The sequence below is a fragment of the Prionailurus viverrinus genome, chromosome D1 (genome assembly GCF_022837055.1).
Source record: "Prionailurus viverrinus isolate Anna chromosome D1, UM_Priviv_1.0, whole genome shotgun sequence".
In the NCBI taxonomy this organism is placed as follows: domain Eukaryota; kingdom Metazoa; phylum Chordata; class Mammalia; order Carnivora; family Felidae; genus Prionailurus; species Prionailurus viverrinus.
Genome location: NC_062570.1, coordinates 49,302,274 through 49,571,481, shown reverse-complemented (window position 1 = coordinate 49,571,481; position 269,208 = coordinate 49,302,274). Strand labels below are relative to the sequence as shown.

The following is a 269,208-nucleotide window of genomic DNA, read 5'->3' as shown; positions in this document are numbered from 1 at the left end:
TGGTTTTGATTTGTATTTCCCTGATGAGGAGCGACGTTGAGCATCTTTTCATGTGCCTGTTGGCCATCTGTATGTCTTCTTTAGAAAAGTGTGTATTCATGTTTTCTGCCCATTTCTTCACTGGATTGTTTTTTGGGTGTGGAGTTTGGTGAGTTCTTTATAGATTTTGGATACTAGCCCTTTGATATGTCATTTGCAAATATCTTTTCTCATTCTGTCGTTTGCCTTTTAGTTTTGTTGATTGTTTCCTTTGTAGTGCAGAAGCTTTTTATCTTCATGAGGTCCCAATAGTTCATTTCTTAAAAAATTTTTTTAATGTTTTTGAGAGAGACAGAGTGTGAGTGGGGGAGGGGCAGAGGGAGGGAGACAGAATACGTAGCAGGCTCCAGGCTCCAAGCTGTCAGCACAGAGCCCAATGCAGGGCATGAACCACAAACTGTGAGATCCTGACCTGAGCCAAAGTCAAACACTTAACCAACTGAGCCACCCAGGCCAGGTGTCCTGTAACATTCTTTCCTAGTGAAGTGGACTCTTTCAGACAATAAAGGAAATAGAACATTAATTGATGATTCCCAACCCTTGTCCTGGACAGGAGACTGAATTGAGCCCTTGATTTCCAGTGTGTCATAGCTAGTCTGAGAAAGGGAGAGGTAGAGGGCCATGATATTTGAGAATAAAATCTTTATTTATAGCTGAGCTTAATGTCATGTTTAATGCTATAACCATTAAGCCATTCCTGTAATACTTGAGTTCATTTTCTCAAGGAAGCTTGTGAAATGTCTCCAAAATGACTTGGTATGTATGTGTGTTTAAATAAGCTCTAGGCCAGGGCACCTGGGTGACGCAGTTAAGCATCCAACTTCGGCTCAGGCCATGATCTCGAGGTTTGTGGGTTGGAGCCCTGCATCAGGCTCTGTGCTGACAGCTTGGAGCCTGGAACCTACTTCAGATTCTGTGTCTCTGCCCCTCCCCCACTGACACTCTGTCTCTCTCTCAAAAAAGAAACATTAAATAAACTCTAGGCCCAATGTGGGGCTTGAACTCATGACCTTGAGATCAAGAGTCACATACTCTACTAACTGTACTAGCCAGGTACCACAGAATGACTTGGGTGTGTGTGTGTGTGTGTGTGTGTGTGTGTGTGTGTGTGTGTGTGTGTGTGTGTTTAAGCTCTAGGCCCAACAGGGGGCTTGAATTCATGACCCTGAGATCAAGAGTCACACATTCTACTAACTGAGCCAGCCAGGTACCCCAGAATGACTTGTTTTTTAGTGACATTAGTTATTTTCTTTTGGGACTTGATTATAGTAACAGATTCCTAAACGATGCAGTTTGTCAAAGACTGTTTCATCCTCAGTATCTTTAAAAAAATACAATAGTCAGGTAAAGCATTTTGAGATAGACTACATCCATCTGGGCTATTTTCCTGTTACCCAGTAATGTTTCAACATCAGCCACAGCTGTATGAAAGGACATTAAAGGGTCTCCTGTTAAACAGTATAGCACTAATGTTCATAATAGAATATTAAGATAGGTTGAAGCCTTCCATAATCAATTTTTCCCTACCTTCTGCCCTCTTATTTCCCACTTATATTTTAGTAGTAACTATATTGAGGATACATGACCACTAAATTGTAAGTTTCTTTGAGAGCAGGAGCTATAACATTTATTTTCAAATTTCCTTATGTGCATAAAACATGGACTTTTATTTCTCGAGCAAATATTCACTGAGCATCCACTAGGTGTCAGATATACTAGGTAGATTGTAGAGACACCAAGATAAATACAGACATGCCCTTGGAAATCTAACAGTTTTGTAGGGGAGAGGTAGAAAAAGGTATTTGTGAGCCCAAAACAAAACAAAACAAAAAACAAACCTGCAGTATAATATGATGTAGTGGAGTAAGAGATTTTCTGGTTTAAGAGGACTGAAAAATCATTTCCAAAAATATCTCCCCAATAAGTCTGCTTCAGTGACTGAATTTCCACCATTAGAATGTCTTTCTTTAGGGGCGCCTGGCTGTCTCAGTGAAGCCTCCAACTTTGGCCCAGGTCATGATGTCATGGTCCATGAGTTCAAGAGTGGTGTCAGGCTCTATGCTGACAGCTCAGAGCCTGGAGTCTGCTTTGGATTCTGCGTCTCCCTCTCTCTCTCTCTGCCCATCCCCTGCTCACACCCTGTCTGTCTCTTTCTCTCTCTCAAAAATAATGAAACATTAAAAAAAAAAAAAAACTAAAAAAAAATAATGTATTTCTTTATAAGACCATTACTGCATTATGGTTGCCTCTGGGCAGAAGAGCTAAGGGACATCAATGGGCTGTGGAATTACTTTTTCCCTCTTTTTAAAAATCTTTTAACTTTATATATATTAAGATCCAATTCTTTTTGATATATAATTTCATGAGTTTTGACAAATGCATAGACAACCTCTAATCACTACCACAACTGAAATACGTAACAGTTCCATCATTCCACAGAGTTATTTTATGCTGCCCTGTTTATAATTTTATAATAGACTTTTTATAATTTTTGGTAAAATATTTTTCAAAAAGTAAGGTTTGATTGTTCCATTGTATGTCTTTTCCTTATCAAAAAAAAGTATGTTTGGGGGTTAAGACAGTACCTTTTCTACTAAGCTTCTGGAGAAATATAGATATCCAAGGAAGGGCTGAATTATTATACCATTGTAAATCATCCACACTTGGTAGATTAAACTGCCGAATAGAATGAGGATTCAAAAAAAGTAAAGGGAGGGGAGCCCGGGTGGCTCAGTTGGTTAAACATCTGACTTTGGCTCAGGTCATGATCTCACACTTTGTGGGTTTGAGCCCCACATCAGGTTCTGTGATGATGGCTCGGAGCCTGGATCCTGCTTCAGATTCTGTGTCTCCCCCTCTCTCTGCTCCTCCCTTGCTTGCGGTCTGTCTCTCAAAAATAAATTTCTTTTCTAAAAGGTAAAGGGTGAGTGTGGTGTGTATATGCTAGGTTAGAAAGAGAATAGGAGTCGGGGTGGAGGAGGAGATTAGGGCCTGACAGTGGAACACTGTGCAATAGAAGAATAGATAAGAGTAGCATGTTTTGAGTAGTATAAGGTCCCTGCATTGTCAAAGATACAGGGGACAACAAAAAAGAGATGAGTCCTAAAGAGGGGTGGCTTTCATGTGTAGATTGGTCTATAATTATCTGGAGCTATAGTCCTGGGAGTCTAGAACTATTCTGACAGTAACTAATTCTTGAAAAGTCACTTCCCCTCTCTGGGCCTAAATTTCATCAGTTAATCAATCAATAGGGTTGGATTAAAGTATATTCAAAAATCTATTTCAGTGTTCTCCCACTAGAGGCAAAACTTGTGGATAGAGGAAATGGGCTGGTTCTGAGTTTCTGGGCTGGTTCCAATTTTAACTGGAGAGGCACATCTGTAGATAAGAATAACCCAGCTCTAGCAAGTGTTAAGGACTCTTGAAATGTGTAGTTGGATGTCAGAAGCTGCAGAGCAAAGTTAATGCTGATCTGAATTGAGCTCCAGTGATACAGCTCTCTGGCCCTCCGCGTTCGCATTTATAGAATGATTACATATACTTTAAGGTTCCTTACAGTTTCACGTTTTATGAATGTGAAACCTATTAAAACTTACCAGTGTTATTTCTATTCTCACTTCCTCTGGGTCTATACCAGTTCTGATTTTCATTTCTTAAGTTTTTATTAGTCACTATTCAGTACTTTTTGTGTGCCAGAACTTTTAACGTAGGATATTTAAGAAATACCTATGTTATTTAAGAAAATTTACAGTGCTGCTGTCCTTTATAGGTGTGCAAGTATGGGAAAATCACACCATGCCTCCTACTCCTATCCTGGATAACATATTTCTACAGCAAGATATCATTTCAGTGAATATTAAAAGTAGCTCTGGAGAGGGGAAGAAGAGGAAGAAGATGTGTGTGGCTTTCAGTTGATAAGTGAAGGGAAAGGAACTAACAGTTGAGGGCCTACCACGTGCCATGCACCACCTTACACACACCTATCTTCTCTAGGTCATTGATATAAGCAGACAGGTAGGAGCCTGTTTATCTTGATAAGGAAAAGGAAAAAAATTCTTTCATCCCTTAAATCATTAGAATTATTCAGAGTATTTTTTTTCATGTCATTTTCTCCTATGAGGGCACAAACAGCAGAGTGCTTCTGGATAGTGTTTGGTGAATGTTTATTGATTCAAATAGGGATTTTTCTCCTGTCCTTAGAATAGTGGTTCTTTGGGTCCATGGACCTCTAAGAATTTTATAAAAGCTATGGACCCATCTAGGATGTCACCTCTCCCACTACACAAACACCACAAAATTAAAAAACAAAAAACAAAAAACCCAGCTAACTCCCTCTCCTTGCCCTAACTACCTCCACATCTGTATTTGAGCAAAATCCATAATTGTGGAATGTTTTCTGCCTTTCTGCAATTTATTCATGTGCCCCAGGTTAAGAACTCAGCCCTGGAAACACCTCTGGATGTCCAGGCAGCCTAGAAGCATAATTCCATTAACTTGTAATGCTTATAGCGCTATCATCCTTGATTGGTCCTTTATACGTTCGAGAAAATGACACCATGCCTCCTGACTATCGGGTTTGTCTGTTTGTTTGTTTTTATGTTTCATGTTTTATGTTTTATGATGTTTTATCATATTTTTTATCTTTTTAAGGTTTTTGAAGTAGGTATTGTTTGATTTTATAGATGAAGAAATTAAGGTTTGTCCCAAAGCTTGTTTTATGTGAGTAACATATCTCTGGCTTTCTATAATTTTTTTTAACTTAAAAAAAATACACTTAAAAATACACTTATTTATACCAGGATGTAGTTTTTTTAATGTTTATTTTTGAGAGGGGGGTAGGAGCAAAAAGAGAGGGAGATAGGATCTGAAGCGGTCTCCACACTGAGAGCAGAGAGCCCGATGTGGGGCTTGAACCCACAAAATGTGAGATCATAACCTGAGCCAAACTCAGACAGCCAACCAACTGAGCCACCCACGTGCCCCTAATTTTTTTTTCAATGTTTATTTATTTTTGAGAGAGAGAGAGAGAGAGAGACAGAATGCAAGCCAGGGAGCACAGAGAGAGAGGGAGACACAGAATCCAAAGCAGGCTCCAGGCTCTGAGCTGTTAGTAGAGTTGGACACAGGGCTTGAACCCACAAACCGTGAGATCACGACCTGAGACTAAGATGCTTAACCAACTGAGCTACCCAGGCACCCCATCTCTGGCTTTCTAAGTGGAATGATTCCTATTTGTTTCTTCTTTTTTGTACTTCTTCCCATTCGGAAATCCACTTCAAACACTGTTAGGCCAGTGTCCTCATCTGTGAAATTTTATCTGGGTAGAGAAAGAGGTTGAAAAAAAATGTCATCTCATAGTGGTGGAGAATGACATATAAAGCAAATATTCTAAATAATGCCGAAGAACTACCCCATAAAGTTGTGAGGATCAAATTGGTTAAAGGAAAACTGAATGTTGTATAAACTGTATAATTTTCTAAACACAACTGGCTCTTACCTTTATATAAAATCCAAGGCCTAGTACAGTCATAACTAGGGAAATTATTTGGATGCTTATCTACTCTCCAATATCTCCTTTCTCTTTAATACTTGACAACAAGACTGTATCTCATCCAGGCTTGTGATGGAAGAAACTTGAGTTGTTTTATTATTATTATTCTTATTATTATTATTATTAAAATGAAAAACAGGGGTTTGTTGATCAAATGGATCAATATTTTGAGCACTTATTATGTGCGCAGAGTTTTTTAATTGACCCAAACTTTCTGGGTGAAGAGTAACAGAGTCTTCATTGTTCAGTTACCCCAGGCTACATAGTTACAGCTATCCTTTGAGAGCTTACTGTAAACAAAAGCATTGTTCCAAGTGCATTTACACTTATTTCATTCACGTTTCTCAATCTTTGTAATAACTCAGTAAGATATTGTTGATACTGTTATCACTAATATATCAACAATAAATCTGAAATTTAAAGAGATTAGACAATTTGCCCAACAACATTGCAAAGCTGAGACTTTGAACCCTGGCTGAAGTCTGTACTTCATTCCGGCACATTTACAAAGCTTCCAAGGTTAATAACCACTAATTACCACTGTCATTTACAAAGTATGGCTGTAGAGGAGTCTGTAAAGGGGGACTAAAGGAGGAGTTACTGGGCCATTTCTGAGAGAAATGGTCCCTTACCTCGCAAACAAGTTTCTTGTGGTGAAATCAGGTTGGACAGATAAAAAAGGTTGGAGAAGGTGGAGGTGGCGTGGTTGAACCTGTTCAGGAACTGATTACATCTGAGCCTCTGGCCCTTTTGCCTGCCAGCTGACTCAGAGTTGGCGGATGGGCCAAAGCCCAGGCAGGTTAATTTCATGGGCTGTATACTTCAAAGGATCTGATTCCTGGCACTGCTATGCACGTTGCTTTTCAGAGGGCACAACCTTGTGGGGGAGGGAACAGGATGGCCTCCAGGAAGTGTTTGCAAAAGGCCAAGGCACTGTTTGCTCTAAATCCCAATATATACAGCTTGTTCTAGGTTTGGCAATAAAAACCACAGGACCAGCCCTAAGCATGGCTTAAAACTGGCTATCTAAACCTTAAGTATTCCTCTGCAGTAAATGCAGCCGTTAATATGAGTCCTAGGGGCGACCAGGTGGCTCAGTCGGTTAAGTGTCCAGCTTCAGTTTAGGTAGTTTAGGTCATGATATCACAGTTTGTGAGTTTGTGCTCTGCATCAGGCTGTCTATTGTCAGCACAAAGTCTGCTTCATACCCTCTGTCCCCCTTCTCTGCCCCTCGCCCGCCCCGTGCACATGCACACACACACACACACACACACACACACACACACACACACACACACGCTCTTTCTCAAAAATAACAAACATTTAAAAAAAGGAATATGAGTCTTAGAGTTAGACCTGCATTCCAATCTTGGTTCTACCACTCAACTGTGGATTTTCTCACATGTGAAATGGGAGATTAAGTACCTACTTCATATGATTGTTGTTAAGATTAAAGTGAGTATAAAGTATTAAGTGAATAAAAAGCAGTACCTGAGACATGGTAAAATCTCTTGAAATGTTAGTCATTATTTTTCAGAGAAAACTCATTTTATAAGAGAATCTTGGAGCTTAAAGAAATCAATTGATTCATTATTCCTTCATTTAACATACATTCAAAAAACATTTATTATTGTGTTAGGTGGCAAGGATGATGAAAACTAACAACTTTTGTTGAACACTTAAAATAAGCCAACTATCCTAAAAACATATTGTCTCATTTAATGTTCACAGCAGCCCTATGAAGTATTTTACTACTTTATTAATGTGACCCTGGGCTGAGAGGGGTTTAGTAACATGCCTAAGATTGCATAGTCAGCATTCTGTAACTCCAAAACCTGTGAATACGATAGCCTTTCTCCCCACTGGAACATGATATTTCAGCTGGCAGTCAAACACATAAACAAATTTCTACACTCAAAGTGATGTTGTTGAGGGTTACACTGGGTGATTGGGAGCACTGGGGAGGGAAGGCAAACCGGAGCATGGTGTGTCCAGGTAGAGTGAAGCTCATCTTAACAGAATAAATGCTAATAGTGGGGCTTTGGGCAGGAATGAGTAGGGGGCTTTTGCTAGTAGTAGAGGAGTTAAGAGAGATCTTTCTGGGTTTCCTCAAGTGACATTCAAAGAGGGGTTGGCACTATGACAAGCATTATAATTGCAGCGAATGTTATTATTACAGGTGAAGGAATGGTCTCCAGAGGGACAAGATTATGTTTACTTGAACAGAAATGGTGGGGGTTATGTACAAATAATGTCTATTTGCATCAGAAGTATCTGTACCTCCTTGGGCTTTGTAACTGAACTAACAATAGCAACTAACTCCTGTTGTATGACTGTTAGGTACCAGTCACTACTGTGGTCACAGGCCACAACTCTTAACTAGAGAAAGGTAGAAAGGCTTTGCCTCAACCAGTAATCTCAAATTAAGTATGCTTAATTTAGGCAAATATCCCTGATATATGTGTATTACTTCCTACATACTAGGAAATGTAGAGATAGACAATAAAAAATTGTAAGGGATGAAATGAAGTTGAAACCAACTATTTTATCCCAGGGCAAAATATATACTTGGGATTCTGTACCTTTATATTAATAGTGGATATAAATTGATATTTCAAATAGGCTACTTAGTAATTTTTTTTGGTCAACTTGTCAGATTTGATCAGATGATCATTGTATTGAACCTCATAATACGAATGGTACCAAGTAGAAGTGTCAGTTCTACCCATCTTTTTTTGTCTTCTTATGTATCATCTTCAGAGTTTTCTAAAGCAATTCTTTAACCAATTGCTCATTTTGTGAGATTTAGATTAGTGAACATTAGACTTAAAAAAATCCATAAGTCCTCTTTTGAACTACAATATGTCACTAAATTCTGAAAGTGAAAGAACTTCATGTGAAATGTGAGCATTAAACATGGGGACCATGTGAAGGTGCCAAACTCAATCTGTATTAATAGAGGTTAATGTTTTTGTGAATAACAAACATATGTACAAGTAAGAAGAATTCTTGTCACACCTCAGTAGATTGTGTTGTATACCTACCTTGAGGGTGAGCACACTCCATTTTGCAGATCATTGATCTAAGCAACAGGACCTGCAGCCATGAAGTGGGAATATCCAGTCTCATCTTCAGCAATGACTGGTCCAGATTCATTTATGAATGACAGATATGAAGGGCACAATATGACTTCCCAGGAAATCTGAAGAGCTAAGCACAGCTGGACCTTTGAGAATGTGGCCTGTCTGCACAAAGGCAGAACCTACATTCATTGAGTGCCTCAAAGAAATGCATTCTAGTTTTTAAGAAAACGGACTTTGTCCTACCTACTTAGATTTAATCCCAGTTCTGCTACTTACTAGCCATGCAGTTGGGGGAAAGCAACAACCTCTTTGTCGTTTGTTTCTCATCTCTGAGAGAAGAAAGATTAATGCCAGTACCTACCTCACTGAGACGTTTAATGTGATACTGTTGAACCCTCACTATGTGTGCACAGAGATGCTGAGCTAAACTCTTTACAAGAATTCCTTTAATCTTCATGATATCCTAGGGTGGTAAAGGCTAACTAATTTGTCACTGAGACATTTCACTAAGACACAAAAGGACTACATTTCCTGGCCTTCCTTGTGGCCACATTACTTTGTTCTGGCCAATGAAATACGAGCAGAAGTGATCAACGTCACCTTCAGGACTGACTCATGAACTTTCCCTTGCAATGCTCCATGCTCTCTTCCCTCTTCTGTCAGAAGATCCAGCAAAACCCGTAGTGCAAGGGCCTCTCTTGTCCTCTTCCTACCTCTAACCTGCATTGGATTGTGATAGGAGCCAGAAGTAAACTCTTATTGTGTTAAGTCATTGAGCTGTGGGGATAGTGTGTTACAGCAGTTAGTATAACCTGACTAATACAATATGGCCTGACAAGAACACAGAGAAGGAAGAGATAAATTGTTTACAGTGTCTGGCATATGATGTACAATAAAAAAGGGTGATTACCCTCATTAATTTAAGAAAGGTGAAGAAGGTTATTTAATGAGAGAGCTTATGAGCAAATATCTAAAAGTCCTTTGGGTAAAATGAGAAAATGTCAGGAATCACAGGCATACAGTCTGGTTTCCAAAACTTGTCATAGATACCACTGGGATGCCTCAAGGAATGGATATACCACCCCAGCAGTACCTCACACTCTACAGCCTGCTAAATCAGCTCAGCACATTCCTCTAAGGTTCATAACAATATGTAACCAGTATGAATACATCTTTTGCCCTGTGCTAGGAACCGTTCCTCTTTTTCTTTTTTTTAAACATTTATTTAATTTTTAGAGACAGAGCACGAGCAGGGGAAAGGAAGGGCAGAGAGAGAGAGGGAGACACAGAATCCGAAACAGGCTCCAGGCTCTGAGCTGTGGGCACAGAGCCCGATGCGGGGTTCGAACTTGTGAACTGTGAAATCATGACCTGAGCTGAAGTTGGATGCTTAACCAGCTGAGCCACCCAGGTGCCCCAGAACCCTTCCTCTATTTTAATGAGGTTTTCTTCATTTATTCAAATCCAAGAGCTAAAATATATGTTTTAGATTTCTCTCTGAAGTTATTTCTCTCTCACTAGTTTCCTGTAACACATTTTCTAGACACTACAGTGCTTAGCTGGAGCCATATTTTTATCTTTAGAAATTGAATTCCTGTAATTTGGCCTTGGTCTCTGAATGATCTCATGTCACATTTTTGATGTACAACCGCTACTGTATTTTCCTCTCTTTCTGTCATGCTTATTTGCAGAGTTGATTGTGTGGAATTGCATAGATGGGTACTTAGACTCCTGGCTTCACATTTTGTCCTCAAAATTATTATTTCTCGATAAACTATTTCTCCTTGATTTTGGTGAATCCGAATATTAGCACAGCCTTCCAAAACTTTTTATTGCTATTACCTTTGTCATGTTCCTTCCCTCAGTCTTATATTCTCAAAACATTCATGAGCTAGGCAATTGGTACATGCTCACAGAAGCTATGTAGCTTAAAGGAAGCAAATAGACTTTGTGTGAGGACAGACTTGATTTCCAGCCCTGACATAGCCACCAACTAGCTATATATGACATTGGTCAGTTATTCAACTTTTAAAGAGTCACAACTAAAATGGAGACGGTAAAACCCACTTGTAAGATTGGTGAGAAAACCCACTTTGCAAAGGTAAGTGGGTTATATAGGCTAATTTCACTTTTGAATATGGAAACAAAAATCTTATAAAATACTAGCAAACCAAATCCCAAATATACATCATAACCATTTATTTATATCAAGAGTATAAGTTTGGTTTAATATTTTTATTTTTTTTTATTTTTTTATTTTTATTTTTATTTTTATTTTTATTTTTATTTTTTGTTTTCAGATTTACTTTTTTTTTTTATGAAATTTATTGACAAATTGGTTTCCATACAACACCCAGTGCTCATCCCAAAAGGTGCCCTCCTCAATACCCATCACCCACCCTCTCCTCCCTCCCACCCCCCATCAACCCTCAGTTTGTTCTGTTTTTAACAGTCTCTTATGCTTTGGCTCTCTCCCATTCTAACCTCTTTTTTTTTTTTTTCCTTCCCCTCCCCCATGGGTTCCTGTTAAGTTTCTCAGGATCCACATAAGAGTGAAACCATATGGTATCTGTCTTTCTCTGTATGGCTTATTTCACTTAGCATCACACTCTCCAGTTCCATCCACGTTGCTACAAAAGGCCATATTTCATTTTTTCTCATTGCCACATAATATTCCATTGTGTATATAAACCACAATTTCTTTATCCATTCATCAGTTGATGGACATTTAGGCTCTTTCCATAATTTGGCTATTGTTGAGAGTGCTGCTATGAACATTGGGGTACAAGTGGCCCTATGCATCAGTACTCCTGTATCCCTTGGATAAATTCCTAGCAGTGCTATTGCTGGGTCATAGGGTAGGTCTATTTTTAATTTTCTGAGGAACCTCCACACTGCTTTCCAGAGCGGCTGCACCAGTTGGCATTCCCACCAACAGTGCAAGAGGGTTCCCGTTTCTCCACATCCTCTCCAGCATCTATAGTCTCCTGATTTGTTCATTTTGGCCACTCTGACTGGCGTGAGGTGATACCTGAGTGTGGTTTTGATTTGTATTTCCCTGATAAGGAGCGACGCTGAACATCTTTTCATGTGCCTGTTGGCCATCCGGATGTCTTCTTTAGAGAAGTGTCTATTCATGTTTTCTGCCCATTTCTTCACTGGGTTATTTGTTTTTCAGGTGTGGAGTTTGGTGAGCTCTTTATAGATTTTGGAGACTAGCCCTTTGTCCGATATGTCATTTGCGAATATCTTTTCCCATTCCGTTGGTTGCCTTTTAGTTTTGTTGGTTGTTTCCTTTGCTGTGCAGAAGCTTTTTATCTTCATAAGGTCCCAGTAATTCACTTTTGCTTTTAATTCCCTTGCCTTTGGGGATGTGTCGAGTAAGAGATTGCTACGGCTGAGGTCAGAGAGGTCTTTTCCTGCTTTCTCCTCTAGGGTTTTGATGGTTTCCTGTCTCACATTTAGGTCCTTTATCCATTTTGAGTTTATTTTTGTGAATGGTGTGAGAAAGTGGTCTAGTTTCAACCTTCTGCATGTTGCTGTCCAGTTCTCCCAGCACCATTTGTTAAAGAGGCTGTCTTTTTTCCATTGGATGTTCTTTCCTGCTTTGTCAAAGATGAGTTGGCCATATGTTTGTGGGTCTAGTTCTGGGGTTTCTATTCTATTCCATTGGTCTATGTATCTGTTTTTGTGCCAATACCATGCTGTCTTGATGCTGACAGCTTTGTAGTAGAGGCTAAAGTCTGGGATTGTGATGCCTCCTGCTTTGGTCTTCTTCTTCAAAATTCCTTTGGCTATTCGGGGCCTTTTGTGTTTCCATATGAATTTTAGGATTGCTTGTTCTAGTTTCGAGAAGAATGCTGGTGCAATTTTGATTGGGATTACATTGAATGTGTAGATAGCTTTGGGTAGTATTGACATTTTGACAATATTTGTTTTTCCAATCCATGAGCAGGGAATGTTTTCCATTTCTTTAAATCTTCTTCAATTTCCTTCATAAGCTTTCTATAGTTTTCAGCATACAGATCCTTTACATCTTTGGTTAGATTTATTCCTAGGTATTTTATGCTTCTTGGTGCAATTGTGAATGGGATCAGTTTCTTTATTTGTCTTTCTGTTGCTTCATTGTTAGTGTATAAGAATGCAACTGATTTCTGTACATTGATTTTGTATCCTGCAACTTTGCTGAATTCATGTATCAGTTCTAGCAGATTTTTGGTGGAGTCTATCGGATTTTCCATGTATAATATCATGTCATCTGCAAAAAGCGAAAGCTTGACTTCATCTTGGCCAATTTTGATGCCTTTGATTTCCTTTTGTTGTCTGATTGCTGATGCTAGAACTTCCAGCACTATGTTAAACAGCAGCGGTGAGAGTGGGCATCCTTGTCGTGTTCCTGATCTCAGGGAAAAAGCTCTCAGTTTTTCCCCATTGAGGATGATGTTAGCTGTGGGCTTTTCATAAATGGCTTTTATGATCTTTAAGTATGTTCCTTCTATCCCGACTTTCTCAAGGGTTTTTATTAAGAAAGGGTGCTGGATTTTGTCAAAGGCCTTTTCTGCATCAATTGACAGGATCATATGGTTCTTCTCTTTTTTTTTGTTAATGTGATGTATCACGTTGATTGATTTGCAAATGTTGAACCAGCCCTGCATCCCAGGAATGAATCCCACTTGATCATGGTGCATAATTCTTTTTATATGCCGTTGAATTCGATTTGCTAGTATCTTATTGAGAATTTTTGCATCCATATTCATCAGGGATATTGGCCTGTAGTTCTCTTTTTTTACTGGGTCTCTGTCTGGTTTAGGAATCAAAGTAATACTGGCTTCATAGAATGAGTCTGGAAGTTTTCCTTCCCTTTCTATTTCTTGGAATAGCTTGAGAAGGATAGGTATTATCTCTGCTTTAAACGTCTGGTAGAACTCCCCTGGGAAGCCATCTGGTCCTGGACTCTTATTTGTTGGGAGATTTTTGATAACCGATTCAATTTCTTCGCTGGTTATGGGTCTGTTCAAGCTTTCTATTTCCTCCTGATTGAGTTTTGGAAGAGTGTGGGTGTTCAGGAATTTGTCCATTTCTTCCAGGTTGTCCAATTTGTTGGCATATAATTTTTCATAGTATTCCCTGATAATTGTTTGTATCTCTGAGGGATTGGTTGTAAGAATTCCATTTTCATTCATGATTTTATCTATTTGGGTCATCTCCCTTTTCTTTTTGAGAAGCCTGGCTAGAGGTTTGTCAATTTTGTTTATTTTTTCAAAAAACCAACTCTTGGTTTCGTTGATCTGCTCTACAGTTTTTTTAGATTCTATATTGTTTATTTCTGCTCTGATCTTTATTATTTCTCTTCTTCTGCTGGATTTAGGCTGCCTTTGCTGTTCTGCTTCTAGTTCCTTTAGGTGTGCTGTTAGATTTTGTATTTGGGATTTTTCTTGTTTCTTGAGATAGGCCTGGATGGCAATGTATTTTCCTCTCAGGACTGCCTTTGCTGCGTCCCAAAGCGTTTGGATTGTTGTATTTTCATTTTCGTTTGTTTCCATATATTTTTTAATTTCTTCTCTAATTGTCTGGTTGACCCACTCATTCGTTAGTAGGGTGTTCTTTAACCTCCATGCTTTTGGAGGTTTTCCAGACTTTTTTCTGTGGTTGATTTCAAGCTTCATAGCATTGTGGTCTGAAAGTAAGCATGGTATAATTTCAATTCTTGTAAACTTATGAAGGGCTGTTTTGTGGCCCAGTATATGATCTATCTTGGAGAATGTTCCATGTGCACTCGAGAAGAAAGTATATTCTGTTGCTTTGGGATGCAGAGTTCTAAATATATCTGTCAAGTCCATCTGATCCAGTGTCTCATTCAGGGCCCTTGTTTCTTTATTGACCGTGTGTCTAGATGATCTATCCATTTCTGTAAGTGGTGTATTAAAGTCCCCTGCAATTACCACATTCTTATCAATAAGGTTGCTTATGTTTATGAGTAATTGTTTTATATATTTGGGGGCTCCGGTATTCGGCGCATAGACATTTATAATTGTTAGCTCTTCCTGATGGATAGACCCTGTAACTATTATATAATGTCCTTCTTCATCTCTTGTTACAGCCTTTAAAGTCTAGTTTGTCTGATATAAGTATGGCTACTCCAGCTTTCTTTTGGCTTCCAGTCGCATGATAAATAGTTCTCCATCCCCTCACTCTCAATCTAAAGGTGTCCTCAGGTCTAAAATGAGTCTCTTGTAGACAGCAAATAGATGGGTCTTGTTTTTTTATCCATTCTGATACCCTATGTCTTTTGGTTGGCGCATTTAATCCATTTACATTCAGTGTTATTATAGAAAGATACGGGTTTAGAGTCATTGTGATGTCTGTATGTTTTATGCTTGTAGTGATGTCTCTGGGACTTTGTCTCACAGGGTCCCCCTTAGGATCTCTTGTAGGGCTGGTTTAGTGGTGACAAATTCCTTCAGTTTTTGTTTGTTTGGGAAGACCTTTATCTCTCCTTCTATTCTAAATGACAGACTTGCTGGATAGAGGATTCTTGGCTGCATATTTTTTCTGTCTAGCACCCTGAAAATCTCGTGCCAATTCTTTCTGGCCTGCCAAGTTTCAAAAGAGAGATCAGTCACGAGTCTTATAGGTCTCCCTTTATATGTGAGGGCACGTTTACCCCTTGCTGCTTTCAGAATTTTCTCTTTATCCTTGTATTTTGCCAGTTTCACTATGATATGTCGTGCAGAAGATCGATTCAAGTTACTTCTGAAGGGAGTTCTCTGTGCCTCTTGGATTTCAATGCCTTTTTCCTTCCCCAGTTCAGGGAAGTTCTCAGCTATGATTTCTTCAAGTACCCCTTCAGCCCCTTTCCCTCTCTCTTCCTCCTCTGGGATACCAATTATGCGTATATTATTTCTTTTTAGTGTATCACTTAGTTCTCTAATTTTCCCCTCATACTCCTGGATTTTTTTATCTCTCTTTTTCTCAGCTTCCTCTTTTTCCATAACTTTATCTTCTAGTTCACCTATTCTCTCCTCTGCCTCTTCAAGCCGAGCTGTGGTGGTTTCCATTTTGTTATGCATTTCGTTTAAAGCGTTTTTCAGCTCCTCGTGACTGTTCCTTAGTCCCTTGATCTCTGTAGCAAGAGATTCTCTGCTGTCCTGTATACTGTTTTCAAGCCCAGCGATTAATTTTATGACTATTATTCTAAATTCACTTTCTGTTATATTATTTAAATCCTTTTTGATCAGCTCATTAGCTGTTGTTATTTCCTGGAGATTCTTCTGAGAGGAATTCTTCCGCTTGGTCATTTTGGATAGTCCCTGGCGTGGTGAGGACCTGCAGGGCACTGCCCCTGTGCTGTGGTGTATAACTGGAGTTGGTGGGCGGGGCCGCAGTGAGACCTGATGTCTGCCCCCAGCCCACCGCTGGGGCCACAGTCAGACTGGTGTGTGCCTTCTCTTCCCCTCTCGTAGGGGCGGGATTCAGTGTGGGGTGGTGTGGCTCGTCTGGGCTACTTGCACCCTGCCAGGCTTGTGATGCTGGGGATCTGGCGTATTAGCTGGGGTGGGTAGGCAAGGTGCACGGGGGCAGGAGGGGCAGGCTTAGATCGCTTCTCCTTAGGTGATCCACTTCAGGAGGGGCCCTGTGGCAGCGGGAGGGAGTCAGATCCGCTGCCGGAGGTTTGGCTCCGCAGGTGCGCAGAGTTGGGTGTTTGCGCAGCGAGCAAGTTCCCTGGCAGGAACTGGTTCTCTTTGGGATTTTGGTGGGGGATGGGCGGGGGAGATGGCGCTGGCGAGCGCCTTTGTTCCCCACCAAACTGAGCTCTGTCGTCAGGGGGCTCAGCAGCTCTCCCTCCCTTTGTCCTCCAGCCTTCCCGCTTTCCGAGCAGTGCTGTTAACTTATGACCTCCCAGATGCTAAGTCGCGCTTGTTGTAGGAACACAGTCCGTCAGGCCCCTCCGCTTTTGCAAGCCAGACTCGGGGGCTCTGCTTGGCCGGCGAGCCGCCCCTCCGCCCTGGCTCCCTCCCGCCAGTCCATGGAGCGCGCACCGCCTCGCCGCCCTTCCTACCCTCTTCCGTGGGCCTCTCGTCTGCATTTGGCTCCGGCGACTCCGTTCTGCTAATCCTCTGGCGGTTTTCTGGGTTATTTAGGCAGGTGTAGATGGAATCTAAGTGATCAGCAGGACGTGCGGTGAGCCCAGCGTCCTCCTAAGCCGCCATCTTGCCTCAAAATCCCTGGTTTAATATTTTTTAAAATAAAAATGTAATTTATGCCTTAACTGATTGATGGGATAAGCACAAATGGTTATTACAATAGATACAGAAAATTTTTTGATAAAATTTAACATCCATTCATAAAAACAAAACTCTTGTCAAACTGGGAATAGAAGAGAAACTCTTAAATTGACAAAGGATATCTATGTTAAAGGTTGTACTTTAAAGAGGCAAAAGCTTTCCTAAATTATTGATAATTGAAAACTTTAAAAAGTATATCACACTTAATGGTTTAAAGATGAAAAATTTTCCTTTGAAGCCAGAGTAAGAGACTTCTTGGATGGCTGGCTGGCTCAGTCAGTAGAGCGTGTGACTCTTCCTCTTGCGGTCATGAGTGCAAGCCCTGTGTTGGGTGTGGGGATTACTTTTTATTTTTGTTTTTTTTAAGATTTTATTTTTAAGTAATCTCCACACCCAACATGGGCTCAAACTCACAACCCTGAGATCAAGAGTCATACACTCTACCAACTGAGCCAGCAAGGTGTCCCAGAGATTACTTAAAAAAAAAAAAATAGGGGCGTCTGGGTGGCTCATTCGGTTGAGTGTCCAACTCTTGATTTTGGCTCAGGTCAGGACCTCATGATTTGTGGGTTCTAGCCCTGCATCTGGCTCTGTGCTAACAGTGCAGAGCCTGCTTGGGATTCTCTCTCTCACTCTCTCTCTCTCTCTCTCTCTGCCCCTCCCTGCTGGTGCACATGTGCTCTCTCAAAAATAAATAAACATTAAAAAAAATAAATTAATATAATATAATATAATATAATAATAAAAAAATGAATAAGAGACTTCTTTTATTTACCATTGTTTTTAGAGGTCCTAGCCAGCTAAGGGGGATAAATTTAGGATAGATATTCAGGAAGAATGAAAATCAAAAAACAACTACATATAAATTATTAAGACTTAAAAAGAGCTTGGAAAGTTTATTGGATACAACACTAATATGTAAAAATTAATTGCATTTTATGTACCACAAATAGTTTTTAAAAGTATCTGAAATAGACAACTTAAAATTAAGCATTGAAAATATCAAGTGCCTGAGGCACCTGGGTGGCTCAGTCTGTTAAGTGTCCAACTCTTGGTCTCAGCTCAGATCTTGATCTCAGGTCATGAGTTTAAGCTCTTTGTTGGGCTCTATGCTGGGCCTGGAGCCTACTTAAAACAAATCAAGTGACTAGGCATAATCTAACAAAAGATGCGTGTGTCTCTAAGGAGAAGACTAAAACTGTTCAGAGACATTAGAGAAGACATAAATAAATGGAGAAGTATACCATGTTCAGACTGTCTTCTTCCCCCATTTCTTTTTTTAAATAAATCTGTGCCCTTCCTTCCTTCCTTCCTCCCTTCCTTCCTCCCTCCCTTCCTTCCTTCCTCTCTTTCTGTTTCTTTCTTTCTTTCTTCCTTCCTTCCTTCCTTCCTTCCTTCCTTCCTTCCTTCCTTCCTTTTTAAATGCAAGCTCGATGCCCAACTGTAACTTGAACCCAGAACCTCAAAATCAAGAGTCACATACTCTCTCAACTGAACCAGCCAGGCACCCCTTTACTTTGCTCCTTAACATATATATAGTATTGAGTATAGTACCCTACCTGGAACCCAAGTCCTGGTGCCTCAGAGGCTTTCCTGACCCCATTTCTTTGTTACTGTAAACAAATGCCTGTATTAGAAGGAAAAACTAAAGAAACAGCACCTGATAGTCTCAGCACTGTTGTGTCCAATTTTGGACCCAAGCTCAGTGTCACCAGGTTTGATGGCAATGACTCTACTGGAGCTTCATGGTAGATAGACCCTGATCTTTGAGAGTGTCAGGGAAGCCCAGCTCATCTCCAAACAGAAGAATAGTCAACATTTATAGATGGATTCATTCTAACCAAATTACATGCCTTCTTCTGACCTTGGGTACAAGCCCAGGAGGAGAGGATTTGCATTATCCCCATTTCATATGTGAGAAAGTTAAGGCTCTTCAATGTTAATGGCAGCCAAAGACCCACAATCATTCATGAAGCTGGAACTCAAATCCAGGGCCTTTGACATCAAATTTGATGCACTATCTCCTATAAAAACAATGCATTTTGGGGGTGTTTGGATGGCTCAGTAGGTTAAGCATCCAACTCTTGATTTTGGCTCAGGTCATGATCTCATAATGTGTGAGATCGAGCCCTGTGTCAGGCTCCACACTGACAGTGCAGAACCTGCTTGGGATTCTCTCTCTGTAACTTTCTCTCTCAAAATAAATAAATGAACTTTTAAAAAATGCATTTTTGATAGGAGCCCTGCTCTGCCTCATTTACCAGGGCAAATGCAGTGCCATGGATTCTTGAGTCTTTTGACTGAACAAATCTTTTCCGGATGCCTCTATTCTCAAACAATTGAGTTTCCGTAGGCATTATACTTTTACATCTTAAGAAGGGAAGGGATAGAGGGAAAGGAGAGACAAAAGTAGGGACTTTACAGTATTTACCTCACAAGTCGGCAGTTAATTTTTTTTTTTTTTTTTGAGAGAGAGAGGAAAAGAGAGAATCTTAAGCAGGCTCCACACCCACCATGGTACCCAACTCAGGGCTCAATCTCATGACCTTCAAATCATGGCCTGAGTCAAAGTCAAAAGTCAGTCACTTAACCAACTGAGCCACCCAGGCATCTTTACTGTTTTATTTTTTTTATTCAATAGACCTTTATTGAGGAGCCAGCAACGTACCAAACACTATGCTAGTCACTGAGAATGGAGAAAACTATATCATCAGCACTGCCCCAAAGGAACTCTGGGGCAATCATCTCAGGCATGCCAGTTCTGAGGGTCCAAGACTGTTCATTTGGAGGAAGAGGAGGCAGACTACCAAGTATGGTGAGAAATGTATAAGCCTGGCATCAGAGGGATGGCGGTTTAAAGAAAGGTGCTGCTTATTTTATATATAAACTTGAACAAATCCTTTGTATCTTTAGATCTCTGTTTCTTCATCTGTTACTGGGAATTATATACTTACCATGAAGAATTATAATGAGGATTCAATGGTGTCATTTAGGTTAAGTGCCTGGCCCTTGGTGGCTCCTTTTTCTTATGAAATTGATGGGCATCTGCCCCTCTAACTTTTCCAGTCCAAGTTGCACTTTTCTCTTTGTGGTTTCCTGTTCCCTTCAAGTCTGATCTTAATTTGCTATAAGCCCTGCTCTTTTTTTTTTAATTTTTTATATGTTTTTTATTTTATTTTAAGAGAGAGACAGAGTATAAGTGGGGAAGGGGCAGAGGGAGAGGGAGACACAGAATCCGAAGCAAGCTTCAGGCTCTGAGCCGTCAGCACAGAGCTCGACTCATAGACTGAACTTATAGACTGTGAGATCATGACCTGAGCCGAAGCTGGATGCCCAACCGACTGAGCCACCCAGGTGCCCCTAAGCCCTACTCTTGATCAAGTAATAATAATAAAATATATGGAGAAGTGGGTGGGATGCAAGGTGTACTTTGCCTCCCACAAGGAAACCACCCTCCTGTTCCTCTTCCCACATAGCCACCATTGTTTCAAGCACAAACTACTGGATCTCAAAGGCCAGGCATTCCTTAATTGTCCATAACCAAGCATTTCAAGCCATCTCTGATAGGTACATCAAAAAGACCCCATTTAGTGCAGGTGGACTCTTTTTACATTTGTTTTTTATGCTCCAGTATCCAGTCAGACTATTCAGAGGGAGAAAAGGATCTTGTAAAGAAGTTGACTCTAGAGGAATGCTGAGTACGTCATTCTTGGACTCTTGATGCATCAGGACAAATGTCCTTTGTCCTCTGGATAGTGATGCCCCAACTCCTTTATGTCTATTTGAACCCTCTTTAAACACTGAGAAAGTTGTTTTCTTCATTTATTTATTTGTTTATTCATTCATTTACTTAATAGACGTTTAGTGACCACCAGCTATGTGCAAGGCCTGTGCTAGATCTTGGGGATATATCAGTGAAAAAGAGACTATACCCCTATCCTCATAAAGCTTGCATTCTACCAGGGTAGGCCACCATCAAAAAAAGTCATCAAATAAATTAGGAAAATTGTGATAGATGAGTACTATGAAGGAACTAAACAGACAAATGTCTAAAAGAGTAATTGGATAGAATGGGAGGTGAAAAGTGACCAGAGTTGGCCTTTCTGAGGGGTGAGTATTTAAATTGAGACCTGAGGTGCCAATTATGTGAATAGCCAGGAAAAACTTTCTTTGCAGAGGGAACAGCAAACGCAAAGGTCTCTGAGTGGGGGAAGGGCTTGATATGTGTAGAGAAAATAAAGAGGTATGAAATGAGAGTGGAGAGGCTGTCAGATGACAAATTAAGCAGCGTTTTAGAAGCTAGGATTATAGATTTTACTTTAACTGTAATTCATTAAGTATTCAGCAAATACTGATTGAGTGCCTAATGTATGTCAGGCACTGTTCCAGGCTCTGGGCATGCAGCAATAACATTGAAAGTAACTTTTTTAAATGGAAGTATAATTGACACACAATGTTATATTAGTTTTAGGTATGCCAAAAGTAATTTTTGAAAGTTACATTGTAGTGGGAAAGGCAGGCAGGAAACTAAATAAGAAAACAAAATACCATTTTTAGATAGTTCTAGGGAGAATATTTTATTTATTTACTTTTGAAGATTTTATTTTTTTAAGTTTATTTATTTATTTATTATGAGAGAGTCCACGCCTGTGGGGGAAGGGAGGAGATAGGGGGAGAGAGAGAATCCCAAGCATGCTCCACACTGCCAGTGCAGAGCCTGATGCAGGGCTTAAACCCATGAACCATGAGACCATGACCTGAGCTGAAAACGGATGCTTAACTGACTGAACTACTCAGGTGTCCCTGAAGATTTTATTTTATTTTTATGTTATGTTATGTTATGTTATGTTATGTTATGTTATGTTATTTGTATTTGTTTATTTTGGGGAGAGCACAAGCGGGAAAGGGGCAGAGAGAGGGGAACAGAGGATCAGAAGCAGGCTCTGAGCTAACAGCAGTGAGCCTGAAGTGGGGCTTGAACTCACCAACCATGAGATCAGGATCTGAGCTGAAGTGGATGGATGCTCAACTGACTGAGCCACCCAGGTGCCCCAAGGTTTTATTTTTTAAGTAATCTCTACATCCAACATGGGGCTTTGAACCCACAACCCCAAGATCAAGCATCACATGCTTTACTGATTAAGCCAAACAGACACCCCAGGAAGAATATTTTAACAAACTAAGAAAAGGAGTTAAGAAGTGTTAAGGTTGCAATTTTAGATAAAAGTGGCCAGACAAGGCCTTGCTTAAAAAAAAACTTACATTTAACTAAAGATATGAAGTGTCCATATCTTCAAAAAGCCCCAGGCCACTTCAATATTTAGAAGTCAGGGAAGATGAAGAAGAAGAAAGGAAAGGAGAATGACAAGAAATACCTGGAATAGTAAAAAAAAAAAAAAAAAAAAAAGTCAGGCAAGTGTCCTGAAAGCTGGAAAATGTGTCAGGAAGGAAAGACCTCAATGGTGTAAAAATGCTGCAAGTATATAAAGATGAGGACTGAGACATGATCATTGGATTTAGCAACATGGAGGTCATCGGTGACCTAGAGAAGAGAGTTTCCTGCTGTAGTGGAAGCAAAACCTTGGTAGAAATATGTTCAAGAGACAGTTGGAGGAAAGCAACTGGAGACCCTGACCTGAGATACTTTCAAGGAGCTTTGCCATAATGTAAGGGGATGAAATGGGGCAGTGACCACAGAGCCACCTAGATTAAAATTGATTTTCCTCCAATTGTTTTTAGTTTTTATTTTTTAATTTTTTTAATATGAAATTTATTGTCAAATTGGTTTCCATACAACACCCAGTACTCATCCCAACAGGTGCCCTCCTCAATACCCATCACCCACCCTCTCCTCCCTCCCACCCTCCATCAACCCTCAGTTTGTTTTGTTTTTAAGAGTCTCTTATGCTTTGGCTCTCTCCCTCTCTAACCTCTTTTTTTTTTTTTTCCTTCCCCTCCTCCATAGACTTAATTTTTTTAAAAGTAGGCTTCAAGCACAGCACAGAGTCCAAACTCATGACCTTGGGATCAAGGCCTGAGCCAAGAGCAAGAGTCAGACACTTAACCAACTGAGCCACCTGGGTGCCCCTGTTTTCAAATGTTCAAACCAACAGAAAAGTTGGAAGAATAGTGCAATACTCTTCACCTAGTTGCAGCAATTGTTGACATTTTGCCACATTTGCTTTCTCTCTGGAGAAAGCTTTTTAAAAACTGTATTTCAAATTGTGAAATATAATACATGTACAAAAAAGTCCACAAAGCAACATGTTTTAACTCAGTGAACGATCACAAAACAAACATCCAAGTAACCACCAGTGATGTCAAGAAAATAGAACACTGCTAGCATCCCCAAAGCCTCCTTATGCCCCTTCCCTCCCATCAAGATGTAACCACCATTCTGAATTTTCATGGTGATAACTTCTAGCTTTTCTTTATGGTTTTGTATATTGTCTTTCCTTTTTTTAGCATATATGTCTCTAATGACCCAGCACTATTTATTTATTTATTAAAAAAAAGTTTTATTTATTTTAAGAGAGAGTGTGCACCACTGGGGGAGGGGCAGAGAGAGGGAGACAGAGAGAGAATCCCAAGAAGGCTCTGTGCTGTTAGCACAGACAGAGCCTGATGCAGGGCTTAAACCCATGAACTATGAGATCATGACCTAAGCCAAAGTCAGACACTTAACCGATTGAGCCAGCCCCCAACTCCCCCCACCCCCACCCACCCCACCCACCACCGGCTCCATTTATTAAAAAACTGTCTGTCCCAGTGTTTTCAAGTGCCACATTTGTTATAAATCAGGTGTTCACGTGGCAGTTCATTTCTGGGCTTTATGCTCTATTTTATTGGCCTATTTTCTTTCCTTGCAACATTAATACACTGGCTAATTACTATAGCTTTATAATAAGTCTTTTTTTAAAAAAATGTTTATTTAGTTTTTGAGAAACAGAGCATGAATGGAGGAGGGGCAGAGAGAGGGAGACACAGAATCTGAAACAGACTCTAGGCTCTGAGCTGTCAGCACAGAGCCCGACCCAGGGCTCGAACTTATGGACCCTGAGATCATGACCTGAGCTGAAGTGGGACACTTTACAGACTGAGCCACCCAGGCACTCCTATAATAAGTCTTGATATCTGATAGAACAATAACTCCTACCTTGTTCCTTTTCAAAAATGTCTTAGCTCTTATTGATCCTTTCCATGTCTCTCTAAATTTTAGGATCAGTTTATGGAGTTTATATAAATAAAACAAATCTTCTTGGGATTTGGATTGGAATTGAATTGAATCTACTGATAATAAGGGGCAAATTGACATCTTTAAAATCATTGAGTCTTCCAATCCATGAACATAGTAAAGCCTTCCCTTTACTTAGGCTTTAATTTCTCTCAATAAAGTTTATAGTTTTCTATGTAGAGATCTTGCAGATTTGTGTGTGTGAGTGTGTGAATTTATCCCTAAGTATCTGAAGCTTCTAAATGTTATCTTCTAAATATCTGTCTAAAAATTTCATTCCTGTTTGTTGTTGGTATATAGAAATACAGTTGATTTGTTCATTGGCTCTTTATCCAGCAAACTTCTTAAACTCACTTTTTAATTCTAGTAATCTATGTGTAGATTATTTTGGATTTTCTATGTATATAACCATTTCATGTATGAATAATGATAACTTATTTATTGCTTTTCTTCATTCTGAAATTATAAAATACATCCTCTCTCTCTTAGTAATTTTAGAATTATGATTAATTCTTTAATTTACCTGGAATTTATTTTTGGTATACAGTATGACATATACCTTAAACTAATTTTTTCCCAGATGGATATCCTGACTTTTTAGGTAACAATTATTGAATAAGCCATTTTTCTTCAATGATTTGAAATGAGACTTCACTATATATTAAATTCTTACATATATTTGGTTGTGTTTTTAATAGTTTTTCCTCTCAGGGCTCTAGGGTGGCTCAGTCGGTTGGGCATCCGACTTCGGCTCAGGTCATGATCTCACAGTCTGTGAGTTCGAGCCCTGCTCTGTGCTGACAGCTCGGAGCCTGGAGCCTGCTTCAGATTCTGTGTCTCCCTCTCTCTCTCTCTCTGTCCCTCCCCCACTCACATCCTCTCTGTCACTCTCTGTCTCTCAAAAATGAATAAATGTTTAAAAAAAAATTAAAAAAATTCACTGATTAAAAAAAATCATCACTGATTTCTGTTTTAGTTATTATAACTTTAAAATGTTTTAATATCTGGTAGGAATTTACATTAATTTTTGGAATATTTATTGCCATTCTTATTTATTTTATTCATATGAATTTGAAAATCAGCTCATCTATTGCAAAAAGAAAGTTCTGTTAGAATTTTTATTAAGTGAGATTTATTTATTTATTTATTTATTTATTTATTTATTTATTTATTTAAAGTAAGATCTATCAACTTGGGGCTCAAACTCACAACCCTGAAATCAAGAATCATATGTTCTACATACTAAGCCAGGTAAGTATATCAGGTGAGCTTTAAATTATGGATTCTGTTTTTGACCTTGAGTCTTTGGATCCATGAACAGGGGCTGCTTTTCTAATTGTTCAAATCTTTTGTGTTCCTTAGCATTTTTTTAAAAATTTTTTTTCAACGTTTATTTATTTTTGGGACAGAGAGAGACAGAGCATGAACGGGGGAGGGGCAGAGAGAGAGGGAGACACAGAATCGGAAACAGGCTCCAGGCTCTGAGCCATCAGCCCAGAGCCTCACGCGGGGCTCGAACTCTCAGAACGCGAGATCATGACCTGGCTGAAGTCGGACGCTTAACCGACTGCACCACCCAGGCGCCCCTGTGTTCCTTAGCATTTTAATATAGACCTTGTGCATTTCTTAACAATTTCTTCCTAGACATTTATCCTTTGTGCTGTTATTGTTAATGAAAATATTTATTCCATTGTATTTTCAAACTGGTCATTATTTGTTTGTTTGAAGGTTGTATATTAATTTTTCTATGTGTTAATTTTATAACCTGACCACCAAACTAAATTCTCTTATCTATAAAAGCTACTCAGTTGATTCTCTTGGTTTTCCACAGGTAAGCAATTATATCATCTATAAACAACATACAATTTACTTCCTCTTTTCTACTTTTTATTTCTTTTATTTTTTTCCATCAAGGAGTTTTAAGCAGGAAGGCTATCTAATCAGATTACAATAATAAAGATTACATTGGTTGCAGAAGTGGAGCTAAGGAAATGTTTTAGAAGTTCAGTACAGTAGTCCAGATAGCAAAAGACGGTGCCTCAGCTAAGAGAGTTTCAACAGAGATGGGCAGAAATGGGTAGACTGGAAATATATTTTTAAGTGTGTCAGATAATGGTCTGATTATATTATGATAATGATTTGTAAAATTCTTGGGAACCTTAGAACATAAGAATCATAGTTAGAAGGGACCATCAATATAATCAATTGTGTACCCTAATCCTACGTTTTCTCGGATTCATTCCAATTTCTTAGCCACGTCCAGTGATGGAGAACTCACGAACTCCCATGATACCCATTCCATTTGTTCATTTCTCTCCCATAAACCCTGGTCTGTGTCAGGTACTGTAGGGGGCCCCAGGAAATAAGAATAATCACCCCTTCCTCCCCTCCCTGGGGAAACTCAGAGAAAGAAACAGCTCTCTTAGAAAGTTTCTTTTCAGGCAGATCTTAATCTCTAGTTTCCTGTCTGAATCCTCATACAGAACAAGGCTGACCTCTCTTCGTAGGCTGCTTACTCCTCAGGTGTTTGCAAAGATGATCATAGCTTTTGGGGGTTTCTCATCTTCTCTTCCTTGTTTTTTGTTTTTTGTTTTTTAGTCTGATCTGATATCAAATTCCCTCTTTATCTTGGTCCAAATTTGGGAAATTTGAAACTTGTACTTGTGTGCTATTTTTCTGAAGAGTTATGTCATTTCTTTACCTTTATAATTCAATACCTGGGAAGTTAATGTTCATTTGTTAGATATCTTTGTTCATATTTTTGGTTTTCCCTTAGTGTTTACTTTTTATTAAAGACTGTCTTCAGGGCACCTAGGTGGGTCAGTCGGTTAAGTGTCCAACTTTGGCTCAGGTCATGATCTCACAGTCCATGAGTTCAAGCCCGACATCAGGCTCTGTGCTGACAGCTTAGAGCTGGAGCCTGCTTTGGATTCTGTGTCTCCCTCTCTGCCCCTACCCCCCTCTGCACTCTCTCTCTCTCAAAAATAAATAAACATTAAAAAATTAAAAAAAAAAGACTGTCTTCCTTAAGAACTTAGTGTATGAAGTGTATAATTAGCTTTGGAAATGAAAAACTAAACAGCTGTACAATCATTTACCTTGCTAGGCTCAGCAAACACTAGCTGGTTACAAGGCTGAAGGCATTTATTCAATGGAAAGACTGAAAATAAACTAATAATGCATATGGAAGGAAGCTAGCAAGTTGATCAGTGTTGAGTGAAATATAAACATATGATTTCTTCAAGGCGAGCAGTAACATAGAGTCTACTTTTACAGATACTATATAACATCCAGTTCCAATCAGGCTTTTTTTCCCCCCTCAGTAGCCCATTACTCTTCCAAAGTAATTATGTTAATTATGTGTTCACAATCCCCGTCCAATTTAACGGTCAATATATTTAATGAACATGTTATCTTCTTGGTGATACATTTTTGTGTAACATTTGAATATGACTATATTTACAGTGTCAAAAGACATAATACAATTTGACAGGGTTTCCCAAATGACTTACAAAGAAATGACAGGGGGGAAGGGAAGAAGTTTTTGTTGTTGTTTTTTTTCTCCTGTAAAGAGGGTAACCCTGGTCACTTCAGAATGGAGACAAGTATGAATTATAATGGGTTCTTCTGAGAATTGTCATATTTAAACTAAACTGATGATATGGTAGCTCAGGAAATAATTCCTGGTGCTTTTCAAGTGTTGTGGGCAGTTTGCTTCCCCGCATGATGCAAGATTATTTTGTCCCCTAAATTTTGTCTTTAAGCATAGGTAACTTGGGATAGCATAAATAACATTTGTCTTGCAGTCAGATATGTCTGCCTTTGAATTCTGATATGAATCGGGACAACCCAACAGGTTTTTTAACATTTTGCGTATGTTACTTAACTTTTCTAATTTGGTTTTTTAATATTTAAATGAGTTATAATATTTTCTCTATTAAGGGTACTGTGAAATTGAATAAATGCAATGTGTGTGTATTTTTTTAAAGATTTTTATTTTTAGCAATCTCTACACTGTTTGTGGGGCCTGAACATACAAACCCAAGATCAAGAGTTGCATGCTTTACCAACTGAGCCAGTCAAGCACCCTCAGTGTGTATGTGTATTATTTTCATTTATTTGATACTCATGTATATATAAATGTATGTATAATTAACAAAACCTTTACTTAGTGTTTCATAATATCAGAGGCCAAATTCTTAACCACGTACTCCCTTTCTTTGTAGTCCATTCATTTGCCTAAATGGCTTCTTTCTTTCATATCTGAAATTTACTGGGTTATCACAGTTCTTTTGATTCTGCCCCCAAAAGCCTTCTCAAATTGGTTTCATCATCTCCGTTTTTTCTGGCAATGCCTTCGTTCAGGATACTATTGTCTCTTGCTTAGATTATTGCAACAACTTTTTAATTATACCCTTTGCTCCAGTCTTGCTACTTCTAGCATATCTCCTATGCTGTCCAGAGCTCCTCAAAACACATTTCTGACTATGAGTCAACTTTTCTGGCCTAAATGCCTTTTTATTTATTTTTTTATTTTTTTACTGTTTATTTATTTTTGAGAGAGAGAGACAGAACATGAGCTGGGAAGGGGAAGAGAGAGGGAGACACAATCCGAAGCAGGGTCCAGGCTCTGAGCTGTCAGCACAGAGCCCGATGCGGGGCTCGAACCCATGCACGAACTGTGAGAACATGACCTGAGCCTAAGTCGTATGCTTAACAGACTGAGCCACCCAGGAGCTCCCTACTCCACATGGGGCTCAGACTCTCTACTCCCAGGTCAAAAGTCACATGTTCCACCAACTGGGGCAGCCAGGTGCCCCTTGCCTAAATACTTTTAATGCCCAATCTTTATTGCACAGATTTGTCTCCTTCAACTTTTGTCTTTGATGTCAAACAGGGTTCTATGTTAGCCACTGTCTTCTATTATCTTCTTCAATTTTCTGTTTTTGGATTAAGTTATGGCAAACTTTCTAAACAAAAGGATCTCTAGGTGGCTTTTAAACACATGACAAAAATATTCAACTTCACTTAAATCAAGAGATCTGAATATTAAAATTAAGTAAGATATTATTTTTCATCAGTTGGGAAAGATGAAAACGTTTGACAATACATTATTTTGGCTAGGGTGTGGGGAAATATTCTAATACATTGTTGATAGGAATGTAAAGGAGTATAATCTTTTAATTTTTATTTTATTTTATTTTTAAAGTTTATTTATTTTAAGAGAGAGAGAGAGAGCACAAGCAGAGGAGGGGTAGAGAGAAAGGGAGAGACAGAATCCCAAGAAGGCTCCATGCTCCCAATGCAGAGCCTGATGAGGGGCCCAAACTCACAAAGAGTAAGATCATGACCTGAGCTGAGATGAAGAGTCAGATGCTTAACTGACTGAGCCACCAAGGTGCCCCAAGGAGTACAATCTTTTTAAACAACCAGTTTGACAGTATCTATCAAAAATGACCATAACTTTGACCCAGCATCCCATTTATCCTGCAGAAATACACATGCAAAGATATACATGAAGAATATTCCTTGCACCATTGTAACAGCAAAAGATGGAGCATAACCAAAAGATCTATCAACAGGATAATGGTTATGTAAATTGCAGCATGTCCCTAAAATGTAATTCTACAGAGCCACAAAAAAGGAATGATGTAATCTATGTGCACTCATATAGAAAGATTTTGAAAATTAATTAAAAAGTGAAGTGCAGAACAGTGTATATAGGATGCTATCATCTATATGGAATTTTAAAATATATGTATGTGCATATATGTTGTAAGTATTAAAACATCTCTGGGGTGATATAAAAAGGCTGGAAGAGAGTGGTTCCCTCTGAGGAGGTGAATTTGGGACAAGATGTAGAGAGCTTACACTTTATACTTGTCAGTACTGTTTGCCTTTTTTTTTTTTTAATCAGGCACACATATTCGTTTTCAAAAATAAAAACAGAGCAGTGGTTAAGCAAATTATGGCCTATCACCTTGATAACATAGGCGACTGCTACTGTACCGCATCTCACAACAGTCCTATGAGATGTTTAGCTCTAACAGAGGAATAAGCTGTTGATTGATGAGAGTAACTGATCAAAGTCTCAGTGTCATTAGGAAGCATAGGGACGTAAGCCCAGGTTTACCTGGCACCAGCACACTTCAACCTTCCTTGAAAATACCTCAGTTGTGAAAAATACTCCATTGTATTCTGAGTATTACTCTGCATATCTATGCTTTTTCTCCACTAGACAGGAGGCTTCCTGAAAGCAGGAGCCATTCATCACTTTATCATCAGCCTGGCACATATTAAGAATTCAATAAAAGTTTATTGACATGAAAGATTTTCTTTAAGCAATGAGATATTTATGGAGAGGTAAATTCTTTTCTGAAAGGTAGACTATCTTTTTTAAAAATATTTATTTATTTTGGGGAGACAGAGAGACAGAGTGCAAATGGGAGGGGCAGAGAGAGAGAGGGAGACACAGAATCTGAAGCATGCCTCAGGCTCTGAGCTCCGAGCTGTCAACACAGAGCCTAACGTGGGGCTTGAACCCATGAAGCGTAGGATCATGACCTGGGCTTAAGTCGGACGCTTAACCAACTGAGCCAGCCAGATGCCACAAAGGTAGACTATTTTGATTTGTGTCTTCATCATACCAAGCAATGTAAGAAGGAAAAAACAAGATGGTGATGGTCAACACTGCAGCCACAGAATTGAAGAGCAAGCTGGGTTTTTTGATGTTTGTTTTCTAGTGCGTAGGAGAATAATTCAAAATATTCTAAAAACATGTGCTTCTCCACATAGCTGACAGGGGCGAGTGTAAGACTGACCCTGTGGTTTATCTCGTGAAACATTTTTACTCACTGCCTCTTGTTTCTAGCTCCATTTGGATTGCTCAGAGCACTGCCTGGCCCCTAGCCTGTTTGTGCCTGGAGAATTCTGTCACACGTCAGTGAAGAAGTCTGTGTCCCCACCAGCCGTAGTGACCTGCCTCTGAGATGTACATTCACTACACTCACTGCAAAACTTCCAGCCTCTGGGAAACTGAGGTATTTAGAGAATTTCCAAAGCAATCAGCAATGCCTAAACGGCATTTATTTCTTCAAAGCCAAATTCAGAGTTACTGAAAATTTTACAAAATAGTGCTTCAAGAAACGCTTAGTTTCCTGAATCTGTAAGAAAGATTTCTTACAGAAATCTTTTATTGGTCTCCCCTAATTTCCCACCTTCTCTGGAAGTATGAGTCAACCAATGGAAACCAAAGGACGGGGGAGCAATTTGAATGTATCCATTGGGACTTAAACATGGGCTTGCCAACTTAGAATCTCAAAGGATCCTTTCCCATCATCACCTGGGCAAAGCAGGAAGGTATGATGAAAATAGCACACACTGAAAGTAGTCTGACCAGAGTTTGAAACTAGGTTCTGTCAACAAGTGATCATGTGATCTTGGGCAAATTACTTCACTTTGAGGTTCTGCGACCTCATTTTGCAATGTTGTGGCGAGAACTTGATAGATCATCAGCAGCACAGTTCCAAGCAGAAGCAGATGCTCAAGAAATCTTATTGAGCAAAGTGAGTGAATTACATATTTAAGATGACCACATATAGAAGAGTTTAAGAAGTATTAATTCCCTTCCCACTCTCTAACTTCTCACTTTTAGTTCAGTCTATGTGTTGCTCTTTGGTGAATTTTTCCCCTTCAGTGTTGCTCCTAAAGGTCACCAAAGCCTGTGTTTACCCAGGAAAAAATTAATTAAGGCAAAAAGGGAGCTTGCATTGGAAATTACTTTAGCTTCCAAGTGCCCAAAGGATGACCTTGTTTTTCTACTTGTTTGATCAAAATAAACCTGTTGAATATTGTTTAACAAAGAAAATGATAGATTTTAATTTTTAAACCTATCCATAGTGTTGCAGAATGTGTTAAAGAGAACCAACAGAGAGCAGCCATTGCCAAACCGTGCATTCTAATCTTCCTGTACTTTTGTTACGAAAACACCATGGATCACTAGCTGAGTACATAGCTTGAACCTCTGACCAACCTATATTGGAATCCAAACTTTTGTCACTTATTTTTTCTTACTCATAAGTTTAAGGCATGTCACTTATTTTTTTATGTGTAAGCTTGGGCAGGTTACTTAACCAGTCTGAGCCTCAGTGTGCTTATCTGTGAAATGTGGCCAAAACGCAAGGACCTACCTCATGGGTTTGGCAAGGGTGGAATGAAATAATTACCACACCTACCATGGTGCCTGGTATGGTACTCACTCTCAACAAATTGTAGCTATTATTATCATCTCATTTAATATAAACCTGAGAGGTAGCTAACTTTATTGCCTCTGTTTTACAGACAAGGAAACAGAGTTTTAGATGAAGAATATATAACTAGCACATCACCCAGCAAATAGTAAAAGCTCAAAATATGTGAACTTGAAGAAAGAAAAAAAAACCCATGGTCCCCAACTGGCAGATCAGGATCTGTGATTAGAACTTAAAGTGGGGCACTGATCCTTTATTATAGTCTGCATGCATGTTGTGTAGGAAGAGGAAACCTGAAATGACCTATTAACTTTTCTGTTTACCCCTATGTGCTGGGAGGGTATGGCCAGGGTCCCTATACAGCCAGCACATAGGCATCGTAGGTGCTCAGTATATATTTGTTAATCAACCAAGTAGAAGGGGTGAGCATGCAGGGACTCCATTCTGGATCTTTCTTATCAAGAAGGTACCAGCCCCCATTCCTGCCCCAGATCCTCTCTCTTCTTTGTGACTTCCTCTCTCATCCTGAAGCTTAGAAATCAACACAGGGACCTCCTCAATGAAAGGTAAGAAGACGTATGCCTTAAACAAAAAACCTGGGGCACCTGGGTGGCTCAGTTGGTTAAGCGTCTAACTCTTGATTTGGCTCAGGTCATGATCTCTTGGTTTGTGAGACCAAGCCCTGCCTGTGCTGACAGTGGGGAGCCTGCTTGGGATTCTCTCTCTCCCTGTCTCTCTGCCCCTCCCCTGCTCCCTCTCACATGCACACTTTCTCTGTCTTTCAAAATAAATAAATACATTAGAAAACAAACAAGCAAACAAACCTCTGACCTTTCCTTGAAATGCCAGTCCTGTAAAGTTCACCCTAAGTTTTTTTTTTAATATTTATTTATTTTTGAGAGAGAGAAAGAGAGAGCATAAATGGGGAAAGGGCAAAGAGAGGGAGACACAGAATCTGAAGCAGGCTTCAGGCTCTGAGTTGTCAGCCTAGGGCCCAATGTGGACTTCATCCCACAAACCGTAGGATCATGACCTGAGCTGAAGTCGGACACTTAACCAACTGAGCCACCCAGGCACCCCCACCCTAAGTTTAAAAAGTGGGTCATTCACAGGGCGCCTGGGTGGCTCAATCAGTTAAGTGTCTGGCTCTTAGTTTCAGCTCAGGTCACGATCTCACAGTTCCTCAGTTTGAGCTCCCCGAGTTGAGCCCCGCATGGGGTTCTGCACTGACTATATGGAGCCTGCTTGGGATTTTTTCTCTCCCTGTCTGCCCCTCGCCTTCTCACTCTCTCTGTCTCTCTCAAAATAAACAAATAAACTTAAAAAAATTGGGCCATTCATATGTAATTGAGAAACTGTGGTAGAGTATTAAAGGTAGACTCTTGAAAGACTAGAACATTGCTGGAGACAGAAGGACTCACATTTTGGAAAAACACATGGTTAAGCCTGAATAAGTCAATAGTTAAGCTTTGGAGATGTTAAACAAATATTTTTGACACACAGCATAAATATAAACATGACCCTAAAACTGTATTCACGAATGATTGTTCTTTACCAACTAGTAAAATAAAATTCAAATTGAGAGTCCTTTGGGAGATTACAGTTTGTTCTCTTCTTATATCTGTGACAGAATAAACATGTAGAAAAGAAATGTGAAAATTTTAAAATGAAAGCATGTTTGATTGTCACTTTGTGCATTTCAAAGATGAGAACAACAGTCTAGAAAAGGAACGGGAAAGTATATAACATAAAGTCCATGCAATAGTAATAAAGTATAAAATGCTAGAATTCTGCCCCACTCAATTACTAGTATGTGAGGTTGAGCAAGTCACACATACACACACACACACACACACACACACACACACAGTGTATATGAGTATACACATATGTGATGGTAGTGGAGATTAAATAAATGGAGACTGTAAACTACTTAGCATGATGAGGTATGGTACACAGAATGTGCTCAGTAAATCTTAGCTTTTATTACCAGAGAAAGAAAGGTGAGAGTTAGAGGCAAATCCCTTATAAGTTCTCATATCCAAGGGCTCAAGTCCTCAGAAGATGGGCCCCAGGAACAGGGTTTTACTGGTATGTTTACAAGGAATTGCCTAGAAGACAGGCAGCTGTGATGTGAGCAAAGTGTGAGATTTACCATTAGAAGAACCGACGCCCCAAGTCCCAAGACTAGCATTTCTTAGCAGCGCACACTTGGACTAATCACCTATTATCTCTGTGATCTGGGTTCCCCATCTGAAAACAAGTAACAAGGAAATGCATGGATTATAGCCCTTTATAAATTGTGAAGTACTCTTAAAAATATTAGACCCTTTGTTGCTGATCCTATACTAGTTGTGCCCTAAGAAAGGAGATGTGGTGCCATCAGTAAGGCGCCAGGTTTCCCTCTTATCTGTATCTGTATCTGTATCTGTATCTGTGCCTGTGCCTGTGCCTGTATCAGGCTGATAGAGGAGGACATGAAGGAGAGCTCTGGCAGAAGGAAAGGCTAGTCAGTTTTTCCAGGTCTGTCAAGCAAGGAATCCCTCACCAACGTTCATCCTCATCAGGAAAACTCATCCACACTCTCAGCTTCCTCACAGAAGAAATTAGTCTCACAGAGAATCCAAGGTCTTGGGAGTAAGGAGGAGGATGGAGAAGAGTGCTCCTGCTTAGCACTTTCTTCTCAGAAGATATTCCTGTGAGGACAGACTGCTCATCTTCCTGTGGGGACAAACAACTGGCATGTTTCATGAGCTCTTCCTTATAGCAGCAGTGTTGTGTCCTGGAAAGAACTTTAGAGTGGCTCAAGACTTGGCTCAGAGCCCCTGTCCTTTAATTAATATGTGACCTTCAGTTGATCGCTATATCCTTTGAACTATGGCCGCCTTTTGAAGCTAACTAAGGAAAGCCCTGAAGATAGAGACCGCACTTCTTAGCTCACCCGGTTGCTCTTAGAAGCCACACATTTAGATGTCAATTAGATTCCATCTTGAATTGGTCTCCAAATGTTTTTTCCTTATTCTAGTCTCCCTATCGTTGTAAGTTCCAACACTATCTTCCTCATCTGAGAATTTGGTGCCAAGTCCTGAACCCAGCATATAGGTTCTCAATACCTGCTTGTTAAAATGACTAACTCTAGGAACGAATTTAATGTTTATTTATTTTTGAGAGACAGAGACAGAGACAGAGCACATGCACAAACACGTGAGTGTGGGAGGGGCAGAGAGAGGGAGACAGAGAATCCTAAGAGGGCTCCATGCAAACGGCAGAGAGCCAGATGTAGGGCTTGAACTCACGAACCACGAGATCAGGACCTGTGCCGGAGTTGGTCACTTAACTGACTGAGCCACCCAAGCACCCTGGGAATTAATTTGAAATTCAGGGGTGCCACAGTGGCTCAGTTGGTTGAGCCTCCGACTTTGGCTCAGGTTATGATCTCACGGTTCACGAGTTGGAGCCCCAAATCAGACTCTCTGCTGCCAGTGCAGAGCCTGCTTCGTATTCTCTGTACTCCTCTATCTCTGTGCCTCTCCTGCTCACTGTCTCTCTCTCAAAAATAAATAAACATTAAAAAAATAATAATAAAATAAAATTCAGGGGCACCTGGCTGGCTCAGTTGGAGGAGCATGCTACTCTTGATCTCAGAGTTGTGAGTTTGAGCCCCACATTGGATGTAGAGATTACTTAAAAAAAATAACATAATAAAATAAAATAAAATAAAATAAAATAAAATAAAATAAAATTCGTTGTAAGCTCCTGAGTGAAGCCCCTGTAGTACCTAGCACACTTCCAAGCAAGTACTCAAGAAACAAGAATCTATTGATTCATCAATTCAGCATTTATCATCCTTACTCCTGCTTGATTGGCATCTTCTCTTCTTTAGGCAGTTGAAATTTCCTGCCATGTTTTCCATTTCCCAGCTGCCAACAACCTCGGGTAAAAATTGCCATATTCTTGGAGGCTTCTGGAATCTCCTCTTATAGGAAGGGTTTCCAGATTTAGTCAATAAAAATACAGGACACCAAGTTAAATTTGAATTTCAGATAAACGGTAAATATTCTGTAATTTTTTTTAATGTTTATTTTTGAGAGAGAGCAAGGCAGAGTGTGAGTGGGGGAGGGGCAGAGAGAGGGGGAGACACAGAATCTGAAACAGGGTCCAGGCTCCAAGCTGTCAGCCCAGAGCCTGACACGGGGCTTGAACCCATGAACTGGAGATCATGACCTGAGCTGAAGTCAGATGCTTAACCAACTGAGTCACCCAGGCACCCCAATAATTCTGTAGATATAACCATCTCCCGTATAACCTTTGGATCATACTTGTACTAAAAATTTTTTTACTGTGTATCTGCAATTCAAATGTAACTGAGATCTGTATTTCATCTGGTAACCCTTCTTAGAGGGTCTTACCATAAGCAATGATACCAACATGGATATTGTCATTTCATAAAATTACACCTTTTAGGCTCTGTGCTCATTAATCAGTTGGGTTCCAAACATCCCTACGGAGACAGAAAGCTGCTTTATCTTCCTTTAAGCAAAGGTCTTACTCATAGTCATGTGTTGGGGAAGAGAGAACCAAACCCCTGTTTCCTGCTTGACATCAAGCCTCCTTCATTTCACCAGTAAGCCATTGGATAGGTGCTTGCGGATATGCCATCAGCACCCGGAAGTTACAGCGTCTGTCTTTTGTATGTCTCCTGATGTCCTGGGTTTGTTCTTGTTGCTGTTACGCATTTTTTGTTGTTTTCCCTACAGAAACATTTCTTGGACCTGCCTCTTCCAGTCCACTTCTCCAGCCGGCTGTGCCAATTTAGTATGTCATCACCTGGGGCTTGGATTGCAGCAATTGTCCCAGCCCTTCTGGCTGCCGTATCTGCGCAACTTTCTGCAAATTTATCCTTATTTACTATTCTTTTCCCACTGGGATTCCCCTTTGGGAGAAGCTGGCATGAGTCTCTATTTTCTGTTTAACAAGTCAATACCAGGCTCCACGACCTGGCCTTCAAGGCCCCAAGCCTATATAGTTTCCTTGCCTTGCCTACCTGCCATAGACTGATGCAATCCCATTTCTATTTGCCAATCCCTGGGCCTCATTCCTCCTCCTGCCTGCATCAGCCCCATCATTGCATCTGCCCTGAGTCCTTAAATCCCCTCCTCCTCCTCCTCTGGGTCAATCCATGTCCCTTGCTTCCTTCAAAACCCAGCCCATTAGAAGATAACAAAGTCAACTGTGGGATGGAGAAAGCCTTTCCACAGGGAAGAAGGCAAAAGAGGAAAACACAAATTGTTCAATAGATTTGCTTACACAAGAATGAAAAGCTTCTTTGTGTCAAAACGTCCCACAAACAAAACAAGAGAAACTGGGAAAAATAAAGTTCATATTCTTTGCTACATAAAATAAAGTTCATATTCTTAGTATAATTTTACAAATCAGTAAGAAACAGACATTCCAAAAGAAAATGAAGAAAAGATGTTTGTGTGTCACACACAGACACAAAGCAGAAGAGGCCAGGAACATAAAAAGCCATAAAACCTCAGTAGTATTAGAGAAATTAAAATTACAGTAAGCTTTCTTTCCCTTTATCAAATGGGTATTTAAAAAAAAAGAATGACAGTCAATGTTGATGTGAGTGCAAGAACAGGATCTTTCACACACGTTTTTAGCAGGATGTTTCTTATACTTCTTTTTTAATTTTTTTTTATTTTTTTTAATGTTTATTTCTGAGTCAGAGAGAGACAGAGCATGAATGGGGGAGGGGCAGAGAGAGAGACACACACACACACAGAATCCAAAAGAGGCTCCAGGCTCCGAGCTGTCAGCACAGAGCCCGACGTGGGGCTCGAACCCACAAACCGTGAGATCATGACCTGAGCTGAAGTCGGACGCTTAACCGACTGAGCCACCCAGGCACCCCTTTTATACTTCTTTAAAATAGCATGGGTTTAAAAATCTTACTACCTTTCTATCATATTAACAGTGTTTTCCAGTTTTTCTATAACAAATATGTATCCTTTTTACAAGTAACAATATACACAAATGCGTTTTTAAAAATCCCATAAAAATTAAAGAAAGATGAAGAGAGAGGAGAAGGAAGGTATCTTATCCTTTTTTTAAATGTTCATTTATTTATTTGAAGAAAGGGACAGTGAGAGTGTGTGTGAGCCAGGGGGAGGGACAGAGGAGAGACAGAATCCCAAGCAGGCTCTGTACTGTTAGCACAGGGCCTAACTCAGGGCTCTGTCTCATGAATAGCCATGAGATCATGACCTGAATCTAAATCAAGAGTTGATGCTCAACTGACTGAGCTGCCCAGGCCTGGTTTAGGAATCCACGATTGCCAGTAACTAGCTGTGATTAACCGCTTAAGCCTAGAAACTTCAGCTCACAGGGCAGTTGTTAAGATTAAAACAGGAAAAAAGGGTGTAACTTGTTACCATAGTACCTGATATTTTGTAGACATTCAAAAAATAGTGGTATCTGTTATTATTCTGTTGTGTCCTCAGCAGATAGTTTCAATGTTCTGCATATAGTAGTAGGTGCTAAATTAAAATATGACTGATGGTCTGCTCTTTTTAATCTGTACTTTTAATATTCTTCTCTACTGACCCCATTCTCTTTTCCCCTTCTTCCTTTCCTCTTGCCTATTCCACATCTGTTCTCTCAATCTCCTTTCTGCTTCTCATTAAACTCCTTGTCTTATATAACAATCTTTCATAAGTAGTCTGAACAACATTTTTCAAAACCCAACTCCAAAACCCACTGTTGTGTCTGATGTGTCAGTCTTACCTGAAGGTCAGCAGCATTGACAATGGGTCCCAGTCTTCTCTTCACTCCTGCTTCTTATTTTATTAATACCTACCTTGGGGCGCCTGGGTGGCGCAGTCGGTTAAGCGTCCGACTTCAGCCAGGTCACGATCTCGCGGTCCATGAGTTCGAGCCCCGCGTCGGGCTCTGGGCTGATGGCTCAGAGCCTGGAGCCTGTTTCCGATTCTGTGTCTCCCTCTCTCTCTGCCCCTCCCCCGTTCATGCTCTGTCTCTCTCTGTCCCAAAAAATAAATAAACGTTGAAAAAAAAATTTATTAATACCTACCTTGAAACTCAGCTGTCCTTGGAATGCTTCCTATGCTTGACTGCACTTGAGTCTGTTCACATGGGTGCTTCCTGGTGGCCCGTGATATGCTTGTGTGTTGGCTTTTTCTTTCCTCCAGGCAGAGTCTAATTTTATGTTCCTTATGATCCTTCCTGCATGTTTGTGTTCATCCATCTTAGAAATTAAGTTTATAGCATTTATTAGTCAGCAAACTATCCTCCCTCCCTTCCTCTTTTGCCCCCTTTCCATTCCTTCCATTTCTTTAACACTACCCCCCCCCCCCGCAACGGGAATATAATTATTATTCTTTTCTTTTTCTCTCACGGAAAGTTGTATTTATTTCAGGAAAGCAGGATGAATGCTTTTGTGCTTATGACCTATTGGCCCATATTGTCTATGTGTCCTTGTGTTTTTTTCAGAAACATACACTAAATGCTGTAGGGCAACTGATATGAGATAATAACAAGAGCAGAATGTGATCATGACAGCAGCACAAGATCCTCCCCTCCATATCCTCGTAACTATTAAGGTGGTGAGCATGGAGTTTGTCATTAGACCAGATTTGAATCTGTTGCCAGTAATGCACTCGCTAAGCTTTAGCTTCTTTGACTGTAAAAAGATGATAACATCTGTCTCAGGAGGTTGGAATTAAATGTGTGTAAAGCATAAGATACAATCTAAGTCAGAGTAGATTTAAGGGCATTCTCTAGCACAAAGGGAAATTTGAATTTCCCCTTCTCTTTCCAAGATTTATTCATTCTGTGGGGATTTATAATTCAGTGGGGAAAAAGCCAAGACATATATAAATAAACATTACACACAATCGAAATGAATTTATCAAACACATAGTACTTACTACATGCTACATAGTCTACTAACACACTTTGTAAGCATCACTTCATTTAATCCTCATAGCAGGGGCTATTATAACCCTAATTTTAAGATGAGAAAATTGACCAGGGTGCCTGGGTGGCTCAGTCGGCTAAGCAACCAACTTTGGCTCAGGTCATGATCTCGCGGTCCGTGAGTTCGAGCCCCATGTTAGGCTCTGTGCTGACAACTCAGAGCCTGGAACTCCTTTGGATTCTCTGTGTCTCCCTCTCTCTCTGCCCCTCCCCTGCTCGCACTCTGTATCTCTCTCTCTCAAAAATAAATAAATGTTAAAATAAAAAATGAGGAAATTGACATCCCTACAGTCTCACAGTGAGTAAGAGGTGGAGCAGGCAATCTAGTACCAGTGCTCATGCTCATTAACTGCTGCATTGTACGCTTCTCACTCATTCCTTGCACATGTTAGGAACTGGAGAAATCTCTTCACATCTTTCCTTCTAACCCCTTTGACCAAAGCAAAGAGAACCACCACACATTCCCAGGAAAGCAGCCCTTACCTACCTATTCTTTGATCAAAACAGTTGGCTACTTTGCACATAGGCTAAAATTCCAACCCAGTCTGGTGCAAAGGAGCCTTGGGAAAAATGGGGTATTTTTTATTGTCAAAGGTCTATTTCCCCCAGGGCTAGTGACTCTACAATAATAAACACCCCAGGGTGTGAAGAAGATGACATTTAGAGTAGGTCTTCAGGACATCAAGTTAGTAGCTACAATTTAAAGTCATTGTAAGGGCCAGGAAGCATATTGTTCTAGCTAGTCTGTGACTCTATCAATCAAATTAATGATATGAAAATACTTTGAAGATGCAGACTCCTACAGAAAAACTACTTGTAAAAGCCCTGGACTCCAGTTGTATTTAATTCTTATTCATTAATGTTAACATTTCATCTTGCCTGGTAGGTTTTGCTGTGTGTGCATTAAGACATTCAAGAGTGTGGCTAGAATATGGTTGACACCTTTTACTTTGGTATTTCTTCTTGAAATAATTATGGACACTGACTTTTCTTGAAGTAAATGATGTAACCACTAGAAGTTCCACAAATTTATATTTTCAAGCATAACCTACATTCCATTCAAAAAGAAATTTCAAAATGATTCCATTTCAAGGCGTGTTTTTAATGAGAAAGGTGTCAAGTTCCAAGGTGAAGATTGCGTGCTTAGTGTAAGAACAAATGAGTTCCGAACACTCATTAATCTAGATTTCGTCTATTTAGACTCGTGGTAATAATTTTGACTAGGTTTAGGATAAATTTACCTTAGCTTAGCAAACACTTTTTCCCTAAGACTAACTCACAGTATGGGGTTCCTGGGTACTCAAGGGGTCTGTAAGAGTGGTAACTTTGGGTTTGTAATGATCAACTCAGTAGGACAGATCAGCTCTGATGGGCTTAAAACTTAACTATTTAAGAAATAATGAAACAAGTAATTATTGTGAATTAATATAGTTTGGTTAACAATATTTTTCAAAATTTGGGATCCATGATGGCAAGGGGTGGGGTCTATGTGTACTTAAAAAAAAAAAAAGGCTTGATAGTAAAAAGTATTGTTGTCCCAAAGTATACATTAATAAAATCAGCAAGACCAAAGAAGATGTTCAAAATATAGTATACTTTTATGTATATAGTAAAACCTTGAATTGTAACTTCTTCTGCGAGTGTTCTGTAAGATGAGAAAACATTTCTAATAAATTTTAACTAGATAAACAAGCGATGTATTGCAATATGGTAGTACGTGACATCAAATGTCACATGATCACAACTGAGCTTATGGTTCTTCTGTCTCTCTCACTCTCCCTCCCTCTTTCTGCAGGATTGTGGGTGATCATCTCCCATGCTTAGATGCTCGGTCTTAGGCTATGGTGTTTGACAGAATCTAATTTTTCAGAACGTTGGAAGGTGCCCACAACTGGCACCTGTGTATTTTTTGTCACTTCAAAGCACCCACGGACAATCCTTTGCTTTTCCATACAAGAGTAAGCTTAGGAATGCTTTGCTTCATTTTAGGTCAGGCTGCCTGCAGATATAGACCCCTTCCTCTGCTGCCTTATTGCCAGTTACATTAAATACAGTATATGACAAGAGTTTATTAATACCGTATGGTAGTCAGCATTCGCATGAGTGTATACAATGGTCCCCATGCAGAAACATGCAGAAAAGAAAGGCGGTAAGAAGAAAGAGATGATTATGGTGGAAGTTAAAAAGGAAATCATTGAGAAGTACAAACGAGGTATGCGAACGGCTGAAATTGCAAGATTTTGTAAGAAGTCTATACCTGCATGGGGCACCTGGGTGGCTCAGTTGGTTGAGCTTCTGACTTCGGCTCAGGTCATGATCCAATGGTCTGTGAGTTCGAGCCCCGCGTCAGGGTCTGTGCTGACAGCTCGGAGCCTGGAGCCTGCTTCAGATTCTGTGTCTCCCTCTCTCTCTGACCTCCCCCATTCATGCTCTGTCTCTCTCAGTCTCAAAAACAAACATTAAAAAAATTTTTTTTAAAGAAGTCTATGCCTGCATATCGTCTGCAGAGGAGGAAGAGAAAAAGGTGGAGGAATCTTTCACTTCAAATGAGATTAGGGAGATGTGTAAAATGTGGGAAACAGTACAAAGTTTTGTAGGAAAGCACCACTCGAATAAGGCTGTAGCAGTGCGAGTGATGAATCTGTTTAATGACAATTCAATGTCACATTTCTGTGAAATGCTCAAAAGGAGGCAAAAGCAAGTGTTACTGGATAGGTTTTTTGTTAAAGTTGCACAAAAAGAAAATGATTCCATTGAGCCAATAGATAGCAGTGATTTCATTAGTGATAATGGAAGTTGTTCTACACAATAACCTTCCTCTCTCTTGTCTCTCTCACATCAGTCACAAAGGTTTTCAAAGGCAAGTGCAGGTTAATTTGTTTATTTTTCTTTATATTTTATATTTTATTTATTATATGACAGTATTGTAATAATCTTTATATGAATATTTTTGGGTTGTGGAACAAATCATCTGAGTTTCCATTATTTCTTCTGGGGAAATTCACTTTGATATACAAGTGCTTTAGATTACGAGCATGTTTCTGGAACAAATTATGCTCGCAAACCAAAGTTTTACTGTATTACCAAAAACAAAAAACTAAATAAAACAAAAAGGATGGAAATGACTGAAATGTAATAGTGGTTCTTTTTGATTTGTAGTTAATGGGAAATTAATAATTTTCTTCTTTTCTGTTTTCCCAAATTGTATTTAATGAGTATGCATTAATTTATAATTGTAACTACATTTAATTTTTGTAATTAAAAGGTTTGACCGTTGATTTCTAAGTAATTTTTTAATTTTTTTAATGTTTATTTATTTTTGAGAGAGAGAGAGCATGTGAGTGTGAGAGACAGAAAAAGGGAGACAGAGGATCAGAAGCAAGCTCCACACAGTGAGCACAGAGTCCAACACAGGACTTGATACCACGATCCACGAGACCATGACCTGAGCTGAAAACAAGAGTCAGCCACTCAGCTGACTGAACCACCCAGGCATCCCTCTAAAGCCAGTATTTTAGAAAATACTAATCTAATCTGTACAGACTTATGCACTATCCTTATCTGTTTCATTTAATCAAGGCTATTAAACCTCTACCTTTCCTCTATTTCATTTAGTTTAGACCTTCATTCCTCATTTAATGCTTTAATGGTGGGCATTTATGTATCAGGAAGGACATTGGGTTTGAAGTTGGTGTTGAGCTTTGATGAAACCTCAGAGGCGAAGCTTCTTGCCAAGCATCTGTGATTTCATATTGTTGGAACTTTCTCTATATAGCTGAAGGTTGCATCTTTCTATATGTTTGCTATGACCAAACAAAGCAAGAAAGAATATGCAGTTTTCTACAGAAATTATGATTCCACGAAAGATTTTGAGGAGATGAAGGAGGCTGGTATCTTTCAGAGTGCAAAGTGATGTTGGAATGTAAAGAATTTCTCTGGGTTGAGTTCCATGCAAGTTTGTCACTAACCTATGTTCCTGAACTATGACACATGAATATTGGGTTATGGAATAGTTTCTCATGATAAATAAACAACTAACAATAACAACAAATTAACAATAGAATGAGTGACTGGGACCTAAGCCTTGTGGTATTGACTTGCAACTTTCAGAAAATGCTGTCAAATGTGTCAATTGATTGGGAGTAATCTAAAAGGGGATAGGCCAAATAGTGCACCTCAAGAAGTCTCAAGAAATAACTCAAAGTTTGCTTCAGTACCCAAGAGAATGAGTCAATTAATCCTCCAAACTCTATGCTGGGACATAGCCAAAAGCTATTTTTCCGGGACACAGCCTGGAAGATTTATTTAAAAAAAAAATAAAGTACTAGTTTTTTTTCCCTATTTAAAAAAGCAATACACAGTCAATGTAGAAAAATTAGAAAACAAAGCTATAAAGCAAAATAATTTTTTAAAAAATCACCCCAGAGAAGCTTTTTTTTCTTTTTGGGAATATCTTTTAAAATACAGATTTAAGGGGCACCTCAGTGGCTCAGTCTGTTAAGCGTCTGACATCAGCTCAGGTTGTGATCTAGCAGTTCATGAGTTCGAGCCCTGAGTCGGGCTCTGTGCTCACAGCTCAGAGCCTGGAGTCTGTTTCAGATTCTGTGTCTTCTTCTCTCTCTGCCCCTCCCCTGCTTGTGCTCTGTCTCTCTCTCTCTCTCTCAAAAATAAATAAACATTTAAAAAAATTTTAAATGCAGATTCAAAAAATATGTACACAGATTTCAGGGTTTTATCCTCAACTACTTGAATCAGAATATCTGGGGTGGAACCTAGAAAGCTGCATTTGTAGCCAGGATGCCAGGGGAACCACTGTTCTGGCGAAGACTAGTTAACATGTAGCCCACCTTGGACAAAGCAGCTATGGGGTGTTGGACTCAAATTACTCCCAAAACATACACTCAGCTTTCTGATGAATTCTCTTGCTATATAAGGTAATTTAACTTTACCTCCCTTTGTTATGTGTGTCGTTTGGATTTATTAGCTTTTTCTTTTTTTAGATATTCGGGCTCAATATAACTATGGAAGCCATCTGAATAAAAATTTGAGACATCTGATACAGGATTCTATCATCATCGTCGTCATCATCAGCATCATTATTACTAGTACTATTATTTTGATTGGAAGCATCTTATAGTAGTAGGAAAATAGTAAAGTTACGTTTATTGAAAAGAATGAAATTGAAGCAATCCTGACAAATGTTGAGCAAATGGCTTTAACACTGTAATAAATTGAAGTATCCTTAGAGGAAGTCATAGGATGAAGTTAATTGCAAAGATAAAGTAAGTATACAAATACCACTAAAATAAAATGTAAAACACTATAAATGTCAAAAGAGAAACACAAAGCATATGGAAAGATGCTCCACATCATAAGTCCTCAGGAAAATTCAAGTTAAAGCAACGAGTTTCCAATTCACACCTATGAGAGTGGCCAAAATCCCGAACACTAACTCTAAATGCTGATGAGAATGTGGAGCAAGAGGGGGCACCTGGGTGGCTCATTTGGTTAAGCATCCAACTTTGACTCAGGTTATGATGTCACAGTTCGTGGGTTCGAGCCCCAGATAGGGCTCTACGCTGACAGTGCAGAGCCTGCTCAGGATTCTCTCTCCCTTTCTCTCTCTGTCCCTCCCCCACTCTCACTCTCCCTCCCTCTCACTCTCCCTCACTCTCACTCTCTCTCCCTCTCCCTCTCTTCTCTCTCTCTCTCAAAATAAATAAATGTAAAAAAAAAAGGGGGGGGCCACCTGAGTGGCTCAGTCAGTTAAGTGTGGGACTTCAGTTCCAGTCATGATCTTGTGGTTCGAGTCTCTCTTTGGGCTCTGCAGTGACAGTGCAGAGCCTGCTTGGGATTCTCACCCTCCCTCTCTGTTCCTCTCTCATTTGTGCTCTCTCTCTTTCAAAATAAATAAATAAACTTAAAAAAAAGGTATATATATACACACACATGTGTATATATACATACACACACATCTGTGTATATATATATATACACATAAATACACATACTTACCTATGTATGATTGCTGGATTGTAAGGTAAGAGTATGTTTAGTTTCTAAGAAACTGCCAAACTATCTTCCAAAGTAGTGGCACCATTTTGCAAGAACAAGAGGAACTCCATTCCTTGCTGGTGGGAATGCAAAATGGTACCACTACTTGGAAGATAGTGTGGCAGTTTCTTAGAAACTAAACATACTCTTACCTTACAATCCAGCAATCATACTTCTTGGTATTTACTCAAAGGAGTTGAAAATTTATGTCCTCACGAAAACCTACACACATAGCAGCTCTATTCATAATTGCCAAGCCTTGGAAGCAACCAAAATGTCCTTCAGTAGGTGAATGGATAAATAATGTGTGGTATATCCAGACAAATGGAATGTTACTCAGTGCTAAAAAGAAATGAACGATCAAGCCATGAGAAGACATGGAAGAAACTTAAATGTGTATTTCTAAGTGAAAGAAGCCCATCTGAATCCTGTATGACTCCAGCTATGATTCTGGGAAAGGCAAAACTAAAAAGATGGATTATTGCCAGGGGTTAAGGGGGAAGCAGGGATGGGTAAGCAGAGCACAGAAGATTTTTAGGCATGAAGTTACTTTGTATGATACTGTAAGGTAGATACATGTTATCATAAATTCAAACCCATAGTATGTACCACACCAAGAGTGAACCTTAATGTTTATTTTGGATGGATGGACTTTGGGCTTTGGATGACAATGATGTATCAATGTAGTTCACCAACCATAACAAATGTACTGCTCTGGTGGAGGATGTTGATAATGGGCAGGCTATCAGTACGTGGGGCCAAGAGGTATATAGGAAATCTCTGTACCTTCTCAGTTTTGCCGTGAACCTAAAACTTCTCTAAAACATAAGGTATATTTTTCAGGTGCCTGGGTGGCTCAGTCGGTTAAGAATCTGACTTTGGCTCAGGTCACGATCTTGAGTTTGAGTCCCACATCAGGTCCTGTGCTGACAGCTTAGAACCTGGAGCCTGCTTCGGATTCTTTGTCTCCCTCTCTCTCTCTCCTCCTCCCCTGCTCATGCTCTCTCTCCCTCTCTCTCTGAAAACTAAATAAAACATTACACAATTTTAAATAAAGTCTATTTTTAAAGATGAGAGAGAAACACAAACAGCATGATACAGGACTTCAAAGAAGAAAGAATTCTGTTATGTATTCATTCATTCAACATTTATTGAATACCTATTATCTGCCAGGTATTGTGTTAGTAAAGAGAAGGAATGTCTGGAAGAATTTTTTTTTTACTTGGGGTATAATTGACATATAACAGTGGAAATTTTAAACTTAATATTGTTTGCTAATAAGTTCTTCCAGAATTCAAAGGCTATCTGCCCAGACCTGGTAGGAAGTAGATGTGTTGTAATTACAGAATTTTTTTATCAAATGATAGTGTCATGAAGGATGGAGGAAAAAGAGCTCAGACATTTGTTAAATGCCTACTAAATGTTAAGCATTGTGATGCCAGCTTTACAAACTTTGTCTCACCTAATCCTTATAACCTCCAGGGAGGTAGATGTTTTTATCCTAATTTACAGATAAGGAAACTGAGACTTAGGAACTGAAGTAACTTGCCTGGAGTCACACATGAAGTGGTTGGCACTTTATTGAAACTAATTATACTAATTCTGTTTTGAGTACATTACTACTGAAGTTTTAATGGGGGTTTCTCTATAGAAACAGGATAATTATGATCTAAGGATTTGTTTAAACTTTTTAAAAATAGACTTCTCACAAAAATCAAGCACAAAAGAGGAGACTCCTGGAAATGCTTGATCTTTACTTAACATCCAAGGTTTTTCTCCAGGATTTACAGTTACTTCATATGCCTTGATGCTCCTCTCATAATCAGATATTGTGCCTGGGTTGACTGTCCTGTTTCAGGGTTTAGTTATTAAATTGGTCATCAGTATCTTCATCATAGAACATTAAAACAGTTACTGTGAAGCATGAGGAACTATTCTGTATTTCTATTATTAGCAAACACCTAGATTTAAACTAGCTCAAGCACAGAGACCAGCAGAATAGCCCAGTTAATAGCAGATTAGGAAGAAGATGGTAGGTGCAAAATTGATAACTAAAATTCTGAAATCACCGTGTTTGAATTTGCATCATTATTCATGAACTGTCTAGGTTTCAGACTTTGTGTCCTACTCTCAGAACAGAAATAGATTGAAGTGGGAGCATGCCCTATGAGAGTAGTTTCTTAGTAAGAGAGTGTTTAGTGCCATGTGGAGAGGTAATCTAATAAAATGTGGTCTGTTGGAAAGGTAGAACCTTCATCAGGAAGAGTCAAAATAGCATGATTAGAAAAAGGCAGGGAGAAGTCCTAGGGGTCACCAGAGAAAAGAATAAAGAAGAAGACCTGTGTGAGAGAAATCGGACTGAATGTAAAACTCATGGTGGAAAGGGAAGTCTGGTGTTTCCAGACTTGCCTCTGTGGCTGGAACTGCCACTGTCTCTTGTGCTTAATGTTTCCTGTTTGTCCCTAGATCTGCTCTTCACTTTCCTTCCCCATTGGCATAAGGAAGCCCTAGGACAAAAGTGTAGGGAGGGCAGCAGGGGAGGGCAGGGCATTTATTCTCTTGGCTTCCTCCCAGCGGAGCCACCTCTATCTGGCTGAGTCCCTCAACCAAGGCCACAGTTCCTTTCTAGGCCATCAGATGTATCCATCCTTATCTCCTTCTGGGTTCTGAAATCCTTCACTTTGTCTCTTTGGACTTTGGGTTGGTACCAACACAGATGCTATTAGCCCCCAGGTTACTGCATTGTACCTTGTGCAGTAGACCTTGATCTTCACATCAAGAGTCTCTCTCTCTCTTTTTAAAGTTGTTTATTTTATTTTTGAGAGAGAGAGAGAGAGAGAGCATGAGTGGGGAAGGGGCGAGAGAGAGGGAGACAGAATCTGAAGCAGGCTTCAGGTTCTGAGCTGTCAGCACAGAGCCCTATGTGGGGCTTGAACCCATGAACTGTGAGATCATGACCTGAGCCAAAGTAGGATGGTTAACTGACTGAGCCACCTAATAGTGCCCCTATAATAGTCTCTTTTAGGCGAAAGACTCGTACTCTGAAAACTATAAAACACTGATGAAAAAAATTAAAGATGACACAAACAAATGGAAAAATATTCCATGCTCATGGATTGGGAGAACAGATATTGTTAACATGTCTATACCACCCAAAGCAATCTACAGATTTAATGCAATCCCTACCAAAATACCAACAGCATATTTTACAGCACTAGCACAAATAACCCTAAAATTCATATGGAACCACAAAAAACCCTGAATAGTCAAAGCAATCTTGAAAAAGAATAACAAAACTGGGGGTGTCACTCTCTCAGATTTCACGATATACTGCAAAGCTGTAGTAATCAAAACAGTATGGTATTGGCACAAAAACAGACACATAGATAAATCAATAGAACAGAACAGAGAGCCCAGAAATAAACCCATGATTATATGTCCAACTAATCTTCAACAAAGGAGGCAAGAATATGCAATGGGAAAAAGACAATCTCTTCAACAAATGGCATTGGGAAAACTGGACAGCCACATGCAAAAGAATGAAACTGGACCACTTTCTTATACCATACACAAAATAAACTCAAAATGGATTAAAGGACCTAAATGTGAGGCCTGAAACCATAAAAATCCTACAATAGAGCACAGGCAGTAATTTCTCTGACGTTGGCCTTAGCAACATTTTTCTAGATATGTCTCCTAAGGCAAGGGAAACAAAAGCAAAAATAAACTGTTGGGACTATATCAAAATTAAAAGTTTCTTCACAGCAAAGGAAATAATCAACAAAACAAAGACAATGGGAGAAGATATTTGCAAATGATGTAGCTGATAATGGCTTAGTATCCAAAATATAGAAAGAATGTATGCAACTAAATGCCACAAAAATAAATAATACAATTAAAAACTGGGAAGAAGACATGAACAGACATTTCTCTAAAGAAGACATCCAGATGGCCAAGAGACACATGAAAAGATGCTCAATATCACTCATCATCAGGAAAATGCAAATCAAAACCACAAAGAGATACCACCTCACACCTGTCAGAATGGTTAACCTCAAAAACACAGGAAACAAGTGTTGGTGAGGATGTGGAGAAAAGGGAACCCTTGTGCCCTGTTGGTGGGAATGCAAACTGGTCCAGCCACTGTGAAAAACAATATGTAGATACCCCAAAAAGTTAAAATAGGGGCGCCTGGGTGGCGCAGTCGGTTAAGCGTCCGACTTCAGCCAGGTCACGATCTCGTGGTTCGTGAGTTCGAGCCCCGCGTCAGGCTCTGGGCTGATGGCTCAGAGCCTGGAGCCTGCTTCCGACTCTGTGTCTCCCTCTCTCTCTGCCCCTCCCCCGTTCATGCTCTGTCTCTCTCTGTCCCAAAAATAAATAAACGTTGAAATTTTAAATTAAAAAAAAAGTTAAAAATAGAAATGCCATATGCTCCAGTAATTCCACTACTGGGTTATTTACCCAAAGAAAATGAAAACACTAATTTGAAAAGATATATGCACCCCTATGTTTATTTTCAACGTTTATTTATTTTTGGGACTGAGAGAGACAGAGCATGAACGGGGGAGGGGCAGAGAGAGAGGGAGACACAGAGTCGGAAGCAGGCTCCAGGCTCTGAGCCATCAGCCCAGAGCCTGACGCGGGGCTCGAACTCACGGACCGCAAGATCGTGACCTGGCTGAAGTCGGACGCTTAACCGACTGCGCCACCCAGGCGCCCCTGCACCCCTATGTTTATTGCAGCCTAATTACAATAGCCAAGATATGGAAGCAACCCAAGAATCCATGGATAGGTGAATGGTTAAAGAGATGTGATACACACACACATACAGGAATATTACTTGGCTATAAAAAAAGAATGAGATCTTGCTATTTTGTACAACATAGATGGATCTAGAGGGTATAATGGTAAGCGAAATAAGTCAGGCAGAAAAAGACAAATACCATGTGTTTTTTTTTTTTTTTAATGTTTAATTAGTTTTGAGAAAGAGACAGAGTGTGAACAGGGGAGGGGCAGAGAGGGAGGGAGACACAGAATCTGAAGCAGGCTCCAAGCTCTGAGCTGTCAGCACAGAGCCTGATGTGGGGCTTGAACCCACAAACCATGAGATCATGACCTGAGCCGAACTCAGATGCTTAACCGACTGAGCCATCTAGGCGCCCCTCATATAATTCCACTCATGTGTGGAATTTAAGAAGCAAATGAACAAAGAAAAAGGAGAAAAACAAACAAACAAACAAACAAGCAAACACAGAGTCTTAAATATAGAAGACAAACTGGTTACCACAGAGGAGGTGAATGGGGTGATGGATGAAATAGGTGATGGGAATTAAAAGAAAGTCTCTGAAAATAAATCAGCCTTATTTTGAGATTAACTCTTCTGTTGGGAACTTGACTGCTAATACTTCCTACTATTAATTTCCCCCCTCTTCAGCAGCAGAATGTCTTTTTAACTGAGTCCATTGCTACTTAGCTAATATATATATATATTTATATATATTTATATATATATTATATTATATATATTTATATATATATATTTATAAATATATATATATATATTTCAAGGTTCCTTGTAGCTAGGTAGAACCACAAGTAAGTAGGAGTGATATATTATTATTCTGAATAATATCTTTTGAAAAGGAAGAGAGGCTTCCCTTCTCTATTCCTCCATCCTGCTGTCTGGATGATTATGTGATTCCTGGAGCTCCAGCTCATGTCTGGGAATGTGAAGATTAGAGCCACACCTTAATGATGGTGGAATAGAGAGTTAGAAGGGGCCTTGATCTCTGACAACTTAATAGCTTGAAATAACTGCCATAGATTACCTTTTCTACATGAGAAATGAACTCTATATTGTGTAAGCCTCTATTATATAGGGTTTTTCTGTTATAGATAGCCAAACACATCTTAAATTATGTATTCCTGGAACTGAGAATCTATGCTGTGGTGGCTACCTGTTTACATAACCTTTATTACCCCCTAATATTTTGGTTTTTTTAATTTCCTTTTCCCTCCACTAAAATGTAGGCTCCCTAAGGGCAGATATTTTGCTTGTTTTGTTATAACTCCAGCCCCTAAAACAGAGTCCACCATACAGCAGGGGCTTGTTAAATATTTGCCAAATGAATTAAAAAAATGAATGAATGTTACCTGGTGCAAAATGCAGAGATGGGCGCTGCTGATTGAAGGAATTACACCAGAAAGTATAACTCTTATGCTGAATAGCGTGGTATGATTACACTGAAGCAATATGGCTTCGCACCTCCACACTTTGGCATGAGCTGTTCATTCTGCCAGGAATGCCTTTTTTCCCTTGTCCACAAGGCACACTCCCACTTATATCTTAATTTTAGCTTAATCATTACTTTCTCTGGGACACTGTCTTCCATTTGGAGGCCTCTGATTTCGAATGCATCCTTTCCGCTGATGTAGCCAGTCCTAGAGATGTATCCATTTCATTTAGGATTAATATTTAAGACAAGACCTTTTCTTGCCCCTACAAAATCCAGCCATAAATAGCAGCCAAAATCCGAGTCCTCCTTGTGCTTGAAACCTGGGCTACCTGGCTCCAGCCTGCCTCAGCCTCTAAAACTTGGGCCTCTTGTTAATACAGCGAGAAAGAGTGTAACTCTCATTTTCTCTCTTGTCCTTTGAGTCTCACCTTGATTTGCTCCAGCAGGCTAAGGAATTTAACAACTCAGCCAATAAGAGGGAGTCATTATGAGTTAGTGGGGAGGGTGGAAGAAGGGCAGGGATGTTTTCGTGGGCCTCACCTAGAGCTGTACTTAAGGATCAAATGGAAAGATGGGATCACTAACTCAGCCCTGGAATGCAGTCTAGCAGCACTGATGAGGTGATAGCTACAGTCTGTTTCCTCTGGGCTGGCCGCATGCAGTGGGTCCTGGTTGTTGTTGGGAGATCACGAGCATTTTGCACGTTTCTCCAGTGCTCCTACTGCTTCTGTTTTCGTGATAGTTGTGACCACCTTTTCCCATTTTCCCTTAAGGTGCCTATAATCTCAGATTAGTTGTTTGGATCGAAAAACTCTTCCTTTCCAGGTCACAGATGCCCTCATGAACACTGGAACAACTATGGAATTTAGTTTCTCAGACTTCTCTCTCTGTTTCATTCAGACGACTTCTATCACTCTCGCCATATTCAATTCTACTTCCTCACCCTTGCCCCAATATCACCCCCACTTAGAGTGCTCTTCCCTTGTTACTCTTAAAAAAAAATTTTTTTTTAATGTTTATTTATTTTGGGGGCTCCTGGGTGGCTCAGTCAGTTAAGTGTCCAACTTCGGCTCAGGTCATGATCTCATGGATTGTGGGTTCAAGCCCCACGTCAGGCTCTGTGCTGACAGCTCAGAGCCTGAACCCTGCTTCAGATTCTGTGTCTCCCTCTCTTTCTGCCCCTCCCCCATTCATGCTCTGTGTGTGTGTGTCTCTGTCTCAAGAATAAATAAATTTAATTTTTTAATGTTTATTTTTGAGAGAGACAGTCAGAGCATGAGCATGAGCATGTTATTTTTTGTGTCACAACAAGATTCAAGCCCTTGGAATTTAAGAACTAAATTCTTTTGTATCTCACTCATGGCACATAACATTAATAGTTATTTGGCTTAATAAATTGGTTTCTTGATTTGGGGTAGAATGGGGCTGGAGAAAGAGCTTAGGTCGGAGAATCAGACCGTGCTTTGGTCTAATTTTAGCAAAGGCATTTGTTAGTGATAGACTTTGGCAAGACATTTAGCCTCTCTGAGTCTCAGTTCTTCTTCTTAAAATGGAGATGAGAACATCTTCCTCTCAAGTTGTTATGATTTAATTAGATAGCTTAAGTGAAGTGCCTGGTTTTAAAATAAAATTCTCCTCTTTCTCTTTCTGAGAGGACTATTGGGAAAGTTTATATGATCCTTTGCACCTCTTCATAGCTAAAGTGACCATGTATTTTTTTTTAATTTTTTTAAAACATTTATTCATTTTTGAGAGTGAAAGAGACAGAGCATGAGTGGGGGAAGGGCAGAGAGAGGGAGACACAGAACCTGAAGCCGGCTCCAGGCTCTGAGCTGTCAGCACAGAGCCCCACGCAGGGCTCGAACTCACAGACCGCGAGATCATGACCTGCGCTGAAGTCAGACGCTTAACTGACTGAGCCACCCAGGTACCCCTAAAGTGACCATATTTTTTTAAATGAAAAATGTAGACACAAGCCTTAAAATTTGTTTTTCTAGTTTGTGAACTTACTCATAGACAGACTTGTATAAAAGCATAAAAATTATACCCTATCTAGTGATTCGTGTAATTACAAGGTTCTAAGCTCCACGAAGGCAAGGATCCTATCTGTCTTGTTCAATATTGTAACTTGCTTTTCTCATAATAGGTATTCAATAAAAATCTAAAGAAGGAAGGAGTAAATTGATAATAAATGTATATGAAAAAATATAACAAGTCACAAAATCTTTGGATATTTAAAATTTGGACTGTCTCAAAAATTCTGGATCAAATATCTATACTTTTTGTTTTGTTTTGTTTTGAAATCTCTGTACTTCTGACCCCAATCTGACTGCGTGTGGCACAAACAATTGGCCTGGTGGAGTCTGATTCAGGATAACTGGTAGTAGGAGTCCACACTGAAGCAGTTGCTCCCGGCAGATTAGTGAGGCAACTGGAAGTAGGAGAGGGGAGGAAATGGCAGTTTCACACAGAGTGAGGTCTAAAAATGCCTCTAACTATTGATTTTAAGAATATCAGGAAAAGTGACACCCACTTAGCCAACTATTCTCTGAAAATAAAAAGTGAGGCTTGTGACCAGTCAAGGGTTAGGTAGGTGACAGGTAGCACCACATTTCTACAGTATTTTCTAGTTTTCAAAACACTTTTATACACATCCTGGCACTTTGTCTCTACAACAGCTGTGTAGATTAGGTAATTCAATTCAATAAGCATTAGAGCATTTTCTAGGTCCCATGTACTGTGCTTGGTACTATAAGACATAAGTATGATTAGGCCGTTATCCTTTCTTTCCAGTAATAGTAATAATTACTCTTTATTGGACTCTCACTACTCACCAGCAATGTCCTAAATTGTTTTTTTAAATGATATCATCTCATTTAATTCTGTGAAATTGGCATTATTTTTTTTTAAATTTTTGGTTTGTTTTATGTTTTTAAGTTTATTTATGTATTTTGAGAGAGAGAGAGAGGTATAGAGAGAGAGAGAGAGAGAATGAGTAGGGGAGGGGCAGAGAGAGAGAAGCCTAAGCAGGCTCCATACTGTTAGCACAGAGCCTGATGTGGGGCTTGAACTCACAAACTGTGAGCTCATGACCCAAGACGAAATCAAGAGTCAGATGCTTAACCAACTGAGTCACCTGGGTGCCCTACTTTAGACATAAAGAAAATGATGCTTAGAGATGTGAATAACTTGTCAAGGTCACATAGTTAACAAGTGAGATTAACAAGTAAGCTAATAAGTAGATCTGGGACTCCAACCTGGGCTTTCTTGACTCCAAAGCCCTTGTTCTCTTAATAAGCTACCAAAAGATCCTAGTAAATAATTCAGCAAACAGTTGCTCCCTGCTAGAAATGTGTCTCAAATTCTATATGAAATAAAATAGGATATATGTTTTAAAAAATTAAAATTTTAAATGGTCCTTGTTACATAGGAATTCCTTACACCAACTTTTTTGGAGAGCCATTGAGCATTATACATCAAAATTTAAAATGCTCACCTCTTGAGCCAGGAGCCTACCCCTTAAGCCAATTAGTTTAGTAGTTATCAAGTGAATATAAGCAAGTAAATATATGACAATATTTTGGGTTGGGTTCTTCCTGAAATAGTCCCTGAGACAAAGATTTCAGTGTAGTGGCTTCTTTGGACAGTGACCCCAGAATCACTGGTGTGGGCATAGGGAAGTGAGAGGAAAGGGATGGTCACCACACAGGGTGCAAGATTAATTAACAGATGACTACTGCAGCCAACTGGGACTCAATCGTACTCAGGAGGACTATACAGAATTTGCCTCAGAGGTGTCTTACCCAAGAAGTTGAGTTCATTTTCCACAAATACTCATCACTGGATGGTGGGCTGCTGGGTTGTTAATGCCCTGCCCATGCATGGACAAAACTCTCTCCTCCCACTGAGAAAGCCTAAGGTGGAGGATTCACAGGCACTTGAAATAGAGAACCCCAAGTATAAGGACAGGGAAGATGTCCAAGGGAACATCTTCAGGGCACTTGATAGCATCTGTTGGAGTATACTAATAATATACAAAGGTGTTAATTGAGTCGTTGCATATAATAGTTAAACACAATAAACAACCTGAATATACTTTAGAGGGGATTGGCTAAATTTCCCTGAACAACCTTATGACAAAGAGGTGGTTTCTATTGAGCTTTTTCAAAGGCTTACACCCAGGAGTGCTTAACCTAGTCTGGAGGTCAGAGAAGGCCTCTTTGGGAAAGTCACAGTAGCCAGGCACATCCTCGGGCTAGGGAATACTGAGGGGAGTTATCCAAGCAGATGATGGCATTGTTAAAGCCCTGAGAAAAGAAGAGGCTTGGAGCCTTGTTTTAGTGGCTGGAATATACAGAACCAGGACAGACTGGCTTCCAGTAAACAAGCGCCAGGCGATTAGGGACTTGAACCTGAGGGCAATGGGAAGCTTGGAAGGGTGTAAGTTTTTGCAGCAGATGTTTAGAATGATGGCTCTGGCTGCAGAATAGAGAAAATAGGAACCTACACCATACTGCTTGGCCTCTAAATTCTTTGGCAAAGTGAAGAAGGTCAGGCTGTCAAGAATGTACTGCAAGATTTCTAACAGGCTGATTATTGTGCTATTTAAACAAAAAAATGATATATTCATTTCAAATAATCAGAGATAGTTTTAATTTTTATTACCTAACCTAGTTCGACACATGGCTTTATTAAAGAGAATTTTTAACTGTCCAAGAGTCACTCTATACATAGAAGAGAATTTTCATCAGTATTGAAGTTTTTAAAAATTAATATTCAATATATTAAGATGGCAGTTAAAGAAACGTAGTATTCTTTATGTCTTTAGGTTAAAATAATAAATTTAATTACTTTATTTATACACCTAGAAAATGTTACAAATTGCCTGATTAATGTTCAATCAACTCCACTTGAGTAAATACATTTTCATCAGACAACTAAATCTATTTCCAACTTGGTTAGTTGCATTTATTTAAACTTTTAAACTGCATTTGTAAACTCAATACATTCTATTTTCTTTCAAGCACTTTAAATGCTTGATCTCATAGGTAACCTTTCCAAGTTCTTGAGTTCTTTTAAATATTGGAGTAATTTATGAATAATAAAATTGTTTCATAAGTCTAAAATCACTGAGTTACATATTTTGTTTCAAAATTATATGTCTGATTCTTTAAAATACTAAATTCTGTAAAATTATAAATAGTATTTTTTATTTTTTTTTTATTTTTTATTTTTTATTTTTAAAAAATTTTTTTTTTCAACGTTTATTTATTTTTGGGACAGAGAGAGACAGAGCATGAACGGGGGAGGGGCAGAGAGAGAGGGAGACACAGAATCGGAAACAGGCTCCAGGCTCTGAGCCATCAGCCCAGAGCCCGACGCGGGGCTCGAACTCATGGACCGCGAGATCGTGACCTGGCTGAAGTCGGACGCTTAACCGACTGTGCCACCCAGGCGCCCCTAAATAGTATTTTTTAAAAGTGACTTACTGAAGTGATATAATATTCAATTTATTTGGGGTGCCTGGGTGGCTCAGTTGGTTAAACGTCCGACTTCAGCTCAGGTCATGATTTCATGGTTCATGGTTTCAAGCCCTGTGTAGGGCTCTGTGATGACAGCTCAGAGCCTGGAGCCTGCTACGGATTCTGTGTCTCCCTGTCTCTCTTCCCCTCCCCTGTTTGTGCTTGCTCTCTCTCTCTCACACACTCTCTCTCAAAGGTAAATAAACATTAAAAAAATTTTTTTTAATATTCAATTTACTTAAATAATACTATTCATCTCAAAACAATGAGAGTTCTATTGTCATATAGAGTATATTATCTGAGGCATAGTATTATAATTCTGGTTTAGAAGCAGATGTTCTTTTTTTTTTTTTTAAGATTTTATTTTTGAGTAATCTCTACACTCATGTGGGTGGAACTCAACCCTAAGATCAAGAGTCACACACTCCACTGACTGAGCCAGCCAGATGCCCCTGGATGCAGATGTTCTTAGAAAAGGCTTTGGTTGTTGAGGCCTTTGATTTGTTGCAGGGAGAGTAAAAATATTTTAAGGATGGTAACAATAAAACCATGTAAAATGTCTTACAATCAGAATTTTTCTTTGATTTAAGATGAATTGAGGGGCACCTGTGTGGCTCAGACGGATGAGCGTCCGATTTCAGCTCAGGTCATGATCTCACTGTTCGTGAGTTTGAGCCCCACATCAGGCTCTCTGCTGTCAGCCTGTCAGCGCAGGGCCAGCATCAGATCCTCTGTCCCCTTCTCTCTGTCTCTCCCCTCCTGGCGCTCTCTCTCTCAAAAATGAAATAAACCATTAAAAAGAAATGAATTGAGTAAACAGATGCATGTGAAAATCCTGGCTCCTCTGAGATCGTAGGGCAGCTGAGTTTTCTGGATTAATCTATAAACATAAAAATAATTTTAAAAATAAATACATGTTATTTGTTTGTTTGTAATAGAACTCTCTCTGAAATGTTCTTGGCAGTAAATGTGTGTACGAGGTCATGAGTCCAAAACAGGGTGCATTCACAGAGTTCGGCAAAAAGTAAAATATTCGTTAACATAAAGAGAATGAAACAAATCCTCTGAAGAAATGATTTACTTTAGAGCTGACATTTTGCTGTTGAGATCAAGGTGTTTCTCAAGGCTAGCTCAGCTGTCCCAAACTATTTCACAGATTGAATCATGGTGACTAGGAAACAATGGCTAGAAATTTACTGAGTAGCATTTGTAACTTCATTTTTTTTCTTTTTTGCTGTAATTTCCTTTTCTTAGAGATTCATTTCTCTGTTAAGACCTTTTATCTTTTATTTCATTCTGTTCATTTCTTACCTCTAAATTTTTTTTTTTTACATATTTATAATAGCTATACAGGCATACCTCGGAGATATTGTGGGGTCGGGTCCAGACCACTATAATAAAGTGAATATTGCAATAAAGCCAGTAAAATGAATTTTTTGGTTTCCCAGAGTGTATAAAAGTTATGTTTATATCATACTGTAGTCCAGTAAGTGTGTGATAGCATGATGTGTAAAAAGAAGTACATACCTTAATTAAAAAAATAATTATATTGCTAAAAAATGCTAACCATCATCTGACCTTCCAGTGAGTCATAATTACTGGACACAGATCACAATAACAAGTATAATAATAACAGAAAAGTTTGAAATACCGTAAGAATTACCAAAATGTGACACAGAGACACAAAGTGAGCAAATGCTGTTAGAAAAACAAAGTTGCTCAACACAGCATTGCCACAAACTTTCAATTTGCGCAAAAGATATCTGTGAAGCACAATAAAGTGCAATAAAACAAGGTATACCTGTATTAAAATCCTTTTATTGAGGTACCTGGGTGGCTCAGTTGGTTAAGCATCCAACTTGGGCTTAGGTCATGATCTCGTGGTTTATGAGTTCAAGCCCAGGGTCGGGCTGGGCACTGACAGCTCAGAGCCTGGAGCCTGCTTCAGATTCTATGTTTCCCTCTCTCTCTGGCCCTCCCCTGCTCATGCTCTGTCTCTGTCTCTCTCTCAAAATTAAGTATACATTAAAAAAAAAAAAGTGTGAACATAACTTTGGGATACAATAAAAATTACAAAAAAATCCTTTTATTTTAATTCGATGTCTGGGTCATCTGTTTCCATTGGCTTTTTTTCCCTCTTAATTTTGGGTCACATATTTCTGCTTCTTTTCAAGTCTTTTAGCTTTTAATTGATGTCAGGTAGGCATTGTTTTTAAAAAACCATAGAGATTGGGGTACATATAACCTCCCCACCTTTTCTTTTGTTAGGCCTTTAGGATGAGTTGCTGATCACTTTGGTCCAGTCAATGGTTGAGGTGGTCAGGAATGGGTTACATCTTTAATTAGTTTTGTCTTGAGGGAAAAATAGATTCTGTGTATATTAGAGGACTCTCTTCTAGTAGCATGTTGAGAACTTAGTACCACAACACCCTGTCTTTGCCATTTAGCCCAGCCTTCAATTTCATGCTCTGCCACACACAGCAAATATCCTGCTGCTGGACCTTCTTGTCTTTCATGACAACCCAGGTTGTGACGGCAGAGGCACCTTGAGCTGCTATTCTCAGCAAGGTTGAAAGCTGAGGAACCAGCCTGGGGCCAGAGCAAGGTGGCAGCTCATACTGGCCACAAACTCCTACTACTGCCACTATCTTGGTTCCTTCTTCCCTAAATAAATACCAAACAGGTATAGATTATTCCAAAAGCGTTTGATTTACTTCATTGTCTCTATGTTTACCACCCCAAGGAAACCTAGGTTACCAGTTCAGCAGGGTAAGACTGTTTATGGACCAGAGATGTTGTACCTTGGGCTGCATATACCTAGCCATTATTCTTGAACCATTAAGGAACATATGGAACTCTTTTTAAATGATATGATAGATTGAATCATTATTCCAAATACTTCATGACCTTCCTCTATTGGAATTCTACATTCATGTTTTTATCACATGACTTTTCAGTGTCTCCCACTTGAGATTGCAGAAGACATCTCCCCTCACCCCAACGGATGACATGTTTGGCCTTATAACTTGCTTTGGTCAGTGAGATGTGGACCAAAGAGACAAGCGTGCCAGTTCCAGGCCCAAAACCTCAAGAGGCATCTTATGTTTCTGCCTACTATCTTGGACTCCAGTAATCCCCCCTGAGAAGAACACGTCCCAGGTAGCCACTGGTCCAAGGAGAATGAGGAAATATGTGGAGTGGGCTTGTACCCAACCAGCAGCCTGGAGTCAAGCCTAACTGATTCCAGTCAAGCCTAGCAAAGCTGCATCCAGCCTACAGACCTGTGAGAGAGGAAATCAACATGTGTTGCTAAAAGCCCCTGAGAGTTTATTTTTAATTTTTTAAAATGTTTTTTTATTTGAAAGAGAGAGAACAAGAGGAGGAAGGGAAGAAAGAGAAGGGGACAGAGGATCCAAAGCATGCTCCCTCCTGACAGCAGAGAGCCGGATGTGGGGCTGGAACTCACGAACCCACAAGATCATGACCTGAGCCAGAGTCTAACGCTTAACAGACTGAGCCACCCAGGTGCCCCCAAAATTATTTATTTTTTTAAAGTTTATTTATTTATTTATTTATTTACTTATGCATTAGTAATCTCTGTACCTAATGTGTGGCTCAAACCCACGACTAAAAGCCCCTGAGTGTTTAAAATTGATTGATATGCAGGAAAAACTGTTTCAAACCAATGGTTAGTATTAGACATTTACAAAAATTATTTTTAATGTTTATTTATTTATTTTGAGAGAGAGAGAGAGAGTATGAGCAGGGGAGGGGCAGAGAAAGAGAGAGACAGAATCCCAAGCAGGCTTTGTGCTATCAGCACAAAACCTGACCAGGAGCTCAAACTCAAGAACCTAAGCTGAAATCAAGAGTCAGGTACTTAATCAACTGAGCCACCCAGGTGCCCCAGATATTTTTAAAAAGTTTAATGCTGATTTGTCTCTATGAAGTTTTCTAATTTGTCTAAGGTTTCTCTCTCGTAGGTCATCTATTTGCTGCATGATTGAATTGCATATTATCTTTACATACTTGTTTGCTTATCTCAATGATCATTATGATCATTTTATAACAGATTTTAAATAACCACAATTATCAGGCTGTTTAGATTTTGTGTATTTATTTATTTATTTAAATGTTTGTTTTTGAAACAGAGAGAGAGAGAGAGAGAGAGAGAAAGCGAAAGCGAGCTTAGCAGGGGAGGGGCAGAGAGAGAGGGGGATAGAATCTGAAGCAGGTTCTAGGCTCTGAGCTGTCAGCACAGGCCCCAACATGGAGTTCAAACTTGTGAACCCTGAGATAATGGCCTGAGCTGAAGTTGGATGCTTAACAGACTGAGCCATCTGGGCGCCCCTAGATTTTGTGTATATAATCTAAGTCAGTTTAATAAGAGTATGTATATTCAGAATAAAATATTTTCAGTTGTTTTATATTTTTTCCTATTGTTGAAAAGCTTTTAAAATAATTGTCTTGCCTCAGGGGCACCTGGATGGCTCAGTTGGTTAAGTGGCTGACTTCGGCTCAGGTCATGATCTTGTGGTTTGTCAGTTTGAGCCCCACGTTGGGCTCTGTGCTGACAGCTTGGAGCCTGCTTTGGATTCTGTGTCTCCCTCTCTCTGTGCCCCTCCCCTGCTCATGCTCTGTCTCTCTCTGTCTCAAAAATAAATAAAATATTAAAAAAAAATTATTTTACCTCAGAATAAAAAGGCACTATGTATAATTTATTAAGCATCTACCAGGCACCGTGGAAAGTATATATATCATCCCCGCTTTTAAAAACAAATTTAATTTTTTGATTAGTTAATACTTTCATAAAGTAGATAGTTCAAAAGACAAATAGGGGAACGAAGTGAAAAGATTCCTTCTCACCCCATTTCCCAGGTTGCAATCTAGAGACAATTAATTTATCAGATTTTTGTATATTCTTTCTGTGATATTACCTGTACATACAAACTTAATACATATTTATATGTATATAGTTTCCCTGACTTTTTAAAATAAATTCACTGTTAATATACGATTACAGGGTTCTGTACCTTTTTTTTTTTTTTTTTTGAGAGAGAGAGTGAGGAAGCACAATTGTGCATGTATGCACACATGAGGTTGGGGAGGGCCAGAGGGAGAGAGAGAGAATGTATTTAAACAAAAAAAAATTTTTTTAATGTTTATTCATTCTTGAGAGAGAAAGAGCATGAGCAGGGGAGAGGCAGAGAGAGAGGGAGACACAGAATCTGAAGCAGGTTCAGACTCTGAGCTGTCAGCACAGCGCCTGATGTGGGGCTCGAACTCACAAACCGTGAGATCATGACCTGAGCTGTAGTCGACGCTTAACCGACTGAGCCACCCAGGTGCCCTTCTTTTTTTTTTTTTTTTTTTTTAATGTTTATTTATTTTGAGAGAGAGAGAGAGAGAGAGAGAGAGAGACCGCAAGCAGGGGATGGTTAGAGAGAGAGGGAGAAAGAGAATCCCAAGCAAGCTCCACACTCAGCACTGAGCGGAAATCAAGTCAGATGATTAACCAACTGAGCCACCCAGGTGCCCGAAAGAGAGAGAGAGAGAGAGAGAGAGAGAGAGAGAGAGAGAATCGTAGGCAAGCTTCATGCTCAGTGTGGAGCCCGATATGGGATTTGATGCAGGGCTTAATCTTGACTATGAGATCATGACCTGAGCTGAAATCAAGAGTTGGATGCTTAACTGATTGAGCCACCCAGGCACCCCTGTAACTTGCTTTTATTTATGTATATTTTCACTTAACAACATATCTTAGAGCTTGTTCTACAGCAACACATAAAGAGGTTCCTCATTCTTTTAAAAAGCCATGTAATATTCCAGTGCCATGTTTCTCAAAATGATAGGAGTGTGTTGAGGTTGACTTTATTTTTATAAGAACACTAAGATATTATTTTTCGTTTTTACTCTTTCACCAGAGTAGTTTTCCAGAGCCTATATGTCCTGTGTCATTGCAACAGAATGAATGCAGAAGCAGACCTAAAAATCCAGCTGTCTTCTATTAACCCAGGCATTAAAGAGATTTGCAAAAATATAAACCATACCACTTTTTAAATTGATTTTTCTGTGTGTTGGAAAATAGTTATTTTTTAAAAATATGTTGTTTAAATTCCATGTAAAGGATTTATTATCGTTATTTTTAAATGAATAAATATTATTATTACTTCTAAGTTCTAATTTCTAAAATGGTAAACAATGATAGATGTAATCCATATTAACTAAAACTATTTGGGGTTCTCAGTCATTTTTAAGAGTGTAACACGGTCCTGAGGCTAAAAGTTTTGAGAACTGCTGTTCTGTTGCCAGATGTACCTTAATTTAACCTGTTCCCTCTGAATGGACATTTCATTTATTTTCAATTAATTGCAACTTCAAGCCATGCTGAAATGAATAAACTTTTACACATTTTATTTTTCACATATGTGACTAAATTTGTCTTGTGTTTTTCAAAGTGGAATTGCTGCGTCAAATATACCTTGGTAGACTCTCACAAAAGTGTATATGGTCTCATTTCATCCTTGTAATAACCTTATGAGGTGAGAGTGGTCATTAATTCTTTTTTAGATATGAGAAAATGGGGCCTTAAAGAAGTGAGGTAACTGTCTTACAGTCATCAGGCTAAGAAGCTGTTGCAGAGACAGGAGTGAAACCATTTTACCAGACTGCAAGCTTTGAGCCACTATTCTGAGCTATGGTTTCTCCAAGCAATACATGTACATATTCAGTTATCTGATAACAGGCTCTATTCTCCTTGGCCCAAGTTATTTCCTGGCATAGAACAGTTTTGGAATTAGATGCACTGGGCCTCTCAAAGCGAAAGTCCATACCAGGAAACTTCTTAAGTGATAAGAAGAATAGAACTTTTTATTTTGACTCACAAGAATTTCAACCATCACACAATCTCGGAAATAAATTTTAGAAGGCAATGCAGTTAATTAAAACTAATTCACATAATTCTGAGTAAACTTTATAAACAAACCTACATGTCAAAACAAAATATTATGATGTATATCCACTTTAACCCCCATGAAACTTATACTGTACTGTTACCTGTAATTAAGCTACATCATCTTCCATTTAAACACACAAAGAAGAGAAACCTAAGTGTTTTTAAAGAAATGTAATTTAATTTTTACCAAATCTGGCACTGCCAGAAATCTTTTTGATACAAAAATCTGGCCACTCCCCATAAAAATCCTTCAGTGGACTCCCATTCCTTGTATTATAAAGCTCATAAGAGGTTACTCATGATTGGTTCTTATCTCATAAACTCTCCTACACACATTTTGATCTCTTTCGAAATACAGATCTCAAAGATGTATTTCCTTTGAACAAGCCTCTTCAAACAGGTGGATATACAATGAAACTTCCCTCACATGAGCCATAAAATTTTATATTTATAATATTGTATTCTTTTTCCCCAAGAATATCTTCCAAATTGTACATGCTTCGAGCCCCCACAAAACCTAGATCTACTTCTGTTTTTTTTTTTTTTTTTTGTCTGGAATACCCTTTTTTTCCTTAATCTAGGTAATCCAATTCATTCCTTTGAAACCTGCCAACTGTCAACAATTCAGGGAAGGTTTAGTTGACCACTCCAGTCTGATTTAGAGGCTTCCTTCATGCTCCCAGTCTATGCTGCTATCTTGTCACATTGTGTGTGGTCTGACTCTTGTCATCCTGTAGGGTAATTGTTGGTTTACTTGTTTATCTCACCCAGCAGACTTGAGCTCCCTGACAGCAGGGGTCATGTTGAATGAACTAATGAAAAAATGAACACTTTTTTGTGAGAAAATCTATCTATTTATACTTTGTTATGAAATAATATTTGGGAGGTTTTCTGTTAGTATTAATTCACTGCATGTCTTTCTGCTTTTTCATCCACAACTACAAGGAAATGAAACATGGTTAAGATAAATATATGGGAGCAAAACTTAAATTGAGAAATTATTTTCGCTCAGTCATATTTTTCTGAAAATATGTGAAAAGATTGCTAAGACTAGTACTGCTGGCAAAATAAAAATTTTAAGGCCCCAAACTATGAATTGGTTTTTGGAACATGGTGATTGCATCATTTGAATTGTCAGTCAGCCTCCCTCCCTGATAATCTCTGTCTCTAAACTCTGTAATGTCAAGTCCAATCTTTAGTCTAGGTTCTCGGCTAATCCTGTATTTGTCTATTTGAACTAGAGGAATACAACAGGGACAGGCAAGGTGAAATTGAAATCAGAAGGTCTGGATCAGTCAACAAATATTCATTGAATGTCTACTACAGGACAGTTTTAGAGTCTCCTTTTGAGCTAACACCAGAATGGCCCTATTCTTGTGATAGCTATCTTCCTAAGCCACACACTTGAAAAAAAAAAAAAAAAGATTGAATTATATAGTTTTAGAACTGTTCATGAAAGAATGTCCATGATACCTTGAATTTAAAAAGCAAGTAATAAACTATTATATAATGATCCTGTTTCAGTAAAGATCAAAAATAAAAAGCTATACACACCCTGTTTGTGTGTGTGTGTTCATTGAAAAAGGCACAGAAGGATGCATATTAGACTATAAACTGTAGATATCCTGTTCCCAAGGGCAGAGAGGGAGAATGTTCATTTTTTACTTATATGCTTGTACTTGAATTTTTTAGAATAAGCACGAATTATTTTGTAATTATAAAATGTGTAAACAATAAAGAATGTTTAAATAGGTAAAATGCTTGTTCATGTTTTAGTAAAAATATATATTATATATAATGTGTAAATATTTTATACATATATACATATACATACATATGTATATATATACAGTTGGCCCTTGAACAACATGGGTTTGAACTGCCTGGGTCCACTTATTGGTGGATTTTTTTTATAGTACGATGAACGTATTTTCTCTTATCCATTTCTTAACATTTTTTTCTTCTAGCTTACTTTATTGTAAGAATACAGTATAGAATACATATAACGTACAAAAGTGTGTGTTGATCTACTTTATGTTTTGGGTAAGGCTTCTAGTCAATGTATATTATTAGTTAAGTATATGGAGAGTTAAAAGTTATATGTAGATTTTCCACCATGCTACTGGTCGGTGCCCCAACCCACCATGTTGTTCATGGGTCAACTGTGTGTGTTTGCTTGTGTGTGTGTGTACACAGTATATATGTGTGTGCATAGTATAAAAATATAGTATAAATATATATCAATACATGTAAATATTATTCCTGCATATTATTTACACACATTGGATTCACATATTGAAGGGGAAATACCACCTGCTGGCAGTGCTAATTAATTATTTACATCAGAAGGGTACTTGATTGTCTAGAACAGAGGTTGTTTTGGGAGGAATTAACTCCTTTTGTTAACACTTTGTGAACCAAAGGAGGAATATAGTTATTTTCCTCAAAAAAATGGAAGACTTCACATTTTGTGGAAACACAAGAATCAGTGGGTTTGATTTTTGAAGACAGCTCTGGAAAACCCACTGTCAGATGCAGTACTTTTTCATACTACTCCATGAGATTAGACTGTAAATTTCATGAAGGTCAGTCCATGGGCCTGCCATGCTCACCACTGCACCTAGCATAGAGAGGGCACATAACTGGGGCTTAAGGTTGGTACAAAGAGTGCATTAGCTGCATATTCTGATGAAAGAATTGGCGCTGAAAATCATGGGAGAAGTTTCATTTATTTGTATATTTAAAAATAGTGATGATCTAATTTGTGGTCGGTCCTAAGGATATAAAAAAAGAAAAATTCTTGGGGTATCTGACTGGTTCAGTTGGTAGAGCATGGACTCTTGGTTGTGTGTTCAAGCCCCAGGTTGGGCACAGAGCTCACTTAAAAATAAAATAAATAAGTAAAAAAAAAAAAATAATAAAGGTTCTTGTTGTAGTTTAGCACATGATTTGAAAGAGATTGCTACAGCACTTGAGTTTTTCATGTCTTTTGAGGGTACACAGATTTGTTGATTTAAATCCCAAGCATATATTGTTTGCTCTGCAATGTGTTAGGGATACAATAGAAGCAAAATTAGAGCTTTGAAAACTCTTTTAAAGTGCACTTGGTTGTTAACAGAACATAAAAAATAACAAAAGGTGGACAGCTTTTATAACTCAAAGTTTAGTAACTAAATTCACTTTTAAAATTACAAGGAAACCTATTGGAGGACTGCTTTACCCGGGACATTACCCTCCAGAAAGCAGGAACTTTCAAAGTTCCTTAATTTTAACTGTGCTTACTGTATCTAAATATCACCACCAACAGTGGTATGAAATTACTGAAATCAATAAAACCTATGCAACAATATTGCCTAGCTTCAAATGAAAAAAGACAGGCTTTACTTTACCCAGACTTTACTTCTCATTCATATGTGGTAGCACGTCAAAATAGTCTCATGTCAAAACAATCTTGTATGTTTTACGTATGTGCAGTTTACTATATACCTCAATAAAGCTGCTTTAAAAAACTCAAAAACCGAACAAAAATAAGACATGATAAGGTTACTTTATATGGGACAAATAAAGGAATTCACTTAATTCTTAAGAGCGGTTTCCACTGAAGAACAAGGTATTTCTGCAGGCCTTAGTAGCCTAAGGAGGACAATCGTGAATCAAATTTTACGTAATTAATACCTGTTGTTGTTTTTTTTTAAACTACATTTAGGTTACCATCTCTTCAATGAAAAAAAAACAAAAACAAAAAACAGTCACCCCTTTTAGTTTATTGTGTTATGATGCAGCTCTAGGGCAGAACTATTTGAATGCTTTGTGTTTCGAGAGCATCACTTCCAGCCTCCAAATAGGATTTTAGAAGTCTGGGAAAAGACGCTCGCACGAAGAGACTCTCTCCTACGTGCCCCAAATAGCGAATTCTAAGGCTGTTTCGAAGTGAAGATTGAAGACAGAGGAGATATCAGGCTAGAGGCTGGGTGTGGCTTTTGAGAAACCCTTCCTAGAGATCTGAGTCGGCTCCCCAAAGATCTCCAAATCCCTACGGAAAAGCCTTTCGCACACAACTCTAAATAAAAGCCTTTTCCCGGGGATTCGACTCAAGAAAGCTGGCCTAGGTGTTTTTGTTTGTGGATGTTGGAAGCAGCGTGGAGACCACTTCCCCAGGTTCCGGGTAAATTCGGCGTCTCACTCCCTGTGTCAGTTCCAGGAGGGACAATCTGCCTCGCAGCTGGACCCGCCCAGGCTCTCGGGAGCACCTGAGTCGCCAGCGGCGAGGTGGGGTGTGGCGGGCCAAAAGCCTTCGCTCCCCTCAGCCCCCACCCCCTGGCCGCGGCCGCCAGGGCAGGCGGGAGGGAGGATGATTGACGGAACCGCTCAGTGGCTAGGGGATTGCGGAGGGAGGGACGAGGGGAGGGAACGGCTGAGCTTTCTCCTTAAACTGGTTGGGTTGGGCCTCGGGAACAGGCTCCCCCAAGCCTATTGGCCTCCCTGAATGGGTTGTTATGGTAACAAATGACCGAACAGTCCCTTATGAATCAGCCAATGAGAGGGGCCGTCTTTTTCACCGCACCTCTGAACAGTAGGTGTTGCGAAAGCCCGGGTAGGGCCGGGAGAAGAAGGCGGTGCCAGGACGCCCTGCGGAAGGGCCGAAGGCGGGGCTTGTGACGTTGCTGGATGAACCAATCACCCCTGGTTTTCTCAACGGCCCCGCCCTTTTACCGCACATTTCCCCTCCCCTTGCTCATTTCGCACGACGCAGCGGTTGGGAACACAGACATTTTCGGAGCTGGAGCCGCCACTGCCGCCGCCATTTTGTGTCTGTGGAGAAAGAAGCTTCTGTGGCGGCTGGAAGTGGACGGAGATCACCCTTGAGACGGCGGCGTTTCATACCCGAGGTTCCCCCTGTGTCGTCCCCTAACCCCCCTCCGCGGTCAGCATGTGGTGAAGCCGGAGCCGCGAGAGACCCGGGGAGAGGAAGAGGAGTCGGAAGGGAGGCGGGGTATCGAGAGCGGCTTCAGCTTCAGCTGCGGCGGACCTCGGAGGGGGGCCGCGGCGCAATGTCAGAGCAGACGCCGGCCGAGGCCGGTACTGCGGGGGCCCGGGAGGACGCCTGTCGGGATTATCAATCATCACTCGAAGACCTGACCTTCAATAGCAAACCGCACATCAATATGCTGACCATTCTAGCCGAGGAGAACCTGCCCTTCGCCAAGGAGATCGTCTCTCTCATCGAGGCCCAAACCGCCAAGGTTTTTATACACCCCGCAGCCTCCTATTCTTCTAATACTCCCTGATTTTAGTGTCAGCCTCATCCCAGGTCTCGCTTCCATCCAAAGGGGGACAGTGTTCCTCCTCTCCAACCCTCCACCTCCAACTCAGGCTCGGTCTCTGGCCCAGGCTTCGAGCGTGGGCCTCTCTTGGGGGGGAGGGAGTGGGGAGGATAAAGGGTGGAGTCCCACTTCCGCTTACCAACTCCCTATTTAGGCCACCGCATTGTATATCCCGACACACACGTTTTGAATAGAGCCCTTCGGGGAGGGGGGTACTTAAAAGGCAGTTTGTGGTGTGGGGAAGTAAGAGTTAAAACCATTTTAACCCCCGGGAAGGTGGGGAGTGGTGGTTCTCCCATTCCCCGCCCCCACCCCCACCCCCTTACCCTTTTGGGTAATTGTGCTCTGTGGGTTGGAAGGAGGTGAAGGGGGACCTGGGAGCGAGCTGTTGGTGGGTGGGAGTAGGGAATTGGCCCCGAGTGGAGCAGCCGCCTGTTAGGAGCCCAACATGGCGCCTGAAAAGCACATGATGCGAAAGGGAAGAGAGGAGAATCCATTCCCTGCCAGCCAGGCAGCTGCTCACACCCGTCAGCCCCGTTTTGGGGTGGGGGCGGCCAGATCGAACTTTTATTCTCCTATCGGAGGGTCTAATTTGCCCCAAAATACGGGAAATTGGGGGTTCGGGCGGGGTTCGGGTGGGGGGAGGAGATCTTATCCAACCTGTAGGTGGAGAACTGGCCCAGTGGGTAACAAGTACTTGCAGTTTTTTTTTGAAAAGTTCAGTCCCTCCTCCTCTTCCTTTTCTCTTTTTTTCCTCCCTTCCCTGATAGTGAAGACGTGCTTTTCTTCACCCCTTGACAGAAGTGGTCCTCTGCCACCCTATATTTCCCTGTAGTCCTCCTCTTCTGTGGATTCATGTGGGAGCGATGTCATTTAAGTTACTGTTAAACTTAGTTATCATAATGAGTTTTAATAGCTTCCCAGTATTACGTTTTAAGTTATTTTTCAAGCTTGTACTATGGTTCAGTTTTTTCTAGTTGTTAGTGATTGAAATTAACAGGATGAGCCTCCTTTTAGCAGAGTGAACCCCTTTTAAAAGGCCACTTTAACAACAACCACCAATATATTGTTTAGAGGCGGTTTCTGTCTAGTGTACAACTGAGTGGTCTGACTCTTAATAAATGGTTTTGAAATGTGTGACTGGTATTATAAAATTTGTGAATAAAACATATAAAATATGTATTTGTCTTTTTTATTTACCTTTGTAAGGTGTAGAATCTGTTTCCAAGACTTATTTTTATCTACGTGGTTGTGTGTTTTAAACAAAAGTCTTTAAGTGACTTGGGTTCATTCTTTAGGTTCCATCCACTCTTTTGGGTAAATCTGTTCACAAGATACACGGTTTCAGGTGGTCCTTTCATACCTTAATTTAAAGAGGACAAAAAAGTAAAGATGTTTTGTTTTGTTTTTAAGGGCCCAACAAGTTTGTCATGCTCAGTCTGACAGCTAAAATACAAGTCTTCATTCACCTTTTCCTGTGAATGTCTGTGAAACAGCTATTGTTCTTTTTTTAAAGTATGAGACTTAAAAAGGAAGCATTCCTCATACTCAACATCCTTTTTATTGATATCACAAACATGTTGGACGTGAAAACTTAGTTTTTGCCTTGTTGAAGGCTTACCTTGACATTGAATGCCTTTTTTAAAAAACAAAACACTTGTGTTCCTTTCTTTCTTTCTTTTTTTTTTTTTAAATAACATTGATTTTTAAAATCTAATTACCTAGTAGTTTGGGGATTACTAATATTCCACAGAGTCTAATACTTAGCAGTTCAGGTTGTCACTCAACAGTTTCCTTGCTGGTTTTTAATGGATCCAGAAGACCTTCGAGAAGTGAAAACTAAATGCTGACGATAGTGACCACATTAAAATTTGTATTTGTGTATGGCGACACAGAGTGGTGAAAATAGATGGACTATTTGCTGATAAAAGCTGAAATTTTTTTGGCACACGTTTCCTGGTTATTTTTGGAAAGCCAGGTTGAGGAAAGAAAAGATGTAAAAGTCACTGGGGAAATAATCAGGGTTGGGGTTGAGGGTGAGGGGAGGGATTTTCTGTCATTTGGTAGCAAACTGGCTTGGTTTTGTGTTTCTGGAGGTGAATGTTTGTGTCCTTATTCTCTAGCGTCTCGGCATTACTAAAGGATTCACACCTAATTTGACTCTTCCCATGAGGCAGTAGTAGTGAAAAAAATATTACATACAGGATTCACTTGTACAATAAAAAAATTAGCCTACTGAACAGATTTTGGTTTTAAAGAGAGCCTGTCTTCATAAGTACAACAATGACTAAAATGGTATAAAACATGACATGGTAAGATAAAGACACAGCAATAAAGCATTGGACATGTTGGTACTTACTAGTATACCCACATGCAGTGGCCTTGTGAACCCTTTTATTAGGACCCTAAAAGAAATTTTTCATACAAAGTTATTCAAAGGTTTCCTTGGCCAACTTTGGTTGTAAAGGTGTTATCAGAAGCAAGAGCACTTCCACACACTTGTATGGGCAATTGGTTTTGTGAAATATGATGGCGTTGTGTACTGCAGAACTGTGAGCCTACCCTAGCTACAGATAGCTATGGGTAAGTGTTGTTCAGGGTTAAGATTCCGATACACATGGGATGGGTAAATGGGGATAATTTTTTTTTTTATTTTGTCTTTAAATCATGGGTGCTCCTGTGGAGTCGGAGTTAACACTTTTTATGGTGTGTCTTAATGCTCCTCAAGTCTGTGAACCTGCTGATGCTTTCTGGAAACTTGCTGTACATTCTAAAAGCCAGTGGTGGGTTAGGCATTGCAGTTGAACTGGGGGCAACATTTCTTTGCTTTGGAAAGGGCCACCTGTATCAGGATCACCACACTGGCTTTGCACAAATTTAGAAACACTGGTTTGTGCATGTCAGAGGAAAAATATTTCGACGGAGAGTCCATGCTGTGAAGAAAATCTTCAGGACAAATCCTGGTTTCCAGAGTCAAGTTCAACCTGATTTACATGACTCAGCAGCTGCTCCATCCAGTTTTTCTTGTATCAGTAACAACTTGCACCTTCCTGCATGTCCTTGTGCAAGTTTCAGAGTGTTTTTTGCCATTAACTTCATATGTGAAGTGTACTTAATTTCTTTGTTCATTGGATTATAGAAAAGTAATCCTAATGATTTTACAGGTAACAAAAGCGTCATAGAGTCTAACATATAAAATATGCCTATGAAAATTAGGGTTTCTGCCAGAAGTCTGGAAACTTTACTTCGTTGAGTCTAGGCACACTATTCTAAGTTAATGGGAGTCACAAAGCTTACACTTGGGTTACAGAAAATACCCTTTCCCCTTTTTGCTCACTTAAAACACGGGTCTTTTTACCGTATGAACCTGAAATTACATCGAGTGTTAAATGAATGTGCTAAAGATTACGGTTTGTCTTTCTGGTATTTCTGAGCTAATTTTATATGCTCAACTAAAGATCATTTTAAGAGATGACACCTTGATTGAACATTTAAGTTTCATAAAGGTTAATATTAATTCGAAAGTATTTAGCGTCAACAAGAATAGAAATCTGTATTGTATGTTTGAAAACTCACTTTTAAAAGTAATTCTTTGGTGACAATTCATTATACTAAACTTCTCAGTTTCTTTTTATCACTTCAGGCTCCTTCCTCAGAGAAGCTTCCTGTTATGTACCTTATGGATTCTATCGTGAAAAACGTTGGAAGAGAGTATCTCACTGCCTTTACTAAAAATCTAGTTGCAACATTTATTTGTGTGTTTGAAAAGGTATATATGCATTTAGAAACATTTGAATTTTTAAAAAATGTGTTCCTGATTAAATAAATACTTGTGTTTGTGTTGGGTTTTCTTGGGTGGTGAAATGTTTTATTCTCTTGGATATTTATCAAGTACCATGCTAAAGTTAGTGTTTTATGTTAGATCTTTAAAGCAGATTCTAGGGCTTTTCCATTATCCATTCAAGAATAGATGGGGTTTGCTTTTAGAATTTGTTTTGTTTTTAATTGAGTTCATTTGATTGAAGGTCTGTTCCATCACTAGAATATGGGCAAAAATATCTGAAGCTATCAAGAATACTTCAAATTTCATTGTTGCAGTTTTTGGTGTTAGGATGTTGACTATTCCTATCTGGAAAAGCATAATCTTCCTGTGTGTCCCAGCCTGTGATTGGTGCCTGAAACTTTTGTGATCCCCCCCCCCTCCCCCGCCCCCGGAAATGTTTCCTGTTACTTTGTTCAAGTGTGTTTTCTGTGAATGTAATAGGTATGTGTGAATGGTGGACCAGTTAATTGCTTTAAGTTATTTTGGAAATACTTTTAATCCCCTCTTAGTGTTTAGAAGAGAGGCTTGTTAGTTTCTATACCCAGAGATTGCAACTTCTTCCTTCCATAACATTGTATCTGGTAGTTTGTTTAATACAGTATTAGGCTGAGGAAGACAAGGGATTTGCTGGAGTAATCCATTCTCTTCCTGTCAGACTTGATCTTTCACACTTAGCAAAAGGACCTTTAAAATAAGTAGTTTTAAATCTTGTTACCTAACATAAAAAAATGGTAGTTCTTATCTTTTATTAGCTGAACCTGTTGTGTTTGGAGAAATCTTACAGTTGTCAGACTTGGAGAATTGGAATTATTTTGAAAGAAATATCAGATTTTACTTGTTTGTTAGAACAGATTTTACTTGTTTGTTACTTGTTTGTTTTACTCAAGTGGTTGCTACTTGAGTAATTTTTTTCTTCTCAGTTCTTAGAAAAAAATACTGCTAGTAAGTATATGCAGAAGAAATTTGGAAAGCTGGGTTTCAAATTGTATTAAGGGGCTTGTTGATGAATAGTGTATTGTAGACCTTGGCTAAATACTGCTTACCTGAAGCTGTAGTCTAAGAAGCCAACTTTGCATTACAGGAGTTGGGGAGCTAAACCAGCTTCTTGGTTTCAGTTTCATTATGTTCAAATTTAGTTGGGTGTTTGGTAGAATATTACTGAATCTAACAGGGCTTTGACCCTGCCGTTGATGAAAATGACTATAATAAATATAATTCTCTAAAGACTTGAATATAGGCCAGGCTTTATTATCCTAAAGTTAAAATTCTAATTCAGTTTTCCCAAGTACTAGGTGTCTCTGCTAACTAGTTTCTGAATATCATTGTTATTGTTATTCCTGTCATAGTTAGGTAACACTGAAGCTCAAGAGTGGGTAAGATACCTGTGAATTTCAATTTTTATGGTGCCTTCCATACCACAAATAACTTGTTCATAGGTGCCAACCATATTGTATTGCAGAAGATTGGTTGGGGAGACAGATTTGTCTTACAGGTTCAACTAATTTCTAGTTGTTTTACACTTTTGTCCAGAGTAAGAGTAACATAAGGAATACTATATCAAGCCCTAAAATTTGGAAACATTTTGTACTGTTAAAAATAGAATTGCTTAGTTGTTTGCTTTCATAAAGGCCAGGGGACAATGACTTTAATTTTTCTGATTTTTTTTGAAGGAGAAGTTTCTTATTTAACTTTACATTTTCAAACCAAATATACCTTTAATAAGTTATTACTGTTGTACATATTTATGAATGAGTAGTATGTTTGCTGTATTGAGAACAGAGATTTATTATATAGCTTTAATTCTTAATAATTAAAACATTCTATAGTAACTTAACAAGCCATAGAATTGTTCTGTTGTTCTAGGTGGATGAAAATACTAGAAAAAGTTTATTTAAATTACGTTCCACATGGGATGAAATATTCCCTTTGAAGAAACTTTATGCCCTGGATGTCAGAGTCAATTCGTTAGATCCTGCTTGGCCTATTAAACCTCTGCCCCCCAATGTGAATACATCTAGCATCCATGTGAATCCTAAATTTTTAAATAAATCGGTAAGTTTTAATATGAATGGTATATAATACTTTATCAGATTTCGATTTACCTAAAATTTCTTGTTTGAAATCTCAAGAATACCCCGTGCTAAATTAGTTTCGTTACAAAAAAACTTTTTTTTCACTCAGGTTCACAGTGCATTTAAAGTACATTCTTCTTGTTGTGGTGTTACATAATATCCTTATTTCGGTTTTTAAATTTTTGGAAGATTTTTTGTGTGCTTTAAACATGACAAGCCATTTATGATTATGGATAATATTTATTAAGAGGTCAGCTGATAATTTTTAGTTCCTCCTTAGCTTCCTTTTTAGCCGTGAAATATATATTTTTAACACATTATTTTCTCTTATAGCCCGAAGAGCCTTCAACACCTGGCACAGTGGTCAGTTCCCCTAGCATCTCCACTCCTCCAATTGTTCCTGATATACAGAAGAATCTTACTCAAGAACAACTAATAAGGCAGCAGTTACTGGCAAAACAAAAACAGTTGTTAGAACTTCAGCAGAAAAAGCTGGAGCTTGAGCTAGAGCAAGCTAAGGCACAACTGGTAAGTAGAGGAGATTTGGCATTTTAAATATTTTAAACCTGTCTTCAGATAGAGAAGTAATTATTTTGTATTTGACTTGTATTAGCATGTTATTTTTATTAGTGAGTGTATTCTTTTTCCACATTTATTTTGTAAATTATGGTACCTTTATTACACCAAATTTTTATTTCCTTATTGTAAAACTCACTTGAGTATAAACTATACACTAGTTTCTTTCAAGTACTTTTTTCTGTTAAATTGCTATCTTTTAAGATAACACCTTAGTTTAATTAACATTATATCAAGTGGACTTAAGACCTGTCCCAAGATGGTTAGGTGTGTTGTTGTGAAGGTGTGCGTAGTCTTTAATGTTTTATGAGCTTAGGTTTCAGGAGTAGAAATCCAGTTCCTAAAGCCTATGAAAGAAAAGCCATCACAAAATTAAGGAGGCCAGGAAGATTACCTACTTCCATGCATGAATGACCTTTTACTAAGTTATTTTACTTAGCACTTGAATTTGAGAGTGAGGAAGTGCAGGAAGGCAAGATTTTATCAAGTTCATTATCAGTGACATTAGGAGGAACTAAATTTTATGACCTAAAATTTAGCTGGAATGACTCTGATTCTTGTGCACCTAGGGTGCAGTGATTTATTTGGTAATTTCTTAGTAGCAGTCTGGCTCAGAATCCTGCATAATTAGGAAGAGGGAGGATGTTTTTTTCATTCTCTTAAAGATTACATTACAAAAACCCCAAAGTAAAGGACTAGTAAGAAATAACAAGCCCCATAAGTACATGAACTTTCTCTCTTCATTTTAATCTCCACTTAAACACTAGAAGTATACAATGTAACTGTAGTATTGAATGGATTTATTGAAAAAACATTACATTCTTTATTTTTTGTTTTCCTGACAGATAATCTGCATGTTTTATGTATTAACATAAACGTTTATTTTGTATTTCAGGCAGTTTCTCTTAGCGTTCAGCAGGAGACATCCAACTTAGGTCCTGGATCTGCACCATCCAAATTACATGTTCCACAAATTCCCCCTTTGGCTGTTAAACCTCCCCATCAAGTTCCTGTGCAACCAGAGAAAAGCCGTCCAGGTCCATCCTTACAAATTCAGGATTTGAAAGGAACTAATCGGGATCCCCGTCTTAATAGGATGAGTCAACATTCTTCGCATGGAAAAGATCAGAGTCACAGGAAAGAATTCCTAATGAACACATTGAACCAATCTGATATTAAGACAAGTAAAACTGTACCCTCTGAAAAACTAAATTCATCCAAGCAAGAGAAAAGCAAATCAGGTGAAAAAATAACCAAGAAAGAACTTGACCAATTAGATTCTAAATCTAAATCTAAATCTAAATCACCATCACCTTTGAAAAACAAATTATCCCACACAAAAGACTTGAAAAATCAAGAATCTGAAAGTGCAAGGGTGTCGGATATGAGCAAGAGAGATCCTAGGTTAAAAAAACATCTTCAGGATAAGACTGATAGCAAAGATGATGATGTAAAAGACAAGAGAAAAACTGCAGAAAAAAAGGACAAAGATGAGCACATGAAATCATCTGAACACCGACTCGTTGGAAGTCGAAATAAAATCATCAATGGCATCGTACAAAAGCAGGATACAATAACGGAAGAATCAGAAAAACAAGGGACAAAACCAGGGAGATCAAGTACTAGAAAGCGGTCAAGATCGCGATCACCCAAGTCTCGATCACCAATTATACATTCTCCAAAGAGAAGAGATAGGCGGTCACCCAAACGAAGGCAGAGGAGTATGTCTCCAAGTTCCACACCCAAAGCTGGAAAGATTCGCCAATCAGGAGTTAAGCAATCACATATGGAAGAGTTTACGCTACCTTCCAGGGAAGAGCGAAATGCTAAAAGGAGTAATAAACAAGATATTCGAGATCCAAGGCGAATAAAAAAGACTGAAGAGGAACGACCACAAGAAGCTGCGAATCAGCATTCTACAAAATCCGGCACTGAACCAAAGGAGAATATAGAAAATTGGCAAAGTTCCAAGTCTACCAAAAGATGGAAATCTGGTTGGGAAGAAAATAAAAGGTAGGATGTTAATGTTTTTAATTAAGTAAAATAACGTATGTTTTAAAGACAGTCTTAATTTTAAAATTGGGTAATATTTATTGGATGCTGTAATTAGTGCTTTATTTTTCCTTTTATTTTTCAGTAACTGGGTGAAATACCATTAGTATTCCTATTTTACAGATAAGGAAACAAGTTTAGAAAGGTTAACTAGTCTACCTAAAGCTGCACGTCTAGGACATGCAAGAAGTAGAATTCATGTCTGATTTTCCTGACTTCAGACCTTGGGCTCTTAATCATTTAGTTAACTTTTGTAGTTACATGTATTCATTTTAACCAGATCTTTTGGAATATGGTCCTGAGTAATTGAAAAAATTTTCATGAAGTAACATGTTTTTGTGGTTTCAGCTTACAACAGGGTGATGAACATAGTAAATCTCCTCATCTAAGGCATAGGGAGAGCTGGTCAAGCACTAAAGGAATCTTGTCACCTCGAACCCCAAAGCAGCAGCATCGATTAAGTGTAGATGCCAATCTTCAGATTCCTAAAGAGTTAACTCTTGCAAGCAAAAGAGAATTACTTCAAAAGGTAGTTACTATGACCACATGTAGTCATTATTCTCTTTTGTCTAAGTTTTTTTGTAAGTGCTTTTTATACTTAAAATATTTGATTTCCTTTTATCACCCCTACACAGACGAGTGAACGTTTAGCATCTGGTGAAATTACACAGGATGAGTTCCTTGTTGTTGTGCATCAAATTCGACAGCTATTTCAGTATCAAGAAGGTAAACATAGATGCAATGTACGGGATAGTCCTACAGAAGAAAATAAAGGTGGATTAAAAAAGAAACCTCTCTTATCTGATGCTGAATTAACCTACTATGAACATAAAGCAAAACTGAAAAGGACACAGGTTCAGCATTCATTTCCAAGACTTGATCTCTTAGATCCTGATATTTTTGACTACCCTTTGACCGATGCCTTGTTGTCTGGAATAGAATGTGAGCCATCCAAAAGTAAACATGCAAGTAGGAATAGTGGAGCACAGTTTGACAGAAAAGAACAATTTAGTGAAAGAGCAAGACGTCTTTCTCCTATATCTGGGAGTCGTACTTATGCTGAGAATCTTTCACCCCATGAGGGCCGGAGAAGACATGACGAGCAAGTCTCTGCTAAAGGTAGAAAAAGTTAAATCAGATTATGCCTATTGAATCAGCAGTGAAGGGAAAATGAACAAGCTAAGTGGGGATGGATTTCTGTGACTGTTCAGACTACCTTTTGTTTATTTTGTTTCATTTTTTCCCCTCAAAGGGAAGGGAAGGGAGCTAATACTTAAGGCCACCCTATGTGTTAGGTACTTGACTTAGGTTCTTTATATATATGTCTGATTTAATCCTCACAATAACCCAATTAAATATATTTTATCCCATTTTACAGATAGGAAGCAAGACCAGAGAGGTTAAATAACTTGCTCTCAAAGTCAAATAATTAGTTGACAAAATGGGGATTTTTTTTTTTTTTTTTTTAAACCCAGGTGTGTCTGACTGTAGAGGGCATCCTCTTTCTTGCTGCTTGATATGCTGTCTTTTCCTTCCCCTCTAATAAAGTGAGATAGTTTTGGATATTTTTGGCTAAACATTTACATGAGAATAAAAAGATTTAAGATAATTTAATAAAAATTCAGATTCAGGGAAAATAACATCTTTTTCTTTTTAAAAGGTGTACGAGAAGAGCAGAGGTCACCATTCAATGATCGTTTTCCACTTAAGCGACCTAGATACGAAGATTCAGATAAACCATTTGTAGATAGCCCAGCATCAAGATTTGCCGGCCTCGATACAAATCAGCGACTTACAGCTTTAGCTGAAGACAGACCATTATTTGATGGACCTAGTAGGCCATCAGTAACAAGAGATGGCCCAACCAAGATGATTTTTGAAGGACCTAATAAATTAAGCCCTAGAATTGATGGACCTCCTACACCAGGTTCTCTTCGGTTTGATGGGTCACCAGGACAAATGGGGGGAGGTGGCCCTTTGAGATTTGAAGGACCACAAGGTCAGCTAGGAGGTGGGTGTCCTTTGAGATTTGAAGGTCCTCCAGGACCAGTAGGGACGCCTCTGCGGTTTGAGGGGCCAATTGGTCAGGCAGGAGGAGGAGGTTTTCGGTTTGAAGGTTCACCTGGTCTGAGGTTTGAGGGATCTGCAGGTGGTTTGCGATTTGAGGGACCAGGGGGCCAGCCTGTGGGTGGTCTCAGGTTTGAGGGACATCGGGGTCAACCTGTGGGTGGTCTACGGTTTGAGGGACCTCATGGTCAGCCTGTGGGTGGACTTAGATTTGATAATCCCCGAGGTCAGCCTGTAGGTGGACTTAGATTTGAAGGGGGTCATGGTCCATCAGGGGCTGCAATTAGGTTTGATGGACCTCATGGTCAGCCAGCAGGTGGGATCAGATTTGAGGGCCCTTTGCTACAGCAGGGAGTTGGAATGAGGTTTGAGGGTCCCCATGGTCAGTCAGTGGCTGGTTTGAGGTTTGAAGGACAACATAATCAACTTGGTGGGAACCTTAGGTTTGAGGGTCCACATGGTCAGCCAGGGGTTGGGATCAGGTTTGAAGGACCGTTAGTCCAACAAGGAGGTGGAATGAGGTTTGAGGGTCCTTCTGTACCAGGAGGTGGCCTGAGAATTGAAGGGCCTCTAGGTCAAGGTGGTCCAAGATTTGAAGGTTGTCATGCTTTAAGGTTTGATGGGCAGCCAGGTCAGCCATCACTCTTGCCAAGATTTGATGGATTACATGGGCAGCCAGGTCCTAGATTTGAAAGAACTGGTCAGCCAGGCCCACAGAGATTTGATGGACCACCTGGACAGCAGGTTCAACCAAGATTTGATGGTGTACCTCAAAGATTTGATGGCCCACAACACCAGCAAGCATCAAGGTTTGATATTCCTCTTGGTCTTCAAAGCACACGATTTGACAATCATCCTTCACAAAGGCTTGAATCAGTATCTTTCAATCAGTCTGGTCCATATAATGATCCACCTGGCAATGCTTTTAATGCCCCATCCCAAGGACTACAGTTCCAAAGACATGAACAAATGTTTGATTCACCTCAAGGACCAAATTTTAATGGACCACATGGTCCTGGAAACCAGAGTTTCTCGAATCCCCTTAACAGAGCTTCTGGACACTATTTTGATGAAAAGAATCTCCAGAGTTCCCAATTTGGAAACTTTGGCAATTTACCTGCTCCAATAACAGTAGGAAATATTCAGGCGTCTCAACAGGTAAGTCTGTTGTAGTTACTCTAAAATGATGTTCTTTGCAGATGTGGACCATTTTAATGTTTCTAGGGTTTGAAGATTTTTAGGAGATAATTTATTCTGTAGATTGACAGTTTGTAAGGTACTCCAAAAGTCCACATGCTAGGCAAGTGGGATGAGAGTCTTGAGCCTTAAATTTGCAATTTAAATCCAAAATTGATTTTAGGTCTCCCAGGATCTGTAGAAATCTCTCTCTCTCTCTGTCTCTCTCTCTCTCTGTCTCTCTGTCTCTGTCTCTCTCTCTCTCTCTCTCACACACACACACACACACACACACACACACACACACACAGTGTTTGTTTTTTAATGGACTTTATTGTTTTAGAATAGTTTTAGGTTCACAGCAAAGTTGAGCTGTGAAATACAGAGATTTCCCATATTACCCCTTACACATGCATAGCCTCCCCATTATGTTTTTTCTTTTTTGGTTTCAAAGGTAGTAAAGTATTACACAATTGTGAGTTTGTTTCATAGACTCGTGCTACATTGTAGAACTGTGGAGCCCCTTAAAGTTATAGGGAGCTGGATTTTTAGACTTTTAAGAACTTCCTTAACCTGAGTTAAATAAAATCAAACTGCCCATGCTTTTACAGCCTTTCTTTTTCTTTTCTTCCTACTTTTCACCACCTTTCCAGTGATTCCAGTTGAATACAGTTGTGTGATATTAATGTAAACACAGGAAACTTGTGACATGTCTCCCAAATACATTCAGTGCATCACCTCAACTTGTACAATCATCTGTTGGTATTCTTTTGCTTTTGTTCTGCATATATTTTAAAATGCGTATTGAAGTAATTATAAAGCAGTGTGCTTACATTATGTGATTAATGACTACTTTGCTTGCCTGCTGAAATTCTCCTGGGCTAAATTCCCTTTTTTTCTAGGCACTGACATTTCCTTACTAGGACAGATTCATTTTATAGTAGTAATGTCTCATGGAAGAAAATGTAAAACAAAAAGATTTTAAAATGTGTTATAAGCATTATTGATAGCAAGCAGTCTGTACAGTAGTTGTTTGTCTTTTACAGTCTACTTTGCAACCCAAAGTATGATGTTCAAGCAGGATGATCAAAAAAGAGTTAAGAGATTGCTGATTAAAGCAGGCTTTTCATATCTGTGGGAAGGAGTCTGGTCAGCAGTTCTGGCCTCAGCTTTGCTGACAGCTAGCCATTATGATTGTGTACAGGTCATATCTCTAGATATCAGTTCTATTTGTAAAATAAGGGAAAGCATCAGCAAGGTAAAGTGATTTGTGTAAGGTCACACAGACTGTTGGCTATCTTATGTTTGCATGGTATCTTAAACTTCTCATATATCTTATAACCCATGAAACAGGTAAGGGAGTATTGTTTCATTTTTGTAGAAAGTCTAGAAATGAAGTGATCCAGTTAAGTTACACTTGTACATTTTTATTGTAGAAACCAGACCTTACGATATCTGTCGGTATTTTTATATGATCAGAATGTTAAAGTTTTAGTTAAAATACAGAAAGGATGTTCTTTTTTAAAACCAAGGCTTCTCTTAAAGGTTCTTACTGGTGTTGCTCAGCCAGTAGCATTTGGCCAAGGACAACAATTTTTACCAGTTCATCCACAAAATCCTGGAGCATTTGTTCAGAATCCTTCAGGTATGTACTTTCTGAACTTAGCGTTTTTTCAAAAAACAAATACTGTTTTGTTGAGTAGCTATTTTTGTCAGTTTTAGGAAATGACAATTTTGAGAGGGGATATGCAGTTTAGAGAAATTTAATCTGGCTAGAAATTTGTGTTCCCTTTTTGAGTTTGTTTCCACTGTTTATGTGTATTCACTTGGATCCTGTTTATAGCTAGACATGGTCAGCCAGGGTTTTGTAGACCATAAAAAAGAAAGAAACCTGTGGAGGGTGGAGTAAAGGGTGATGTTTGTGTTGAGGTAAAATGAAATAAATGACAAACCTCAGAAATCTCAGTTATTTGATATTTTGAGTTTTTGTTTTGTGTATATGTGATGATCCAGCAAACACGAAGTGAATACTAGGGACTTTGCTTTATAAAGTTGATTCATTCATATGTCTTTATGGGCACTCAAATAATAATTGTACACAACATGTTAAAAAAGTAGAAATAGGGTGCCTGGCTGGTTTAGTTGGTAGAGCATGTGACCCTTGATCTTGGGGTTGTGAGTTCAAGCCCTGGGTTGGGTGTAGAGCCTTCTTAAAAAAAACAAAAAAGTAGAAAAACCTGAGTCCCTAGCCAGGTCCCCTGAGAAGCTCTTTTGTTACTGTGAGATGAGGCATAACAGTATTGTTATGGATACAGTAACTGTATTGGATATGAGAGCTTTAAAAGCGATTTTTAGTTTTGGGGTGCCTGGGTGTCTTAGTTAAGCATCTGACTCTTGATTTTGGCTCAGGTCATGAGTTTGAGCACTCCCATCAGGCTCCATGCTGCAGAGCCTGCTTGGGATTCTCTACCTCTCCATCTCCCTCTGCCCCTCTCCTGCTTGTTCTCTCGCTCTTTCTTTCTCTCTCTCTCTCCTCTCAAAATAAATGGAAAAAAAAAAAAAAGTGAATTTTAAATTTAATTTGAAAACAATGGGAAGTATATAAATTATGGTATTTTATAAAATAACTGCAAAGCTTTAGTGTATTGAGAACTAGCCCAACCAAATTGTAGTGGTACTTGCTTTATTTTTTTAATCATTAAAATAGGCACTTTCAGAAACATGCTGTAGCGTGGCACTATTTAGTTTACAAATTTAGGGAGTTTTCCAAAACTTGTGAAGTAACTAGGGAAAGCCTAGTCAGTCAAGTTCTAGTTTATGATTTAGTTCTTAAATTGTGTCATCACAAGTATTTCATGTAATTAATTTGAAAAACACTTGTGTTTTTAGTTCCTAGATTGACAGGATAAATTAATATTTTTTAAATGTTTTTTTGTTGTCACCGTATTGAAAAGGGAAGAAAGAACTGGGATCTAAAGTCAGAAGACCAGTGTTAGAAGCTATACTTTACTACTTTATAGGTAGGCAGGGTATAAGCAAATATCCTCTCCGGGATTCAGTTGCTTCCTCTTGAAAGACTAATAAAGTCAGTATTTGCTTGGGAAGTTTGTTTTTTAAGAGTCAAATAAGGTAGTATATGCAAAAGTGCTTCATAACATGTGCTGTATTAACGTATTCTTTTTAGAACTCAGTTTTTTTTTTTGTTGAGTAGAGGATTTGTTATGTTGGGGTGAGTAGCACGAGATAGTGTGCAAAAACTGCAAATTTTCTTTTTGTTTTTACAACCTTGGGGTGCATGTGTATACACACAGGGCATAGCAATGTCACAGAGGAAATCACATCTTTTTCCTGTAGGTTGGAGGAATTGAGTGAGATGTTAAGTATGCCTTACTTCAGGTTCTGCTCACTCCTACTAAAGAGGTGTGAAAAGCATCCAGTGTTCTATATTCAGCTTCTCTTAAGGTTTCTTCTTGAAAATGAAAGTAAAAACACCTCCTAGTAGTAAATATTTAAACATATTGATCATTTGCTGTATGCTAGGTATTGTTCTAGGATGACTCTTCTTTACCTATAAAACTGAGGCACAGGTATGCAACTTGGTTATGTCACACAACTAGAAAATGGGATTTCCAGTTAGAATCCCAGGAGTCTGTTTCCATAGTTCATGCCCTTGATCACTCAACTCAGCTGCTCACAGACTTGTGAATAGCTGGTTACAACTCTGAAACATAAATAGCTAATCCCAGTGAAATGTAAATGTTAAACTAGGGTGTGAAATGGTGTTGTAATTGACTGTTGAGGTTAATTGATTCATTCATGTATTCAGACATTTCAACAAATATTAATTAGCCCACAGTGTACAACGGACTGTGCTAAGGGTACAGTATGCAGTGGTTAAGAGCAGGGATTATGTATATTGTGGATGCAAACTGAATTTCCTGTCATGAAGAGAAATTTTTAGTAGTTCAGAACTTTTTTCTAGAGGTATAGTTAGATGCATAATAGATAATAGTGACATACAAATACATTAAAATACTGTGTTTACAGTTGATTTAAAGAATAGTAATTGGGGCGCCTGGGTGGCTTAGTTGGTTAAGCGTCCGACTTTTGATTCTGGCTCAGGTCATGATACCCTGTCGTGGGTTTATCCCTGCTCAATAAAGTATTTATAAAGTACTTATAAAGTTTCATAAGGTATCAGTGTTTTCAGTGTTAACTTTTAATATTTGTCTTAGAATATATTTTTAAGAGATGAGGACTTGCTGACCTAAATGAAAAGTTCACTTTAGGAGCTTCTGTGATAATTACACTCATCCTGAAGAAGATTTTTTCAAATTTATTTTTATTTTTTTATTTTCTTTAATGTTTATTTTTGAGAGAGAGAGAAAGAGAGCGTGCACACGCGCCGCATGAGCGAGCATGAGTGGGGGAGGGGCCGGGAGAAAGAGAGACACAGAATCTGAAGCAGGCTCCAGGCTCTGAGCTGTCAGCACAGAGCCTTACATGGGACTCAAACTCACTGACCGGACCTGAGCTGAAGTCAGACGCTTAACTGACTGAGCCACCCATGCATTCCCCAAATTTATTATTGATAGGGCATCTTGAAGAAAACTTTGAAAAATGCATAGTATGATTTATATCTTTGAGTTCTACTTTCATTTTAAGAGTGCTATTTTTTTAAAGGAGCCCTTCCAAAGGCATATCCTGATAATCATCTCAGTCAGGTGGATGTAAATGAATTATTTTCAAAACTGCTAAAAACAGGAATTCTCAAATTGTCCCAGCCTGATTCAGCTACAACACGTGAGTATGGTTTTTCTATACTGCATGTACACAAAACTTTATTAAGTTTTAAAGGTGTATGTATGATTTGCTATAATGTTATAAGTTATGATAAAAGTCATTAAAATTTTGCATTTTTATTTTTTTTCTGGAAATGAAATATAATTGGCTTATAATGAAATACTTTAAAAATTTTCTAAGATGGTACTAGTAACTTTATAGTGGACATTGTTTCATTTAACGTTCGTGCAAATGCCATGTACAGACTTTTTACTAGTTATTTTATATTGATTTAGTTTTTAAAAATAATTTGAATATTGATGAAATAAAATTTCATGAAAATTGACTTTTAAGAAATCAGACTTAATTTCAGTTATCAAAACAAAGAATTGTATTTGTTTCCTTGGTCAGTAAATACAGTGAATAGACAAGATGGGGTTCTCTGTATGTTTATGACACTTTAGTATTCCTCTATAATGAATGCTTAGAGAACGGTATTGAGAAGTTTGTTTTTTTTCAATTGAAGAAGTAAATGAAGTTGCTGCTCAGCCTGCCCCTGAAGAGGAGGAAGATCAAAATGAAGATCAAGATGTTCCAGATCTTACCAATTTTACAATTGAAGAACTGAAACAGTATGTAATCTAATTTTCTTTCTAATTTTCCAAGATAAATGGGACAATGACTTTAATTAAACAGTGGATGTTATTATTAGTGCTATTCATTTTATCGCTCTTTCAAGTGTTTATAAAATTTAGGAAGCATGTTTTCTTTTTCTTTAATGTAGTGAAATATACATAACATAAACTTCAAGAAGCCTTTATGTTTTTAAATTTCGTTTTAAAATATGTCTGCTGCACAAGTATTTAGGCCAAGAGACCATCCCCAAATTTCAATTTTTTAATATCTGTATTTGGTATAGGAAATATAAGGAGTTACAATAATAGGTATTAATCATCATGTATTCCTTTTATCTCCATTTCTCTTAATCATTTTTTCTGTATTTGATATTCTTGTGCTTTTGAAGATAGGAAAATGAGATTTTTATAGTCTAGTATTTAAGAACTTAAAAAAAAAACTATTTTCATTTCATAAGTAATGCATATTCATTGTAGGAAGTTAGAAAATTCCTACATGCTCTGTAGACCATGTGACTCTTGATCTCAGGGTTGTGAGTTTAAGCCCCATGTTGGGCATGGAGCCTACTTTAAAAAAAAAATTAAGGAAAAAAAAAAGAAAATTAGAAAATTCAGTTAAATCAAGAAAATAAATTTAACCTACAATTCCAACTTTACTGATAACCACTCTTTTAACATTTGGTGCATATTTTTTCCTAATATTTTATTTGTGTGTATTACTCCTATAAAAAAAGTTAAAGGTGCTTTATGGACTTATTATATCCTTATGAATACTTCATAAAAATATAGACACCTAATGGATTACACCTTTTAAAACTCAATTTTTTTTAACTGTAATTCATGGAATTAAAGCTTTATAATGAAAGTCTTCTAATAAAGGCTTATAATAAAAGATAGTATCCCTTTTTCCTGGCTTTACTCTTTACCCAGAAGCATTAAAAATAATTGTTTTTAAGTTTATTTATTTATTTTGAAAGAGAGAGAGGGAGTGTGAGTGGGGAGTGGCAGAGAGAGAATCCCAAGCAAGCTCTACCCTGTCAGCACAGAGCTGGATGCCGGTCTCGCTCTCAGCGAACCCTGAGATGACCTGAGCCAATATCAAGAGTCAGATGCTTAACTGAACCATCCAATACCCCCACCCAGACGCTTTTTTTAAACCATTTTTAACTGTTAGTTATGGTTCCTTGCATTTCTCTATTTCTTAAAAGATACATATTTTTCTTGATTTCTTGATTTATCACATTTAGACAATCTTTTGATTTCCTGAAAATGAAGATTTAGCCAGCTCTTTTACTGTCCTACCAACTCTTCCCCATATAGTTATAAAACCATTTTTATTAAATCATTATTTAGTATTAACAGTTCATAACTGCCCTATTTATTCAGTTAGTTGGTCTGTATACCTGTTTCTTTCCAAATAGGAAGCTCAGAATTGTAAGAACTGATGGTGACCTTAGTTTACCATGAGTCTAATTTTTCTTTTTAGTTATGTATACTATTATTATTTCTTTTGTACTACTTTCACCATTCTTTAGATGAGGGTGGGGTAGTTGAGTCATTCAGAACTCCAAAGATCTGAAGAGGTGAAATCCATTTGTTCTGCCATACCCATCTGCCATGTCCACCTTGATGTTGACACTAATCTAAGAGCAGGCCAGCTATTGGCTTATTAGTTAGCAGATGATCATTCCATTTTTAGCTAGAAAGGAAATAACTGGGCCAGGCCTATCAATAAGAGGATAGACTCCATGTTCTAAAATTCACCAAAGTTAATTTAAAGAGGGTCAGTGACATGATATTAGAGAACAATATTGATCTTAGGTATTGTTTCAGCCAGCTTTTGGCCATTTTTCCACATTATCAGAACTAAAGATGATTTCTTTGTTTTTCAAAATAGACGTTATGATAGCGTTATAAATCGACTGTACACTGGTATTCAGTGTTACTCTTGTGGAATGAGGTTTACAACATCACAGACAGATGTATATGCAGACCACTTGGACTGGCATTATCGGCAAAACAGAACTGAAAAAGATGTTAGCAGAAAAGTCACTCATAGACGTTGGTACTACAGTTTAACAGTAAGTAATCAGTATACCTCTAAACCATCTTTTAACCCTTAAATCTTATCATTCTAAAAAGTGTTATAGTTTAAATAATTGCTGGGAGCTATCTCATCAATTTTCTAAATAGAATTTGATCCCTAGAATATAAAACGTTTTTAAAATAAATTTGAAGAGTATGTATTTGCTTTTTGTTGAGATAAGAGTAAGACGTAAGTTTCTACTAGCTGTAAAATTCCAATTTCCTATGACATTATTTTTTTTGTCAAAAATTTTATGTGAAATTTATCTTGTTTAAATTAGTAGTTGTAACTCTAGAGGTAATGGAAAATGAACATTAAGAACTTAACTGTTCAGTAGTTGCTTTGTATTGTCTCTAAGTTGTGGGGTTCACAGAGAAAGTATAATTTTAAATAATATTAAAGCATATTATAGGTAAATGTACCCTTATCTTTCAATGCTATTATATTGAAGATAAGCAGTAAAAGTTTAGAAACAAATGAAAATATTCCTTTTAAATCAACTCCTTCTAAGGACTGGATAGAATTTGAGGAAATAGCTGATTTGGAAGAACGTGCAAAGAGCCAGTTTTTTGAAAAGGTGCATGAAGAAGTTGTGCTCAAAACTCAGGAGGCTGCAAAAGAAAAGGAGTTCCAAAGTGTACCTGCTGGACCAGCTGGAGCAGTTGAGGTAAGAAAAGAATATTAAATTTTCTACCTCTGGTCATCCCTGAGTTCCTTATCAGTGACCAACAACAGCAAAATAAATGTTAACTATTTTTGCATGGAAGAATGCAAAATCCTTAGAACTTATTTTGTATTTATATATTGAACTTCCAGATAATACTTAAGTTTTCTTCCACTTAATAAAATGTTTATATGTTTTTACCTAAGTTGATTGAATGTGTTCTGTAAATTTCATTTTTATGATTCTATTTTAGAGTTGTGAAATCTGTCAAGAACAATTTGAACAATACTGGGATGAAGAAGAGGAGGAATGGCATTTAAAAAATGCTATTAGAGTAGATGGAAAGGTAATTTTCAATTCTTTGTAAGTGTTAAGATTAGATTTTTTTTGTAGGGGCTAGCTCACCAGTTAGAAAGAAAAATTTTTGTTTTTTGATTCTTATAAAAAAGTTATAGAGTGTTTGAGTTGGAAGTTATTTTAGCAGTCAATTGGTTCTATACTCATTTTATATAAGTTGCAGAATTAGTTAACGATAAACCCAGAGTAGATCTGAATCTAGTCAATCTTCTTTTTACCTAAACCACATCATTTTAATTCTGAATTTATAATTCATCATAAAAAAACTGTTACTATCTTAAAAGTATACCATGTTATCTACTTAAATGTATAAAGCAAGATTACAGAGAAACTGGATGAAATTTTTGTTTTATCCACATATGTGACCAAGTGATTTTTGCCACCTTTCTAAGGTAGCTGTTTTTTAGTGTAAATTAAAAAAGACAATCCTATCAGAATAGTCTGTTGGAAATGAACACACATGTGAATACCTACTTACTGTTTTTCTTTTTGCTTCAGATTTATCATCCATCATGTTACGAGGATTATCAAAATGTAAGTTCTTTTTGATTACTGTTTTTTCTCATGTACATTAATAAATTCTATTTTCAGTTATTTTTTTTTTTTGCATCAGAGCAATATTATTTAACTTTATTGAGCTGTTTTGTGTTTTGATGTAGCATTTAGGTTGTTCACTAAATATTGGTGCTAGATTGATAGGATCTGATTTAGATTTTGAAATTTCTGTATTCCTTGCATTCTATTCACTTGAGTCTTGATGTTTTTTACTAAAACAGTAGGCCCAGAGAAATGTGAGGGAAACTGAAGAGGATGATCATAATGTGAACAGATTTCTAGAGTTATGGGTAGTGTTTACGGCCCTTTTTTTTTTTTTTTTAAACTTAGCATATTATAGCATAGGAATAATTTTAAAGTGATCACATGTGAAATCTGAAAGACCTGTCTTGACTTCAGAAGTTCAAATTTTCATATTTGAGAGTAACCATTTCTTAAAACCAAACAATAAACACTAACTGGTTCAAGAGGGAGTTTGAGGGGCACCTGTGTGGCTCAGTCAGTTAAGCGTTAGACTCCTGATTTTGGCTCAGGTAATCTTGTAGTTCATAGGTTTGAGCCCCACTTCAGGCTCTGTGCTGCCAGTGTGGAGTCTGCTTGGGAAATTCTCTCTTCTTCTCTCTGCCCCTCCCCTGCTTATTCTCTCTCAAAACAAATAAACTTAAAAAAAACTAAAAAAATAAATAAAAATTAAAAAGGCAGTTTGGAAGATACATTTAGGTAATCAAAAGAGAGTAGACATTCTAGGACATTTGATGGTTTGTGAGGTCAGAGTGTTTGAAATTACGATAGTCACAATTCCATAGTATATGTAGGGGTTACTATCTCTGTGGGGTTAAATATAGAAGTATATCTAATCAACTTCCTTTGGCCTGACAGTGGTTACTGCTTTTCTTAGCTCAGATCACTGCTGAGGATGTATTAAATGCTCAGTATATTTATTTGCCTGCTTTTATAATGTATGGGGAAGCAGGTATTATTTATTTGTTATGTGTATGTTTCTTTGTCCACACAAAGGTCTTATAAATAAAACTAATGTGGTACTTTTGAACTTGAATTAGAACTCACAGGGCTTTTCATTTTGTAGACATCTTCATTTGATTGTACACCATCTCCCAGCAAGACACCAGTTGAAAACCCTTTGAACATTATGTTGAACATTGTCAAAAATGAATTGCAGGAACCCTGTGAAAGTCCCAAAGTTAAGGAAGAACGAATTGATACCCCACCAGCTTGTACAGAGGAAAGCATAGCAACACCCACTGAAATTAAAACAGAAAGTGATACAGTCGAGTCAGTTTAAATAAAATGAGAAAGGTATGTTTTTCTTTTTAAAAAAAAGCTGCTGTTGGATCTAGAAGGTGAAGAATTTTTTATGTATATATAGACATATATCTATATAAATTGTCTAGCTGAGGCAGGGCCTTCAGCTATCATTTGGTTAATAAATACATTTTAGTATTTGCATTTCCTACTGCCTGCACAGTTTCAGGTGCTTGTTGTGTGAAAGTTCTGTAGATGTGTGCAAATTTAACAAAATGAAATTGTATGTGTAAAAATGTACGATTTTCACTTGTGAAACTGTAAATTATAAATAAAAAATATTTTTGCTATCCATGGAGTGTAATATTTATGCACACCATCAAATAAAGACAGTGTTTCTGTACTTTTTATTGGGTGAAAATGGAATTAAACAGCAACCTCAACATAAAAGATTTTTTTTTCTAGTAGCTTCACATGATTAAAGAAGCAAATTCTGGTTAGTTTTATCCTTCAAATGAGGGTTGTGAGAGAGCACTGCAGGACTTTTCTCAAATAGAAAAGCCAGACTTGAAAAATTTTTTAAACCGAAATAGGACTTTGCATATATATCTCTCCAGCTATAGAGAACCATCCAGATGTCCATTTTTGAAAAGTATCTAATGAAGCAACTTTTATTGAACTTGGACACTGATACCATCAAGCGATTAACAGATATATTTAAGTACTAAAGGTGATTTTTTTTTTTTTAAGTGACATTTTTCAAATTTGTCAAACAATTTAATGCAGATGAACATATTTCTATTTTAAGTTACAGGGGAATCTGTAAGAATGTTCATTTGAAACATGGTTAACCTTTTTCCTTTGTTGGTTTTGACTGAATTAGATGGATACCATGAGATGTTAATATTCATACATGTAATAAATAGAATGATGAAGAAACTTCAAGTTTGTATCTTTTTTATTTCTTCAATGGCTTTAGAATGGCTTCTTTTTCTTACGTCTTTGTTCATCACTCTGTTCTTTAAAACCTGAGCATGGCACCTGCTATATATAAGGCAGGATCTCTGAGATGCAAGATTAATCTTTCCTGTCATCTATTGGAGATGGGCATATAAAACAGTGAAAGTCAGTTTGTTGAGCACTTGCTATGTGGTAGGCATTGGCAAACTTTTTACATATATTTTCTGTGGTATTTACAGATACTACTACATAGTAGAGTGTGTTCCCCAGTGTACAGATTGAGTCACTAAAAACAGTTGAAGAATGTAGACCTGGCTTTGCTTCATTTTACTGCGATTACTACTTCATTTCTGCAATTAAAAAAATAAGTAGGTACACTAAACTACCTAGAGGTTGGTTAAGGAAGACTTAAAGGTGGTGGTATTTGAGTTTTGGAGGATAACTAGGAGTCCACATATCTATGGAGAATGAACAGCAAACAAAATCTTGAAAACACGTGCTTTCAAATGTTTTTTATGTGGTTAAAACCAAACAACTTTGAAAATTCTTAAGTCTTCTTTGTCATGCTTAGTTCTATTACACTGGGGTGCATGGGAGCCACTAGAAATTGTAAACAGACCCTATCTGCATGGTTTTCTTTTTTTTTAAGATTCAAATGAATACAAGAGATTGTCAAATGCTATTATAGAGAGGTTCAGTCAGAAAACTTAGGTGTCCAGTGGATTTGAGAGGTAACATATTTGTGATAGCTTAACTTAGGAATATACATGAACACTGTCATGGAAGAAAGGCTGTGGTCTGCATCCAAAAACATAGGCAAAATTTTCTGTTGTACCTTCCTTTGGGGAGACCATAACTTTTATGAAAGGCTTAAAGGTATGACAATCAAAAGAAAGGTGACATTCAAACCTACCATTGTACCAAAAGTATCCATACCAGGGAAGAAGGTCAAGGACAGGTCCCTGGGGAGCAAACATTTAGACTCCTAGGTGGGAAGGTGAGAAAGAAGCCCTATTGAAAAAATAAAACCAGTAATGGTAAAATGGTAAAACAAAACAAAAGTTTAAAGACTGGGTAGTAAACAAGTCAAGAAAATATGGAATGACTGAGAAACAACTGACTGAAGAACAGCTAGGTATGGGTGCCAACACCAGTAGCAATGGGTTGTGTGAGGTAACACAATAGTAAGAGCTACTCTTATGAAATTTAACTAGAGATTTAATTGTAGTTAGAATGAGGCAAAAAAGAGATGTTAACATGTATATTAAAAGGAGTTCATTGGAGAGACATGTTGAAGACAGATGATTGACCAATCTCAGAGTTGGAAAGAGATTATCAACAGCACAAAAGAAATTAGCTTTGGAGTGGCAGATGGACAATACTTGATGAGATGATTACAGGTATTTACAGTTGGAATTGAAAATTTAGTTCCTAGTTTTTGACACAGGAGGCTGGATGTTGGATAGTGACTTAGGTGTGTGGCCCTGAAATTTCACTGCATTAGAATCAGTGAATATTAAGAACAGATTGTTTGGAGGGTCTCATTTAGTAGATTCTCATTCATTCAGGTGCCTCTACCATTTAAGAAGCTCCATAGTTATACCTGAAAATAATGTCAATTAAATCTTAATTAAAAGAAACACCATAGTTGATTTTTAATGAACAGCTAGATCTGGTAACTTACCTAGAAAGAAGCAACACTGAATTATAGGCCCCCAAAATGGAAAAGTAAGTCAACACATACCCCTGGGAACTAGAACTAGTAATCTACAATATGAAGTGTAGCAAAGAAAGCCAAAGGAAGCCTCAGGGAAGATGGAATATTGTCTTTTAAAGTAATAGTTGAAGTTTGTGAGACTAAAAGGGTTATTTCCTAAAACTTACAAATTTTTTCTTTACAATGTTCTGATTTTAACATAATTTGCTTACTTAAAACTTTGAATTTCAATGTTCTGGAAAATACTAAAATACAACCTTATTCAGCTAAAAATAAAATAAGCTTTGGCAAAAAAAAAAAAAAAAAAGACCTAATTATATAATAAAAATTCTAAGATTTCCATGTAACAGCTTAGCCTAAAATAGAACATTCTAGCTTCCAGTTTTGCTTTCCTGGCTGACTTTGTTTTTACAAACCATTTAGCAACTATTAAATGCTGTAAGAGGTTTATACAGAATATTCAGAAAAAATGTAAGAAGACATCTATCTAATCATTCCTGCAAGTGGAAAGATTTAGCCGACTAAAGAGGAATCTGGACGTAGAAATGGAACGTCAGGTTACTGTCAAGGCCTGAACTTCTGTAGAAGTAGGGTTTTCTCCTAATCCTATACGGGGTCACTTTGCTGTGCAGGTGGGAAAGAGCAAGAACCAAGGCACCCATGGAGTGTCTAGTCAGTTTGCAGGTGTGCACCAAAGGGAGAGCAAGGATGCTGGAGAAGTAAGAGTGCCTACACAGAAGGGAGAGGATTACCTGGTGTTGGCTTTACTCCCTCCTCTGGAACTAGATGCAGAGTTTATCTATGGGGGATTAGGCAGACCCCTCTTTGGAAAACCTGAGAGGTGGAACCATAAGCTTCCACTTCTCTGGAATGCTGAGATGCCCACTTCAGTGTTCTGGAATTTCACTTGAGAAATTTCCTTCAGTCAGTCCCTCACTTACCTTGAAATCCTGTGCATTCTGAGTTTTTACATCTTGACTCCTAAGTATTCCCAATGACTCCTTGCCAAAACAAGTGTTTTTCTTAGTCTCTTAATCTCTCCTGGCCCATATACTCCTTAAAAGTACTTTCTTCTGCTTTATACAGCAGTGCATGTTTTCCTATCCTTTTGTACTTTTACTTAGGAAGAAATTTTTTTTAATTAAAAAAATCAAATAACAAAGTCTCCTTTCACATCTTTCTTGTTCTATAAAGTAACTACTGAATTTATCTTCTGTAGATCCTTTTTTTGAAAAAACTGAGATTGCATGTGCAGTTTGCCTTTTTTAAAATTCAGTGTATCTTTTTCCATGTTGATGTAGATCCTCATTTCTACAACTGTGTAATATTTCATATGAATGCAGCCTAATTTACCCATTCTTTCACTGATACTCAAGTGTCTATTCACAACTATAATGTGGCGCAGCGACTATCCTACTGTAACTGATTTCTGAGATTTTTACAACTGGATAAAGTTACCAAGTATGCAGTGTACATTTAGAATTTTGACAATGCCAAATTGTCCTTCTTGGGTCACACCAATTTAATCTCTCACCAGCAGGGTGTTTTGTTTAAACCTCTTCCAATACTCATTATCCATTTTTTTAGTTTTTACTAGCGATGTGCAAAGAGCATTCTTTCTTGTGCATTTGAGTATCTTTTAACTTGCTTTTTTTTTCAAATTGATGTCAACTAATACAACATAGTTTCAGGTGTACTTGCTCTTATTTTTAATTACGTTTTTTGTGCATTACTTCTAGAGTTATTCTTTTTCAGACTTGATAATAAAGCTGGTCTACCTTTGATCTCAACTGCATGTTAACATACCTTGTAGCCTTTTATGTTTATAAATTTTTTCTCTGTGGTCTTCAGGGTTCATATTGCTTAGGAAGGCCTTCGCAATATGCATAAAACCGTTAATTCTTAAATTTTTGTATATGGAAATGTAGAGCCTACATTCCTGTATTTGAAATGCTACCTCTATAATGAATATACACATGGGATTATTTCTGAATTCTAGTTTGTTCCATTAGTCGAACTGTCCAGTCCTATTCCAATATCTCCTGTTCTAAATACTCTAGCTTTGTACTTGTGATGTGTATTTGGGTTATTTTATTTTTTTAAAAAACATTTTGGTTAATCTTGCACATACATTCTTCCAGAGAAACTTTAAAACCATTTTGTTGGGTGCCTGGGTAGCTCAATCAGTTGAGCATCCTTCAGCTCAGGTCATGATCCATGGTATGTCAGGTTCTGCACTGACAGCACAGAGCCTGCTGGGATTCCTTCTATCCTCTCTCTCTGCCCCTCCCCCGTTTGTGCTTTCACTCAAAATAGATGAACTTTAAAAAACCCCAAAACTTCAGATAATAAAAATCATCTTGTTGATTTCCACTAAAAATTGTTAAGTATTTTTCCTCAAAATGCAAAAAATTTATAATCTGAGGTGAATCTTATCTTTCCATTGCTGAGCCTACTCATGTAGGGGCACAGCATTCTTTCCATTTATTTTGATTTTCTGTAACATACATAAATGAAATTTTGTTTTGATGTAGGTTTTCCTTTTTTCTTGATAGATTTCACCATTGTTGCTGCTAATGTGAATAGTTCTTTAGAAGTTGATTATTTGGTTTATAAAAAATCTCAATGTTGCTCTGAGAGCTTACCATCTTCCTTCCAATGTTTCATAGTTTTTTAGTTGTTTTAGATTTCCAGGTAAACATTATCATCTACCTTAATTTCTTCCCTTCCAATTTCATACCTTACCTTACTACAGTGGATCCCTAATTCTCAGAACAATGTTTAATTGTAGGAATGACAGTAGATAACCTAAACAATGCCATTAAGTGTGCTGTTTATCTTTGGTTGATACCCTTCATCCAGTTAAGCAAGCTTCCTTTTATTACTTAATATGAACTGTATTTTTAAGAAATCAGTAATTTTCAGTATCAATTAAGATTATATAGTTTTTCTTCTTCAACGTAGGAAATTTTCATTACATGTCTAATGTTGATCATCCTTGACCATAACCCAACTTGGTTATTATGTTATTTTCTAAATGCACTGGTGGCTTCTTAGTTTCCTTAATTTCTTTGCAGGTATATTCCTAAGCGGCACTGAGCTGGGTTTTTTTTTTCCAGTATCCTTGTTTAGATTCTGTTAGTTCTGCTACCTTCATATCTGGGATATATTACATTCTTCTCTATGCTTTGTTCCTGGTGACTTTTGTCAGGGGTATGTAGAGCATTCTTTTATGCTTCCTTTATTAAGGTTTTCTAACTCTTCAATTTTTTGAAATCTGTATTTTCCTAGAAAATTATCCAAGTCAATTTTCAAGATTAGTATATAAGGCTATGCTAGGGGTGCCTGGGTGGCTTAGTTGGTCAAGCATCTGACTTCAGTTCAGGTCATGATCTCATGGTTAGTGGGTTCGAGCCCCACGTTGGGCTCTGTGCTGACAGCTCATAGCCTGCAGCCTGCTTCAGACTGTATCTCCCTCTCTCTTTCAAAAAGGAGTAAACATTATAAAAAAAAAAAAAAAAAAGGCTAGGCTAAATTCACTTCTAATTTTGGAGGTCCCTAATATCCATAATATGTTCCCTTTGTTTCCAAAATTGTTTTCTCCTTTTCTTCTTTAGATTTGCTAAGTGTCCACTCTTTTCAAACAACAGCTATTATTACTAATTTTATTTTCTATTTCATTAATATCTTTTATTTTTAATTCCTTTTATTTTGGGAGATCTTATTTTTTCTGCTTCTTTGCTGTTTCTGTTTCCTTTTCTGATCCTTCCTGCCATGTGTGTATCTTTTAAGGATGTGCTGACCCTCAGTGAGTTTATCCACACAACATAGCAACATATGAAGCCTTTACCATTAGCCTATGTAGCCTATGCAGGCTACAAAGTCTGTATTAATCTGGAGTCAGAGTGGGTTCCGATTCCCCACTTCCTACTTATGAGATCTCGGCCAAATGTGAGCAGTTTCTTCATCTGTAAAACAGAAATAATAATACACATTAAGTTTGAAACTATTTGCAAATCATTTAGCATAGAAACTTGCTCCTATTAGTAACTCAATAGGTGTTTGGTAAGATAAAACACCTCAGTTGCCCTATTTCTAAAAATAAGAGGATTGGGATGACTAATCCCAAATTCCCTCCCAAGTGCGAAAAAGTTTATTTTCAGTCTATCAGTTCATCCACCAGACAATCAACTGATCAAGCCACCCACGAACCCCCACCACAATTACTAAGCCTTCCACTTGAACTAAGTATTCCAAATGTCAGGAACACCAAGATGAATAATGAAAAGGTCTTTACCTTCCAGAAGCTCAGAGTCCTTGGGGAGTAGGGGTGAATATCAACTATTAAACAGTAATTATAATGTAATATAGTAAGTGGTTTAATAAAGTCTGTGGAAATTCAGACTTTGAAAAGTATGTGCAGCAAAATCAAAGACCTAGGTTGAAAACCTAATTGAGATACTTAATACTAGTTGTGAACCTTCAGGCAAGTAATGTTGATGCTTTATTTCTCTTTCTGTCCCTTTCTGTCTCTATACCGTCCTGGTAGGTTAAGGATTGAATAAGAAAACAAATACAAAGTATAAAGTGCAAGAGTCACATGAACTCAGCAAATAGCAGTTGTTAACATTACTAATATTATAAGAGGCTATGGAAGTTAAAGAAAGCCATTCACTGTACTTCAAGAGAGGAATGATAGGGTCTGGGGAATATCCCAAACGTGTTTACGGAACAAACCCTGAGGATGGGGAAAAAAAAAAAAAAAAAAGAATGAAAGGGCAATTAAGGTGGGTGATGCTCTTAAAGGTCAGAGAATTCTAATTTTTGTATTCTCTGCTGCTAGCATTATATCCAACCCACATATTCCTTCTCTGTCTCCGTTTTTTAGTAGGCTCCACGCCCAACGTGGGGCTCGAACTCAAGACCTGGAGATCAAGAGTCCCGTGCTCTACCGACTGAGGTAGCTAGGTGCCCCGCGAACCATGTATTTTCAATAAAGAGTGAATGGAAGAATACCCGTTAAATAATAAGGTTGGAGAAATAAAAGATTTGAGCGAAACTGTTGCAAGTATCATTTTACATTAAAGGGAACCTAGGAGTTAGAGTCAGGAATCATGGAGCAGTCTTTTGACTACTGACCTGTGTTTATACTGGCTCCACAACTTACCTGCTGTTTGGCTTTAGCAAATTACTGATACCTTGAATCGCCTCACATACAAAACAGGGCTAACACCTACCTTACACAATTATGCTCAGAATTAAGTACCAAGCAATTATCCAAGAGCCTGGCACTAATAAAGCATTCAATAATGAAAGCGGCTGCAGCTAACTTCTCCTTTGGGTCTTTCTCAGTACCTGTGAAATGACAGGATAAGAACAAATTTCCTCCAATGTTCCAACAAGCACTGAAAAATTATACTAGGTTTGCCAAGGACGAAGAAAGGCCCCGCCCGGCCCGCGCCACACAGGTCACCTACGCAAACTGCAGTCCTGGAGCCCGCATCTGCGTCGCTGAGCCATGGAAGGCGTGATCGATGCCAGGCCGTTAGAGAGACGCGGCCTAGACAGGCTGCATGTGAGACCCGGCGGAATCTCAGGAACACCAGCCCACACCACCATCCGATTTCTCTAGAGGCGAAGCCTCGAAAAAGGTTGAGGGGAGGCCGGAAGTGACGCAAGGTCGTGAGGAACCGGAAATGACCGCAGCACGCCGGAAGTTTACCCGTTTCCAAGGCAACGGCTCCACCGCAACTACAACCGGTTAGCTGTAGTCGGGACGCTGGAAAGCACCTCGGAGGAGAGGGTAGCGGCTGACGGCGGCCGCCGCCAGAGCGACTCGCGGAGAGTAGCAATCGAAGACGGCGGCCGCCTCACTAGTCATCGCGTTTGGAGGACAAACGGCCGACATGGTCAAAGCGGCGGCCAGTTAAGGGAAAGAGTTAGCGAAGACAGGGGAAGTATCCGTGAAGACGGCGGCCACCTCTATAGGGGCTCTAGAAGAGTACGTGAAGACATCGGCTTCTCCCGCAGTGACTCGAGAAGAGTCAATGAAGACCTTGGCAGTGTCCCTCTGGAGAGAGTTAGGGGAGATGGTGGCCGCTGTTACAGCACCTCCTGGGAGACATTAAGGGGAGACCGCGGCTTCAGCAGCAGCGACGTGAATTTAAGTGAAGTCGGTAGCCACCAAACTAGTGACTGTGAGGGACCGGTCCGAGAAGACCGCGGCCTCCGCTTCAGTGATTCTTGGGAGGGGGTCAGAGAAGTCCCCCAAACCAGCGACTCCGGGGAGAGAAGCAGTGACTACCACAGCCGCCGCCTCAGTGACTCTTGGGAGGAAGGGAGTGCCGATGGCGGCCACAGCCTCAATAATTCCTGGGACGGAGTAAGTGAAGATCGCGGCTACGCGGCCAGCGACTCCTCTGCGGTGAGCGTCAGCATAGACGCCAGCCGCCGCCTCAGTGGATTCTGGGAGGGAGAAAGTATAGACGAGGGTTCCCGCTGCGGGAGCTCCTGGGAGAGAACCAGGGAGGACGGCGGCCCCGGTGCTAGCGACGACGAAGGCGGTAGCCGCTGCAGTGGCTCGTGGGTGACAGCAAGTGAAGATCACCGTAGCAGTAGGGGCCTGGACTCGATTCCTCCCCGAAGTCCGCGGGATCGCACCATGCCCGGGGTGTCAGATTCAGGCCCCTCCACTTCCTCTAGGGAGACTGCAACCCCAAGTGAGTCAGACTACTTCTCTTGCCCCTGTCAATGCCTCTCTTCTCACTTCACCCACATCACCGTTGGCCCTTTCTGGTAGTTTCGTTTCTCAGCTGTTACTCCTAATTTCCCTCTGACATATTTTAAGTGGGTCCCAAGGCTGTTCACCTGGTTCTCATCCTCCCTCCAGGTTTCCTCACTTTCTTTCCACCTGCTATATTCCCGAGACTTCCTACCCAGATTGACATCAACGCTTGTTAAATCTTATGGACCCTTGGCTTCTCTGCAGCATTTGACCCTGTGGAGATGACTTTAGATTTACCTAGTTTTCTTCCAATCTACTGACGCTCCCTTTCCGTTTGATGACTTTTCTACCATCCTCTCCTTAAATGCTGTCCCCCCCCCCCCCACCCCGTGGATAGTGCCATCACTGATGCTTTTTTTTTTTTTTTTCCTGGTCGTGTACTATGACTTCAACCCCTTTGAAATCTTTATTATTCAACCATCCAGTAAATATTTACTGAGGGCTTACTATTTGCTGTGTCTTAAGGATATATCAGTGAAGACGACAGACACATTCCTTACATTTTAGGAGGAAAAATAAATACTGAGCAAATACTGACTCGTGTGATGAATATTATAAAGAAGAGTACAGTGTCCTTGGCTTCAGAATGGGGTGAGGGTAGGTATCAGAAAAAAAAACTATGTATGAGTACTGAGAGACACCTACCACTGAGATCTGCTGCAGACAAATATATACAGCTCCCTCTGGAACTCTTCGGCACCTCAAGATCAACATGAGAAAAATAGGATTTTGTGTCCATATGCCCTCTCCGTCCTTCTTGGAATTATCCCATTATGCCTTCCTTATTTCACCCACTGTATGCATCCTATTTCCATATTTGTTGAATCTGTCTCCTTTTCTGTTCCTGCTGTTACTCTCAGTTGAGAGTTTCAGCCTCTCTGGTGTGGACCACTGTAGCTTCTTACAAGGTCTTCCTGAGTCTCTAGTCTTACCTTTTTGTTCCCCTTCAGCAATAGGATGGGTTTGTGTGTGTGTGTGTGTGTGTGTGTGTGTGTGTGTGTGTGTGTGGTTTCTTGACCACATCCTACAATTCATGCTGTCTAGGATGCCTTTCCCTTGTCCCCATTTTATCTGGCAAACTCCTGTTAATCCTTGAAGATTCATCTTAGAACTCACTTTCCCCAGAAATCCTTTTCTTTCTCATTTCCTTCTATCCTGGCTGATTTAGAAGTCTTCTGTGCTTCCATAAGTTCTTATGAATATTTGTCATTGTTCTTATTGCATTATTTTATAATTTTTTTGTTTGTATCTCTCTGTGAGTTCTTTGAGGATAGAGACCATGTTGCCTTCATCTTTTTATCTTTATGGTAGAGACCAAATTAATGTTGAGTGGATACATGGGTGGATGAATGAATGAATTGGGATGGAATGTGGTGGGGGAGAAAAGGCTGTAAAGTTAGATGTAGCCAAGTTAGTGGAGGGCATACATTGTCCTACTGAGGGTTTGGGCTTTGTTCTCTAGACTAGCAGTGGATAACCAGATGCAGTTAGTGGAATAGAGGCATGGAGTGATCAGGATAGTGTCCTTGTACAAGATGGATTAGAATGTCCTGTATAAAATGGATTAGAGTGAGTAGAACATCATTTGTAGATCTTGTATTACTAGTTTAAAGGAGAATAATGAAAGTCTGACCTAGGGGATTACATCATTAAACATCATTAAGTGGCTTGGTTATTTTTGGTGCCCTCCTTACTCCCTTCCCCATATGCATATTTCTTAATTGTTCTTCAAGATCTTGCTCACATGTTTACTACTCCAACGTCTTAATTTTACCTATACTCAGGGCAATACTGTCATTTTTTTTATTTTATTGAATTTATCCAAATACATTTTAAAGTGTTGGTGGAAATAAAATGCATTAAATCCCTGTTCATTTGCCATCATATTATCTTAGTGCCTGGAATGTGCTAGATGCTCAGAAAGGATTTTGAATAAAATGTTATAGCATTTTGCTAAGGGGTGGCATGAGATGCAATTCCATCCCTCAAAGAAATTAACATTTGAGTTATTGAGAAAGGACATACACATGGATAAGTAGTAGTACCAGATTGCCTAGATTTTCTACCAGAAATGTTGGTGAGTTCTTTTGAAAACAGTTTGAGGTCAGGAATCATGACTTTTTGTTTAGGAAATGCTTTGATTAAACTCTGTACTCTTCCTCCCCCAACATCTGTTCATGCTGAGATATCTGTATTGCTTCTGGCTTACAGTACACATTAAATATTTCACAGTCACAGTGCAGTTTTGTGATGTTTGGAACATTAAATTATAAAACATAAGACCCCTAGAGTGTATGAAGTAAAAATTGTGACCTGCCATTCCTTTCTTAGTGTAGTAGTATGAGAAAGATAAGAAAAGTATATTGATAGAATGTATCAGCCTATGTGAGGTGAGGCTCTTGTAAAGTCTTTATCACTGGAGAGTAGGCCTTTGTTACAGAGAATGCACTGGGTATATTTCAGAATCATTACTTTCCCCCTTCCCCTGCTGAAGACATGAAAAGAGTCTTCTTGACTTTTCACAGTGATAACCTGGTGGGATTTACCTAGTGGGGTAAAATCTATGAAAATGTGGGGGCCTTCTAAGACTGTGGCCTCAAGAGTTTCTCACTAGTAGGCTAATGCTTTCCCGACATCTAGCAATTTGTCACAGTTACCATTTCAGCACTTCTAGGAGTTTATGGCTCCAGTGGCTTCTGCTCCAGGTAAGCTGAACTTGTTTGTGCTTCTGTATTTGTGTGTCTCTCCAGACTTGAGGAGGCAGTTGGCCTTGAGACCTCAGTTCTCTGATAAGTCCAAGAAAAGTAATTGATTTTCTGTTTGACAGCTTTTTTCCTGTATCTATGCGAGTGACAACTTCAATGCTCTTTATGTGTTAGAGCTGAAATGGAAGTCTGATTAAGATGTTAACCACAAATATCTTTGTAATAAATTATTTGGAAAATCAAAGTGATTTTGTGCTTTCTATTGAATCATTGCTTTAGGCTTTTTTTTTTTTTGTAATATATTTTAAGCAATTTTTCAATAGGTGCCCAGAAGAAGGTGCATTTTGGTAACATACATGATGCAGTACGGGCTGGAGATGTAAAGCAGCTTTCAGAAATAATAGAACGTGGAGCCAGCATTAATGAAGTTGACATTCTCCATAAGTTTTCCCCTTTACATTGGGCAGCACATTCTGGAAGTTTAGAGGTAAGAAGCTGTATAAATTACTAAACTGAAGTAAGTTTACAGCTGTTAGCAATTTTGAAGATTTAGCAAATAGGACTGAGACTTTATGCTAGGTATTTGAAATATTTTTCTTTTTCCTCTTTTTTTAAAGTTTGTTTGTTTGTTTGTTTGTTTATTTATTTTTTGAGAGAGATAGAGCGTCAGCCGGGAGGGGCAGAGAGGGAAGGAGAGAGAGAATTCCAAGCAGGCTCCGCACTGTCAGAGCAGAGCCCCAAGGGGGCTCAAACCCATGAACTGTGAGATCACGACCTGGGCTGAGATCAGGAGCTGGATGCTCAACCGACTTAGCTACCCATGCGCCCCAGAAGTATTTTTCTTTTTCAATTCATCGTGATATTTGTTGTTCTGGTTACTGTACCTTTGTAACAAATTATCCCAAAAGTTAGTGGCATAAAATAAGCATTGATACTCAGAAGCGAATCAGGAATTTGAATCTCATGGATAGCTCGTCTCTTTTTCATGATGTCTGGGGCTTCAGCTAGAAGATTGAAATACTGAGGCTGAAATCTTCTGAAGGCTTGTTCACGCAGATGTCTGGTGGAAGATGCGAGCTACAGGCTGGCTGCCTTAATTCCTCTCCATGTGAAGCCTCTCCACCTGGGCTAATTTGTGATTCCTCACAATGTGGTGGCTGAGTTCCAAAGGCAAGCCTGGAGGGTAACTTACAGAGGGTAACATATGAATACCTAATTCTATCAAATCTTAATATTTTTGCTATGGTTGCTTTAGATTTTTAGAAAATAAATGGAGCCTCACAGATGTATTTGAAGTCCCTTAGCATTCCTCACGGGTGCCATTCCTCCCCTAACAACTCCAGAAGTAACTATTACCCTGCATTTGGTGTTTGATATTCCCATGTAGGGGCACCTGTGTGGCTCAGTCAGTTGAGTGTCCGACTTTTAATTTGGGCTCAGGTCATAATCCTAGGGTCATGGGATTGAGCCCCATTCACCATGGAGCCTGCTTGGGCTTCTCTCTCTCTCTCTCTCTCTCTCTCTCTCCCTTCCCTCTGCCCCCTCCCTTGCCCTTGGGCATGCTCTCCCTTTCTCTCTCTCTCTCTCAAAATAAATTTAAAAAAATACTATCTATGTTTTATGTTGTTATTAAATGATTGTATCATTGTTTTTAATAACATTTTATATAAATGACATTATACTGTGTTCATCATTCTGCAGCTTTTTGTGTTCAACAATGTATTTTTGAGGCTTAACTATGATGGCATTTATGTATTCCATTTCTTTCAGGCATGTTATAATTATTCTTAGACTAATATCATCCATTTTTCAATGGCTATTTAGTTGGTTTTATTTTTTAGCGAGTACAGGCAGTGCTTACTGAATATTTTTATGCAAAAATTATTCTCAGGTTGTATACAAGGCCAACTGCACTTTTTCCTCATGATTAGAGATTATGTGTGGAGAACTTATTTTAATTACCACATTTCCCTAGCCGGTAGGCTGCAGGAGGTCTGCTAGGAAGTGTTTGTTTTTTCCCCCTACCACACAGAGACTGCTTTCTATGAAAATGGCTTCTCTGTGTGATTTCTTGTTTGTTTGGGTTTCTCTGCTTCTCAAAACTGAATCTGGCCTGGAGAATCTCTCCGCCAGTTGTGTGCCCCACTTGAACTGTTGTAAACAAGGATTTTTTGATTTGGCCTATTAGTGGCTTCCTCTCATCTAGGAAGTATGTGCCATGATGGTTCTTTCTCAGTTTGTAGCCCTGGGTGGGTATGTTCTCTGTTTCCTTCCATATCCCTATTGGATCTACACTTTGACAGCTTTCCCATTTGTTTTGTAGCTTCAGATGTTTCTTAGTTTCATCAAGGATAGAGTTTTATTCCTGTTTTTCTTGCTTTTTTTTTTTTTAATGATTTCAAAGAGAGTGGGGTTTCCTCTCTTTTGTGGTATCCTTTCAGCCTTTCTGATTACTCCCAGTCTTCTTTGTTTAACCTCCTCTGACTACTCTATAAATATAAGTTTTTTTTATATTTCTGCTAATAGCCTTTTCTCTCCTACTTTATGTACTCTCTCTAGACAGTCTTTTAGCATTCCTTGGTTTTATCACTACTACATAATTATTGATTTGCTTTCTCTCTTGAACTCTGCTTATGTATCAGGTGCTTGATCAATAACAGCACATATGCATCTGACTGGATCTCTAATTGGTCTGAAACTAAACTAGTACTCTTTTCCCTCCCTTTCTTAGTTTTCCAGGCTATTGACTTGGCATCATTATTGCATTGTCTCCATTTTTTCCAGAAGTGAAACACAATATCAACATTTGTCTGAAGGTGCACTTGATAATGCAGTGAGAACTGATCATTAGGTCATTGATTTTGTTCCATCTTTGTCTCCTGAGTTTGTCCTCTCCACCCTTTTAGCCACTGCTTTAGATCTAATTGATTTTCTTCTTTTGAAACCTTTAAGTCTGTGTAGTGACTTTTTATCCCCTATAGGATAAAGTTCAAGCGACTTAATACAAGAGACTTCTCCCTGCAACCTCATCTCCCATAATACTTGTTTTATTCTGTAATACTGGTGACTACTGTCATTTCCCAAACTAGCCTGCTGTTCTTTGTTATCCTAGACTTTACACATACGGTTTTATCTGCCTGGTTTCACTCACCTCTTCCTACTGGTTACTTGGTTGAATTCCAGGTCAGGCAGCACCCACTTGGCAAAGCTTTCTGTGTCTCCCCCCCCCCCCCCCCCAACGTCCCTTAGTAACCTACCTAGGAGCTACACCTAAATCTTACACATATTTTTAAAACTATATTTATTTGTATTTATCACATTGAATTGATCACTTTGAATCTCTTTTAGATTTTGAGCTCTTTGAAGGTACCATTTGGGTTTTGTTCCTCTTTTTTTCCACATTTGGCATATTGGATTCTCAATAAATGTTTGCTGTATATCTGAATTTGCTGAACTAAATATATATACATTAAAAAAAAAACCCACATATATATATATGTGTGTGTGTGTGTGTGTGTGTGTGTGTGTGTTTAAGACTTATTTTTGGGACATGCCTGGGTGGCTCAGTCAGTTGTGTGTCTGACTTTGGTTCAGGTTATGATCTCATGGTTTGTGGGTTCGAGCCTCGTGTTGGGCTGTGTGCTGACAGATTCTGTGTCTCCCTCTCTCTCTGTCCTTCCCTCCACTCATGCTTTGTCTCTCTCAAAAATAAATAAATGTTAAAAAAAAAAGTAAAAGATTTATTTTTAGAGAGAGAGAGAGAGAGAGAGAGCAAACAAGTGGGGAGAGAGGGAGGGAGAGGGGGAGAGACAGAATGAGAGAGAGACAGAGAGAGAGAGAGAGACAGAGAGACAGAGAGAGAGAGAGAATCTCAAGCAGGCTCCATGCCCAGCACAGAGATGACATGGAGCTTGATCCCACAACCCTGAGATCATGACCTGAGCCAAAATCAAGAGTCAGATGCTCAACTGACTGAGCCACCCAGACGCCCCTTAAATTTATATTTTAAGTGTTAGCATAGTGCATAACAGATATTCCGGAAATGTTTGTTGAATTTTAACAAAAATAAGTTAAACCAAAACATTTTGGTTCCTGTCTACCTTTCCATTTAAAGATCATCTCCTCGGGGCGCCTGGGTGGCGCAGTCGGTTAAGCGTCCAACTTCAGCCAGGTCACGATCTCGCGGTCCGTGAGTTCGAGCCCCGCGTCAGGCTCTGGGCTCATGGCTCAGAGCCTGGAGCCTGTTTCCGATTCTGTGTCTCCCTCTCTCTCTGCCCCTCCCCCGTTCATGCTCTGTCTCTCTCTGTCCCAGAAATAAATAAAAACGTTGAGAAAAAAAAAAAAACATTTTAAAGATCATCTCCTCATTCTCTACTCGCCTACTACATTAATGCTCTCACATTTTGTTATCCTTTCTGAAATTTCTTAAGACTGTGGTACTTATGTTGGTAATATAATCACTAGATAAACAACTAGTGAAAACTATGCTTCATTAGACTTCATTTTTTTTTTTCTTCGTGAGATGAAATCAGCTCTTGAGCCCCTATGGTAAACTTTTTATTTCAGATATATTTTTTACTTCCAGAATTTCTTTTTCTTCTTTCTTTTTTTTAAAAATAACTTGTCTCGGGGCGCCTGGGTGGTTCAGTCGGTTAAGCGTCTGACTTCAGCTCAGGTCATGATCTCACAGTCTGTGAGTTCGAGCCCCGCGTCGGGCTCTGGGCTGATGGTTCAGAGCCTGGAGCCTGTTTCCGATTCTGTGTCTCCCTCTCTCTCTGCCCCTCCCCCGTTCATGCTCTGTCTCTCTCTGTCTCAAAAATAAATCGTTAAAAAAAATGTTTTAAAAATAAAAATAACTTTTCTCTTTGTGTATATTTTCTTTTTTTTTTTCATTTTCTGCAATTGTATTACTACTTTCACATTTTAAAGTTAACTTGGAAATATAATGGTATTTAATATATTTGGATAGGAATCAATATTTTAATATTCATGGACACAAAATAATTACAATTATTTGAAATTAAAATGTATCTTAATAATCTATGACTGAACAATAGTCTCAAAAACATAGATACTTATAGTTTTATTATAATTCATATAATTCATTTTTATCCACAACTTTGAAATTGAATTGTTTGCCAAACATAGCATGAATTAAGCAAAACTTTAATTCAATTAATACATTTTTATGAGTGTGTATTTCTATTAAAGATTTTATTAAAAAAATTAAAAAAAAAATTTTTTTTTCCAACATTTATTTATTTTTGGGACAGAGAGAGACAGAGCATGAACGGGGGAGGGGCAGAGAGAGAGGGAGACACAGAATCGGAAACAGGCTCCAGGCTCTGAGCCATCAGCCCAGAGCCTGACGCGGGGCTCGAACTCACGGACCGTGAGATCGTGACCTGGCTGAAGTCGGATGCTCAACCGACTGCGCCACCCAGGCGCCCCTATTTAAAAAATTTTTAATGTTTATTTATTTTTGAGAGAGAGACAGAGTGTGAGCTGGGAAGGGACAGAGAGAGGGAGACAGAATTTGAAGCACGCTCCAGACTCCAAGCTGTCAGGACAGAGCCTGATGTGGGGCTTCAACTCATGAACCACGAGATTATGATCTGAGCCTAACTAAGATGGACACTTAGGCAACTGAGTACACAGGTACCTCCCTCCTTTTTTTTTTAATAAGTGCACTCTTTTTTTTTTTTTTATATGTTTATTTTTGAGATAGAGGCAGAGCATGAGCGGTGGAGAAGCAGAGACAGAGGGAGACACAGAATCCAAAGCAGCCTCCAGGCTCTGAGCTGTCAGCACAGAGTCTGAGGTGGGGCTCTAACCCATGAACTGCAAAATCATGACCTGAGCCAAAATTGGACACTTAATGAACTGAGCCATACAGAGACCCCTTTTATGTTTTTAAGTAATCTCTATACCCAACATGGGACTTGAACTCACAACCCTCACAGGGTCAAGAGTTGTATGCTCTGCTGACTGAGCCAGCCAGGCTCCTATATGTATGTGTGTTAAAAAATTTTTTTATAAGTATACTCCTTAATTGCTGTTTCAGCCACTCCTCACTCACCTCCTCTCTGATAACTATCAGTTTGTTCTCTATAGTTATGAGTCTGTTTCTTGGTTTGTCTTCTCTCTCTCTTTTTTTTAACCTTTGCTCGTTTGTTTTGTTTCTTAAATTCCACATAAGAGAGAGATCATATGTATTTGTCTTTCTCTGAATGACTTATTTCTCTTTGATGAGTCATTGTCATCATACTTTCCTTTAATTTTTTAAAATGTTTATTTATTTTGGGATAAAGAGAGAGCACTAGTGGGGAAGGAGCAGAGAGAGAGAGAGAGAGAGAGAGAGAGAGAGAGAGAGAGAATCCCAAGCAGGCTCCACATTGTCAGTTCAGAGCATGACATGGGGCTTGAGCTTATGAATTGTGATATCATGAGCTGAAATCAAGAGTCAGATGCTTAACCAGCTGAGCCACTCAGGTGCCCCTCCTTTAATTCTTTAAATATAAATTCTTTCATTTTTATTTATTTTTTAAAGTTTATTTATTTTGAGAGAAACAGAGACTGTGTGAGTGGGGGAGGGGCAGAGACAGGGAGGCAGAGAATCTCAAGCAGGCTCTGCCAGTACAGAGCCTGACATGGGGTTTGAAGTCACAAAACCTCGAGATCATGGCCTGAGATGAAACCAAGAGTCGGATGCTTAACTGACTGGGCCACTAGGCGCCCCTAAATATAAATTCTTTAAAAAAAATTCCTTTTAGTTATCCCAAACTGTTTATAATAACTGCCATATTAAGTCATATTAAGTCCAACCCTGGGCCCTTTCAGATATTGTTTCTGTTGATCATTGTATACATCTCATAATTTTTTTTGTTTGACTAGACATTTTAAAAACAGCGCTTTTTTTTTTTTTTTAATTGAGAGAGGTAGAGAGAGTTCGAGTGGGGCAGAGGGTGAGAGAGACTATCTCGAGCAGGTTCCACACTAGGCCTGGAGCCTAATGTGGGGCGTGATCCCACAACCCTGGGATCAGGACCTGAGCTGAAATCAAGAGTTGGATGCTCAACTGACTGAGCCACCTAGGCGCCCCAGAAAACTGCACGTTTTAGATTATATATTGTAGCAGCTTTGAATTCTGATCTTATTCAGGTGTGCTTGTTGCTATGTGTTTACTTGTTGACTTACCTGGACTAAGTGTATGGAATCTGTTCCCCACAGTGTGCAGTCGCTGCTTAGTTTTTTTTGTTTTTGTTTTTAAAAATGCTTATTTTTTTTAAATTAAAAAAAATTGTTTAAATGTAATTTATTGTCAAGTTAGCTAACATACAGTGTGTACAGTGTGCTCTTGGCTTTGGGGGTAGATTCCCATGATTCATTGCTTACATACAATACTCAGTGCTCATCCCAACAAGTGCCCTCCTCAATGCCCATCACCCATTTTCCCCTCTCCCCAGTCTCCCCATCAGCCCTCAGTTTGTTTTCTGTATTTAACAATCTTTTAAGGTTTACCTCCCTCTTGTTTGAAACTATTTATTCCCCTTTCCTTCCCCCATGGTATTCTGTTAAGTTTCTCAAATTCCACATTTGAATGAAAACATATGATATCTGTCTTTCTCTATTACACTTAGCATAATACCTTCCAGTTCCATCCATGTTGCTGCAAATGGCAAGATTTCATTCTTTCTCATTGCCAAGTAGTATTCCATTGTGTATATAAACCACATCTCTTTATCCATTCATCAGTTGATGGACATTTGGGCTCTTTCCATAATTTGGCTATTGTTGAAATCGCTGCTATAAACATTGGGTACATGTGCCCATATGAATCAGCACTCCTGTATCCTTTGGATAAATTCCTAGTAGTGCTATTGCTGGATTGTAGGGTAATTCTATTTTTAATTTTTTGAGGAATCTCCACACTGTTTCCCAGAGTGGCTGCACCAGTTTGCATTCCCACCAACAGTGCAAGATGGTTCCTGTTTATCCACATCCTTGCCAACATCTGTTGTTTCCTGAGTTGTTAATTTTAGTCACTCTTACTGGTGTGAGGTGGTATCTCAATGTGGTTTTGATTTGTATTTCCCTGATGATGAGTGATATTGAGCATCTTTTCATAAAATATCTAGGAATAAACCTAACCAAAGATATAAAAGATCTGTATGCTGAAAACTATAGAAAACTTATGAAGGAAATTGAAGAAGACGCAAAGAAATGGAAAACCATTCCATGCTTATGGATTGGAAAAACAAATATTGTTAAAATGTCAATACAGCTGAAAGCAATCTACGTATTCAATGCAATCCCAGTCAAAATTGCACCAGCATTATTCTTAGAGCTAGAACACACAATCCTAATGTTTGTATGGAACCACAAAAGACCCTGAATAACCAAAGTAATGTTGAAAAAGAAAACCAAAGCGGGAGTCATTACAATCCTGGACTTTAGCCTCTACTACAAAGCTGTAATCATCAAGATAGTATGGTTTTGACACAAAGCAGACACATAGACCATTGGAAGAGACTAGAGGATGCAACCTGGGTGGCTCAGTCAGTTAAGTGTCAGATTTCAGCTCAGGTCATGATCTCATAGATCATGAGTTTGAGTCCTGCATTGTGCTGTGTGCTGATAGCTGAGCCTGGAGCCTGCTTCTGATTCTGTGTCTCCCTCTCTCTCTTCCCCTCTCATGCTCAGTTTGTCTCTCTCAAAAATAAATAAACATGAAAAAAAATTAAAAAAATAGAGAATGTAGAATTGGACCCACAAATGTATGGCCCACTAATCTTTGGCAAAGCAGGAAAGAATAATATCTAATGGAAAAAAGACAGTCTCTTTACCAAATGGTGCTGGGAGGACTGGACAGCAACATGCAGAAGAATGAAACTGGACCACTTTCTTATTACCATACACAAGATAAACTCAAAATGGGTGAAAGACCTAAATGTGAGACAGGAAACCATCAAAACCCAAGAGAGGAGGGGCGTCTGGGTGGCTCAGTCGGTTTAGCACCGACTTCAGCTCAGGTCATGATCTTATGGTTTGTGGGTTTGATTCCTGCATTGGGCTCTGTGCTGACAGCTCAGAGCCTGGAGCTTGCTTTGGATTCTGTATCTCTCTCTCTGTCCCTCCCCTGCTCGCACTCTGTCTCTGAAACATAAATAAACATTAAAAAAATTAAAAAAAAAAACCCGAGAGGGGAAAATGCAACAACCTCTTTGACTTCAGCTGCAGCAACTTCTTACTTGACACATTTCTGAAGGCAAGGGAAATAAAAGCAAAAATGAACTATTGGGACCTCATCAAGATAAAAAGCTTCTGCACTGCAAGGGAAACAATCAACAAAACTAAAAGGCAACCAATGGAATGGAAGAAGATATTTGCAAATGACATATCAGATAACGAGTTAGTATCCAAAGCAAACTCAACACCCAAGAAATAACCCAGTGAAGAAATGGGCAGATGACATGAATAGACACTTTTCCAAAGAAGACATCCAGATGGCCAACAGACACATGAAAATAATTCTTACTATTTTTTAAAAAAAAATTTTTACTTTTTTAAATAAATTAAAAAAATGTTTTATTTTTGAGAAACAGAGACACAACGTGAGTGGGGCAGGGGCAGAAAGAGAGGTAGACACAGAATTGGAAGCAGGCTCCAGGTTCTGAGCTGTCAACACAGCGCCTGATGCGGGGCTCGAACCTACAAACCGTGGGATCATGACCTGAGCCGGAGTCAGATGCTTAACTGACTGAGCCACCCGGGCCCCCAAACTTTTTTTTTTATAATTTTTTTTTTTTTAAAGAAAATTCTTATTATCTTTAAGCCTGGCTTCCTAGGGGTTACTATTGCATCAGTGACTGATCAGAGGTTGTGCTTAGGCACCTTGAGCCCGTAAGGTTTCTGTCTTTCTCTGATGAGTCTGTGTGTGGCTTGGGGAATGTTTTCCAAGTCCAAGCAGTTTATTATAAGTCAGCTTGACTTTGCTTTTTTTTTTTTTAATTTAAATTTTTTAAAATAATGTGTTTAGCCAGGGATATATAGCCAACTTGGGCCCTCTTCAATCTTTCCTGAGAATAAGCAGCTTTGTATATGTAGATGGCCTTTTAGATTACAAGGGATAAGTGGAATCTTAGCAAGGCCCACTGGCTCTCTAATTTCTTGGGTGTTTCTATTAGTTTTATGGGAGATCTTTTGTTTTTTGTCTTACCCAGTATTGTCACTTCAGGTGAGCTCTAATATTGGCTTTCCCAGATTGTTGGCCACTTGGGTTTGGAATTGTTTTTGACTATGTGCTTGGGCATGAAATTTTCAGTCCCTCCAGCAAGACAGTGAGCTGTTCAGCTGGGGAGAAATTCTGTACCCTATAGCTGTGGGGTAGGGATAGTTGTAGTCTCAGGCTAATCTGCCACAGATTCCACTTGTTGTTACTGAGATTCAGAAGATTTTCTTGAGTAAATGCTTCTTATTTTGCTATATGCCTCTGATGAATTCCCAGAGTCTTGAAATTGTTGTTTTTGAAAACTTTATCTGGTTTTATCATTGCTTCTTGGGGAAGATTTGCCAAGCTCCTCATTTAGCCATTTCTGAAATCTTATTGATTGGTCAGTTGATTTTTGGCAAAGATACAAATGCAATCCAATGGAGAACAGATGGTATTTTCATTAAATGCTGCTGGCACAATGGAACAGTCGTATGTGAGAAAATGAATCTCAACTTATATTTGGCACCTCATGTAAAAATATACTCAGAATAGATCATAAACAAAGGTAAAACTTAATCTTGTAAGACTTCTGGGAGAAAACATAAGTGAAAATATTTGCAAATCATATATCTAAGAACTTGTAGCCAGAATATATGGGACTCTTATAATTTGGTAGTAAGAAAACAAAAAACCCAAATAAAAAATGAGTGCATGACTTCAATAGACACTTCAAAAGTACCAATTGAATGGCAATTGGATGGCAATTGAGCACATGACATGTTCAACATCATTAGCCATTAAGGAAATGCAAATTAAACCTACAGTCAGATGCCACTACATACCTATTAGAATGGCAAAACAAAAACAAAAATGATACTACCAAGTATTGACAAGAATAGGGAGCAACTGGAACTCTTGTACATTGCTAGTAGAAATGTAAAATGGTATAGCCACTTTGGAAAACAGCTTGGTAGTTTCTTATAAAGTTCAACATATACTTTACTTATGTTCCAGCAATCCTGCTTAAACATATTATCTAGGAGAAATAAAAAACTTATACATGAATGTTTGCAATGATTTTATTCTCCTGTAACTGAATGGTGTTAGCATACTGTAGTCTGTCCCTAAATATTTGTTGATAAATTGATAACTTACTGTGATTAGTAGTGAAGTTGAGCCTTTTTTTTGTCATCATATTTTATTGGCCTTTTATCTCTCTGACAGGCAAATGATACCTAAATGTTAAAAGCCTTTTAACAAGTGATGCAGCTATAACTGGTGTGACGGTGTATCCCAATGATACAATCAATTCATTCATTCATTCTTTCTTTTCTTTCTTTCTCTCTTTCTTTTTTAAATTTTAAGTAGGTTCCAACCCAGTGTTGTGCTTGAACTAATGACTCTAAGATGGAGAATCTCATGCTTTACCGACTGAGCCAGTCAGGTGCCCCCATACAATAAATTCTTTTTTTTTTAATTAAAAAAATTTTTTTTAACATTTATTATTGAGAGACATAAACAGAGCATGAGCATGGGAGGGGCAGAGAGAAGGGGAGACACAGAATCCGAAGCAGGCTTCAGGCTCTGAGCTGTCAGCACAGAGCCCAATGTGGGGCTTGAAGTCACGAACTGTGAAATCATGACTTGAGCTGAAGCTGGTTGTTTAAGCGACTGAGCCACCCAAGTGCCCTGACAATAAATTTTTTAAAAAGAAACTTCTTGCAGATAGAATCTCCAAACTTGAACATGTGAAGACAGTAATACCGTATGTGGCTCAGACCTCTAGTATTGTAATCTATTGAGACTTATGTTAATTAAAATATTAAATGAGGATGCATTTGACCCTTGCCCCATTTTTCTTTTTCTTTTCCTTCCTTCCTTTCTTTCTTTCTTTCTTTCTTTCTTTCTTTCTTTCGAGTTTGAGAACAAGAGCCAGAGCGAATCAGTTGGGGGAAGGGCAGAGAGAGGGAGAGAGAGATTTCCAAGCAGGTTCCACACTGTCAGCACAGAGCCTGATGCAGGGCTGGAACTTAGGAACCGTGAAATCATGACCTGAGCTGAAATCAAGAGTTGGATGGTTAACCTACTGAGCTATCTAGGTGCCCCAACCCTTGCCTCAACCATTTTTTAAAGCCACTTAAAAAAAATTTCTTTTGGGGCGCCTGGGTGGCTCAGTCGGTTAAGCGGCCGGCTTCAGCTTAGGTCATGATCTCACGGTCTGTGAGTTTGAGCCCCACGTTGGGCTCTGTGCTGACAGCTCAGAGCCTGGAGCCTGTTTCAGATTCTGTGTCTCCCTCTCTCTGACCCTTCCCCGTTCATGCTCTGTCTATCTCTGTCTCAAAAATAAATAAACGTTAAAAAAAAAATAAAAAAAATTTTTTTAGTGTCATCAGAATAACAATGTTTTCTCTGACAGAAGCTTTTAACCCCCTTTAAAGGTCTATGACAGAGGTCGCAAATTGGCAGCCATTGAGTGAAATTGACTCACAGATGTGTTTTGTTCGGCTTACACAGTATTGGTGAAATAAAAGATTTGGATCAGCATTTCACTTACAGCAACAACTGGCTGGGATTAAGTAGCATCTACATTTTATGGACAAGGAATGTGATCTTCACTTTGCCATAGCTCCCACCATTCCCTAATGTTTACCCCCAAAAAACCCCACAAAAAACAAAGATCTAAAGATTTAAAAAAACCAGTTTTGCCTTACCACTTGTTAACATGATTATCTTCTTAATTTAGTGTCTTCACTGGCTCCTCTGGCATGGAGCTGATATCACCCAAGTAACCATGAGAGGTTGGACAGCAGCTCACATAGCTGCAATCAGAGGCCAAGATGCTTGTATGCAGGTAATAATAACTTTGGTTACTTTTTTAAAAATTGGTAAGTTTAATTACTTTAGCATAGTTTGGTTGGGTTGTTGCTTTTATTCTAATAATTTGATCCATAGATTTAGTTCTTTTTCCTAAACAAGAACTTACTGAATTCTATGACTCAGATATTTGGGTACCAAATACAACTTAAATTATGTGAGACTGGGGATCCTTTTATCTCTGAAGTTATTGGCTATCTGATAGATTGTTTTAAGGGCTGTCATAGACATGCCCAGATTATCTCCTTCATAGCTTGCCACGTCTAAAATTTCTTATTTAATGTATTTTTTTTTTTTTTACCAGAGTTACACATTAATATATGCAGGATCTAGCTTATTAGAGTAACTAGATATAATCAGTGTACTGAAATAAACTGGAATTTGGAGGAATACAAAATTGTATAAGCAAACAGTTCCTGGGTATAAGAAGCCTGAGATCCTATTTGGGAATGGTAAGCATTTACTCAGTGAGTTATAAAACATTACAGAGCACAGTCTATGGTTAAGATTCTAATGATTGGAAGGTGATAGAGGAATCATAAATGGAGGAAATAAAACTTCATCTAAGTCTAAAAGAACAGGTTGATTTCAGAAAGTTAAATAGTGAGGAAGCATTGTAAGTAGAGTTTATGTCAGGAGCAAATAAAAATAATGATTATCACTTTTTATGTGTCAATTACAGTTTTTCCATGCATCGCATCATTTAATGTAACAATCTTATGTGTTCCCCTTTTTATAGATAAAGAAACAGATTCAGAGAGTTAAGTACCTTGCCTAAGTAAGTGACAAAGCCAGGACTGGAACCTAGATTTTATTCTATTAACCTCTATCTATAATTCTATGTGAAATACTGGAATTGGAAAAATAAGGGTGTTCAGGGGATAAACTATTATATGAGTTTGAATTGTAGATGTTTTGTTGTTATATACTATTATGAATTAAGTGTGCATAGCCAGGTATGTAAAATATCTTAGAAGTAGAATAAAGATTAATTTGTATAAGAGACAGAGTTTTTATATGCATACTAATATATACCTTACACATACATATAATGCATGCATACTTATACATACGTACACATGCACATGAGCATTAATAGAGGAATGAAGTAATGAAAGCAGTTTTTCAGGAGATTATTCTAACAAGATTTATCAAGGATTACCTAGGATGAGGAGATGATTTGGAGGCAAGAAGACCAGTTAGAGACTTTTGGTGTCATCACTACCCATAGAGGGAGAAATTTTATGGTGGCACTGGGAAAGAAAGAAAATGATTGAAGACATCTTGCAAAGCAGGCATTGATAGAATAGAGTGAAAATTTAAATTAGTTTAAAATTTATTTTAAAAATTAAAATTAAATTTAAATTCATTTAATTTTAAAGACAGAATGACAGATAAGTATGACACTACAGATACATAAATCTGAAAGGCAGGGGAGATATAGGAGCAAAAATGTTGAGTTCAATTTGGCACATGTTGTTTAGGGGCCCTGTAGGTAATTCATGTGCAGAAGGTCCAGGCAGCTGAAAAGGGTGCTGGAGACAAAGATTTCAGGAGTAATAAAGTATAGAGAAGAAAAGGGAGTATTGAGGATTGAATTTTGAAGAATGTTACTAGCAGTGATGGTAGGAAGTGGAGAAATGAGTAAAGAATTCAGAGGAAGAAGTGGGAGATAGGAGAGCCAGGGTTCATTAGGGCTGTGCAAATGAAGGAGGAAGTATAAGAAGTTAGGTAGAGTATCACAGTTACAGGATGAAGCTAAGGAAATGTTATTGGACTTGAGAGCTCACTATCAGGCGAGATTGCTGTATTTCCATGTAGTGTTAGGGGTGGCACATGGTTTGCAGGGGAATTTGAAGTTGAGGCATTGAGGTATTAGTTTGAGAAGTAGGCAATGGAAGAACAAATACCATAGTAACTTCAGGGAACATTAGGGTCGAATGAAGCTTTACTTGTTGCTTTCCTTCCTCTAATCATTAGATGAAACCATTCCCTTTGTTCTCTTCATTCTCAGAGATTTTGTAGTACTTTTTTGGTACTATACTGTGTAGTTGTTGCTTATCAAGGACTTCTTTGTATAGTTGATGATCTTTGTCTCTATGTATGTCCTAATTCCCTAGGTTGACATGTCTTCATATTCTTTGTAGTGATTTTTAAAACACAGCAAACACTGAGAATATGGTTTGTGATGATTATTGACTAGTTTGTTAATTATGGAGACTATTCTTAAAATAGTCTTGATAATTCTTGATAAGAATTATGACTGAATCTTTTGCTAAGATACTGGTAAATACAGACTGGTTAAAAAAGAAAGTCTGAGGGAGTATAACTAGGGGCACCTGGGTGGCTCAGTTGGTTAAGAATCTGACTTCAGCTCAGGTCGTGATCTTAAGGTTCGTGGGTTTGAGCCCCTTGTTGGGCTGTCTGCTGTCAGCACAGAGCCTGCTTCAGATCCTCCGTCTCCCTCTCTCTCTGTCTCTCTTTCTCTCTCTCTGCCCCTCCCCCACTCATGTTCTCTCTAAAAAATAAACAAACATTAAAGAAATACAATATTAAAAAATATTAACTAATAATTCTTTTAAACCAATCACTTGGTATACTATATAGAGAGATGGGCTATGTATATGATATAACCCATATACAGAAACTAGGCCAATTGTAAATTCTGATGGGATTTCCTCAGATGCAGTTAGAAATATTATTTGGAGCTAGAGCTAGTTACTTTAATAAATAATCCTTTTACAGTATTTTGAAACTCAGGTAATAAAAGATACTGCTTTTGAAATAGTGGAAGTTTACTTTTTTAGTTTATTAGCTTACCATTAAAGTATTTAATTTAGTGATTATTAATCTCTGTTCCTGAAAGCATGCCTTATAAATTATATGTACATGCTCAAATCAGAGTGTGAAATCAGGTATTATAAATATCTCTTAGGCAAGGTTAAAAAGGATCTCAAGTGTTTTCTTAGTATTAGCTAAGAATTTCTCATACTTTGCCTGTGGCACATGTGTAAGAATTTATATAGTAATCTAGCTATAGATTGGTAAATTGCTTGCCTAATAATCTGAATCTGCATTTATGATTTAGCATATATATATATTTATGTAAACTCTTATATATCTATTTTGAGGCTCTCATAATCAATGGGGCAAATCTGGCAGCTCAAGATGATCGTGGATGCACTCCTTTACACCTTGCTGCAACACACGGACATTCTTTCACTTTACAGATAATGCTTCGAAGTGGAGTGGTAAGAGATTCTTGTTAATATGTGAGAATGTATAATCAGATATGTAGAGTAGCATTTGGTAGCCTGGTTATCTCTTCCTGACTTTTAAAATCTCTTATATGACTTTGGAGAAGTAATTTGATATATCTCTTTAACTTTTCTGTCTTTAAACATGGGAGCAATAATTTAGATAAAGCTTCAAAAAAACCCAGTTTAGGGGCACCTGGGTGGCTCAGTCAGTTAAGCTTCTGACTCTTGATTTCGGTTCAGCTCATGATCTCAGGGTCATGGGATCAAGCCCTGCATTGGACTCTATGCTGACAACATGGAGCCTGCTTGGGATTCTCTCTCTCTGTCACTCTCACTCTTCCCCTCTCTCCCTTATGCCCTCTCTCCCTCCTTCCCTCCCTCCCTCTCTCCTTCTCCGACTGTGCATGTGTACTTTCTCTCTCTCAAAATAAAGAAACTTTAAAAAATAGAAACCAACTCCAATTTAGCAGTGCAAAGTATTTCAGAGGCTGTGGGTTCTTCATGTCAGTTCAGAGTTTAACTGGGAAGATTCTGAAGTTTTCAAATACATCTTAACCAGTGATTGTAAATCTTTCTGAATTTCTGTGTGCTTGCCTGTTTGTTTTGTAACTTATTTCATACACTAATTTAGAAAGTGATTTTTAATGTTTGTTTATTTTTGAGAGAGAGAGACAGAATGCAAGCGGGGGAGGGGCAGAGAGAGAGGGCGACACAGAATCTGAAGCAGGCTGCAGGCTATGAGCTGTAAGTACAGAGCCCAACGCAAACCACCAAACCACGAGTTCATGATCTGAGGCGAAGTTGGCCGCTTAACCGACAGCCACCCAGGTGCCCCAGAAATTTTCTTTATTGTAATATTTACTTTAATATTTCCCAGTGGTTGTTAAAAAAAAAAAAAAACTTAAAAGAACTAACCATATTGAAGACATTGTGGTAAGAGTTGAGAAAAAGTTAAAGGAATATTAAGCATTTTTATTTTGTCATTAACTCTTTGTTTATGCTCTCAAAGATATGATTGGATCATTTGAGTACATCCCTTTCATTTTATTGGTCAAGAACACAGGTTCTTTTTAAGTCCCTTTTTAAAAACTATTTTTATGAAAGTAGCTATTGTTTTTTTAAAGACTATTTTATAAAATTTCATTAGTATTTTATTAGCTCATATGTTTAAATCAGTAGTAAATTTTTCTATTAAATTTGTTGTTTGCCTTATATTTTTAAGAACAGCCTCCAATTTTCATTTGCAGAATTAAGCTGCTTGACTTATTGTTTCTTCTAAAAATGGAAAAAAACTGAGTTCTTGTGAATGTTACCTCTAGGATCCCAGTGTGACTGATAAGAGAGAATGGAAACCTGTGCACTATGCAGCTTTTCATGGGAGGCTCGGCTGTTTGCAGCTTCTAGTTAAATGGGGATGCGGCATAGAAGATGTGGACTACAATGGAAACCTTCCAGGTATTCTTTACAAAAGCAACTTTTAAATGATTGATTGTGTTTAAGAAATTTAAGCTTGTCATCATTCTAACAGTCCCTCAAAAACCAAAGTAGTAAATACATTGACATGAACATTTTTTACTCTTACACCTATGTTATATATCTGTCATATGATAGATTTTTTTTTTTTCTGGAACCGTATCAGCAAAAGAGAAATTGGCAAAATTAAACTTGGATTTACTCTTCCCACCAGCTGTTTTGTTTATCTGCTGTCTAGGGTTATTATTATTATTATTATTATTAATGTCTATTTATTTGTGAGGGGAGAGAGCAGGGAAGGGGCAGAGAGAGAGGAAGAGAGAGAGAATCCCAAGCAGACTCCACACTGTCAGCTCAGAGCCTGACGCTAGGGTTATTATTTTTTAACTTCATACAGCTTCACTTCCCAGACTACTGTTTATAAAAAAATCATATAAATAGTGGATACTCATGTATTTGAGTTAATTTTCTAACTGCAGTTGGCTAGCCTGCGATTAACTGGCTATTTGAGACCTGTACCTTAAGCACTCTGTCTTCCTCTAAGAGGTGCTGTAGAAATTCAGAAGAGGAATAGGTCACAGAGTGGAGTGCAGGTTACTAAAAACTATACTCGAATTATGTCTTAAAAGAATCTTAAGTAGCAAAACAAGTGAAGGGGGAAGCCCAGGCAAACTTGTTCATATCTGAATAGCTTCACTCAAATCACTTTTTGGCTTAAAAACTTCTTAGATTGCTATGGAGCTCTGATTTCTTAGCTTGGCGTGCTGTATGCTCATAATTTGACGCGTACCTTGGCCTCCTCTTCCACCCCTTTACCCTACTCTCTGGGATTGTTTTGCTTCTTTCCAAAGTACATCCTTTAGTGTTCATATAGAAAAGATCTGTTGTTATGGACTCTCAATTTTTATATATCTGGAAATTAATGTTTTGCTCTTATTCTTTTTTTTAAATAAAATTTTAAACTGAACTATAAACAGAAGTACCCAATTTCAATGCACAGCTCATTGAATTTTCACAAATGAGTAGTTTTCTGTAACCATTAGCCAGATCAAGAAATAGCCTCTTTCATGTCCTCTTTTTGGTTATCAAGAGTCTCCAATGTTACTCATCTCACTTCCAACATAAAAATTAGTACTTTTTTCTTTCTGAACTCTATGGGATAAAATAATACACTGGTATTCCTTTTTGTCTGACTTGACTTTCCAAGGTGATTGTTATCAGTTCATACACTGTTGAGTGGTATTTAAGACTTTGAGTTACTCTACTCTCTCATTAATACTTGTCGTTATTACTTTTTTTAGTTTTAATCATTCTTTTGGGCGTAATACTTTATTGTGGTTTTAATTTGCATTTTTTTGATTAAAAATGTAGAACAGCATTTTTTTTTTTCCTGGAAGTCTATACCTCTCTTTAAAATTTTTTTTTCTCATTTTTTAAATTGAAGTATGTTTGACATACATGCTGTATTAGTCAGTCGTACAACATAATGATTTGACAGTTCTATATATTACTCAGTGTTGACCATGATGAGTGTAGTCACCATCACCATACAACATTATTAGAATATTATTGACTATATTCCTTATGCTGTACTTTTAATCTCCATCATTTATTTTGTAACTGGTAGTTTCTATCTCTTAATCTCCTTTACCTGTTTCTCCCATCCCTTCAAGCCTTCCTCATTCTGGCAGCCTTCAGTTTATTCTTTGTATTTATGAATGTCTCTCTCTCTCTCTCTCTCTACCTCTCTCCTTTTTTTTTTTTTTGTTGGTTTGGTTTTTAGATTCCACATATAAGGGACATCATATGGTATTCGTCTTTCTGTATCTGACTTCAGTCACTTAGCATAATACTCTTTAGTTCCATCCTTGTGGAAAATTACAATATCTCATTCTTTTTATGGCTGAGTAATACTCCATTGTATATATATACCACTTCCTCTTTATCCATTCATCTATCTATGGACACTTAGCTTGCTTCCATATCTGGGCTCTTATAGATAAGGCTGCCATAAACATAGGGTTGCATATACCCCTTTGAATTACTTTTTTTCCATTTCCTTTGGATAAATACCAAGTAGTAGAATTACTAGACCTATGGTATTTCTATTTTTAATTTTTTGAGGAAACTCTATACTATTTTTCACAGTAGTTGCACCAGTTTACCTTTACACCAATAGTACATGAGAGTTCCCTTTTGTTCACATCCTCTCCAAAACCTGTGGTTTTGATTTGCATTTCCCTGATGATGAGTGATGTTGAGCATCTTTTCATGTGTCTATTGGGCATCTGTATGTCTTCTTTGGGAAAATGTGTATTGAGATCCTCTGCCATTTTGAATTGGATTATTTCTGTTTTTATTGTTGAGTTCTTTAAGTTCTTTATATATTTTGGATATTAACCCTTTGTTGGATATAATTTGCAAATATCTTCACCCATTCAGTAGGTTACTTTTTGTTTTGTTGATGGTTTCCTTTGCTGTGCAAAAGCTTTTTATTTTAGTATAGTCCCAGTAGTTTATTTTTGCTTTTTTTTTTTTTTTTTTTTTGGCATGAGAAGATATATCCATAAATATGTTGCTAAGGCCCATGTCCAAGAGATTACTGCCTGTGTTTTCTTTTAGAAATTTTATGATTTCAGGTCTCACATTTAGTTCTTTAATCCATTTTGAGTCTATTTTTGTGTATGGGGTAAGAAAGTGGTCTAATTACATAATTATGTATATAGCTGTCCAGTTTACTCAGTGCCATTTATTGAAGAGATTGTCTTTTTTTCCATTGTGTATTCTTCTTTGTTGTAAATTAGTTGACCAAGTAATTGTGGATTTATTTCAGGACTCTCTATTCTATTTCACTGATATATGTGTGTGTTTTTGTGCTAGTACCATACTGTTTTTATTGCTGTAACTTTGTAGTTATTCTTGAAATCTGAGATTGTGATATCTGTAGCTTTGTCCTTGTTTTCCCAGATTACTTCAGCTCTTTAGAGTCTTTTATGGTTCCATTCAAATTTTAGGATTATTTGTTACAGTTTTGTGAAAAATACTCTTGGTATTTTGATAGGGATTGTGTTAAGTCTGTAGATTATTTTGGGTAGTATGGACATTTTATTAATATTAATTCTTCCAGTCTGTGAGCCTGGTGTCTGTTTTCATATGTGTCATCTTCAATTTCTTTAATGTATGGTTTTCAGAGTACAGGTCTTTCACCTCCTTGGTTAACTTTATTCTTTGGTATTCTTTTTGGTACAATTTTAGATGGAAATTAAAAAAAATTTTTTTTTTTTTAATTTTTTTTTTTTTCAACGTTTATTTATTTTTGGGACAGAGAGAGACAGAGCATGAACGGGGGAGGGGCAGAGAGAGAGGGAGACACAGATTCGGAAACAGGCTCCAGGCTCCGAGCCATCAGCCCAGAGCCTGACGCGGGGCTCGAACTCACGGACCGCGAGATCGTGACCTGGCTGAAGTCGGACGCTTAACCGACTGCGCCACCCAGGCGCCCCCAAAAAAATTTTTTTAAATGTTTATTTTTGAGAAAATGAGAGACAGAGTGGGGGAGGTTAGAGAGGGAGGCACCGAATCTGAAGCAGGCTCCAGTCTCTGAGTTGTCAGCACAGAGCTCGATGCGGGGCTTGAACTCACGAACTATGAGATCATGACCTGAGCTGAAGTTGGCCACTTAACCAGATGAGCCACCCAGGCACCCCTGGAGTTGATCTCTTAATTTCTCTTTGTGCTGCTTCATTATTGGTATATAGAAACACAACTGATATCTATATATTAATTTTGTGACCTGCCACTTTACTGACTTCATTTATTACTTATAGTAGTTTTTTGGTGGAATCTTTAGGGTTTTTTTATGCATAGTGTCATGTCATTTGCAAATAGTGATAATTTAACTTTTTCCTTACTGATTTAGATGCCTTTTATTTTTCTTGTCTAATTGCTGTGGCTAGGACTTCCAGTAATATGTTGAATTCAAGTGGTGAGAGTGGACATCCTTGTTTTATTCCTGATCTAGAGGAAAAGCTGTCAGGTTTTCAACATTGAGTATGATGTTAGCTATAGGTTTGTCTATATGGCTTTTACTATGTTGAGGTATGTTCCCTCTACCCACTTTGTTTAGAATTTTTATCATGAATGGATGTTGTATTTTGTCAAATGCTTTTTCTGGATCTAGTGAGATTACCATATGGTTTTTATCCTTCCTCCTGTTAATGTGTTGTATCACACTGATGGATTTTTGAATATTGAACCATCTTTGCTCCCTGGACTAAGTCCCATTTTATTGTGGTGAATGATCTTTTCAGTGAATTATTGAATTCAGTTTCTAATATTTTGTTGAGAATTTTTGTATCTATGTTTATCAGAGATATGGGCCTGTAGTCAGTATCATCATTATTGTCATCATCTTTTTTTTTTTTGTAGTATCTTTGTCTGATTTTAGTATCAGGATAATGCTGGCCTTGAAGAACAAATTTGGAAGTTTTTCTTCCTCTCTGAATTTTTGGAATATTTTGAAAAGAATAGGTGTTAACTTTTCCTTAAATGTTTGGTAGAATTTATTTGTAAATCCTTCATATCCTGGATGTGTTTGTTGAGAGGCTTTTTTTTTTTTTTAAATGTTTATTCATTTTTGAGAGACAAAGAGCATGAGTGGGGGAGGGGCAGAGAGAGAGAGGGAGACACAAGATCTAAAACAGGCTCCAGGCTATGAGTTGTCAGCACAGAGCCCAATGCAGGTCTCGAACTCATGAACTGTGAGATCATGACCTGAATTGAAGTCAGATGCTTAACCAACTGAGCCACCCAGGCTCCCCTATTGAGAGTTTTTTTTATTACCAATTCTTTTTTTTTTTTTTTTTTTTTAAACTAGTAAACAGTGTGCTCAGTTTTTTAATTTCTTCCTATTTAAGTTTTGGAAGATTTTATGTTTCTAGGAATTTATCCTTCATTTTTAGGTTGTCCAGTTTGTTGGTATATGATCTTTCATAGTCTCTTATATTTCTTGGTATTTCTGTGGTGTCAGTTGTTATTTCTCCTGTTTTATTTCTGATTTTAATTTATTTGAGTTCTATTTTTTTCTTGATAACTCTGGCTAAAGATTTATAAATTTTGTTTTGTTTATTCAAAGAACCAGCCCTTGGTTTCATTAATCTTTTCTTTTACTGTTATTGTTGTTTTTGTTATTGTTTAGTCTCTGTTTCATTCATTTCCTCTTTGATCTGTATTATTTCCTTCCCTCTGCAATCTTTGGTATTCTTTTTTTCTTTTTCTAGTTCCTTTAGGTGTAAGGTTAGATTGTTTATTTGAGATTTTTCTTGTTTTTTGAGGTAGGCCTGTATCACTATAAACTTACCTCTTAGAACTGCTTTTGCTGCATCCCAAGGATTTTTGATCAGTATGCTTCCATTCTCTTTTGCCTTCATGTATACTTTGATTTCCTCTTTGATTTCTTCATTGACCTGTTGGTTGGTGAGTAGTAGGTTGTTTAGCCTCCACATGTTGTGTTTTTTTCTGTTTTTTTTTCTCTTGTGCTTGATTTCTAGTTTTATATTATTGTAATTGGAAAAAACGCTTGATATGATTTCAGTCTTCTTAAATTTATTGAGATTTGTTTTGTGGCCTGACATGATCTGTCCCAGAGAATATTCCATATGCACTTGAAATGAATGAGTATTTTTCTGTTTTGGGGTGGAATATTCTGTATGTATCTGTTAAGTCCATATGGTCTAATCTGTTATTCAAAGCCACTATTTCCTTAGTGATTTTCATCCTGGATAATCTATCCATTGATGTAAGTGGAGTTTTAAAGGCCCTTACTATTATTGTATTACTATCATTTTCTCCCTTTATGTCTGTTCATATTTGCTTTATGTATTTAGGTGCTCCAATGTTGGATGCATAGTTATTTACAGTTGTTAAATTCTCTTTTTGCACAGATCTTTTATCACTATGTAATGTCCTTATTTGTTTGTTGTTACAGTCTTTGTTTTAAAATCATTTTGTCTGATATAAGGATTTTTATTTCAGCTTTTCTTTCTTCTGCTTCCATTTGTGAAATATCTTTTTTCATCCCTTCCTTTCAGTCTGCATGTGTCTTTAGGTCTGAAATGAGTTTCTTGTAGGCATCGTATAGATGGATTGTTCTTTCTTTTCTTTTTTTTTTTAAGTTTATTTATTTTGAGAGAGAGTGAGAGTGGGGGGAGGGACAGAGAAAGAGGAGAGAGACACAATTCCAAGCAGGCTCTGTGCTGACAGCCCGGACGTGGGGCTCAATCTCAGGAAACCATGAGATCATGACCTGAGCTGAAATCAAGAGTCAGGACATTTAATTGAGCCACCCAGGTGTCTGGATGGGTCTTATTTTTTTTAATTCATATAGTCACACTGTATCTTTTGATTGGAGTATTTAATAGTTTATTTACATTAAAAATAATTATTGATTGGTATTACAGAACATCATTTCATATGTTCAATGGCCATTTGGTTGGTTTTTTTTTAATGTTTGCTGTCCTTTTTTAATTTTAAAAATATATTTATTTTAAGTAATCTCTACACCCAACCTTGGGCTTGAACTCACAACCCCGAGATCAAGAGCTGCATGGTTTTCTGACTGAATCAGCCAGGCACCCCTCATTATTTTCTTTTGTGCAGTACCAGTTCAAATGTTTTGACTATTTGTTTTTTTTTGAGTTTTCTCTGTGTTTAAAAATTAACAGTATGGGTTCTCTATATAATAGACACAAGCTCTCTGTTATGTGTTGCAAATATCTTTTATTTAAATATCTTTTCCATTCTGTCTTGCCTTTTCATTCTTTTAAGATATCTTTTGATGAATAGAAGTTTTCACTCTAATGTAGTCAAGTTTAATAAGCTCTTCCTTTATGGTTATTCCTTTCTGAATCTTGTTAAAAAAAAAGTCTTTCCCTACGCTTTGGTCATGAAAACATTCTTTTATATTCTAGAAATTTTATTATTTCACTTGCACATGTAGATCACCAGCCCACCTGGAACTGACTTTTCTGTAATACAAGGTAGGGGGTAATTTCATTTTTAGTTGGTTCTTTATTAAATGTACCTGATCATTTGTTAAAGTCTTTTTGCCTGCTCATTAAAAATTTCCAACTTTTATTTCTTTAAGCATATAAAAACATTTATGACTATATATAGTATATTTTTTAATAGTATAATATAGAGATTAGGAATGTGGCTTTAGTATACACTGCTTGTGTTCAAATCTCTATCTTAAATTGTTATTTGTTTTTGTTTTAAGTTTTTAAAATGTTTATTTATTTGGGGGGGGGGGAGCGGCAGAGACAGAGGGAGACACAGAATATGAAGCAGGCTCTGGGGTCTGAGCTGTCAGCACAGAGCCCAGTGCAGGGCTCCAACTCATGGACCGCAAGATCATGACCTGAGCCAAAGTCAGATGCTTAACTCGACTGAGCCACCCAGGCTTCTCTCTGTCTTAAATTATTAATCCAACATTTATTTCCTGAGCATCTACTATGTGTCAGTCCCTCTTGTGTGTTGGGGATATCACAGCAAACAAAACAGGCAAAAGTCTCTGCCTTCATGTGATGCTGGTCAGAGAGAGACAGGCAATAATCAAAAGAATATAAATTATATTAAGTAGGGATATGTGTATGGATAATCAGAGAAGAGAGTAAAGAGGATGAAGTTTAAAAAAGCGTGGTCAGGGAAGCCTTCACTGAGGGGGTGATAATTGGATAAACACCTGGCAGAGTTGAGGTAGCAGATCTTATGACTACCGTGGGGAAAGAATATTATAGGAAGAGGTGATAGCAAATATAAAGCTCCTGAGGCAGGAGTGTTCCTAGTGTATTTGAGTAACAGCAAGTAGTAACAGTGAGTCATTGTGGTTGGAACAGATATCAGAGAGTGAGTAATAGATGATGAGGTCAGAGAGGTAACAGGAGCCATTGAAGAATTTTGAGCACTGCAGTGACATGATCTGAATACATTTAAGAGCATCATTTTGGCTATTTTGTTTATAATAGATTGCATTGTGGGTGTGGGGATGGCAAGGGGAGAAATAGACCACTTGTGAGACTGATATAATAATTTAATGCTGCTCTTTGGTTGGAGCAGTGTAGAGGCAGCAAAGATTGTGAGAAGTAACTGGGGTCTGTGTATTTTGTAAAGATAGAGCCAATAAGATTTGCTGATTGATTAGACATAGAGAGTGACAGAAAGAGGAGTCAAGGATGGCTCCGGGGTCTTGGGCATGAACTACATGGAAAAGAGACAGTTCCTATTAAGTGAGATGGGGAAAACTATGTAAGGAAAATGTGTGCAAGAGGGATGAGGAGTTGAGTTTTTGATGTGTTAAGTTAGAAATGCCTGTAAGACATGTATGTGTATATATGATGAGTAAGCTGTTAGAGGATTCTCAAATTTTAGGGGGGTTTTTTGGTGTTTTTCCTGGAAGGTCAGCTGAGAAAGTGTAGATGGCATGTGCCAGCAACTTCTCTTTTGGGTGTTGTTACATCTTGTTTCTCCTGCATTACACTGGTCATTTCGGTGCTGCCTTACTTCTCCAGTGGTAAGATTTGCATATTGATTGGGCTGCTGCCCAAATACTCCCTTCTCCAGAGATGTAAAGGCACTCTTGTTCTTCGTAGTCACTGCCCTAAGCTTGTAATCCCCCAGAACCATTCTTATTTTTTTGTGGATTTTGGGTTGTGGCTCCCCTTTAGCCTGCTTCAGTATATTTTCTTTCAGGGATTCCTTAACATTCTTTTGTCTGTTCTTGGAGTTCTTGTTTGTTTTTCTAGATCTTTTTGGCTTCAGAAAGTCTCTTTTCTATTGTTTTCAAGGATTTAGAGTAGAAATGGTGAGGCAGTATGTGCACTTTGTCTGCAGTTTTGATCCAGTCTTCCTGTTTTTAATAAAAAGAATAAATGTCTATGGAAAAGTGACAAAATACATAGTGATAAAAATAACATTTGTATTTGCATAGTGACTATTTTTTTTAATGTTTGTTTATTTTTGAGTGTGCAAGCAGGGGAGGGGCAAGAAGAGGGGGACAGAGGATCCAAAGTGGGCTGTGCACTGATAGCAGCAATCACAAACCGTGAGATCATGACCTGAGTCAAAGTCACACGCTCAACAGACTGAGCCACCAGGTGCCCCCATAGTGACTATTTTGGTTTATTTCTTCCGTTTTTTCCAAAACATTAAAATAAATATATCTATCATCTGTCTTACCTAGCAAGTATTTTCTCATGTAATTATAAGCTGCATAATTGGGATTTCTCTTCAAGAAAATGTTCTGGGGCTTGCTCTTTGGTATCTCTCATCTGGCCTCTGCACTCTGACAGTAAGTGTAACTCCACTTAGTTGCTTTAGCACGACTAGAAGGCTGAGTAAGGACTTGTGGGCTTGCAGAGAAGGTGTGACCATTGCTTACAGTATGTCCCTGTTACATGGGGAAGGGACAGTCATCTCCTGGTGAGGATTAGAGCCAATATTGTTCTTTGTTTCTTCAAGTTATCTTATTGTCAATTTAAAAATTAAATTCTTTTTCTCTCTCACCTACAGTTCACTTAGCAGCCATGGAAGGCCACCTTCACTGTTTTAAATTCCTACTCAGTAGAATGAACAGCACCACACAGGCTCTAAAAGCCTTCAATGATAATGGAGAAAATGTATTGGATTTGGCCCAGAGGTTCTTTAAACAGAACATTTTGGAGTTTATCCAAGGGGCTGAGTATGAACAAAGTGATTCAAAAGATCAGGAAAGTAAGTAATAAACCTGGAGTGTGGTAGCATTTAATAAGTAGAGTAAGTGGAAAAAGAAAATAAGTTATAAGGAAAATATTGTATTTAAATATGTTACTTATAATTGTCTACCCATTCATTCAGTTTGTCTTTGGTATTATAAAATATTTTAGGCAGAAATATATAGAGATTAATGTGATGACCATTCTTTATGCCACTAATTTAAGGATAAACTGTTATACATATAGTTAAAGTTTCTTGGTTCTGTCTCCTTCATATCATTCTTTTTCTTCCTTCTCAGAGGTAAATATTGTTTTCAATTTAGAATTCTATTCTACAGGTTTTAATTTTAATTTTTTTAACTAAGTTTATTTATTTTGAGAGAGAGCACAAATTGGGGAGGGGCAGAGAGAGAGGGAGAGAGACAGACAGATAGAATCCCAAGCGGACTCCATGCTGCCAGTGCAGAGTCTGACACGGGGCTTGAACTCATAAAACCACAGTATCATGACCTGAGCTGAAACCAAGAGTATATGCTTAACTGACTAAGCCACCCAGTGTCCCTACATATTTTATATTTAATGTATATGTACTTACAAAAATATGCACTACTCTGTGTTTTTGGAGTAAGAGACTTAACCTGTTCTAACAAAGAAATCATAAAATTCAGCAGCTTAAGGATTTATATGACAGCCCATATTGGAGAGTGAATCTATGCTGTGCAGTCATTCAAGAACTGGCTTTCTTTCCAACTAGCTCTCTCTGGTTGTAGCTAATTCAGTAGGAGGTGGGGAGGAGCAAGACTGTAAGGTTAGGACCAGAGATTTTAAAGGTCTAATTTGTATCCATCACTTTTGCTAACAATTCCATTGGCAAAAGTTTAGCCACGTGGGCATACTAGCTGTGAGGAAACCTGGAGAATTCAGTATTTAGCTGAGAAGACTTACTCAGCTACAACTCCCTTAATATTGAAGGAAGGGGATTTTAGTGGATGACTAGTAGTCTTTGAAACTTCTCTTAAAATCTTAAGGAAATGACATAAAACAGTATTCATTCTTCTATTCCTTGCTTTTTTCCAGAAAATACTATGTTTTGGGGTTTTTATTAAGCTGATAGATATACCTATTCTTTTTAAGTGTTTGTATAGTATTGTATTTTATGAAAACCATTATTTATCCATTTTCCAATTTGACATTTAGATTGTTTTTCACTATTATAGTAATGTGGTTGGGAATGTTCTTGTATGTGTCTTCTTATATACACATACAAGAGATTCTGTGGAGAAGTGCTTTACTACCTTTTTAACACAGAGCCCACATAGAAAATATTTTTATGGCACATTGGGATTGTTGGATGAGGCTGTTGGTGGAACTGCCTGTCTTCTCTGAAGACTGAGAGTTAAGAGCCCTGTTTGGGTAAATAGGTGTGATATTCTACTTTAGGGTTTGCTTGGTGGGATATGCCCTTCGTCAGTATAAACAGGCATTGCTACATTCTTCATCAGGTGCTTGTAGAAGTTTGCACTCTAATCAGCAACGTTTGATGGGAATTTAGAGAAATGATATTTGATAGTCAGACTTTAAAATGTTTGCCAGCTGATTGGATATGAAAAGGTTTAATTTGTATTTTGATTTGCATTTTTTTGATTGCGAATGAGGTTGAACATCCTTCTGTAAGTTATTGGTTCTTCTAGTTTTTTTCTTCTATGAATTGCCTGCCTATACTTTTCTCCCTTTTTAAAAACTGTATTCTTTGCCCTTTTCTAAATAATTTGAGTTCTTTATATAGTCTAGATTCTAATCCTTTATTAATTTTATCAGATATAGATATTTTCTCTCACACTGTGGCTTGTTTTTTCACTTTGATGAGGATATCCTTTATTTATTTATTTACTTATTTAATTTATTATTTATTATTTATTTATTTTTAAGGGGATATCCTTTTTTTATTAAAACAATTTTTTTAAATATTTGTTTATTTTTGAGAGAGAGACAGAGTGTGAGCAGGGCAGGAGCAGAGAGAGAGGGAGACACACAATCTGAGGCAGGCTCCAGGCCCCGAGCTGTCAGCACAGAGCCCGACGTGGGGCTTGAACTCACAAACCGTGAGATCATGACCTGAGCCGAAGTTGAACTCTCAACCAACTGAGCCACCCAAACTCCCCCTCCTTTTTTTTAAAATGAATTTTATTTAAGTATGATTTACATGTAATAAACTGTATTCATTTAGTGTGCTGTTAGGTGAGTTTGGATGTATACACTCATGAAACCATCACAATCAAGATAGAAAACATTTCCACCACCTCTGAAGGTTTTTTTTATAATACCCCTTTATATTTCACCCCTCTTTTCACCCTGGCCCACTTAGTTGCTTTCTGTTAGTATAAATTAGTTTGAATTTTCTTTTTTTTTTTTTTTTAATGTTTTATTTTTGAGAGAGAGAGAGAATGCAAGCTAGGGGAGGGAGAGAGAGAGAGAAGGGGACAGAGGATCCAAAGCAGGCTTTGTGCTGAGAACAGACGGCCTGACGCCAGACTCGAACTCATGAACTGTGAGATCATGACCTGAGCCAAAGTCAGATGTTTAACCTACTGAGCGACCCACGTGCCCTAAGTTTGAATTTTCTAGTAGAACCATTTTAAGATTCATCCCTGTTATGTATATTAATAGTTCATCCTTTTTATTGTTCAACAGTATTCAACTGTATGGATGTAGGCCCCATACAACCTCTGATTTGCTTTATGTCATTATAGATTAGTTTGAATTTTCTAATGGAACCATTTTGAGAATGATTCCTCTATGTTAATAGTTCATTCTTTTTTATTGCTCAATAGTATTCTATTGTATAGATGTACCATATTTGATATATCTGGCAATACTACAGCTTGATTACTCTAGCTTTATATAGTAAGATTTAGAATCAGGTAGTGTAAGTTTCTAACTTTTTCTTTCAAAAATATTCTTTGGGGCGCCTGGGTGGCTCAGTCAGTTAAGCATATGACTTCAGCTCAGGTCATGATCTGTTTGTGAGTTCAAACCCCACATTGGGCTGTGTGCTGACAGCTCAGATTCTGGAGCCTGCTTTGGATTCTGTGTCTCCCTCTCTCTCTGCCCCTCTATGGCTCATATTCTATCTCTCTGTCTCTCTCCAAAGTAAGTAAACATTAAACATTTTTTTTTAATATTCTTTGGCTATTCTGTTTCCTTTTCAGATTTAAAAATGAGAATAGGGACACCTGGGTGACATAGTTGGTTAAGCATCCAACTCTTGATTTTGGCTCAGGTCCTGATCTTGGAGTTGTTATCAGTAAAAACATCTTATCAGGTATTTAATGTGTAGTTAGGAGCTAGGTCAGCCCCTTTTACACAGGCATGTGTATATGTGTATGTGTTTGTATACATACTTATGTATACTTTATCTGCTTCCACTTTATTTTGCTTTCTTCACTTGCAAACAGAGAGTGAGTGTTCTGTGCAAATGTAGGACTTTAGACCAAAAATGTCTTTATGTGAAGGGTTGAAAATGACCATCATGTGTTTTGTGGTGGCCTGAGGGAAGAATGGAATATAGCTAAGCATAGTTCTGGTACAATATTACTTGGCATGTTTGAGGTCCTGAGGGGTGGAAGGGCTACACAGTTAATAGTAATCTTACTTTATGATTGTCCTTTTTATTACTTGTTATTGCATCAATCAAACTAATTCCAATATAACATTATCATAATTGAGTTAATATTGAAATCTGAAATGTGTGACTGCTTGAGTCAAGAAAAATAGAATGAACTCATGTGTTTACTGAAATACTGAATTTCTATTCATAGCCTTAGCATTTCCAGGTCATATGGCTGCCTTTAAGGGTGATTTGGAAATGCTTAAGAAATTAATAGAAGATGGAGTAATCAATATTAATGAACGTGATAATAATGGATCGACTCCTATGCATAAAGGTGAGTTATTCCTGGTTTTGTTTTCAGTTCTGACATAATTACCTTTGAATTATTTACCTTTTAAAATAATTATACTTCAGAAACATGTGAAAGTGTAAAACTTTTCCTGATATCCTAGGACATTTAAGTCTTCCTTATATGGTACTCAGCTTAATTTTCTTTTTTTTTTTTAAATTTTTTTTTTCAATGTTTTATTTATTTTTGAGACAGAGAGAGACAGAGCATGAACGGGGGAGGGGCAGAGAGAGAGGGAGACACAGAATCGGAAACAGGCTCCAGGCTCTGAGCCATCAGCCCAGAGCCTGACGCGGGGCTCGAACTCACGGACCGCGAGATCGTGACCTGGCTGAAGTCGGACGCTTAACCGACTGCGCCACCCAGGCGCCCCGAGAGCTTAATTTTCAATTGAAGTGTGATATTCCTTTTATGATGTCAGAAATTGTCACATTTAGGGTAATTCCAATAGAAATTCTCTTGTGATACTGACATGTTTAGATATGAAATTGACTGCTAGAGAAATTTCTTAGGGCTGACATTTTCTTTGGATTAATAATGGTCTATTAATTCATGCTAAGGCATGAAAAAGGTATACCAGAACTTGAGAAAAAGGTGTAGCAAATTTTTCTTCTTTCTTAGACTCTGAAAAAATGTTTTTACTTCCATAGAAATATCAATGAATGTTTGATTTGAACATATCTTCAAGATGTCTACCACTTTTCTCTGCATTCTCTCCTTCCTTCTATGTGAAATTCTAACATGTTAACTAGCTTTTTGGTTTTTTAATCAGACTGTCAAACTGTCAGTCCTTATTGGGAGTATGTACTCTAGGATTTATTCTTGCCAATCTTCCTTGTATTTATAAAATCAAAAACCAAATCTTTACCCCATCTGAAATTTCCATTCCGCCTCATTTGTGATATATAAGTTCCTTCAGAATCTAACGGCAGGTAATTCTTGTAAAAGTGTTAAAGGGCCTGCCAAGTAGCTCAGTCAGTGGAGCATGCAACTCTTGATCTTGGGGTCGTGAGTTGTAGCCCCATTTTGGGTATAGAGATTTCTTAAAAAGCCCTTAAAAAATGTTAGAGTAAAAGACAGTAAGTAGTCTAGTTAATGCAGTCATGTGTTTTTTAATTTTTTAAAAAGTTGTTTATTTTTGAGAGAGACAGCATGAGTGGGGGTGAGTGTGGGGCAGGGCAGAGAGAGAGGGAGACACAGAATTCCAAGCAGGCTCCACACTGTCAGCACAGAGCCCGATGCGGGGCCCAAACTCACCAACTGTGAGATCATGAGGTGAGTTGAAACCAAGAGTCGGGTGCTTAACCAACTGAGCCACCCTGACACTCCTGCAGTCATGTGTTTGGATTAGGTTTTTATTTTTATAAATAACTTCTGCTGGTCCTGATCACAGACTATGTTCCTGTCGGTTAGGTTCTTAGTTTAATTATTAAAGTTGGTTTAATTCATAAGGAATCTCCAGTATAGAATCTAAGTACCATGTGTACCAGTAGTTTTGGAAGAGAGAGCTTAGGTGGCATAAGAAGAAGGGGAATGCAAAGAGATTTCCCCTACACACAAAGAGGTTTCCACTTTGGCAAACACTCTACCCTAGACTTGGAAAATCTCACTCCTTTGTCTCTACTGGCTGTCTAGGGGTTTAACTCTTCACCATGGGATTTGCGAATGGGGAGGAGACTTAAAATGTGCTCTCTAGATGGATAGTTTAAAATGTGGTGCCCTGGAGCAAAGCCCTCATTTCATATCCTAGATATAAGCACTTCTTATTACTAATATTATGATATGTGGAGTATCATTTAGACACTGTAGCAAAAGATAGGCTTGCTCATGATGCTTAATATGCATCTTTCCAGGAACAATTAAGTTTCACTGAAGGCTGGTTTTCAGCCTTTCTCAGTCACTTCTTCACCACTGGAACTAAGATGGAAATGAGAGATCTGGAAGAAGGTTCTAAAGGGACTGATGTATAACGATAGGGTGTTTGGGATGCAACCATTGTGAGATGGGAGGGTGAAAACTGAGGAGGAACCAGTAGTGTTTGCTCTTCACCCCTTCTCTTGTCAGTCTATCCACTGAGGACACCTAGGGCCAGGAGTGGATCAGGTGGTGTGGTAGAGGGGTGAGAGGTGGCTATAATGGGGAGAAGGGGCATTTTGTGTACATTTGCCTTTCCTGGCAAACATCTGTATGTTTAGATTATAGCCAAATTGGTCAAATAAAAGTTGATGTCTCCTTATGATTTAATTCACCTTTCCCACATTTTATCAATCTTTCTGCTTCTTTTCCTTTATTTTATATATTGATTCAGTAAATAAGCTGCTTTGTTTATTATTGAGGCTTTCTTCTTTTTTTTTTTTTTTTTTTTTTTTTTTTAAATTTTTTTTTTTCAACGTTTATTCATTTTTGGGACAGAGAGAGACAGAGCATGAACGGGGGAGGGGCAGAGAGAGAGGGAGACACAGAATCGGAAGCAGGCTCCAGGCTCTGAGCCATCAGCCCAGAGCCCGACGCGGGGCTCAAACTCACGGACCGCGAGATCGTGACCTGGCTGAAGTCGGACGCTTAACCGACTGCGCCACCCAGGTGCCCCGAGGCTTTCTTCTTAATCATTTAATGATTTTTAAATCCACCATGACTGCTCCTTCCTTTCATTTGCTAAGCCATAAGTATTGCAAATAATTTCTTAAAAATTTCTAGCCACTGCATATTTTATCTGTTCTCTTATAAACATGGATTAAATTCTTAAACATATCCTAACCAGTATACAATAAGGATCTTGGGTAAAAATCCTCTTATTGTAATTCATTTTAGAGAAATTCTTTTGCCTCCCTTTCCCTTTTTTGTAAACAGTATTTGTGTAATAACATGGAAATGTTTGGTTAAGCTCATTCTGTCTTATAAAACTGTTATCCATGATACATAAATACTATTTTGTAAATCTTAAAAACAGAGTATGTTGCCATCTTTGTCTAAAGTGGGGTTATTTCTAAAGGTCTGGGAAATCTTATAGTATTCTTTGTTAACTGGTTTTGAGTTTGCTGTAGGAGACAGGAAGAAGGCCCAGGCTTTTCAGGGGCCAACTCTGAGTTTGGTAGACGGCTCTGAGTGAAGAAGAGAATGGTGGAAGAATTCGTACAGTAGTGATGGGGTTACTCTGTCACTGCTTCTGACTTTCTGTCCTCTTTTCTCTGTTGCCGATATTGGAGGTGAATTCACTTTTTGGGACGCCAAAGATATACCAGAAGTTCCTAGTCTTTGATTTATTTTACAGAGGCATTTATATTTAGCACCAACCGTATGCTTGCACTGTGTAGACTCTGTGAGATCCAGACCTTCCTGTTAAGGAGCCACATACTTACAATATGAACAACTAGAGATTTGTAGAAGTTAAGATGTAATAAATGGCAAAAAGGATTTGGTTGTTAAAATACAGGCAATAAGAATTCAAGAGTAGGAACTGAGGAAAGAAGAATTTGGTAAGGGTTAAATTATTAAAGGAGAGTTCATGGGAATTCAGAAATAATATCTTATATGATATTTAACGGGATGCAAAACTGTCATCACATTTAACCCTTGTAATTTTATGAAGCAGCAGTGTACCCTCCTTATAAATATGAAATCATCTTTGTAAAAGATAAGGAAATTGGGGTCCAGAGGAATCAGTTTTCTTGATTGAGGTTGTACAGCTAGCTGGTAAGAGCAAAGCTGACATTTTATTAATATTGTCATTCATTTATTCACTCATCAACTTTACAGACTTTATTGAGAGTCTTTATGTGCCAGCCACTTGCTAAGTTCTGTCCTGTCCTCCAATCTCATTGTTTAGTAGACCTAAAATCAGGTCTTTTAAGTTTATTAAGTTTTTCTCCCAGTTTCCCAGAGTCTTGAGATGAATCTAGAAGGATGGATAGAGGTTAGATGAGCACTGGTTGAGTGCTGAGTACTAGGTGAGAAGACATGTAAACAGAGCTATGGAGGTGAAAATTAGTATTGGGTGCATGTGTTAACAAGATTTTGAAAAAGGTGGTAAATGGTTCTGATAATCAGGGGTCTGCAAATTTTGAGTTTTGAGAGTCAGTAGAATAACCTCTTTACATAAGATGATGCAAGATATCTGAAGTCCTTGTGGGTCCCTGTGGCTGGATTGTGCTCACGTTCTGGTCAGATACAAGATTAGTCAGGACCTATAAATAGCAGCAGGCAAACACTGGATAAGGATTGGGAACACCTAGATTATAGTTTCAAATCCATTCCTTGCTAGCTGTGTGATGTTAAATAAATAACCTCGTTGAGCTTCAGCTTTTATATATGTAGGGAAAGTCCTCTGTATAGAGACTAGCACAGTAGATATTTGGTAGAATATTTGTCTAATGAATATGTAAATTAACAGAGAAAGTAACATCTGCCCAACTTACTTTTGTTGTTTATTATAAGGATCAGTATTTGTGAAAATACTCTGTAATGGGATTGTCCAAGATTTTCAGATAATTGTTACTACTAACTTTTTTTGTCTATATTTTCCGTTTGTATTTTTGAAACAGCTGCTGGGCAAGGCCACATAGAGTGTTTGCAGTGGATAATTAAAATGGGAGCAGACAGTAATATTACAAACAAAGCAGGGGAGAAACCCAGCGATGTGGCTAAGAGGTATCCCTATGTGCTTTACTACTTTCTTCTGTTTTTAAACTTTTGTATATGCTCTCTTATACTCAGAAAACTCTGAGGATTTAATGGAATTTTAGGACTCTGTCAAATACTGATGGAATGACAATTTTCAAGCTGAATTGACATTGGATGAGACATCAACTCTTCTCTCTAAAGTGATGATTTTCAATTGGGAGATAATATTGTCCCCTTTCCTGGGGGAGGGAGGGGATTTGGAAATGTGTGGAGGAGTGAGTGTCACAATGATTGGAGACCAACACTGATATATAGTGAGGTCAGGTCCAGGAATGCTAAACATTCTACAGTGCTTAAAACAGTGGTACACAATGGAGAGTTGTGTCCCACAAATGCTCGTACTGTGTGAAATACTGTGTGATAAAAAGGAATAATCAATTTGGAGTCACATAGGTTTTGAAACAAATTTTGATGTTTATGTCTGAATTAAATATAACACCTAATATTGAACACCCCCTCATTCAGGTCAGGTCCTCAGGGAAAATTCAGTCAATCCATTTGTTCATTTGGTTGTTTTTCATTCAATTTCCTGCATACATAGTGTGTCCCTAGTGCTATGGTTAGTGTTAGGATTACAAAGATGAAAAAACACAGTCCTTCCCCTCAAGTTTGCAATCTTGTGAAGAGACGATGTACATAATAATAATTATTAACTATAATCATTATAACATATGTGTAAGATACAGTAAGAACTTAGGAGAAAAAGTACCCAGATCTTCCTATTTGAAAGTTGGGGGAGAGAAATGTTAACACAGATGATGGTAAGAGTTATGAAGGAACCTGAAGGGAGATGGAATTTATATAGAGGTCAGGGAAAAAGCTTTTTTTGGAGGAAGCAATGTTTATGCTGGTGCTTTAAGAAGGCAGAATTGTAAGATAGTACCTTGTGTGTTTGAGGAGGTGTATGTGGTTCAGAACTGCTTGAATCTAAGGTAGAAATGTGGGCTAAAAGTTGCAAATGAGGTTTGACAGGATGCCAGAACGTAATCATTCACTGAATTGCTCTGCAATTTTTGTGAGTTCATGTTCCTTAAAATTTTGAGGGATTTCTTTGAAGTCCCGGAGCATGGTTTTGCGGTTCCACATACCTAGGATCATAATCAACTCAGGCCCACTTTATTTTTATTTTGGAAGATGGCTTTTCCAAGATATAATTGGCATATGACAAAGTATGCATATTTGTATAGTACTAACTGATGAATTCTGATAAACGTATGTACCCGTGAAACCATTACCACCGTCAAGAGAGTGAATATATCCATCATCCTCAAAAGTCTCTTTGTGCTCCCTTTGTATCTCTCTCCTTCCACTGCTTTCTGCTTCCCCTTCCTCCAGCAGATGCAGATCTGCTTTCTGTCACTGTAGTTTAGTTTGCATTTCCTAGAGTACAGTGCAAACTCTTATAAATCTGGCGTCTTTCTCTCTGCATCATTATTTTGAGATTCTTTTATATGTATTGGTAGTTCATTTCTTTCTTATTGCTGAGTAATACTCCATTAGATGTAGAATTCCATGGTATTCTAATAGTTCTATAATCCAGTAGCCTATCAATGGATATCTTGATTATATCCATTTGTTGTTTATTATGCATAAAGCTGCTTTAAACATTCACATACAGGTTTTTGTGTGAACATAAGTTTTTAGCTCACTTGGGTAAATACTTGGGAGTAGGATTGTCGGGTCATGTGTGAAGTTTGTGAGTATGTTTAATTTTATAAGAAGCTGCGAAAGTGCCTTCAAAAGTGATCATACCAATTTGCATTCTCACTAGCAGTGAGTTTCTTTTGTTTTCTTTTTCTTGCAAGCATTTGATACTGTTTATTCACCAGAGGAAAATGTACAAATGGCAAATATGCATTTAAAAAATGCTCAAAATCATTTACATTAGGAGAATGCAAATTAAAACCACAATGAGATTCCACTGTATACCTATTAGAATTTTGTAATTCATGCACCAAAATTTTAGGTGTATGTGTACTATTATAGAAATAACCTTGAATAAATTGTAAAAAAAAAAAGTGGGGTGGGGGTGGTTCCTGGGTGGCTCAGTGGGTTAAGCATCTGACTCTTGATTTCAGCAGAGGTCATGATCTCACAGTTTGTGAGTTTGAGCTCCACACTGACAGTGCAGAGCCTGCTTGGGATTCTCCCTCTCTCAATCTCTCTCTCTCTCTCTCTCTGTCTCCCTCAACCCCTCCTCTTTCCGAACTTACATGCATGCATGCACGCTCTCTCTCAAAATAAACTAAAAAAAAAAAAAAAAACAAATACACTTGAATCTGGCATAAAGCAAGTACTCAGTAAATGATAGCTGTTAAATTGCAACCTAGTAGTAGAGATAATGAATTCTGTTAACCTTACAACTTCCTAAAATATTTGTTAATGTTTGCAGTACCTGGTGAAAGGGGAGGACATATGTGTGCATATGGTTATGTAAGTATGTGGAAAAAAATAGGATTTGAGATTTTGTATTTAATGAGTTGTTCTCCATGTGATAAGAAGAAACATTAAGCACTTCAATTAGCATGACTGAGAAAAATATGCAGATTACATACAATCATGTCAGCTCCAAAACCTAGGGTATATTACTGGAAGCTTCATGGAGATGTGGGCAAGATCAAAGAAAATAGAAAACATGGATAGAAAAAGTCACTGTTTTTCCATTACATTTCAAAACCATGCCAAGTATTTTGGGTTGAGGAAGGATGAAAATTAAGGGGATACATATATATATATATAGTTACCCTAAAACTGGAAACAGAACTAGTTCTGCAATCTAAATTAGGCCATCAAAAAAGGTAGTAAATATAGGTAACAAATAAGGTGGTTCTGGGCTTTCTATACAGTTGACCAGCTGTGTCTAGGGCACACCACATATTGTCTTGATATTGGGTCTCCTCTCCCATTTGGATTTTGCCAATACAGATTATGAAATAGCCTGTAATAGGACTGTTTGTCCTTAGTGTTCAGTAACTCTTTGAGCTGGTTGTATGTCAAATTGTCACTGACCTTCAGGTACAGTTGTGTTTTTTTGTATTTTTTTTTTAATGTTTATTTATTTTTGAGAGAGAGACAGAGACAGAGCACAAGCGGGGGAGGGGCAGAAAGACAGGGAGACACAGAATCTAAAGCAGGCTCCAGGCTCTGAGTTGTCAGCACAGAGCCTGATGCAGGGCTTGAACTCATGAATCATGAGATCATGACCTGAACTGAAGTTGGATGCTTAACTGACAGAGCCACCCAGGCACCCCCAGGTACAGTTTTGCTCCTTTACTGGTAGATGGGTTGGTGGCATAATGTACAGAGTGTAATCTGCTAAATTAAGTTCAAACTGTCATTTCAGTTTGAAGAAGATGGTGGATCTTATTAATTTCTGATTCTTTCCCACAGGTTTGCCCATTTAGCAGCTGTAAAGCTATTAGAGGGGCTACAAAAATATGACTTGGATGATGAGAATGAAATTGATGAAAATGATACAAAGTTTTTCTTAAGACATGGTGTTGAGGGAAGCACTGATGCCAAGGATGATCTATGTCTCAGTGAGTTGGATAAGACAAATGCCAGAAGTAAGTGTGCCAACTCTGTTGATTTATTTTTTAAGAAATACCATAGCCAGTTTTTTACCACAAATCTGGAAATTATTCTAATTAACCATCTGCAAACAAAAATACTTTGATATTTTTTGGGGGAAGCCAGACTAGTACAAATGTTTGTGCTACGGGTTTGTGAACACATAGAGTGTAAGAGGGGTGCCTGGGTGGCTAAGTTGGTTAAGCATCCGAATCTTGGTTTTGACTCAGGTCATGATCTCACAGTTTGTGGCTCTGTCTGCACTAACAGCATGGAGCCTGCTTGGGATTCTCTCTCTCCCTCTCTCTCTGCTGACCACCCCCCCCATTCTCTCTCTCTCTCTCTCAAAGTAAATAAACGTTTAAAAAAAAGTAAGACATAATCTCTGTCCCTCAGGGAGGAAAAAGTTATAAGGAGGAAAAAATACTTAAGTGGGTCATAGGAAACAGGGAAGTAAACATCTCAATGATTTCCATGGTTAGTTGACAAATGATTTTTACAGATTAATAATAGGAAATATTTATTGAGTGTCTACTGTGTGCCAGACACTGTTGCACATATCGATGAAACAGTGAACAGCACAAAATCCCTGCCCTGCCAGCAAATTTCATTCTACTGGTGGTGGTGGTTGAGGGAAGGTAATGACTAGCTGATAAGAAAATAAGTACACAAAGAAAATAAGGTATAGTACTGCCAAAGATAAGATAACCAGTAGAGGAGGCCTCTCTGAGGAGGTGACATTTGAGGAGAGACCTCTGAGTGATGAGGATGAGCCATATGAAGATCTTGGAAGAACATTCTAAGCAGAAGGAGCTGTGTGTGTAAAGGCTATGGTGTGGACTTGAGCTCAATAAGTGTGGCTGGAGTACAATTAGCAAGGAAGTGGTAACATAAAGTTGGGGATGTAAGCAGGGGCCCAGTCAAATTGTATAGGGCCTAATTAGGATTTTATGGGTTTTTAAAATTTTTAAATTTTTCTTATTTTAAATAGAAGCCACTGGTTGGGTTTGAGATGGGAATGATCTGATCTATGTTTACAAGTAGTATCACTCTAGCTGCTGGGTAGAGAGTAGACTGGGAGGTAGGGGAGAGCATAGCATTTCAGGTGGGTTATGAATGGGCAGGAAGAGAACATACTCACCTGCCAGTCTAAGGTTAGATGAAGTTTTTAATATAATTTAAATTTGCTAAGGACACCAAATTAAAATTGTACAAGAGCAGATGCAGAATGTCTGCACAGATTTCCTGGGCTCCAGGGGTCTCTGATGTGGACCTGGAACTACCAGTGATGCTACAAAGAAAGCTCCATTCTGGTTTTGCAGCCTTTTTTTTTTTTTTTTAATTTTATTTTTTATTTTTTACAACCAAGTTAGTTAGCATATAGTGCAACAAAGATTTCAGGAGTAGATTCCTTAGTGCCTCTTACCCATTTAGCCCATCCCCCTTCCCACAACCCCCCCAGTAACCTTCTGTTTGTTCTCCATATTTAAGAGTCTCTTCTGTTTTGTCTCCCTCCCTGTTTTTATATTATTTTTGTTTCCCTTCCCTTATGTTCATCTGTTTTGTCTCTTAAAGTCTTCATATGAGGGAAGTCATATGATTTTTGTCTTTCTCTGACTAATTTCACTTAGCATAATACCCTCCAGTTCCATCCACGTAGTTGCAAATGGCAAATTTTCATTCTTTTTGATTGCCGAATAATACTCAGTTGTGTGTGTGTGTGTGTGTGTGTGTGTATATATATATATATATATATATATATAAATTGTATATATAATACATATTATACATATATACGTACATATTATACATATGTACAATATATATAAATAAATTGTATATATATATAAATAAATTGTGTGTGTGTATATATATATATATATATATATATATATATATATATATATAAAGATGATGTGGTATATATATATATACCACATCATCTTTATCCATTTATCCATCGATGGACATTTGGGCTCTTTCCATACTTTGGCTATTGTTGATAGTGCTATTATAAACATGAGGGTGCATGTGTCCCTTCGAAACAGCACACCTGTATCCCATGGATAAATGCCTAGTAGTGCCATTGCTGGGTGGTAGGGTAGTTCTATTTTTAGTGTTTTGAGGAACCTCCTACTGTTTTCCAGAGTGGCTGCACCAGCTTGCATTCCCATGTAGCCTTTTATTTTTTTAAAGAATTTTTTTCTTAAGTTTGTTTATTTTTGATAGAGCATGACCGAGGGAGGGGCAGAGACAGAGGGAGACACAGAATCTAAAGCAGGCTCCAGGCTCCTTGCTGTCAGCACAGAGCCCGCTGTGGGACCCAAATCCATGAACCATGAGATCATGACCCGAGCTGAAGTCTGACGCTTAACCTACTGAGCCACCCAGGTGCTCCTTAAAGGAATTTCTTTTTTAAGTTTATTTATTTATTTTGAGAGCATGAGAGTGGGGGAGGGGCAGAGAGAAAAGGAAATAGAATCCTAAGTAGGCTCTGTACCATCAGCATGGAGCCCAACACGGGGCTTGAACCCATGAGCCATGGAGCCTGCTTGGCATATTCTCTCTCTCTCTTTCTCTGTCCCTCCTTCTCTCTCTCTCAAAAATAAATAAATTAAAAAAAAAAGGGAGTAGAGCTTGGGCACTGAATTCAGACATCAGAATTTCACCACTCTTAGCTGTGTTAATCCTTGCACCTCAGTTTCCTCATCTATAAAAATGAGAATGTTATAATGTCATCCCCACAGAGTTAAAAAGATTAATACACTAGAGAATGGAATGTGCCTAGCCCTTAATAGAGGCTCAGTAAATGTCTGTTCCCTTCCTCTTGATCTGTAGAAAGTATTTTTGGTTTGTTGGGCAGGAAGAACTAGTTAGACCAAAACTACATTCTCTAAGGAAAATTTCTAACTCCCGTCTAGATTTTTAAAAATTAAAAATTAAAAAATTCTAATTGAAGTACAGTGGATGTGTAATATTAAATTAGTTTCAGGTGTACAACATAGTCAACAATTGTATATGTTATGAAATGCTCACCATGATGTGCATTACACTATTATTGACTATATTCCCTCTGCTTTACTTTTCATCCTGGTGACTTATTTACTTTAGAACTGGAACTTTGTGCTTCTTAATCCTAAACACCCATCTTCCCACCCCCCTCCCCTTTGGCCACCACTAGTTCTCTGTATTTATGAGTCTGTTTCTCTCTTTGTTGTTTGTTTGCAGTTTGTGACAATGTGAATATACTTGGAGGGTATTACACTAAGTGAAAATAATCTGGACAGAGAAAGACAAATACCATATGATTTCACTTGTAAGTGGAATCTAAAAAACAAAAGAAATGAACAAAGAAATTAAAAAAAATGTTGTTAAGAATTTCCAGAGCATTGTCAGGCAGATCATTACTCTCCAGGGTATGGTGAAAGCCTCTTCCCTGGCAGATGCAAGCAAGTGAAGACCTGAAGATGCTGATATCAGGGGCTCCCAACAAACAGTCCACCTAGATCACCCTGTAGTGAAGCTCAGAGTTAATGATCCCTTCAGAATTTCAGTAGCTTTATTGAGACATAATTCACATACCATTCAATTTACCATTGAGGTACATTCAAATTACCATTAAGGTACCCAGCTTAATGTTATTTAGTATATTCATAGATTTGTGCAACCATCACTATAGTAAATTTTTAAACATTCCCGTCACACCCAAAAGAAACCCCACATTTCTTAGTAATAGTTCCCCTTTACTCGTGCTTTCTTCTCCCTTCCCCCCAGACCTCATCACTAGGTAACTAGTAATCCATTTTCTGTCTGTATAGATTTGCCTATTCAGGGTATTTCATATGAGTGGAATGATACATATGTGGTCTTTTGAGACTGGCTTCTTACTCTTAGAACAATGTTTTCAAGGTTTATATATCCTGTAACGTGGATCAGTACTTCAGTACTTTTCATTGCCAAATAGTGTTCTTGTATGGATACACTACATTTTATTATCCGTTCACCAGTTGATGGATGTTAGAGTTGTTTTCATATTTGGGCTATTAAGAATACTGTTGCTGTGAACATTCATGTACATGTTTTTGTGTGTACATATTTTTTCATTTCTCTTGGGTATAAAACTAGGAGTTAGTTGGGACTGCTGAGTCATTTGGTAACTCCATGTTTAACATTCTGAGGAACTTCCAAACTGTTCTCCAAAATGGCTGCATCATTTAACATTCCCATCAACAATGTTTGAGGGTTCCATTTTCTCTACATCCTAGCCAATACTTGTTATTGTTTGATTGATTAAGGCTAGTCTATGAGTGTGAAGTGGGATCTCATTGTAGTTTCTTTTTTTACATTCTGTAATTGAAGTATAATTAACATACAATGTTTTGTTACTTTCAGGGATACAATATATATACTCGACAATTTTGTATATTGCTTACCATGATAAATGTAGTCACCATCTATAACTGTCAAACATTCTTATAATATCATTGATGATATTCCCTATTATACTTTTCACCTCTGTGACTTACTTATTTTATAACTTGAAGTTTGTACCTCTTGGTCCCCTTTATTTATTTCACCTACACACCCACTCACATACCATCTGGCAAACACCAGTTTGTTCACTGTATTTAAGTATCTGTTTTTGATAGAATCGGGGGGAAGATGGCAGTGTAGGAGGATGCTGGGCTCACCGTGTCCTGCTGATCACTTAGATTCCATCCACACCTGCCTAAATAACCCAGAAAACTGCCAGAAGACTAGCAGAACGGATTCTCTGGAGCCAAGCGCAGATGAGAGGCCCACAGAAGAGGGTAGGAAGGGCGGAGAGGTGGTGCGCACTGCACGGACTGGCGGGAGGGAGCCGGGACAGAGGGGCAGCCCTCCGGCAAAGCAGAGCCCCCGAGTCTAGTTTGCAAAAGCGGAGGGGCCAGACGGAGTGTGTTCAGACAGCAAGCGGGACTTAAAATCTGGAAGGTTATAAGTTAACAGCTCTGCTCAGAGAGCAGGAAGGCTGGAGGACAATGGGAGGGAGAGTTGTTGAGCCCCAGACGACAGAACTCAGCTTGGCAGGGAACAAAGGCACTCGCCAGTGCCATCTCCCTCGCTCATCCCCCAGCCAAAATCCCAAAGGGAACAAGTTCCTGCCATGGAATTCGCTTGCACCGTGCAAATACCCAACACTGTGCTTCTGCGGATCCGTCCCTCCGGCAGCAGGTCTGATTCCTTCCCAGTGCCGCAGGGCCCCTCCCGAAGCGGATCTCTGAAGGATAAGTGAGCTGAGCCTGCCCCTCCCGTCCCTGTGCACCTTGCCGATCCACCCCAGCTAATACGCCAGATCCCCAGCACCATAAGCCTGGCAGTGTGCAAGTAGCCCAAACAGGCCACGCCACCCCACAGTGAATCCCCGCCCCTAGGAGAGGGAAAGAGAAGGCACACACCAGTCTGTGGCCCCAGTGGTGGGCTGGGGGCAGACATCAGGTCTGACTGCGGCCCCGCCCACCAACGCAAGTTATTCAAGACAGCACGGGGAAATGCCCTGCAGTTCTGCACCACTGCAGGGACTATTCAAAATGACGAAACGGAAGAATTCCCCTCAAAAGAATTTCCAGGAAATAACAGCTAACGAACTGATCAAAAAGGATGTAAACAATATAACAGAAAGTGAATTTAGAATAATAGTCATAAAATTAATCGTTGGGCTTGAAAACAGTATAGAGGACAGCAGAGAATCTCTTGCTACAGAGATGAAGGGACTAAGGAGCAGCCAGGAGGAGCTAAAAAATGCTAAAAATGAGCTGCAGAATAAAATGGAGACAACCACAGCTCGGATTGAAGAGGCAGAGGAGAGAATAGGTAAACTAGAAGATAAAATTATGGAAAAAGAGGAAGCTGAGAAAAAGATTAAAAAATCCAGGAGTATGAGGGGAAAATTAGAGAACTAAGTGATGCACTGAAGAGAAATAATGTATGCATAATTGGTATTCCAGAGGAGGAAGAGAGAGGGAAAGGTGCTGAAGGTGTATTTGAAGAAATAATAGCTGAGAACTTCCCTGATCTGGGGAAGGAAAAAGGCATTGAAATCCAAGAGGCACAGAGAACTCCCTTCAGACGTAACTTGAATCCATCTGCACGACATATCATAGTGAAACTGGCAAAATACAAGGATAAAGAGAAAATTCTTAAAGCAGGTAGAGATAAACTCCCTAACATATAAAGGGAGACCAATAAGACTAGTGACGGATCTCTCTACTGAAACGTGGCAGGCCAGAAAGGAATGGCAGGAAATATTCAATGTGATGAACAGAAAAAAATATGCAGCAGAGAATCCTTTATCCAGCAAGTCTGTCATTTAGAATAGAAGAAGAGATAAAGGTCTTCCCAAACAAACAAAAGCTGAAGGAATTCGTCACCACTAAACCAGCCCTACAAGAGATCCTAAGGGGGATCCTGTGAGATAAAGTACCAGAGACATCGCTACAAGCGTGAAACCTAAAGACATCACAATGACTCTAAACCCATATCTTTCTATAATAACACTGAACGTAAATGGACTAAATGCACCAACCAAAAGACATAGGGTATCAGAATGGATAAAAAAACAAGACCCATCTATTTGCTGTCTACAAGAGACTCATTTTAGACCTGAGGACACTTTCAGATTGAAAGTGAGAATGGAGAACTATCTATCATGCTACTGAAAGTCAAAAGAAAGCTGGAGTAGCCATACTTATATCAAACAAACTAGACTTTAAATTAAAGGTTGTAACAAGAGATGAAGAAGGGCATTATATAATAATTACAGGGTCTATCCATCAGGAAGAGCTAACAATTATAAATGTCTATGCACCAAATATGGGAGCCCCCAAATATATAAAACAATTACTCACAAACATAAGCAACCTTATTGATAAGAATGTGGCAATTGCAGGGGACTTTAACACTCCACTTACAGAAATGGATAGATCATCTAGACACACGGTCAATAAAGAAACAAGGGCCCTGAATGATACATTGGATCAGATGGACTTGACAGATATATTTAGAACTCTGCATCCCAAAGCAACAGAATATACTTTCTTCTCGAGTGCACATGGAACATTCTCCCAGATAGATCACATACTGGGTCACAAAACAGCCCTTCATAAGTATACAAGAATTGAGATCATACCATGCATACGTTCAGACCACAATGCTATGAAGCTTGAAATCAACCACAGGAAAAAGTCTGGAAAACCTCCAAAAGGATGGAGGTTAAAGAACACCCTACTAAAGAATGAATGGGTCAACCAAGCAATTAGAGAAGAAATTAAAAAATACATGGAAACAAACGAAAATGAAAATACAACAATCCAAATGCTTTGGGATGCAGCGAAGGCAGTCCTGAGAGGAAAATACATTGCAATCCAGGCCTATCTCAAGAAACAAGAAAAATACCAAATGCAAAATCTAACAGCACACCTAAAGGAAATAGAAGCAGAACAGCAAAGACAGCCTAAACCCAGCAGAAGAAGAGAAATAATAAAGATCAGAGCAGAAATAAACAATATAGAATCTAAAAAAAAATGTAGAGCAGATCAACGAAACCAAGAGTTGGTTTTATGAAAAAATAAAATTGACAAACCTCTAGCCAGGCTTCTCAAAAAGAAAAGGGAGATGACCCAAATAGATAAAATCATGAATGAAAATGGAATTATTACAACCAATCCCTCAGAGATACAAGCAATTATCAGGGAATACTATGAAAAATTATATAACAACAAACTGGACAACCTGGAAGAAATGGACAAATTCCTAAACACCCACACTCTTCCAAACTCAATTAGGAGGAAATAGAAATCTTGAACAGACCCATAACCAGTGAAGAAATTGAATCAGTTATCAAAAATCTCCCAACAAATAAGAGTCCAGGACCAGATGGCTTCCCAGTGGAATTCTACCAGACGTTTAAAGCAGAGATAATACCTATCCTTCTCAAGCTATTCCAAAAAATAGAAAGGGAAGGAAAACTTCCAGACTCATTCTATGCAGCCAGTATTACTTTGATTCCTAAACCAGACAGACACCCAGTTAAAAAAGAGAACTACAGGCCAATATCCCTGATGAATATGGATACAAAAATTCTCAGTAAGATACTAGCAAATCGAATTCAACAGCATATAAAAAGAATTATTCACCATGATCAAGTGGGATTCATTCCTGGGCTGCAGGGCTAGTTCAACATTCGTAAATCAATCAACGTGATACATCACATTAATAAAAGAGAAGAACCATATGATCCTGTCAATCGATGCAGAAAAGGCCTTTGACAAAATCCAGCACCCTTTCTTAATAAAAACCCTCGAGAAAGTTGGGATAGGAGGAACATACTTAAACATCATAAAAGCCATTTATGAAAAGCCCACAGCTAACATCATCCTCAATGGAGAAAAACCGAGAGCTTTTTCCCTGAGATCAGGAACACGACAGGGATGTCCACTCTCACTGCTGTTGTTTAACATAGTGTTGGAAGTTCTAGCATCAGCAATCAGACAACAAAAGGAAATCAAAGGCATCAAAATTGGCAAAGATGAAGTCAAGCTTTCACTTTTTGCAGATGACATGATATTATACATGGAAAATCCTATAGACTCCACCAAAAGTCTGCTAGAAGTGATACATGAATTCAGCAAAGTGGCAGAATACAAAATCAATGTAAAGAAATCAGTTGAATTCTTATACACTAATAATGAAGCAACAGAAAGACAAATAAAGAAACTGATCCCATTCACCAAGAATTGCACCAAGAAGCATAAAATACCTAGGAATAAATCTAACCAAAGATGTACAAGATCTGTATGCTGAAAACTATAGAAAGCTTATGAAGGAAATTGAAGAAGATATAAAGAAATGGAAAAACATTCCGTGCTCATGGATTGGAAGAATAAATATTGTCAATATGTCAATAATTCCCAAAGCTATCTACACATTCAATGCAGTCCCAATCAAAATTGCACCAGCATTCTTCTCGAAGCTAGAACAAGCAATCCTAAAATTCATATGGAACCACACAAGGCCCCGAATAGCCAAAGTAATTTTGAAGAAGACCACCAAAGCAGGAGGCATCACAATCCCAGACTTTAGCCTCTACTACAAAGCTGTCATCATCAAGACAGCATGGTATTGGCACAAAAACAGACACATAGACCAATGGAATAGAATTAAAACCCTAGAACTAGACCAACAAACGTATGGCCAACTAATCTTTGACAAAGCAGGAAAGAATATCCAATGGAAAAAAGACAGTCTCTTTCACAAATGGTGCTGGGAGAACTGGACAGCAACATGCAGAAGGTTGAAACTAGACCACTTTCTCACACCATTCACAAAAATAAACTCAAAATGGATAAAGGACCTGAATGTGAGACAGGAAACCATCAAAACCCTAGAGGAGAAAGCAGGAAAAGACCTCTCTGACCTCAGCCTTAGCAATCTCTTACTGGACACATCCCCAAAGGCAAGGGAATTAAAAGCAAAAATGAACTACTGGGACCTCATGAAGATAAAAAGCTTCTGCACAGCAAAGGAAACAATCAACAAAACTAAAAGGCAACCAAAGGAATGGGAAAAGATATTTGCAAATGGCATATCGGACAAAGGGCTAGTATCCAAAATCTGTAAAGAGCTCACCAAACTCCACACCCAAAAAACAAATAATCCAGTGAAGAAATGGGCAGAAAACATGAATAGACACTTCTCTAAAGAAGACATCCATATGGCCAACAGCCATATGAAAAGACGCTCAACGTCGCTCCTCATCAGGGAAATACAAATCAAAACCACACTCAGATATCACCTCACGCCAGTCAGAGTGGGCAAAAGGAACAAATCAGGAGACTATAAATGCTGGAGAGGATGTAGAGAAACGGGAACCTTCTTGCACTGTTGGTGGCAATGCAAATTGGTGCAGCCACTCTGGAAAACAGTGTGGAGGTTCCTCAAAAAATTAAAAATAGACCTACCCTATGACCCAGCAATAGCACTGCTAGGAATTTACCCAAGGGATACAGGAGTACTGATGGATAGGGGCACTTGTACCCCAATGTTTATAGCAGCACTCTCAACAATAGCCAAATTAATGGAAAGAGCCTAAATGTCCATCAACTGATGAGTGGATAAAGAAATTGTGGTTTATATACACAATGGAATACTACGTGGCAATGAGAAAGAATGAAATATGGCCCTTTGTAGCAGCGTGGATGGAACTGGAGAGTGTTATGCTAAGTGAAATAAGCCATACAGAGAAAGACAGATGCCATATGTTTTCACTCTTATGTGGATCCTGAGAAACTTAACAGAAACCCATGGGGGAGAGGAAGGAAAAAAAAAAAAAAAGGTTAGAGTGGGAGAGAGCCAAAGCATTAGAGACTCTTAAAAACTGAGAACAAACTGAGGGTTGATGGGGGGTGGGTGATGGGTATTGAGGAGGGCACCTTTTGGGATGAGCACTGGGTGTTGTATGGAAACCAATTTGACAATAAATTTCATATATTGAAAAAAAATTATGAATGCAAAAAAATGTAAAAAAATCTGTTTTTTTCCCCTCTATATTTAAGAATCTGTTTTTGTTCATTTGTTTTGGTTTTTAGATTTCAAAACTAAAATCATAAGGCATTTGTCTTTCTCTGACTTATTTCACTTTAGCATACTACTCTCTAGGTCCATTCATGTCACAAATGGTAAGATCTTACTCCTTTTTATGGCTGAGTAATATCTCATTGTATATGTAAATTATACCTTTATCCATTCATCAGTGGACACTTAGGCTTCCATATCTTGGCTATTTTAAATAAGGCTGCAACATACACAGTGGTGCATATATCTTTTAATTAGTGTTTTTGTTTTCTTTGGGTAAATATCCAGTAGTGGAATTACTAGATTCTATGGTATTTCTATTAATGTTTTGAGGAACCTCCATACTGTTTTCCACAGTGGGTGCACCAATTCACAGTCCCACCAACAGTGCACAAAGGTTCCCTTTTCTCCACATTCTGTCAACACTTGTTATTATTTGTCTTTTAAGTACTAGTCATTTTGACAGGTATGAGCTGATATCTCATTGTGGTTTTGATTTTCATTTCTCTGATGATTATTGATTTTGAGCTTTGCCAACCATTTGTCTTCTCTTGAAAAACACCTATTCAGATCTTCTGTGTGTTTTTAAATCAGATTTTTAATCAGAGCTTTATAAGTTCTTTATATAGTTTAGATATTAACCCTTTATTAGATATATCATTTGCAAATATCCTTTTTACTAGGTTGTCTTTTTATTTTGTTTATGGTTTACTTCACTGTGCAGAGGTTTTTATTTTGATGTAGTCATAATAGTTTATCTTTGCTTTTGTTTCCCTTGCCTTAGGAGACCTATCCATAAATATGTTGCTAAGACTGATGTCAAAGAAATTACTATGCTGCATTTTTTTAGGAGTTTTATGGTTTTATTTAGGTCTTTAATACACTTTGAGTTTTTGTATATGGTATACTAAAGTGGTCCAGTTTCATTCTGTTGCATGTAGCTATCCAGTTTTCCCAACACCATTTATTGAAAAGAATGCCTTTTCCCTTATTGTGTATTCTTTATTTCTTTGTTTTAGATTAATTAATTGACCATAAAAACATGGATTTATTTCTGGGCTTTCCATTCTGTTCTATTGATCTCTGTGTCTGTTTTTGTGCCATTTCTGATTTCTATAGTTTAGTAGTTTATCTTGAAATTTAGGATTCTGATACCTCCTGCTTTGTTCTTGTTTCTCAAGATTGCTTTGGCTACTCAGGATCTTATGTACTTACATACAAATTTTAGGGGTATTTGTTCTAGTTCTGTGAAGAATACTGTTTGTGTTTTGATAGGGATTGCTTTGAGTCTGTGGATTGCTATGGGTAGTATGGGTGTGATAGCCAGATTAATTCTTCTGCTCCATGAGCGTGGTATGTCTTAACATTTGTTTGTGTCATCTCAATTTCTTTCATCACATAGTTTTCAGTCTTTTACCTCCTTGGTTAAGTTTATTCCTAGGTATTTTATTCTTTTTTGGTTGTAAATGGAATTGTTTTCTTAATTTCTCTTGCTGCCACTTTATTGTTAATGTATAGAAATGGAACTGATTTCTGGGAATTAATTTTGTATTCTGCAACTTTATTCCTTTCTTTTTTTTTGAGAGAGACCAGGAGTGTGCACACATGTGGGTGCCTGTACATGTATGCAAGCAGGGAAGGGGTAGAAAGAGGAGAGAGACTCTTAAGCAGGCTCTGTATCCACTGTGGAGCTCAACCCAGGCTGGATCACAGGACTGTGAGATCATGACCTGAGCTCAAATCAAGAGTTGGATGTTTAACCAGCTGAGCCATACAGGCACCCCTGTAACTTTTCTGAATTCATTTATTAATTACAATATTTTTTGATAGTCTGTAGGATTTTCTATGTATGGTATCATGTCATCTGTAAGTAGTGACAGTTTAACTTCTCCCTTAATCAATTTGGATGCCTTTAATTATTTTGTTGTCTGATTTCTCTGGCTAGTACTATGTTGAATTAAAACAGTGAGAATGGACATCCTCATCTTATTCTTGATCTTAGAGGGAAGGCCCTGAGTTTTTCACCATTGACTGGTGAGCTAGGAGTTAGTCATATATGGCTTTTATTGTATTTAGGTTTGTTCCCTCTATACCTATTTTATTGAGAGTTTTTAAAATCATGAACAGATGTTGAATTTTGTCAAATGCTTTTTCTGCATTTATTGAGATGACCATATGCTTTTTATCCCTTGTTTTGTTGATGTGGTGTGTCATGTTGCTTGATTTGCAAATATTGAACCACCCTTGCATCCCAGAATAAATCCCACTTATCATGGTGAATGATACTTTTAATGTATTGTTCAATGTGGCTTGCTAATATTTTGTTAAGAATTTTTGCATCTATGTTTATCAGAGATGTGGGCCTGTAGTTTTTTTTGTTGTTGTTGGTGGTGGTGGTGGTTGTTTGTTTTTTGCAGTGTTTCTTTTTTGTTTTGGTGTCAGGGTAATGCTGGCTTTGTTGAATGTGCTTGGAAGTTTTTCTTCCCTCTATTTTTGGGAACAGTTGGAGGAGAATAGGCATTAACTCGTATTTAAATGTTTAGTAGACTTTAACTGTGACTCCATCTGGTACTGGCCTTTTGCTTATTGGGAGTTTTTTGATTACCATTTCAGTTTTATTACTAGTATTTGGTCTGTTCAGATTTTCTGTTTCTTCCTGATTTAGTTTTTTTTTAAATATTTATTTTTATTTTGAGAGAGAGATAGAGATAAAGATATAGAGATGAGAGAAAAAGAGAGAGAGAGAATGAGCCTAGAAGGGGTTGAGAGAAGGAGAGAGAGAATCCCAAGTAGGCTCCATGCTGTCAGCACAGAGTCCCATGTGGGGCTCGATCTAACCAACCATGAGGTCATGACCTGAGCTGAAATTAAGAGCCGGATCCTTAGCTGACAGAGCCACCCAGGCTGTTTTCTTCCTGATTCAGTTTTGAAAGTTTGTATGTTTCTATAAATTTATCCATTTCTTCTAGGTACTTTGCTGGCATGTAATTTTTTGTAGTATTCTATTATATTCCTTTATATTCCTGTGGTGTTGGTTACTCTTACTTCTCCCCTTTCATTTCAAATATTACTTGTGTCCTCTTTTTTTTTTTTTTTTGATGAGTCTGGCTAAAGGTTTATCAATTTTACCTTTTCAGAGAACCAGCTCTTGGTTTCATTAATTTTTTCAATTTTTTTTAACTTTCTGTTTCATTTATTTCTGCACCAATATTTATTATTTCCTTCTGTGTACTAACTTTGGGCTTTGTTCTTTTTCTAGTTCTTTTAGGCACATAGTTAGATTTTTTATTTGTTTTTCCAGTTTCTTGAAGTAGACTTGTTTCACCATGAATCTCCTTTTTAGAATTGCTTTTGCTGCATCCCAAAGATTTTTGACTGTTGTGTTTTCATTTTCATTTGTCTCCTTTTTTTTTCTTTTTAAATTTCCTCTTTTATTTGTTGACCTGTTTGTAGTTTTGTAACATACTGTTTAGCCTACATGTGTTTGTTTTTTTTCCAGTTTTTTTCTTGGGATTTGTTTTTAGTTTCATAATGTTATGGTTGAAAAAGATGATGTGATTTCAGTCTTCTTAAATGTATTGAGACTTGTTTTGTGGCCTAATATGATCTATCCTGCAAAATGTTCCATGTGCCCTTGAAAAGAATGTGTATTCTGTTGTTTTTGGAAAGAATGTTTTGTATAAACCTGCTAAGTCCATTTAGCCTAATGGGTCATTGAAAGACAGTGTTTTCTTACTGATTTTCATCCTGAATGATCTATCTATTGATGTAAGTGGGGTTTTAAAGTCCTCTACTCTTAGGAGTACCTGGCTGGCTCAGTTGGTAGAGTATCCAACTCTTGATCTCAGGGTCATGAGTTCAAGTCCTATGTTGGGCATGGAGGCTACTTAAAAAAATCCTCTGCTCTTACTGTATTACATCTCTCCCTTATATCTGTTAATATTTGCTTTATGTATTTAGCTGCTGAAATGTTGGGTGCCCAGATACTTACATTTATTATATCCTCTTGACCTGTATTGACCTGTGAATTATCATGTAATGCCCTTGTTTTTCTCTTGTTATGGTCTTTATTTTTTGAGAGAGAGCAAGAGAACATGTGCATCAATGGGGGCGGGGCAGAGAGAGAGGGAGAGAGAATCCCAAGCAGGCTCTGCACTGTCAGCACAGAGCCCAACATGGATTTCATCGTGTGAACTGTGAGATCATGACCTGGGCCGAAATCAAGAGTTGGACGCTTAACTGAGCCACCAAGAAGGCCCAAGAGTCCGTTTCTTGGTTTGTCACTCTCTCTTTTTACCCCCTTTGCTTGTTTGTTTTATAAATTACACATATGAGTGAAACCATATGGTATTTGTCTTTCTCTGATTTACTTCACTTAGCAGTATACTCTAGCTCCATTTATGTTGCAGATGGCAAGATTTCATTGATTTCAATGATTAAATAATATTCCATTGTGTGTGTGTGTGTGGATACATACATATACATACTACATCATCTTTATCCATTTATCAATTGATGGACACTTGGGCTGTTTCCATAATTTTGCTATTGTATGTAATGCTGCTATAAATATAGGATGACATGTATCCCTTTGAATTAGTATTTTTCTATTCTTTAGGTAAATATCCAGTAGTCTGATTGCTGGATTGTAGGGTAGTTCTGTTTTTAACTTTTTGAGGAATCACAATACTGTTTTCCACAGTGGCTGTATCAGTGCACATTCCCACTAACAGTGCACGAGGCCTCACCTTTCTCTATATCCTTGCCATCCTTGTTTCTTGTGTTGTTGATTTTAGCCATTCTGACAGGTGTGAGGTGATATCTCATTGTAGTTTTGATTTGTATTACCCTGATCAGTTTCATGTTTCTGTTGGCCATCTGTATGTCTTCTTTGGAACGATGTCTATGCATGTCTTCTTCCATTTAAAAAACAAGGTTTATTTATTTATTTTTGAGAGAGAAAGAGAGCAGAAGCCAGGGAGAGGTGGAGAGAGGAGACACAGAATCTGAAGCAGGCTCCAGGCTCTGAGCTGTCAGAACAGAGCCCAATGAGGGGCTCAAACCTACGAACTATGAGATCATGACCTGAGCCGAAGTCAGACTCTTAACCAACTGAGCAGGCACCCCTCTGTTGCCCATTTTTTAAATTGGATTATTCATTTTTTGAGTGTTGAGTTTTATAAGTTCTTTATATATTTTGATACTAACCCTTTATCAGATAGATATGTCGTCTACAGATATCTTCTCCCATTCTGTAGGTTGCTTTTAGTTTTGTTGATTGTTTCCTTTGCTGTGCAGAAGCCAGTCCCCAAAGTTTATTTTTGCTCTGTGAACCTTGCCTCAGGAGACATATTTAGAGGGAGGTTGCTATGGCTGACGTCAAAGAGTTTACTGCCGGTGTTCTAGGATTTTTATGGTTTCAGGTCTCATATTTAGGTCTTTAATCCATTTTGAATTTATTTTTGTGCATGGTGTTAGAAAGTGGCACAGTTTCATTCTTTTGCCTGTTGCTGTCCAGTTTTCCCAGCACCATTTGTTGAAGAGACATTCTTTTTCTCAGTGGATAGTCTTATTTTGCTGAAGATGAATTGACCGTATAGTGGGTTCATTTCTCCGTTTTCAATTCTGTTCCATTGATCTGTGTGTCTATTATTGTGCCAGTACCATACTGTTTTGATCCCTATAGCTTTGTAATATAACTTGATGTCCAGAATTATGACGCCTCCAGCTTTACTTTTCTTTTTCAAGATTACTTTGGGTATTCAGGGTCTTTTGTGGTTCCATACAAGTTTTAGGATTGTTCTAGTTCTATGAAAAATACTGTTGGAATTTTGATAGAGATGACATTAAATGTGTAGATTGCTTCAGGTAGTACAGACATTTTAACATATTTTAACAATATTCCATGAACATGGAATGTCTTTTCTTTATGTCATCTTCAATTTCCTTCATTAATGTTTTGTAGTTTGCAGAGTACAGGTCTTTCATCTCTTTGGTCAGGTTTATTCCTAGGTATCTTATACTTTTTGTGTGCAATTGTAAATGGGATCCTTTCCTTAATTTCTCTTTCTGATGTTTCATTATTGGTGTAAGAGAAATGCCACAGACTTCTGTACGTTGATTTAGTAACCTGTGACTTTACTAACTTGGGGTATCATTTCTAGTAATTTTTTAGTGGAGTTTTTTGGGTTTTCTATATATATATATATATATAGTATCATGCCATTTGCAAATAATGAAAGGTTTACTTATTTCTTACCAAGTTAGATGCCATTTGTTTTTTTTATTATTTTTAGGGTGTACTTATGAATGTATTCAGAATTCAGCACTTATAGACAAAGATAAATGAAAACTAATAATAGAATAACTAGTACTCTATAGCAATACTATCCAGGGTAGTAGTCACTAGACACAGGTGACCATATTGAATAACGCACATAAAGAACATTTTACATCATCATGAAAAGGTTTTTTTGGACAACACTGCTATACAAATAATAGATGATAAAATGAGACTTTCAAATATCCATAAACCAGAATGGAAAGATTGGTGGAGAAGCAATATTTGAGCAAGTGATTCTGAGCCTTTTGTTATCCTCAGTCTTTTTTTTTTTTAAGTTTATTTATTTTGAGAGAGTACAAGCAGGGGAGAGGCAGAGAGAGAAGGAAAAAAGAGAGAATCCCTGGTAGGCTCTATACTGTCAGCACAGAGCTTGATGCGGGGCTCAAACTCAGTAACTGCAAGATCATGACCTGAACTGAAATCAAGAGTTAGATGCTTAACCAACTGAGCCACCTAGGTGCCCCTAAATGCTTTTTAGGTTTTGTTGTTGTTGTCTGATTGCTGTGCCTAGGCTTCCAGTACTATATTGAATAAAGGTGGTGAGAGTGGACATTCCTGCCTTGTTTTTGACTTTAGAGGAAAAGCTCTCAGTTTTTCCCCATTTAGGATGATATTAGCTGTGGGTTTTTCATATGTGGCCTTTATTATGTAGAGGTATGTTCTCGCTAAACGTACTTTGTTGAAAGTTTTTATCATGAATCGATGTTGTATTTTGTCAATGGTTTTTTCTGCATCAAAATGATCTTATGGTTCTTATCCTTTTATTAATCTATCATGCTAATTGATTGTGAATATTGAACCACCTGTGTAACCCAGGAATAAATCCCATGGATTCAGTTTGCTAGTATTTTGTTGAGGTTTTCTTTATCTGTGTTCATCAGAGGTATTGGCCTGTAGTTATCTTTTTTTTGTGGTGTCTTTATCTGGTTTTTGTATCAGGCTAATGCTGGCCTCATAGAATGAATTGACAAGTTTTCTTCCCTCTTCTGTTTTTTTGAATAGTTCGAGAAGAATAGGCATTAACTCTTCTTTAAATGTTTGGTAGAATTTGCCTCTTAAGCCATCTGGGTCCTGGACTTCGTTTTTTGGGAGTTTTTTGACTACTGATTCAATTTCTTTGCTATCAATCTGTCCACATTATCTATTTCTTCCTGTTTAAGTTTTGATAATGTATTTATTTCTTGGAATTTATTCATTTCTTATAGGTTGTCCAGTTTGTTGGCATATAGTTTTTCATAGTATTCTCGTATAATTGTTTGTAGTTCTGTGATGTTGGTTGTTATTTTTTTCCTCTCTCATTTGTGATGTTGTTACTTTCTTTCTCTTTTTGCTAAGTCTGGTGAGAGGTTTATCAATTAATTTTTTAAAGAAACAGCTGGTTTTATTGATCTTTTCTATTGTTTTTTTTTTAGTTTCTATATCATTTATTTCTGTTTTGATTCTTATTTTTTCCTTCTCTTGGCTTAAGGCATCATTTGTTGTTCTTTTTCTAGCTCCTTTAGGTATAAGGTTAGGTTGTTCATTTGAGATTTTTCTTGCTTCTTGAGGTAGACTTGTATTGCTATACTCCTCCCTCTTAGAACTGCTTTTGCTGCATCCCAAAGATTTTGGATCATTGTGTTTTATTTTCATTTGTTTCCATGCATTTTTTAGTTTATTCTTTGATGTCCTCATTGACTCATTCATTGTTGAGTAGCATGCTGTTTAGACTTTGGCTGGCTGACTGGAACTTTGGCTGAATGGAGGTCCTGGAGCACTCTGTGCTGGGGCTCTCCTGGTGTTATGGCCAGAGCAGAGGTTGGTGTAGGTGGGGGCATTCTTAGGGCTGTGCATGCAGAGGGCACCCTGGCTGGACAGCTGAAGCTGAAGTGAATATGGCTCAGGGCTCTGTGCATTGAAGGCACCTTGGCAGGATAGCTAGAGCTGAAATGGGTACAAATCAGAGTGTCCCAAAGTGCTTAATTCAGAGGGTTCCCTGCTGATTGGCTAGAGTTGGGGTAGTTGCAGGCCGGGGGTTCCTTGTGCTATGCTGGGGATGCTCTGGCAAGTTATCTGGAGCCAATATGGTATGGACCTCAATGTTGCATGGCACTTTGAGCCTGTGTCACCTTGGCAAGATGGCTGGAACTATTGTGAGTGGAGACCAGAGGGTCCCAGTGTGCACCTCACTGAGGCCTGCCTTGGTGGAACTGATGGGGCTATTGTGGGCTAGGGGCCCCAGGATTACTGAGGGGATAGGCTGGCTATGGACATCAGACCCTGCATCTATCTGTGCTATCAGGGTAGAGTGGGAACATGAACTGTGCAGCTCGCCAGCCCTTCTGATTCAGAGAGAGTTCCAACAGCTCCCCTGTTGTTTGGCAGGGTTCTAATGGTGGTTCCTTTATATTCTAGTTGCCCCTTTAAACTCTGGCTTTTTTTTCTGTGCCTCTGGGCAGATGAATCTGCTCATGGTCCCTTCCTACTGTAATTTACAACATCGGGAGTGGGAGTTCCCTTCATTACCATGTCTCTGTTTCTCTTGCTGTTTTCTATGTGGTCTCTCCATCTTTTGTTGTGCAGAAGCTGCTCAGTCAGCCCTCATTTCTTATTCAGAAGCAACTGCTCTATAAATAGGTATAGATTTGATATGTCTGTTGGACTGAAATCTTGCAGAAGCTTTTAATTTTGATAAAGTTCAATTATCTACTTTTTATTTTCTTGTTTGTACTGAAATTAATTTTTGGTGATTCTTTTGGGAAGTAGCATGAACTTAGAGCCTCAGAGAATGAGTAGGTGATTTGTAGACTTGCAATTTACTTCTGAAATTATTTGAATAAGAGAGATTTGTAAGGGGATCATTGTCAGTGAATCACAACATTTTGCAAAGATGTTTTAGGACAGACCAAGAATGTGACTAGAACCATTTCCTACTGTGGTGTGTTTGATACAAATGCAGTCTTAAACTCTTGCCGTACAGTGAAGCTCACTGGTACCTAGCTGGCGTGCTTGTAGCTAGTGAAGTTATGAAACCATGGGCTTTTTTCTCGTCCTTATTTAATTTTATTCCAGAACAAAACCTGAAGGACGAGACAACCTCTTCTTGGGACACTGCATTTTGCCAGAGCACCTGTAGGGGACTGATTGGATTTCTTGACATAGACAATTCCTGGGACTGAGCCTCAATTTAGAGCATTCTTTAGTAAATTATATTTAGGACTATGGCATCATAGAACCCTATACCCATTTGAAGTTTGGCTCTTGACTCAACATTGCTGTCACATGTCATCCAGCATCCACTGAGTCACCTTCAGTGACAAGACACTCATTGTTTTCCAGGGATCCCATTTTCATCTGACAGCATTCTTGTGAGGATTAAAATGTGTAAGGAACTTAATGTAATGTCTTGCACATCACAGGCACTCCAGAAATACATAATAGCTCTTACTGTTTTGTTGACAAGTTTCTCCTTGTTGAGTTAAAAATCTCTCTTCCTGGAGCTAATCTCATTTAATCCTAGCTCTTAACTCTGATGACCCCATAGAACAGCTCTTTTAAAACATAGCCTTTGGATATTAAAGAATTCTTATATGAGCTAAATAGCCACAGTTCTTTTAATCTTCTTTAACTTCTCTTTTCTTAAATTCTACTTGTTGCTGCTGGTTATCGTGGTTCCCAAACCTGTCTGCCCATCAACATTGTCTGAGGGGCTTAGTACCAGTACCTGAAGTTGTAAGTCTGGTATGAGACACAAACACATACATTTTTAAAGAGACCCTTATTCTGATGTATGTAGCTTGGAACCTGAAGCTCTATAACCTATTGAGAGAGAAATCCTCGTGTTAAGTGTTAGGGAGAAGAGGCTGTGACTTGCTAACCTGGTCCCATAAAGCAGGGTTTTTCAACTTCTGCACTATTGATCTTTTGGGCCAGATGCTTATTTGTTGAGGGAGATTTTCCTGTGCATTTTAAGATTTTAGTTTCATCCCATGCCTCTAGCTGCCAACAGTCTGTTACTTTCCAAGTATGACGAGCAAAAATGGCCTTTGGAGGAGACAATCACCCAAGGTTAAGAACCACTGCCACAAGGATAGAAAACTCAGTTTGGGGGGTGTGTGAGTGGCTCAGTTGGTTACGTGTCCAACTTCGGCTCAGGTCATGGTCTTGCGGTTTGTGAGTTGGAGTCCCGCTTCGGGCTCTGTGCTGACAGCAGAGAGCTTGGAGCCTGCTTCAGATTCTGTGTCTCCCTCTCTCTCTGCCCCTCCCCTACTCACACTGTCCCTCTCTCTCTCTCTCTTAAAAATAAACATTAGAAAACAAAATTTAAAAAAAGTTTTGGTAGTTGGATAATAGCTAAAAGCAGCTTTCAAAACTTCCTTCCCTCAGTATTCTCTTGCTTAAATAGATATTATAAGTGACTAATGATAAAATTAGGGGTCTGGGGCTCCTGGGTGGCTCCGTCTGTTAAGTGCCTGACTCTTGATTTCAGCTCAGGTCATGATCTCATGGTTCATGGGATTGAAAGCCACATGAGGCTCCTTGCTGACAGTGTGTACCCTGCTTAGGATTCTCTCTCTCCCTCTCTCTCTCTGCCCCTCCCCTGCTTGTGTGCTCTCGCTCTCTCAAAATAAAGAAATAAACTTAAAAAAAAATTGGGGGGCTGGGTTAGATCTGGTTTATTTTAAATCAAGCATATTTCAGTTTTTCTAATTTTCTTACATATAGTAGATTGTGCATGGTCTTGAAATACACCACTAATCCTAAGAAACCAGGGTGTTTTTTAAGCCTTCCTGTTTGTAGTATTAATAACCATAGCAATTTGATACATCCTCCCATAGCAAGAAAAGGATCCTCAATTCAGGTATTTCACTGCTTGTTCACCCTAATCTTCTGTTACTGATATTTATCCTCTATGTGTATGCCATCTTCCCCTCACCCCCTTCCCCAGAGCGTTGAGGCACTGGCTCTCAAAGAAGCATGTTTCAGGACCAGCATCCTGTGAACACATGAGCTGTTATCTGTCTAAACAAGGTTCCTATTCAACTTTGTCTTGCAGTGAGAGCTTATAAGAAAATTGTTGAATTGAGACACATGCTGGAAATTGCTGAGAGCAACTATAAACACTTGGGAGGGATAACAGAAGAAGATCTAAAGCAGAAGAAAGAACAGCTTGAGTCAGAAAAGTAATGTCCTCCGAACTATTATGGTTTGCTTTTAGTTACCTTTCTAAATGCTGTGTAAGGGTTTGTTGACAACCTGTTTTTCCATCCTCACCAAAGGGTGTAGGGTTCCAGCCAGTTTTTCTCTTAAGCCCCCAGATGGAGAAGATGTTAAGATGATTTTTGGTTGTGGTAAAATACACATAACATGGAATGTATCCTCTTAACCATTTCTAAGGGTACAATTCAGTGGTGTTAAGTACTTTCACAGTTTTGCACAACCGATCTCCTGAACTCTTTTCATCTTGTAAAACTGCAACTCTATTTTTTTGAGACCACACCTACTTTGAGCTTATCAACCAACAGTCTCTACCTGTTCCTGTCAAATTGGACTGATTGCTTGTAAATCTGAGACCCGGTCCTGGGCTCCCCGACTGTCCTGCCCAATCAGAGAATGTGGTCGTGTCCAGGGGCAGTGAGGGGTTCCATAGCTGCCCTCACCTGTCACTGCCTGCACCCTGAATCGCCTTGCTGCACATTTGGTGTTGCTGGAAGAGAGGGTGCCTCGTGCTCACTTCCTCCCACCAGACCGGGAACAAGGGGAGACAGGACAAGGGATTCTGGCCTAATCAAAACATGGCTCTGTAAAGAGCAGCCCACATGGACTCTGCTTTCCCTTTCCTTTGCTTGAGTCCCTCACACTCTTAGGACCTGTTTCCTTTTCCTCCACCCTCTTCTCAATGTAGCCTCAGGTACTTGGGAATTTAAACTGAAGTCAAAGCTGTAAGCCAAAATACCCTCTTAGTGGGATCTTAGACACTAGGAAGCTGTGGCAGACCAAAACAAAACAGAACAAAACAAAAAGAAGAATTTCTTTTTAATTAGAGGTCTTTTTGGTATCTCAGGTGTTCACTGCCTCTACATTGATTAAAGTGTTTTGAGGTGTAGAATATTTTTAGTATTGGCCTTTGCTTAAGAGCCTGGGTGAAAACCCTTGTGGTCTGGAAAAGTTCTTCACACTGGAGCATTTTTTCCCCTAGATAATGAGCCTTAAACTTTGGTTTTCTTTGCTTTCCTTCTAAGGTAGCTTAGTACTTCTATGGCTGTTTGTATAACTTCTGAGCACTACTGTATGCTGAGCACTAGATAAGCTTCTTAGATACATTATCTCATGCAGCCTTCACGGGGCCAGGAGCTATTGTCTTACTACGTGTATGGGAAACCAAGACTTAATATAGAGGTTAAGTGAGTCTCATGAAGTCACAAAGGCAGGAGAAAGGATGGGAAGTGGAGCTAGGATTTGAGCCTGAGTCTATTTGACTCCAAACCTGTTATCTGAGATGATTATGATTTTTAACAGTCCTTAATGGAACTTTTAATGCTAATATTCACATTTCACTGTGAAATGGTTATCCTGTTGATGTGATTTTGAACAGATTCTCCCCCAAAGATTGCTTTAGCCTTTGTGCCAAGTGTAGTTTCATGTCAGCTGAGACTTCAGTGTCTTCTGAGTGAGCTTTAATTCTTCTGTAGCATTTGTTCACCACTTTGTGTTGAGTACATCTTAAGACATTTTTTCCTTAGGTACAAACCCGTGCTTTTAGGTCTAATTGGAAATAAACACTGGACAAGTATTGGTTTGAGGGATGTCCTTTTGATTTTGTTGTTATCACTTAGTTAGATCAGAGTCACAATACAGCAAAGCACCAGTGGTGTTACTCTGTCCTAGGAATGAATTTCCCTTCTTGTTTGCTGAATCTTGTTTGCTGAATCAGTTGACATTCTTCTTCCCTATTCCCAGTCTCAACTCCGCTCACTTCCATGAGAGAGCTACTACTGATGCTCTTAGATTGCCCTCACAGGAACCTGACATCCCACCCAGCCTGCTTCGGAAATTCTGTTCCCCCCCACTATCCAGCAACAAGGCAGAAAAATATCCCGGTTCAAGTGTCATCATCTCTTGTCTGGATTTATTTTAACATCTCCCTGATGCATTTCCAGCTTCCTGTCCCTGCCCCCTAATTCTCTGTCCCCAAACCCTGAAGTCTTTTTCAACACAGCATCCAGAGTAATCATGTTAAAATCTGGGTCCAGTAAATCTCACATACTGTTGACTGAAGGAAGTCAAGCACACAAAAGTATGTAATATGCAATTTCATTTATAAGCATATAACATGATAGACATTCAGAATGTGGTTGCGTATGAGAAATGAAGATCACTTGGGAAGGACACGAGGGAACTTTCTGAGGCAATGAAAATAGTCTGTATCTTGGCAGTTGTGGTGATTACAAGGTTTACACATTAATCAAAACTCCTTGAATTGTTCAGTTAATATTTGTATTTTACTCAAATTGTAGATCATCAAAAAAATACGAAATCAAAACAAAAGTCTAAGCTCATGCTGTTTCTCTGCCCAGACCCTCCAATGGCTTCCCCTCTTCATTCAGGGTGAAAGCCTAGATTCTTGCTGTGACCTAGAACGCCCTGCTTATTCTGGCTCTCTTTTGACTCTGTGACCTACTAGTCTTCCTTTTATACTTTACTCCAGCCACGTTGGCTTCTGGTTTTCTTCCAGTTCGCCAGGCATACTTCTGCCTTAGGGCCTTTGCACATGCTATTCCCTCTGGAATGCTCTTCCCCCAGATGTCTACGTCGTTACCTCTCTCATTTCCTTTAGGATTTTTTTCAGAAGCCCCCTTCTCAGGAAGGCCTTCCCTGGCCACTGTGTCTGAAGTATTAATCCCCTCCTTGGCGACATTTTATATTACTCTTTCTTGCTTAAATTTTTTCTCCCTTGGCATTCATCACCTTTCCCCATACCATATTATTTACTTGTTTCTTCACTGTCTTCTTCCATAGCTAAGATAAGCCTGAGGAAGGCAGATTTGGCCTGTTTCATTCCCCAGTGTCCAGATCAGTGCTGGCTCATACTAGACTCTCAGTACCTATTTGTTGAATAAATTATTTCTTTGTTTTATTTGCCTTAAATACAATGCATGTATGCTTTTCGCTATTGCCAAAAATAATTGGTAGCTCATATTGAAGACTGACTGAAAACAACTTTTTTTGATAGGACAATCAAGGAGCTGCAGGGCCAGCTGGAGTATGAACGGCTACGCAGAGAAAAATTAGAAGGTCAGCTGGATGAGTATCGCGCAGAGGTAGATCAACTCAGGAAGACACTGGAAAAGATTCAGGTCTCCAACTTTGCTGTGGTTGGTGTCCTTCTTAACACATTTATCTCTCTCAAGAAGTAGTATATAAGAGTAGCTAAGAGTCTAAGCTAGGGTTTGAATCTTGGTCATAACCCTTTTTAGTTTGGACAAGTCATTTAACCTCTCTGTGCCTTATTTTTAAGCCATAGTTAATAATTTGTACTTGGTAAAGTGTTGTAAAGATTAAAGGAGTTATGTGTATAACAGTATAAAACTTTATATGTACACACACATACTTACATATACATATATACTGGCTAGTATAGCATCCTCAGAGGTGTGCAGTGTCATTGTTTGTGACACATGAGGAAAAAATGTATTTTTTAATATTTATTTAGAGGGCTTCAGCAGGGGAGGGCCAGACAGAGAGGGAGTCACAGAACCCGAAGCAGGCTCCATGTTCTGAGCTGTCAGCACAGAGCCCAATGCAGAGCTCAAACTCACGAACTGTGAGATCATGACCTGAGCCAAAGCCGGAGGCTTAACTGACTGAGCCACCCAGGTGCCCTGAGGAAAAATATTTTTTTATAAGCAGAGTAATAGTAATTCTCAGACAGCTGGAATCTGTATACCTTAACATTCTAAATAGCCAGAATAATTATTCCATGTAAGAAAGCTTCAGCTCCTCAAAAGAAATTGTTAGTATATGTGCTGCCGATGCGAGCAGTTGGATGCAAAAGCAGTTGGAAGAGTAGAAAGGAGCCAATGTGGGAGTGGTCATAGCATCCTTTTGTTCAGATTGCAGAGTAGTAAAAACTAACATCTGTAACGCTTCACCTTCACAAAGTTCTTTCATGTGTTAGCATATGTCATTTGATCTGCCCTCATTTAATGTGAGGAAACCGAGGCTCAGAGACTTTAAGTGACTTGTCTAAATTCACACAGCTAGTAATGGTGAGATCAGTAGTCAATCTCTACTTTTTGATCCCATAGTTTTAGCTCTGCTTATAATTCTTGGCTAGAATTATGAATTTGGAATTCAAAATGTAGCTCTAAAATCTAGAAAAATGCTTTAGAGTGACAAAAAGGACAAATGTGTAGGAGGAAGCTGAAAAGAAATGGATATGAGTCAGATACAAAGAACAAATACAGAAAAGCAGGTAGAGTATGGAAAATAGAATGAAAGTGACAGCAGGTGACCCACAGTGGTGCTCATGTCACGGCCCTCTGGTCTCAGAGCAGAGCAGGCAGAATGCAAACTGGGGAGACTCTGTGACCCTCACTCTCTCTTGTGAACGAAGACAGCTTGATGTAGCCCTTGTGGAAGCTCATGTGACACAGGGTAGCGATTCAGGTGCATTTCGTGTTTTCTTTCCGTAGGGAAATGTTTTCTTTGGTCATCGTGGGTGAGTTAATTCTCAACTCTGATTTATAAGAAGAACTTCCTGGCTCCTTTTTATTTTGTACAAACTTATCATTAGTCTCTTTAATAACCACTTTAAAAATATTAACACATGTGCTTGTTATAAAATGTTAAAAGCAGGGCAGTCGTTCCTTCCCATACCAAGTCCAACTCTCCAGAGGAAGCTACTGGTAATGGTTTGGTGTGTCTCGTGTCAACAGCATTCTATTCATCTACAAACACGTGTGTGTATTTCTCTGCATGCATGCATTCACACACTTTCTCTCAGTTTTGGTATCTTACCAGCCCTTACTTTTCCAAGAGACAGAATTAATTATAACCCATTCTCTTCATTTTTGCAGTGCTTACCTTGCACCACTCCTAGCCACTGTGGGAAGCTTTTGTGTAGAGAGGGCAGCCTGTGCGGTCACTGGGTATTGGCCGGGGACCTGAGGACACACACATTTCATAAACTACCCCCTATAGTCTGAATCCTGATGTGCCGCCTCAACCTGCGGCAGGAGATCCGCCGCCTCTGCCTCCTGGCAGCACCAGATCCTACATCTTTTGGAGATTACCCAAGCCTCACCATCTTCGAGTCATTCCAAATTGATTTGTCCACCTAGAAAATTTTTATTTTTTAGTAGCTATTTAAAATATTATTTTCTTACCCCAGAACATCTGTTCTCATGGTTGGGTTCGATTCCACATGCTACCGCACATCCCCCCTAAAGCTCTGCTCTCTACCAACCATGTGGTTTTCAGGAGAGCCGACTCAAGCTCACTGTACTCTGGGCCCACCATCTTTTGCAGTCCTACTTTAGGTTAATCGATTTTTCATAAATGAGCAAATGGCACCAACCTTTTTTGGCAGCTGCAGTCCTGCCACTGCTTCTTTTCTGCAAAAGCTTCTGAGTCTTCAGTTCATCTTTGAAATGGGAATAACACCGGTCTCACAAAGTTGTATTGATGTTAAATGAAAGACTAAGTGGCAATACTGAGGTATTTTCTGTCTCGTAGTATTCATAGGAGTACATTCACGCTTTTTCATATCCTTTTCTTTTTCTTTCCTTTTCATTTTCCATGTTCAAGCTGCATAAACATTGTCGGTAGATAAATAAATGTGTGGAGCCCTATACTTGAGAGTAGGAAGAATTAGTTTATTTGGGAGTCTAAATACATAACGTATAAATAAAATGAACTTCCCGTTCAGTGCTCGTTTATACAGATTTAAGAAATTTTGACCAAATCTCCTGCCACCTTCTGGTCAGGACCTATGATTGCATTCAGCTGTGCCTTGAAGACTTTTCTCTGCAACAGTCTGTAATAGTATAATTTTTATCCAGGAAAAATTTCTCAGGGTAGTTTCTTAGGATCGTCTGACATCTGTAATGTACTTAAATAGTTTTTGATAATAGTAACAACAGCAGCAATTGGTTTTGATAATAGTGACCATATTTATAGTGCAAAGGTGTGGGCAGGAACACCTGGTGGAATCCTAACCCCAGCATGTATGTGCCTTGTGTGGTTCTTGGAGCCCCTGCATTCAGCTGTGTCCTGACCAGCTGGGTGCAGAGCATTTTTGACTGGGAGAATTACTCATGGATGAGTAGCATCTGCTGAGTGTCACCTTATTTCTAGCTCTCTCTTGCTCCTTGTGGCATTAAGTGGATCTTCTGTGCTAGGTCCTGAGAATACCATGATGGATGAGAAATATTTGGAAACAGTGGTGGCGGGCAGAGTGGAGAGTGAGACAAGGGCAGTAGAAGGATGTTGTATGAACACAGAGGAAGGAATGGAGTGGATGTGGAATGAAGGAATGGAAGGAACTAGATGTGGTTTCTACTACGACCGGGCTTGCAAAGAATCCAGGCGATGACATTCTAACACTGTTGTGTCATTTAGCAGTATATTGAGATGTGACAGGCTAAGAAAAAAAGCAGAAATAGGGCTGTTCTCTTTTGGGGATGTATCAGGCAGAGCCAGCACTGGTTGGTTTCTCTAGGTGTCTCCTACCTAGTCCATGAATCAGCACAGTATGATGGACTGATACTTCAGATTTGAGAATTTATTTATACAAAAGCCTAAATTTTAACCCAGAGTTGAAAATAACAGTATGGCTAAATTTCTTCTTTTGGAACAGATCATGTAGAAAGATGAAATTGTGTCTACTGCAGATCTCTCATTTGGCCTTTTTCTTTGTAGGAAGAGGACTCTACTGACTCAAGCAAAGATAAAAGGCGAGTGAAGAAAAAGGTGTCTTCTGGGGGAGTTTTTGTGAGAAGGTATTCATCAATGAAATAACTTTAAATAAACTTGTTTTTCATTTTTAAATTGATATAAAACCTATATAAGTTCTCTTCAGAGTTACTCTTATATATGCTATCCCAGTTATGAAGGCAGAAATATAGACTATCAAAGGGATTGCTAAAGTTGCATGCACTTAGCTATACTCCCTCTCCCAATATACTTTTATATATTTATGTAGGCAAGACTCCACATTTATGAGTAATTAATTTTGCAAGTAATCACACAAACTTTAAAATATAAGGTGGTACAGTCAGTAATCAAAAGAAATGTAGACATTAAAAATTATTATGAAGCCATAAGAGAATTTTCTTTAACTTTCTAGAGACTATCATTTTTTAACTTTTCAAATGACTTTTAGAAAGCATGTGGACTTAGGAGAAAATGCAGCATCAGACAAGTAAATTTTAGAAAAGGACGTCTTTACAGTAACAACCAAGTATCTCAGGAAAGTTTTATGTAAAGTGAAAATCTGTTCTTGTAAAAGAAAAAAAAAATCATAGTATGTGTTTGCTAAGGATACCTATTTAAATAATCTGTTTTAGAATTCAACTATTGCCTTGTCTCACAAGCTTTATAAGAAAGCAACACAGAAATGAGGCAGACTGGGCAGGATAAAAGACACATGGTTTTGTTATTCTTTCTTCCTCCTTTCCCCCCTGACATTGCTGACCAAAAAAGAACCCAGCATTTCATTTCAGTTCGGACTTCATTCCCTCCCTTCCTACCTCTACCTGCTCCCTCCTTGATGTAGCCGATTTGGTCGTGGGGCAGTTGTCTATATCTTGCCTCCTCCTGAAGAGCTGATTGTTGGCTTTGGGCTTCCCAGGGAGCAGCTTTCTCACCATTCACCAGATGCTTACCCTCTGGGTCCTGACATGTGCTTTATTTACATGGATGCTGAAGGCCATTCTGACACAGTGTCATCAGGACCAGTTTGCCCTGACATGGGTGCATCAGAGTGCTAAGATCAGGCTGATCAAGGGTTTGTAAACAGGTTTTAAAAAATGCCTGAACTATCCTTTTGATAACCTTTATAGTCATTAGTGTTAGTTTCTCTGTGGTTTCCAATAGGCCTTCAATGTATAATAAAACATTTATTTGGTACTTACTATGCGTAAGTCCTTTCCACATATTATCTCTTAATTCTCACCACAGCAGTGGGAGACAGGTATATTTTATAGCTGGAAGATTGATTTGCTCAGAATCACACAGCAATGTGGAAGACCCTAACCTTAGTGGGGAAGGGTCAGCATCTGCATTCTTGACCACCACAGGAATTCCCAAATCCATTATTTCTCACCTTCTGGGACTACGTACAGCCTTACTTCTTCCTTCCCGCCCGGTGACCCTAAGTTAATGCTATATACTCTAGTTTGTTATTCTTGCTCTGGTTTTCTCCAGGCCACATCTCGTGTCTCTCTCTGTAGCAGAGAGGTAGGGAAGAACTAGATGAGTGTGGTCATAGAAACGTGCACCCTTGAGGCAGAGGTTCCCTGGTTGCCCCCCAGTACCTGTTCTCCCTTTTTCCCCCACAGTGTTAGGACTTACCTGGCTTGTGGCTGCTCAGGATAAGGGCTAACTTCCCAATCTCCTTTGCAGCTAAGACACCAAGTTGTGGCCAATAGAGTATGAACCAAAATGGCGTATAAAACCTCAGGGTCTTGCCCTTAAAGGGAAAGGGCTTGCCTACATTTTGCCCTTTTCTACTTCTGGAAGAATGTGGATATGGTGGTGAGTCACAGGACCTTGTGAATGAGGGCAACACCAGGAAGGGTAGAGTAATAAGATGAAAAGGATCTTGTGCCCAGATACCACGGAGCTGGCATATTAGCCCTGGAATGCTTACACTTGGACTGCAGGTAAGTAAGAACTAAACCTCTTTGTTCTTTAAACAACTATTATTTGGGGTCTTAGTAGAGCAGCTAGATCAAGATTGTAACACCCTCAAATTACATGTATTTAATCATAAATCGCATACATGTATTGTCATGTGTGCTGTTTCCAGCACAACCAGTTCTTGGATTTTCTGACACTATCCGGATGTTCAACGGTCCAATTCTGACATTACCCAGAGTTGGCATCAGACTCCACAGGTTAAGAGCTCAGTCCCACAAGAATGCCCCCACTTCAGACATCCTTTTGCAAGTCCCAGGTTGTCATTGGTACTTCTGACTAATCAGCGGTACTTTTGGAGGTTTCAGAAACCCTCTCCTCAGGTTCAACAATTTGCTGGAAGGAACTTGGAGAAACACTTTACTATTAGTTTATTAGAAAGGCTACGTCTCAGGAACCACCAAATGAAGGAGAGGCAGGGGGCAAGGTATGGAGTGAGCAGTGCATGAGGCTTCCGTGCCTTCTCCCATTGTGTCACCAGTGGCCTCATGTGTTCCTTGGGTTGGCCAGTAGTGACTGAACTCAGTCAACCTCCAGCTCCTCTCATGTCCTTCTCCCTTCCCCAAAGGTTGAGTTGAGTTGGGAGGTCAGGGAGGCTGAAAGTTTCACCCTCTAATCATGCCTTGGTCTATTTGGCAACCGGTCCCCATTCTGAAGTTATATAAGGGTTCCCAGCCACCAGTCATCTCAGCATACAAAACCCACTCTTATCATTCCAAAGATTTAAAGGATTTCAGGAGCTGTGTGCCAAGAAAACGGAAAGAAGCCTGTAATTACCTCTATCAAGAAATGGTAAGGGTTTTAGGAGATCTGTGCCAGGAACTGGGGACAAAGACCAAATATATTTTTATTATGCCAAATTATGTTAATGAAAAACAAAAATAGAAATGAAAAAAAGATGTTAGAGATAGAAGTAGAAATATTGTTGTGTTTTTTAAAGTTTATTTACTTTTTGAGAGAGCAAGCGAGCATCTCAAGCAGGCTCTGCACTGTCAGCACAGAGCCCAGCACAGGGCTCGAACCCACACGTGAGATATGATGTGAGCTGAAATCAAGAGTTTCAACCTTTTATTTATTAGTCCATAAAATGACAATCAGTTTAGTGTTGGTGACCATAGCTTTTTCCGTTGCCTCATTTTTTCTTTATATTAAAAAAAAAAATACTGCTTTTATTTTTTTTTTTTTTTTTAATTTTTTTTTTCAACGTTCATTTATTTTTGGGACAGAGAGAGACAGAGCATGAACGGGGGAGGGGCAGAGAGAGAGGGAGACACAGAATCGGAAACAGGCTCCAGGCTCTGAGCCATCAGCCCAGAGCCTGACGCGGGGCTCGAACTCGCGGACCGCGAGATCGTGACCTGGCTGAAGTCGGACGCTTAACCGACTGCGCCACCCAGGCGCCCCAATACTGCTTTTATATATCTAAATTCTTAAAGACTGACAAAAGGGGAATTATAAACTTTGATTTGCTTTTTAAATACACTGAAGGGTTTTTACTGACTCTCAACTGATCCTTATAAAACTCTGCCTGATCTACTTTGTCACCGAATGGAAGTTTACTGAATTTAAGGGAATCATAAAACAAACAAAACCCTTCATTTTATGTAATAAGTTTAAGATGAATTCCTAAAAAGCAGGGATAAATTGGCTTTTGTGAATCAAAAAAAGTGTATATAATACTCAGAGTTCAAGACATTGGCAACTCTTTAGATTTCATACTGTCATATAACTGCACTAGGGTACACATGATTTTAAAGGTTATTGTTTTAATCCACTACCAAAAAACCCCAAATCTCCAGTTAGATGGTAAGTTGCCTTTAAAATCCAAACAATTTTTTTATGACATTTTATTTATTTATTTATTTAATTTTTAAATTAAAAAAAAAATTTTTTTTTAATGTTTATTTATTTTTGAGACAGAGAAAGAGCATGAATGGGGGAGGGTCAGAGAGAGAGGGAGACACAGACTCTGAAACAGGCTCTGGACTCTGAGCTGTCAGCACAGAGCCTGACGTGGGGCTCGAACTCACGGACTGAGAGATCATGACCTGAGCCAAAGTTGGACGCTTAACCAACTGAGCCACCCAGGTGCCCCATAAATTTTTTTTTTTAAATATGAAATTTATTGTCAAATTGGTTTCCATACAACACCCAGTGCTCATCCCAACGGGTGCCCTCCTCAATACCCATCACCCACCCTCCCCCCCCCCCATCAACCCTCAGTTCTCAGTTATTTTTTATTAAAAATTTTTTTAATGTTTTATTTTATTTTTGAGACAGAGAGAGACAGAGCATGAGCAGGGGAGGGTTAGAGAGGGAGACACAGAATCCAAAGCAGGCTCCAGGCTCTGAGCTGTCAGCACAGAGCCCGACGCGGGGCTCGAACTCACAGACAGTGAGATCGTGACCTGAGTCGAAGTCGGAAGCTCAACCGACTGAGCCACCCAGGCGCCCCTGTTCTCAGTTTTTAAGAGTCTCTTATGTTTTGGCTCCCTCCCTCTCTAACCTCTTTTTTTTTTTTTTCCCTTCCCCTCCCCCATGGTCTTCTGTTAAGTTTCTCAGGATCCACGTAAGAGTGAAAACATATGGTATCTTTCTCTGTATGACTTATTTCACTTAGCATAACACTCTCCAGTTTCATCCAGGACATTTTATTTTACATGAAAAGGTAATGGTGCAGTAGTTACCAGGAAAGTTGAGTAAAGTAACAAGTATGTAGGCTTAGAAATAGTTTTTAAATTTGCAACAGACATCAAAGAAATCCTATATGATATACAGTTGTTCAAGCAAACACAAGAAAGCTCAGGCTCAGCTTCTATGAACTATTAAAAGGATAAAGACAAAAGGCCTTTTATCTCAATCGGACTTTGAACAGCTTTTCAACATGATAAAATAAAGACACATATAAAATACAAACACAAAATACATCTTCCCATTCTAAAACATTTCTTTTTAGTCCATATGTGCTTTGAATAATCTTGTTTTACTAAGTACCTGCTGCAAATTTCACTCCAAGTAATCTCTCCTGGTGTAGTGTTCTAAGAAGTCAATAGCAGTGGCCAGCAGTAGAAGAATATAGTAGTTTCTCTGCTATTTCCAGATTCTGTAAAATCCCAATGCTATTGCCAGGCATGTAAACACTGAGGCTGTGAAAAGAAACCAGGTTATGGGTCATGCATTTGTGATTATTTTACAGAGACAAACACAACAATGTCATCTTCAATTTAAATGAAGAGCAAAAGACAAAGGAAATCCAATCTTTTTTCTATCTTACGTTTTTTATTCCCAGAAAATTAAGCTAAGGATAAAGGCTATCCTTTAGGGCAGGATTAATACCAATTTTTAAAAGCTTCCTGTATTTAAAACCTCAGTAAGGATGATAGTTTACAAATTATGTCAGTTAGATTCTGTGAACAGTGTTTAAAGTCATTATAATTAGCATTAACAATGCTACTTTAATACTTTATTATTTTATTTAATGACTACTTTATGAAATTGAATTTTAGATCTTGTAAGTGGAAAAACTTTCTTATATATGAAAAAATGATGTAAAGCTAATAAAATAGACATCTATATTATCCATGAAAAAATTTTAATTGCTTTTTCAGTACATTTAAAAACAATTTCATGATTAACAAATTTATAAATGAAATTTTAATGAAAAGCCTATAAAAAAATCTCAGTGAGGTAGATGAAAAGGCAGAAAAGGCATCAGGCTTTTCAAGTAGTTAACATACTACCTATTCTTTGTTACATCATTCTAGGTAGAAAACCTTGTTCTCCTTTAAGAAGTTAAATCTGGGTGAGGCTTTTAGTGACTCCTTAGTTTTTCTAGTGTGTTTTAACAGCCTTAACTTTTAAAATAGAGACTCTGAGATGAGTGGCAAACTTTTTTGACTAAAGATGCAAGAAACAGCCTTTCATGATAAAGCTACTGTAATTTTAATATATAATATATATCCATGTGATCCTAAGATTAATTGAAACTTGGTTAACGATAACACACAGGGAGGCTGGATATTTGAAGAGGAAGAATAACACTTAAGTTTCTTGTCTTATTGCCACTGGTCAATTCAATTATACATTCACCTACTGGATCCTGAAACTATTTGCCATGTTCCAGGCAGTGTGCTGAACAATTATAAACATTATCTTATGTAGCCACGATTAAAACCATACAAGACTGGTGGTGTCCCACTATATAGATAAGCCAATAAGCTCCAAGTTATATTGCTGGCAAGTGGTGGACAAGGAGTCAACATTATGTGTACCTATGTCCAAAGCTGTTTAACGTTTATTTATATTTTGAGAGAGTGAGCATGAGAGAGATAGCACGAGTGGAGGAAGGGGAGAGAGGAGACAGAATCCCAAGCAGGCTCTGCATTGTCAGCACAGAGCCTGATGTGTACAATATACAACATAATGGTTCTGTATTTAAGTTTCTCATTTCTCTTGTCAGCTGTTACTTCCCATTACTGTTACCCTGCCACCCAAATAGCTTTCACATTTGTTATTTTCTATGGCCTGTGAAGAACACATCCCTATACAGGATGCTCAGGTGACCTTGTACCTGGTACCTCTTAAATACCCTGTAAATGTTAGCTCCTGTTATTACTTGTCTGCCTAGAACAGCATCTACCACATTAACTATATAGATCAAATGGAAACTGCCACTGTCTTAACAGTTCTTATCTCCTTGGCAACAGTGATCTGGGTCAAAGGTTGGTGTTTGACCCAAGATGGGCCATAGAGGCTCCTCCTGGGGATTTTCTGAATTGGACATAAGGAAAGGGGTAAATTTTCTTGGTTGGTGAAACTGGCACGATAGGAGTCTGGAAGCTATTAGTAGCCATGTTTCCAACCCAGGAAGAAAGATGGGTAAGAGAATGAGGCAGATATTCAGGGACAAGATAATGAGTAAACTGTGATTCTAATTATCCTGGAGTTCAAGCTATACCTCTGCCCTTCCAGAATTCAATATGTAAACTAATGAATTTCTTTCAATGCCTAAGCTAGTTCAAGTTGGATGTATGATCATTGAAACTAAGAGTCTTGATTGATACATGATGGGAAACCAAATTATCCAAACTGATTACAATTTATAAGGGTTTCTTCTCTAAGGGAAATCTAAGATCTTTAATGCTGGGGCTTTATTAGTATTTTTTTCCTTTTTTTTTCTTCTGCTCAAGACTGAATTCAGTATGTGAATCTCAGGTAAGTGGAGTATTACTGTTTTATGTGCAACATCTCAGGTATTCTATGCCCAACTGATCTACTCATGACCTTACCTCCCCACCTGCTGAGTATGAGATTCTAATTTCCTAAAAGGCTTAACAATAACCTCAGCAATAACATATATTTGAAGGAAAAGGAGGAAAGAAAATGCCTTCAAAGAGGATGATTCCAAATCCTCAGTGAAAAGAAGGAAACGAAGGTAACTTAGATGTATTTTTGTAAACAATGACTAATTTCTTTTTTCTTTTTAATTTTTAAGTATTTATCTTAGAGAGAGAGAGCGAGAGAGCACGTGAGCAGGAAAGGGGGGCAGAGAGAGAGGGAGACACAGAATCCGAAACAGGCTCCAGGCTCTGAGCTGTCAGCAGAGTCCCACGCAGGCCCAGAACTCACAAACCATGAGATCAAGACCCGAGCTGAAGTTGGATTACCAACAGACTGAGCCACCCAGGTGCCCGAATGACTGGCTAATTTCTAAACAATAACTTGTTAATTTCTTTTGTCACTGCCAATAAATCTATACAAGTCTGTCTTATATACAGCCATTACTGAAAGAAAGCTTTCTGGAGATGACCACCATCTTCAAACTGAAGGTAAAAGGGACTTTATTTTTAACTAAGATACTGATCTTTGGATAAATATTCTAGAGGAAGCTGAGTGGAATCTGAAGCTCCTCCTAACCTGGGTTGCTCGGAGATCTGTTTTGAAGGTGGAATTGAATGCTGCAAACTGGGCTATTTTGTAATTTCCCCTGAACATCACCAATGAACTAAAGATGTATGGTTCCAGAGACTTTGCTAGAAAAGTGGTTTTCAAAACCTGTTTTAGTCTTAGAAGTATTTTTCAAATGAATCTTCAACAGAAGCTCAGTATTTTAAAAAGACAAAACATTGTAAAAGATTCAAGTTGAAGAGAGGAAGGGGGTATGTATCAACTGAGGGCAGGGGAGCGGGGCAGGCTCCACTTCTACTCCTGCCAGGTCAACATAATTAGTGGCCGCCCAGAAAACCATTGATGGTATAAATCAGAAATTTTATTTTGGAAAATAATATAAATGATTTTAAATGTGCATTATCTCTTTGACCCCCAATTTTAGATGTTCATAAACAATTTATTATATAGAAATACTAGCATAAAGACACAAAGATGTGTGTCTGTGAATGTGATGTTTACACATACATGGCTGTTGGATGCACTATTTCTCATAATGAAAAACTGGCAGAATGTTAATAGAGGTTTGGAAAAATAAATTATGGCTTTTTCATATAATGGAATACTCTGCTTTTGAGTAAAAAGATACATGTGTTTTGCCACGCAGAGATACTTAAAACATTTGGTTAAATTTGAAAAAGCTGTAGTCTGTACAATACAATCTATTGTTTTTAATAATCTGTAATGTTTATATACATAAGAAAAAGCCTAGAAAGAGATCTACTAATAGTAAATATATGTGGGGAGGGAGTGGAAGGCTTTCACTTCAACTATATTGCTTTTGGTTATAGGACACAATTTATGAAAACACATTACTTTTTATAAAAAGAAAGTACTATGAATGTAGGGCATTTTTCTCATTCCTTCGGGCCCTGTAACTGGGTCAGGTCACATGGTACCTGAGCTCAGTATGTGACAGTCTAATTTTTGGGTAGTATCTGTGCTCAGCTGGATTTAAGGTAAAAAGGTAATTTCCCCCCTATACTTGTTATCATTTTTGCCTGTATCTATTTTAGTGATCGTTCTCTGGAGGTCCACTCAAATCCTTATGGAAGAATGTAGGAATAAAAATAAAATTTTCATTTCTTTCCACTGTGGAGCAACCAATTTATCTTTTTTGCATCATTCTGTACTTTTTATACATTTCTTTGACATCTATATGCTTTTTCCTATTAGTAGGTTGCAGAGTTGCCCGTTAAACTTATATACTAACTGCTTGTTAAACTTCCACTGCAAGTGATAAAGGAAACCTGTTATACTTCCTCCTTTTTTTCTTTTGTGCTCCATAGTTACCCTGGGAGATAGTAGCTAACAGATCTCAAAATCAAATGTCAGCAATTACTTTCTCTGACAAACACAGTATTAAAAAGGAAAAACCACACACCCCAAATGTCACTTAGGCTGGGTCCCCAAACTGAAGCTTATTACCTAATCTAATTGCAGTTTAAACCTGCCCCAGAAGTGTAGTCTTAACCAGTCAGTGGGAATTTTGCGGTCATCCGCAAGGGTGCCCTCCATCCCCTAAAAGAAGATGAAGTAATTTGCATGATAAAACTACCTGCACTCCCACTAAGGGAAAGGGACTTTGCCCGGAACAGTCCCTTTCTTTTGCTAATAACCTTCTTGCCCGACCCTCCTTCTACAAAAACCTTCTATTTTTTCCCCAAGTTTTATTTATTTAATCTCTATACCCAGTGTGAGGCTCAAACTCAGGGCAAGAGTCAGCATGCTTTCCCAACTGAGCTAGCCAGGTGCCCCCAAACCTTCCATTTTGTACAACTTCTGAGAGTTCGCCTCTACTTGCTAGATGAGATGCTGCCCAATTCATGAACTGTTTAATAAAGCCAATTAGATCTTCAAGTTTACTTAGTTTTGTTTTTTAACACATCCGGTGGCAGCGAACATCTGTTGGCATTTGGGGACAATGAGAAATACAGGTGTGGCACCCAGAAAACCTTAGAGTGTGCTGTCCTTGCCATTTCTGAAGACCACTGGTAAGTCCCTCTCAGTTTCAGCTCCACTTTTTGTGTTCAAGTTGCGGACCTAATTGATTCTCCAGTCCTGGGTTCAGGAGTCAGTTTAGACCTACAGCAGAGGCTCTAATGGAGTGCCCTGGTTCAATCTATAATTCCACATTGGAATCCTTCCCCCAGTTCCAGTCCACAGTCTCCTTGAATCTGCTGGAGTCCACTTTAGGAGTTGCTAGTGGTGTGCATGGCCTTCTTTTGGACAGTCTGCAGGGACATTATTTTGGTTACTACTGGTGTGCTGAGGTGCATGTATGTCTGTCTTGTGTACATAAAGGCTACTGCTAGGATCTCGGAGGCCAAAAAGCTGCAAAAATTGGTGGGCACAGATTGACATTTAAGAGCTATTAGGGTACTTGCCCACCTGACCCAAAGACTCTTGTGTTTGAAAGATGGTCATGGAAGAGGTAGACTGATACTAGGTCAACTGCCAACGTCAAGAAAACTGTGTAATGAGGCACACTGTAACACATGTATAACCCCCAAAACAGCAGCAAGTCCCTCTTAGGTATTAGTTTGGCTCTGAGAAACCCAAAGGCCTAGCTAAAGAAATGAGATTCTTTATGTTCAGAGAGTTGAGTGTGCCACCTTCTGGCACAGCTGCTTATTTTGTGTCTAAAAACTTAGTCCTAAAAGATGCAGATAACTAGTGAAATGAATAAATTTTACTGAGAACAATGTGGAATTACAATGGCCATTATGGGGGAACACTCCAATTAGACAACCTCATTCATTTAAGAATACTTGAAAGCAAGGGCTCTCAAATTAAACAGAACAAATGGTCCAATTAGCAAGCAGAATCCTCTAAAAGGTTTTAAAATTCTATAATAGTTTCATTAAAAAAGCTAATGAAAAAGAGAAAAGGTATCTAAAACAAGACTAATAAGATGTGCTGTAACTCCTACTTCTCCCCTCTATCCTTTGAGTACTCATCCCAGTGATCCTCTGTCTACATTGCCTTTCCACTCTAAAGAGACTATGGCAACAATTACCTTTTAAAATAAGACCACCTGAGGTTATAGAGGATCTTTCACCCTTTGGTCAAAGGCCAAATTAAGGGCTGTAGTTAGAGAATTTCTTAAACTCAGGGAGGATCCTTAAGAGTTTCTCTGAACACCTTACCTCCTGAGCTCACTTGAGAGAGGGTAATAAAATTTCACACTGTCACTTCCTTTCCAAATCTAGATCCACTGATCATTGATCTTTTGTGGGAAGAGCTGTTTCCTTCTTGCTTGTTATTTTTACATCCTAAATATGGCTTGGTTTTCTGCCTGCCTAGGACTTGAAGGTTGTTGGTTCTTCTTTTTGCTCTCTTTGGGAGTGACTCTAGACCTTGTGAAGGTAGTACCTTTTACACCCTCTTTGAGGATGCCTGTTGGGTCCCTGAAGTTCTTTAATACTGCCAGAAATATTTACTATTTGTCCCAGATGAAACCTGACAGACTGACTCAATAACCAGGAGTTTAAACTGAAAGCTGACATTGATAGCTTGACAGAGTACTTTTAGGCCTTCTCCCCTCAGTTATACGTACCAGAGGGAAAGAAGACATTCTCATAGGTGGATGGGTTTGTCAGTCCTTTGGCAGCACTGAGGTGGCAACCCAATTCTTGGAGGAATTAAAAATAGCTGTCCTATTTTATATATCTAGTCTTTACAGGATCAGGACCGTGATTCCAAAAACAATTCAAAGACCTCCAATCTTTTTTTTACCACCCCCCAAACCTCCCCTATTTATCTCAAAAGTTTTTAAATGTAAAAATTCTGGCCTTAAGGAAACAAAAATTTCTTCTATGAGAAGCTTGTACTTTATTTCCCTGTGCCTTTAAAATGTTCTACCAGGTCTTTTCCAGGAACTCTTACCCTAGTCCATCTCATTAAAATGCAAATTTCAGGGAGGTAATTCTTACCAAGTAAAAACAAAAGGGAAGAATCTTGTGGAACTTGACTTGCTAAGGACAAATATAAATCTTAAGTGTCTTCTCCACTCATACTAGAAACAGCTCTAGCCATCTAGACATCTGCCAGATGTCTATTATTCCATCTACCAGAAAAACAAATTCAGACCCAAGTTTTATAACTAGCAAATTTAGTACCTATTTCATGGCAGTAATTTTAAAACAAGCTATAAGATCTCTATAAGCATTGGTATGTTTACATAAGTCTATATATGTGCATTGTAATTATGTGGTTACTTCCTACCTCTGGACAGTATTGTTAAAATTAATTTGTAATAGAGCTCTATTTAGTTGGTTTGAAGGCAAGCACTTACAAAACTGAGGTCTCTGAAACTCTCAGATAAAAACGAATCCAAGTATTTTCCAAGTTCATATAATCTGGAAAAATATTTGATAGGAAAGCTAGTTTAAGGTTGATGGTTTAATTAAGACAAACATGTTTTGGGACGCCTGGGTGGTTTACTGGGTTAAGAGTCTGACTTTGGCTCAGATCACGATGTCACCGTTCATGGGTTTAAGCCCAGCGTCGGGCTCTGTGCTGAAGCAGCTTGGAGCCTGCTTCAGATTCTGTGTCTCCCTCTCTCTCTCTCTGCCCCTCCATAATCTGTGCACGTGCGCACACTCTCTCTCTCTCAGAAAATAAGCATTAAAAAAAAAAAAAAAAGACAAACATGTCTTTAGAGTTATCAACATTATATATAAAACTTTTGAATTTACTAGCCAAGTAAGTAAGTACATGTTCTTTTATAAGATCTGTGAATAAAAAATAATAGCTTAAGATAATGGCTGACTTTGCCTAATGTTTTAATGAGATTTTAGTAAGTAATTTAAATATGATTTTATTTTTTAAGCACTTTTAAATTAAAAAAAAATTTGTGTGTGTGAGAGAGAGACAGACAGACCACATGAGCAGAGGAGGGCAGAGAGAGAGAGGGAGACACAGAACCCAAAGCAGGCTCCAGGCTCTGAGCTGTCAGCCCAGAGCCCGAAACAGGCCTCAAACTCACAAACTGCAAGATTATGACCTGAGCCAAATTCAGACGCTTGACTGAGTCACTCAGGCAGACACCCCAGTAATTTAAATATAATTTTAAAGAACAAGTAGAGTAAATAGAAAGTTTTAAGGAAACTTTTAAAAAAGTTTCTCCAAATCTTTTTGGTAACTTGAAACCTTAAAGTTTTGCTAAGTTAAATGACTTAAATCCATTAAATATCTAGATTACTTCCAAATAAAACAAAATACTAAAACATTAATTTACTAAACATGGGTTTATCTACTTTTGGTTTTCTACTACAGGGAAACTAAAAGACATCTGGATGTATTAAAGCTACATTAGAAAATTTTAAATCATTTAAAATGATTCTAGGAAATTTGAAATGTATTCATGAATTTGCAAATTAAAAGCATGCTGGTAAACAGATGTTCACAAATGCTTAGTTTTCACTAGAAATTAAGGTTTCTAAGGGTTAAGAATTATTTTTAAATTTTTTTATTAACAATTTTTTTTAAAGAGTATTTTTTTATTTAGAGAGAGAGCATGGTAGAGGGAGAATCTTAAGCAGGCTCCATGCCCAGTGGGGAGCCAAATGCAGGGCTTGATCTCATAACCCTGAGATCCTGACCTGAGCCAAAATCAACAGTTGGACGCTTAAATGACTGAGCCACCCAGGCGGCCAAAAGTTAAGAATTCTAATTAATATATGTAGTTGAAGCTACTAAAAATAATAAGGGAGGGGCGCCTGGGTGGCTCAGTCAGTTGAGTGTCTGACTTCGGCTCAGGTCATGATCTCACAGTTTGTGAGTTCAAGCCCCGTGTCAGGCTCTGTGCTGACAGCTCAGAGCCTGGGGCGTGCTTCAGATTCTGTGCTCCCTCTCTCTCTCTGCTCCTCCCCTGCTCACATGCTGTCCCTCTCTCAAAAATAAATAGAGATTAAAAAAAAATTAAAAAAAATAATAAGGGAAACATCTCCATATGCCAGGAAAACAGGATGTATGTGTTTTCAGCAAAAAAAAAAAAAAAAAAAAAAAAAAAAAAAAAAAAAGGTATGAAAAACAGAGACGTATTTTGTATTTTTTGTTGAGGTAAAAGAGAGTAATTTTGTCCTAAAGTGAGCCTGGTTGTTTAAAGAGAAAAAACAGAAAAACAGGACAAAATCAGAATGCAGGAAAAAAGAAAATGTTGGATAGAAGGTTTGTGAAAAAGCAAAAAGGAGTTTTATGTGTGGTCAAGGTGGTTAAGATAAAAATTATTTAAAATGTTTTAATATCAAAAATAAGCTGGTACAAAATTAGAAAGTAGTATTCCCTCTGTAAAAAAGGATGTTTTCTTACACTTTTGGTCTGCTTTTGATAAGACTGTAAAAGTTTCTTTACCTTTTATATTTAAATTTCATAATGATCTGTGATCCTTCAGGCAAGTGCTTTAAAAACTTTTTTTGACAGCGCATACACCAAAGGATTTGCTAAACCAATTAGGCTTACTTGATATGCATATTACATGGAAAGCACTGGCAAACAAATAATACAAAGTCTTGCTTATATTTGTAAGGTGTGGCACATGTGGATGAAGTCCATTTGGTTGCTGCAAAAATGGCCCCTTATTGCCAGACTTTTGCCATCCTAATGTCCTTGTAACATGGCAACAATGTACTCAAATCTGAGAAAGTAAGAGGGGATAAGCAATGGCTGTAAATTACAGTTGGGGCAAAAGAAACTGAAGACAGCAGCTTGGTTCTTTCTGGCTCCCTGACAAACCCCATTTCCCATTTTTTGCACACCTTCACCTACTGTACATTTAAGAGGACTCAAATTATGAAAAGGCATTGGTGTGAGGCTTGTATAAAATTACAAAAACGGTCTACCAAGACCTGACCTGTCTGGTCCATAATCATGGAAAAATTGTTTGTATTTGGAGGCTTCAGATCTCCTTCTGGACCCTTTTAATACCTGCAGGTGGACTTTATTCAACTATCACTTCGTATGGGTTATCAGTGTTCTTGTTATTGTATGTGTGTTTTCCAGATGTGCTGAAGCCTTTTCCTGCTGTAAGGCACATTGAAAAAGACAAACTGCTAGAAAATGTGAAATACTCTCTTGGGGTATACCTTCCATGGTCTCTAATAATCAAAGCACTACGTAAATCACACTTCACTGGGCAAATCATATTAGCCTTAATGAAAACCTCACCAACTTCTTGGAATTCTATTAGAATTGAATCCAATTCTATCGTGATTCTACACAACCTTCCGCTGAGTCTCTGTTGTCTCACACTGGCATGACCAGCTACAGTAAGTCTCTAATGTCTTATGCTCAAGCCTGTCATCAACAGGTTAGAGAAGCCTTCCTGGATCCTAATTCAAAGGAAACTTTCAGTCACAATCTGTAGCCTGGTGACTGGGTATTTTAAAAATATCACCAGAGGAAGACAACCCTTGAGCCCTATTGGAAGAGACCTTCCTTCCCAAGTGCTCCTGGCACTGTTGCAAATCTAGAAGATGCTAACGACCTCAAAATCAAATTGACAAGAAAGAGAAGTAGCTGACATCATATAAGGCTTCTGCCCAAGATGACAGATCAAGACTTCATACTCTAAGTCAACATAAAACCTTCTTCCTCTTTTCCTTTCCTTTATTCTACACTGGCCTGTAAAGATAACACCCTCATCTGTAGCTCCCAGGCCACTGCTAAAGTGGGGTAACCTCTGGAATTTAAACAACCTTTTATTTCAGGGTAGGAGAAAATCTAACAACTGTGCCTTCAACTTTTCACAAGCAAAGTAAGACATTTCATTGTTTTAGCTCCCCTAAATTTAAATTGTTGAGTTAAAAAGGACCTACACTGGATGCTTTTGTGATTTGGGATTCACTCCTTTTGGCAGATCCCTGTATTTCCCTGGTTAGGGATAAAGGTAAATGAGACGGCGATCAAGAACTTCTCCTTAATTCTTAAATTACAAAATTTGCTGCTAAAGAAATAGCAGCCCAGCAAAGATCTTAGATTCTCCAGCCAAAGTTGTCCTTGATAATGGAATACCTCTTAAGTTTTAGTTGAGCAAAGAGGTGTCTATGCTGTGGGGGCTATCTGCTATGCCTAGAGTAATACTTACGGGGAAGCGGAAACTCAGTTATATAAGATCGAAGAACAGGTTGCTTAGCTTAAAAAGTGGATTCCTTCCAGAGTCTTTGAGTTATTTGCTTTCGACTGGTGCTAATGGTCTTCCTCTCCTTTGTATCCCCACACCCCTACCCCTCTCCTTAGCGTAGGATGTCACGTAACCTCACATTGCCTATCTTCGTGATTTCATATCTGTAGGGACTCCCTGTGTATATATGAAACTAAATCTGGTTTCCTCCCGTTAAACTGTCTCATGTCAATTTGATTCTTAGTCCAGCTAAAAGAACCTTGAAGGGCAGAGGACATTCCTTCTTCCAGACAGCTGGCATAGTTGGTGGGATAACCTGCTGATGGCATTATCCCTGGGTGCTGCTGCAGCAGAGAGCTCCCCAGGAAATCTGAAATGCAGCCCGCAGGAGGTAAGATTTCCTATCTTGTCTGTCTCCTGGAATCTCTATCTTTGGAGTCTGAGAGAGTGACACTGGTGAGAACCCTTTTTCTAAATTTATACGAGCAGGAGAAAATATCTGTGGAATTAGTTCCTTGGCCTTAGTGACTCTTGATAAATTTGTCAGAGAACTTTTTGGTTACTGATCCATTTCATCCTGGGAGTGGTCTTTGTATTCTTGTGTCTTTTATGTCGTTTGTCATACATTAGGTAAAGGTTGTTGCTAAGGGACATCTTGGAAGCCAAAGTTGCAAAATTAGTGGGCACAGGTTGGACACTTAAAAGCTGTTAGAGTGCTTGCCACCCAGCTCAAAGACTCCCAGGTTAGGATAAGCTGGTCATGGAACAGGGGAGGCTGGCACTGGGTCACCTGTCAACTTCAAGAAAACTTCTGTGCAACAAGGTACACTGTAAAACACACACAGTCCTTAATCCTCACAATCCACAGCATAAGCCTCCTATGTATTAGTGTGGCTCCAAGAGACACAGGCTTAGCGAAAAGAAAAACCAGATGGTTTTTTTCCTTTGTCTTACTGTATGTCCTAAGAGCATAGCTTTGTGACCAATGAGTATATCCTTTTTGGTCTCCAGCATCCAGGGTGCACCCTAATGCACCATTAGGTTCTGAGTCTCTCTACCCTGCCATGCCAGCTCAGCACAGGTGTCTTATGAGAGGTCCCAGGCCATAGGGACCTTTGTCATCTCAACCTCTGTTGCTTATTAGTAATTAGAAAGTTCCATTCTAGTAGGGCCTGCCTGGTGTTAAGAGATTAGTGAGTTTGTGATGGGAAGAGTCTCATTTTTGTGGGAGACCAGAGACACTGTTTTCATTGCATTATCCTCACTACCTGTGCAACAAAGGGCTTTGCTTCCTTCGATTAATTTTGGAAGTGAACCTTTGGATCACAGGGGCTCCATTATCTACATGTTCTCTGGGTGCCTCCTGTGGCTTTGGCTAAGCTATTAAAAGGCTTATTGGTTTGAGTTGCTATTAATAGATATTATTTGTCAATGGCCAATTTAAATTGGCTGTATTTTAAAAATGTATATTTTATAGTGAGCTTTTCAATTCTCTTATTAGTATAATGACTAGCCTTAGGGACTTCCCTTACAAGATGAACAGAAATCAACTGAAGACAAAAATCAATGTCCACATCCAACATAATGCCCCTTCTTAAAATCTAGCCTTATCTGCCTCTTTAAACTTCCATTTCCCTGTAAGATTTACAGAGAAGTCTGGCATAATCTCTAGGTTAAAAGTATACAGGTTGCTCACGTGAATGCTGAAAGCCAGAAAACGAATGTTAACTAAAGTGCCCAAGACTGTCAGTAAGGCTCTCTTTGCTCCTACTTTCCAGGGCTCTGTAATCGGGCTCCACCAGCTTCAGGCCTTTCTATGCAATGTCCTTTACAAGTATATTCCAGACCACTCACCACAAAAGAAATCACATGAAAGAAATCTGGCCAGCGGAAAAGTCTTTTAAGTTATATAGCCCTTCTACCTCTCAGAGGATCCTACCAAATTTAGAGAATTGAAAAGGTTAATGACTATTCACAAACCCTCTTCAGAGAGAAACAATGACCAAAATTTCTCCTAGCCCCTCCTACAAATGGGCTGTGAAGAGCCAATATTCAGGGGCTGATAGGGGATAAAGCCAAGGTTGAATTGTATACCCGGAAAAAAGGCTTTTGTTATAAGGTGCTTTAGAAAGATTTTACCAAGGCATAAAGCTTTTGATTCCAATTTTTGTTAAAAATCTGATATAAAGAAGCAAATTTAGTTACAACAGGCCAAGCCCTTGATATTCAGGCTATAATTCCATTCTTTGGGAATTGGTAACAACTGTCTTTGTCTTAAAAATCTCTAAATGGCTCAGTCGGTCATGATCTCGAGGTCTGTGAATTCGAGCTCCACATCGGGCTCACTGTTGTCAATGCAGAGCCTGCTTTAGATCCTTTGTTTCCCTCTCTCTGCCCCTCCCCTGCTTGCTCTCTCTCTCTTAAAAATAAACATTAAAAAAAACTCTATAAAGCCAGAAATGCAACTACAGAAACAAATCCTATCCATTCCTCTCACAACGTCTGTAGGTGTTAGAAAAGATCAGGATATTGGAATGAAATTGTCCTGCTTAAAGAAAGAAAAAAAGCTAAATCTTAAATAGGAGTTACCCTGAAACTGAAAGAAAAAAAAATAGTTTTGTATTCTTTCACTCTCTCGAAAGTATAAATCTTACCATGTCTTTAAAATGGAAATATAGTCCATAATTGCCTAAGACTGAAAATTAAAAATGCAAACTTCTAAATGGGCTCTTGTGTCCAGACTCTAGGACCGTTGATAATGGAGTAGATATGTCCCATCTCCACCTTGGAGAAAACTTGGATAATATCTCCATACCTTTGGGATATAAAATTTCTACCCCCATCATCTCTAGGATGTCATAGCCATTGTTTGAAATACAAACATTAGGGAGAAGCTTTTTATCAGGAGAAAAAAGGGGGAAGTATTTGGAAATTGGGACTGTAATGTCCTCTCCACAAATACGAGTAAAAACAGAAGTTAAGAGTTTTCTTTGCATCTTGTCTGGATATATGGGTCTGTATATGTTGTAAGTGTGAGATATTTTCTCTACCTAGGAATGGTAACATTAAAATCTGTAATAGCTCTATTTCAGTTGGTGTGAAGGCAAGTGGTTATAATTGAGTGTTCTAAAACTCAGAAAGCTAGAAACTAACCCTAATTTCAAGTTCATATGATCTGGGAAAAAATTCAGTATTAAGGCCAATTTAAAGTTATTAAAGACACATCTTTAATTAAGAGTTATCAGTATTAAAAAAAAGTCCATGTTATCTCTGTTGGAAAATTTATCAGGAAAAAAAAAAAAAAACTTAGAGGACAGTGGGTAACTTTATTGCCTCATGAACTTTTGTGGGTAAACATAATTGTTAAGAACAAGTAAATTTAGATGTAAGTAAGATTAAAAAAAGGTTTGTATGTAAACTTTTGATTTTTTAAAAAATTTGTTTCTTCTGAGAGAGAGGTAACACGAGCTGGGAAGGGGCAGAGAAAGGAATTGAAGCAGTTCCATGCTGTCTGCACAGAGCCTCATGTGGGGCTCGAAATCAGACACCTAGCTGACTGAGCTACCCAGATGCCCCTGCATATAAACTTTTAAATTGCTTCCAGAATCTTTGGTAACCTGAAACTTTAATGTTTTTGCTAAGCTAAACATAAATTTATCTACTTTTGTTTTATTACAGAGAAACTAGAGATAAGTTTAGATGTTAGAAAACATGTTTTGGAATTCATTGTGAAAAAGCACATGTTTCTAGAAATTATGAAATGTACTCACAAAACAGTTCACAATTGTTTACTATTTAGTTTTCACTAGAAATTAAGGTTTCTAAGAGTTAAGGATTCTAATTAATGGTAATAATTAAGACTTCTAGAAATAAAGGAAACAACTGTGTATGCCGGGAAAGTAAGATAGGTGTTTTGGGTGAGACAAAGTACAAGGAATAAAAATTGTGCACTAAAATTGCAGTATGCAACTGATGTCACCCTTCTCTGACTTGAGGTCTCAGGTGACCTTAAGGAGGAATCACCCAGGTAGAACTGGCAAATTGGAAGCAAAATTGCAAGCAATATTTTCAAACAATCAGATATGATAGAAACAATGTATTAAGATGACCTAAGGGTCTTTCTTGTGTCTATCAGTAAACCTGAATTTTAAGGACTGTAACAGATTATACCTTGTGACACCCAAGTATTTGGAGAATGCTTACAAGCACATAAACTCCTTCCTTTTTATGTATATAATCTGTAGCTCACAAGTTTTTGAGCAGTTCTTCAGAGCAATCTGAAAGACCGTCTCCCAGACTACAGTCCTCAGTAAGAAAAAAAAAAAGCATTTATTAGCATACTTTGAAGTTGGTTTTCTTTCACTTGACAAAATACAGTTTTGCTAAGGGAAAAGAAAATAATTTTGTCCTAAAGTGAGTAAGGTTATTTAAAGAGGGAAAGTTGTAGAAGGTTTATGGAACAAGAAATTTGAGAAAAGAATTCTATGTGTGGTCAGTACTGGCTAAGATTAGGATGAAGTTAAGTAAATAATTTTGTCACTTTGTTAAAAGAACAAAATTTTCCTGAACTAGTGGTCTGTTCTTAATAAGTAATTGCAAACACAGTTTTTCTTTACATTTAAAGTTACCTGCCTAGAAGACAAGGATTCTGTGTTTGGTCTTCAATGACTTAAGAAAACTGAGTCTTGATATTAAAAGGGCTAAATTTTGGGGCGCCTGCAAGTGTCTGACTTTGGCTCAGGTCATGATCTTGCAGATGACATGTCAAGCTCTGTCCTTACAGCTCAGAGCCTGGAACTTGCTTCAGATTCTGTCTCCCCCTCTCTCTGCCCCTCCCCCATTCACCCTCCCACTCTAAAAAATAAAAAAGCGCTAAATTTTGCTCACAACTATGTAACTGTCTCTAATTGCCTTTGAAATCTTTTACTGTCACTTTGGCTAAATAATTAAATATGTTTCAAAATAATTTGTGACCCTATTTAATCAAATATACAAACCTTTTAAATATTTTTGATAAACTTCCAAAAATAAAATTCTGAAGTTTTTGGACCATAATCTTAAATGTAAAAGATTTTGTGAAAATTTGGTATATTAAATTGCATGGGAAGCACTGTCAACACTAAACCCTCTTAGATTGTTTATACAGATATGTTATTAAAATGGGTGAAACTCCTAAAAATCTGTTATCTTTGAAGTGTGGTATACCACAGAAATAACTAAATTTCCTTACCAACTGTAATCAGATCTAGAACCATGGTCATATTTAAGTCTTGTCATGTTACTGTTTTAGTCTGATGCTATTGCAAATGTCTTTAGTGACTCATGTAAAGAACTCTGAGTACAGGTTTCCAATAATTTTAAGATAACTGAACCAGGTAAGAATTTTTGAACTAGTGAAAAAACCAGATCTAAGCAGAACAAGAATTATTAAATAGGACTGAATGAATGGAGATTTATTTTTAAGACTTTATTTGAAACAATGATTTTTGTTTTTCCAGATATATGGAAACTTTTTTTCTTAAGCTAACTAATAGCAATTTGAAACATTTATCTTTTTCTCCCTACCTGATCCCTCCAGCATTCAGAAACCCAGTGAGTATTCTATTTTCATGACAGTATATTTGCATAAGTTAACTAAAAATCTCTTCTCCTTTTGACTAGAATGTTGTATTTTAGACAGATCTGCATAGATTCAGATATGAGCAGACAGCTTTAAGGAACTAAGATGGACTTGATGGGGCCTAAAAAGCCCCTTTGGAAATAACATCCTGATTGATACCTTGCTTACAGAGTACCCAGCAGCTTTACCAGGTGAGTAAAGAAGGTCACTTCCTGGTCAGTGCAGGAACCTTGAGAAGAGAATTCACCCAAATATATAGGTATTGCAGGTGAAGTCTGACAGCAAGTATTTGGCTTGGCTTCTGGCCTTGAGATGCTGTTAAAAGTTCAATCTGGAAATCCTGATGAGTAGTTGCAGCAAAGGAGATCTTAAAGAGCCTACAGAGTCAACTGCACTTATGTAAATAATCAGGCCAAATTTTTTTGTTTTGTTTTTTGTTTTTAAATTAAACTTACTTTGCAATACAATTAGTGTCAATTTGGCTATGAAGGTGATTACAGAAAGAAAGACACACCTGTGTCTAATACCTTTGTATTAGATTTTAATATTATTCATCAAACTGGAGTAGAGCCTGATTGCCTCTAGTTTCCTCCAATGACTGGCTACAACTGTCTAAACTAGTATTTTCAATTTTTCTCCTACCTTTCTGACTTGGAATCATGTTAAGAACTAAAACTTTTCTTTTCCCTGAAACCCTACAAACTAAACTTCAGAAAAATCACACTAGCTCACACCTAGAGACAACCTTCATGCCTGTCATTCTATGGGTCACTCAAAAGATCAGAAGACAGTTGAACTATAAATGAAAATCCGTCAGACTCACTGCTTGCTCTCAGTCTGAAAATGCTTCCAGCCTGACAACTAGAAGTCATGACTACCCTTGACCCAATCATTAACCGTTGTTTTCTTTTGTTCTGACAGAACCAAAACACCCGATTACTTATTTAATACCTGATTACTTAAATCACAAGCCTAGCTTTGAGAATATCCCTACCTCATAACCTTCTGAAATGAGTTTAACTGAGCTGATCTATTGTCTGATCTATTGTACTAAGTGATCTGTTGTACAGACTGGTTCAATGAGACAGAACAATCTACCAGTGCTCAACTTTCATGTGTGAAACTTCAGGGAAGTGTCCTTTAAGTGCCAAGGGCAGACTGCCCCAAGACAGGTGATTTTTACTTTGAGTTAAAACCAGTCAAACCTAGCAGATTAGGAAAAGCTTCTTACTCCCATTCAACTGCCTAAATTTACATTTACATAACGGACAGCCTATATAACAGGAACACAACTATTAGTGGAGATTCCTCTTTACCTAAGATATCTAGTATTTGCATAACAGCAACTTTTATTTTCCAAACATCTCCTCTCACCTTCCTGCCAATGGCCATCCTTCTCTATGTATCCTCAGACCCCTAAACCCCTTTCCTTAGCTCAGGATGTCATATAAGCCTTATGTTGCTTGAATGTCTTTGGAATTTCATGTCTGTTTTCTCCTGTTCATCTGTCTGATGTCAACTGCAAAGGACATTCTTCCTCCCTGATAATACCGTAGAAAAGAACAACAAAATAGTGGTAACTGAGAGTAGCACTAATGCTTTAAGTTTTGATCATATTTTTTAGTTAAACTGAGACTTAACAAAGGGGGTGAACTCTTAAACTGAGATGGTGTCACTCAGGCCTAGTCTGAAAACCAGGGCTTAATGGCTAATCTAATTGTAGTTTAACTGGTCCAAACTGGTCAGTCAGGAATTTTCCCATTAGTTATAGTGGGTCTGCCACACAGCCCTCTCCCTTTCCTCAAAGTGTAATCTGCGTAAGACTTCTTGTTTTTTACCCTTAAGAGAAAGTGACCTTGCCTGGAACAATCCTTTTCTTTCGCTAGTAACTTTCTTGTCCCACCTTCCCTCTACTTGCTAGATAAGAGGATGCTCAAATCATTCAAAAACAAAAAAAAACCCCAAACAATTAGAGGGCACCTGGGTGGTTCAGTCAGTTAGAAGTCTGACTTTGGCTCAGGCCATGATCTTGCAGTTTGTGAGTTCAAGCCCTGCATCAGACTCTCTGTTCCTCCCCCACCTGTGCTCTCTCTTGAAATAAACTTGAAAACAAAACAATTAGATCTTCAGATGTACCCCACTGATTTTTGTTTTTTAACAAAATATGGAATTACCTTACCTGCAAGGTAACGGATAGTCTCAAGCTTGTTAGACTCCATCAGTGTTTTTAAAGAAGCAATTTCAGTGTCAATTTTATTACAGGTCTCTGAAATAATACTTCTGGTTTTGGTATCCTGCAGTAAATAAGAATGAGAAAATTTTGTCCATATGACATAAATATTTACATTAGAAACCCTTACTTATGGGCTGTGTATTGCAAAAATTTTAATGGTGATAAAAAAACATTACATGAACATTATAAACTGACAAAAATTCCTTCTATTTTTAATATTTGGAGATTATTTATTAGGATTATCACATTTTGAGTACATTCTATTAAAAGCCTCATAGGAAGAAATTTGAGACCTAAGAGGGAAAAATTTTAGTCCTAGAACTTAAATTCCTTAGGATATCACAGTTAAAACTTTCAATTGTGTAAAAGAAAAAAACTCAACCAGATTTATAATGTGAACTGGCAGAAATGCTAGCTGGGTAAAAACAAATGCTATGTGTAGAGGGGTTAAGGGGTAGAAGAGCTCAGAAATTAGCCCTGAGAGAATTTGTTGATTTCCTTGTTCATCTCCTCTATCCTGACAAGAAGTAAGAGAATATAACAGAATACGTGGAAAGGCAAATGAGACCCTCCCTTCTCTTTAAGAACGAGGTCTCTTCTGTTAGAATGTAGACCCAATGGCTTTTATTAAGACAATGGCTGAGTAAAAAAAGCTACGTTTCACTCAAACCATAGAGATTAAGCAATGATTACCATTTAGCATTAGGAGAAAGTAAATAGTAGTGGAGTATGGAGTTTAGAATCCAGGCTCACATTCCAGCTCCACCATCTATTAGCTGTGTGACCTTAACTTCCTGTGTCTCATTTTCCAAACTGGTAAAATGAGAAAAAAGAGGGCCTACTTCAGAGGCTGATAAGGAGAATTAATAGAAGTAAAGCAGGTAGAACTATCTGATGTATAGTAAGCACTCAATAAATATTCACTATTTTAAAATTTTAAAGATAATTTCATTGAACCTGTGCCCTCATTTAAATGTGAATTTAAATGTGAATCCATGTCTTCCAAAAAATAGTTATTTTCTATATAAAAATAAGCTGGGGGGGGGGGGAGAGCGGGGTGTGCACCTGGGTGGCTTTGTCAGTTAAGCACCTGATTCTTGATTTGGGCTCAGCTCATGATCTCATGGTTTGTGGGTTTGAGCCCTATGTTGGGCTTAGTGCTTGGAATTTTTTTCTTCCTCTCTCTGCCCCTCCCCTGCAGGTGCCTTCTCTGTCTCCCTCAAAATAAATAAATGTAAAAAAAAAAAAAAAAAAAAAAGCTCAGATACAACACATAAAATACATGAGTCGTATAAAAGAGAATTTTTACATACTAGCTTACATTTTTGGTAAATTCTGTGGTTGCTTCCATAAGTTTCTTTTCTTGATCTGTAAACTAAAGGATATGACAAATCAGGAGGTTAAAAAAAAAAAAAAGACTGGAAGGAATTAATAAGTTACCAAGAAAGTATATTTAGAAGCACATTACCATATCAGTTACTCTGCTCCTTTCTAGGTTGATGTCCAGTTTATTGTCTGCTCTGATCTGACTGGTTTCATTCTTTACAGAAAATCAAAATATTAAAAAAGCAATCTCATAATGTTTGTTCTGAAATTAATAAAATATTTTAAAGTGAGAAAAGTAAAACTTACTATCAGTTGCTGCTTAACTTGTTCCAATTCAGTTTTCATTTTCTAGGTATAGGAAAAATCACATGCAATTGCCATTAAGCCAAAAGCCCATAGCATGATTTATTCAACAAATCTGAAACCTTGCATTAGCAAAAACTGGATGATCTACAGATTTCTAATGAAGCACTAAAAATAGACAAAAAAGGAAAGTAGTATTTCATCATATTCAGAAAATTCTTATGAACAAAACAGTAAAAAATGTATTCTAGTTAGTTTTAAACCATGACTGATATTTGAAATGTAAAAATATTTAAGATTAAAAAAAATTAAAACTCCAAATGAATTACAGAAGCAGTTTTCTCTTAACTCACAAAAATTACTGCAGATTCATATAAAATGGCACATTGCTTTCAATTTTGAGAACATTATATTGAGCTATATTAGAAATTTTATATATAATATGAAACATTTTATATATAAAGATTTCCCCTTACATTTGACTTTTATATGTGTAAGATACAACTCTTATTCTTTGGTCTAGACTATGATTGATACATAGAAAGATTAGTTATAGGTTAAACATCTAGCATACTTTGATCAAAAAACTCGTTGAAAGTTACTGAATGACCACATAAAATCATTACTTGGTCCTATTAGAACACATGTGAAATCAGTTATTTTATTAGTAATAAACAAACTAGTATCACCTGGTTCTCTGCTCTCAGATTTGCAAATTCACTTTTCTCTAGGATGACCATGTCTTTCCTGATGGAGTCCAAATGAGCCATTAGTTGTTGTACTGTTATTTCCTGGAAAGCAAAATTGAAATAACCTAGTGATATATGGAATGCTTTCACCTTACACAGAATTGTTTTCATGGAATGTAAAAGAATCTGTTGTTATGCTACAAGGTGTAATGTTGCTTGGCTAACTAAACAAAACCATATGAAACCTATATATAAAAATGAAAAGGAGGTTCCAGTCCAAGGTTGTGACACAGGAGGACCCTGAAGTCACCTCCTCCATGGATACACCAAATCTATACCTATTTATAAAGCATTTCCTCCTGAAGGACACCTCAGGGCTAACCGGCCAGCTTCTGCACAACAAAAAATATACCACAAAGAGAAAGGCAAGAGAGACAGAAGCACAGTAATGAAGGGAATCCCTAATCCTGACACTGAGAACTGCAGACACTGAGAACTGCAGTAAGAGGGACAGTACTGAATGACCATGAGCAGATTCATCTGCCCTGGGATAAAGAAAAAATGCTGAGGTTTAAAAGGGCAACTAGAATATAAAAGATCCAGCCCTCGAACTCTTCCAGAGAGTACTGCTGGGACTCTCTAGTTCTGAGGGGCTGGTGAGCATCACTGTTTACATTCCCCTTCCATTTTTAGAACACAGACAGGAGTAGGGTCTGGGCACCATAGCCAGCCTACCACTTCAGCAAACACTAGGCCCCCAGCCCAAACCAGCACAGTGTCGTGGCCCCAGCGTGGAGACACCAGAATACCCCTGGTCAGTGTTCACAACAGCTCACCTTCCGAGGTGAGGCAGGTACAAAGCACCCCAGAACACTCCAGGATCCCAGCACTTAAACTCCAGATGATGTGGCATGACACCCCCAGCTCAGAGCATCCTGTTACCTTTCCAAATTAGCTCGTGGCTAATTTGACTCCAGACAACTCATCAGGGCACACTCTGTGGAGTGTGTCCAGGGATCCAGTGGTCCATACCCTGCAGCAGCTGCAGCAACCTGACCAGGGTGTGTCTTGGGCTTGCACTTACCCCTGGCTTGTGCTCATTTCAGCACCAGGTACTCTCTTATGGTGCTGTCTATGCAGAGAGCCCCCAGACCACCCTGGCTCATGCTCACTTCAGCTTAAGCTGTCCTGCCAGGGCACTAATTCCACAGAGAGTCGCAAGACCTCCCAGATTGGAACCTTTTCAGTTTCAGTTATCTTACCAGGGTATGTTCCATGGCAAGAACACTGGGCTTGCCCCCCAAATGATACCCTTTATAGCACCAGTTGTCCTGCCTGGGGGCCCTCTGCACTGAGAGCCTTGGGAACCTCCAGCTTGCACCCACTTCAACTTCAGCTGTCTGGCCAGGATGCACCTCTATGTGGAAAGCCCAAAGACAGTTCTGGCCTGTACCCACTTTGGCTCTGGCCATCCCACCAAAGTGGCCCTAACATGAAGTGCCCCAACACCCATGACAGCCACATATTCAGAAAGCCAGCTAATGTCACCAGACACACATTCTCCACAGGGGATGACCTGACTATACACAAGATCATCCTACTTTGAAAAGGTAGCTGTTGTGTGTAACTCACAAAGTAAAGCAAGAGGAAGAGACAAAAGAATTTGCTTCAAACGAATGAACAAAGCCTAAACCTCAGAAACAGAACTAAATAAAATGGAAATAAGTATGCCTGATAAATACTTCAAAATTATGGACATAAAGATGCCCACTGGACTGGACAGCAGAGTGCATAAACTTGGTGAGAACTTGAACAAAGAGATAGCATATAAAAAAAGAACCAAGTTGGGGCGCCTGGGTGGCTCAGTCGGTTGAGCGTCCAACTTCGGCTCAGGTCATGATCTCGTGGTCCGTGAGTTCGAGCCCTGCGTCAGGCTCTGGGCTGATGGCTCAGAGCCTGGAGCCTGCTTCCGATTCTGTGTCTCCCTCTCTCTCTGCCCCTCCCCCGTTCATGCTCTGTCTCTCTCTGTCTCAAAAATAAATAAATGTTAAAAAAAAATTAAAAAAAAAAAGAACCAAGTTGAAGAACACAATAAATGAAAAATAAACTGGAGAGAATCAACAGATTAGAGAATGGAAAAGAACAGATTAATGATATGGAAAAGAGGGTAATGGAAAGCACCCAAGCTGAACAGTAAAAAGAAAAAAAAAACACAGGGATAGGTTAAGGACTCTCTTAGACAAAATCAAGCAAGAACATCTGCATTACAGAGGTCCCAGAAGGAGAAAAGACATGGGGCGTGGGGGGAGGCAGAAAACTTATTTGAAGAAATGATAGTTGAAAACCTCCCTTATCTCTGGGAAGAAAACAGGTATCTAGGTTCGATAAGTGCAGAAGTACCAAACAAGATGAAGCCAAGGAGGTCCACACAGTAAGTAATAATTAAAGTACCAAAGATTAAAGATAAAGAGAGAAGTTTAAAACCAGAAAGAGAGAAGCAATGAGTTACATACAAGGAAACCCCATAAGACCATGGGCTGATTTCCTTGCAGAAATTATACAGGCCAGGGGCGCCTGGGTGGGTCGGTCGGTTAAGCGTCTGACTTCGGCTCAGGTCATGATCTCACGGTCCATGAGCTCGAGCCCCGCATCAGGCTCTGTGCTGACAGCTCAGAGCCTGGAGCCTGTTTCAGATTCTGTGTCTCCCTCTCTCTGACCCTCCCCCATTCATGCTCTGTCTCTCTCTGTCTCAAAAATAAATAAACTTTAAAAAAATTAAAAAAAAAAAAAAAGAAATTATACAGGCCAGAGGAAGGAGTTAAGATGGCAGAGAAGTATAGAGACCCTGAGCTTGTCTCATCCTTGAAACACAGCTAGATCAGCACCAAACCATTTTGAACACCTAGGAAATTGATCTGAGGATTTATGCAACAATCCGTATAACCTGAGCTACAGAACTCGGCAGATACATGGTGTGCAGAGGTGAACTGGGGGAGAGAAAAGCCACAGAGGGTAGGGAGCTGTTTTGGTGGAGAGAAGACTAAGAAAAAATAAAGGGGTAGAGTGTGGTACATCAGGATTGTGCAAAAGAAAAGCACTTGCCCTGAAAGTAGTTTGAGAGAGAAAGAGTGAAAATACTTGCAAGGGACTGAACAAGAAATCTGTTCCCCAAAACCATTGACAGGGAGAAAGGAAAGGGTTTCAATACCACCAGGATTCTATACACAGTGGAGCGCAGAGTCTGAAGATTCAGAGCCCCGTGCCTGGTAGTGCTCTGGTGAGGAAGTAGGGAGAATCCCCAGGAGCAGGCAGTGGGGTTTGAGGGGTCCATATGCCACATAGGGAAAAGTGGTTCCCCTGCATGGAGTGCATTTGGTAGACACCATACGGCCTCCTGGTGGGCAAAGGTCCCAGAGGACCCCAGAGAGCAGCTATGTTTGCTGGTATTGGGACAAAGAGGCCAGAGTGCTGTGAAACCTGGCGCCAACTGTGTGTTACGGACTGCCATAATCTCTGAACCTCTGCCACCGTGTGACCACACAAACGTTTTCTGGGGCAAGCTGGCTTCCGGCCAATGCTCAGTGAGACCCTCCCCAGAGAGTCGGTGGGGGTTTCCAAAGTGTGGGGTTTTGAAACACAACCCCATCTGAGATAAATCTCGAGAAGGAGGTTTGTCTCGCAGGCAGACAGCTTAGACAGACAGGGTAGAGGCAGGGAGCGAACAAGACCTGAGACAAAGGAGCGGTGCTTGACTATGGGTTGGTGAGATTGCGAAGTTCCTGAGCCAGAGATTAGGGAGCTGGGTGAAGTCAATTCCACCTCAACCGCACATGCACAGGTACACAAACACACAGATCCAGCCCAGCAAGCTAAGCAGCACCATCTAGTGGAGAACGGAGCTGTTACACCAAGCCCTGCCCAACTGTGCCCTCCAAGCCATCCCCTAGAAGACCAGCACAAGTCACTCTACCTGCTTAGTATATGGACTATAGAGTGCTTCATAGTTTCAGTTCTAGGGGAAAGTGGATATAAATTCTTTTGGGTTTCATTCTATTTGCTGGCTCATTTATTTGCTCATTTTCTTTACTTTGGTTTTCTTTTATCTCTTGAATACAGAGAAAAAACTTATTTATTTACACTTTTTTCCCCCCTTTCCTTTTCCTTTATTTCCTACATTCTATAAAGTTTCTTTCAACAAGGAGATTGAAACAAACCTAGGATCTGGCTTCCTTTGACTTTGTTTTGTTTATAATTTTTATTTTTTATTTTATTAATCTTTATCCTTCCTCCAAAATGAAAAAAACAAAGGAATTCACCCCAAAAGAAAAAATGGGAAGAAATGACAGCCAGGGATTTAGTCAACACAGACATAAGTAAGATGTCTGTACTAGAATTTAGAACCACGATAATAAGAATACTAACTCAGGTTGAAAAAAGCAAAGACACCATAGAATGCATTTCTACAGAGATAAAAAAATAAAATCTAGTTAGGCCAAAATTAAAAAGGCTATAACCGAGATGCAATCTTCAATGGATGCCACAATGGCAACGATGGACAAAGCAGAACAGCGAATCGGCAATATAGATGGTAAAATTATGGAGAATAATGAAGTAGATAAAGAGTGAAACAAAGTAGATAAAAAAAAGAGTGAAACAAAGCAAAAGGTCACAACACAGGACTTAGAGAACTCAGGGATTCATTAAAAAGGAATAACATCTAAACCATAGGAGTCCCAGAAGATGAAGAGAGAGCAAAAGGGACAGAAGGTTTATGTGAGCAAATTATAGAGGAAACCTGGCCTAATCTGGGGAAGCACACAGACATCGAAACCCAGGAAGCACAGACAACTCCCATTAGATTCAACAAAAACCCATCACCAAGGCATATCATACTCAAATTCACAAAATACACAAGACAAGGAAAGAATTATGAAAACAGCAAGGGGGAAAAAACATCCTTAATCTATAAGGGAAGACAGATCAGGTTCACAGCAGACCTATCCACAGAAACTTGACAGGCCAGAAAGGAATGGCAGGATATATTCAACATGCTGAATTGGAAAAACATGCAGCCACGAATTCTTTATCCAGCAAGACTATCATTCAAAACAGCAGGAGAGAGAAATAATTTCCCAAACAAAAACTAAAGGTGTCCATGACCATGAAACCAGTCCTGCAAGAAATTTTAAGGGGGACACTTTGAGTGGAAAAAGACAAAGAAGACCAGAAGCAACAAAGACTAGAAAGGACCAGAGAACATCACCAGAAACACCAACTCTACAGGCAACACAATAGCACTAAATGATTATCTTTCAGTACTCACTCTAAATGTCAATGCACTGAATGCTCCAATCAAAAGATGTAAGAGAATGAATAAGAAAACAAGACCCATCTATATGCTGCTTACAAGAGACTCATTTTAGACATAAAGACACCTTCAGATTGAAAATAAGGGGATGGAGAACTGTCTATACTGCTAATGGTCATCAAAAAAAAAGCTGCAGTAGCCATACTTCTATCAGACAATCTAGATTTTAATGTATTTTAATGTTTATTTAAGAGAGAGCGTGAGTGGGGGAGGGGCAGAGAGCAAGAGGGAGACAGAATGTGAAGCAGGCTCCAGGCTCTGAGCCGTCAGCACAGAGCCAGATGTGAGGCTCAAACTCATGAACTGCAAGATCGTGACCTGAGCTGAAGTCAGATGCTTAACCGAATGAGCCACCCAGGTGCCCCCAGACAAACTATATTTTAAACCAAAAGAGTGTAACAAGAGATGAATAAGGGCATTATATCATAATAAAGGGGATCTATCCACAAGAAGATATAACAATTGTATTTATTTATGCCCTCAACGTGGAGGCACCCAAATATATAAAGTAATCACAAACATAAACTAATTGATAATAATACTATAATCGTAGGGGACTTCAATACCCCACTGACAACAATGGACAGATCATATAGGCAGAAAATCAACAAGGAAACAATGGCTTTGAGTGACACACTGGACCAGATAAAATTAACAGATATATTCAGAACATTTCATTGTAAAACAACAGAATACACATTTTTCTGGAGTGCACATGGGACATTCTCCAGAATAGAGCACATCCTGGATCATAAATCAGCCCTCAACAAGTACACAAAGGTCAAGATCATACCTAGCATATTTTCAGACCACATCACTATGAAACTGGAAATCATCCACAAGAAAAAATTTGAAAAGACCATGAATACTTGGAGATTAAAGAACATCCTACTAAGGAATGAATGGGTTAACCAAGAAGTTAAAGAGGAAATTAAAAAGTAAATGGAAGTGAATGAAAATGAAAACACGACTGCCCAAAACCTCTGGGATGCAGCAAAGGCAGTCATAAAAGGGAAGTATATAGCAATCCAGGCCTTCCTAAAGAGGGAAGCAAGGTCTCAAATACACAATCTTATGCCTAAAGGAACTGGAAAAGGAACAGCAAATAAAGCCAAAAACCAGCAGAAGAGAAATAATAAAGATTAGAGCAGAAATCAAGGATATTAAAAAAAAACAACAACAAAAAACAGAACAGGTCAACGAAACCAGGAGCTGGTTCTTTGAAACATTTAACAAAATTGTTAATCTAGCCAGATGGATCAAAAAGAAAAAGGAAAGGACCCAAATAAGTAAAATCATGAATGAAAGTAGAGAAATCACAACCAATAGCAGAGAAATATAAACAATATTAAGAGAATTTTATGAGCAATTATATGCCAACAAATTGGGCAATCTGGAAGAAATGGACAAATTCCTAAGAACATATAAATTACCAAAACTGAAACAGGAAGAAACAAAAATTTTTTAACAGATCCATACCCAGTAAAGAAATGGAATCAGCAATCAAAAATCTCCCAACAAACAGAAGTCCAGGGCCAGATGGCTTCCCAGGGGAATCTACCAAACATTTAAAGAAGAGTTAACACCTATTCTTTTGAAGCTGTTCCAAAAATACAAATGGAAGGAAAACTTCCAAAATCATTCTATGAAGCCAGTTTTACCTTGATTCCAAAACCAGACAAAGACCCCACTAAGGAGAAATACAGACCAATTTCTCTGATGAACATGTATACAAAAATTCAACAAAATACTAGCAAACCAGATCTAACAATACATTAAAAGAACTATTTACCACCATCAAGTGGAATTCATTCCTGGGATGCAGGGCTGGTTCAATATCTGCACGTGAATCAATATGATACATCACATTGATACAAGAAAGGTTAAGAACCACATGATCTCAACAGATGCAGAAAAAGCATCTGACAAAATACAGCATCCTTTCTTGATTAAAACCCTTAAGAAAGTAGGGATAGAAGGAACATACCTCAAGATCATAAACACCATATACAAAAGACCCATTGCTAATATCATCCTCAATGGGAAAAAACTAAGAGCTTTCCCTCTATAGTCAGGAACACGTCAAGGATGTCCACTCTCACCACTGTTATCCAACATAGTGCTGGAAGTCCGGCCTCAGCAATCAGACAACACAAATAAATAAAAAGCATCCAACTCAGCAAGGAGGAAGTCAAACTTTTGCTCTTCGCAGATGACATAATACTCTATGTGGAAAACCTGAAAGACTCCACCAAAAAACTTCAAAAATAAATAATCCAGTGAAGAGATGGGCAAAAGGCATGAACACTTTTCAAAGGAAGACATCCAGATGACTAACAGACATATGAAAAGATGCTCAGCCTCATGTAAAACTGATACATGAATTCAGCAAAGTAACAGAAATAGGTTGTATTTCTATATACCAATAATGAAACAACAGAAATAGAAATTGAGGAATTGATCCCATTTACAACTGTAGTAAGAACCATAAGACACCTAACCAAAAAAGTGAAAGATCTATACACTGAAAACTATAGAAAGCTTATGAAATGGAAAAACATTCCATGCTCATGGATTGGAAAATCAAATATTGTTAAAATGTCTATACTACCCAAAGCAATCTACACATTCAATGCAATCCCTATCAAAGTAACACCAGCCTTATTCACAGAGCTAGAAAAAATAATCCTAAAATTTGTATGGAACCAGAAAAGACCCCGAATAGCCAAAGCAATCCTGGAAAAGAAAACCAAAGCTAGAGGCATCACAATTGCAGACATCAAGCTGTATTACAAAGCTGTAATCATCAAGACAGTATAGTACTGGCACAAGAACAGACCCACAGATCAATGGAACAGAAAAGAGAATCCAGAAATGGACCCACAAACGTATGGCCAACTAATCTTTGACAAAGCGGCGAAGAATATCCAATGGAAAAAAGTCTCTTTAGCAAATGGTGCTGGGAAAACTGGACAGTGACATGTAGAAGAATGAACCTGGACCACTCTCTTATACCATACACAAAAATAAACTCAAAATGGATGAAAAGACCTAAACATAAGACAGGAAGCCATCAAAATCCTAGAGGAGAGAACAGGCAACAACCTCTTTGACCTCAGCTGCAGCAACCTCTTACTTGACCTATCTCTAGAGGCAAAGGTAAACAAAAACAAAAATGAACTATTGGGAGCTCATCAAAATAAAAAGATTCTGCACAGTGAAGGAAACAATAAGCAAAACTAAAAAGCAACCAATGGAATGGGAGAAGACATGTGCAAGTGACACATCTGATAAAGGGCTAGTATCCAAAATCTATAAAGAACTTATCAAACTCAACACCCCAAAAATAAATAATCCAGTGAAGAGATGGGCAAGAGGCATGAACACTTTTCAAAGGAAGACATCCAGATGGCTAACAGACACATGAAAAGATGCTCAACATCACTCATCATCAGAGAAATACAAATCAAAACCACAATGAGATACCACCTCATACCCGTCAGAACGGCTAAAATTAACAGCTCAGGCAACAACAGATGTTGGCGAGGATGTGGAGAAAGGGGAACCTTTTTTTCCTTTTTTTTTTTTTTAACATTTATTTATTTTTGAGACAGAGAGAGACAGAGCATGAACAGGGAGGGTCAGAGAAAGAGGGAGACACAGAATCCAAAACAGGCTCCAGGCTCTGAGCTGTCAGCACAGAGCCCAACACGGGGCTCGAACCCACGGACCATGAGATCATGACCTGAGCCAAAGTCGGACGCTTAACCGACTGAGCCACCCAGGCGCCCCTAGAAAGGGGAACCTTTTTGCATTGCTGGTAGGAATGCAAAGTGGTACAGTCACTCTGGGAAATAGTATAGAGGTTCCTCAAAAAATTAAAAATAGAACTAGCCCTAGACCCAGCAATTGTACTACTAGGTATTTATCCAAAGGAGACAGGAGTGGTGGTTTGAAGGGGCACAGGCACCCCAGTGTTTATAGGAGCACTATTGACAATAGCTAAATTATGGAAAGAGTCCAAATGTCCATTGACTGATAAATTGATAAAGATGTGGTGTGTGTGTGTATATATATATATATATATATATATATATATATATAATTATATACATAATGGAATATTACTTGGTGATCAAGAAAAATGAAATCTTGCCATTTGCAACAATGTGGATGGAACTAGAATATATTATGCTAAGTTAAATAAGTGAGTCAGAAAAAGACAAATATTCTATGATTTCACTCATATGTGGAATTTAAAATACAAAAGAGATGAACATAGGGGAAGGGAAGCAGAAATAAGATTTTAAAAAGTAGGGGGAACAAACCATAAGAGACTCATATAGAGAACAAAGAGGGTTGTTGGCAGGGTGTTGGGTGGGGGGAGGGAGGTTAACAAAATGCTACTAAACAACAAATTTCTTCAATGAAGAAATCAAAGAGGAAATAAAAAAAAATATATGGAGACAAATGAAAATGAAACACAATACTCCAAAATCTGTGGGACACAGTGAAACAGTTCTAAGGAGATGCATAGTGAAACAGGCCTACCTCAAGAAACAAGAAAAATTTCAAATAATCTCACCCTATACCTAAAGGAACTAGAAAAAACAAAACAAAACAAAATAAACCCGAAGTTGGTAGAAGGAAGAAAATAATAAAGAGAGTAGAAATAAAGGAAATACAGACTAAAAAACAATAGAAAAAGATTAATGAAACAAAAAACTGATTCTATGAAAAGATAAACAAAACTGATAAGCTTTTATCCAGATTCATTGCGAATAAAATAAAGGACACAAAATCAGATGAAACAGAAGTAACAACTGACACCACAGAAATAGAAAAATGTATAACAGAATACTGCAGAAAGTTACATGCCAGCAAAGTGGACGACCTAGAAGAAATAGATAAATTCCTAGAAACTGATACAAACTTTCAAAACTAAACCAGGAAGAAACAGAAAATCTGAACTAGTAATGACACTGAACACATAATCAAAAAAAAACCTCCCAATGAACAAAAGTCCAGAACTAGACAAATTCACAGGTGAATTCTACCAAACATTTAAGGAAGAGTTAACAGCTCTTCTCAAAATATTCCAAAAAATAGATGACAGAAAACGTCCAAATTCATTCTATGAGGCCGGCATTACACTGATACCAAAACCAAACAGATTTTACAAAAAAAAAAAAAAAAAAAAAAGACTACAGGCCCATCTCTGGTAAACACAGATACAAAATTCTCAACAAATATTACCAAACTTTGAACTGAACAATACATTAAAAGGATCATTTACCACCATCAAGTTGGATTTATTCTAGGGCTGCAAGGATGGTTCAGTGTTCATAAACCAATTGGTGTGGTACATGACATTAACAATAGGAAGGGTAAAAACCATATGGTCATCTTAATAGATGCAAAATAAGTATTTGATAAAATACAACATCCATTCATGTAAACACTCTCAAAAGAGTGGGTGCAGAGGGAATATAACTCAACATAATAAAAGCCACATATGAGAAACCGACAGCTAATGTCATACTCAATAGTGAAAAACAGAGAGCTCTTCCTCTAATATCAGGAACAAGATGAAGGTGCCCGCTCTCACCAATTTTATTCAACATAGTACTAGAAGTTCTAGCCACAGCTATTAGGCAAGAAAAAGAAATAAAAGGCATAGAAATTGGTAAGGAAGAAGTACAATGCTCAATGTCTACAGATGACATGATACTATACATAGAACCCTAAGCCCTAAACTCCACCAAACAAAACAAAACAAAACAAAAAACCCTATAATTCAGTTTTTATGTGAATTCAGAATATAACTGAATTTTTGGATTGAGTGTACTTAACAGTATAGTCTTTCTGCAGTGATCAAGTACAAGGCCCTGAGCCTCAAACCCATCTTTCATGACATCTTTGGGGTGGGGGTGGGGTCAACAATTGGATTAGGCTCAATGACGGAATGAGATGTTAATTTCACACACTAATCATAAAAACACCAAAATTTAGCACTTTGAATGTAGGATTAAATGGTATTGCCAGCATAAAACTTCCTTAAGCCACAATTTTAATTCACTGGTTATAGGTAAAGTTAAAAATCTAATTTAAGAATATTATAAAAAATGTCAATAGCTTGGACTTTTGAGGAAGATGGCAGAATAGGCAGCCTTTAAATTTTCCTTGTCCCATGAATGCAATTTGGTGACACTCACATCAATGCAAATAACCCAGAAAATGACCCAAGATTAGCAGAACAAACTCCACAAGTAACTGTAGAGAAGAAGCCACATCAAAGAGGGTAGAAAGGCACAGAAATTGTGGGGAGCTGAACCCCATGGGTCTGGCTGCCAGAGGAAGGGAGCTGTGAGGTGCAGAGAGGGGTGAGAAACAGAATATCACATCAGGGAACCTACACAGGGAAGACGAATCTCCACAGGATTTGGCTTTGAAAACGAGAGGGGCTAGATTTGGTGATTTCTTAACCAGGAGGACTTAAAGCCTACAACTTTAAAAATCCCTGAGAGCAGCAGAACGCTGAGTCCCACACTTAAAGAGACACTTAAATAGCCCCCAAAAAGCCCAGGAGATACAGCTTAGAAGCATCAGTTTGTTTAAAAAAAAAAAAAAAAAAAAAACCCTAAACACACACAATAAAAAAACTGGCAGCAGTTTGAAAAATGAGAGCATTTGAGAAGGAGAGTTAGTAATCTCAGAGTTCCTTAAGGGACATCTCCAGGGAAAAAGGAGCTGGCATGTACCATTTCCCTCCACCAACCCCAGCACAATCACCCTTCCACTGGTGGGAACCAGCACCTGTGGGCATTCACTGCCTAATTTGCTTACACTGCACCACCCCAACCTTCTCCAGCTAAACCTGCCTCAATCCAGCTGCTAAAGGTCCTCTCCCCCAGAAGACTAGCACAAACCTTGCCAACAATGTGTTGCGACCACCTGTGGGGGATGTGTACACCTTGTTAAAACTGCATCACCCACCCACGTGTGCTTTGTGGAATGTCCTTAAGCCAACTCCAGTACCCACAGCAGCTGCATAAAAGAGGACCAACCAGCTTGTTAAGAGTGAGCATCCCACCAAGTACTCCAAGAGCAGATGTAGCTGAATTTCCTAACACACAGAAACAGACAGAGTTAGGTAAAGTGAAGAGACCAAACCAAATTAAAGAAAAGGACAAAATCACAGCAAGAGACTTAAGTAAAACAGAGATAAATAATGTGCCTGATAGAGAATTTAAAGTAATGACCATAAAGATACTCATGGGATTTGAGAAGAGTGGAGGACATTCTGTGAGACCCTTAAAGACAAAAAAGAGCCACTCAGGGATGAAGAGAACAATAAATTTAAAACAAAAATACACTTGACAGGCTAAATAGCAGGCTAGAGGAATTAGAAGAATGAATTCATGGCCTGGAAAACAGAGTAAGAGAGAGTAATCAGGCTGAGCAAATATAAGAAACAAAAAAAAAAAAATGCAAAATGAGAACAGACTTAGGGATTTCAGTGACTCCAACAAGTGTAATTAATGTTCACAATACAGGGATCCCAGAGGAAGAACAGAGAAAAGGGGGCAGAAAATTTATCTTAAGAAATAATAGTTCAAAACTTCCCTAATCTGGGAAGGAAACAGATATCCAGATCCAGGAGGCACAAGGAACCCCCAACAATATTAACCAAAGAAGGTGCACAAAAATACACATAGTAATTAAAACAACAAAAAGTAGTGATAAAGAATTTTAGGGATGCCTGAGTGGTTCATTCAGTTAAGTGTCTGAGTCTTGATTTCAGCTCAGGTCATGATCTCAGGGCTATGGGACTGAGCCCTGCATCAGGCTCTGCATGGAGTATGGAGATTGAGATTCTATCTCCCTCTCTCTCTGTTCCTCTCCTTTGCTCATGTGTGCATGATCCCTCTCTCAAAAAAATTAAAAAAGTTAAAAAAAAAAATTTAAACACAGTAAAAGACAGTTACATAAATAGGAAACCCCATAAGGCTATCAGTGCATTTTTCAGCAGAAACTTTACAGGCCAGAAGGGAGTGGCATGATATGTTCAAAGTGCTGAAAAGAAAAAAGTCTGCATCCACGAATATTCTATCCAGCAAGGCAATCATTTAGAATAGGAGACATGGTTTCTCAAAAAAAAAAAAAAAAAAAAAAAAAAAAAGAAAAGAAAAGAAAAATTAAAGGAGTGAATAACCACTAACCCAGCCCTACAAGAATTATTAAAGGGGACTAAATGAAGGGCTGTATAAAAAGCAGGAAACACAAAAGAAGTGAAAATCAGTGTATCAGTAAAAATCAGTCAAGGAAATCACAAAATAAAAGGATGCAAAATAGGACATCAATACATAAAATGTGGGTGGGTGGGGGTGTAAAGAATGGGTTCAAGCTTATGAGACCATCAACTTCACATGGAGATGTTATATGCAAACCTAATGGTATACAAAGAAATCAAAACCAGTAACAGATATGTAAAGACTAAAGAGAAGGGAGTTCAACTTTACCACTAAAGAAAGCCAGCAAACTGTGAAAGAGAACAAGAAGATAAGAGAAAAAGTACAAAAAACAACCACAGAAAAGTAACAAAATGTCAATAAATACATATTTATCAATAATTACTTTAAATGTAAATGAACTAAATGCTCCAATCAAAAGATATGGGGTGACAAAGTGGATAGAAAAGACCCATTTATATGTTGCCTACACAAGACTTGTTTCAGATCTAAAGACACCTGCAGATTGAAAGTGAGGGACAAAGAAACATTTACCATGTAAAGGATATCAAAAGAATGCTGAAGTAGCAACATTTATACTGGACCAAATAGAATTTAAAACAAAGATGGTAATAAGAAACAAAGAAGAACACAATATTGTAATAAAAGGGACTATCCAACAAGAAAATATAACAACTGTAAATATGGACCCAACATGGTGGCACCCAAATACATAAAACAGTTAACAACAAACACACAGGAACTAATCAGTAGTAATAAAATAACAGTAAGGGACTTTAACACCCCACTTCACCCCACTTACATCAATGGTCAGATCATCCATACAGAAAATCAACAAGAAAACAGTGGCTTTGAATGACATAGTGGACCAGATGGATTTAACAGATATATTCAGAACATTCAACCTTAAAACAGAAGAATACACATTCTTTTCAAGTGCACATGAACATTTTCTAGAAGAGATCACATATTAGGCCACACAACAAGTCTCAACAAATTAAAAAAAAAAATCAAAGTCATCCTATGTATCTTTTCAGACTACAATGCCACGAAACTAGAAATCAACCACAAGAAAAAAATATGGAAAGAGCACAAATACACAGAGGTTAAATAACATGCTACTAAACAATGAATTGATAAACCTAGAAATCAAAGATGAAATAAAAAATTATATGGAAACAAATGCAAATGAAAACACAAAGGTCCAAAATCTTTGGGATGTAGAAAAGTGGTGTTAAGAAGGTAGTTTATAGCAATATAGACCTACCTCATAAAGCAAGAAAAATCTCAAATAAGCAACATAACCTCATACCTAATGCAGCTAGAAAAAGAACAAAACCTAAAACCAGCAGAAGGAAGGAAATAAAGTTTAGAGCAGAAATAAATGACAAAGAATCTAAAAAACAAACAAAAAAAACCAAAACAAAACAAAAAACCCCAATGAAAGAGATCAATGAAACCAATAGTTGGTTCTTTGAAAAGATCAACAAAACTGATAAGCCTCTAGCCAGACTCATTAAAATAAAAAGACTGAAATAAACAAAATCACCAGTGAAAGAAGAAAATTAACTCACAGAAATACAAACAAATGTAAGAGAATATTGTGAAAAATTATATGCCAACAAACTGGACAACCTACAACAAATGGATAAATTCCTAGAAACAAATCATCACCCAAAACTGAAGCAGGAATAGAAAATCTGAACAGACCAATTACCAGTAATGAAATTGAATCAGTAAGCAAAAACTCTCAAGAAAAATCTAGCACCAGATGGCTTCACAGGTGAATTCTACCAAACATTTAAAGGAGAATTAATATCTACTCTTCTTAAACTATTCCAAAAAACAGAAGAGGGAGGAAAACTTCCAGATTCATTCTAGGAGGCTAGCATTACACTGATAACTAAAACTAGATAAAGATATCATAAATAAAGAGAACTAGAGGCCAGTATCTCTGATGAACATAGATAGAAAAACCCTCAACAAAAATATTAGCAAACTGAATCCAACAATATATTAAAAATATCACTGACCACAATCAAGTGGGATTGATTCCCAGGATGCAAGGCTGGTTCAATATTTGCAAATCAATCAACATGAAACATCACATTAATAATAAAAAAAAGGATAAAGACCATATGATCATTTTGATAGATGCAGAAAAAGCATTCAAGATGGTACAACATCCATTCATGATAAAAACCGTCAAAAAAGTAGGTTTGTTTGTTTGTTTAGAGAGTGCAAGCAGGGGAGAGGCAGAGGGAAAGAGAATCTTAAGTGGGCTCTGTTGCTGACGTGGGGCTCTATCTCACAACTGTGGGATCATGACCTTACCTGAAATCATGAGTTGGATGCTTACCCGACTGAGCCACCCAGGTGCCCCAACAAAATAGGTTTAGAGAGAACATAATAAGGGCCTTTATGACAAACCCACAGCCAACTTCATACACAATGGAGAAAAATTGAGAGCTCTTCCCCAAAGGTCAGGAACAAGACAAGAATGTCTACTCTCACCAGTTTTATTCAACACAGTACTGGAAGCTCTAATCACAGCAATCAGACAACAAAAAGAAATAAAAGGCATCCAAATCAGTAAGGTAGAAGGAAAACTTTCCCTATTTGTACATGACATGATACTATATATAGAAAACCCTAAAGATTCCACCAAAACCCACTAGAACTGATAAATGAATTCAGTAAAATTATAGGATACAAAATCAATGTATAGAAATCTGTTGCACTCTATACACTAATAATGAAACAGTAGAAAGAGAAATTAATAATCCCACTTACAATTGCACCAAATATAATAAAATACCTAGAAATAACTTTAATCAAGAAGGTAAAAGACCTGTACTATGAAAACTCCAAAACAATGATAAAAGAAACTGAAGACAACACTAAGAAATGCAAAGATATTCCATGCTAATGGACTGGAAGAACAAATACTGTTAAAATGTCTATACTACCCAAAGCAATCTACAGATTTAATGTAACCCTATCAAAATACCAACAGCATTTTTCACAGAACTAGAACAAACCACCTTAAAATTTGTATGGAATGACAAAAGACCTCGAATGGTCATAGCAGTTTTGAAAAAGAAAAACAGAACTGGAGGTATCACAATTCTGGACTTCAAGTTATATTACAAAGCTGTAGTAATCAAAGCAGTATGGTATTGTCCCCAAAATAGAACAGAATAGAAAGCCCAGAAATAAACCCACAATTATATGGTCAATTAATCTTTCACACAAGAGGAAAAGAATATGCAATGGGAAAAAGACAGCCTCTTCAACAAATGGTGCTGGGAAAACCGGAAAGCTACTTGCAAAATAAAGAAAGTGGACCACTTTCCTACACCATACCAAAAATAAACTCAAAATGAGTTAACCACATAAATATGAGACCTGAAACTGAAAAGTCCTGTAAGAGAGCACAGGCAGTAATTTCTCTGACATTAGCAGTAGCAACATTTTTCTAGATATGTCTTCCAAGGCAAGGGAAATAAAAAAAAAAACAAAAAACTACTGGGAGTACATAAAAATAAAAAGCTTCTGCAGCACAAAGGAAACAATCAACAAAACTAAAAGGCAACCTATGAAATGGGAGAAGATACTTGCAAATGACACATCTGATAACAGCTTAGTTTCCAAAATATATAAAGAATTTACACAACTCAACACCAAGAAAACAAATAATCCAATTAAAAAATGGGCAGAAGACATGAACAGACATTTCTCCAAAGTAGATATACAGATGGCTAACAGACACATGAAAAGATGCTGAATCAGCATCAGTCCTTGTTAGGGAAATGCAAATTAAAACTACAATGAGATTTCGCCTCACATACTTGTCAGAATGGCTAAAATCAACAACAGAAGAAACAACACACGTTGGTGAGGATATAGAGAAAAAGAACTCTCCTGCACTGTTGGTGGGAATGCAAACTGGTGTAGCCACTATAAAAAACAGTAGGGAGGGTCCTCAAAAAATGAAAAATAGCCTATAATCTAGTAATTGCACTATTGGGTATTTAACTCAAAAGATACAAAAACACTTATTCAAGGGGCACCTGGGTGGCTCAGCTGGTTAAGCATCCAACTTTGGCTCAGATCACGGTCTCATGGTTTGTGAGTTCGACCCCACATCAGGCTCTGTGCTGACAGCTCAGAGCCCAGAGCCTGCTTTGGCTACTGTGTCTTCCTCTCTCTGCCCCTCCCCTGCTCACACTTTGTCTCTCAAAAATAAACAAACATTAAAAAACAAACAAAAACACTTACTCAAAGGGATGCATACACCTCTATGTTTATTGCAGTATTATATACAATAGTCAAATTATGGAAGCAGCTCAAGTGCTCATCGAATGATGAATGGATATAGATGTGGTATATATACACAATAGAATATTATTCAGCCAAAAAAAAAGAATGAAACCATGCCATTTGCAATAACATGGAGGGAGGCAGAGACTACAATGCTAAGTAAAATAGTTAGAGAAAGACAAATACCTTATGATTTCACTCAGATGTGGAATTTAAGAAACAAATAGGCAAAGGTAAAAAAAGAGAGACACAAACCAAGAAACAGACTCTTATAAAAAAACTGTATAGTGAGAGATAGTGACTACATATATCATGGGGGAGCACTGAGTAATGTATAGAATTGGTGTATCACTACTTTGTACATTAGAAACTAATGCAACGTTGTATTAACAGTGCATCACTTGGGAGAGGAGGAATAAAAAAAGAAGGAAAATCTTAATTCCTAAGTAAAAATGAAGTATTTGTCAAGTCCAAGGGAAAGAAAATACACATGTGTGTGTGTGTGTGTGTGTGTATAAAATTACAGAAAGTAAACATTTTTAATCATAGTGATTAATTCACGATTATGAGTTTTATCAATTATATTCCACAGTCAAGCTCATTTAGCTTATTCTATGTTTTATATACAATTATTCTTTTTCTCCACAGCACCACAATGACAACTGTAAAAAATTAATCTGATTCTCTCCTCAGTGGCAAAGTAGAATAATTCTATCTACTTTGCAAGGTTGTTAGAGGGATTACATAAGATAATACATGAGAAATCCACAGCCCTGTGCATCTCTCACTGTAAGTTCTTAGTAAACGGCATTATCTGACTTTAAGAATTTGTGTATCCAAATTTAAAGCATCTTAATGAAATCCTTTCCAGCCATGTTTAATTAAGTCTCTTCCGTTTGTGAAAGTTAACCAGAACATACACCTGACTGCAGTTAAATGTTTTTATCTAATAGGTTAGCTTTTCTACTGTGGTAGGTATTCTGTGGGGAAGAAGTTGTTTCACTTATCACCTACCACCACCTCAAATAATTCAAATAATATATAATTATCTCACACAACGAAAGCTTTGACAAAATTTCATTCTCTGTGTGACCATAATTTTATTATGACTCTTCTAACTCCTCAATCTCTTTAGATACTAACTTTACTGAAGAGTTTTGCTTTTGTTCTTTGGTCCCTTTGTAGAGAGAAAGATGCAGGTATGTTTGGCAGGTGGGTGGGTTGACAGAGATGCCATATGAAAAAGATTGTCTAATGAAATGGTCACACTTGATAATAATGAAAATATTACCTGTTGAGCTCGAGTGACCATCTCCTTATAGATACTATCCAGGCTGACATTTGATAAAGTGGTTAATGCTGATACAATTGTTTCTGCTTGTGCTTTGTCAAATCCTGTAGAGAGCAAATACATATGTGTATATATATATATATTTTTTTTTTTTTTAATTTTTTTTAACGTTTATTTATTTTTGAGAGAGAGAGACAGAGCATGAACAGGGGAGGGTCAGAGAGAGAGGGAGACACAGAATCTAAAACAGGCTCCAGGCTCGGAGCCGTCAGCACAGAGCCATCAGCACAGAGCCCGACGTGAGGCTCCAACTCACAGACTGCGAGATCACAACCTGAGCCGAAGTGGGACGTGTACCGACTGAGCCACCAAGGCGCCCAACGTATGTTTATATTTTTAAAAAATGATATCCATATCAACATAGACAGCTAGAATAACTTTCCTCATCATTTAAATTGTTTACTTTTTAAAAAAATATTTGTTTATTTTTGAAAGAGGGAGAGATAGAGCATGAGTGGGGAAGGGGCAGAGAGAGAGAGAGAGAGAGAGAGAGAGAGAGAGAGAGAGAGAGAAATCTGAAGCAGGCTCCAGGCTCTGAAGTGTCAGCACAGAGCCCAACGTGGGGCTCAAACTCACAAACCGTTAGATCATGACCTGATCCAAAGTCAGAGGCTTAACCGACTGAGTCACGCAGGCACCCTTAAATTTTTTACTTTTTAAAAAATGGTTACAATAAAAAATTTCAGATTATGCTAAATTACTCTCTAAAAGCATTCTGCAATTTTAATTCCCACTGATCCATTTCCCCATATTTATATCAACACTGGATACTGCTAGTTTTTTTTTTCAGTTTATAATTGGCATTAAAAAATGAAATGGCAGGGGCGCCTGGGTGGCTCAGTCGGTTAAGTGGCCGACTTCGGCTCAGGTCACGATCCCGCGGTCCGTGGGTTCGAGCCCCGCATCAGGCTCTGTGCTGACCGCTCAGAGCCTGGAGCCTGTTTCAGATTCTGTGTCTCCCTCTCTCTCTGCCCCTCCCCTGTTCATGCTCTGTCTCCCTCTGTCTCAAAAATGAATACACGTTTAAAAAAAAAAAAAAAATGAAATGGCATAGCATTGTTATTTATACTTAAAATCTGCATTTCCTTAGTTAAGCACCTTACATATATTTATTGCCTATTTATATTTTTCTGTGTGCTATTTATGGCCTTTACCCATTTTCCTATAAGATACTGAACATTTCCTTATTGGTTCATATGAATTTTGTGTATTAAAGCAATAGGCTCATTATTATGTCTATTCCTAATATTTCTAACTTTACAGATGACACCCTTTGATATACAGATTTAAATATTTCAGTAGTCACACGTCAGTCTTTAGTTCACTGCTTTTGAGTTTTATGTCTTGTTTCCTCAATCTAAAAGTCTTAAAGTATTCTAGCATTTTTTTTTTAACTTTTCCCTCATATTTTTACATTTGACTTTTTTTTTTAATGTTTATTTATTTTTGACAGAGAGACAGCGAGAGAGAGAGAGAGAGAGAGAGAGAGAGAGAGAGAGCGAGAGCATGAGTGGGGAGGGACGGAGAGAAAGGGAGACACAGAATCCAAAGCAAGCTCCAGGCTCTGAGCTGTCAGCACACAGCCCGACATGGGGCTCCAACTCATGGACTGCGAGATCATGACCCGAGCCGAAGTCAGATGCTCAACTGACTGAGCCACACAGGTAACCCATACATTTGACTTTTAATCAACCTGGAATTTATTTTTTCAAATGGCTAGTCATGTATCTTATCAATTTATTAAATAACTCTTCCTTTCCCTAATTTGTAATGCCTTATTGTTAGCTAAAAATATCTATGTTTACCTATCTGAATACAACTCTATTTTATTCATCAACTTTTCTTATTTTTTATTTTTTACAGTGTATTTTTGAGAGAGAGAGTGACAGCATGTGCATGAACAGGGAAGGGGCAGAGAGAGAGGGGGACAGATGATCCAAAGCAGGCTCTGTGCTGACAGCAGTGAGCCTGACATGGGGCTCGAACTCATGAACTGTGAGATCATGACCTGAGCTGAAGCTGGACACTTAACTGACTGAGTCACCTAGGTGCCCCATTTATCAACTTTTCTATTCCTGTATTATCACACAATTTAAATTGTTTTGACAACTGGTTATTTTTTGTGCTTGTTCCTTTTTCTTTTTTGCTATTCCTAAGCAGTCCTTGTACTTACACATGAACTTTAGTATCAGCCTAGAAACTCTGCAGTTTTTTTCTACATAATTGAAATCATACTGCATATGTAATGTTATGTGTTAGTTCTCTATCTTGAGTATTTCTCATTATCAGTAAATATTCTTCAAGCAATACCATTTTCATGACTGTAAAATATTCCACTGTATGGATAGCACTTGTATTTCAACGGATTCTTAATTGTCCATAATAATTATACTGTCTTGACTAGGTAATTTACTATGACTGTTGTTAAATTCTTTCAAGAGTTATCCGTTTCTTACCATGAGTTTCCAAATCCTGAACCAGTGCATGGGTATCAAACGTTAATTTCCTTTGTTCTAAAGGAGTTAGGTCCACTCGCCTCATATCATATCCTTCCTTGGTTGTGGTGGTGAAAAAGTCTGAAAAGAGAAGACAGGGTTTTTTCCTTGTAGGAACTAACACAAGTGTGCCACTTTAGCTTCTCAAGCATTTCTCTCATCTATTTACAATACAGTTCTAGCTCTTCTGCTTAGGAATTCTGTAATTTCAAGAAAACAGGTTCCTCTGAGCCTTGGACTCTTTTATCTGAAAAGTGTCTAAAAGTACTCTGTACACGGCAAACATTCAATAAATGCTTCCTTTCCTTCTTTCAGTATGATATTTTATTTGTTAAGAGTCAGTAAAAAGTTGTAATATACATCAAAAGCTTTGGATATCACTGTCATGTCTCTCATTACTGGAAGAGTGGAAACCATCCAACTCTCCTAGGTACTAAGATGTCTTTCACAGAGCTATGATAATTATTTATACCTACATCCTCACATAAAGTAGCTTTTTGAACTCCCACTCTCCTACATATCCAGCTTATTTCCATCACAGTCCTCAGTTCTAATCTGAACTCGTCTTGTTCGTCTATCTGAACCAGAGTACAAGCTCTAGGACACTTTGTGTTTTTCATCACTGTATCTTTGGTACCTAGAACGGTACTCGGCAAATAATTGGGTCACAATATTTTGTTGACTCAATCAATGAATCTGATTTTAAATCCTGGAGTATTTACTAGAGGCAACACAAAAGCCCTAGCAAATTTCTTATCTTTGAAATAAATGTACCATTTCAATAAATTCCCAATTTTTAACCTAGACACAGTATGGTCCTTTTCCATATATTGCTGGTGAATTTCATTAAAAAGTATTCTCTTTCAGCAAGAACTCTGTTTACATTCAACTTCATTACTATTACTATATATTAAGTAAAATAACAGCTAATTAGTATAATTATTAATTGAACACAAGGTACTGTACTAGATGTTTTATATACTACAAAGGCAAGGTGGCATTATCCATTTTAGATAAGGTAAGTGAACCTAAGGTAAAGCATTTTACCTCCAGTCACAGAGTCATTAGTGAATTCAGACTCAGGTCTTCTGACTCCAAAGCTCAGGCTCTGTCACCCTATGCTGTCTCTGTTTTTTATCCCAAACCACTTAATATACGTAGGTACTTAAAAAGACACAGCTGGGGGCGCCTGGGTGGTGCAGTCGGTTAAGCGTCCGACTTCAGCCAGGTCACGATCTCGCGGTCCGTGAGTTCGAGCCCCGCGTCAGGCTCTGGGCTGATGGCTCAGAGCCTGGAGCCTGTTTCCGATTCTGTGTCTCCCTCTCTCTCTGCCCCTCCCCCATTCATGCTCTGTCTCTCTCTGTCCCAAAAATAAATAAACGTTGAAAAAAAAATTAAAAAAAAAAAAGACACAGCTGCAACCTCAAGTATTGCTTTTCTGGTAGGTACTGTAGGGAAAATGCAATTCTTTCCTATATCCTTCCAGCAATATCCTTCCAGCCAACAGACACTTGAGCACCAGGTACAGAGGATGATGAGAAAACCAGACATAACTGATGTCTTTGCTGACTTTGTGGACTAGTAAGTGGGCAGGAAAGATAGGTTTAAAAACAGTATCTAAATATAAACTCTAAATTCAAATGATGAAAAAGTGATGGCCAGTCCTTTAGATCAATTTATTTAAATACTCAGATAAATTGTTTAGAGATAATGGGAATCAGATGTAAAAGTGGATCGATTTTGAATACATACACACACATATTAGCACAGCAGTCAGCAATCTTTTTGGCTTTGAGTGCCATCTAGAAGAGTTCAGCAATGTGCCTGTGTGTCAATATTAGACCTGAGGAGGAAAAGAAAAAATTGGAGGAAAAAGAGGGGCAGGTTTCAGCAATATTTCCAGTAACAATTGTATTAGGATTGATTAGTACCTGAAGTTATCTCTCCTTGATTAGAAGTTTAGTATTTTATTCAAGGTTTACTTGGTGGGGGAGGAGAGAGGGTAATATTTATATGACATGATACTGCTTTCACAGCTAATACTTATCCTTAAAATTCTCATGTTATGGATGAGGAAAACAGGCTCAGAAGTGCTAAGTAACTGCCTGAGATGTTATGGTCTCAGAGCTAGGCAGGTTAGTGCACAATTCCTCTGATTTCAGTCAACAAACATTTGAATGCCTTTCACAAAAGGCAGCTTCCTACTGAATATGGGAGAGACCCCAAATACCTAACACAGCCACAATCTGCAGGGTGCAGCTGCAGTCTCCTGTCTCCCCTCTTTGGCTCTCTGCTCTTAAGGATTCTTTTAACTCTTTAATTCTCTGAATAACTTAAGAAAGCTCTCCTTTTCTTTGCCTGCTCATGTTTATCCTTCTGAGTTCAGTTTGAATGTCTCCTCCTCCAGAAAGCCTGCCCAGACTCTTTTACGTCAGGTGTTGCTTGTTCACAGGATCCTAGAACACTGTTTTGCCACACCTCATGAATTACACATTTATATGACTGTTAACTGCTTACCTTTCCCACTAGGTCAGGAATCACATCAGCAAACTACAGCCTGCAGGTCACCACCACCACCTGTTTTTCTAAATAGCTTTGCTGCAACCCAGCCATGCTCATTGATTTACGTATTATCAACGGCGGCTTTCATGTTAACATGACAAGAGTAGTCGCAAGTGACCGTATTGCCCACAATGTCTAAAATGTAACCTGGCTCATTACAGAAAAACTTTGCTGACCACTGCATAAGACTATGAAATCCCTGTGAACAAGAACCACACCTGTTATTGCTCATCACTGAATCCCCAATGCCTAATACAATTCTGAGTGTTCTGTAGAAAGCTGCTCATTGAAAGGGAACTGTGCTAGGTGTTATGGGTACAATGAAGATAAAGGCTGTGGTTTTAAATCATGTGCTATCAAGGTATATCCATAAGGGAATACAGGGAAGAGACATTTGGCCCTCAATGAGAATAAAGGGTTAAGAATGGCTATCTGGAAAAGACACTAATGATAGTAAATCTTAAAGAGGAGTTATCCAGGCAGGAGGAACAGGATGAGCAAAATTCACCAATGTGTGAATTACCTTTGCTGTTCCTACCTTGGGCACTATTTACTATGGGGATGAGGAGGGCACAGAATTCAGAAGCATCTGTGGACCATTCATTCCTTTGGTGTACTCAAATAGTCATGTAATCTTTGGTTAAGTCTTCACAATCCTAAGAGGTGGGTGCTGACCCACTCCTTTTCAGTAGGACTTTAGAGAGCACTCTTCTTTAGAGGCAATAAGGAAATGGAAAAGCCATTTGATATCCATAGTAGGGTGTCACAAGTACTTCAACTCATAAGCACTTTTAAGAGTAAGTCTTTGAAAGCACATTAATAGGTAGAGGAGACAAATAACCAGAATCACTGTTCTTAGCTCAGGGTGGGATAACAGGTCCTTAATACCTTAAAAGTTCCCAAAACGTATGCAATTGTACAAAACCCCAAGCCCTTCCTTTCATTCTTATTTCTTCCGATTCTTTCATATCTATCTTGTAGTTTTCTTAAGACTGAGAAAAAATTCACAGTTTAAAGACTTAACCAGCATCACAAAGCTACTAAGTTGTATATCTTGGATTAGCACTCTGGCCTACCTTGCACCAAGACCGCCAGAAAAGGCCAGATTTTACTTTTGATAATACAAGTAAAATGATGTCTCATTAAACCTAAGCTACAAGTTTTATATTAACTTACTAACATTCAGAGTTGCAACACTTCAGTGACACAGCTGGTTACTAATACATTATTTCTATATGCTGGTCAGATGACATGTGCTTTGCTAGCTACATCAGAATTACCAGAATTAAGTAACACAGAGATCCCTGGGCTCCACCCCTGAAGATTGACTCAGTTATTCTGGAGTGGGACTTAAAATTATGTATTTTTAAAAAGTACCCCCAGGATTTCTGTTCTGCCTAGTTTGGGAAGTAGTAATGACCTAGGAATCCAGCACTATTAAAACTTAGACAAACTGCATCACCCTCCCATGCCTTCTCTTATTCATCTTTAAAAAAGAAACTGAATAATAAAGGAGATCCCTCTGTGGGTCAAGGTCAAGGTTTTCAAATTAGTCCATCATAATGTGTATGTATGCTAAACACATTTAGTGTGTATATATATATATATATATATGTATATGTATATATATGTATATGTGTGTGTATATATATATATATATATATATATATATATAACCAAATACCTTGTGACAGACCCTGGCAGCTAAACAGCGGTCTCACAGATCCAAGATCAACCACTGCAATCTTACTGTGTGACTAAAATGAAGCAATTAGCAAAATGGAACAAAGTATAGTGGGTACAGGGTGGCTCATTTCTCATGGCACTGAAGATTTAAGAAGGGGAACAGAGAATGCTAAGGTTAGTCCCAAGTGCCCATTCCGCGGACAACCTTAAAGAGTTTTTTAAGAGTGCGGGGAGACTCTGGAATCATCTTTCAACCTCTCAAGTCAGGTTGTCCTTTAGGACACAATGCTAACAGGGGTGCTAACAAGTTCAACACTTGCAGGTTCCAGTATTCACGTTTTGTTTTACTTTGAAAGGCTACAATGTGATTGCCGAGTACTGGAAATAACAGCGAAGTACAGCTGGCCTGACCTGAAATGCATGCTGTGTCTACCAAAAACCTGGGTCTGAGACAGCACCCAAGTAACAGCTTAAGTCTGAACAAACAACGAAAGAAACCAGAACTCTCAGAACACAGATTACTCCAGACAGACCTCGGAGAGGGCGGGGATTGCCAGCCTCATTTGATAATAAAAAGGAACCAAGCGCTGAGAAAGAAAAGCCCGAGGGACTCTAGTGGTGGAGCCAGGTGGGAGCCCCAGGCTTTCACGGGCTCGCTCTCAAAAGAGAAGAAGCGGTTCTCTACTCAGTCCTAGCCCCTCCCGCCCCAATCTAAGCCGGCGAGATGCAGCGGCGGGGTCACCAGCACCAGGGACTGGGAGGGGCGTGGCACTCTTGTCTACCGCTCGCCGGAGCAGGCACGAACCACCCGCAATATCCCCAAATAGCACGCAGGCATCGACACCAAGCCGTTTCGTCTCACCTCTCCGCAGGGCCGGCGAGAAACGCCCGCCGAGGATGGAAACCCGGCGGCCGGCACGGCCGTCAGGGCACAGGAGCCGCCAAACACTGCGACTCCACATTTCCTGTTTTCAGGCTGGCGGGTGGAAGTGAGAGGCTGGCTGAATCACGCTCAGGCTTTCGGGCAACGTAGTTCTGGCACCACGAGGATTCTGGGAAGTGTAGTTTTCGGCCTGCAGCAAAAGTCCTTCCCAGCGCAGATTCTAACCTCGGTACCGTTAAGACGGGCCTCTTTACAGACGGACCCACAGTTCGCGAGCATGGTTCACAGAGGCTCCGCTCCTTCCACCGCCCTTTCCCAACCGGCGCACGACGTTACCACTCTAAGAAAGCGGGACCTTGTCTGAGAACCTTCTGGCGCCCGTTTCCTAGCAATGAGGTACAGCTCGACAGCGGAAGTCCCCCGGGAAAACCCAGAGGCCATTAGGCCCCTGAGTGTGAGATTGCGTAACACCCTACCGCCCAGCAACCTGGGACCTGAAATCCTCATCCGCTGAGTATTCCGGGGAATCGCGCGGAAACCTGGGAAACGTAGTCCAGCGAGGTGCTCATTCTTGCTGCTTCATGGCCTACTCCTTTGCCCTCTTGTGTACAGGAGGACGAACTGCAGTTAGTTTAGTTCCGGTCTTGAGGGAAACAATTTCTCCGTTTCCAGAGCGGTGCTGCTTTTCATCACTTACCCTCTGAGACCTGTTACCTCAGACTTTGTTCCACACGGAAAAAATGTTAAAAATAACAACACACAGTAATTCTGGGGTTCAAATATGTTGATATGTTCTTCGTAAATTCTAAAGTGGTACACAATGGTTGGGTTTTAGTGGCTTAATTATTCTCACAAGGATGTAAACAGTTACTCTAAGATTTTTCTAGCTATTTGTTTTCAAAGCTTTGTCAGCATCAGTTGCATAACAAGCACCATTGTAAGCACTGAGGCACATTAAAGAACAGCACTTGATTCCTGCCAGCAAGGGCTTTAACAGGCAATTTATGGAGAGGGAATATAAATGGTTATTTAAAAATTGAAAAACAAAACAAAACTCAGTTTAATCTCACCAGCTAAATGAAAAAGCAAACATAAAGATATACCAGTTTTACTGATTAAAATTAAAAAAAATTATTGATGCCAGCAAATATGCAATTACATCGGGTCACTTACACTGCTGGCAAGAATGTAAGTTAGTACCTTTAGAAAGCAATTTAATAATATATATGAAATTCTAATAAAAATGAATAGCCAGAGGTTCACTTCTAACAATCTGTTCTGAGAAGAAATAACCGTAACTGTAGCTAAGATTTTTAAGAATTAAAACCCTGGAATGTTATTTATAATAGTAAAACTTTAGAAATAATTTAAATATTCAAGGTGATTCAGCAACTTGCACAAATGTTCCAAATTGGAATAGTATACAGACATATAATTGGAATTATTATACAAATGGGAATATTATAGAATCATGGAATATTCTATGAGCGTCACTATAGATGAGGGAGCATGGGGCGGGCTAAGGACAAAGTGCAAGCTAGCATCCCCCTTCCCACCCCCAAGGTGGGATGTGTGTGATATTCCTCAGGCACTTCTGGCTGACCAAGGACAAAGGAAAGGAAAGAAAACAAATGGCCAATTGATAGAGATCACAGTCATACAGACCATGGGTCTCCATCAGTTTACAAATATCTTAGTAAGTTGCAAGAAAAAGGCAATCGTATCTATTCTGCTAATCTCCAGAAGCCTGTAGACTGTTTCCTGGAGCCCCAACATCACCCCTCCATACTGATATGGGAAACAAAGGCAAGAAGGAAATGGCAGGTAAAATTAAATTCTCAAATACAGAGTATAATATTTCTCCAGGAACCCCCTACTGTCTTAATGTTAGTGCCTTACTAGAGGGACAACAATCTTAGCTTGACAATGGCAAGTTTTCGGGTATCTTAGGAGTCGTCTTTAGCATATCAAAGTCCCTCTGGAGGCCTCCCTTTTGACTTTACCTTCCCAACTCCATAGTGTAAAACCAGCCATTCTTCACAGCACCCACGTAGTTCTGTGCGTTAATAAAATCACTTTTTTGCACCAAAGATGTCTTAAAGAATTCTTGGTCACCAGCTCCCGAGCCCCCACCATCACCCCAAAACCTCATCGGTATGATATCATTATTTAAAAAAATTCTTTATATATACACACATATATGAAATATATACATGCGTATATTTATACATATACATATATGTATGTATATGTATACATATATGCACATCATGTATATATATATATATATCCAATATGACTGTAATTCTGCCTAATGTTATGATGATTACTGTTCTGGAGGAGCTTACAGACTACTGGAGGATAAAGACCAGTAAGTGGGACCACAATATTTTTAATTACCTAAAGTAATGATTATGAAAAAAGCTACACCTCTTTATACATTAATATTTATTGGTTATTATTTACATTACTGTAAAACTCCACGACAGAAATGAAGTTTTGATTAGTCACGTGACCAAAGCTGCACCAATCATTCTCTTTCATGGAACGAGCAAGCCGAGTCAGGAATTCTTAATCATCTTCTGAAGCTGGTTGGCACTACAGCAGTTGAATTTGGGAGCTGGGACAGCCATACTCTGACAGGAGAAGTGCACAGAAGTAGAAGCAGGAATAGCAGATAGAGCGAGAGTCCAGACAGTATTCAGCTAACAGATCTAACCACTCCCTGAGACCTCCCTGATGTACCTGTGTGTGTTTCCAAACTCTCCATTGTTGCTTTCCATTTGTATGCTGAAAGCCTTAATTTATAAAAATATTTTCACATAGATTTGTTAATATTTCCTCATAAGTTTGTTGGCAGGAATAAAAGACGTAATGCATGTAAAATAATTAGCACAGTGCCTGGCGCATATAAACACCCAATAAGCAAGAGCTACTTTTATTAATAATGCCTGTTGACTTTACTCGATATTGGGAAGTAATTCTCCCTGAGTCTCTCACATTTCTGCATGTCTTGCACACAGAGGCCCTCCCTGCCTTTTGCTATGGACTCTCTTTTTAAAGAATTTTGTATAATGAGGAGCCTTGGGAAATTCAGTGTCCTTCTGGAGCAAAACGTCCCATGCTTACTGCCTATTATAAAAGATTTGGGTTTTTCTGCTCGGAGTTCCTCTCTGTGATGTAGTGCACACTCAGGCACACGCCTGGGCCTATGTATGTCACCACCATGGGAGTGGGGGCTGGGGGAGCTGCGTAATATGCCGAGGCTCAGGCCGCTGGCCATGCCTTAAGTAATTACATTCTGTCTCTGGCCAAGGAGTCTCGTGTCTTCCGTCAGCATTCATGAAATTGTGGCTGGCTAACTTGTTATTTGCAAATAGGGTAAGATCTCAGACCCTTCACAGTTCTTAACAATCACTGCCTTTCTAGACTTGAAGACAATTTTCATTTTTTCAGTTTCACTCACAGAAATCTCTGAGTGCCAGCTAGCTTTAAGGCTAGACGTTGTGAGGAGTGCAAAGAAACACAGCTCAGGGGTGCCTGGGTGGCTCAGTCGGTTAAGTGACCAACTCTTGATTCCGGCTCAGGTCACAATTTCCTGGATCCTGAGTTTGAGCCCCGCATCAGCCTCTGTGCTGACATTGGGGAGCCTGCTTAGGATTCTCTCTCTTTCACTCTCTCACTCCCTCTGTCTCTCCCTCTCTCTCTGCTCCTCTCTTGTCATGTGCATACACACGCTCTCTGTCTCTCTCTCGAAATAAAGAATAAATTAAAAAAAAACTTAAAAGAAACATAGCTTGATCAATTGCTTGTGTTCCTACTATTTGCAAAGATTTCTGCTCTCTGAGAACTTGTAACCTAGTTGGGAGAATAGAACAAGTATACCAATAACTTCCACACAATGCAGTGATGGACTAGTGCCATCTAAGTGTTATAGAGAAGAAATCCTTCAGTTCAATTGTGGATGATAGTTCTCAGTCATGGTTATCGAGGAGAGAGAAGATTTAAGCCCTGTGTTAATGGCTTTTCTTAGGCACAGATTGTAGGGATAACATCTAGGAGAAAGGATTGGCATAAACAAGGATAATTTAGTAATCTCCACAGTCCTCACTTTGGGGGTTTTACAAATGGTATTCCCTCAACTTGGAGCACTTTCTCCTCCTCTTTACCTGGTGAATTCTTTCCTATCATTCAGACCCTAGTTTAAATGCCAGCTCTTTTGTGCCCCCGGTCACATGTAGACTTTGTGTTTTTGTTAGGAATTCCTGTTGGAACCCGTGTCCCTGCCCGTGCCCCTGCACTTCCTATTTGTATTCTCCATGATGGCAGAGACACATCTGTCACTGTTTTCTCCAACACCTGGCATCATGCGTGGCTCATAACGAGCCTTCGGTAAACGTGTGTTGAATGAACCAATACATGTTCGAAATATAGTCATAGTTTGGTGAGGAGATCTGATAGACTGGGGCACAGGATTCATTTGGAAGATTGGGTGGGATGGGTGGAGATAAAACTGAAAACAAGAATAAAAAGACTAAGGAAGTGAGTTTGTACAGCAGACTCTCAGGAGATTTGGAAAGTTTTTTAAAAAAATCATTTATTTTAAAAACATGCTTATTTATTTATTTTGAGAGAGAAGGAGCACATGGAAGAGCAGGAGAAGGGGAGAGGGAAAGGGGGAGGGAGAGAGAAAAATCTCAGGTTCTGTGCTGTCAGCACAGAGCCCCACACAGGGCTCGATCTCACCAACTGTGAGATCATGAGCTGAGTCGAAATCAAAAGTTGTACACTTAGCTGACTGCACCGCCCAGGTACCTCTAGACCTCAGAGATTTCCAAACAAAAACAGGAAATGAAAGTCTTGAGGACAAAATGTTGATATTGAAACAGGACTCTGGAAGCGTCTCAGAGAAGTTATTACACGAAATGAGATACTCATTTTTATCACTCACAGATATTCTGCAGACCTGAGCTGAAATCAAGAGTCGGGTGCCTAACCTGATTTTGAGTTTTTAAACCCAAACTGATAAAAACCGGTTTGAGTACCTTTCCAGGAAACACTTTTTGCCATTCAGTAGTACAGGCTTATGAATCATTGCTCTTCTCAGTGTCTGAAGACGTGGCCTGGCCATGAGAAGTGCTCTCTCTCAGAGAGCAGCCTAGTTTATCCACACCTCAGAGGCCAACAGTGTAGCAGGGGAGTGGGTCTTACCTTTTTCATTGTGAAGGACCACTGTTAATTATGTTTTTATTCCTATGAACCCTAAATTTAAAGCTATCTTACACTCTTTACCAACTGCATACATGAAGCCATTACTTAATTTCCTATTTTTTATCATTTTAAGACATAGATAACTACCACTTAGTGAGTGGGACATATGTAGTGCTGATCCAACACTTTGCTGATGATGTCCAACTAAAGGCGAAAATACTTGCCAATTTCTTTGGTGGTTTTCAGTTTCATCTCCAGTGATGGTACAATTTCCTCAGGCATTGTGAAATTCCAAGTCCCTCCTGAGGACCCCAATACTTTTCTTCTGAGGCCCAGAGGTCTGGGAACCCAGGCTGGACATAATTGCAAGAGATGGCCAGTAGCCTTCCAGCTCTGTGAATGTAGCTCTGGTGACCTCAGGGAGAGAAGATGCAGCTTGGACCACTCCTTGCATTATCCTTTTCTCTCAGAATAGGTGATCTGAAGGAATCCAAATGCATTTTTTAAAGCAGGTGAATGAGGATTTGAGACACAGATCGGACCCAATGGGCTCCTTTTCCTTCCCTAGTTTACTCTGAGTTTTTGACACTAGAGGGAGTATGTGGACAGAACAGAAGACCATCCTTTGTCTTTATTTCTGCAACTAATTTTACAGTTTTTGTGAATCCTTGAGTCAGAAGAGCCCATTGTCACAAAAGTTGTGTGCTATTTTATATTTCATTTCACACTTTCACGGCTTGAAAGTGACCATCCTCTATCCCCTACAAATCTGGGACCTTTTTTTTTCCTGATTGTACTAGGGAGCTGGCACTGACACAATGACACCCAATACAAGTTTGCTGATTACAGCAAAGAGAAAGATGAAAAGAAAAGGAAAGAAAAAGAAAACAAAAGAATTGGTAAAAAATTATTATATTTTGCAATGTTACATCACACCTGACAGTGTCTCTCATTGATTATTCATTTATTCCTTCAACTAATCCGTATTGAGCACTATTTATGGTATCAGACACTGTGCTAAGCCATGAGGATCCAGACATAAGACATAGTCCTACCCTCAGATTGCTGTCAGCCTAACTGTAGTCAATACTATGATGAAGGAGAAGGGTGCCAAGGGGATGTGTAAGAGAGGCTTATACTACCCAAAGCAGGAAGCAAGCCCTGGGAAGTCTTTCATTTGCAAGGATGAGTAAAAAAATTATTTAGTTAAGTGGAGTTGGTGGATAGTGGTATGAAGTGTGCAAAGAGCAACAGCACTTGCAAAAGCCCAGAAGTACACGTGGGAGAGTCTGATTCTTTTGAGAGAATGGCTGGTGGAGAGAATGGGCTGAGGATAGAGGGATTCAGAGGCTGGGGTTGGAACAGGTGGGGCTGGCCCTCAAGCTCTCTTTGACTCCTTTTGTGGCTATGGAGGATTCGCTGAAGGGTGTTAGGCTGGGGAGTGTCATTAAAAAGAAAGGGTGTTTGCCTGTTCTTTACTCAGTCCTTTCGTCTAGACTTCTGGGAGTCAGGGCCATGCATTTCACCTAGGTCTCTTGTCCTAGACACCAACCTGGAGGATCTTCGAGAGCCAGGATCTTTCCTGGCCAGAGATAAACCCTTGCCTGGCAGAGTCCATAGCTCCAGCCTCAAGGTGCCTGATCAGAGAAACCTTCCTCATGGGATGGCTTGGCTGCCTTGAATCTCAAAGGAACCTGCCTGGGAAAAAGGACTTCAGGGTCTCCTCATCTTCAGGGCCAATTTCTGCACTGGTGTTGGCAAATCTCGCCAAAGCCTCACGTGGCTCATGTCCTCCCTTCCCTAACCATGGAGTGGGACATTCGTCTCCAAAGAACTCCTGATACATTGCTTTATCTCTTCATGGGAGCCCATTCATATACATGAACGCATTTGAGCTCCTTAGCAACTCCATGGGTTGGGGATTATTGCTCCTATTTCACAGATGGGAAAACTGAGGTTCAGAAGACTGAAGTGACCTGTGTCTCAGTTCACAGAGCAAGTAAGGAGTGGAGATCACAACTGAACGCACTGCACACGGTACAGAGAAGTCGCACCATCACTGTCCCCTCCACCTGTCCCTGCCCATTTAATACTAGCTTCAATGGACTGAGCAGGTAGGGTGTGAAGCTGTGCACATATTATTGCCAGGCCTCACAACAAGCCTGCAAGGTAGGTAGAGATAAGAACAAGGTTTAGAGAGGTTACATAACTTGTTCAAGGGCACAGTACGAGGAAGTTAGAGTTTGAACCCTGAACCAAAAGTAAGCGCTGTGTATTTGTGGTGGGCCACGAGTCCCTTCTTATTGACTGTTTGTTCTGACCCCCACAACAGCCTTGGGAGGTAGTTCTCTGGGTTTGCAGCTGAGGGATCCTGAGGCTCCGAGAGAAGTCAAGCTGGCTCGTAAGCTGCGGAGCCCTGACTTCAGACTCTGGGTTCAGGGCTTCACCTGCCTGCTCCGCCAGGCTCTCAAGAGGAGCCCTGGACTCCACACAGCCCTTGCGGAAGCTGATCTCACCACTGTGGTGAGAACTTGGGGGCCCTTGATTAATTTTGCCAAGTCATCCTGACCCTGTTTTCAGCTCTCATCATCAAGAAAGTCATTCTTTAACTAGTAGCTTCTTCTTCTGTAACTTAGCGTCTTTCCTTTAAAAACAATTATCTTGTCCATCAACTGATGAATGGATAAAGAAATTGTGGTTTATATACACAATGGAATATTACATGGCAATGAGAAAAAATGAAATATGGCCTTTTGTAGCAACGTGGATGGAACTGGAGAGTGTGATGCTAAGTGAAATAAGCCATACAGAGAAAGACAGATACCATATGGTCTCACTCTTATGTGGATCCTGAGAAACTTAACAGGAACCCATGGGGGAGGGGAAGGGAAAAAAAAAAAAAAAGAGAGGTTAGAAAGGGAGAGAGCCAAAGCATAAGAGACTGTTAAAAACTGAGAACAAACTGAGGGTTGATGGGGGGTGGGAGGGAGGAGAGGGTGGGTGATGGGTATTGAGGAGGGCACCTTTTGGGATGAGCACTGGGTGTTGTATGGAAACCAATTTGTCAATAAATTTCAGAAAAAAAAAACAAAAAAAAAAAAACAAAAAAAACAAAAAAACAAAAAAAAAAATAAATAAATAAAATTATTACATTAAAAAAAAAAAAAAAAAAAAAAAAAAACAATTATCTTTTTGAGGTGAGATTCACATAACATAAAATTAAGCATTTTATTTTTTAATATTTAAAAAAAATTTAAAGTTATTTATTTATTTATTTATTTTGAGAGAGAGAGAGAGTACATAAGTGGGAGGAAGAGCAGAGAGAGAGAGGGAGAGAGAGAATTCCAAGCAGGTCCCACACTGTCAGCATGGAGCCGATGCAGGGCTTAAACACACAAACCACGAAATCACGCCCTGAGCTGAAATCAAGAGTCAGACACAACTGACCTAGCCACCCAGGCACCCCCAAATTAAGCATTTTAAAGTGAGCAATTCAGTATCATTTAATACATTCACAATGTTTTATAACCACCGCCTCTATCTAGTTCCAAAATATTTCCATCACTGCAATGTAAAACCCTTTACCTAGTAAGCAGGGTTTCTCTGCCCCCTGCTCTTCAGCCCTTAGCTACCATCACTCTGCATTCTGTCTCTGTGGATTTGTCTATTTTGGGTGTTTCATATGAAATCGATTGAATTATACAACATGCAACCTTTTGTGTTTGGCTTCTTTCACTTAGCATAATGTTTCATTCACGTTGTAGCATGTATCAGTACTCTATTCCTTTTTATGGCTGAATAATTTTCTTTGGATATACATACCACAATTTGTTTATCCATTTATGCACTTTCCACCTTTTGACTATAATGGATAGTGCTGCTGTGAACATGTGTGGGCATGTACTTGCTTGAGTATCTGTTTTCAATTCCTTGGTATAAATACCTAGGAGTATTGCAGGGTCATATGGTAATTCTGTTTAATATTTGGACCCAACAAGACCCATTTCTTGTTGAAGTAGATGGGGAAGTCCTTATGAAAGGGAACGTTTGCTTTTGGAAGATCCAGAGATGAAAAAGGGTATCCTCTACAGATGAACAGAACAGGTGTGGCTGGATATGAGAGAAATGGAAGTGGAGAAACTATAGTACCCCAAAGTGCTATGGGCAGGAAGGGATGTTTGTGAGGCGTGAAAAGTAGCCTGGGGTAGAAAGCCTGTGGGTGGTGGGCATCTCTTGAAGATGGCCCTTCACCTGGAGGTGGTACTCTTCCCAAGGCACACTTGTGACACTGCTCAGCTCTAAGCAGCTGCAGAAAGCACAGCAGGATTGTGAACCTCTTTAAGTTTGAGCATTTTGTGGATGTTTGTATTGGCATATTAGGAATGATGGCCATAAATGCTAAAAATGCGAACCATAAAAATAATGATGTAGTGATTCTATCAGCACTTAAGGCATGAGCTTGGAACTACAGTAAAACTTTGGTTTGCAAGCATGATTTGTTCCAGAAACATGCTTGTAATCCAAAGCACTTCTACATCAAAGCGAATTTCAAGAACCATTGGCCCTGTTGTGATCATGTGACATTCGGCCTCACAAACTACTCATATTGCAAGACATTGTTCGTTTACCAAGTTAAAGTTTGTTAGAAATGTTTGCTTGTCTTGAGGAACACTCACAGAACAAGTTACTTGCAATCTAAGGTTTTACTTGAACTACAGAAAGGGTGACTGATAATTCTCAAAACCTCATCACTAAGAGGTGGACATGAAAGGGAAGTACATGCAGAACATGGGCTGTGTGGGCCTAGAAAAGGATCGTAAGGCAGAATCAGGATGACAAATGAAGACTTTCTGGACAGGAATCGGGAAGAAATATTTCTTTAGATATACCTGGCTCAGGATCAAATGGTTTTGCCATTCCTGAAAATAACTTCCCATCCCACTGTGGTGGTTATAATTGATTTCATATATACTTATGCTTTAAAAATTTGCATAGTAATTTCTATGTATTTTATTTGATGGGTTAGGTTTGTTTATTCCCAACTTTTTGTGGCCATGATCAAGGTTTCAAACCTTGAATCATGCAGATAAGATTCTGATGTCCAGAATGGGCAGATCATTTATGCAACTTACAGGTACAAAATGTGATCTGAATACAGTTTTTTTTCTGTATTCAAGACCTTGATAAAAACACTATTAATGGGGCGCCTGGGTGGCTCAGTCAGGTAAGCATCCAACTTCAGCTCAGGTCATGATCTCACGGTCCATGAGTTTGAGCTCTGCATTGGGCTCTGTGCTGACAGCTCAGAACCTGGAGCCTGCTTCACATTCTGGGTCTCCCTCTCTCTCTGCCCACCTCCCCCCCCCCCCAATTGCAGTCTGTTTCTCTCTCTCAAAAATAAATAAAACGTTAAAAAACGCCACTATTTATGTGGCCACCTTGGTCAAATGGATGTTAAGATGTCAGTATGGTGTCTGACAAGACAGCTAACTCTTAAGTTGATGGGCAGATGCAAAGGGTCTAGCCTTTCTGGTTTAAATTATCCAGACAATTGCTTTGGCTCACTCCTAAAATAGCAGCACAGCACCAAAGATAAACATCAGAATTTATGTCCTTTTGGACAGGCAGGCACATTCACATCTGGATCTGAAATATGAAGCCTGTGGCCCTGAAACATAAACAGTTTCTTCACAGAAAGTTCCAACAAGGAGGAGAAAATCTTGGAACTAATCTTGCCTTTGCCTACAAAATGATCAAACTGTAATTATCACATTTAAGGGGTAATTGTTCCAATTGTACCAGAATGGGATGCTCCAGCCCTCTTTCTTCTGCTGACACAAATAGAATTGCTATGAAGATGGAATGGTACTTCCGGAACAGCTTGCTTTGAGCTTGTTCTTTTTATAGTGACTCTAGGGTCAGGGAAAGGTGCTGTGTGGGCAGGCCCTATCAAGTCTGCTGGGGTGTCAGCTTCTGAAGCTCTTCCCTCTGCACAGCTAGGCTGTTTGGTGCCCACCTGCAGCCACAGACCCAGACCCAGAGTAGCACCCACACTGACCTAAAACAATGGGATTTGAACCATTCTTATCAGACACTAGGACTTGGACAGGAGGCCTGATAGTTCTCAGATATGCCACAGGGCAGATAAAGTGGGGAGTCTGGTCTGAGTTGCTTTCACAGGGGCAGGATGAGGACAATAGCCCTTCAATAATAGGGATCTCAGGACATGACAAGAGGAAAAATGAAGGATAATATCACATACTGAGCAACTACTATGTTCTAGGCACTGTGCAGGGCACTTTCTCATATGTCATTTTAATTAGGTAGCAAAATCTCAGGCACAGTAGGCAGAAATGTTGATGGGGGGTCCCTGGGTGGTCAGTCGGTTGAGCATCCGACTTCAGCTCAGGTCACAATCTTACAGTTCATGAGTTCAATCCCCGTGTTGGGCTCTGTGCTGACAGCTCAGAGCCTGGAGCCTGCTTCAGATTCTGTGTCTCCCTCTCTCTCTGCCCCTCCTTCACTCACGCTTTGTCTCTCTCTCGCTCCCTCAAAAATAAACATTAAAAGAAAGAAAATGTTGAGGGTACAGTGTTTGAGAGTCAGCCAAGGGAGCAGTCCTTTTTTGGGAGTGCAAAGGTCTTGAGCTTCTGTCTTTGGCATTCTGTCCCTGGATAAAGGAATAGTAATAGGACAGAGAGCAGACACCAATCCTGCAAACTACTTGTGAGCAACTGAGGTGAGCTTAGATAAAATGGTGGTGGGGTTGGGAGAGGACCCGAGAGCATAGAAACTCATTTTTCTCTTTCTAGTTGTAGATCACCACAGGAAAGGGGCAAGGGCAGGGGACTGGCAAGAGGTGAAGCAGGAGCAAGACCCTGAAGGACCTTGTTTGTTATGTAGAGAACTTTTGACTTTCTTCTGGGGCACTGGAAGGCTGTTTGTAGGTTTTAAAATTATGATTTTATTTGAACTTGGAATCTCACATTGATTGTCCAGTTGAGTGGGAAGAGTAAGATTTAGAGTAAGAAGGTGGTGGACACCATGCTACATGTTGGGGAGACTCTACCTTTTTGTCAGGAATTTTTTGGTTGCTAGAGGCACCAACTCACCTTGACAGCCAATTGCATGTTGGTTGCACATGCTTCCTTCTCTACCCACACAGGGCAGAATGGTTCCAGATGCAGTCTGGAACATCGGGAACAGGGGCTTGAACATGACCAGGCCTCTTGCTATCTCTTATTTTCACTCTCTTATTTTTGCCAGTTCTGCAAGGTAGAGTCGTGGTTATGATGATGGGCTCTGGAGCCAGCTGACCTCAGGCTCTGTTACTTACTAGCTGTGTGATATGAAGCAAGTTACTTAGCCTTGCTTTGCCTCAGTTTCCTCATTCATAAACAAGGATAATCATATTATTTACCTCTTGGGGTTGTTGTGAATTAATGCACATAAAGAGCCTGGCATGGTCCCTGGTACATAGAAGGTGTTTAAAAAGCGCTAGCAATTATTACTATTCTTCAACTGTAGTCTGGCTTTTCCTATATGACAGGAAAACAGCATCTGACAGCTCAGAAGTTTTACATCTGACTTTGGCCATCAGAGAGAGACTGACTGAGTTTTCTCTGGTCCCAAGTCCAAACATCCAAAGGGAAAAGATTCACAGGACAGCTTTAATTTGATTTTGCTCCCGGACCAATCAACATAGTCAAGTGGACAACTGCCATGATTGCCCCACTTTGATCTGTGGTCTCATAGAGATCACAAAAGACCATCAAGATAAAGTCCCTGGCCAGTCTATTGAAGAAGGCTGGATCCCAACCTCCCCCAAGTAATAGGCACAGTGATGGAAGCATTCACCAAGTCCCACGGACCTTCATATTTCAGAGGGTACCAATGTCTTTGGGGTCTCTGCACTTGAGGAATCCTCGATAGCTTCTTATTACACATGGAATTCAGAAAAAATATAACAGAAATATTGTGATCCTATCAGGCTCTATTTGTAGATATTATGAAGGACTACGGAAATACAATTGATGCTAGATTCCTGGGGACTTGGTCAGCTCTCTGGTCCTAAGGCCTTGAGCTTCTCCCTGACATCTGGTGCTTGAGCCCTGATTTACAATCAGCAGTGCCTCAGTTCTCCCCTTGGTCCTTGGCTATCCCCCCTACTCAGCCTTCCCCTTTTCTCTTCTTAGAGAGCCTGGCTTGTATCTCCTGATGCCTCCAGATCCATTTGTTGGGGCTCACGGACTAGATTCTAATCTCTTACCAATCCTCTTATAATTTTTTCTCTAACAGAGTGGGATAAAGGTGATGGTGGAAATAGAAAGCACCACCATTCTCTGCCCTCTTTGTCCTCCAGGGCCTTGTTTATATCAATCTTCTCAACATCCTTTTAGCTCAGTGACACCTTCCTGTACACTAGCCTTACAGCAGCTGTGATTCAAAATCTTCTTAACAAAATTTCAGAGAAGCCCATGTCTTAGACCTTTAGGGTGGTTTGAAAATGTTCAAAATGGAAAATGTTAAAATCTGTAAATGTCAAGGGTCTACAATACAGACGTGGAAAAGTTCTTCCTGTCTATAGGGATCGATTGAAGTCTTTTTGATGCAGGTGGCACACAGATGAGCTATGGAGGATGGGTAGGACTTTAAGAGTTAAAGGGGAAAAGGCACAGGGGACAGGGCAGGACATGTTTTGGGGATGGTGAAAGTTGGATGTTCCCAAGCCTTAGGGTGAATGGAGAGGTGGCAGGAAATAAGGTTGAGATGGCACAATGTGGACATTGGAAGCTCCAAGACAAGCAGCATACTTTTTTCCAGCAGCCACAGGTGGGTAAAATCTTGAGTGTCCCTTGCACTGTTGTAAACAATGGGCAGGAGCTTATATTATGAAGAAACAGGGTAGAGTTGGTGGGGCACGTGTGTGTGTTGTCCTTATGGAAGTCAGCGTCACTACGGTGAGCAAGTGTTGTTTTCACATGTTAGATTTAAAAATTCTTCATCCTGTAAAACATTTCCTCATCTTTGTTTCACTTTCCAGAAGATGCTCAGAGTGGTGTGCAGTGAACACTTGTGCATTGGAGATGTGCCGCCTTCCAACTGAACTTTCCAGAACATATGTATCTCCCATGTAAAACCTTCTTGGAGTCCCTATCTCTGATGATACATATGTGAATACATAATTAGCTGCCTCACTAGACTATAAACACCAGGAGGGCAGTGACTAGGTCCTTGTCATGCCCATAACTCCAGTGTCTAGCCCAGGACCCTTAGCAAAGTAAGTTGTTAATATGGCTTAGGGAAACTGAGTCATGATGAAGCATGTAGGAGTCTGAATCTGGGGAATAATCATGGAAGGTGAAAGGCCAGGATCAGTCTGAGAGGGTGTATGGGTAGGTCATAGAAATAACAGACTCTGTTCACCTGGTTAGCAGAAAAGGGTTTGTGAAAAAGCACGTATGGCTCACAGAATTACTGGGAGGGTCAAAGAAACAGAAATAAAATGAGCTTCCAGAAATGACTCCCCCAATCACACTGCAGGGTTCCTCCCTTTGCCAAAATCAGGAAGCTGCTGTCCCAGCTGTGGTCTCTGAACCTAAGGAGGTTCGACAATGTTCTACTCTGAGAACTGATGCCTCATACTTTGTCTCTCTCCCCAGAATTTAATTCAAAATTAATTTCTGAATTTAAGTCTCAGGACAGGGCATCTGATTAGGGAAACTAAATCACATTCAGAACCTCAGTGAAAGGAAGTTTGGGCAATTATGTTTTCAGTTTTGAAGCCCCTGTTCAAAGACCCTTGGAGGGGCCTGCACAAACCAGTGCACCACTGTGTCTGCCCTGTGGCTGCTGGGAAGGCTGCCAGATGTGGATGAGGCATCGGGAACTACACAGCCTTATTCATTCAGCAAATATTCTCTGAGAACGCACTGTGTTTAGGGCATGCACTGGAAGAGGTACAGAGGCCTGTTTCCTGCCCCTTGGGCAAGATATTACCTTGTGCGGAGATGTTCAGGATGAAACTCTCAGACCTGCCTTTGGACAGGACCAGCTCTAGAGGCCGGGTGAGGACGGTGATGCAGGCAGGAGTCAAGGAGCACCCCTAGCGCCCATCCACTGGAGGGCCGGGGATACAGATTCTGGCAGTAAATGAGGCTGGGCCTGCTAGCATGAGATTAACCTTCCAGGCAAAAGCCACTCTTCCAAAGATTCTCAGAGCTGGAAGGGCCTTGGTGGTTAGCTGGTCCAACCGTGGTGGTTGCACAGGCTTCCTCCTCTCCAGCATCCCTGAAGAGTAGTTAAAATCATTTTCAGCTTTCTCCAGACCCTTGGTTTTATCCTTTAGTTTTTAGGTTCTCATTTTATGGGTCAATATGTGGCAAGCTGCCATCCAGATGAAATATGTGAACAGGTGTAAGAATGGAAAATTAGATAACAGCAAGTTTAAAAATGTTAACGAAATCAGGACACAAAGGAATAGTAAGAGCTTGCTTCCCACTGCAGCTTAGTTACTGCGGCAGATCATTGTGAATACATATGTGAGGCTGTGCTCTAGCATCCTCTCTGAAGGGTAGAGGATGGGAAAATCATGGTCACAGAAAGAGCTGGAGAGGATACTGCTTAGGTCAGAAGAGAATGTATATACATGAGCTTCCTTTTAGTAACAGGACCTAAATTGCTCCTATTTCATTTATTTTGTCTCCTTGATAACAGTATGAGGTCTCCTGGCCCAAATCTGAGTCCTCATCCTCTCTTCCTTCTGACGGGCTAAGCGCTAAGCTAATGGGGGCTGCAGCAAAGTGCTTTTCTGGCTCTACGGGCCACCAGCAATGTGTGGAGGCCTGTCCTCCAGGCTCTTGGGCATTGAAGGTGGTGTGAGGACAAGAAAATGGGACATTTATTGAATAGATATGTAGTAGTGAGGAAAACAGATGTGTGAGCCCAGCACTGGAAAGTTGAAAGACAGGCCTCACCTTGTGGGAGACGAGGTATCCTTAGCACAGTCAGGCATAAGGGAGCCCAAGAGGCACAGGAGGACGCATTATCAACAGGAGGTGCATTAAGAACCCAGGGCCTCAGGAGCAGGACTGTGTAGCTCCTCACTCTATTGCTAGACCATTAGGGTGTTATTTCTTTGTTTCTCTTTGTAAGGCTTTGGATCCGTCCAGGTCCCAGAAGGAGATGGCTGGCATTCCTCAGCTGGAATTTTTGAAACAAGTGTGAAATGAAGGGATTGTTTGTAAAGGTGTAGAGATAAGGATCCCACAAGGAGTCCCTGGAAACTAGCAAGGGAAGGAAGCCATTATCACTCCTGGGCTGATAGAAGCAAGGAGAAGAGATGGTGGTCTTGGAGGCTGGATGAGAGTTGCTGCCATTTAAAGACTGTCTCATGGGGAACTGTGGCTGCAGGGGAAGGCAGATGTCACCAGACCTGGGGTGTGCAAAGATTAAATACTGTGACCTTTCTCTCCTCCAGTCTCCAATCTCCTGACAGTTGCCCCATTGGCTGATCTTCAGGGCCGTTGTTAGGAGGATGGGATGCTGTGTCCAACCATCTGCTTTGCTAGGTTCTTGAAAATGTACACCTTTTCTCATTTATTCCTTATGATACAATGCCTCTGTAACTAAGTATTCTTATTCCCACTCTACAGATGAGAGAACTAAGGTTTAGAGAAGTGAAGTAACTTGTGCAAGGTCTTATTATCTGTCAGCATTGGGGTCAGAGTCCCAAGTGGGATCAGAGGGTCTCTCAGATCCTTTCCACCATAGGCAGCAAATGAAATGGGTAGAGCCAAATGTTCTCAAGGAGCTGTTTGGGAAGTTATTCCTAACAAGATATTACCCTGGCTGTCCTTTTAATATTTTTATCTACTTCTGGTAAAAACAGCACAGATTTATAATTTCAACTGCAAGATCTGTTCCCAAATGAAAATAGCCATGACATTTTTTTTTTATACAAATATATATGCATACCTCACGAACTGATATGTTTTTTTTTTTTTTTTTTTTTTTTTTTTTTTTTTTTTTTTTACCAGCCTCCAGATACTGGAGTAAAGTGGTTTTAGGAAAATTGTTTTTGGAAACACTTGCTTTTGAAATAAATGCATTATTGTGATTTTAAAAATGCTTTTGATAAAATTTCTTAGCCAAAGCAAAGATTCACTGAACTGAATTTTCCTGAAGAGGTGTTAGATATTTTTGCTGGCTCTCAGAGTATACCAGACTACAGTCTCCGTGTATCTCCCGGCTAGAGTGTAAATAAAAAAGTAAAAATAATTCCACTATCTCAATAAAACAATTATCTACATTTTGGTGTATTTATTTAGTCTTTTTTTCTTATGAGTTCTTTTCTTTAAAGCATAGTTGCAATAAATAACAGTGCATGTATAACTTTATAACTTACTTTTTAAAAAACTTAATATTAACTTTATTAACTGTTTAATATAAGTTGTATATTATTGCCATTTTCTCGTGTGGGCACAGAGACTTTTAAACCATTATATTAGACAATGTAGGTTGGATTTTTTTTTAAGTTTATTTTATTTATTTTGAGAGAGAGCTTGCATGTGCATGCACCTGAATGGTGGAAGGGCATAGAGAGAGACAGAATCCCAAGCAGCCTCCATGCTCTATTAGCACAGAGCTCAAGGAGGGGCTCGATCCCATGACCTGAGCCTAAACCAATAGTTGGATACTTAACCGACTGAGCCACTCAGGTGTCCTTGTAGATTGAATTTTTAAAACCAATCTCTTGGTTTTAAACTCTTGGACATTTGAGTCTTCTTTTATAAACAATATAAAATATTTTCAATTAAAAAAACATTTTTAATGTTTATTTATTTTTGAAAGAGAGAGACAGGGTGTTAATGGGGGAAGGGCAGAGATAGAGGGAGACACAGAATCTGAAGCAGGCTCCAGGCTCTGAACTGTCAGCACAGAGCCAGATGTGGGGCTTGAACTCATGAACTGTGAGATAGTGACCTGAGCTGAAGTCGGACGCTCAATCGACTGAGCCACCCAGGCGCCCCAGAATATTTTCAATTTTTAAGACTGACTTCCAGAATTGACTTTATGGGATAAGAGCATATATATTATTGCTTGTTTTATATATTGTCAAATTGTTTTATAAGCAATTGCATACATTTATCCTGGTATTTGTACTTTTGAATTCATCTGTTTCCCTGTACCCTTAATACCACTGAATGTTATTGTGACAAAAAGTTCTTTTTCTTTATTAATTTCACATATAGGATGGCACCTCATAATCATTTTTAGTCTTTATATTTTAAATTAATGAGGTTGATTATTTCTCTAGATGTTTGTTTACTAGTTGTAAATCCCCTTGTATGAGTTTTGGCCTCATATCTTTTGTCCAGATATCAATTAGGTTCTTAAATTTTTAAAAATTATATATTGTATATATATGGTATAGAATTTTTTTTGGCATTTAAATACTAGAGAAATAGTTATCCTTCCTCTAACATATGCTATGAATATTTTTTCATAATCTGTCATTTTTTTTCTATGTTGACACTTTAGTAATATGTATATTTTAAAAGAAATAAAGCAGGAAACAGATTCTTAACTATAGAGAACAAACTGATGGTTGCCAGAGGGGAGGGAGTGGGGGATGGTTAAACAGGTGAGGGGATTAAGGAGGGCACTTGCTGTGATGAGCACCAGATGCTGTATGGAAGTGTTGAATCACTATATTGTCCACCTGAAGCTAATATTACACTGTATTTTAACTAACTGGAATGGAAATAAAAACTTAAAAAACTAAAAGAGAAACATTTTACAAATGGCATTTTCAACAGGATGACTGGGTTCATGAGGTTCCAAAAAATCATGTCACAAAAAAATAGGATTGATGGGACTGTGCAGTTTAATCTGGGAAAGACTTGGGTGAAGTGCATTCTTCACGTATGTGCAAATCAAACGTAGTCTGCATGGTTCAAGAAGTCATAACCAAGGAAGTGGACAAGATGGAAGTTGCAGGTAGTTAATAATAAATGATATTTCCTGGTTATGTTATTTTTAATATTTATTTATTTATTTTGAGAGGAGAATGAGAGAGAGAGAGAGAGAGAGAGAGAGAGAGAGAGAGAGAGAGAGAGAGAATTCCAAGCAGACTCCATGCTAATCACAGAGTTGGACTTGGGGCTTGATCATGAGAACATGACCTGAGCTGAAATCAAGAGTTGGTCACTTAATCGACTGAGCCACCCAGATGTCCCTAAATGCTTTAAAAAAATTTTTTTTAACTAAGGAAAGCTGCTTCTCTTTTCAAGTGTTCCCGTTCAGCCTTACCCCAAACTGAGATGTTTGCTTTAAAAGGGAAAGCCCTATTTAGCACCTGAAATGGTCTGAGGGAGGAGTCCAGTCTTTAGGTTCTATGAAACATTAAAATTGCCTTTCAACACAGAGAACCCAGTGCCTAAAACAGTACTGGCCTTTGTGGAGTTAAGTATATTGAATGTTTCTACTTGGAAAAGTGTGGTGCAGTTTTTGTGCACATACTTAATTAAAAATGAATGAACAAGCAAAAAACCAGCTCTAAGTGTGGGATGGGGATGGATGGGGAAACACAATCCACACAGGATGTTTCCAAGCCAGAGCACGGAAGAAACTAATAGAGGGGAAGCGGCTTAAATCTAAATAAACTTCAGTTTTCTTATCTACACCATGGGGATAATAGCATCCTTCACTGATTTGAAAAACATTTCCTTTTTTGATTTTATTGGCTCTGACATTGGGATGTATAGATGAAATGGTGGGGATTTTTCTTTCTTAGTGGTAAATAAAGAAATGGTACTTTCTATAACTGAAGGGGTCTTATAGAGGGATGCATGAATTACATGAGATAATGTAAATCTTATACATTCACACAGAGGGTAAGGTATATAATAAATATTAAATAGGCTATGTTTATTTTATAAATATAATGAATTTTGTTTCTTTTTTTGCAAAATAGTAGTCCAATGAAGAAACCTAATTGCTTATGGAAATAAAGAGAATATAAAGAAGTGGTGATTTTTAACTAAAAAACACAGGTTTTATAAAGAAAATTACAAGTAAAGGTGATATTTGGATTGAAACGATTAACGGCTTAAAAAGGGTTTTTAGTGTATTCCTCATTCTTTCCAAATTCTATTAAAAATCCAACTGAAATTATCCTTGGAAAAAGAATTATATTTATAGATCAATTTAGGGAGAATCAATATTTCATAATATCAAGTCTTCCAATTCAGAATATGGTGTGTCAAGACCGATAGTGTCATTCAGTAAGTTTTATTGTTTTTTTTTCATATTATTAAGCTTATTTCTAGGTATTTTATAGCTCTTTGTTGCTGTGCCTTTGATTTATTCCTAAAGGTTTGGTAGAACTCTCTAGCAAAACTGTCTGAACTAAGTGTCTTTTGAAAGGGGATATTTTGAAACCCTTCTCAATATCTTCCTTGGTTATTGGTAGCTTATTCAGAAATTCATCTTTTTTTCTTGAATCATTTTTGGCAATTTATATTTTCTAACAGAGTAGTATTTTTCATCTAGACTTTCAAATGTATCAGAAAAGAATTATTCTCATGATTTTAATAATCTTTGCATCTATAATATCTCCCTACATTTAGCTTAATATTCATTTTTGGGGTGTTTTCTTTGACTAAACTTGTTAGAGATGCACCATTTTCCACCATTTAAAGCAGAGACAAGGGACACATCCAAAGAGAAAGTTTAGATTAGGCAATTTACCAAATCATGTAATTCACTCAGTGGTTGTATCCTTTTTCTTTTCAAGGAGCTGTGTCCCTGTCTTCTGCAGGCAGTGCTGGGTGGGCCAGCCTCTGTGTCTACAGAATTCTCTGCCATGGGTGACACTGCCCTGGATGTGAGGGATGAGGGGTGGGGGGGGGGTGGGGGGAGATGAAATACCTCTGAAAGTGAAGGTGGAAGATTATTTTTGCAGTTAGTTGATGTACCTGAAGTTCATTTCCTTTCTTATTCTGGTGTAGACAAGGCAGCCTTGAGGGGAAGGAGAGGCAGAAGCAGCTTTTGATGTCACAGTTCTCCACCAACCTGCCTCCTGTTCAGTTCCAACTACTCTCCTTCCTTTTGCCCATCCCCCCATGTTTAAGCACAAAAAGAGGGGACTTGATTGGCAACTGGGAGGGAGCATCAGTCCCAGCTGTACCTCCTTCTTGGAGCACCTGCAGAAAAGATTTTCTGATTTGTGAATAGCCCCAGGCTTATCTTCCAGTCCATCCAGTCTGAAAGCTGGAGAGGAAGTGGGGAGGCTTCTGCTTAAAAAACAAAAAAGGTATGGAAATCTATAGAGTTCAGAATGAAATTGTTCTAAAGATGGAAATGTCCTTAAGATAATCACTGTTCACAGTTTGGGGTATTTTTCTTTCCACGGTGCTGCAACTTGATTTCCTGTCATATCTCAGATGTCTTTCTGAATCAGTACATACAGGTCTATTTCATTCTTTTTAGTAATTGCATAGTGTTACATGGTAAAGGTTAGGCATTATCCTTTTAGCTGCTCTTTCTATTAATGGAACTTAAGTTGTATCTTTTTTTTTCTGATATCAACAAAACTCCACTGAATATTCCTGTAGGTATTTCTTAGTGCATGTATGTGAGAATGTCTATAGGAAGAATTTCTAGAAGTAGAATGGCCAAGTCAGGGTTTGCACATTGAAAATGTTGAAATATATTGTTATATTGTACCCTAAAAGTCTTCACTAATTTGCATACTCTTATGAGGGCATTCCTTAACTTTCAGTAGCTCTTACCAGCCTGTAACATGTGAATTGCCTGAATCAATTGTTCCCAAGTTCTCCAGAGATGTGGGCAATCAATAACTCTTTCAGTGTAGGTCAACACACTTTTGTGTGCCTTTTATGAGTACTAAGGTAGGCATGGGGACTTCAAGGATGCCTAGAGGTTGAATAACACTCCATCTTGCAGAAGTTTACAAGCAGAGGAAGAGACAAGTAAATGAAAAGTAAAAGATAATATGCCAGGTATCAGGATATACATAAGATACTGAGAGAACATGGAGGAGAGAGAAACTGCCTCTTTCTGGGACCCTTGGGGAAGGCTTCCCAGAAGACCTGGGTCTTGAAAGATGAGTAGGAATTCTAGTAAAGAAGTAAAGAAGGGCATTGTAGGCAGAGGGACTAGCATGAGCAAAGGCCCAGAGGTGAGGACTACATATCATGTGCTACATCTGGGGCATGGTTCCATTGATCTGTAGGATGATCAAGCAAGGAAAGAGCAGTGAGAAAATCAAGCAGGAGAGGTGAGCCTCATTGTGAAGGACCTTGAACGCCACACAAGGGAGAAATGTTGAGTCAGGTTCAGAAAGGGCAGAAGACAGAGTGCTTAGAGCCCTAGAGAGTGATTTAGAGACTGTGCATAAGTTCAGGCGGAGTGATAAAAGATGGAATCAGGATGACTGTGCTGGGAACAGAGAGGAGAGGGCTGGAGGTGTAGACAGTATTTACACATGTTCCTTTGGGATCTCAGACTCAGCCTGGATTGAGCCTAGAGGCTGTCATCTGGGTCAAATTTATTACACTAGATGGCTAATAAAACTGTATTGATTTCATTTTGTTTTGCAGCAAGAAATCCCTCTGCTGGGGGAAATGTCAAATCTGATGTGTCTGAGAGGAATGAACAAGAACTGCTGGCTGGTTCAGCTGAAAGCTGCTGTCTCAGGACCAGGGATGCTTGCACTATTTAATAGGCTAAAAGAGCCCAGACACCACCCTGGGCTAGAGAGACTAGAGAGGAAGTGGGGAGAAAACCAAAGCTGATGGCAATGACCTTAAAATAGAAAATCCAGGAGTTATCATGGACACATTTTAATCAATCAATCAATCCATTCATCAAACCTGTATAAGAATGTACTCTGTGCTTAGCAGAGTGCTGGCCAGTGGAGACATAAAGTCCCTGTTCCCCAGGAACCTGATCTAGGACTAGAGCCCAAAACGTTTGCAAATGGGTTGGTCTGGCATGGTCAGATCTTGTCTTCAATAAAATGATGGAGTTTGAGATATTGGCTCTAGTAACTCCTCTCTACACCCCCTTTCTACATCCAACCCCACTCCAGGCTTCCTTGTGATAGTAGGTTTGTGTACTATTCTTGTTCTCAGCTAACTGCCAGTTCATCTCCATTAAAGCAGCAAGTGATGATCAGAACATTTCTAACAGTAGCTTAAAGCAGGATCCATCCTGAGCTTTTTTTTTTTTTTTTCAATATGTGTGAGAGATAGCCTGGTTCCAGCTAGTTTCAGCCTGATTGCTCACTAGCTTTGTGATTTTGGAAAAATCATTTGGCATTTCTGAGCCTCATTTTACTCACCTGAAAGTGTGAGGCACCATAATTCTGTTCTGCCCTCCTCATGGGATGGTTGGAAGATTCAAAGGATGTGAATGTGCTTTGAAAATTGTCGGGCGTAATACAAAAGCAAGAGTCTACAATTACTCCCTGTGCTCTCAGTTGCTCAGAGTCAGAAACCCAGATTGTGACTGCAGGGTGTTCACAATTTATAGGCTTCTCCTTTCTTTACCCTAACCCTCAAGGGAGTGAACATATCACACTTTGGTCCACCTGCTCCCATTCAAAGATGGCTGGCTCTGAGGTTAGTGGGATTGAGCTACTTTTTCCCAAGAAGATATCTGTGAGAAGGGCAAGGTGAGTGAGACTTAAAGAGAAATTCCTGAAGATTTGTGTGTAGGTGGCAGGATAAGATAAATTAGGCTTAGACTACAGAAGAAGAGATTAGGTCAAACACTGGGAAGAATAACCCAGCTTTATGGTTTGGGAGACCCTGGACTGTGCGACTTTGAACTTTTTAAGACCTGGGTGTTGTCCTTTCTAACAACATTGCAACTTTGAAACTTTGGGCAAGTTACCAACATGACTCAGTTACCATTTACTAAGTTATCAAAGGTCTCTGGGACTCAGTTACTTCCTAGGGGTTGTACTGAGGTAATATAGTATGTATGCCAAAATGTGAGCTGATTGAATCTCCTTTTCTGGAACTTGTTCTGATATGAAAAATGGAGGTGGCTCTTTCTATATAATTGGTGGGGCAGGAAAATAAATTAAGTAACTAGAATCCTAGTATTCTGCAAAGCCCCTGTGGAGAATCACATTGCAGATAGTATGAAAACTTGCTGAAAATATAGTAATTCTGAACTGAATGTAGCTGTGCAACACCTGAAATGCTATCATTTGTGCTCTATTGAAGGAGATAAAAACGAAGTTAGCAGGCTGCATGTAAACATCTTGAGCTTTTCTGTACACAACATTTAGAAAAAAAATGTCCTTAGCCAGGACAAAGAGAAGTAGTGAGCAGTTAGAGAAGTTTAAATATGAGAAACCTGAGTTTACTTGCCCTTGATGAGTGTATGTTTATGGAAGGAAAATGAACATTTCAATTCATTATTCACATCAAAGAGAGACAGGCTCCTGTCCTGAGTGTTTGTGTTGGGACCTCCCCAAGTCACAGTCCTTGGGGGATGTATTAGAAGACATGACTGAAAGATGGTGACAAAGATGTTGATGACGGTGATGGTAGCTGGTTTTCTCTGGGAACATGCCATGTGCTAGGCTATGTGCCAAGTGCTTCTCGTGGATTATCTCACTGAATTCTCATCACTACATAACACATTGTTATCCTTGCTTCACAGATGCAGATACTGAAGTGAATGAAGGTAAATTCCTTGCGCCAGGTTGTCTCTCTAGGGAATGAGCCAAGACAGCAGACTCCCCACCCCCCAAACCCAACAACTAAATATATTGTTTCTTAATTTGAATTATTTTCTAGCTCCTACTGTAATCATTACTATAAGCTATAAGAAATTTGAATTAAATTAAAGCAGTGTATCAAGATTTCCTTTATTGTAATGTTGCCAGGTGGCTGAACTTTAAATCTCCTTGAAAAAAATCTAAACTTTTCAATCAAGGCATCTGATGGTTTACAAGTTACCTTACTTATAATTTTTGGAACAATCTCACAAGGTAGGTACTATTATCCCATTTAACAGATGAAGAAATAAATAGAGGTTCAGATAATTTAAGTCCACACTTTTCTAACTTTAATGTGTATGTACATTGCCTGGAGATTTTGTTAAAATAAGATTCTGTTTCCTTAGGTCTGGTGTGGGGCTTGAGATTCTGCATTTCCAACAGCCTCCCAGATATTGCTAAGGCTGCTGGTATGGGGGTCACACTCTGAGGAGTGAGGTTAATAACCTGCTCACGATTTAGGGGTGCCTGAGTGGCTCAGTCAGTTGGGCAGCTGACTTCGGCTCAGGTCACTGTCTCCCACTTCATGGGTTTGAGTCCCACATCAGGCTCTGTGTTGACAGCTCTGAGCCTGGAGCCTGCTTCAGATTCTGTATCTCCCTCTCTCTCTGCCCCTTCTCTGCTCATGGCCTGTCTCTCTCTGTCTCTCAAAAATAATAAAAACGTTAAAAAAATTTATATAAAAAAAATAACCTGCTCAGGATCTCATAGCATGAAAGAAGGAAATCCTTAAAGCTTAGTGTCTTACCATTATCTGTGCTTCTAAGGGGTGGTATTGGTGGCATTGAAAATACATGGTTGCCCTTTTTCCGGTGGCACAGGTGGTTAGATAGGAATCTAGACCTGAATCTAGCTCTAACAGCTCTACTTCTGGTCATGCCCCACTGTCTCTCTGAGCATCAGTTTCTCTCTATACAAAGTTGGAGATGAATTACATGGCTTCCAAGATCTCTGAATACCAGGATAAATCATGAAGTAGTTCCTATATTAAGGTCCCTCTGTTGGAATGCTTAGAGTGGCCAGACCAAACCCAGACAGATACACAGACTGATATAAAAATGGATCTGTAGACACGATCCGGTTTTCTTATTGGTTAGCTGAGAAGAGTAGATCCTTTTGTCTAAAAATTCTTATCATCCTCCTTGTTATGCATCCTCCTGATACAACACATGATTCAGTAAATTTTAGAATGAAGTTTTTCAGAAAGGCCAGATGGTACCTGATCTGAGAACAAATGGTAGTAAGCAGGGATTTTGACTCCTTTCCCTTACTGTTCATCTTTGGAATCTGGCCCCTAGAAACTGAGGAAATGAACTTCTTCTATATAGTTCCATAGTCTGTTTCATGTGATGAAAACCCAATTCAAATTAGAGTAAGCAAAAAAGAGACACTAGTCCATGTACTGGAAGACAATTGTCCATGTACTGGAAGACAATTTTCCATGTACTGGAAAATCTAAGATCAGAGTTAGCTTTACGTACTGCTAGATTCTGAAGTTCAGACATATTAAGATACAGTTCCTGTAAGTATTGGTTAGATTTCATCTATTGGCTTAATTCTCAGCCAGGGTCTTTCTATGTGGGAGTAAAGATGGCTATCGAGTTTGTTTTTAGAGTCTTATGTCATTCTTAGAGCTTATGATTCCAAAGAAAAGTGAGACTTAATCTCCCATCTTCCATTTCCAAACTTCATAAACATTGAGCTCATTTTTTATACCTGGGCCTTATGCCCATTTATCAATTACTGTGATCAGAAGGAAAGGGTGGGACAATTGACTGGGTCTGGTTATATGCTCATCTACCGCTACATTTGAGGACAAAGAGAGGTGATTGATGCTAATAGCTACTCTTGTTTATCTCATTTAATAAACAAAATTACCCTGCTATGGTCTGAATGTTGTGTTCCTCCAAAATTCATATGTTGAAACCTAATGGCCAATGTGATATTTGGAGGCAGGACTTTAAGGATGGAGTCCTCAGGAATTGTATTAATGTCCTTATAAAAGAGACCTTAGAAAGCTCCCTAGCCCTTCCATCATGTGAGGACACAGCAAGAAGTCTCCATCTATAAACCATGAAGTAGGTTTTCACCACTGAATCTGCCAGTATCTTGATCTTAGACCCCCCAGCCTTCAGAACTACAAGAAATGTCTGCTGTTTATTAGACACTCAGTTTATGGTATTTTGTTGTAGGGGCCTGAATGGACTAAGATTATCTATGGAGTAGATATTATTAAATCTGCCTTAACCCAAAGCCCCATTCTGATATACTGTTTATCCTATAAAACCATGTTCAAGAGGGTGACATTGGAGAAGTCATATTTGTTTTTAGGCCTTTCAGGTCTGACCTTGGACCTAAAATAGAAGACATAGTCAAAAGGAATAGAGCAGAAGTGAGGAGTCAAAGTGGGAATGAGATGTGGGAGTCCAAAGTTTTAGCTGTACACGTGGCTGGGATGCCCAGAATTCTGATCAAAGACTCTTGATGTAAAGGGCTTATTACCTCCCGGGTGATGCTTGCCCAAGAGGTACCAGTGAGTTGCTAGGCTCAGGGTGAGCTGTTGCTTTTTGGTTCTAGATAAAGCCACAACTTCATAAAGCTCTGGCTTCAGTTTAGTCCCAAGGTACCTTCTGAAACTCTCTTCTTCTGCAGAGGATTTCCTCCTTCTGACTCTCCCTGCCCTCATCATCCATTTGAGCATCAGGATGAAATATAATCCTCTTGGAGAGTACGGGTGTGTGCCTTTCTGAGATGTGTACAGGTTAATCACAAGAGATATGCACTCCATCTCTCTTGAATAGAGTGGACTTTGTTGGGTAGACTCATTCAGCCTGATTTTCAACAGTTCACTATAACAGGTTCAGGGATAGGTTTTGGTATAGGGAAGCTCTGATTCAGAGAAAAGAATACACAAGAAAGGTGTAAAACTTATTCATCATTTGATCAGAAAGCATCAATTAAATCCATAGCATGTATCCAACATTCTTCTAGACCTAGGATGGGTAGGGGGAAAGAGGATAAAGAACAACAAAAAAGTAGAAGACTAGTTCATACCAACAAGAGCCTTTCTACCTAGCTGAAGACTTCAGTAAAAGACAAATTGAAAGAATATTTGAGATTGAGATGATGAAATTTAATAGCAAAGATGCTCATTCATTGGACAAATCTTTATTAGCTGTGTCCTATGCACCAGACACTATGCCAAAAACATCAGGTAAACCAAAAAGACACCATTATTTTTCTCATTTTTTAAGGAGCTTAAGTCTAAAAGGTGATGTTTACAAACAAGTAAAAAGTCCATTGCAAACATTTGTTGGGTGTTTGCTTCGTGTTGGGCATTATACTGAGCATTATCTTTGTCTTTTGAACTGTGGGTACAAAGATAAATACTAAAATCTAATCTTTTAACAAAACCACTGATGACAAGCATATAAGTAGATGTATTATGTGTGTATGAAATGAGATGGATAGAAATATGAACGAAGTACCATGGGAACTCAGGGAAAGGAGAATGTAAGTATGCATGGTATGAGGTGTGGGTGGCGAAGGTGGGCATGATCAAGGAAGAAGGAAAATTTGGGACGTGATCATGGAGGAGTAGGCATTTGCCAGATGAACATGACATTACTAGCAGAGGGAGCAGCATGTGAACTGTCACCACAATATGAAAAATTCATGGAGTATTTGGCATCTTCAAATAGTTGTCCAGGTTTGGGGTAAGATTAAGAGGTAGGAGATGAAGCAGGAGAAGTAAACAGGGGCCAGATCATGAGGGACCTGTAGGTCATAATTTAGGGAGCTTGGATTTTCTTTAGAAAACAATGAAGAATCACTGAAGCATTTTAAGAAGGGAAAGGAGTCTAATAATTTCAAAATGTAAGAAGAGGAGGACATTTGAGGCAAGAAATCCTATTAGGTGGTCATTTTAATAACTCAGGTAAGATACATGTGTTCAGTGGTAGGCATGGGGATGAGGAGGAAGAAACTAAGTCTAAAAATATTTGGGAGTTAGTCTTTTTAGAACTTGCATATGTGGGGTGAGGGAAGACAAAGGATCTAGAAGATTTCGTGTTTCTTACTTGGGCAGTCAGGTGCATGGTGCTGCCATTTATTGAGATTTGGGATATGGGAGATGTGCTGGCTAATTTTATGTGTTGACTTGGCCAGGCTGTGTCACTCAGTTATTTGGTCAAATGCCAGTCTGGATGTTGCTGTGAAGGTATTTTTTAGTTATGATTAACATTTAAATCAGTAGCCTTTGAGTACAGAAGATTACCCTCCATAACGTGGATGGGCTTCATCAGTCGAAAGCCTTCAGAGGAAAGACAGGTCCAATGAGGAAGGAGGAATTTTGCCTCCAGATGGCCTTCAGACTCAAGACTGCAATATTAACTCTTCCCTCAGTCTCCAGCCTGCCAGCTTGTCCTGCAGATTTGGGAGTGCCAGCTCCCACAATTGTGTAAGCCAATTCCTTAAAATAAATGTCTCTTTCTCTCAATATACATCCTATTTGTTCTGTTTCTCTGGACAACCTTGACTGTTACAGGAGGGTGTCTTTTTATTCAAGCTTGTGATTCAGAAATGTTTTGCTGAAGTAAATCTTCAGAATTTTTAAAAGAGAAAGTAAAGGCTTATTTTTGTTGTTTATGCCAGGGGATATTGTGGTTCGATATCAATACTGTTTATTTATTCCCTTGAGCTGTTGGACGATGTTCTCTCTGGGATTCTGTTGTTGTACATTGGAGAAAGTGGGATATATTTGTGTAACTCTCACCAGTAATAAAATCCACTGCACACAGTAACTTCTTGATTATTTTATTGAAGCTAGCGTTACCATCTGGTGGTTTCCTTGGAACTTACACAGATTATTTTGTACCTGTAAGGAAGTGATGGAAATGCTTCTCAAAAATGTGCATCACTTAAGAGTGTAAAAGAATACAAGTTTGAAACTATTACTTTATTCTGATTACATTTATACCAGGAGAAGTGGGTCCTTCTGTAGGTCATGGGAGGTGATAGAGTGGGTTAGATTCTCCTACACAATTACAGTTAGAGAGATCCAGAACAGCGAGAGCTTTATATGACTTCTTAAAGCTTTTTACTATTTCTTTCTTAATTCATTTCATTTTCGTCAGGAGCAAAGCCTTGAGATCAAACAAAACTAGTCCTTCCTGTACTATCTCTGTGACTTTGGGCAGGTAAATTTATTGCTTTGAGCCTCAGTTGCAACGTCTATAAAGCACACCACTTGCAGTTTTTGCAAGGGCTCACTGAGATGTTATTTACAAAGTGCCCCATCTAGGGCCTGGGGGCAGAGTAGGCACTAAAGTAATAGAAACTATTTTTATTATTCTTTACATTTATTTGTTCCCACATAGGCTTTCAATTCCAGATTCCCCAGGATAGTTACGTATACTTGGTCTGTTGGACCTTCAGGAATTTTTCCTTGTCCAAATGGAATTTGCAGATTTATAACCTAAAAAATCTTTAACTTAAAATTTCTCAAAAATGAAGGGAAAATCAAGGAAGTAGACTTGATATCTTCATGGTCAAATAATTCAAGCTAAAGAACAAACCTTATTTCATGAGGAACAAAACTGTTCCTTCATGCTTCTCTCCCGTTTTCCTTCTTTCACATGGCTGGTTGCTACTCATTCTTCAAAACTCACTATCACCTTCTAATGGAGCCTTTCTGTCCTTGCTTAGCACTTCCTTATATTTCAGAAGCACCTTTGGTCCTCTTAATGCACGTCTCCAGAGAGCACAGTTAATTTTATTCCATAAGTAAATAGCAGTCTATTTATTCTATAGAATTGTCCAGTGGTTGGCTTTGTGTTTGTTCTGTAACAGCACTTATTATATTGCTTGTAATCGTCTGTTCTCTTGTTTGTATTCATTTTTTTAATGTTTAGTTATTTATTCTGAGAGAGAGAGAGAGAGAGAGAGAGAGAGCGAGATGGGGGGCCAGAGAGAGAGGGACTCCATGCTGTGAGCCTGATGCAGTCTCAGACTCATGAACTGTGAGATCACGACCTGAGCCATAATCAAAAGTCAGACACTTAGCCAACTGAGCCACCCAAGTGCCCCTGTATTCATTTCTAATGGGGAGCATTTTTAAGAGCACGGGCCATATTCAACTTTCCAACCTGCAGTGTCTGGCACAGTGCCTGGCTAAGGAGAGAATGAATGGATAAATGAATGGATGAATGAAAATCTGCAGTAAGTTACAATGAAGGATATGTGATAAATATTATTCTCTCACATCCACTGTTCCCAATCAGGTTTACATCTTCCCCAAGAACTACTGAGGGCACTGCCATCTGACTCTAAAGTTTATAACACTTAAGAATTCTACAATTTTATCTCAGGCTCTACTCATCAGTCAGATCCAACGAGGCAGCCTCTGTGTGCAAAAGTAGAATGAGGTAGGGGGACTGTGAGTAGAGATTGTGATTGGTTTTTAATGAGGCTAACTGTTCTAAATATCAAATTGGTTTGCATTCTCATTAGCAATTTTCATAAATTGTTTGAAATGCTCATAACATCAGGAATGCAAACTTAGAGATGAATCAATTATACCTTGGCTTCCTGTTGAGTGGAGATTATTAATTGCATACTTTCTCATCAGAGCTCCCCACACAACTGCAGCCTTTATTTTTAGCGTATCCCTATTGCCAGCTTCTATCTGAGCCAACTCCACTTTAGTCTAATCAGGGCATGTGAAGTTAAGACTAGGGCAAAGAGAAAGGAGAGCCTAGAAAAGTGAGTCACTTGTCTGGTTAGGTATGGGTTCAACACAGTAACTTTGCAAAGAAGTCATTGTAGAAGGACTATAACAGCCTCCCATTAGCAGAGCACATAACTCCATCTCACACCCCACTGGCTCTCTTCCTATGCTCTCTGGCCCCAAGTGGGGACCCTGCCTGAATGCCTTCATCAAGCATTTGTGCCAGAATGCTGCCAGTGCACCAACTGCTCTATCACTTTTAAACTGAGGGCCCCTCACAGAGGAACCACCATTCACAATCTGTGTTTATGAGTCCTGTGCTTTTAGTTACAATTTTAAGTACTGGCAAAATATGCATACTCCTAAGCAATATAGTGTTAAGTTTGTTAGGATTTGAACTTTAGCAAACACGTATCATACTGAATGTTTTGTTCTGTGACTTGCTTTCTTTCATTCATCATGTTTTTGGAACTCAATGATGTTATATGTGACTCATTCATTGTCATTGCTGATAGAATCCCACTCTATCAGTACACAGGTCCTCGGGCTTTAGTAAAAATCCCTGGGGCCAAGTGTGTTTTCACATATAGCCATCCATTCATTCATTCATTCATTCATTCATTTATGTAAGCTATACACCCAACGTGGGGCTTGAACTCACAACCCCAAGATCAAGAGTCACATGCTCTACCAACTAAGCCAGCCAGGAGTCCCCCAAATATAGCCTTTTTTGCTTGTTTTTATAAAGATAATAGGATATATATTCCATCAATTACATAATGTCCCCAGTAGTGTCTTGAGAGGCATTTGGTAATCAAACACATGAAAATTTCTGGTTAAAAGGTAGAGAATGTTCACTTTAAGAGGAATAATACAGACACTAAATAGCTTTGTGTTAGTTCATATCAGGCTCTGCTGCCAAGTAAGTTATGAAGTCACTTCCAGTTTCCAAAGTTTAGGGATTATGGGTCTGTTCCATAATTGCTATTTTTTCTTGGAGACATTTGGTTGGTGTCCAGTATTTTGTTAACACAGATAATGCTACCATACCATCTGTATATGGCTGCCTCCACCCACTGGGCTATTTGAATCCAGGAGCTAGTTCATACTCATCTTCATGGATTAACACAGGGCATCAATAAGTGGGTTTTGAATGAATAAGTGCTCACTTTGCTCCTCTCGAAAACTGTACAGCTACATCAAAACTGCAAAAATGAGTCCCAAAGAAGGAGCTCAATTCACTAGAGCCATTAAACAAGGGACTGGAATAAATGAATAAAATCCTCAAGCAACTTTGGGAGTATTTCTTCTCTTGCTGGTTAGGTAGAATGCTCACATGTGATCTCTGTATTATGATACCATAATGGGTCTTTCAAAGACATTCTATTAAGTATAGTCTTAGTATAATTCACAGTGGTACATCCAATTCACCTCCCTTCTCCCCCTGAGTTCAGGGGACATATATAAGGTTTGAAGAGTCAAACACAGACCAAAGAATGAGGAAGTAGGAAAGTGGCCTCTCCGAATTTGTTGGACAAAACCCGGCACTCTATCAATTACTATCTCTACCGGTGGTTCATGTGGCTTAAGAGTAACAGCAATGGTAGAGAAGGTGCAGGCTGTGCCTAGGGATTAGTTTGAAAGTTCTTGCTGTATGTATTTCCATTTCTACTCAGGGCCCTTGAAGGAGAAGGACCATGAGAGTATATGGTCTCAGTTTTAAGGACAGCCATGACATACCCTTTCTTATCCCTGAACAGAGGCTTATTTTTCTCTTAATAGGATTTGTTACTAACATTTTTGCCTACAGGTCCAGATTTTCCATCAATTTCTAAATAGAATACTGCTACTTTATAGAGGATATTTTTAAAAATTCTATTGATAAGTCAAAAAGAAATATGTGGGTCACATTAAACTGGGTGTTTCCAAGTCTCTGAGAGTTGTTTCTCTAATTATTGGACATCATTCATTCAACAAAAATCCTGTCTATTAAGACTTTGCTGGGTGCTGAGGATGTCAAAGACAAATGAGACAAAGTCCATGCGATATGTTAATTTTGTGTCAACTTGTCTGGGCCATGGAGCCCAGATATTTGGTTAAACGTTATTCTGTGAGAGTGTTTTTGGATGAGACTTACATTTAAACCAATGTGCATAGGGTAAAGCAGATTGCCATCCCTAATATGGGTGGGCCTCATGCAATCAGTTGAAAGCCTTAATAGAACAAAAGGCTGACCTCCTCCCCTGAGCAAGGGGAATTCTCCAGCAGACTGTTAACATACTTCATCTGCAACATCGCCCCTTTCTGGTTCTATAGCAGACTGCCTTTGGACTTGAACTGCAAATCTTTCCTGAGTCTCCAGCCTGTCACTACCTACCCTCCTCCCCCATCAGATTTTGAACTTGCCAAGCTTGTACAGTAACATGAACCAATGTCATCAAATAGAGTAATTTCTCTTTCTATACACACACACATTCTGTTGGTTCTATTTCTCTGGAGACCCTAATATAGTCCTATTCTCTAGCACCCAGCATCTCTTGAAACAGAGATGCAAACAAGCAATTGTATTCCAGTGTGAAGATTGCCCTAAAAGTTGCTTTCATGTATAAAATATGATGAGAGCACAAAGAAGCATCTGTACTCTTGTGGGCACACTTAGGGAAGGCTTTCCAGGAGTTGTTTTCTAGGAGGGTAGGGTCTTAGAGAGATCAATGTGAAAATGTCCAAAGGTGTGGGAAAAGTGTGTCCTGAGGACCATGTGTGCAGGACAAAGTGGTGACAAATAGAAATTCAAAATGTAGCAATTGAACAAAATACTCAAAAGTTAAGAAAAGCAATAATATGCCTGTGTACACCTCTGGACAGACAGACTCTCCTTGGGGAAAAGAGTTCATTGTACACTAGAGTCCAGTGATGGAAACCAGGCAAACAAATGCTGAGATAGCACTCATGTCACGCCCAGAGAAACTGGCCTGCCTTATCCAGAGCTGGAGGGAGCTCTGAGTTCAGAGTGGTCTCCCCATAAGCACCTATGACTAAGACAGTCTTCTGTGTGTGGCACCCCCGGTTTGACCCTCATGGTGAATATGTGCTAAAAAGCACTGACATTTAATATACTTTGCTCCTTGTCTCAAATCCATTGGTGTAGGATTTAGAGAACAAATGGCTTGTGCTTATAGGTATGATTATATAATGTAAGTAAATAGGCTTAAAAACAAGAAAAAAAGCAAGAGAAACAGGAGTCCATTAAGATACAGAGTCAGCTGAGAATTCTGCCCCATTTTCTGAGAGAAGTTGAAGAGAAAAAGCTAAAAATAGAGAGGGAATGAGCAGGAAAGGACAGGAATGTGAATCAAACAATCCACACCTCTATGCTAAAAACTGATTAGGATTGAAAGTAGGTACACTTAACCTAATTGGGACGAAGTAACTGTAATTAGGTTAAGGGAAATTTGGGGTTGAACATTTCAAGGATACCTAGACCTCTATCAATTTTCCAAGTGGAGGTGTTGAGTGGAGAGGGAGTAGGGCTTTGAGAGTCTTATTCATCATAAAGATAGTTGGGAGGTGGGAATGGAGACTGGGAGGGGTGTTCTGATTTACTCTGGTCCCTTCTGAGCACCTTACCCACCCCTCCAGTGCCTGTTAGCCTCCCCACACCCTTATATTCATCCCCTGTTGAAAGGCTCTCCCTGTGCCCAGCTCTCCACCTTGCCCCGTTTCCATCTGTGGCCTAAAACAGTGATAGCCCATCAGCTGCAGCAACAACCAACAGGCCTTTCTCATTTCCAAGGTCTGTACTCTGACAGGAGCAATTTCTAATGACATTTCAAAGTAAATTGAATGGAGCTTGTAACAGCAACATTATGTGATTGTGCCTTGTGTGGTCATGTTTTCAGAGCCTGTGGCATATGGAAAAGGGATTTGCTTGGTAAACGACATCCTATGGAAAAGTCGAGGAGAAAATTCAATTTGCCTTCAACTGTCAGTACCAACAGTATCTGTCCTGCCTACATCACACAGATGAAAGTTCAAGCTGCACAAAAAATCCATGCTGACCTCAGACTAACTCTGTGTGTGCACATGTGTATGTATTTGTGCACGTGTGTGAACATGTGTGTTGGTGAGGCTGAAAACAACTCCAGGTATATGGATATCAACTTCTCAGCAAGGCATCACAGGGGAAGATGGAAGCACTGGCTGTTAAACATAACTTTATTTGGTCTGTGTGAAGATTGAGACTTAAGAGTTTTGCAACTAACTGGCTGTTTGGTCTTAAGCCACTTAATTTCTTGGAGCCTCTGTCCTCCTCTGTAAAATGGGGATACAGGAATTGCCCACCTAATGGGGTTTCTGAGAGGATGAAAAAGGCAGCATTTGTGACAGCATCTAGTCTGGCATTCAAAGTCCATCATGAGCTGGCCGTTAGTGCACAATCTCAATTTGCATTGCATTGTTCTTCTAAACAAACCCTTTGCACTTCCTTCAAACAGGAAACCTTACACACACCATGCCATTGCTCACCTGGTTTTCCCTTCCTGCAATGTTAGGTTTTTCCATTTGTCCAAGGAATATAAAATTTTAAAAATTCAGCCTGAATCCCATTGGTTTCAGGAAGTCTTCCTGGATTATTTTTACCTTTGATGATTGTTCCCTCCTTGAACTCCTTTGAACTTTATAACACCTTATCAAGTGTTTAACACAACCGCCCTTGGCAGCTTAATGGTGGGTGTCTATGAAACAGAGAAAATATTTTCAAATAACTCCTGTTGCATTTTCCTCTCTTCTTAATTTTGTTTATTTTCCCAAAATATTTTCTCTAATAGGACTAGACCAAAAGGCCAGAATGAGGAAAGGAGTTGATATAAGGAATGTCCCTTCCTGGAGGGAAGATGAAATCAGAAGACCTTTTGGTGCTTGGTGAAAGAGGGGAGTCAGGAGAGGAGGCAAAGTGCAGATACAAATGATGTCCCCCCCCCCCCCACCGGGATCAGATATTGGTGGATAAGAAGATAGAAATATAAAGATAGAAAACATGTAATCTCCTGGCCTGCTGTCCTCACACATGATCCAAAGACAGTGTAAACCCCAAAGAGAAATACAAAATTTAGCATAACATTCCTAACTATGAAGTGCTTAGATGGTAGAGTAGGAATTGCTGAAAGAAGTGCCCAAGAGTTTGGCCTTAGTTTTCTATGGTCTGTTCCCTAGGGGATCCAGAAGTTCTGTGTGGTCTTGGGGCATTGGGATACTTGGGAGATGTTGGGTGATGAACTGAGAAGGTGAAGGGGGGTTGTCCATAGTAGTTAAAAGTGAAGAGATACCACAGCAAAGAGCAGGGCCAGCTACCTGCACTGGTGACCTCAAAGCAGTTGCAGATGTCTCAGAGGACCAGTGGTTCCAGTGAGAACCAGGGTAGGGCCACACTAGTGAGCAAGACATCAGTCTTTAACTTCAGTGAGAGAAAGGCCCACAGGATGCTAGTCAGGGACCAAGGAATAGCAGAGGCAGCAGGAACTGGAAGGAAACAAGGCGAAGAAGCACATCTTCTCTTAGGTTTTATGTTTTCCAACTGTCTCCCTCCCACGTTCTCCCCCATCACATCAGTGGGATGAGTGCTTGAGAGCAAGGTGAAATATAAGTGATAGGAAATGAGAGCTACAGGCTCCTTCTCTCTCCCTCCCTCTCCCTCTCCTTCTCTCTCTCCCTCTCCTCTCCTCTCTCTCTCTCTCTCTCTCTCTCTCTCTCCTCCCTTCCTCCTCTTTTTTCTTTGCACATCTGATAAGTAGTGAGTAGATTCTGGCCTACTTCTGTGTATTTTATCTCCTCAAATAGATTAGAAGTTGCTGATGGGGGCCACCTGGGTGGCTCAGTCGGTTGAGCCTCCGACTTCGGCTCAGGTCATGATCTCATGGTCTGTGAGTTCGAGCCCTGTGTCGGGCTCTGTGCTGACAGCTCAGAGCCTGGAGCCTGCTTCAGATTCTGTGTCTCCCTCTCTCTCTGACCCTTCCCTGTCTGTGCTCTCTCTCTGTCTCAAAAATAAATAAACATTAAAAAAATTAAAAAAAAAAAAAGAAGCTGCTAACGGGAGTGACAGAGTTCTAGAACTGTTCCTGACATTGTGTTCTGAACACAGTGGGCACTTGGTCAATGTTGTCAGTTTTGTGGAGTTACAACATATACATCTTCATCTGCAGAAGTGGTGGTGGTGACGATAATAAATGCTCCTGTTTGCTATAAGGGAGACATAGGGTAGCAGATGAAAAGAAGGTTCTGGATCCAGACTATCTTGGTTTGAATCCTGGGTATGCAATTGAACTAGCTATGGGACCCTGGGGGGAAATCATTCAACTTCTCTGTAACTTAGTTTCTTTAGCTGTAAAATGATCATAGTTCCTAGGACTGTTCTGAGGATTAAAAAAATTTGTACACATATACCTAGAGTGCTTGGGTCATATAAAACACTTGAAAACATTTTTGTCTTATATGCCAGGCAATTTAAGTGCTTCTTGGTCTCCATTTTATTTATTTACTTTTTAAAATTAATTAGTTGTTTTAGCTTATTTTTTGAGAGAGAGTGAGCAATCAGGGGAGGGGCAGAGAGAGAGGGAGAGAGAGAATCCCGAGCAAGCTCCTCATTGTCAGTGCCAAGCCTGATGTGGGGCTCGAACTCATGAGCCATGAAATCACGACCAGAGCTGAAATCAAGAGTCAGATGCTTAACTGACTGAGTCACCCAGGTGCCTCCACCTATCTATCTATCTATCTATCTATCTATCTATCTGTCTAGTAGGCTCTACATCCAACGTGAGGCTTGAGCTCACAACCCTGGGATTGAGAGTTGCATGCTCTACCAACCGAGCCACCCAGGCACCCCTTGGTCTCCATTTTAGAGATGAGGTGCAGAAACGTTAAGTGACTTGCACAGGAGCACAGAGCTAGCAAGTGATAGAACCCAAATTCCAAGGCAGTCAGCCTGAGCTCACAGGCTGTACACATTCATTACCCTTCTCTGGTAGAGAAGAAGTAGGATGGAAACCATTCACTTTCCTATTAGTCCTCAAGTCCCTCACTCTGTGAGCACTTTCTCCCCTACTAGGCCGTTCTGTTAGTGATTTCTTCTCTTCCACACCCACTTAGTGACAACCCACAGCTCTTAAGAACATCTTACTTGGTGTATTATGGTTAAGAAAAAGAGAATTATAAGGTTTATTTTACTGTACTTATTCTCTCCTATATTTAAAGTTTCTTAAAATTAAAAATTTAAGTTCCTATTATTCTCCCAGGCTATTAATAATTTTATTAGAGTGAAAAATTTGGGGCCATTTGGAAAATTTAGATTTAATAGATTAAGCTGAAAATATCACATTAGATGCCATTTATTAAGTGTATACTGGTGACAAACACTGTATTGTGTCTAGTCTTCACAATAATCTTGAGGGTTTAGTATTGCTATTTAATTTTAAAGGTGAGAAAGCCAAAAGTTTTTAAAATAGGAATCCTCAGGAAAAAAAATATATATTTACATATAAGTTTATATACATAATACTAGAAATCCTTTGAAAAAATTATAAGCAGATTTAAAAATACTTAATAAGATGGAGCTTCTAAATTATGAAAGAATAATGTCCATGACTGTGAATATATGATGACACATTACTCATTTAATTTTCTGGAGGCCACATCAATATGCTGCCTAATTTAGCCTTGAAAAATGCATGGAGTTAACCTGGTTATTTCCTGGAAGGATTCTTTGCAGAACCTTTCTGTAAGGCAAGACAATAAAATTAGGAAGAAAAATCAAATTATACACCTTGAGTTTAGAAGATCAGGGTTCATGAACACATGGAGTAAAAGGGTAGATACCCCAGGGTAAGGGTTTGCTAGAGAAGTTCTATTTGAATTTCCTTTCCTAAAGCTTCAGATGTACTTTCAGTATCAGATTTTAAGCAGCATTCATACTATTCTGTTAGAAGTAAATGCAGCTGACTTGAGAGCTGCTGGGACTTCCTCAGCTGGGTTAGAAAAGGGGCACAGTCTTGGGAAGATAATGATTTAAGACTGTGTTTCTCAAACTCTGCCTTGTATCAGAATCACCTGGAGGGCTTCTAAAAACAGGTTGCCAGACCTACATCCAGAGTTTGATATAATAGGTCTGCTGTGGGGCCTAAGAATTTGCATTTCTAATAAGTTCCCAGATAATGCAGATGCTAATAAATCCAGGGACCCATCTTTAGGAACCAATGATTTGGGAGAAGCTTGATTGCCTTTATCCATTTTTGGTAAGTTTCCTTCCTTCTTCTTCTTCCTCTCTGCCTCTTATTCTTTTCAGGGTCTCCTCCATGTTAGGAATGGAGAAACATCACACTGCCCTCTCTGAAATCACTTGGACTCTGGTTTTGGAGACATCATCAAGGTATACTGGAGAGATTACAAAAGATGGAGAAGGAGAGTCCTGGGTATGAGTGTAAGACTTGTCATTCACTACCTGCATGACGCAGGACAAATCATTGAACTTCTTTGAACTTGAATTTCCTTATTCATGGAATGGGAAAAATGATGAGAGCTCCCTACCTATGTAATGAGATTGCTGTGAGAGTGAATCAAAGGACAGGTATGAAAGCACTTTGTAAATCATAAAGCTGCTTGATATGGTATGGCCTCGAACAGACCCGTGTTGGAATATTGGCTTAGTCCAATGTGATGTCTTGCACAAATTTACCCTCTCTGTGCATAAAATAGAGGGATAAAATATGTATCTCATAAGTTTATTGTGAGAATTAAATTAGATAATGTTAATAAAGTACCTAGTATATAGTCTTAATAGGGCTTAATAAAGGCTAATTGCTGCTCCTAACTGTATGAAATTGTACCACTTTCTACCCAACTGCTCAAGCTCCAAATGTAAGAATCAGTCTTGATTAACTTCTTTCCTTTATTCTCCACTTCTGTTTTATCTACTGGCATACCTCTAGCAAATGGTAGACACTAATACTTAATAGACAAAGTAATAAAATTCTGTTAGTTTTGACTTCCAAAATATATCCTGGATGGGTTTATTTTCTCAACAATGCCCTTGAGGCCAGTCTTGTCCAAACATCTCTTACCTGGACTACATCACAGCCTCTTAGTCATTCCTAGTTTACACTTCTGCCAACCAATTCTCATTTTCTTGTAGACTTGAATACTTTTACTTGATCTCTAATCTTCACAAATTTTACTGGACTGTATCTAGTAGTATGTTTTTGAAAAAATCTTGTCACTTGAATTTTTGAAATGAGAGCACATAGATTTATTAGATTTGGGGAAAATTTCAACCATAATCTTTTTGAAGATTTCCTGTCTCCATTTATTTTAATTTCTTTTTGAATATTCTATTAGTTCCATGTGAGACTTTGGTGTGTATTCTCCATGTGTTCTTATTATTTCTTTTATATTACTCATCCTTTTGCCTCTCAGTGCCACATTCTGGGAATTAAAAAATTTAGTCTTCTAGGGACACCTGGCTGGCTCACTTGGAAAAGTTTGTGACTCTTGATCTCAGTGTTTTGAGTTTGAGACCCATGTTGGGTATAGAGATTACTTAAAAAAAAAAATCTAAAAAAAAATATTCTGTCTTCTAATTTACAAAGTCTCCTTTCATCTGTGTCTAAACTACTTGGTTTTGCTTTTTATTTTTGGTTAAAAATTTTTTTTTAATTTTAAAAATTTCCATTGGATTTTTTTCAGAGTCAGAAGTTATCACTATGTACAGTTTAAGTAAAGTTCTTGTTTTCTCCAGAGCAGTGTGGTGGAGGAAAAGATCCTCGGCACTGGAGCTAAACCAACCTGGGTTTTGAATGTTGGCTCTACCCCTTCCTAATTGTGTAGCCTTGGGAAATATTATGAACATTCTCTAAGTTCCTCATCTGAAAAAAGGGAAAAATAATAGTACTTGCTTCTTTTTGGAATCAAGTGGGAGAATACATTGAATGTATTTAGGTATGCAATAAAAGGCAATTTTTTTTTTCTTGGTGGAATGATAATAGTGGTCCACATAAAATAATCTCCAATGGTTAGAATTTGACCTATCACAAATCTTGGGTCTTGAATGTATGTGGTTTTACATAGTGTTTCTTAAACCATCTCCTTGTTAGGCTCACCTGAGTGTGGAGTATTGGACAATATGATAGGAACCCAGGAGACTATGTTTACACTAGGGACTATTTTTTCACACTCCTGAGAGTTTCTATTCATATGACTGCATTTACCTGATAAAATGCATAAATAAGGGAAAGATAAATACTAGCACCTCAAAATTCAAGTAGGGGTGGGGTAGGGTGTAAGAAAAGAAAGAAATTGACATTCTTTGGATGGGCTCTTCTAGCATAACAATGCTATAAAATTATGTTGCTTATTTATTTTGTAGATGCTCCACTCTGAAAATAAGGAAGCTCTGGGGCACCTGGGTGGCTTAGTTGGTTAAGCCTCTGGCTTCAGCTCAGGTCATGATCTCACAGTCCGTGAGTTCAAGCCCCACATCGGGCTCTGTGCTGACAGCTCAGAGCCTGGAGCCTGCTTCAGATTCTGTGTCTCCCTCTCTGTCTGCCCCTCCCCCTCCCCCACTCACGCTCACACGTGCTCTCTCTCTCTCAAAAATAAATATTTAAAAAAATTTAAATATTAAAAAAAAGAAAGAAAATAAGGAAGCTCCAGGATGAAGGACACTTAGGGATTTCACATGGTGGCTGTAGCAGTGGTGAAGTGATATAGAACTTGTCCTCATAAACACAGCAGGCAGAGCAGGATGGAGTTGAAAATTTAAGGAAGGAGAGAAATAAAGGAAGGGAGGCAAAAGAGAGACTCTTTCTG

General features: G+C 38.7%; 3 protein-coding genes and 2 long non-coding RNA genes across 10 annotated transcripts; 4 read left to right on the top strand and 1 right to left on the bottom strand.

Annotated features, from left to right (window-relative positions):
* The first annotated feature begins 28,154 nt into the window (after positions 1-28,154).
* Positions 28,155-45,684, top strand: LOC125176592 (uncharacterized). Its single transcript, XR_007156336.1, has 2 exons — positions 28,155-28,288; positions 45,440-45,684. It is a non-coding gene; the product is annotated as an uncharacterized LOC125176592 (long non-coding RNA).
* A 24,410-nt stretch (positions 45,685-70,094) lies between these two features.
* On the top strand, positions 70,095-93,577 carry PCF11 (PCF11 cleavage and polyadenylation factor subunit). 4 transcript variants are annotated; one of them, XM_047877188.1, is made up of 16 exons: positions 70,095-70,449; positions 74,174-74,299; positions 76,217-76,405; positions 76,759-76,953; positions 77,897-79,014; positions 79,402-79,582; positions 79,689-79,779; positions 80,714-82,278; positions 83,842-83,941; positions 86,980-87,099; positions 87,608-87,710; positions 89,611-89,794; positions 90,311-90,466; positions 90,717-90,809; positions 91,319-91,354; positions 92,463-93,577. In XM_047877188.1, exons 1-16 carry the CDS (start codon positions 70,258-70,260, stop codon positions 92,676-92,678), a joined length of 4,665 nt encoding a protein of 1,554 aa, XP_047733144.1. In that variant the 5' UTR covers positions 70,095-70,257; the 3' UTR covers positions 92,679-93,577. The 4 variants fall into 4 exon arrangements, with proteins under 4 accessions (XP_047733144.1, XP_047733143.1, XP_047733142.1 ...); XM_047877187.1 differs by having other exon boundaries at positions 87,605-87,710; XM_047877186.1 differs by having other exon boundaries at positions 79,689-80,172.
* A 7,427-nt stretch (positions 93,578-101,004) lies between these two features.
* ANKRD42 (ankyrin repeat domain 42) lies at positions 101,005-173,555 on the top strand (the record flags this gene model as incomplete). Its single annotated transcript, XM_047823199.1, has 12 exons — positions 101,005-102,034; positions 105,128-105,291; positions 117,761-117,868; positions 121,023-121,142; positions 122,471-122,606; positions 132,192-132,392; positions 136,192-136,317; positions 140,874-140,979; positions 144,403-144,578; positions 166,572-166,698; positions 169,749-169,890; positions 173,438-173,555. Coding segments are annotated over 12 exons (2,535 nt in total), but the record flags the coding sequence as incomplete, so codon positions are not given.
* Positions 173,556-178,070: 4,515 nt separating this feature from the next.
* Positions 178,071-227,079, bottom strand: CCDC90B (coiled-coil domain containing 90B). Of its 3 annotated transcripts, none has more exons than XM_047879331.1 (9): positions 226,577-227,079; positions 221,428-221,547; positions 218,912-219,015; positions 199,678-199,779; positions 198,992-199,033; positions 198,828-198,899; positions 198,681-198,727; positions 197,306-197,420; positions 178,071-178,581 (listed from the first exon to the last, which is right to left on the bottom strand). In XM_047879331.1, exons 1-8 carry the CDS (start codon positions 226,674-226,676, stop codon positions 197,354-197,356), a joined length of 654 nt encoding a protein of 217 aa, XP_047735287.1. In that variant the 5' UTR covers positions 226,677-227,079; the 3' UTR covers positions 178,071-178,581; positions 197,306-197,353. The 3 variants fall into 3 exon arrangements, with proteins under 3 accessions (XP_047735287.1, XP_047735286.1, XP_047735288.1); XM_047879330.1 differs by having other exon boundaries at positions 198,681-198,734; positions 226,577-227,074; XM_047879332.1 differs by lacking the exon at positions 218,912-219,015 and having other exon boundaries at positions 198,681-198,734; positions 226,577-227,074.
* LOC125177216 (uncharacterized) lies at positions 188,680-195,529 on the top strand. Its single transcript, XR_007156536.1, has 3 exons — positions 188,680-189,897; positions 195,085-195,098; positions 195,183-195,529. It is a non-coding gene; the product is annotated as an uncharacterized LOC125177216 (long non-coding RNA).
* Positions 227,080-269,208: the final 42,129 nt, after the last annotated feature.

Bases quoted from the DNA above. Each gene is read 5' to 3' on its own strand.
- PCF11 (XM_047877185.1), top strand. From the start codon at position 70,258: ATGTCAGAGCAGACGCCGGCCGAGGCCGGTACTGCGGGGGCCCGGGAG. The intron at 80,173-80,713 runs GTAGAAAAAGTT...TCTTTTTAAAAG, and splicing joins CGAGCAAGTCTCTGCTAAAG to GTGTACGAGAAGAGCAGAGG. The intron at 83,942-86,979 runs GTATGTACTTTC...ATTTTTTTAAAG, and splicing joins ATTTGTTCAGAATCCTTCAG to GAGCCCTTCCAAAGGCATAT.
- CCDC90B (XM_047879330.1), bottom strand. From the start codon at position 226,676: ATGTGGAGTCGCAGTGTTTGGCGGCTCCTGTGCCCTGACGGCCGTGCC. The intron at 198,900-198,991 runs GTAAGTTTTACT...TTTTCTGTAAAG, and splicing joins AAGTTAAGCAGCAACTGATA to AATGAAACCAGTCAGATCAG. The intron at 178,582-197,305 runs GTAAGGTAATTC...TTCTTTTCACAG, and splicing joins GACTATCCGTTACCTTGCAG to CCTCAGTGTTTACATGCCTG.